Genomic DNA, 288,358 nt, shown 5'->3' on the forward strand with positions numbered 1-288,358 from the left:
GTTTCGAGTGTTGTCTCTCCCTCCTAGGTAGGTTCTTCGAATGGCCAACAGATCCGATATCACCATGCACCGCGCTACAGATGTTCAGCTTCAGTTTTTATGGCCCTTTGGTTCCCTTGGACATTCCATAGGGCGAACATGGTGGACCCGGTCCTTGGGATCGATTTTCTTAAACAGTTTGGTCTCTCGCTGTTCTACATTCTGTTGACTTACTCCACCATGGATTGGACATGTGCATTCCCAGCTCCTTCACCTCCTTTCAGTACCTCATCTGATGCTCAGTGTGAGCCACTTGTTCACACCACTTCTGAGTGCTCCTACTTGACAGCTAACCATGTCAACTCTCTGGTGGAGCTAGCGACGCCATCAGTGTCAACAACATCCTCCATTAGCTGATTGCTGATGTGTCAGCCAACCTTGCACATGCTCTCTGCACAGTCGACGACCTCGCCCCTGCACTGCTTGTTAAGGGTTATGACTGCACATCTGCCACTGCCTCATTGCCATCTTTGCCACACACATTTCAGATCAGTGACTCACAAACTATTAATGTGTCGTGTGAAAATTCCCTCCCATCTCATGCAGCTACAGTACAGCGCTACCAGCGATCTCTAAAGCTACCTGCCATATTCATGATGGAAGACCCCCCATTCCTTCTGGTTTGAAGAACGCTGCCCAAATGTGGCAATAGATTATCGACTATGTACTGTTTTCTATACCTTTTTGCTATACTTACATAGATCTCATCTTCTCCCCCTTTTCTCCCTCTGCTGAAGAGCATGAGTGGAACTTTAGAGGTCAACCATGACAAGTCACAACTTTGACACCATATTGTTACCTTCCTCGGTCACACCATCACTTCCAAAGGAGTCCATTATCCATGTACGTCTCATTAATGAAATGCCTCTACCTGAAACTTCTCATGATCTCAGGCGGTTTCTTGGCATGATGAACTTTTTCAGGCATCATGTTCCTCACGCTGCTTCACTTTATCCCCCCTGACAGACGCCCTGGCGAGCAAAACGATTTTCAGTGCATGCAAGGTGCAAGGGCCCCAAGGTATGAAGTGCGTTTTCAATGGCCTCAAGATAGCTCTTAAAAACGCCCTCACTCTCGCACACCCAATTGCAGACCCTCACACCTCCATCACTATTGATGCAAGCGGATCTTCGATCGGTGAGGTTTTGCAACAACATATTGGTGACACCTTGCAATCATTATGCTTCTTTTCCAAAAAAACCTTCCTCCTCATTACACAAATGGTCGACCTGTGATAGAGAATAGTTAGTGATCTACGAGACTGTCCATTACCTCTGGGAGGACATAGAAGTGTGAAAGATTATGGTTTTTACCAATCACTGACTGCGTGTAGATGTGCTTCTTAACCCTACAGCTAACTTCCCACCACGCCGTTTCTGGAACATAGATCTTGTCTGCCAATACGCCGGAGACGTCCACTATAGTTAAGGAGCTGACAATGTTGTGGCTGACTATATTTGATGAGTGCACATTTTTTCTCCCTACTCGAATTAAATGAACTAGCTCACCTGCAAGTGCAAGACCCTGATGTCCAAAACCTGTTACATGATGTCTCTTCATCTTTGCCTGTGCAACCAGGTCACCTTCCCAGTTCTTCATTGTTGAATTTGTGCAACACATCTACGGGTTGACCACAACCTGTGTTCACCACATCTCTATGGCATAAAGTTTATATAGCCATTCATGACTTGGCATACCCCAGCATCAAGGCTACCATGTGCCTAGTGACCGAACGTTTCATCTGGCTAGGAATTAACAGTGACTGTCGAGCATTAGCTCGTGCATACTTACCCTACCAATGCAGCAAAGTTGATCGACATGCCCAACCTCCTCTGGGACATCCTGAGATCCCTAAAAGTCGGTTTCGTCATGTACATCTAGACCTCGTAAGGCCCCCCCCCCCCCCACCTCTTCTGATGGTTTTACATACATTCTCTCCATGATTGACTGCGGCCAGAATAGGGGTGGTAGTAATGCCCTTGACTGACTTTTTTTCCTTCATTCTTGCAAGCTTTCGTCAACAGATGGCTCGTCCATTTTGGCTGCTCCTCATCCAAGACAACCAACCTGAGAAGACAATTTGAGTCTCTTTTTTTTCAGCCTGCACAACTTGTGTGGAACCAACGAATTCAACATAACTGCATATCACCCTCAGAGCAACAGGTTGGATGAGTGTTGGCACTGCACTTTGAAAGCAGATCTGATGTGTCATGACGGATTCTGGTTCGAAGCGCTACCTAGGGCGTTAGTTGATGTACGTACCACTTTCAAGGAAGATCTCAACTCCTCATTGGAAGAGCTCGTGTATGGTGAACATCTTGTACTTCTTGCTAAGTTGGTCGAGGATTCTGCTCCCTTTCTCCACCTGAGCTTCCAGCACTAGTCGAGTGTGTCCACTCTTACATCACCCACATATGTACCTCCTCCATGTGGTCATTTCTGTGCCTCATGTGTTCATCCACAAGGAACTCAACTGTTGTGAGTTTGTTACACTATGATGGCTCAGTTCAGGCAGCTTTGTAGCCCCTGTACTCGGGACTGCACAGAGTACAGCAGAGCCCCAGTAATTAAAGCCCCAGTATTTCGAGGTTCCATCTACATTTTAAGCACTTTCGAATGTGTTATATTTTGAATTTTCTTCCAATTTTCCATGTACAATACAGGTGAAACTGTCTCACATACGGTTTTCCTTCATAATGCACAGAAATAACTTTTGCTGAAGACTGCTAATACATTTCTATTACAGATGGGCAAGTATCATTAGGTTTCGATGAGTGACTTGCTCTCTCTTTGTCGACCCTTCACTAATTTATTGTTTCTCAGAAGATGGGGCGAAAATCTGCTAAAAAACGAAGCTCTATTTTAAAGCAAAGGACTATTGACAATTTCTTTAATATGTAACTTATATTTTTGCGACGTGGACATGTGTGCCCATATACACTCCTGGAAATTGACGCTTCATCCAGTCCCAAACATGCTCAATGGGGGACAGATCCGGAGATATTGCTGGCCAGGGTAGTTGACTTACACCTTCTTGAAAATATCTCCCTCACTGTTAAAGTTCACATTTCATAAACTGACTACAATTTGCGTCTTTTTAACATGACGACCAAAGCTTGACTCTCTAATAACCGCTTACGCGCACAAAAATCAGAGTTACAAGTGCATCAAACATCATAATGACAAAAGAAAGAATACACATAAGAATAATATCATTGCAATATATACATATCAATGTATCGAAGTACCTCTACATTAATGAAATCAAATCTGAATGTTGTCACAGAAATATGTTAACTATTTTACAGAAACACAGTAGAATATTATTGGTATCGAGAGGTTGAGGTGAGGTGCCGTAATGGTTATGTAATTCAAGTACCATGATCCGAAGCTCTTTGACTGGACGTTACTCGGCTCCATCTTGCTCATGTGTACTGTAGCGTATGTCTCTTGCATCAGTGTATTGTGTAATAAAATCCCAATCTTACAAGCATGCTATTCTTCAGCAAGTATAGGACCCAATTTCCCAAGGCGAAGAAATCCACTACCGTACTGTTACATTACTCTGCTGACAACAAATAAGTGAAACAGTATCTACCATAACGTACCTAGGAGTAACCACCCAGAGTGATTTACATTGGAGTGGCCACGTAAAATAGAAGAAAAATCAGATGCCAGATTGGGATTCGTTGGAAGAATTTCAAGACAGTGTAATTCATATACAAAAAAATTAGCATACATAACACTCGTTTGACTGATTCTTGAATAATATCCGTTAGTATGAGAACCTTGCCAGATAGGATTAATAGAATGGGTGGAGAAGATCCAATGAAAAGAGGCACGTTTCGTCAAGGGATTTTTTTTTTTGTACTAGGGCGTTACAGAGATGCTCCACAAAATGTCAGATAACAGAGGCATTTCGGATCATGGAGAGGTTTACTGATGAAATTTCGAAGAAGAGTTGGTTAAGATAGTACCTTCTTCCACAGACGTCTTAAAAAATGACAACGAGAAAGTTAGAGAAATTATATGTAATATGGAGCTTCACAATAACAGTCTCCCCCACACATCATTCATGAAGGCAACAGCAAAGACTGGGTAATACAGTTGTACCAGAAGTACCCTCCACCACACAGTGTAAGATGGCTTGCGGAGTTTAGATGAAGATGCGTTGATTTTGTTATTTTCTTCACTGAGTATGTAAAGGAGTGGCATACTTACATTTTTTTGGGAGAGGGTCTACGCCTTTCATTTTACGATAGATCAAATTAAAAATTAATTTTATTGACCAGTACTAATTTAAACATATTTAATGCCCAAGACTATATAAATAAAGAGTGTCATTGGTTTATAGTTGTTAGAATACTAATGACATTACGAAAACGATTTATTGAGGTTATGAATTACACCATGAAATCAGTTTTATAAGGTTATGAAGCCGGAATAATTTCAATAAAACATAATCCACTTTCTGAGAGAATATTCCGCACCGATTCTATTAACTGCCTATTTTTGCAGTCTAGGCCTAAGTTAATTTACTTTGAGGAGTATGAAAGTTGCTTTTGTGTGATGCTTTAACACACATAAATAGAACAAATTATTAAACCATTTACTAGAAATTTGAATTACAAAAGAAGACGGCAGTCTCTTTGTTTGCCGTTTCACTTACCACAGTTTGAACATTGATCCCTTATTCTCGATGAATTGGCGAGTTCATTAAGACGTGCCTCACTATTAGTATTCCTTAAGTATGTGTTTATTCTCTTAAGGGTAGGAAACGGTGGCCGTTGTTACTAGTAGAGTTGTCAACAGCTGTAGAAATTGAAGCACATTAAGATAGATCTGCCAGTCCCAGACAACAAAAATTCCATTGTGTTTTGTGGCAACTGGTCCAGTCGACTCAGGAGTTGATGAAAACGTTTCAACTGAGCCGTTATAGTTGTCAAATCGGCGACTAATGGATCTGAAGCATAAAATGAATGATACTTATGTTTTCTTTTTGTGGTAGAAGACAGTTAAAGTAGTTAAAAAGTTCACAATACGTTAAGAACCGGTCCTGATGTCAACCAATGAATGCACGCAGAAAGGGTATGAACACAGACACTTTATAGCAACCCTCCACATCATCATCATAGGTATTCTGATTTGTATGATGTTTATCTTAGCAGAAGTACGTGTTTGCTTGGTTTCAACTCCATTGGCCAAAGGTTATTCCTTGACTTATAAGAAAAGCTGGCTGAAAGTATCATTAACATTTTCTTTCATTGCCAGCAGTTCCCTTTTGAGATCCCTGTCAATTTTGATTAACTCTGCAAAATCTATATTTTGACGCTGCAGTTGACAGCAGATGGACTCACCCAGCGCAAACATGTCAGAATGTATAATCGAGCAGTAGAAAAAATCTCCATTGGTGATGGCTACGGAGAGAATCATGGTATTGTGGGATGTGGTCTTGTTGTCGAATTCTTAAATCTTCCCAGAGCTAAAACAACACAACCATATATTTTCTTAAAGTGTTGTGCGCTGCAAAGACACTCAATCCGTCTAGCATGTGTGGTATATTTCAAGCTCATGATTCGGATTTTGGTTAATTATTCAGAGCAATGTTTCATATTTGCCTACACTTCGGTGGCCCAAAGAGTTATGTAACATTTCCAGTGTTCCTAATGAATTCCTGATAAGTGGAATCTTGCATGTGTCAGTGACAATCAAATTGAAATAATGAATTGCAAAATGAGAATTTACAGCTAAAGGGTAGTCCTGTTGTACGAATTCATGAACCCCATTGGCTTTTCCCGACATGGATGCTGCACTGTCATAGCCCTGTTCCCATAAAAATGACACATAAAGACCAAATTTTACCAAGTTATCAATTATAAATCCAGCCTTGCTCGCATGGATATTGAAATATTAAAGAGCATGGTCCCATGTCCCAAACTTGGAGGTTACTAGGGCTCCAACATTTTGATGACTATCTTCACCCTACTTGTCTTAGAGACAGTATTTACAAAAGTCACTGTCCTGTTTGGGAGGGTATATTGATCAAAAATATTTCTCCTTTCCAACTTAGGTTAAATCTATGATATTAGTCATTTTGCAAAGTGATGGGATGTGTCATGAACGAAAAGATTTTGGAAATGTTGTTGCTTCATGTGGTCATTAACTTTTTTATTATTTGGTAGCAAACGATCACTTATGTGATACTTACAGTCTGGTGAAGGATTGTCAGAGCTTAATTTGTCAATGAAAGTTGTGATTTAATCTCAGGAGTCAACAAAGGTGATTTTGTATTACCAATAATGCTTCTGTAGTTTGGAAACGGCAGTGGCGGCAACTGTGGTATATCACTGAGTTCCTCGGCCTGAGAGGACAGAATTTCTTTTGCTCATGGTGTTTTGGAGAAGTAGTTCAAAATGTTTTCACTTTGTTTTTTGTGGTGCTTTGTCTTAGCTCTCAAAATCAAGATATCACTATAGAAGCTATAATAGCACAGGTTTTTGCAACACTGTCGTACCAACAGTTTAACAACTGGCAACACAGAGAATTGTGTACAAAACAAGCTAGGATATTTCCTGGTCAACACATGCACCAATAATGAGTCCACCACTTCTATAATATTCATTGTTTCTGTATTCATTAACATTCATTTACCAGTACTGTAATATACTGAGACTGAGCTCGTTAACTTTGTACTTAATTCACCATTGATGTTAAATTGATATGTGTTACTAAAAGAAACCAGAAAATATGAAATGCTACTATGCAGTGGAACATGTTTTTTAAATAAATAAGCCTTATTGCTTAAAAAGCTCTATTTATTATTAACAGTCACAATGTACAACCACGCCAGTTATGGATGATTCTCTTTTGTGTGAGATTCGTTCGGAAACTGTCTGCTGTTGGCATACTGCAGAAGCACATGCCCACATTTTCACATACTGAAGCAGAGATGTTGTTAACCCTTGTTTTCAACTCCCATAGTATTACGATATTGTGTGCAGAGATGTAAGATAAACATATGTACAATTTCACATGTGGGCAGGGGAGGCATAAGCCCAGAAGCCTACCCCCCCCCCCCCCCACCCCCCGCCCTCCTCACCCTTAAATACAGGAAGAATAATGGTCAGAAATTGTTAAATAGTTTCTCAAATTCTTCAGAATGAGAGCTGCAGCAGGCATTAAACACAGTTTCTTAACACCATTCTTGTGATTCGTCTCAAGTTATTCACATGTAAATTAAAGAAAATAAATGAAAACAGATTTAAAATGGAATATGATATGGAATTTAAAGCTTTTACATAATTGTAGCATGAATAAAGTTGACTTAAAAAGACGCTAGTATTAAGCGAAAAAAAAGTTCACTGATTTGGCAATGATACTATGAACTTGGCATTTGGAGTCTCACATGCTACCAGTTATGTTAAAGGTGATATTGTGTTGCAAGTGCTAAGTAATGGGGTATATAAATTAATTGTTACATAATCCGCAATGAAGAAATGTTTATATATCTCAACTAGTCCAGCAGACTTATATGGGAATGAATCTTTCCTTCCAGTTCAATGTGGCCATATCTTGCATCTTTCCATAATCGTTTTGCCTAGTGAAATTTGAGAAGAACTTCTGTCCTTGAACAGCAATTTACTGCGCAACACTGTGGCATTCTTCACTCCAGACAACTTGGCATGTTTTGTTAGGCTCTTAATTTAATATAAAATGGGTCTGTATGTTTCACACACCTCCATATACTAAGATAATGGCTAATTAGATCAATTCTCCCATTTACTCTCAGGTAATACTAATGGCTGCTTTGTACCATGTGATGTTCGGCTGACCAATCCACACATAAAAGGTTGTCACTGCTTCCTTTATGCAGGGCTTTAGAATGTGTTGCTTCTTATCAGCCGCACTGAGCTGCTCCTCACTACACAGCCTACACTGAGAACTGCCATTCACAGAGAGGTCCTGAGGACTCGAGGCTGACCAAAGCTTCCCCTTGCTCTACAGTTCCATGACACAAGCAGCAGTCGGTAATGAGATGTAGCAGATGTTAACCAGGGAGTCATAGAAGAAATGTATGGGGATACTGTGGAGTCCTTAAGCGTGTGAGAAAATTTGCTCTGTTACCTTCATAATATGAGGTGAAAAGTGCAAACCGTTGTACCTTCATAATACAAGGAGTAAATTACAAAATGTTGAAAATTTATTTATTATGTTTCAGGCAGTGTCAAAGAATAAAACTACATCTTATTCTACCAAGTAGACCATCTGTCATTGTTGCTATTGACATATGCAGAGCATTTCCTAAAGACAGAGCAGATGTGACATATGGAACTGCTTAACAAGCAAGGCTGGGTTAAGCCATGTGGAGGTCCAGAACTAGAAACATATGTGCGGCCCATGCTGACTTCATGTACGCCTAATACATTTATGGGGAAGTACAGTAAGAGAGTTAAGGGAATACACATAGTTCAATGACATCAGCTGTACCATTCATTAGATGGTATTATATGTAATGGATCTTTCCAAAAGCATAAATAAACACACAAAGTTACCTTATTAAATAAAAAAACGAGTTATTTTCTCCTCACACTACACAAAGAACATGTAAACAAGAAACCTACATACGCAGTGACGCCGTATGTAGGAACAATATCACACAGAGTAGTGAAAATATTCAGGAACAAAAGTGTTCAGATAAGCTTTAGGACTGAAAATCATCTGCAGAATAACATCCTGGTAGTAACCAATACTACCTCACCATTTGCAAAATCAGGGACATACAAAATTAATTGCAGTAGCTCTAAAAAGTTCTACATAGAACATTAGAACATACAGGATGTAGCTTCAAGGTACAACATAAGAGACACACTAGTAACTGGAAAAATGCGTTCTGGGGCATTTTGTAAGCGTGGCTTGCATACATTTAGAGGCAAACTTGACTGATTTAAGAGCTCCTCCTACTCCCCTTGCCTACTGTTCTGTTAATTGATTTATGACCTCTGGGGGTTGATTTATCAGCCCCTGGGGATAATCTGCCCTTCTGATAAACCCCCACACTCCTCCTACCCCTCGTCACCCACCCCTCTGGGAAACCTCCTTGGGGATACAAGCACACCTTAAATATCAAATTTATTGACTAATTAATCAAATCAATGGCTTAATTAACGCCTCATCCTTTGGGGAAACCCCCAGCTCTTCCATCCTTCACTCACACTTTTTCCCTCCCCCCTCTGGAAATTGGCAAGAAAAGGACTCAGCCTGTGCTGGAGAGAAAGGATCTCACGACAAGTAATTCAATTACGTAGCAAAGGATATACTGTTTGTTTATAAAATTCAATTCCCAGGGGTTGGATCTCTTATTTCCTTGGTGGGAAAAGCTCATCATTCTTTCCTGTTTTGTAAGATGCAGATCTTGTATAATACATTGTAAAGAAGTAATTAAATAGATTGCTTTTTTTCCCGATCGTGCAAGGAATACTGTCACGAAATCAACGTCAGCATAACTGTTGTGGCGTAACCATAAACGCCGGAACGAAGAGGCGGAATGCAAGACCAGAGAAGGCTGTGAGGAAACGGCGGCCAATGGTGCGCGGAATCAGACCGCGCTGCGCCAGGCGCGCCCCCTGCAACAAGTGCATATAAACGACGCTCCTACTAGCCTCGACCGTCCAGATCGGCCTGAGTCTGCATCGTAATCAGTATGAAGTGTTTCCTTGGACTTTGTGTATAGCAAGAACTGTGCTGTTTTCATGTCGCCTCTCGCTAGCGACATTTGCTATAGTGAAGTTAAGTACGGTCAATATGCTTTCTGGAAATAAACTACTAATGTTACTCGATTGAATTGCTGTATAGCATTCCGAGAACGCTGCATCCCGTAGGCATCCTATTAGCAATGAGTGGGCAAGACCCCATGTTGTGTCGGCAGATTAGCCAACACAACGCACACTAATTGAGAGAGGAGGACGAAATGCAAGCTATAAGCTCACGCAGGATAGCGTGAGGTCTGAAACAGGATACGTAATGAATGCTATAAAGAAAAGTACGTAGCTGCTGGAATACTTAACTTTAATCCATCATTTGTATACATCGTTCTTGATGAGACATGCTTCATACGATAACTATCAATTGCTAGGTCGTAGCCATTGACTTACCTGAAGGCTATTCTAACTATCTTCTCTGCAAATAAACGAGGCTTCGTCAGTGTTGCCTCGCTAGCTAAGTCGTCCGTACAACTGGGGCGAGTGCTAGTAAGTCTCTCGAGACCTGCCGTGTGGTGGCGCTCGGTCTGCGATCACTGACAGTGGCGACACGCGGGTCCGACATGTACTAATGGACCGCGGCTGATTTAAAGCTACCACCTAGCAAGTGTGGTGTCTGGCGGTGACAGTACACCCCACATATTCAAGACACGTAATTACACTGTTAAAAATCTTCCAACTGCATCTTCACACCTACTGCAGGACAGGGAGAGAGCCTGCACTACACCTGCTTGCACCCGAACGGCTGTCGGCTGTCGCACCGTCAGCTACCTTGCATATTACTATGCATTCATGTCAGCAGAGAGGCACACATACAGGAAGTCACATTAATTCCCAAACAAAGTGTAAGTGATGGGACCCTTTGATATTGATACCCATTAAATTCCTGTCGAAACACATGCTCTCTCTCCTTCTCCCCTCCCCCCTTTCTCTCTCTCTCTCTCTCTCAAGTAGCCAGGTCCTGTTGTGTAGCACTTCTAGGCATGCACCCACCATCAGTCGTGGCCAGACTGAACTGCAAGCAAAGTAGCTTTTGCCTGGGAAACTCCAAAGCCTTGTAGTGCTACAACGATGAAAATTAATATTACGACGATGTCAAACCTTATTTTCATGATTTAAAGAAGTATTCATGATATTAAAAATGCAATTATAATTTTATTATTTTCATTTTTGTGCTCAGTGTATCAAAGACTTTCTAGTGCACGGAATAAATTAGCATTGTTTGTACTACGAAACTATATATGATTGTTAAGGGTTAAGCATGTAATAATTCGATGCAAGACATTTTGTTGAGTCTGAATTTTGTTCTCGTACTGGTCGGTAGAGAAGGAAAAGTTCCTTAATCGATGTGAAGGTATAAAGGCTGTAAAAAGGAGAGAGAGAGAAGGTAAACACAAGTTATTCAAAACAAATATCTCTAAAGTGTAACGTCTTGTCATTTCCTATAGCTAAAAATTGCAAGGTCTAATCTGAGCCTGTCCTGAATAACAGCGAAGAACATTTATGTTATCATATATTTTCTTCGTTTGATCACGGTTGTGATTCGCATGTTTCTTTTTGTTACGCAACGTGTTATGAATATTTTCATTATACGCGCAAAAGTGCACACAGCTTTAATCGAGCATGCGTCTTTCGGAAACGATAACTTTTAATCAGTACAATTACGCGAATACCGTCTAAATCGCAAAAGTGTTTCCTGGACCAAATAATTCTTATAAAATGTGTATTCTCCAAAGCGAGCAGCATTGCACTATCGCTGACTCGCAACAATCGAAAGAGTAAAAACAGTGCTTAAATAAAATTGCCACCTTTTAATAACTATTATTATCCCATTAAATAAATAAATAGCAATTCAGTGGCTATCCAATCTATAAACAGAGAGGGCAATTCAGTGGCAACCTATTGACAGGACTAGCTTATATGTGTGTGTTAATGTGTGTTTTTTCAATTTGTTTCATGCTGTAATGAGCGGAAATCTACGACGACCCTAAGCACGATACTTTTGCTGTACCATTCCATCCCAGCGGCAGCAGAACGAAGCACTGCATAAGGTAGGCACATCATATTCTTCAACCTGGTGCTGAAAAAAAAATCACATTTAGTGAGTGTGTCCTCTTAGGAAGCTATAAGAGTCAATTATATTTAAATAACTGCGAGAAGGATCAGTAAAATACAGCATCAAGTGTTTTCAGTAGAGGATAACTGAACGAGATTGGAACTGAATTTTAATCAAACGAAAGTGAACATTTATAGTACTGATTCCAATCTGGCGCAGTGTAGTAATTATTTTATGTTTTGTGTGACGGAATAATTGATGTGTTGCGTGTGACTTTTCCCGATTAGACTTGCACCCAAACATTTGCAAACATGGTGAAAACAGTGCGACGTGTAAGAAAAGCTACACAGCAGGAAGTAACTGTAGAACATTCAGAGGAGGAAGGAATAACTAGTGATGTAGAAATTGATAATATTTTTTCAGATCAGACAGAGGATATAGAACAGGACACTAATATTAAAGTCAGTGATCCATCTGCTGTAGAACACTCAGGCAGAATACAGACGGTAGTTCAAGTGCATACTGAAGCACAACCGCAAGAAACACCAGTTACAGTCGATTTACAACCGGTAGAGCCAACACAAACAGTAATGGATCCATTTTCTCTCTTAATGATGAAAATGGAACAAATGTTTAAAATACAGGAACAATCACAGATACAGCGTGAACAAGAAACTGCTAAACAGCTTGCAACTGAGATTAATAATAATATTAGCAGAGTAGATGAACGGATTAGGACCTTGGATGAACGCATCAGCCAATTAGACGAACGTACGCAGTTAAGCTTTTCACAGTTCTCAAAAGAGATAGATCAAAAGCTTGTAAACCGGTTAAAAGAACACGATCGCCAGCTGCGACAGTAAACAGATGACCACTTGTCTGCTATACAGAACAACATTTCAAGTGTGCAACAAACATACCATGACTTACCACAGAATGTAAAGCAAGTAACCCAGGATGTGGACAAATTGCAACAAACACACACTTCTTTGGAAGCAGAAATACGCAACGTAAGTACACGTATAGAAAACCTTACGGTTGATAATCAAAACGTAATAGAACAAAAATGCAAAGAACAAGAAGAACGCGTTGTGACCACATTCAACACACGGCTAAATGACAAAGACAAACAAATTAGTACTGTTATACAGAAGGAACTACCTGTGATGTTACAACGAGCAGGAACACAACTGATACATGAGAACAACATAAAGATTCATGAACTCCAGACTGAATTACAAAACGTGCAGAAAGTGCTTAATGAAACACGTATGCAAACATCTCATAACAGTTCACCGGAGTGTGTTAGTATCACAGAAACACACCCTGATCATTATGAAACGCCTTTAACTGAAAGTAGGGGGCAGACGGGCAATAATTTTAATCCAACACGTGGACTAACATCCGTTTATCAAGACCATACACAATCATTGGTGACTCAGGATGCTTTAGTGAAGAATTCACAGTTTCAGAAGTTTACCAATGATAAGAACGGACCCCATCCAATTGTGTTTATCAAAGGGATCCGCGGGATAATGCCAAAAAGTTGGAACGAAAGGCAGAAAATTGTCTTTACCATTACCCATATTCAAGGTGAGCCAACGTTGTTCGCGACACAGAAAGCTGAGCAATGCAGCTCCTTCCTTGAATTTGAACAAGCTTTTCTAAACAAGTATTGGTCGCGTGGGGTACAAGAACGATTAAGAAAAGAAGTTTATAGTCCTGAGCCATTTAATAGAAAAGGCGGTACTTTGCGGAAATATTTCGAAAAGTATCTGGACAAAGTGAAATATTTATGCACACCAATTCCTGAGTGTGATGTTTTAAAGATATTAAAGGAGAAGTTACCGCGTGATCTAAAGGAGAAATTGTTTCACATTCCTGAAGACAACGTGGAACATTTTCTATCTGTACTGGACTCTTTAGATTTGGTTATCGGAGAGGACAGACACCATTATGGGAATAATTCGTCGAATAATGGTAATGGCAACGGGCGAAACCACAAGAACAATAGTAATAGAAACACCTACTATGGGAATCAAAACCAATAGTCCGAATTATTCAGGATGGCAGAATCACAATATGAACGCAAATGGACAGTACGGTAATGCACCGAATCACAATTATCATCCACAGAACAATAGTGGACAAAACAATAACGGAAATTTTTCAAAGAAACGGAAACGAGATTTTAGAGCTAACGCCAATTACAATCACGGTAATTTTTCAAATAATCAGCAAAACATGCAACCACTACATAACTGGTCAACACAGAATTATGCACAACAGCAATGGCAGCAGCCTAGGCCACCGCAATATCACAACAACAATCATGTACAACCCCCGTACAATACAAATACGTCAAATAACATGCAGCAGCATATGAATGCGCAGCCATGGCAACCACCGAATCAAAATATCAAGATCATTGAGGTAAGTGAACCGCAACCAGCAACCAGTACCAGTCAGTCAAACTAGATGCGACGACATTCTGCTCCCGTGTGTCAGTCGCAGGGTGTCTAGGGGGCACTTGCATGAATGATGTTAGTAATAACGAGCAACCAAGCGTGCAGACAACCAGCTGTAGTAACAATGAGAATGTGTGTCGCGTAGAATCAGCAGCGATCGGGTCGAACGTCGCAAAAGATGCAGTGTGTAGGAATAATTCTGTTGATGTTGCTCAGCAACGTAGTTCAACTATGCAGATGTTAAGATATAATGACAGAGTTGATGTTCAGATGTGTGTGAAATCTTATGGGACTTAACTGCTAAGGTCATCAGTCCCTAAGCTTACACACTACCTAACCTAAATTATCCTAAAGACAAACACACACACCCATGCCCGAGGGAGAACGGAGTCGATATACGAGAGGAATTATGTCAAGATTTTCGGAAGAAGTGTAATTTGTTTGAACGGGAAGTTGTACAAGCAGCTATAGTTTGTGATATTTATGGTATTCAAACTACGGTGATATTAGATACTGGAGCATCAGTTTCTGTGCTGAATGAATCGTTCTTTCTTCACTTAAAGAAGATTAGAAAGATTCCGGTTTTTCCAGTCACTAATTGTCGAGTTACAGGAGCCATTAGTCAGAAATCCCAACTAGTTCGGGAACAGACACGGATTTGTAATAATTTTGGAATGGGAGCCAAAGAGTGCACCTTCCTTATTGTAAAGAATTTAGCCGTGAACTGTCTCCTCGAATTAGGTATTTTGCGAGAAACGGAAACTATAATCGATCTCGCAAAGGGTGAATGCAGCATGTGTTTCGGTGACATGAGAGTCAGGTTAGACTTGGTAAAGACCAAAGAATTGCATGTCAAATATTGTCAAATTTTAAAGATAGAAGCGATTCGCACACATTTATGGCGGCTTCAAGATAGTTTCAATTTCAGTACATTCCCGGTCATGGAAGATGTGAAGGACGAGGAGAATATCCCCCTCTCTGAAATAGTAGAAAAAGTACAACAATCCTCTGGTCTTGACAGTCTGCAACAAAAGTAATTATTAGACACACTAATTATCGTAAAATATTTTTGAAAAAACCTGGACTAATTAAAGGTTACATGTACGACATGCAAGTGTTTCCCCATGAAATTTACTGTCATCAAACGTACTCAGCACCCAGCACGAAAAGGGAAGCAGTAACAAAAGAAATTAGACGAATGCTGGAATGGAGAATTATTGAGACCTCGTTATCACAATATAGTAACCCACTTTTACCGGTGATGAAATCCGATGGAAGCGTAAGGTTGGTTCTCGACGCTCGCCGGATTAATCAAATTATTATGCCTGTCAGGACGCGGCCTGAGAATCTAGAAGAACTATTACAGAAGTTCCATGGGATAAAGTATCTATCAAGCCTCGACCTCCGCGCGTCATACTGGCAGGTGGTCTTAACGCCAAGATCTAGGAAATATACAGCATTTATTCATACAGGAAGAAGCTATCAATTCAGAGTATTGCCATTCGGATTGAATGTGAGTGCCGGAGTCTTTGTTAATGCGCTTGGCACTGTCCTAGGCCCGGATTTGTTAGAGCAAGTTACTGTTTATGTGGACGATTTATTGATTGCTTCACCAACGTGGGACGAGCATATCAAGCTAATTAACTTGGTGTTACACAAATTTGAACTTGCAGGTGTTATGGTTAACCTTAAGAAGTCCAAGTTTGGAAAGACAGAGGTAAAGTTTCTAGGACATATAGTATCATCAGAAGGAATCTTCCCGGATAGTACGAAACTCAAGGCTATCAAAAATTGTCCATATCCAGCCAACAAAAGACAATTAAAGGCATATATGGGTCTTGTATCCTTTTTCCGAAAGTTCGCGCCTAATCAATGGCTTAACAGCGAACATCTATTGGGGCTTCTGAAAAAGAATGCACCGTGGGTGTGGACTGACCAGTGTGCACATGATTTCGACACGATCAAGCATTGATTGTTAAATGCTGAAATCTTGCACCATCCAGATCTCAGTAAGGATTTTTGCATAACCTCAGATGCTTCATGTACTGGGTTAAGTGCGTGTTTATTTCAAACAGAAACAGTAGACGGACACGAGCAAATAAAAATAATATCTTTCGCAAGTCGTGTATTATCGGAATGCGAACGCGCATATTCCACTACAGAGCTTGAAGCATTGGCAGTGGTATGGGCGTTTCGCAAATTTCATTATTATGTTTATGGTAGACACGTTCGGGTATACTTTGATCATCAGGCTTTGAGTTTCCTGCTGACCTATAAACTTCTCCATGCACGTTTGGCAAGATGGACATTAGTGTTGCAGGAGTATGATTTCCAGATTATTTACATAAAAGGAAGTAATAATATTGTGGCAGATGCTTTGTCTAGGCTACCCCAAGGTTTGCCTCAATTTAGTGAACTCACAGAGCAAGCATCGAAATTTAAAGTGTTACTAATGGCGGACAATGTTAATCGTAAATATTTTCTAGACATGTGTAAAAATATGGCACAAAAACAGGATACAGATAATATTTGGCACGAGATCAAGGATCAACTGAGGACGGATCCCACTTCGAAATTGCATAAATATTACATGTTACATCAGGATGTGTTATTCTTTAGAAGACATGAGGATTCACGAAACTGGCTAGTATGTATTCCGCAGCAATGTGAGCAAAAGTTAATAATATATACACATAATGTTTGGGGTCATTTTGGTTCAAGGAAGTGCCTGGCGAAACTGAGAATGTATTGTCATTTTAATAACATGTATAGAAAGATCCTACGGATGAGGTGAGCATGTGACGTTTGCCAGCGCGTAAAGCCGTGTGCTTTATCATCGCAGACATTAATGCAGTCAATTGTTCCAACTGCTTCGCGCCAACTTTTAAGTATTGACATCGCTGGACCTCTGCCAACTGCCAGAGGAGGGGGTCAAATACCTCGTAGCAGTGCTAGATAACTTTATTAAGTTTGTAAAGCTATTTGCTACAAAAACAACAGCCACGAGAACGATAATAAACCTATTGGAAAATGATTACATACCTCATTTCGGAACGCCAGAAACATTACTCTCTGACAATGCCTCAAATTTTACGAGTGTTACCTGGAAGAAATTCTTAGAGAAACATAATATAAAACCAATTTTCGTTTCGAAGTTCCACCCCGAAGGTAATCCCACGGGACGTGTGTTCCGCGAGTTTAATCGCTTTGTGAGAACGTACAGCTCAGCTAAACAAACTAAGTGGGTAGAATACACAGAGCCGTTTGAAAGTGTTGTAAACTACATACCACATTTATCGACAGGTTTTACTCCAGCAGAACTCACATTAGAAACAAAAGACAACAATAGTTGGGTCAACCCACTTCCAAAACTAAATACCAAACCGGAAGACTGGGAGGACAAAGTGAGACAAGCATTGGTCACACTATACGAGAATGCACAGAAACGGCAAGAATCACACAACTGGAGACTACAGAATACTCAACAATTTAACGTGGGAGATGTGGTGTTAGTAAGGAATTATCCGAAGTCGTCATTATTAAAGAGAAAAATAAAGAAGTGGTTTCCGTTATATTCAGGACCATTTGTGATCTTAGGTACACCACATAAAAATAGTTATTTCTTGGTCTATCCCGACTCAAATAGACAGAAAGGACTATACAATCACAAAGACTTGAAAAGATATGTATCTTAAGTACAGTAGATGACCTTTTACGTGTGTCGTAATCAGGTGAAGTCAAACATCAAAGACTCAAGTACTGTGCGAATAGGCTAAGTGTCAATTATTAATTAATGGACTAGTGTATAAGTATTTCATGGACACACTGCGATGTGGCGTGTGGGAGAATAGGAACATACAACATTGGAAGCATCAGTACTGCTTGGAGGAAGAGTCTCTCAGAACACCAATTAGTTGTAAGAAAATTTCAGCTCCAGTTCGATGGAGAAGAGGACGCCGAGCTGCAGCAAGGAGAAGAAGAATTGCTTCAAGATGATTCCACCCTAAGACACTTAATCAAACATAATACAAACTTGTTGAGATTTAGTAAACTTTCAGGAACTTATGCGTGTGAAACTACGAACAGTGAACAGAACTGCATATTTCACACAACAGTAGGATATAGTGACTTCAGAAAATAAACGTTTCATTTTGTTGATTGTTAACTATTTTGAACTCACTAGGGTGAGCAGGTTATGTTCTTTTTTTTTCTTTCAGACTGTGTACAGGATACACTTACAACATGTAAAGTTTACGCGAGTTACGTATAGGTTTAACAAATTTTCCACCGTAAGTTAGTGCTCGGACTTGCATGAGCTATAAACCAGGTCGAACAAGATGTTGTCCATGACTGAACAGATCATTACACAGACAAACATATACAGACTTGTGTTTATCACTGCACAATTCTTTGTAAGTCCAGGAGCACCTTTTCGAGAAAATATATGACTTAGGATTTGCTTTTATATTGTAAATGACTACAATTATGTACTTAATTTGATATGTACAATCATTCAGTTATTTGTCATTATGTAACTAGACTGTGTAAAGACATTCTTATGGGTAGCACAAGGACTGTACCTTGTCAGACTTGATAACTGTGATCAAGTGACTACTTGGTAGAGTGAACATGTCACAGATGACCTATGAACAAAGACTTCCTGTGAACATTATCCTCTGCGTATACGAACTTTATTTCACTGGCAAAAGAGTGGAATTAAACACAAAAGTGGACACTTAATGGGTGCGTTGTGTTACCATGATTTCGTTTTCAAATTTTGTGCTACGAGTGTTTAGTAATGCCAAGTATTCAGAGCGTTATTGGGACCACATGCGTGGACGTAACATTCCAGGCAAACTAAAGCTCAAGAGCAAGTGTTTTTATCGATCAGTCAGCAACAGTGGTGAGTCGTAACAGTGTTGGGAACTGCTACTGACTATATCATTAAACCCGTGGCAGAACTGTATCAATGTTGGAACGTAATTACATGAACCTTTAATTGCAGATAATCAGTTACGTCGGAAGGACGAATGGACTTGCATCATGATAAAAAACCTCACAAACAGTCAAACACATCACAAAAAAAAAAAAAAAAAAAAAAAAAACATTCTTCTTGTTGAGTGAAAGAGTGCGCGAAATATGATGTAATTTAGATGTTAATTTAAGGAACTGATACTGCTGTTTGAATTTCATGTGACTGTATGCTGCGATGCTGAGCACACATGCCGGTGAGGGCAGCATACTGCAGCGACATCGTCCGTCATCCCTTGCCGCACCCTGCCGCATCATCGCAGTCCATCGCAGACTTACCTGATGGGGCGAGACATCGGTGTTGCAGTACACCAAGTTGCCAGCCGTTTTCACCAGCAGCACCATCACGAAATTGCACCATTATTAAATGTCATACGAAGTGAATATTCAAATATTGAAAATTAAAAAAGAGGGTATGGAAGATGTGCTCGCTCTGCCGTGGTTTTTTTTCCGGGGTTTTTCCCATTGGCCTTTGCCCGAATGCGGGAGCGTAACTCAAAATCCCTGAGACTTAAAAGTAAACAAAGCACATGCTTCCAAGTGAAAGAACACAGTGAACTTTAAACAGAACAGACAAGGAAAATAAGCCTGCTTGGATGTCCAGTCAGACAAGTGTGACTGTACATCCAAAGGGGGCAATGTAGTGCTACAACGATGAAAATTAATATTACGACGATGTCAAACCTTATTTTCATGATTTAAAGAAGTATTCATGATATTAAAAATGTAATTATAATTTTATTATTTTCATTTTTGTGCTCAGTGTATCAAAGACTTTCTAGTGCACGGAATAAATTAGCATTGTTTGTACTACGAAACTACATATGATTGTTAAGGGTTAAGCAATGTAATAATTCGATGCAAGACATTTTGTTGAGTCTGAATTTTGTTCTCGTACTGGTCGGTAGAGAAGGAAAAGTTCCTTAATCGATGTGAAGGTATAAAGGCTGTAAAAAGCAGAGAGAGAGAAGGCAAATACAAGTTATTCAAAACAAATATCTCTACAGTGTAACGTCTTGTGATTTCCTATAACTAAAAATTGCAAGGTCTAATCTGAGCCTGTCCTGAATAACAGCGAAGAACATTTATGTTATCATATATTTTCTTCATTTGATCACGGTTGTGATTCGCATGTTTCTTTTTGTTACGCGACGTATATTTTCATTATACACGCAAAAGTGCACACAGCTTTAATCGAACCTGCGTCTTTCAGAAACGATAACCGCAACCGTGATCGCTAAAGTGTTTCCTGGACCAAATAATTCTTATAAAATGTGTATTCTCCAAAGCGAGCAGCATTGCACTATCGCTGACTCGCAACAATCGAAAGAGTAAAAGCAGTGCTTAAATAAAATTGCCACCTTTTAATAATTATTATTATCCCATTAAATAAATAAATAGCAATTCAGTGGCTATCCGATCAATAAACAGAGAGGGCAATTCAGCCTTCCCCTGCTGGATACCAGTGCATGGCAAATGCCTAACTGGGAATCTATTGAACTGGGTGTCCGCATGTATAGATCAGTACAAAACCACCGAAATACTTGGCAGACAGGTAGAAAACATGTTGTCCAGGCATAGAACCAGTTGTTTGTCGTTGCAAGTCATTCTGCATATCGATACCGTCGAAAAAATAACTCCCAATCATACTGCTGACTGCCACGTAAATCACTGTGCACAGGGAACGTCGCAGCTGCAGAACCACACTAATCCTCTGCTAACACATCATCAGGTAGTGACATCCCTCTGAAATTTGATACCAGACTCACTTCCTGCCTCACTCTCTCCCTCTCTCTTTCTCTCTCCCTCTCTGTGCCTCAAGTGGTTCCTTCCTGTTTGTGTAAACCAACATATGCAAACACACACAGACCAAGATGTCCTTCCACCTCTCCTCCTTTTCATTCCTCCCCCCCTGCCCCCCTCGCCTCTTTAGCAGGCCTGGCGTTAGTAGCCGGTACATCCCTTTGTTCTCACACTTCCAGTGCTATGGAAACTAGTAGTACATGGAACAAAGGCATTCAAGAAGAAATAGGTAGCATGTGTCACATGCCACACTAACCCTACATTTGTCCTGAACAAACTAGCGGGCACCTGGGAAATCCCCAGCTATGGATCTCTTGGAAATATTCCCTCACTCTGTCAGACTGATCGACTAATTAACTAATTAAATCGAACCTCTTTCTGTGCGGGCAGTTTTCCCTTGCATCCTATTGGTGGATATTAGGACTGGTTTATGTGGCAGGATTCTATCCTTCAACCGCCCCTTTGCCAAACACTTCCAGACTTTCTTTTCCTTGCCTGCTGTTGATGTATAATGGCACGTTGAGGTCATCAGGCAGTAGGTCCATTACGTTGGAGGTAGCTGAGAATTTCAAATTTCAGCTCAGTTGCATGCCATGTTCTTACACAATCTGCTGAGAGGTTGGGTTGATGTGTGTGCTCTCAGTAACAGTATTGGAAACAATAAATTGACCAATCAGAGTTTTGAAGTCTTGATTGGAAACAGTGCTGTATGAAATGATAAGTGGAACTTCAAACTTCGGCGTGAATTTATACCGTCATAGTTGTGGGATTCCCGATCACTTTATGTCTACTCAGTAGTTGTCATGGCTAGATGCCTCAGATCACTGAAAACTCATGTACATACAGCCCACTCACTCACCAGATGTCCACATGTATCGTGCCGGTGCCCTTGTACACCATCCGTACCAATCCGCAGAGTTTGGGGAAAACTTCCACCAAGACTGCAGTCATGGGTGCGTGTGCATGCTACAGTACAATGCACCAGCCATGGAGGACATCTGGAGATGATTGGAGTGATAGAAATTCGAGTGTTATCAGTATGTCCAACGCCACAATTGGCAGTGATCGATATTAAATTGCTCAATTTCCCACAGAGAATACATGCAACACACACAATCACAGACACAGCCAATTACTACTGAATATTGGTTCGCTGTTTAGCTACCCAGAGAGCGCCGCGAGGGCCACCAATGGGATTTGTCACCGCAGCTATGGGCAAGAACGGATTATCAGGCCAGGTGGAACTTGCCTTTGTACCCACTGCTCATGACAGTTAAACCTGAAATGTCAATTTGTTCTGACCACAAACCTGAACAGTCGTCCTAAGAAATCCAGCCACATATTTATAACTGTAATTACAATCAAATATTACAATTGGAGCACCTATCTGGTGACATTCGACAATGAGTGAAGCACTGAAAATACCTCCACCTGACAGTTGTGGCTCTGGGACGAGTCTCACGTTGAAATATCACTGTCTATATCCTCCTTATGACGGGACATAATTTTCCATGTAAAATCTTTCATCCTCCTCATGGCTATCGATGGGCTGAAATCGCAGTTTTCCACGTCAAATCCATATCGCCCTTACGACTGGAGATAGTGTTTTTCTTGGCACGTGTCATAACACAGACCACAGTAACTTGACACCTCAACAAACACTTTATAAACTCGCCGATCACAGCGAATCTATCATATATCCCCTACTAAATATAATACTTTCTGGATAACTGAATGCTGGAGGTGCAGTTAGCCTTCTGCCACCAAGCAGTGTGTCAAGAGTGCGCAAGTAGCAGCAAGTGGCTTATTTAGCGTTCATATAAGTGTTGTAGTCAAGTTGAAAATTTGTTGAGTGTTCTTAATGCACTTGTTTAGTTAAATCCGCCAGATCATTGTGTGGTTTCTTATTTAGCAGGGGTAGATTTGCATTTTTAATATCTGTGACGTGTAAAGTCGTGTAGTCATCTATCATTTGTTTTTTTCTTTCAAATAGTCTTTGTACGTTACTGACAGTACAGTTGGCCTTCTGCCGCCAAGCAGTGTATCAGCAGTGCACAGGTAGCAGCATTACTCCATTTACTAGGCAGTCTTGTATTTTAATAACTGTTTAAATCTTGTGTTGAATTGTTTGTGCTCTCTGTAGATTAGTTCAGACGTTCTTTGAACAACAATATTTAGCATGGATAGGAACTTCAACTGTTGTGTTCAGATGAGGGCTGAGTTGGCATCCCTTTGCTCTCAGCTTCAGGCAGTGTTGGATTCGGTCACACAGCTTGAGGCTGTTGCCAATGGGCATCAGTGTGGGGGTCCGTACGGGGGTTTGTGGGGGACGGCCAGCTCGTCCCACGCATCCCCTGATCGGACTACGGCTGTGGCTGCCTGGGATACTGCCCACACTGAGGCTGACCCCTCACCAGTGGTAGAGTGGGAGGTCGTCTTGAGGGGGCGAAAGACATTCCGGAGGGCTGAACGGAAGGCCTCTCCAGTTTGTCTGACGAACCGATTTCAGGGTCTGTCTCTGGCTGATACTGATCTTTGGCCAGACACGGCTCCTTGTCCTGTTCCAGGGTTGTCCCTCAGTCTACAAGATCTGGGCGGTTGCAGAGGGTGGGCTTACTGGTAGTTGGGAGCTCCAATGTCAGGCACGTAATGGGGCCCCTTAGGGATATAGCTGCAAGGGAGGGGAAGAAAACCAATGTGACTACTGATGTGTTTTGCATTCATGATATTGGGAAGAATAAAGCCAAAATATACATTTATCATAAGGGTATTGCCAGGGAGGGATGCAATGAGGTATGTTCTTTCTTGTATAATTACCTGCAGGACATTCCTGCTGAAAATACAGAGCTACATTTGTATTCCATTAACTGTGCAGGGCAGAATAAGAACCACACTTCTATTTTTAACAGACACTGGCCAATTTAAACAAATTGAGCAGTTCTTTCCAGTCAGAGGTCATTCTTTTCTGCCCTGTGACAGGGATTTTGCTACAATCAAACGCACCCTTTGAAGGCATGATCAACTACATTGTGTGCATGAAATAACCAAACTGATCATAGAGAGTAGCACATCAGTGAAATTTAAACTATGTGACATGAAAACAGAGGATATCTTGGATTTCAAGAACTGATGACCAATTCTTTATAAAAGAAACTGCATATCAGAAGAAACTATACTGAAGTCAGTATCATGAGACCAGAAAGTACACTTCGGAATCAGTACAATGATGTACTTTTCATACAGTAGCCAACTCTGTCTATGTATAATAACATCCCAGTGTATTGATGATATTGTGAAACACACATTCCGTCTGTCTCAACCTGGTCTTATGTCACATCCTACTTTTCCACCCAAATGTGCAAATCCCATGGGGAAAGCTCCAATAAAAGCAGCAAAAATAAAGGAAATTACTAGATTACTACCTTATATACCGAATGAGCATGAAGAATTCTACCACAAAGTGACACATTGTCCCACAAGGGACGTTGTTAACAGTGAAGAGCAAGATGACTAAAGAAACTCAAAATGATGTATTGAATTGTTTTTCTTCTCCGTTATTTTCTTAACAAATATTAATTGAAAACCAGTTGTTTTGCTTTGTCTAATGCTCATGATCCTTCCACATTCCTAAACTATAAGCATATCCTCAAAGTAACAAAGGAATCATTATATTTTCCTCAAGAAACTACTAAAAGCCTGAAAATCTATTTTGGTCCATGCAGAAAGGACTTCAGTCCATCACCAAAAACATTTTTTTCCTAAATTATAACACTTTACATGCCTGATACTCAGTCGATAAACAACATATATTTTTTCTCTTAGCTTTGATCTTACACTCTAGTGTCTAGATTTTTTTTTTTTTTTTTTTTTTTCCCCCTCGGAATGAGGTACAATGGACTGAGGCCCCCTCTGCATGGAGTGTTATTTCCTGGTAAAGCTACAAATCTATTTTACACTTCAGATTCACTTTTATAATACATCATTTAATCTCTGGAGTCCTCCTTTACTTCTCAACTCCTATACCGTTAGTATGTACTATGTCTACGTACAATTCAAGTCTCACTATCCTACTATTCATCAATTTATCGGAGTATTTGCTACACTGACTTTTCTTAAATAAGCATCATGATTAGATAAGATGTAGGTTATTGGAAGCCACGGAAAGCAGGAAGGACTGCTGCGATAGAAGTAGATGAATATGGGAAGAGGGAAAAAATAGATAGGTCCTCAAATGAGAAGTAAGAAAGGAAATAAATAGAAATGGCTGCTAAGATCGAAGAAGAGAAAGAAGATAGCCCCAAAGACAGGAAACCCTTCCCAGCGCCCTTCCCCAGGATCCCTACCTTGTAGGTACTTGAGTGAGACACTGCAGGAGGTTTGGTGTTAAATTGTCTCCTACAGAATGAACATTCCCACCATCACCCTTGAGGTCCCAGAAAGAAATCTTAGCAAGCCTATGGAAATGGCAAATGATGAAGAACCAGGCACCCTTGTTTGTGAGGGTTGTTTGTAAAGTGTGGTGTGTGTTTTGTGTTAGTCATGATTTGTGTGTTCTCGTAAATCATGTTGTTATCCACAATACCCACCCCTTTCAAAACTGATATAAACCCTCCCATCTACAAAACATCTCATAAAAGGGATTCTGTACAAGGCAGAAAATCTATATACAGTGTTATCCCAGTTGTTTAATTAGTCATCCAACATTATACGTTTTGCTAACTTATATTTCCTTCAGTTCACTACGAAAAATATGCATCAAGAAATATAAATTGGAACTCTGGGCTGATTATATTACATTCAATACGAGAATAGTATTCTCATGACTTCAGAAATTACTTTGAAAGTTATGCACCAGGACACATTTCTCCATATTTACCTAGAAATATGTGACCAATCAAAGGATTACCCAGCATCTTTCAACAAAACCAGTGTTGGAGTCATTGTAATGACACCTTATATCAATAATATGTAAAAAATTGATGACACTGATTTTACCAAGACCTCTACAAACAGGTTTGCAAAGAAACTGGTGAAGAGATTATGTATGAAGATCATTCCAAGCAAAAATATGACTTAATTATACGTGGAGACCACACCAGTCGAAACCGAGGGAGATGAGAGCTCACCAGGTGCACTTAATATATCTTGTCCCAAGGCTGGCTGTGCCAAATGACAGAGATTGGCGACAACATGTGTGCAAATTTCCACCTCATGCTGCACCTGAGCAAAATTGGGACAAGTCTGGATTGGGGACAGGTAGGTGCGAATGCAGTGTGCAAATCCCTACCTCATGCATACATAAGAGTAGTACCAGAAACACATATGCAGAAGCTTCTCGAGTCCCCCAAGTGATTTTATAGGGAGTGAGAGGTTGTTAGTAGTCTGACTGAATGGAACAAGGAAATCCCCCACCAGGAATCATTGGGGATGACGTAATCACAAACGCTATTTAATACTTTTTTTTTCATAGTATCTTTGAGTGTGGGATGGTAGAGTAGCTTAAAATTTTGAAGAAATTTGGTGCACAAAAAATATTATAGAAGAAACACTGAAAACAACTCGGGACCCAACGGTCGTCACTCTGCCCATTAACTCAGAATGTTAGCGTCCCTGGGGGATATATGACTCCGCCTGGGTCCCACGGATCTGATATTAACTTTTCTTGTGCACTGGCAGACCAGTATTTCTCTTCAAATTTCCTTTGAAAGTCTCCCCACTGCAAATCAGTCACCACTTCCCTAGTTAACCCAACATTAGGTGAAGATACTCTTTTTTCTAGATGTTCCTGGATAACTTTGACTTCTCTCCAGAGTTTGTCTACGCTCTTCCTGGTATCAGTAAATACAGAAGAAGCCATAGGCAATGCATTCCCAGATGTTATTCTCTCTGTAACTTTGCAGTCTATAATTTACTCTACCTGCTCCTCCAGACTACTCACATTTATGATACCAGAGCTTGCCATCTTCTCTTTGAAGCTTCTTTCTACACTGTCTACTTGTGTACTTACACCTGTAATTTGCGACTGAATGACAGGCATTAATTTGCTATGCTTATCAACACAAGGCCCTGGGAGTAGACAAAATTCCATTAGAACTACTGATGGCCTTGGGAAAGCCAGTCCTGACAAAACTCTACTACCTGGCGAGCAAGATGTATGAGACAGGGGAAATACCCTCACACTTCAAGAAGAATATAATAATTCCAATCCCAAAGAAAGCAGGTGTTGACAGATGTGAAAATTACTGAACTATCAGTTTAATAAGTCACAGCTGCAAAATACTAACGCGAATTCTTTACAGACGCATGGAAAAACTGGTAGAAGCTGACCTCGAGGAAGATCAGTTTGGATTCCGTAGAAATGTTGGAACACAACTTATCTTAGAAGAAAGATTAAGGAAAGGCAAACCTACGTTTCTAGCATTTGTAGACTTAGAGAAAGCTTTTGACAATGTTGACTGGAATACTCTCTTTCAAATTCTAAAGGTGGCAGCGGTAAAATACAGGGAGCGAAAGGCTATTTACAATTTGTACAGAAACCAGATGGCAGTTATAAGAGTCGAGGGGCATGAAAGGGAAGCAGTGGTTGGGAAGGGAGTGAGACAGGGTTGTAGCCTTTTCCCAATGTTATTCAATCAGTATATTGAGCAAGCAGGAAAGGAAACAACAGAAAAATTCGGAGTAGGTATTAAAATCCATGGAGAAGAAATAAAAACTTTGAGGTTTGCCGATGACATTGTAATCCTGTCAGAGACAGCAAAGGACTTGGAAGAGCAGTTGAATGGCATGGACAGTGTCTTGAAAGGAGAATATAAGATGAACATCAACAAAAGCAAAACAAGGATAATGGAATGTAGTCAAATTAAGTCGGGTGATGCTGAGGGAATTAGATTAGGAAATGATACACTTAAAGTAGTAAAGGAGTTTTGTTATTTGGGGGGCAAAATAACTGATGATGGTCAAATTAGAGAAGATATAAAATGTAGACTGGCAATGACAAGGAAAGCGTTTCTGAAGAAGAGAAATTTGTTAACATCGAGTATAGATTTAAGTGTCAGGAAGTCTTTTCTGAAAGTATTTGTATGGAGTGTAGCCATGTATGGAAGCGAAACATGGACGATAAATAGTTTAGACAAGAAGAGAATAGAAGCTTTCAAAATATGGTGCTACAGAAGAATGCTGAAGATTAGATGGGTAGATCACATAACTAATGAGGAGGTATTGAATAGAATTGGGGAGAAGAGGAGTTTGTGGCACAACTTAACAAGAAGAAGGGACCGGTTGGTAGGACATGTTCTGAGGCATCAAGGGATCACAAATTTAGCATTGGAGGGCAGCGTGGAGGGTAAAAATCATAGAAGGAGATCAAGAGATGAATACACTAAGCAGATTCAGAAGGATGTAGGCTGCAGTAGGTACTGGGAGATGAAGAAGTTAGCATAGTATAGAGTAGCATGGAGAGCTGCATCAAACCAGTCTCAGGACTGAAGACCACAACAAAAACAACATATCAACACTATCTTTCAAAGTATGCCATCCCTGCTTCATAGCATTAAACTAAGCATTACATACATTCTCCAATGATCCTAACTTTTCGTTAATCTCTAATTATACACTATTTATTTCTCCTCAATATTCAGTTCTAATTTTTTTGTCAAATTCTGAAAATTATTTGTCTGTGTTTGGTTGAATTCAGCAAACATTTGATTTACATGAATACTTAAATAATTAGTTAGTTCCTTCTTTAAATTTAATTTCAAATTTTCAACTTTACCATTTAGAGTGTCAAATTCAGTCTTTAAAGCATCCATGCCTTCGCTTAGATTACTAAATTCTCTACTCTGTGCGTCAACCTTGGCACTTAATAAAGCTAGATTGGTTGCTTGACTATTCAAGGTTTCACTCTGGACATCTAATTTATTATTTATTTGAGCATTTACTGAGTCTAACTAAAGACTATGGGTATCTATTTTTTCACTTAAAGTCACATTTAGTTCCTTTCTTACAGTAGCATTTTGAGCTTTGATTAGATTTACTAACTCAGACCAGTCTGGCCCTTCTTTACTAATTTTCATAGCCTTGCCTGGTTCTGAAGTTTCTCCAACATGCTGTTCCTGATCCATAATTTTACAAGCTTTAGCCCTTGTGAGCATCTAAAAATTAACCTTTAAGTATAATAACTACACTAATAATGTTCATTCAACAGTTTGTACCACATTGTATTAATACAATAAAGTTCTGCTTTACGTTCACCCGGCATAGAATTTGGGCTGCGTCATTGATCGGATGTGTGCACAGCACAGGTGAACAGCAATTGGTGCCAGCAGCGTCGGATGCTGGTTTCTGCGTCTGCATGCCCACGATGTGAGAGAGCGGTATTCTCCCCAGACAGATCTTCTTAGTCGTATCGTTCTATGCGTATCTCTTCTTAGTCTAATATGTCGAGATCATCTCTCCAGTTTTTCTCGTTTTGGTTTTTTCACTACTTCTCCCTTATTTACATTTACAAATTTTCTCCATCGGATATTTAGGCAGAATCCAATTCCATGAAACGGTTCTTTTGTCTTATGCTCGGTTGCTACAACAACACTTGACAGCTTTTTCTCTCGTTTTTGTCCCAAAAATCCGTTTTTCCCCTCGGTCCTTTCACACCGGTCACCACGTTCTAATGTTTTGACAACAAGAATATGTGAAGCTGGATTGCTACCTTCTCACTTCTTTTACATGCGTAAACTTACTTGATATGCACAGCCCATCTTCTTCTCTGGATAGCCGGCTACGTCAGTCTCCAAAAACTTCTTCTCCGAAGAATGATGCTAGTGAAAGGAATATATATATATATGACTCACTCTCTCTCTCTCTCTCTCTCTCTCTCTCTCTCTCTCTCTCTCTACTCATGAAATAAGTAGGTACTCAAAGGATACTTTTAGTTTACTGTCGGTGTGTTTCAACTTCCATAAAGAACAAAATTATCATTTCTTACATAAACATTAGACATCTTGTGAGTCACCCGTGTCATCTCACATACATTTACCAAATAGTTGATTCGTCAACCACAGAAGTTCCTTGGGGCTGCTGTGTTCTGTCATTACAACTTCCCTAGTGCTATGAACAAGTATCTGTTGGTGCCATTCGACCACTGTGTCTACAGTCTTCTCACTACACACTTCAGAACTGTACACAAAGACAGGTGACGCGCGCAGTAGATAGTCTCTCTCACACTTATATTTAAAATATTGTGTGTTCGAGACGGTAGAAGGCCGAGCGGTTCTAGAATTTACACAGAAATTCTCGAAACACTACACCCTCACCTGTGGTTGAGTGGGAGGTTACCTTGGAAAGTGGCAGACTGTGAAAACCTTCCGGGACGGGTGGAGGGGGGGGGGGTGGATAATGCCTCCTCCGTAGTCTGACAAACATGTTCCATGTGCTATCTCCGTAGCTGACAATGACCCTGAGGCAGATGCAGTCGCTTGTCATGTCTTAGAGGAAACCTCTCAGGTAGCAAAATCTAGCCAATCATGGAGGGTGGGATTACTGGTAGCTGGGAATTCCAATGTTAGATGCGTTATGGGACCCCATAAGGACGTGACTGCCAAGGAGGGGAAGAATGGCAGTGTACACTCTGTGTGCATACCAGTTGGAGTCATTTGGGACATGGAATGGGTCCTTCCAGATCCCATGATGAGCACAGGGTGCAGCCAACTGCAGGTGGTGGCACATGTTAGTGCCAATGATATGTGTCACTTTGGATCTGAAGAAATCATCTTTGGTTTCAAGCAGTTATCAGAAGTGGTAAAGGCTGCCAGTTGCTTGCAAGATGAAAGCAGAGCTCACCACTTACAGCATAGTTGACACGACTGATTGTGGTCCTCTGGTACAGAGCTGAGTGGAAGGACTGAATCAGAGGCTCAAATGGTTCTGTCACTGTAGGCTGTAGATTCCTCACTTGCGCCATAGGGTGGTGGGGTTTCGATTTCTTCTAAATAGGCCAGGAGTCCATTACATTTAGGAAGTGGTTACACGGGTAGCAGGGTCAATGTGCCATGAACTGGGCAACCATAAACTGGGCAGTTTTTTTCAGGTTAGAAGGCCTTGGGTAGACCAAGAAGGGTTCAGTCTCAAAGGGCGCAGGTCAAATGCAGCAAGAATCTAAATCTGAGAACCACCAGTATAACAGTTGTAAATTGTTGAAGCTGTGTTGAGAAAGTATCAGAGCTCCAAGCACTAATAAAAAACATCAGTGCTCAAATCATTAAAGGCACTGAAAGCTGGCTACAGCTGGAGATATATTCAGCTTAAATTCTTGTGAAGGACCTAACGGTGTTCAGAAAGGGTAGGATAAATACAGTTGGCAGTGGCATGTTTGTTGCTGTTAGTAGTAGTTTATCTTGTAGTGAAGTTGAAGTAGATAGTTCCTGTGAGTTAGTATAGGTAGAGGGAGAGAGAGTGAGCATATATATTCCTTTCACTAGCATCATTCTTCGAAGAAGAAGTTTTTGGAGACTGACATAGCCGGCTATCCAGAGAAGAAGATGGGCTGTGCATATCAAGTAAGTATACACATGTAAAAGAAGTGAGAAGGTAGCAATCCAACTTTTCACATTCTTGTCGTCAAAAACATTAGAATGTGGCGACCAGTGTGAAAGGACCGAGGGAAAAAAGGAATTTTGAGACAAAAACGAGAGAAAAAGCTGTCAAGTGTTGTTGTAGCAACCGAGCATAAGACAAAAGAACCATTTCATGGAATTGGATTCTGCCTAAATATCCGATGGAGAAAATTTGTAAATGTAAATAAAGGAGAAGTAGTGAAAAAACCAAAATGAGAAAAACCGGAGAGATGATCTTGACATACTAGTCTAAGAAGAGATACGCCTAGAACTATATGATTAAGATGATCTGGTGTGGGGAGTATACCGTTCTCACACATCGTGGGTATGCAGATGCAGAAACCAGCATCCGATGCTGCCGGCACCAGTTGCTGTTCACCGGTGCTGATCACACATCCGCTCAATGACGCAGCCCAAATTCTGTGCCGGGTGAGCGTAAAACATAACTTTATTGTATTAATACAACGTGGTATAAGCTGTTGAATGAACATTATTAGTGTAGTTATTATACTTATAAGTTAATTTTTAGATGCTCACTAGGGCTAAAGCTTGTAAAATTATGGATCAGGAACAGCATGTTGGAGAAACTGTAGAACTAGGCGTGGCTATGAAAATTAGTAAAGAAGGGCCAGACTGGTCTGAGTTAGTAAATCTAATCAAAACACAAAATGCTACTTTAAGAAAGGAACTAAGTGTGGCTTTAAGTAAAAAATAGATACCCATAGTCTTTAGTTAGACTCGGTAAATGCTCAATTAAATAATAATTAGATTCTTTTACTGACCTCACAACACAGTTGATAAAATTGCTGAAAGGTTCAACAAAACTTGAGTCTAATTTCAAAGACGAACCCAACTCATACAATTATAGTTGGTGGTGACTTCAATTTACCCTCGATATGTTGGCAAAAAGACATGTTTAAATTCAGAGGTAAGCATCAAACATCGTCCGAAATTCTGCTAAACTCTTTCTCTTCAAATTATTTTGAGCAATTGGATCATGAGCCCTCTCAGGTACTGGCATAATTGAAGCTGTGAGGAGGGGTTGTGAGTTGTGCTTGGGTAGCTCAGTTGGTAAAGCATTTTCCCGCGAAAGGCAAATATCTCAAGTTTGAGTCTCAGTCTGGCACACAGTTTTAATCTGCCAGGAAGTTTCATATCAGTGCACACACTGCTGCAGAGTGAAAATCTCATTCTGGAAACATCCCCCAGGCTGTGGCTAAGCCATGTCTCCGCAATATCCTTTCTTCCAGGAGTGCTACATCTGCAAGGTTCGCAGGAGAACTTCTGTGAAGTTTGGAAGGTAGGAGGCGAGGTACTGGCAGAACTGAAGCTGTGAGGACAGGTCGTGAGTCATGCTTGGGTAGCTCAGTTGGTAGAGCACTTGCTCACGAAAGGCAAAGGTCTTTAGTTCGTGTCTCGGTCTGGCACACAGTTTTAATCTGCCAGGAAGTTTCAGCTCAACTACTATTTTTGGTTATTATTCTTATGGCTCTTTTCTGGAGTTTGAAAGTTGTGTTCATGTTTTGTGCATTTGTTCCCCAAAATGAATTCTACTATGGCTGGATCCGTATTTTTGCCACTTCAGAAACCAAACTGTGATTCACTTAAAAGATTGTATTTATTCAGGTAATTCATTAATCTGTCTCTCATAATTGCTCCTATTATTTTTGAGAATGGTGACAGCAGGGAAATGGGCCGGTAATTTTCTGTGTTTTCTGCATTACCTTTCTTAAGCAAAGGTACAAATATTGCCTGTTTTAACTGCTCTGGAAATGTCCCTGATGTTAAGGATACATTTATTTTACTTGTTAAGGGGCCTTGTATAATACCTATGCATTGTTTCACGACACACATTGGTACTTCATCTAAGCCTAGTTACTTTTTTTTTTAGTTTTTGACCAGTTTTATTGACTTCATTCTCTGTGGTTGGAAGTAACATCATTGTATTTAGTGCAACATTATTTACAGGTGTTATATTTGTTTTGGGGAATTTTTGCTGTAACTTCTCTGCAATACTTGAAAAATGTTTGTTTACATAGTTTGCTAAGTGTTGTGGATCATTTATTACCTTATCTCCCTCCCTTACCAGTATGTTATTCTGCGTTTTTTTGCCTCTCCCCATTTCCTTTTTTATAACATCCCAGACTGATTTCTTTTATTCTCTGCATTATGTATTATCTTGTCATTAAATGACTTTTTTTACAGCAATCAGCTCCTTCCTATAGATCTTTTTATATCTATGACAGAAATTTAAGAATTCTGGATCATTGCGACTCTCTTTCACAGATCTGAGATATTTAAGTGTTTGTGAGGACTTCTTAATACCTGCTGTTTCTGTGAGATGTTGATACAGACATATATACTTCTGGAAATAATTTAAATAATGTGGAGAATTTAGAGAATTTCATATTCACATTGATTTCCTTATACACTTCATCCAAGCTTTGTTTTGCTAGTTCTTTTGAAAAAGCTTTTATCTTGATTTACGATAAGATGTTGTTTGTAGGCTTGTAGTTTAGGGAATTGTGGGGCGGCGGATAAGTTTGTTAAATAATCTACTGTATAAATGCTTGCATGTAGAATCAGTTTCTGGCTTTTAGAATGTTGTTAATGCTGTCTTTTGCCGTTCTCAACACTGGCTCTCTATTTACTTTTTGGCACCCAGAAAGTGATTTAATAAAACATGGAACCAGTAATTAGAGATCCTAGTGCCCACTTCATTTGAGATACCATTATAGCTGCAGCTTATAGCTCTGAGGAATTAGGAGATTGTCCGGGATTTCTAATCAAAAACGGTTTTCCAAAATAGTTGAGTATATTCTGAAATTCACTGATAAAAAACACAAGTATCCCTACAACCTAACTAACAGAGCAGTTCAGAGTCTAATGCGCTGATGCAACTATAAATGTCCGAATTAAATGTTAAAAAGAATGCTCGCCATAATTTGATGAGAGTATTTCATCAAACGCCACGCTAAATATTTGGTAGAATGTCTGTCCCGCGACGGCGCGTGAAAATACGACAATACGCAAACTGAAGCTAGATAATGAAAATCATTCCAGAATTAACACTTCACATAAAATGTTTTCATGGTTCCGCGTATCTCTAGTAACTTAATACGGCACCCGAGGCTGTTTGTAGCAGATACACTGATGCGACGCGACTCCCGACACAGATGGCGTGTCATTCAGCGTCTGGAGAGAACTGGGGCCTTCCTTCCTCGCACAGCGTCCTTATATACGAGGGCCGTTCAGAAAGTAACCTCCGGTTGATTTAAAAAAATACACCAAGTTAAATAAAAATATTTTAATATATACATCTTACAACTACATCTTTGCACTATTTTTCTACATAGTCTCCATAGCGATTGAGGCACTTATCGTATCTCTTCACAAGCTTTGAAATTCCTTCTGCATAAAAATCACCCGCTTGTGCCTGGAGCCAGCCTGTGACGGCATCTTTGAGCTCTTCGTCGTCATCAAACCGCTGTGACCCGAGCCATTTCTTCAAATGCATGAAGAGGTGATAATCACTTGGCGCCAGGTCTGGGCTGTAAGGTGGATGGTTGATAACGTCCCACTTGAAGGACTCAAGAAGGGCCGTTGTTCTGTGAGCAGAGTGAGGACGGGCGTTATCGTGCAAAAAAACGATACCGGAAGTCAGCATACCACGGCGTTTGTTCTGTATAGCCCGTCGTAACTTTTTTATTGTTTCACAGTACACGTCTTGATTAATGGTCGTACCACGTTCCATGAATTCAACCAACAACACCCCTTTGGCATCCCAAAACACCGTTGCCATCAGTTTTCTGGCAGAAAAATCTTGCGAGGCTTTTCTTGGTTTGGTAGGCGAATTTGAATGTGCCCACATCTTTGATTGTTCTTTTGTCTCAGGGTTCACGTACTTAATCCAGGTTTCGTCACCGGTCACGATTCTGTTTAACAATGGTTCTCCTTCGTCCTCATAACGTGACAGAAAGTCTAATGCAGAGGCCATTCTTTGAGTTTTGTGGTGGTCGGTAAGAATTTTGGGCACCCATCGTGCACAGAACTTACGGTAACCCAATCTTGCTGTCACTATCTCGTACAAGAGAGTCTTAGAAATCTGTGTAAAACCAGTAGACAACTCCGACATTGAGGAATGTCGATTTTCACGAACTTTTGCATCAACTGTCTGAACGAGTTCGTCAGTCACCAATGATGGTCTACCACTCCTCTCTTCATCATGAACGTTTTCTCGTCCACTTTTAAATAAACGTACCCATTCACGGACAACTCCTTCACTCATAACTCTTGGTCCGTACACGGCACAAAGCTCACGATGAATAGCTGCTGCAGAATATCCTTTGGCTGTAAAAAACATTATGACAGCACGCACTTCACATTTGGCGGGGTTTTCTATTGCAGCACACATTTCAAACTGCCACAAAAACTAAACTAGCGCAGGTACGACGTTCATTCGACCACGGCTTGATGCCGACTGACCTGTTGAGTGCGTGAACGCACAGATGGCGTCGCTACTCCCCCACAACCCGCACTGTGACCAATCGGAGGTTACTTTCTGAACCGCCCTCGTATAAACCCGCGGTGCGGACGGCGAAGGGAAAGCCTGATCTTTTCGGCTCTCTCGACTAGCCACTGGGCTAGTAACGCACCACTTCAAGTTACATAATAATTTATAGCTTCTTTTGCTGATGGCCGAGGAAGCTCTTAATTTAAACGTGCATTCAGCACGCAGGTAAGTATTGATAATAAAATTTTGACGTGGCTAAGTTAAATACTTTGGGCGAGAGAATTAATTAAATTACACTGCACGCAGTAGATGAGCTCTGAACTGGCCCTTTTGAGATCCGCTATCGCTATAATTTTGTAGGTATTAAAAAGAAACTTTACACATCTTCATAGTCATAGCGGACCTCCAACCTATTTAAATCTAAACATCCTAGCCTTATTTATTAACCTACTTAATCTATCTTGCTTCCTTCAGTTTTGAGACGAAAACCAGAAAATCATGAATTTCCACTAAAGTCTTAATTTGTGAAATCCAAAGTACTGTTTTTATTAAATCATTATGAAAGATGAATCTAAATATAAATTTTGAAGTCTCTAGCTCTTTTCTGTTGCGCCAATGATTTTTTTAGAAAAACGTCCAAATTTCGAAAATGACTGAAGTTATCAAACTGATATTTAACACACATTAATTTAGTATCATTCCTGACATGCTAGAAAAGTTTTAGGTCATTTGCTTGATTTTTAAGGTATTGCGCAACATTTATGACGTCAGAGCTAGTTACAGCAGACTGGCTGGCACACAATGGAAACTGATGTGAATTTACTACAGCGTGAGTAGGCTGCTTCCCTACAGAATGATCCAATGCCTGATTTTACTGTTGTTATTTGACAGAGATTGTGTGATAGTCCGAGATCTTTTACAGCTACATCAAATTTTTCCCTGTCCATATTTGTGGCCACATGGTCAATTACTGATGCAGTCATTGCAGTAACCCTTGTAGCACTATTGACCAATAGGGACATGCCAAAACTTTGAAGGATATTTATGAGGGTGCTACTGGATTAATTTATGATATTAGTGTTTATGTTAATGTCCCCACACAGAATTATATTGATGTTTGTACTTGAGACTTTATCTAGAACTTCTGTTAATTTATTGAAAAAAATGTCCACGCTACCACTGGGAGATCTATACACACACAAAATGATTAATTTCGTGGTGATATCAAGCCCTGATATTTCAAAGTGTTTGTCTTCACTTACTGTACTTAGGTCATGTCTTGATTTGAACTGCATTCCTTTTCTGATATAAATGCATGATCCTCCACCCATTGAAGTAGCTCTGCAGTAAGAGTTTGCCCTTTCATACAATGATAATACTACATGTTGGATTTCTGTGTCTCTACACCAGTGCTCAGTAACACAAACTAATGTGCAGTTCGAAGATTGGAGCTCAACTTCTAATAGTTGTATTTTATTTTTTATTGATTGCATGTTTTGATGGAGGATTGTTAAGTCTGTGAAATGCCCCATGTTACTCTTCCCAGGTTTTTTTTTTTCTTTGTGACATCTGGCATGTGTGATATTTGTAGTGTTAAAATCTGCCTTGTGAGTGATTGTTTCAGTATTTTTTAAACTGCTGGAGATACTCTTTATGCAGGGGAACTTATTGTTTGGATTTATCCTAAAAAAGACTAAGTTTTCCTATCCACGACAACAGGTATTTGACCATGTGTGGTCCGAGAATCCTATCATCATGAATCAGCTGCTCCAATCTTCCCTTCCCAGTCCTGTTTAGGTGTAGGCCACACCTACTGATACGCCATCTGTTGATAGCCCCAATGGGCACCATAGAAACATGAACAATGTTGGCTGCCCTCAGAGCCATCCTCAACCCCACATTGATTCACTCACAGCTCCATCAAGGTGCCAGTACAGCTCAACAAAGTGTACGTTGGTGCCGTGAGTTAGGGTAGCTACACTCCTGGAAATGGAAAAAAGAACACATTGACACCGGTGTGTCAGACCCACCATACTTGCTCCGGACACTGCGAGAGGGCTGTACAAGCAATGATCACACGCACGGCACAGCGGACACACCAGGAACCGCGGTGTTGGCCGTCGAATGGCGCTAGCTGCGCAGCATTTGTGCACCGCCGCCGTCAGTGTCAGCCAGTTTGCCGTGGCATACGGAGCTCCATCGCAGTCTTTAACACTGGTAGCATGCCGCGACAGCGTGGACGTGAACCGTATGTGCAGTTGACGGACTTTGAGCGAGGGCGTATAGTGGGCATGTGGGAGGCCGGGTGGACGTACCGCCGAATTGCTCAACACGTGGGGCGTGAGGTCTCCACAGTACATCGATGTTGTCGCCAGTGGTCGGCGGAAGGTGCATGTGCCCGTCGACCTGGGACCGGACCGCAGCGATGCACGGATGCACGCCAAGACCGTAGGATCCTACGCAGTGCCATAGGGGACCGCACCGCCACTTCCCAGCAAATTAGGGACACTGTTGCTCCTGGGGTATCGGCGAGGACCATTCGCAACCGTCTCCATGAAGCTGGGCTACGGTCCCGCACACCGTTAGGCCGTCTTCTGCTCACGCCCCAACATCGTGCAGCCCGCCTCCAGTGGTGTCGCGACAGGCGTGAATGGAGGGACGAATGGAGACGTGTCGTCTTCAGCGATGAGAGTCGCTTCTGCCTTGGTGCCAATGATGGTCGTATGCGTGTTTGGCGCCGTGCAGGTGAGCGCCACAATCAGGACTGCATACGACCGAGGCACACAGGGCCAACACCCGGCATCATGGTGTGGGGAGCGATCTCCTACACTGGCCGTACACCACTGGTGATCGTCGAGGGGACACTGAATAGAGCACGGTACATCCAAACCGTCATCGAACCCATCGTTCTACCATTCCTAGACCGGCAAGGGAACTTGCTGTTCCAACAGGACAATGCACGTCCGCATGTATCCCGTGCCACCCAACGTGCTCTAGAAGGTGTAAGTCAACTACCCTGGCCAGCAAGATCTCCGGATCTGTCCCCCATTGAGCATGTTTGGGACTGGATGAAGCGTCGTCTCACGCGGTCTGCACGTCCAGCACGAACGCTGGTCCAACTGAGGCGCCAGGTGGAAATGGCATGGTAAGCCGTTCCACAGGACTACATCCAGCATCTCTACGATCGTCTCCATGGGAGAATAGCAGCCTGCATTGCTGCGAAAGGTGGATATACACTGTACTAGTGCCGACATTGTGCATGCTCTGTTGCTTGTGTCTATGTGCCTGTGGTTCTGTCAGTGTGATCATGTGATGTATCTGACCCCAGGAATGTGTCAATAAAGTTTCCCCTTCCTGGGACAATGAATTCACGGTGTTCTTATTTTCATTTCCAGGAGTGTATATTGTCCAGGTCACCACCTATGTCATATGCCCCATCCCTGTCCAAACTGTTTCCTGCCCCACCCACTATCACTACACCGTCCTCTTTTGTAAAGTCCTTACATGACGACCGTAAGTCCTCTATTGCTTGACTTATACCTGCATTTGGCTTGTAAATACTGGTGGTCTGGAACACTGTCCTTAAACTTTCCTGTAACTGAGGGTCTACACCTCGCTCATGGCTACTACTTAGCAGCAGCACTTTCTTCTTCCTAACACTTTGCACATTCCTAGGCTTCTTGGTCTCTGTTGAAGTGTGTTGCACATTTCCTGCTCCTCATTCTACCTGAGGTGCTTCTCCACTTAACTCTTGTAGCGGTAGATACCTGTTTTTGGTGTTGTTGATAAAACTGTCAGATCACGTTCTCTTTCTTCCTATCCTCCCATCAGCTGCCAGTTCCCAACCTCCCCCCCCCCCCCCCTCCCCCAATCTCCCTTTTGATACCATACTTCACAATTGTTAGTGAAGTCATCAGAAGATCAAAACAAATTGCAAACTGATTTACATATCTGTATGGTGCAAAAACTGGCAGCTGACCCTAAATAATTAAAAGTGTGAGGTCATCCACATGAACGCTGAAAGGAATCCATTAAACTTCAATAAAGAGACTGCCACCACTACGTTGTCCATCCTCTTTTGGAGCACTGCAACATTGTATGGGATCCTTACCAGATAGGATTAACAGAGTATATCGAGAAAGTTCAAACAAGGGCAGCATGTTTTGTATTATTGAGAAATAGGGGGAAGAGTGTCAAGGATACGATACAAGATATGGGGTGGACATTACTAAAACAAAGGCATTTCTCATTGTGGTGGGATCCTCTCATGAAATTTCAATTATCAACTTTGTACTCCGAATGCTAAATTATTTTATTGACTTACTCAAATGGGGAGAAACAGTCATCATAATAAAATAAAGGAAATCAGAGCACTCTATAGATGTAAGTTTTTTTCCATGTTTGAGAGAGCAACAACAGAGAATTATTGTAAAGATGGTTCGATAAACCCTCTGCCAGGCACATAAATGTGATTTGCAGGGTAGCCATATAACAGCACACGGATATAGGATTGTCACCATATGAGGTAGTATATGGTCATAAGATTCTGTATGTTAAAATTCAAAGAAGGTAAGACAGAAGAATTGGTTGAAGAGTTCGTGAGTGATAAAGGAAATATGGAGCAAGGTCCACAAGGCTAGTACAAGGGCACTGGAAAAGCTAGAGGAAGCAGTGCACTGTACAGCAAGGGTGCTGCAATGATGGTCAAGAGGCAATGTTATTGGCTTTTTACAATCAAAAGGGGAAGATGAAGTAGTTGTTTTACAAGGATCAAGGGACATACCAAATTGTGGAAACTATTTCACCATTGAATGTCAAGATTCATTTGCTAACAAGGATGAAAACTGTACACGTGAAACATTTGAAACCATTTCAGGGGAGTCTGGAAGTTACCTCATGAATTGGGGAGTCAGACCAGAAAGGAAAAGTGAAAGAGAAGGCACAGAAAAGTGAACAGAAGGTTTTGGACAAACCAATAAGAAGTAGTCTGTTCACATTAAGACCTTGGAGACAAGAGTAGAATTATGTTTTGCATTTGTTAGGTATAAGTATAGTGAAGGCATAGTGTAGGCAAAATGAACTGCTGTGGACCAGCACCAGACTTATTGGAGAGGAAAGAGTAGTCGGTATCGCTGTCCTCAGGTTAGGTACACCTTGCGACAAGGTGTAGTGTAATAAATATGTGATGTACTGAATCGACTGTGAGAAAGCTAAGTGGCAAAGATGTAATCTGAGAGACTCTATGATAATCATATCGTTGACTCGGAATATTACTCTCTCTGTGGTTTACTCGTAACTAAGGGTAACTAGAGTTTTCTGTTCGCTTTTTTTGATGTTATGTGGAGAATTGTACAAGAGACACAATAAAATGTTATTATTTCATGAGAACAAAGGTGAGCATCACAACCTTTATTAGTATTTTTGGAAGTATTGAAATAACAGAATTGTTTCAGATTGAATGCGACGTGTACGGGAAGAGAAGTGGACAACAGCACTCGAACCTGCAATCTCACGTATGAATAGTTGCTAAAAATGTCCAGCCGTCTCCCCCAAGACTCTTCATACGCGCAACAAACATTAATTCTTTTAACAGCACTATCAGAGACAATTTTATCACGTTGTTACGACCTTTTACTGCGAGCATAATACATCGACAACAGACACACAAAAAATAGACAAACACATAAAAGAATCAACCACAAAGGAGGGGTGGGATCGATGTTGGGGCTGACTTCTGAAAAGTGCATTTGGAGCAGCTGACGAGGACACACGGAGGATGAATGACACAGTAGAAGAAATGAAACACTGGATAAAAGGAAACAATGCAGAAAATGAGTGGCACACCACACAGATTGAAAGTTTGGAGAAAGATGTTTTTAAACAATACTTGGTTACTACACTAGCTGACTGGGACAGTAGTGAAGTATGCGAAAACTGTGGAGGAATCAGTGAACCAGAACATTAGAACATTACAAACCAAAGAAAAATTACTGGGTATGGAACTAGTGGTGACAAATGGTTACGATTCTTGGAAAACAGCATGTGGGATGCACATGGGCAAGTATCAGAGTTGTTGGAAGCTATGCAGACAGCTGCAAGAGGAAGACCAGGATTAAACTTGTCGTCACCAGATCAGTACCTAGAGGGGCTACAGGAAGAGCAAAAGGAGCTTCCACCAGGATTATGGTTGACTTCAGAACCTAGTCACAAAAACTTACCTTTTTATTTTAACCTAGCCATCATGAAAGTAAGGACCAATGAAGCAAAGATGTACATTTCAGTTTCCCTTCCAGTCAGAGGGAAGCAGGCACAGTACCAATGTTACACTACATGATCAAAAGTATTTGGACACCCCCAAAAACATATGTTTTTAATATTAGGTACATTGTGCTGAAACCTACTGCCACATACTCCATATCAGCGACCTCAGTAGTCATTAGACATCGTGTGAGAGCAGAGGGGATGGTCTGTGGAACTCGTAGACTTCGAATGTGGTCAGGTGATTGGGTGTCACTTGTGACATACATCTGTACACAAGATTTCCACACTCCTAAACATCCATAGGTCCACTGTTTATGATGTGATAGTGAAATAAAAACACGAAGGGACATGTACAGCACAAAAGCGTACAGGCTGACCTCGTCTGTTGACTGACAGAGACTGCCGACAGTTGAAGAGGACCGTAATGTGTAATAGACAGACATCTATCCAGACCATCACACAGGAAATCCAAACTGACACTTCATTTGGCGTAAGGAGCATAAACAATGGACGATTGATCAGTGGAAAAACGTTGTGTGGAGTGACGAATCACGGTACACAATGTGGCGATCCGATGGGGGGGTATGGGTATGGTGAATGCCCGGTGAGCATCATCAGCCAGCATGTGTAGTGCCAACAGTAAAATTCAGAGGTGGTGGTGTTATGGTGTGGTAGTGTTTTTCATGGAGGGAGCTTGCACACCTTGTTGTTTTGCATGCACTATTGCAGCACAGGCCTAAATTGATGTTTTAAGCACCTTCTTGCTTCCTACTGTTGAAGATTAATTCGGGGATGGTGATTGCATCTTTCAACACGATCGAACACCTGTTAATAATGCACAACCTGTGGCAGAGTGCTTACATGACAATAGCCTCACTGTAATGGACTGGCCTGCAGAGTCTTGACCTGAATCCTATAGAACACCTCTGGGATGTTTTGGAACGCCAACTTCGTGCCAGGCCTCACCGGCTGACATCGATACCTCTCCTCACTGCAGCACTCTGTGAAGAACGGGCTGCCATTCCCCAAGAAACCTTCCAGCACCTGATTGAACATATGCCTGTGAGAGTGGAAGCTGTCATCAAGGCTATGGTGGGCCAACACCATATTGAATTTCAGCATTACCGAAGGAGGTCGCCACGAACTTATAAGTCATTTTCAGCCAGGTGTGGGTTGAGTTGGGCTGTTTGGGGGACGAGACCAGATAGCGAGGTCATCGGTCTCATTGGATTAGGGAAGGACGGGAAAGGAAGCTGGCCATGCCCTTTCAAAAGAACCATCCGGCATTTGCCTGGAGCGATTTAGGGAAATGACGGAAAACCTTAAACAGGATGGCCAGTTGCGGGATTGAAACTTTGTCCTCCTAAATGTGAGTACAGTGTGCTAGCCATTGCGCCACCCTGCTCGCTCAGCCAGGTGTCGGGATACTTTTGATCACATAGTGTATGTAGTCCATGCATACCCCAATAAGAGGGGTATACTGAAAAAGTTTGTCATAGTGAAGGTACAGTGGTTTGTACTGATTGAGGATGATGAGCAGGCATATGAAAATCGAAGAAATGGAGTTGCAGAAGTATTACAGGGGTGAAGTTAGAGTTTGCCCAAACAGAGCAGTTACAGAAGGTCAGAACCCCTGTACAGGGAAGATACTGGTGAGTCAGAAAATTGGAAATGATTGCAAGAAAGATGTGATTAGGCTTGAGTTCTATTTCTAGCATGTTGAGGCACATTGGCTGTACTCCACCTTTGATAAAGTGATAGTAGTAGCCAGTTGTTTTGAAAAGGGGAAAGACACGATAGCAAAATGATTGGAGCTGAATGGGAGTGGATTGTTAATGAATGGGACACCACTTGAAATAGTGGGATCTCCTTACCATCTGCCTGCCACAGTTTCAAAAATAATCTGTCTATGCATTCTGCAGCCTCAATTGTATTGTCCGGAGGAACCAGTGGATGTGTTACCAGCCACGAATCTGACTACATTGAACCAGACATTAGGACCCGAGATAATTCAGTCCACAGACAAAATCATTAATGAGCAACAGGGATAAATCTCTGTGGAGACATTGGTGCAGTATGTGACTCAGTACTGGAAAATCAGTACCATAGCGAAACACCGATCACTTCCATACCAGGTGCCATAGTGACACTTACTTGCTAAGCACAGCCTTTATTTGCATGTACAAGAAGCAAAACAAAAGACAAAGTTTGGACCTAGCCACTGTTCAAATCCTGATGGATTCGATTCCCAAAGCCTAGGAGGCAGAAGAGCAGACTGTAACTGAATCTTCAATAGACAGCAGACCGCGCCAGTTGCAGCAGCCACCACAGAACTTGTCATTCTAGTTACATAAGAGTAACTTAGTTTAAGGTAACCCGAAGGACCTGGTCTAGGACTTATATTGCACCAGTATCAGCCACAGGCTAGCACAGATGCTATACCTTACAAAATATAACACAGCCGTCATAACATTGCAAAGCTAGCTGGTCTGGTAAGGTGTGGAAACAGTCTCTCAGCATTGATGGATGCTATGCACATAGGAGACTGTGGAATGCCACAGCCACACTCACACTGACACTGTCTGTAATGAATCACGGTGAGAAGCCACAATCAAGTCATTTGGAATTCCTGGCTGGCTGTCTGGCATTTTCCTGCTCCTCCTGACTCCATCAGTACTTTTTACATCATTTTGGCACAATATTCATAAAATTGTAAATCAGAGAAGTATAATGTTTCAAATGCATTTATCTGAAAATTTGAGAAGAAATTTGTCAAGAAATTAATTTAAGAATTGTAATCATAGCAAACTCTCAACAACTTAGACAACATCACAGTTTGTGCATTACAAAAGAGAAGTGTGCTACCAATAGTATCAGTACTTGACTTTGTGCTACAACTGTGGACCCGGGTCCAAAGACTATGTTTATGTGAGCACCTAACTGTAGGGGAAAACTATTTCTTTCATACATTTACACTTGCATTTGTGAAGTCAGTCTTTCTCTTAGTGGATGTCTAGGGTAATGTCCCTGACTAGTAATCAAAACATCTTGGGTCCAGAGTTCAGCCCCATTGACTGTTTGAATTTCGATTAAACACCATAAGCAATGATGGCCAAAAACTTCCAGTTTTGGGGTCACCTTCATTCTACAAATAGCTTTGGTAAAGAGCTAGGGGGAGCTAACAAAGGTTTGGCGTACCCTCTTACCTTTGGGATGGGAAACTGCCGCTAATAGATGGAAGAATCAGCAATGATCGATAGCATATTGATGCAGAAGGTAATGGAAACCACTGTATTAAAGAGATATAATATGTATCTACAGAGCAAGTGGCCCGTAATTGAAAAGGTGTCATGATATCCTTTCCATTGCTGAAAATTCTAGATTAGCACCCTATCTGAATCCCTGGGAGACGACTGCCAACAAGCAGACAACCATGAGAAAAAGGCTGAATAATTAATGGAAGGGTGCTGTATTGCAAATCAAAGTGTGGAATGTCAGATGTCTTAATGCAGTAGGCAAGTTAGACAAGATGAAAATTGAAATTAAAGTCTCAGTATAAAAACGGGGGAGGGGATGGGGTGGAGGATGGAGGTTAGTGAAGCAGAATGAAAAGAAGATAAAAGATTTGTGGTCCAGCAAATATAGGGTACTATCACCAGCAGCAGAAAATGATGTAACATGAGGAGGATCATCATGAATATGTAGGTAAAACAGATAGTAAGTTGCTGTGAACATTCCAGTCATAAGATTATTCTCATCAGAATTGAGAGCAAATCAACACCAACAGCAATAGTTCTGCATACATATTGATGTCAGAAGCAGAAGATAAGAGATGGAGAAATGCATCAGCCAAGTACCAAAAATACCATCACTGGAAAAAATGAGTATTTTTCATCCAATAGAGACACTAGTGTAAAAAGTGAGGTAAATGGGCAAGCAACAAATGATATATTCCCCGTACCTAATTTTAAATTGCTCCATCAGAATGTTCAATTGCTGTCCAATAAACTTAATGAAATAAAAATAACATTAAATAATCTGAATATTTCTGCCCTATCCTTTACCGAATACGGGCTTAAACAAGGTATGTTGGACCTCCCTCAGTTCAAGCTTGTAATGTGTAATGTAGGAAAATATCTAGTCATGAAAATTATACTTGGTACACTACTTTTTTGTGATCAGATGCTACAAGCAAGATACTTATTACTGTACATATGTTAAAGAAAATACAGAATTCAACAGTGTAACTGAATACCATAATCTGTCCGGTGAAGAAGATACATAACTCTTTATAGCTGAATTACCAAGGTAAAATACAATTATTATTTGTGTGTAGGGGTCACCAGATGGAGAGAGAGAGAGAGAAGTATTTTATAATCATACTGTAGCATACCGACCAAATTTAGTCAAAAATGTGCAATGCAAAGTAGGAAGTAGATTACAGTAGAGCCAGATACAGATGACCATGGATATTAAGCCTTACAAAACATAACACAGCTGTTGCACATTGCGAGGCAAGCTAGATAGGCTAAGTGTGGAAATAGTTGACACAGCAGCACCTAAGCAGAAAAAGACAGAAGCCTTTCCACTCCAGCAATCATGGAAGTGTTTAGTATACTTGGAACACTGCATAGCAGAGCCAAAGAAAGTGCAGATCATGAGCATGTAAATACCTAGCCATTTTTGTACTGAAATCATTTTGCTTTAGTATCACAGCACTACCACCATGGGGTTGTGACACTTTGGGTTCCATACTGAATGCTCTACAGGATCCACCGTTTAATCTTGCATCAGGGCACCCTGCTCTGAGAGACGAGACGCAGAGCCACCACTACCATGGTGGCAACTGTGGATCCACATCTGCTGCCAACCTAAAAAAATAATTGTGCTTCAGTCACTACCAAATGCTGTGTTTTGTGAATTGTGCATTGTTTTCTTTTCTTATTTTAGAATAAGTGAACAGACTAATCCTGCTCCATCATGGGGCTCTCGTGCAGCTCTCATTACACCAGAAGGAAATGGCCATTCCCATGACTGTGTGCCAGTCCAGCTTCTGCAGGAGTGCAAATCCTACTGGCCCAGCGAGAGGAATGCAGGGCTTGTTTCCCAGCTTCACTCCTCACCACTCAGCTCTCCAAATTCTTACTAGCTTATGCTCGGAGCTGACTGCTTCTGTTATCTTTTTATGATCTGAAAGTTGACTATGTAGGTAGATGAGTGTTGTTTGTCTATTTATGGTACATTCAAGAGGATTCGTGGTCAAATTCTCATCTCTACTCAAAATTTAAGGTGTCTGGCAACCATTTCAATCATTTATGAAAATGCTTATATGGATCCTTTAAACCAGCCACTGTTGATTTCGTTCCCTTCATTGGCCAAGTGGGATGTCGTCCATCTCAAATGAGCAGGTGTCAATGACATGTCAAATTAAAGTCTTTGTTCTCTTGTTCCTTGTTTCAAATTAAGCATTACACTAGGCTATTGTAATCATTTCTATTTATAACTTTATTCTCTGAAAGATGTCTTGTAGTTTTGGTTTTATATTTCCCTTTTCTTAGTTTTAGCTGACTTGCACAGTATTTTGTAATTAAATAAGCAATAATTATCATAATAATCAGTACAGAAAAACCTGTTTTCCATAGCATGGAAATTATACTTGGTACACAACTTTGTTGTGATCAGGTCCTACAAGCAAGATACTTATTACACACTTAAAGGAAGCAGTAAAACAAACAGAAAATTCATTTCATACTTTTTTTATTAACTGCTATTACAAGTGATAGATTAGGAGGATAGTTGTGTGACACGAACAACATGTGAAATTCCATATCACAGGACAACAGTTTCAAAATAGTTTTAAGGATCACATTCTGTGAAAATCAGTTCATTACAATACTTTTACTATAGTACTATCACACACTTAAAGAAATGAAGATGAATAATTTAATACAAAACAGCACAATGTACATTATGGATAATGGAAACTTGAGTCAGTTATAGTCTTGGACGGACTGATTATTAGAATTGCAAATATAATAAAAGCTGTGCTTTGTGGTTGGCAATATTCTGCCACATTAGTAACAAAGACTGCAAAACGATAATTTCCCTAATCAAAATATCATCATATATCTGAAAAAATATACAATTATCCCCATAAATTAATATTGTGCTTTCCAAAGCCGCTGAATAATGTCATGCACTTTATAAATTGTGTTCATCTATACCTCTCATATAATATTTACATGTACAACAAAGATGGGCATGAAAAGTTAAAGAAAATGAGTGAAATGAGGGAATGTGGGTTAAAAAGGAACAGCAGAGGTGAGGGAACAGAAATATAAGGTAGGTTGAAATAAGTTCCTCTTTTGGGAGGGTTGGAGGGGGGGGGGGTGGGGGGGGGTTATGATGAAGAACTTCCAAGATGAGAAGAGAACGGCTAAAACAAAGAAAATGAAGATATGAGATTTGGAAATAAGAATATGAATGGGGAGCAAATAAGGTGAAAGGGAAAGTGTTGTGCTTGAAAAGGGGAGATAAGTGGTGAAGACAACTTGAGATATACCCATGAAGTCACTGACATATTAAAGCTTAGTCTTACATTTATTCCTAATCATATTGTAGAGCAGGAGCACCTACTGAACAAGTTAATAGATGAAAAGTGAAGCCCAGTTTTAAAAGCAATTAAATATCTTCCTAACAGACATTTGTGCTTCCAGCCAAAAGATCTTCCTGTTAAGTAGAAAACATCCACACACACTCACACAAGTACAACTCACACACATGCGACCACCGTCTCTGGCTGCTGTGATCTGATTCCAGAGACAGCGTTCATTTGTATGTTAGTTGTACTAGTGTGAATGTGTGTGTGTTTTCTACTTCAAAAGAAGGCCTTTTGGCCACAAGTTAAAATGCATAGCAAACTTTTTGTTGTGCTTATCTGCGACTCATCTTCTCTATATGGTGAGTAGCAATCTATTCTTTTCATAACACTGTTGTTATTCCATCCCGGACTTGTCAGTGTTTAACTGACATTTGCATCACATTATTTCCTACTTATTAGTCAGTGCAGATTCTTTGGTACCAAATGCCAGGAAAGACTTCTGGAACTGATTGCCGCTGTTTTACGAGTTCATAATAATAATAATAATAATAATAATAATAATAATGGACCAGAACAAAAAAATCACCGAATGACTAGAACTGTTAATAATGAAAAAAAGAGAAGAGTGATCTCAAAACCAATTAAAAAATTGTGAACATTAGTTTGGCATTGAACATCAGGCAGTTATGGAATATGCAATTCAGAAATCCTAAATGTTTAAGTCTGACATTGTAATACCTTTTATAACTAGCTACAAGGAAAAAATTGCTCTTATTCTCAAGAGAAAATATAATGTACTATTCAACAGAAAATAATCTAGCTTTGCACAGAACTAACAAACTTTGTAACTGCTATAGACACATTGTGCATGAAATAGTTGGAGAATATGAAAGAAGAGCTATGACTCAGTAATCAAATTACTTTGTCAGTGATACATTGATCAAATTTATAGAGACATTACAAAGTACATACTACAGAGTTTCCTCCTTTTTAATGAGTTAAATTGTCAATATTTGCTGTGTGCTAGCACTCAGTACCTCCTAATGCAGATATTGTATAGTCTATGTAAATCTTTTTCTAACAACTTCTCCTACTTGGTGAATTGTGGAGAACAAATTTTTATTGTAAACTGTAATTTTAATGAAGTAGCTATTTGAGAAAATTTAATACGGGACATATGGTGCAAATGCTAAACAAACTGTGGCCTCTACTTCTAATGTTTGTAAGTACATGTGTATTTTAAATCAATTGATATTACTTGTTTTAAGGTCACTTATGCTAACAAAATACTAATTTGTTTAAACTAATGATACTCTTCCATAACAGTCTTTACTAAAAGCCACAGTACAAATTATCAGCTGATCTATCCTGTCTGTGAATGGAGTAGGAAAAAAACGTGACAAGCAGTGAGTACAATGACTCAGGAAATATTAAACATCAAGGATACTCTTGTGTAAATATTTCTGATTGATAAAATGAAAACAAGCAATGAGATATTAAGTGTTGTATCAGTAAACTGTGCTTGTACAACATATGTGTACTACACATAAGGAATTAACTATATCACTTTATCAATACTGCAAACAAAAGAACAATGTAATATGGAACTTCCTGGCAGATTAAAACTGTGTGCCCGACCGAGACTCGAACTCGGGACCTTTGCCTTTCGCGGGCAAGTGCTCTACCAATTGAATTACCAAAGCACAACTCACGCCCGGTCCTCACAGCTTTACTTCTGCCAGTATCTCGTCTCCTACCTTCCAAACTTTACAGAAGCTCTCCTAGGTTCGCAAGAGAGCTTCTGTAAAGTTTGGAAGGTAGGAGACGAGATACTGGCAGAAGTAAAGCTGTGAGGACCGGGCGTGAGTTGTGCTTTGGTAATTCAGTTGGTAGAGCACTTGCCCGCGAAAGGAAAAGGTCCCGAGTTCGAGTCTCGGTCGTGCACACAGTTTTAATCTGCCAGGAAGTTTCATATCAGCGCACACTCCACTGCAGAGTGAAAATCTCATTCTGGAACAATGTAATATACTGTCTGGTCCCTTGAAAACAAGTATCAGAACAATATTTCTTTCATGGCAGCTCTTTCTGCACAATAGACTACTGAGATACTAAATAACACCATTATCTCAATAAGTGGCATTATCTTCCACAACCATAAAGGCACCTTTTGTGGAAATAAACTACTAACAGTGACTAGGAATGAGGCACATTTTGTACATTATTTGTGAAAATATTGTAAAAATATAGACTACCAAAATAAATTCTGATGATAAGAAACAAAATTCTCAGATGCCAAGAATGTACACCGATGATAATGATAACAATAAATAATAATAATAATAATAATAATAAAGATAATTACAAAAATTACTTGAGGGCATTTATATAAATTAAACACAAAAATTGTGTGACAGGTATGGCATAATGGAATGATGAGCAACAAATATCACTGATACTGAGGGTTTTCTTCAAGAAACTTCTTGAGCCTCGATGGATAATCTGTCATAACTCCAGATGCACCCAGTTCGAATGCTGTTCTGAATTCATCTTCATAATTCAGTACCCAGAGGTATGTCTAAAATGATAAAAAGATAATTTTCTATGTTTCATATTTCTTAAGAATGATACCAATATTTAACATTTGTAAAACTTGTCTTGGTTACGTAAAATACACACTGACAGATAATGTACTGTACATCAGAGTAAACTACATCAATTTTTTGCTATTCCAAAACTCATTTTGTAAATGGAGAAATGTGAGATCTCTGCTCATTGTTGCTTTCATTTCCAGTGTTTGTTCTCCATAGCTAGAACATTGTTGTACCATTTCTTTAGCCCGAGTCACAATGCTGGAGCAAGAGGCACCATTATCTGTTGTGCTACACATTATAATCAAGTTTCTCACCATAGAAAGCATAAAACCATCCGAAATTTTTTAAAGACTTGCAGTACTGTTCGGGGCAGCACCCCGAGAAAGACTCATGTGTACTCATGGCAAAACCAGCTTTTATGAGGACGAGAAACAATTTAGAATGCAGCATACTGACATCACCAAAAGCCATATCTCGGGGGAGGGGCAAGGTTTTTGCTAGAATCTTTTTTGGTTTCAAAGGAAGTCTTCATCAAATTTCTTCATGAAACTTGGGCTGTGAACACTGCATACTAATGCCAACTTTTGGGTCAACAAAACATGTTTATCAGAAGAGATGTGCATTTCCAATCTGGGATGTGTCATGCATCCTGAAAGTGCTGGACCCCTCACAGCTGCCCGAACTTAACAAAAAATTAAGGAATTGTTCTGGACCACACTAGAACATCCTACCTACAGTCCACACTTACTGTGCTGTGATTGTCATTTGTTTGGCCCCCTAAAGGAAGCAGTCAACGGACACAGATCTGGTGATGATGGCACTGTCGAAGTGTTTGTGCACAACCGGCTGCTATAACAGAAATGTTCATTTTACAGGAACCGGATGAAGAAACTGCCTGGGAAAAATGTGTTTCCTGTTCAGGAGACTACATAGAAAAATAAGTGTGCGTGTGAATTTTTCTGATTTTTTTTTTTAAAGGTCTAGTTTGTATCTGATTCATCCCTGTACCTTGTCTGAATTCCACTCCATTAATTGAGTTGGCATCACTGTTATTCGAAGTATAGCAATAAAGTTTCACAATGTCAGTGCCACTGAAATTGAGAACAGATTTTGTGCTCAGTTCGGAGAGATCTTCTTTGCCTGGGCGTTGACCAGAGGAGAAAAACATTTTAGATGTGATGTGACAGCCATGTATGTCAGGCAATAAGATAACAATTTATGTCTGGTTTCAATGACCAAAGGCACTTTTGGGCTTTAGCCTCAAAACTAGTTGTGACTAAATAAATATAGAAATAAAGTGTAGCAGTGGAAAAGTTAATTCCTAAAACTCTCGAATACAAACTTTAAATTTTCACAATGAGAAATTTGTGAAGGAAGAAATATAAATCAAAATGCAAGTCACAAACACTGAACAACCTCAATGTTTGTCATATTACTGAAGGTGATTGTTGCTCAGCTCTGATAGATTGACTTTTTTTCCTTCCTCGCCAAGGGATTCGTTATGAGAACAGCAGGGGTGTTCAAGAATATGAAAACAACAGAAACACAATACATTACCAAGCCTAATATGGTGTGGAAAAATGCTGGGTTCGAAAACAGCTTCCAGGCTTCTCAGAATATATAAATACATGTCTTGTGTAGTTTTCAAGCGAATCTTGTACCATTCTTCCCACAAAATAGTAACAAGTCCAGATAACGATAAGAGGCCTTTGTTGAGTCAATCACAAAGGCTCATAATATGGATATCTGGTGATTGTGGTGGGCAAGGGAAATGTGCCAATTCACCCTCAGGGTCATAAAAACAGTCCTGGATGATGTGAGCACGGTCCCAATTGTCTTGGAACATGGTATACCCATTGGGGAACAAACAGTGTACCTAGGGATGGACCAAATCAGCCAAGATGGTCATGTAATCCTTGGCAGTAATGCGACCTTGCACACTAACCATGGGGACCATGGAATACCAAATATAGCTGTCCTGATCATCATCGAACACCAGCCATATTTCACTCTTGGGATGTAAACTTGGCCAGAAGTTGCAAACAACGTGAAACAAGATTCATCGGACCAAATGATTTTGTTTCATTGCTCCATAATCTAGGCTTTATGGCTATGGCACCACATTTTCCGGTTACAGGCATTTGCATCATTTATGAGTGGTTTAAAAAATTCCAGCTCACTCTACAATTCCCTGCTTCCAGAGCTTCCTTAGTGTTATTTTGGTGCTGACAATGTTCACAAGGCTGCATTCAATTCTGTAGTGGCTTTTGAAGCTGTTGTCCTCTTATTTTTTGTCACAATCCTCTTCAATCACCATCTGTCATGATCACTCAACATGCACTTTTGTCCACATTATGACTTAGCAGATGACTTTTTCCACTCTCCACGTATGCAATATAAATCTTCAATACTATGCCTCTTGAGACACCAAATACTTTAGCTATCTTAGTTATGGAAGTACCCATCATACAAATACTAACAATCTGCCCATGTTTGAATTCACTTAACTCTGACATAATGCACTCACAACTACACAGAACATTCCATTAAATTTCGGGCATGCAGCTGCGCAAATAAAATTCCCTCTACTGATATTTTGGCCACGTATCGTCCGGCCATCTTCAGAGCAAGTCACAAGACTGACTCGCTCTGAAGATGCGGCCATCTTCAGAGCAAGTCACAAGACTGACTCGCTCTGAAGATGGCCGGACGATACGCGGCCGAAATATCAGTAGAGGAAATTTTATTTGCGCGGCTGCATGCCCAAAATTTAATGGATTATTCATTACGCCGCCAGAAGTTGAAAATGCACATACACAGAACACTATTCTGACCACAGCTGACACTTGCAATATATTGAGGACGTTTCACAGGTGCCATTCATGGTCAAACACAACAGTTCAATCTGCAGGCTTCCTAGCATTTGCATTTATGTTCAAGGATGTCTTTCTTCTGGTGTTCCCAAATTTTTGTACAGCCTTTTTATGTGACCACAACATGTCTAACTCAAAGAAGGTGGGAGGAAGGTGTAACATAAAGATAAAAATCTGCGAACTTCCATGTGGAAGGAACAACTTTGAGGATTCTGAAGGTTCTCTGCTAGAAAATTTTATCCTCGGCTGCAACTGATGACACCTACTACTGCAGCCTCCTGGAGGAAGCTTTGTTGACCAATCATTCCAACACATGTGCTTTCCTCATTCAGATAAGATACTGTTGCAATGACTGAAAATAAGATTAATGTGCACTAGGTGGAAAATTCAAGGAAGAGATAAAAGGAAGAAGGAGGAATAATTGCAATTGGTGTAAACAAGGGCCCATTGGGCTTCAACTACCAAGTTTGGCTTGGCACGACATTTTCTGTTCCTATAAATACAAAGAAAAGCCTCATTTCAAAATGGTTCAAATGGTTCTGAGCACTATGGGACTTATCAGCTGAGGTCATCAGTCCCCTAGAACTTTGAATTACTTAAACCTAACTAGCCTAAGGACATCACACACATCCATGCCCAAGGCATGATTCGAACCTGCGACTGCAGACTGAAGCATCTAGAACCGCTCAGCCACACCGGCCGGGTGCCTCATTTCATTCTAAGCAATGTCTATAGTTATCAGCTGTGTAATCTGGAATTAATGCTCTAGGCATAGTACAGAGAGACCCAAGCATTCCTTACAACACAGATAACATAGAGCATACTTTATTTCTCATCAATAGCAGATAGTGATTACCACGACAAACTACCAATGTACCATCCATAGGAGTATTTCAGGCTCTAATTTGTGAGGAAGGACACATGTTAAATGTGTTAACCTCTAACCTCTGTGAGATGGCTGCCGAACATTTTGGTGGACATCCCCTCACCTTCTTCGGTCATTTCACCTTTTTTCTTTTTGTGTATCTCTCAGTTGGAATGTTGACTTCTTGCTGTGAAGGCGGGGTGCCAATTGCACTAACTGACCATTGGTAAGTTCACAGTAAACCAGCCCTGATGTCTCGCATATGCACAACACAAGTGCAATTATTATTCGAAGACATGTTTATCAACATTTCATGTTCATTGCGATGATTCTGGTGTAATACTGTATAGTTATTATTGACTGTGTTTCTTAATTAATTTGCACAATGTGGAGACTCTACTAGGTCCAGCTCAACTTTCAAATGCATTTGGAAGAAATTAATGAAGTTTTTGGTGACAGTCATATTGGTCCAGATTATGAGATAGAAAGTGATGATGATAGGAGTTCAAAACATAAAGTGGATGAGGGTGATGGAAATGGATTTGTAATGGATTGTAAATGGTGAAAAACTTTGACTCAGGTGTGGCGAATTATTAATGCCGAGAGTAGTATAAACTGCCTGAGAGAATTGGGCGTTCTGTGCTACGGATGCATCTCTCCGGAATAAGAAACCAAATATGTATATTTGAGGACTCTGTGTGAAGTGGTTACGGAGATCAGGTGTGTTTTATGTTGGAGAGATTTTGCTACTATTGTGCGATGCTATTAAGCTCCATTGTGAATGTTTAGTTAGTCGATGGCACAATAAACAAAATTGAAGAAAATAATATGCATTCAAGGTGTGTATTTATCAATTTATAAAGATTTGACGAAAATCCTTCAGATATCACGCGACGCAGATCGATCGGAGGTGCAGTGTGGAATGATAGTGCGAACCTGCATCTTGTCACGGTCAATATTCTTCGAGAGAATATCTCAGAAGCAATAAACTTTTCATAGATAAAAAAGTTAGACACATCAATCCATACACATCATACAACATAGCACCTGGTTGTGCCGAACGATCTTCATAGCAAACTAAACATTTTAGAGATTTCAGGTGGAGCTGTTCCGACTAAGAGTATCAGCAAGATCGACGCTGTGGTATTTAAAACCAAAAGACTTATATTCTTTAGCTTTTAAAGGACTGAAGCTAAAACCTAAATAAAACTACTGAAAATCATAACTAAAAATCCCAAAAATAAAGAAGAAGCAGAGAATTTTCTTAAACAAAATGTCTTAAGTAAATAAATAAATAAAATTAAAATAAAATATAATAAAGATTGGAGGGTATATAAATTGTTGAAGATGATCTGAGTAAAACAACAGTCATATGACTATGATTTCTACTTTTATTATAGGTGAAACTCTACTTTTATGATATGTGAAGCTGATTCAAATGGAGAAAAGCACAATCACCAACTAACAATCAGAACAAGTCAATGTAACACAGTGTTGCAGATTCCTGGTCTGCACCTTTGGGCTAATGCCATGGATAATAGAAATCGAACTGCTGAAGAACTATGGGGTCTACATTTTGCTCATAACATTTTAGATGAGATTCTGCAGTGATAAAAGAATAAGCAGTCAAATAAAAGTTCTCTCAAAAGAATATATCATTTCTACAAGATATTGATGTTCTTGAACTGAAAGCTTTTATAGGCTTATTTGTATTCACAGCAATCTCCAAATCTGGTAACAAATCCATATATAAGCTTTTCTCAGTATGTGGAACAGAATGTACTATTTTTCATAGTACTGTAACAAAAAGTTTTTGTTCATATTGATAGCTCTTCTATTTGCAGTTGCATATAAGGAGTCTACAATACATACATTAAGAATGTGTATTAGGAGGAGGAGGAGGAGGAGGAGGAGGAGGAGGAGATTAGTATTTAACGTCTCGTAAACAACGATGTCATTAGAGATGGAGCACAAGCTTGGAGTTGGGAAGGATGGTGAAGGAAATTGGCCATGCCCTTTCAACGGAACCATCCCAGCATTTGCTGGAAACGATATAGGGAAATCGCAGAAAATCTAAATCAGGATGGCCAGAGATAGGTTTGAACCGTCATCCCCCGAATGCGAGTCCAGTGTGCTAACCACTGCACCACCTCGCTCGGTTTCTATTTGCAAACTCAGATGGTAGGGCTGAAAGGAAAAAGGGTAATGTGAATGCCACAGTGCCAAACATTTGTAACAGATTTGTTGTTAACTACGAGTAGTGTTGCTCCCCAGGCTGTACTATGTGCATTGACAAAATACTTGTGCCTTTCCCCATTTGATGTAGATTTCAGGTTTAACAGCTAAAAAAATAAAAATCAGTGAAATATGTGTTCAAGATTGTGTGTATGTCAGACAGCAGGACCCAGCCTGCACTGTGGCCTGAAAGTTAACATCAAAATGTGAATTTATACTTGAAATTTTCAATACTTTATATCTGTTTCTGATTCTTGGTCATTCAAGAAAGACTGGCATAGCATTAGATTAACAACTAAAAGTTTTATTTCTATATTTTCAAGAAACTTAGGGCAGTCCACTTTTTTGGAACATTGTTTGCATATTTTCTTTGTTTTCTTCTTGCTTATTAACCCTTTCACTGCGCATTTACTCTCAGCGGCTCCCGCCCTGTGCGCGTTATTTTCACCCGGTGCGTATATATACGACTGTAGCAGTCTACTGTTATTATTGAGATAAAAATGAGACGCAAAATCGAGTATTGTCGGTGTAAATCGTTTCCTTTTTTAAAAATCTTTGTTCAGAAAGTCTTATTTTGTTCAAAAAAGGTACTTTATTAGGTGAAAAAAATAGAAAACATATTACATTAGTAATACTTCAAAGTGTGATATCTCTTGAAACAAAAATTCAAACATAAAGGCACATTACATTTTACACACATGTATCTTGTGTCACTTCGTTTGCACACACAATACACCTTCTCTGGGTGGCCTTCTTCTTTGAAGCTCCTGGGATTAGCGAGATAAAGTGGCGCTCGGTTAGGAGTAAGGGGATTGTCACCATCAGCCGATCTCCTGCCACGACATCCCTCTGTTTGCTTTTGGTGGTGAATCTCCTTGATAAGTTTCTGTTGAAAATCAGATAGTGAATATTTCGTCCTGTTTGAGTTTTATATAATGCATGTGCATTGAGCAGAGACAGATCCAACAAATGAAAAAATACTTTTTTATACTATTTTACAGTTTTTCGTACACATTCTACTGAACTTAGCATCATGTCACTCCTGTCGACAGCCCCCATATTTTCAGTGGCTTTGTTTTTGGTTCATTCGTGGTTCTGTCAATTTTGTCAGTCGCTGTAATTTCGCTTTTATGAAAAGTTGAAAGCATCCTCACTTCCCGCTTGTCCTGCCACTTCAGAGCAAGAAGTTTATGTGTTGACATAAACTCGATCTCGCCTTTTCTAAGTTTTTTTGATAAAGCAGGCATGCCTTTGCGGTTTGTTCTCACAGTCCCACAGGCATTAGTCACTCTGTCAACCAAATAAGAAAATAACGTTGGGCTAGTGTAGCAATTGTCAACGTATAATGTGTGACCTTTACCAAGGTAATGTTCAATTAAAGTGAGAACAATGCTTCCAGGTATTCCAACATTTACACTAAAGTCAGTTTCTTTTTTTACGTCTGCTGCTGCACTCGCATAAATAATAAAGTCAAGAATATAACCAGTTTCACATTCACATAACACAAAAAATTTTACACCAAATCTGTGGCTTTTGGAAGGAATGTACTGCTTGAAGAAGACACGACCTTTGAAGAGAACTAAACTTACGTCAATGCACAAATTTTTAAAAGGATAGACAGCACCTGGAAATACTTTCCTTAAGTGATCCACAATTCGACGTAATTTCCAGATTTTTTCATCTCCAGGGTCCTTACTGTTATTAGCAAAATGTAACATTCTAAGTAACAGAAGATATCTATCTCTCGGCATGATTTGTGCAAACATTGGAGTAGACAGTAACTGATCATTGGTCCAATAACTGTTTATTTCATTTTTTCTCACTTGAGCCATCAGAAAATTTACAGCAAGGAAACAGTAAACTTCGTGACTGTTTGAGTTTTTCCAACGTCGCAGTCTTGATTTTTCAATGGCATCATTGCAAAGGTTTTCATAATATAAATTACACTGCTCAGCTACGTAGCTCACAATTTCTTGGCTAAAAAAAACTATGAAGCAGTCGTATACAGTACATAAATCATCTAAATTGACGATTTTGCAACCAGAACCACTGTTATCGAAATTATCAACTGTTTTGTGTCTCTTAGGAGATTTTTCAGGCATACGCTCAGGCTCTTCTTCAGAATCGGAGAAAGAATTGACGATAACATCAAAATCTGGATCTGCATTTACTGGTTCAACGTTTGTTGGTTCACAAATATTTTTTATATTTGTGGTGACAGACTTATCTGCCAGCTCGTCGTCGTCATTATCTGTCCACCCATAATCAGCTGGATTGGGCATGATGATGTCCTCGTCGTCACTTTGGTTTAGAATACTCAGCAGCTCATCGTCTGCAAACAGACGGTAACGTCGTGTCATTTTATTCGGTAACGCGGAAACGGCCACACGCAAACTAGGTAACATAGCGATACGAATGAACTCAGCAGAAAGAGAATTCAGCATTCAATAGTCGTTCAGGTATTTTCTAGTATTCCAATGATTAAACTGCATACTTGCGCAACAATTACCTCCGACTCACTGGCCCGATTGTCGACGTTATAAGTAACTATACGATTGTAGCAGGGAACCGATGTAAGTATTTTTTATAGCACATAGTATATATCCGTCTGGAGCACTGAAACGATTAGCGTATATTTACGTCTGGAGCAGTGAAAGGGTTAATATTCTTTGTGATATTGCACTTTCATATGTTTGAAAATACATGATATGACTAGCAGAGGTCAATAAACAATTAATAAGTTAAGACAATGTATATAAACTGACAACAAATTTCTGAAGTCTGACAGACAATGTGATACTAATTACGTTACAAAATCGTATGATATGCGTAACGAGTTAAGCAGGGTTATGGTGTGGCTAAAGTGACATTGATGAACTGCACACTAATTCAGTGAAAGTTAAAAGCAGTTAATGATAAATTAGTCCAAGAAAGAATGAAAAAACTGTTGATTACAGCAAACACATTTATAAAGGTTCACTGAATGACCAGATACAATGTAAAAATAATAATCTGTTAACACATAGCCTAAGAAGGAAGGAATGTTAGATTAAACATCCTGTTGACACTGAGGTAATTAGAGACTGAACACATGGTACAAATGAACAAGGATGGAGAAGGAAATAAAGTGTGTACTTTCCAAAGGGACTATTCTGGCATCCACCTTGATGTAGGAAGCCCGTGTCTCATGGAGTCCATTTTTGCAAATTAGGTTGTGTAGATTATATTAAATATATTTATTTATTTATCACAATATTTCAGTTACTATCATCATCAGATCGAAACTTAGAACTTGTAAAATAGCAATAAGGATGAGTCAGGCAACAGTGAGTTGTTGTACAACGAGCAAGGTAGAAGGATTTTTGCCAAACACAGATACATCAGTAATATTTACAAGGTGGTATCCAAAATGGAATTCTTTTTTTAAAAGCTATATATTTTCAAATTGTTTACAAAACAATCTTATCCCATTCAAAATATTCTCCATTTTAACTAATACATTTGTCCTATCAGTGCTTCAATTGTCCAAAACATTTTTTGTAGTCATCTTTAAAAATGGATGACAGCTCCCGCCTCTTTTTTTTTTTTTTCCCCCTTGACTTCTTCAATATTGTCAAATTGGTGTCCTTTCATGCCCCTTTTCATGCATGGAAATAAGAAAAAGTTGCATGGAGCCAAGTCCGGCGAGTAAGGAGTGTGGGGCATGCCATTTTTAGTCAAAAACTGTCCGAAACTGTCCGACAGCGATGGCAGTGTATGCAGTTGCACTGTCATGGTGGAAGAACCAGTCTTCTGTATGCCACAAATAGGGTATTTTTTGACTAACACTGTTGCGCAATCTACTTGAAACTTCCAAATAAAAGGTCTGGTTGATGATCTGGCCTAGGGGAACAAAATCTGAATATTTCCACTGATTTTGGCAGTTGATGGATGTCCAGAATGAGGTTTGGCATCAATTGTCATGTTGCCATGTTTCAATCATGCAAACCACTCGTACATTTGAGTTTTTCCCATAGCGTCATCTTGATAAGCTGTTTCCAACATTAAAACAATTTCAGCAGCATTTTTACTGAGCAGAGAACAAAATTTCACAGTTGCATGTTGCTCACTTAAACATGCCACCACAAAAAACGAAACAAGAACAAAACAGCACTAGCAAAGACAATCACAGTAGAGGAACAGAAAAAATGGCACTGAACTGGCAGTGAGTTGTGCTATGCATGCCCATCTGCAGAAGGGTGTACTATGCAAGCTCCACCCACAGCAATGTTATTCAGGTTTTTTTTTTTTTTTTTTTTGGGTACCACCTTGTATGGACATTTCTTTCTGTTATTTTGGTACATGTCACACACTAAAATTATGAACTAACTATGAAACAGATACATGCAAAATGGTAATCATGCATTGACCATAAACAAAAACATAAACAAATTTCTGGAGTACTTTAAAGAGAATTTATTTTGTGGGCAGTGGAAGTGTTTGAGAAAGAAGTGGAGGTGCAGTAAGAGATGGACGTCCACTGAGAGGTGGAAGTGCACAGAGAGATAGAAAGTGGAAGTAGAGATAAAGGTACAGGTAGAGATGAAGACAGATGCAGAAGTAGTGCGATGGAGATCAAATCAAGAGGATCCGCTAAGTTTTGTATTTGTCACTGCACACACATGGGTTCGAACCCAGCCACTGCTTGAATTTTGAATACATATCATCAGCAATGGCAGTCAAAGTCTTCTGGCATAAGAAGACACTCTCATTGTGCCAATGCTCTTGTCAAAAAGGGTAGAGGATCAGACAGAGGTTTAGGGTACTCTCTTGTCTCTGGGGTGGGAAAGTGCCCCTTCAAGGCGGAAGAATCTGCAGTGATCATTGACATGAGGATGCAGAACACAATGGAAACTACTACATTAAGAACACCTAATGTGTATCCAAAGGAAATGTGGCCTGTGAGTGAACAAATGTCATGAGGATCTCTCCAATCACAAAAGATCCTGCACCATTCCTCCATTCAGATCTCTGGGAGGGGTTGGGACTGCCAAGGGTGAGGTGACCATGAGAAAAAGATGGAATAGTAAATGATGGGATAACATTCTACAAGTTGGAGCTTGGAATATAATAGCGAAGCTAGAAAATCTGAAAAGAGAAATGCAAAGTCTCTATCTAGATATAGTGGGGGTCACTGAAGTGAAATGGAAAGAAGATAAGGATTTCTGGTCAGGCGAATATAGGGTAATCTCAACAGCTGCAGAAAATGGTAAAATAGGAGTAAGATGCATTATGAATAGGAAAGTATGGCAGAGAGTGAGCTACTGTAAACAATTCAATGACAGAATTATCAGATTTTACAACAAACCAATGCTGACAAAAATAGTTCATGTAGACACATCAACGTTGCAAGCAGAAGATGTAGAGAGAAAGTGTACAAGGGTATTGAACAGGCAATTTGGAATGTAAAAGGAGATGAAATCTAATAATCATGGGGGACTGGAATGCGGTTGTATGGGAAGGAATAGGAGGAAGTGTTACAGGAGAATGTGGGCTTGGTATTAGGAATGAGAGAGGAGAAAGCCTAATTGACTTCTGCAATAAATGACAGATAGTAACAGTGAATATTCTGTTCACGAATCAATAGAGGAGGAGGTACACTTGGAAAAGACTAGAAAGCATGGGATCATTCCAGCAGGATTACATGATCAGACAGAGATTCCAAAACTGGATATCAGATTGTAAAGAATATATAAGAGCAGACAGACTCAGATAACAATTTAGTAATGATGAGATGTGTTTCACTAATGTTGAGGATACAGCAACAAGGTATACCACGGTACCCATTTCAATTGAGGAGGAGTGTACACTTCTAAAAAGGGCAATCACAGATGTTGGACAGATAAATGTAGGTATAAGGAAGTTAACTGAAAAGAAACCTTCACTCACAGAAGAAATCTTCACTCACAGAAGAAATATTTCAAATGGTTGACAAAAGAAGGAAGTACAAAAATGTTCAGGGAAAGACAGGAAAACAGCAATATAAATCCCTTAGGAGTGAATTTCAGAAATCACAGGGGAAAATGGCAACCAAACAGCTATTCAGGTTGGTGTGTAAAATCTAAGAGACTGGACATGTTCCATCAGACTTTCGTAAAAATATCATCCACACAGTTCCAAAGATAGGATGAGCAGGTGTAAGGACTATCGCACAATCGGCTTAACTGCTCATGCATCCAGGCTGCTGACAAGAATAATATACAGAAGAATACAAAAGAAAATTGAGGATATGTTAGATGTTGATCATTTTAGCATTAGGAAAGGTAATGGCACCAGAGAGGCAGTTCTGGCATTGTGCTTGATAATGGAAGCAAGACTGAAGAAAAATCAAGGCACATTCATACAATATGTCAACCTAGAAAAAGCATTTGACAGTGTAAAATGGAGCAAGATGTTAAAATTTCTGAGGAAAATAGGAGTAAGCTATAGGAAAAGATGTGTAATATACAATATGACCAAGAACCAAGAGGGAACAATATGACTGGAAGACCAAGAACAAAGTGCTCAAATTAAAAAAGGGGTAAGACAGGTACGCAGATTTTGCCCCTACTGTTCAATCTATACAATAATGAAGCAATGATGGAAACAAAAGAAAGGTTGAAAAGTGGGATTAAAATCCAGGGTAAAAGTATAAGACTCTCAGATGACATTACGATCCTCAGTGAAAGTGAAGATGAATTACAGGATTTGTTGAATGGAATGAACAGTATAATGAGTACAGAATATGGATTGAGAGTAAATCAAAGGAAGATGAAAGTAATGAGAAGGAGTATAAATGAGAATAGCAAGAAACTTTACATCAAAGTTGGTAAGCATGAAATAGACAACGTTAAGAGATTCTGATATCCTTTGTAGTGCATCATATTACTTTAATGAAGTGACGTGTTGCACAAGCATTTTTCAAACCAAAGAATGATGATCACCTCTATAAAAAGTTTATTTTCACGATGAATTAGATAACTTGCTGTTTGGATGTAACTTTTATTTATGTACATGTATTACAAGATGGGTGGATGCAATGTATATGTAAGCTGGGACAACAATAAATATTGCACCACATTTGTGGTACCTGCTCTCTGCAAACTCAGTGAAGAAAGGAACTTATGGAAAACAATGACAAGAAGAAGGGACACGATGATACAAAATATGTTATGACATCAGGGAATAACCTCCATGGTGCTAGAGGGAGTTACAAAAGTAAAAAACTGTAGGGGAAGACAGAGTCGGGAATACATCCAACAAATAACTGAGGACGTAGGGTACAAGTGCTACTCTGAAATGAAGAGGTTAGTGCAGCAGAGGAATTCAAGGTGATCTGCATCGAACCAGACCTAAAAAAGAGGACAGCTGTTGACAATGAGCCGGTTTTGAAACATTCCAGTAGTTATGAAGGAAGATAGCAACTCGAAGAAGGAATGAAAAACCGTATAAATTCAAATGGTCAAAATACTGGAAGCTGTTCAAGTGTGACAAGATGGGGGAATACCTGCAAAGCTAATATGTGAAACCCACAATATGGTTATATTAAAAAAAAATAAAACTGCACAAGGCTTCTGAGAATTGCTGCTAGAAGTATAAAATTGAAAAATATTATGTGCTTTGTAGGAAGCTTAAGGTGAGGTTATTGTTGTTGGGAGTAAGAGAAATAAGATGGTATGGACACAACAAAAGCAGAGGCAAAAATTAATCAGGAAGAAGAGCTTTAATGTGATACAATCATGAGGCAGATGATTGACCAGAATGGGGCTGAACAGCATACAAGAAAATTACGTAAGTGGGACTAATAAAGATGAAATATAAACACCTACGTGAGACTGATAAAGATGAAGTAGAAAAGCAAAAAGAATGCTGCTGTCTTTTTTCTACTGTGAAAATTCATGGTTATTTCCACTACACCTTTTGCAAGTACTGTATTCTATTTAATGTACTTCATATTTTAAACTATTGAAACAAATATTTATTGTCTTTAATGATTTCTTCTATCAGATTCCATAAATGTTTCCAATTTTTCAGTGAAACTTAATCCAAAAATTTAAGTCTTAGTAGTGGATGTCACTATTCATAAAAAGTATCATATTCATATTTTAAAGTTCATGACCCTTCTTAAATGTAAATATGTTTTTAGAAGTATGTTGTGAATAAAAGTTCAAAAATGGTTCAAATGGCTCTGAGCACTATGGGACTTAACTGCTGAGGTCATCGGTCCCCTAGAACATAGAACTACTTAAACCTAACTAACCTAAGGACATCACACACATCCATGCCTGAGACAGGATTCGAACCTGCGACCGTAGCGGTCGCGCGGTTCCAGTCTGTAGCGCCTAGAACCGCTTGGCCACACTGGCCAGCTGAATAAAAGTCATTGACAATTTATGGAATTGCATCTTTTCAAAGTTTTTGTGATGATCATAGAGAACACCCCCGCCCCCCTCCTCCGCAGAGCACATTATAGAAAATGTGTTTGTAATGCTAAGATAGTGCTTCCATCAAATTTACGTAGTACAGTTGCCTCTATAATCGACTATTACACTCTTATTTTCAAAATCTCTCTCATCATTACATTCATGTAATTATATGTCCACCATTTCACTTTAATGACATGCATTCTCAGTTACAAAATTACAACATAAGAAAAGTACCTTCAGCGTTGAAAGAACTGCTAAGTCATGAAATTCAACCCAAATCTCAATTCCAAATTCATCTCAGTACTGTGTTTGTATTAGACAGATGCTCAGCTGTTCGATATTACTCATAAAAATAATCTAACATTGCTTCTATTGATTCTGGAGTATCAATGAATTCACTTAACAACAATAAATGAAAATGTTTAAATAATCAACAAGACATTACTTGGATGGATCACGTACAGAGTAAGTACTATTTATTTACTATTCAATCAATTACACAACTATAGTTATTAGGAATAACAAGAAAAAATAACTTACCTGGATTCCACGCTTTTCTAAGTGGTTAAAAAGAATGCGTCTCATGAGAAGCAAGTCCATACTTCGCACAAAGAAAGTGTGGAGAGGTAAGTATGAGGTATTATTGATTCTTTTCCTGAAATGCAACCAACATTATTAGGTGTTCTAACATAGTATGGGTAAATAACTTACATTACACATGTTGCATACACATTTTTGGACTGTCATTATTTATATTTTCTGCATGAGATAAAATGTAAGTAAACATGTAACTCAGGTATGGTTCTTATGTTTACCCATGTACTTGAAGCACATCATCTGTGTTTTGCATTTGTAGTAATCACATAACTTGTGCGGGAAGCTACTGAGACATTCATAATGTATACAACACTCAAAAAAGTTAATACCATTTATAGAAAATGCTGCTATACTATGGAGCAGTGGTGTGGTTGTATGTTGAAGACCATCCAGATCATGCCAAACAATCACAATCTATCTTTGGAAACATTGTTAAAAAAAGTTCTGGAAACTGGAGGTGTGGAGAGTAAAATATGCCAGGGAAAAAGAGGAGCAACTGATGAAAGAAATGGAATTAACATTTTAGCATAAGTAACACATAATGCAAATGTCATTAAGAGCCATCTCTGAAGGTGAGAAGGATCAACTAAATGAGTGTTCTGTGAACACTATATTCCATCACATTTCATGCTCTTCATTTTAAAAGCACAAAGTCAGATACATTTACTTAACATGTAATAACTAATTTTAGATAATGGCAAGAAATTGGTTATAAAATACATTACCTGATCAACCTTAAATAAATAGCAGGTAGAAAAATTTCAAGATGTGTCTCTTTAATGGGCACAAATGGCAAGAGTCCAGTGTACAGCAGCAATACTAGCAGCAAAACCTGTTTCATTGAGAATAGGAGATTGACTCGTGGATTCTGTTGAAATTTAAAACACTGTTACTGACAAATAAAGTATATTACAGCAAATACAACAGGGAAGTTACTGTCAATATCAACATATTACTTCCAAAAATGTCCATAAGTAAATATTAGCAACTTCTAACCCCGGAAAACTTATAGTTATGAACATTACAAGTTATGTATAGTTACAAGATGCTTCTTAACAGTTGACACTGGCTAGAAACAGAAATGAGTGTTACAGCTGGATAACAAGTGCAAACAAAGAAAACCAACCTGTGTAGCACAGAAAAGTTATAGCACTGAATATATTGTAAATAACATGAAGCAGAATGAGCTGTAATAATGAATAGATAACACACGCACACAGCTGTTACCACAATCACTATTAACAATCATTAAAGTAATCACTGAAACATCACTAATCCTATGTTTTTACAAAATTGAAAAAAATATACTGAAAATAATAGGGCAGTTCTAAATCCCACAAAAAGAAAGTGGAACATGAATGTCCTGCTATTTTAGAATAAAATGTTTCTTGATTTTTCAGCCATAAGTGTCTAAGCTCAAAAACTTTTGAAGCAAACACATTATGTCTCAGGTAATTACTTTTATCTTTAGAGGACTTTCACAGCACTCCTAAGCAAAGTACATTATTTATTGAAAACTAAATGGATATGACCAATGTTAGGCAACATTTGCGCAACATATCACATTGAACAAAACCAAGAAATGAATAGGCTGAAACAACAGACAAACAAGTGAAAGAAAAGATCTGCTAAGGTTATATAAAAAGATACAGCACAGAAATGTCCACAGGCGTGTGATCACTTCAAGGACAACAATTGCCACAGAATAGACAAAAAATTTCAGTATAATATTATGGTGTGGCAACAAAATAAATTAAACTGAAAGACAAACCTATAAACAACTTAGGAAAAGATAAATTGCTACCTACTGTAAAGATGCCATGTTAATTTGCAGACAGACACAATTAAAAATACACTTTCACAAAGCTTTTTGCCACAGCATTTATCAGCAAAACAGAAACACACACCATTCATATACACAAGTAAGCACACTTCATGCACACATGACTGCCAACACCAGCAGCTGAGGCCAGAAAGGCATTTGGTCTGAGCTGCCAATGTTGGCAGTCATGTGCATGAGGTGTGGTAGTGTCCATAGTTAGACAAATCTATAAATCTGTCAATACAAACCTGATACTGATGGGTGGTACATGTTCTTATTTTGAATATTGCTGATAGTCAAAAACACTTCAATAAATCATTTCTGAACAGCAAAGTGAATAGTTATTTTAGTGACCCACTCAACAGTGGATAAAGATTCTACTTAACACAATGGTCGCATGCCTCCTATGTGACTTCATGTAGCACCTTAAGTTACTTTAGAAAGTGTGTAGTACAAGATATTTATTGATCTGGAGAATATTATGCGGTTTAGAGAAAAAAAGTTACCCTTTGAAAAAGCAATTTACTCTTTGACTTTTGAACTTAATCACATTTGTGAAAATACATTTTGTGGTTGATATGTTCTACGTACAGAAACCAGATGGCAGTTATAAGAGTTGAGGGGCATGAATGGGAAGCAGTGGTTGGGAATGGAGTGAGAGAGGGTTGTAGCCTATCCCCAATGTTATTCAATCTGTATACTGAGCAAGCAGTAAAGGAAACAAAAGAAAAATTTGGAATAGGTATTAAAATCCATGGAGAAGAAATAAAAACTCTGAGGTTCGCCAATGACATTGTAATTCTGTCAGAGACAGCAAAACACTTGGAAGAACAGTTGAATGGGATGGACATTGTCTTGAAAGGAGGAGATATGATGAACATCAACCAAAGCAAAACGAGGATAATGGAATGTAGTTGAATTAAGTCGGGTGATGTTGAGGGAATTAGATTAGGAAATGATATACTTAAAGTAGTAAAGGAGTTTTGCTATTTGGGGAGCAAAATAACTGATGATGGTCGAAGTAGAGGAGATATAAAATGTAGACTGGTAATGACAAGGAAAGCGTTTCTGAAGAAGAGAAATTTGTTAACATCGAGTATAGATTTAAGTGTCAGGAAGTCGTTATTCTTATTTCATTGGACAGGTTAATTGAATTCATACTAGGCTGTTGTCCAAGGGCTACAATTTTATCTTTAATGTCCAGTAGATCTTGGCTTGTTAAAGTGCCAAATACAGTATGAAGGACACTTCCTCAAAAATCAAACCAGGCACATTTGCACCTAATCAAGATATTGTGTGGTAAAAGGTTTAAGAAACAGTTAATCTCTTTTTCATAATTAGCAAATGTAGACTCTACCTGCATTCTGCCAGTTTTCCAACTGTTATACCAAGACATTCCCATTTCCAAAACAGTGTCATTATCTTTGACTGAATGAATCAAATTAATTTGCTTCTTAACAGAACTGAATTGTTGTTGAATCTCACTCAAGTTGTACTCAAGTACAATCTTAGCATTATTTGTTGGAACTACCATGTCTGATCATGATTCAAACAAAACACCTGTTGTCTGTGATACTATTTCTATAGCATTAACGGAACACATTGTCATAGTAAAAAGTAGAATTGTGGTAAACATGGTTAATTATTTCTAAACACTAGGGTTACACAATGAATAGAATACAAATGTGTCTTGTGTGGTAACCTGTGGAAGAAGATTTTGTTAAACTTGCGCATTTTATGTAACAGCTGCACTCTATATTTGTACAACACATTTGTATATGTACATGGTTGAGAAATAAAACACAAGTTTTACACTCATTCACACTACACATCTCTACAAAGATTGCAGGGATGTCTGGGATTGGATCACTCAGTGTATAGCGACGGCTTGTCCTCAAAGTCTCGACTGCAACCTTGCACTGCTCATGTCCTGCATTTAGGAACAGCTTGTTGGCCCCTAGGTCGGTCCTCACCGTCCTCTCACAATGCTACAGGAAGTCTACCTAGAAATGGCTTTACATAATTGATATGAACGACTATTGAATGAAAAGGCAGTTGGAGCTTAAGAGTGACTGGCAACAGCACCTCGAAGATCAGTTCTCCTTTCCAAAACTTATTAAACTTTTTAACCTGACTCTTCTTTAACACCACATTGCTCAGATAGATAAGATCTCCGACCCTGTACTGTTGTGCAACTGCTTCGTGATAGTGTTGTTTTACTTGCTGCAGAAAAGATTGATGATTCTGCCATTTACTGCCTTCCATGCCTCCTTTAGCTTGCATGCTAATTCCTTTACGTGCACATTGCTGATTCCAGCAGTCAATCGTGCAAAGTCCAAGAATGAATCCATCCTTCTTCCAAATACAATTTCGTACGGGCTTAGGCTATTTGATGAGTGCATTTTTGCATGTAAGCACTCACGACGTATGGAACACACACATCCCAATTGTCATGCTTGCTACTTATGTAGTGGCTACCATCTTAATGAGTGTCCTGTGAACTCATTTAACATGTCCATTTCCTTCTGGGTGTGCCAACGTAGTTCTTAGTTGCGTTATTTGTATTAGCTTACAAGTCTGTTCAAGCAATTCCCTCATGAAATTTGATCCTTGGACACTAATTATGCTTAACGGTGATCCAAATTTTAAAATCCACTCTTTTACAAAAACCTTAGCCACAGTCTCAGCACTCTGATCAGGTATTGGTATCTTGAGAAGATTTGAGGAGAAATGATCTAACATATGTATTTATTCCCATCTTTAGTCTTAGACAAAGGTCCAACGACATCAAGTCCAACTCTTTCAAATGGTTAACTAGTCTCTGGCAGTCATGGTAACAATGCCTTAGTTTTTCCCAAATTATTGCATCTGTTGCAGGAACAAATTGTGAAACAAACTCAGTAATGTCAGCTTTATGCCTTGGCCACCAATATACATCAGCTATTTTAATGTTTGTTGCTTTCTTGCCGCAGTGTCCAGATAATAAAGAATCATGTTGCTCCATCATTATTTGCTCTCTCATGCTTTCCAGAATAAGTAAGTGGTTTCCTTTTGCTAGTGATCTTGTACAGCACTCCATCTATTTAGACAAAACATTGATTATTTTTTCATATTTTGTATTGTGGATCCTCCTCCTGAGCTTCTTTTAACTCTTCCTTGTGACTTATTGTAACACAAACATGTACCTTTAGGTCACCACGTCAGCATTTACAATGATAACTTTAAACTGAAACTCACCCAGTCTCAAAGCCCACCTTGTTCGTCTGGAACTTGAGTCCTTTAAGCTCAATAGCCATTTAAGTGTGGCATGGTCTGTGATCACTGTGAATTATCTTCCTGTCAAAAAACATCTGTTAATCTGTTATGTGTTGTACCATAAACCAAAGCACAAAGCTACTTTTCTGTTGTTGTATAATTACATTCTGCTTTGTTTAATTGTCTGGAAGCAAATGATATTCGGTATTCATGGCCATCAATTTCTTGAGACAAAATAGCACAGACATCAAAATTTGAAGAACCATCTGTTGAAAGACTGAAGGGCATCATGAAATCGGGATAGGCTAACATTGGAGCTGTTGTTAGGGCAGTTTTAAGTTCTTCCACTCACTTCATGCAATCTGTTGAACAACTGAATGTAGTTCCCTTTTTCAGCAGCTGTGTCATTGGGTGTGCTATATTTGCATAACCGGCTATGAAACACCTATAGAAATTTGCCAATCCCAAGAATGATTGTAACTTCTTTAAATTATGTGGTTCCGGAAAATTCTTGACAGCTTCAATTAATTTTGGATTAGGACAGATGGCTTCACTAGTTATAAAATGTCCAAGGTAGTTAACTTGATTTTATGCTAAGTGACATTTATCTATTGACAAGGACAGATGTGTGCTTCTTATATGCTTGAAAACTGCTTGAAGTCTCTTAGTATGCTGCTTCACGTTTTCACCAAAAATTATTAAGTCGTCGAGGTATACAAGAGATTGTGTTGGTGTGGTAAAACGGAATCCATCAGGTGTTGAAAGGTGGCTGGTGCATTGTGGAGTCCAAATGTGAAACACAAGTATTTATACACTCTTGTAGTTGTAACAAATGGAGTTTTCGCTAGATCATCTGGACGCACTGTCAGTTGATGATATCCACTTGTTAGATCATAAACTGAAAAAATTCAACGTCTGTGCAAGTAATCCAGGGTTTCTGTCAGGTTTGGTAAGGAGTAAATGTCAGGTGTGGTTACTGAATTCAGAGCAAAATAAAACAAGCAAAAATGGAACTGTGGCTCTCCAGAAAAAGATTTCTTCTTAACAATGACAACCGGCGAACACCACGGTTGATCTGCAGGATCTCTTGGTTCGATAATTCTCGCTTCCAGTTGTTCTTTAACCATTTCTTCTATCAGCCTTCTCTCACTGAATGGTATTATGTAAGGTCTCTGAGTGATCTGTGCTGCATTTCCAGGATGTATACGATGCTGAACCAGATGAGGACAGATAAATTTGAATGTTCTTGGAAAAGATCTGCATACTCCAAAAAGCAGGCAATAAAATCTTCTGCTCTTCATGTGTCAAATGTTCTATCTTCTGCCAAATCTTGCTCTTTATTTCATTATTAATTTTGACCCCCGACTGCAATTTTTCGGTACCACTAGAAAAATCTGTCTTCGTAACTGCGACATTTGAAACTGTATGACATCAATTTTACTTATGCTCAACACTTCAGCAACTTTCTTTCCTCGCAGCAATATAACATCTTTGGTGCTCATGTTCAGTATTGTTATTGGGACTCTAGCTACATTCTGCCTCACCACTATAGCTACTCTAATGCTTCTGGCAACATAACAACACATTTTGTCCAGTAACTCACATTTATCCGACCACTCGGTCAATAACAAAGTTCCTTCTTTGCATCGGGGTGACTTGACTTCGACATAGATTGTTTTCCCTGTTCCCTGGAAATTTTGCTGAGGCTGATCAATCTGTACATTGACTTGGAGGCGGTCGGGCTGATCGATCCCACGATGTCAGTGTTGCTGCTCCTTTGAGTATGATCTGAAGAATGATTTCCTAGGTCATAGTTTTCACGGCCTAGCTTGATCCTTCTATCTGTGACAAATACCTCTTCCCCCTTAGTGAACAAGAAATCAAATTCAAGTACACTGTCGTATGCATTTCATTATTTGTAACTACTTGCATCTTAGCCATGTATTTTTCTATGCTTGTTCATAATTCTATGTCATCTTCTCTGTGGTTATGTAAATTCCCATCATTTAACCCACATATCTTTAGCTGTGGATGTCTTAACATACCCATTTTGTCAATATAACACCACATCAGTGAGGTCTGCACTCCTATGTCAATAAGTTGCTTGATCTGTCATCCACAATATACAGCCCCTATCACAAAGTCACTATCAATCTGATTTTTGGTGAAGCTGACAGGAATCACTATCTTGGACAGAGGGTGGACAATGTGATGGCCCATATGACCCCGTACTCATTTAACGTTCTGCCAAGTTGTCTGTTGCTCAGATTACCCTTTCTTTTATTGTGGCAATCTTTCACTATGTGGCACTGTATCCCACATTTGTTGCAAAGTCAGTTTTCCTTACAGCCTTTAGCTTTATGACCAGACTTGTGACATCTGGCTCTACATTTGTGTTGAATAAGCGATGCTCTTCTTTTCGTACATCATTTGGCTGTCTTAATGCATCCACAAAGCTAACAGCTGCGTCTACTGCTTCCTGAAAAGTCTTACATAGTGCAAATCTGACAGCTTTGCTTACTTCCTTGCCATACAACCCACAAACGAATGTATCTAAAGCTCTCTGATTGGCTTTGAACAACTGAATGCGACTCTCATTCTCGTCTTCGAGCAGCTCATATTTTTGAGTGTTAGTGTTTGGAATTCGGTCAGAAAACTGATCAATACATTTGTCCTGTCACATCCGCAGACTATGGAGTAGCTTCCTGTAGAGTCTGATAGCATTTTTGTGTTTGAATCTCTGAACAACTGTCGCTTTGAATTCATTGTAATCTTCTGATTTCACACAAGTGGGCTCCGCGCTGATGAAATCTTGTGCAGCTTCTTGAATTCTGAATTTAGCAACTGCTAATTTATCTGAATCAGTCCATGAACCCAACAAGGCAGCTCCTTCAAGTTTACAGAAGAATACTTTTACTCCTTCCTCAGGTTTACCACTAAACGCTGGTACTGATGGCAATAATGAGAAATTTTTTATCAGGCCAGCACTGCAAGAGCTATCATTTGACAAGTCATGTGAAGGGCTGTGCCACAAAATCATTCTCTTACGGCAAAAGTTTTACGAATCCATCACTGCCTTTTGTATTCGAGCCAAATTTGAGAAGAGTAACCTGAATTCCAGCATTGGATGACACCTTGTTGTCGAATGACATCCACGATGCTGCTGCTGCTTCACCATGGAAATATGCCAGGAACTCAGAAATTCTCACACATCGCTGCACCTTCTCAGGGCTGCAGGATTTCCATAAATGTTCTCCATGCTAACACCACTTTCATTAGGTGTTAATGAGGTTTGTATCCTCGACTGAGGATCTCCCTTGGTATTTGTCAGGATTATTGTGAGCCTTTGGTTCATGGGGTACAGAAATAAGTGAACTACAAGTTATTAGCCACCACCACTTTATTTCTAAGGAGACATCTATAATAACATGCTCACTATGCCGACTGGTCATAACTGTGTCTGATGTTCTACAATGAACAAATACAGATCTGTCAATACTTCATTGCGGGTCGAAAAAGACATAGTTCTGTGTCAGAACCATATGTGTTGGAAACTGTTCTGCCTACAGCCAGCAATGTGACGCTACTACTGTGTGTTTGAGGCACTCTGTGGCTGCGTCCAAGCCTGTGACCCTTACAATGTTATGGAAATACACAGTGTACACTGCACAACAACAACATGGCTCATAGTTGCCTCCCCGTTTGACTGGTCCATGTTACCTGGTGTTCCTGTGAGATGTCCCACCACTGTTCTTGGAGACTGTATCCCTTGTTGTTCACGAAAGGGTGTGTTTTCAACACAATGGAGCACCAGCCCACTCCGATCTTAATGTCCACAAACACGTGAGCAACACACAACCTCATCACTGGATTGGATGGGGAGGCCCTGTCCCATGGCCAGCATGAAAGCTGCCTGTCTCCTACTCGAGCAGACACCAGGGATCTTTGAGAGAGTGTAGCAGAACTTCATTAGCCTTTGACATTTATGCGTTGACATTGCTGGTCATCATTTTGAACAGTTACTATGAGCTACATTGTTGTCATGGGGTGTTTGATACCTATGTCCACAACACAATAAATACCCGTTTCTGACCGTTGGTTTCCTATTTAAATATAATTGATTGTGAACCCACTCTTATCTTTTTCAATTTGATGCTAAAGGTCTGAGACATCCTGTTTAAAACAACCTTAACTCTCAAGTGTTCGTATTAGTAGCTTATAATCCATTACTTCACTGAAAAGCATTATCTCGAAGGGACGTTAATACCAAAACAGCATCAGTTCACAGCAATTGTAGGGCTTGGCACACAAAGCCCAAAATTACATAACTTAAAAACTTTCACACATTTTCCCCCAAAAGCTGTGTAGAGGAAGGTGTTTATCAACAAGTTACTTTTATTCCATCATATGATTCCTATAAGTGCTGTGACAAGCAATATTTTGAGTTCTTCCAGTGACATGAGTGTCCACAAAATATTCTAGCTAGCTTCCTTGCCATAAAACTACTACTTTACCTTCGAGTACAGTATAATTTGTGTAACTTAATGCTACTGTACCTTTTCTCATTCATGAAGAGCAGGCACACTTTGCACCATTTTACTACAGCAGCTGATGCATGAAGATGCAGCAGACCGCAGTGTTTAGCAGATGAGCCATGCCTGCCAAAGGTTGGTCTACCTTTACATGCCACGCTAGTATGACAAAACTGTTGACAATTGATACATCATGCGGGATTGCCTATATTTGGATAAACATTGAGGGTTATAAACTTGATGTAATGTTCTGGTAATTTTGGTGGATTAAAGTAGTTATGAAAGCAGTAGTATTTTCTAATTCTCCGTTTATCTTCTTCACAACGTTTCTCAGTTCAAAAACACCAACTTCTCCTCATGCCCGCCTGTAGCAGCTCTTTTGTACCAAGTTGCATAATAACTTGGCAGCTGTCAATGGCTTTGCTAGAACTTAATGCAGTGTACACGTCAGTGATGGCACATTCTCATGTATTTAAGTACTTAGTCACTTGGATAGCTCTCATTATTTATATGAGATGTTATGTACACGAATACTTGATTGAAAAGGAGACACTCCAGTGGTTCATGAATGTAAAAGAAGAAGAAGAAGAAGAAGAAGAAAGGCGAGGTTTGTGAACAGTTCAGTTGCATCTTTTAACAATCATAAATGCAAGGTTAGGCACAGATTGTTGTCTATTACTACAATTTACCACTCCAGCTTGTTTATTCTGTAGGGTGTGATTACTCGCCAGCAGACACCTGAACTGCTGGAAGCATTTCAGTTAGAAACTGTACACCCCATAAAATTCACATGAGTATTTGGAGGAATAGTGTGCCTATGTAGGTAAGTGGTCAACATGCCTGACTGCTGTGCAGGGGAAAGAGGTCCCATACCTTGTACTGCTATAGATTTTTTGTTGGTGGGAAGATTGAAATGGACTGCACTCATCTTCATGATGCCAACTGAGGGTGTACTTGAGTGAGAAGTAGCTGGTACAAGGTCTGGGACAATGACAATGGTCAGGAGAGCAGCGTGTTGCCTCTGACGCCCCCTCCATTCTCCCATACTGATTCTTAATTACGTCACTGCCAGAGGATGACACAGTGGCTAATCGGTACTGATTGGCCTGCTAGGATGATTAGCAGTTCTGGTATCTGGGGGATTCAAGGTCAATCAAAAAAAGAGTTCCACATTACCTGTACAAACCTAATACGATTGTTGTAGGTGCACCAGAGGTTACCCACAAACAACTATTTAGCTTCAACAACCACCCATACCATCAGCACAAAGCACACTTTGGAGATGAGTTTTTTAAGTTGAGAACAATCATAGGTAGTTAAGCCAGAACTCTGTGACACACAATGTTTTGCCAGTGTACTGCATTGCAGTCACTGAATCATGCCATGACACTACAATTACAGTGCACACTAAATCTCAGCCCAGAAACTTCAGGTTCACTAAACTCGTATCCATCCAAAACTAGCTAACATCCCTCAGCTGCCCTCAGCTTGGCTAAAATAATGGCAAAAATGTGATGATTACTAGGCTCTCTGGAACAACTGTGGAAACATTACAAAATGAAGGAAAACTTAGTTTCTTAGAGACATGCGTTAGTCTCAATTATTAGAATGCAAAAAATACTTCCTTCTTCAAAGAGATCATACTGTAATTCATGATTATTTGCCAACAATGAGTATTTTACATTTTTGTATATAACATAAAATTAATTAAAAACCAATATTCAAGTGAGGCTGACAGGTATGATATCCCAATCCATTTAGACACCTGAGTGGAGGACAAAATCATACTTTGAAGCAAAGATAAAGTATAAGTGTACCCATGTACAATGATGTTTACATCCTTTCCCTCTAAACTACAAAAGACAGTATAACAAACACCAATTATAGCAGAAAAAAGAAAATGAAAAAATTATAGTTTGGTGATCCAGGGCATCATAAGAAAAGCTGAACAAGAAATATAAAAAGAATTGTTAGAAAAGAGGATTGTTTTGCTCCTTACCAAATAAATATGATAAAGATCTAACCAGAAGAATTACATTGCTATCTTGTATGGGAAATGTTCTAAAAGAAATAGCCAACACCATGCAGAGCCCTGTCCCACAAACACCTTCATTCAAAACTTATTGTACTCAACCTTTAATTCTGGCAAAACTAAGTCCTGTGCTTCACTGATCTTTGCAGGGGTCTTCTGTATTGACTTGACAATGCAGTGGATGTGGTAACCAATGCTGGAAATAATGATTGCAAAGTGATATATACATCACAGTCTCACACAACGCAATAATTTATATCTCTGTTAGCTTGCCACTGCTTCAATCACTTAGTGCAGGAAACTATTTATTATACTTGTGTTGATGCTCCCAAATGCATCTTTACTTTTTAATTACTGTGCAAAACTACTTCTGCAAGCTAGAAACTATACTTTTCAACCTATTTTCTGAAGTTCTAGGATACATTAACTTAAAATTCTGCCTTCTCAATAGTATGACGCAGATAAAATACCAACTCACTCTTCTGTCTTAAATCAAAACCATACAGAAAGCATCTACATCTACACATATACTCCACAACCCACCGTATGGCCTGTTTATGGATGATACACTAGAGCAATGACTGTGAATGTCTAATGCATTTTGTAAATCAACTCAGTTAATAAGAAGTGAAAAGTACCAACATGATCATATCACTGAAATTTTATCAAACAGATAACGCAACAGTTTATTTACTTCGGATACATTTTCAGAAAAAAAAGACAAGAAGAAAGCCTGGGTAATTTGAACAAAATCTATGTTTTGCAAGAAGTGGTTGTATAATATTAGATACATTACAGCTCATAATCAGAAAATGTTTTGTCTGATCTCCATTTTAAAATTCAGAGTTATAGTAATTAATTTAAATTTCTTGTCTATGACCCATATCAACAGGCTTTTATCTCCGTTGACAATATAGATAAATATTTTAATTTATCACATGAATTTGTTAATGCAATTTTAACAAAACAAAACAAAAAAAAAAAAAAAAAAAAAAAAAAAATACAAAAAAAAAAAAAAAAAAATCAAAGCGTTGCCTCTTAAAACTGTTTGTTTGCTTGACCTTCAATACATATACCTTTTCCACTTGGATGCATCCAAACTTAAAATGAGTGGGATATCAATGGGATATCAACTTTCTAAACAGCATGGATCTTCAAGTAACTCATCACTACAAATTTTCAAAAAGGAAGAACTGATTAATTACTGCATATTCATACAGTGCGGGCTTTCATGGTAATAAGGCTGGGACAGCCAGAGGCAGTGGTCAAGCAAGCAAGAGGTGTGCTTGCTCGTGTGAATGTGTGAGAGTTTTCCTTTCCGAAGAAGGCTTTGGCCGAAACTTCAATGTGCTTGTCTTTGTTGTGCCTTTCTGTAACTGAACATGTCATCTTTATGATGAGTAGCAATACATCCTTTTCATAATATTGTTGATATTACAATATGGACTTTTTCACTGTTCTGGGACTTTTCCACTGTTCTGCTACCCAATTTTACTTTTGATTATGGTCATCTTACAACCTCTCTTCAAGACACTATCTGTCCCATTCAAAAGCCCCTCAAATTCCTTTGTCATCTCTGACAGAATTAAAATGTAATGGAAGGATCACAAAAATTTTTATTCTCTTCCCTTTACATATTTCTCCTTAGTTTCCTTCACAGCTTGATCAACATACAGATTGAATAACACTGAGGATAGCCCACAGCCCTGTCTCACTTCCTTCTCAACTATGGTTTCCCTTTTATGTGTTTCAGCTCTGCAGTCTGGTTGTTGCACAAGTTGTAAATATCCTTTTGCTCCCTGAATTTATCCTTGGTATCTCCAGAATTACAAAGAGACTAGTGCAGTCAACATTGTCAAAAGCTCTCTCTAAACCCACAAGTGTTATAATACACACAGATTTACCTTTCTACAGTTAATCTTCTAAAAGAAGTCATAGGGTCAATATTGCCTCGCATATTTCTACACTTCTCCTGAACCCAAACTGCTCTTTCCCATTGGTGCCTTCAACCAGCTTTCAAGTCTTCTGTAAATTATTCATATCAGTGTTTTGCAAGAATGACTTATTAAACTGATGGTTTTGTAATATTCACACCTTTCAGTGCCTACTTTTTCTGGAACTAGAATTATTACATTTTTCCTGAAGTTTGAAGGTATTCCCCTGTCACCAGATGGAATAGTTCTGCTATGGATGGCTTTCCCAAGGATATCAGTCATTCTGAGGGAACATCATCTACTCCAAGGCCCTTGTTTCGACTCAGATCTTTCATGCTCTGTCAAATTCAGCTCACAGTATCATGTCTCCCATTTTGTCATCATATATTACCTCTTCCCATTCTGTTGTCTTAATTTCTCTCGCAGAGCCTTCTCTTCTTTGTTTAATATTGGCTTGCCATCTGACTGTGAGCTGTTAATATTCATACAGCTCCCTTTTTCCCAAAGATCTAGTTTTTCTATAGGCAGTATCTATCTTTCCCCTAATTATAAATGCTTCTGCAGCCCTGCATTTGTCCCCTGTCCATTTATCCTTAGCAATTTTGCATTTACTGCCAAACTCATTTTTTATATGTCTGTATTCCCTTTTGTCTACTTCATTTTCTGCATTTTTATATCTTCTTCTTTCAGTAGTTAAATTCAATACCTCTTGTTTAAACACAGAGTTCGACTAAGTCTTGTCTCTTTAGCTACCTGATCGTATACTGCCTTCACTATTTCATATCTCCCCTGTTTCAGCCAAATTTGCCTAAGGCTTCTTCTGAAATTCCCAGTAATCCTTGATTCTTTCAACTTATCCAGTTCCCATTTCCTTAATTTGCTGCCTTTATACAAATTCCAAAGTTTTAGCACACAGTTAATAAATTATGGTCAAATTTCACATCTGTCCCTGGCAATGACATACAGTTTAAAATCTGATTTCAAAAGTTTGTTCAACATTAAAATTTATTGATGCATAACATCAAGCTGGTTTCAACCTTAGAGGCCATTTTCCAGTGGTCTTAGCAAATTGAACATAATATGTGCCTCAAACTCTTATTCTATTTCCCCAGTCATTCTCTCAATGTTCAGCCAAGAGCATGACCAAAATTTAAAACACTTGAGTAATTAATATAAAAACATTTTTGAACAATAATTCTGAGAAAAATGATTTTGTGTAACTAATATAAAAACATTTTGAGTACAACAATTATAAAAATAATGATTTTGTGTTATTGAGCATAACAACAAGGTCATCATAGAGCATGAAATTACCATTCATGATTAATGTGATTAAAACACTTTGAGAAAAAATAGTAATATTGACACTCTTGTTAAATTTCATTGAAAACAGTACAGACGAAAACAATAATCAAAACTTTCTAGTGGGTATTGCATGTATGCATACATATACACAAGTTAAGCAATAATAGACATGCATACTGAAAAAATTACACAATATGGCCAAGTTAACTGCTTAAAAATGGCTGAGGCAGCCACACTGGCACACAATAAACTCTCCCTCTAGACTTATAGGATGGGTACAGAGTTTTAAACAACACATGAAGAATCATAATACAGTCACTTATTCCAGTCATGGGTGGGAACTAAATTTTGTTTCAAAGTACCTTTTTCACATAGGCATGGTTTGCTATTGTAACTGACATCATTGCCCCATATTCTCACCCCCCTTGATACTAGACTGGTTGATATCTTATTTTCCTGATTTGATACATACTGGGAAGTGTTACAAATGTCCTAAATCAGTCTCTGAGCTTGGTCTATTTTCTGCATTGTTTATCTGTTGCAACAATGTCCCATACAGGGAGTGCTACAGATTGCAATTCATAGCACAATAAGGAAGGAAAGCATACTCACTGCCCTCTGATTACTACTTGCAGGAGATCCTCACTTGGTGGTATTCACACCACAATGACCATTTCTGGCTGTCTTGCCATTCAATTTTAGCAACTTTCTCAGATGTCTTTGCAGAAAGCTTCAGCACCAATGTTAACAAGTGTTATATTATTATACTCTTCTTTTCAAGTTCTTTTGAGTATATTTAAAAACTATATAATTCCATTTTCTTTTTTAAAAAAGTTAGCAGTATTAACATAAAACAAAAGTCCTCCTCTGTCTACAATAATTTGCCAAAAACCTTGTTTCAATACCCTGAACTGTTCACAAAATAAAAGGGTTGTTATGTCTTATATCACTTGCCCAGTACATAAATGACATAATGGATAACATTTCCTCCCCACCACATATTAAACATCTACACTTTTGGGGTTCTTCTGTGGGAGGTTCTGGGTTTGAGGGGATGAGGAAGTGGCTCTAGTTATTTGCTTCTGTACCAGGTAGGGAGGGTAGTTGCGGGACGCGAAAGCTGTTTTCAGGTTGTTGGTGTAGTGATTCAGGGATTCCGGACTGGAGCAGATTCGTTTGCCACGAAGACCTAGGCTGTAGGGAAGGGATCATTTCATATGGAATGGGTGGCAGCTGTCATAATGGAGGTACTGTTGCTTGTTGGTGGGTTTGATGTGGACGGATGTGTGAAGCTGGCCATTGGACAGATGGAGGTCAACGTCAAGGAAAGTGGCATGGGATTTGTAGTAGGACCAGGTGAATCTGATGGATTATGTCTGCATGAAAATAGACATAAAAACGGGGCAACGAGTTTGTGTTAAATTTTGTTTTAAAACCGAGAAATCAGCTTCTGAGACCTACAAACTGTTAAAAACAGCTTTTGGAGATAATTGTATGAGCCAATCAAATGTCTTAATCTGGTTCAACAAATTTAAAAATGGCTACGAATCATTGGAAGATGAACCACAGTTTGGCCTTCCTTCCACCTCAAAAACTAATGAAAATGTTGTGAAAGTTCATGGATTAGTGTGCTCTGATCATAGACTTAAAATCAGGGAGGTGGCTGATGAACTTAATTTAAGTTTCTATGCAGTTCAGTCAATTTTAACTGACAATCTGAACATGCATCGAGCGTCCACAAAATTCATTCCAAAAGTGTTGTCAAGTGACCAGAGAAAATATCAACTTGAAGTGTGCTAAGAACTGATTAATCGGACTAAAAATGACCCAGGTTTGATAAATAGGGTAATTACTGGTGACGAATCGTGGGAATATGGATATGACCCTGAAACCAAAGAGCAGTCTTCGCAGTGGCAGACTCCAGGTTCACCACAACTGAAAAAAGCATGGCAAAGTTGGTCGAAGGTGAAGACAATGTTGGTGACCTTTTTTTTTTTTTTTTTTTCTGATTCTACCGGTATTGCGCATCACGAATTTACCCCTAGAGGACAGACAATTAACCAGGAAAACTACAAAAGTGTCCTTGAGTGTTTGCACAAAAAAGTGTAGAAAAAAAGGCTGCATTGTGGAAAGACAGGAGTTGGGTGCTACACGATGACAATGCTCCGGCTCATCGTGCCTTGTCCATCGTTGAATTTTTGACCCATTTCAAAATTCCTGTGCTTCCACAACTGCCATATTCCCCTGAATTGGCTCCTGTGGACTTCTACCTGTTTCCCAAACTGAAATTTTCACTAAAAGGGAAACGATTTGACTCGATTGAAGACATCCAGGCAAATACGGAGTGCCCTTAACACACTTCAGGAGAAAAATTTCCAGGAATGTTTCCAAAAGTGGAAATACCATTGGCGTCAGTGTGTTCAGTCAGAAGGGGACTATTTTGAAGGAGATGCATCACAGTAGCATGTAAGTACCACTTTTGTAGAATTACAATCCCATTCTTAAAACTTTCCAATCACACCTCATATACTATCATGAGAAGGATTATTAATAAAGTTTCAAGAACTGGCTTTAAAAGATTACTCTAGAAATATACTACAAGCTCCACCATATCACTCACATAGGGATCATGAGGATGAGATCAGAATAATTACAGCATGCACAGAGCCACTCTAACAGTCGTTCTTCCCATGCTCCATACGTGAATGAAATGTGAAGAAACCCTAATAACTGGTACAATGGCATGCACCTCATGTGGTTAGCAGAGTATAGATGTAGATGCAGATATAGAACAAGGACTACAGGCACAAAGGATATGTTTTAGAGAGTGTTCAGACCTGCGCAGTTCGAAAAAGCTGGTGTTGGTAGGAAGAATCCAGTTGGCTGTGAGGCAGTCACTGAAGTGAAGCACACCATGTGGGGCAGCGCACTGTCAATAACTGTGTGGTCTAGTTGTAACTTTGCCACAGTTTGGCAGTGGTGATTCATGCAGACAAGACAGCTTTTTGTTTGTCATGAATAGAAAAATGGCACAATGGTTGCATCTTAGTTTGTAGATTACATAGCTGGTTTCACAGGTAGCCCTGCCTTTATGGAGAATGTGATGCCTGTGACAGAACTGGATTAGGTGGTAGTGGGAGGATGTATGTGATAGGACTTGCTTCTACATCTATTTCAAGGATATGAGCCATGAGGCAAAGGGTTGGCAGCAGGGGTGGAGTACACTTGGACAAGGATACTGCATAGGTTCAGTCAGTGGCAGAATATCACTGTGGGAGAGATGGGGATGACAGTGGGGAGGATATGAATATCCTCTTGCAGTGGTATTCTGCTGTCCACCAAACCTACGCAATATCCTTGCTCACTACTCCATCCCTGCTCCCAACTTCTAGCCTCATATCCCATATCCCGGCAATAGACACAGATGCAAGGCATGTTCCATACATCTTCCCACTACCAACCACTCCAGTCCAGCCCAGGCACAAGCATCTCATACCTGTGAAAGCAGCCATGTTATCTTTAACCCCGCGGCAGGCGTACTTAATATTGTTCAGTCAGTGGGCGCATATGGCACTCAGTGCCGCCTACAATTAAATACATAAAAAAACAGTTTTTTTAATTTTTTGGTGGAATTAATTATTTATTGTTTATAACATCATTCTTAACAGCAACTTTTAATATGATCTGTGTTCATATATCCAAGGTGCATGGGAAAATTAGAAATGTTAAAGAATATCTGACATACGTTTCCAGGAGATTTCCTAAGTGCTACTTTAATAACTAATTCTAAATAAATTATAGCCACAGATATGATTCGATTGTTTACCATTGTTAAAGCAAGTTTTACATAAACGTGTAATATGTGTAAAAACTTTGTAGTAATAATAAAGAATAAAGCAGTCAGTAAATACATATCAAGAATCACACACTTTCTTCCTCTGGAGAAGCTCTGCAATCATTACATGTGACAACATTGTGGCAATGTTGCTTGCAAACGAATTTTGGTAGATATTGCAAGTGACAGTACTTTTATCATTTTTTTTTTTTTTTTTTTTTTTTTTTTTGGGGCCACCATAAAGATGGTACCTCCCACACCTTCTTACAGTCTCATCGTGATTGGTGGGAACTGATTGATGAGGTGACATAAATCCTTGAATATTTTGTGGTAGAGTAGAGAGCTGAGCCCTTTCTTTCAAATGGCAGTCCATCAGAGCTAAGGCCAGGTTTGTTAGGTAGGTTCTTCTTCTGAATCTTTTCACTGGATTGTTTGCAAAAAACATGACCTGGGAATTTATCCCAGCAATATCCAGATAACGAAAAAATGATGCTAAGGGCCATCTTCTCGTGGTCCTTTGTGTAGACACATAATCCACAGTATCGACTCCACCTTTTGTTGCATTGTAGTCCAAATTTAGAGCAGAATTGCCTGTAGTCATATCGATTTCAGCAGTTTCATGCATTGACGACAGGAAAAGCACAGCCTTGTTCCTTTTTGTTGGCATGAAACAAGATAGAAGTAATCTTGAAATCCGAAAAGACAGTTCCCAATTTCTCGCGATCTGTTGGGCAAAAATTCTTCTTGTTCTTTTTCAATATTCCAATGAATGTTAGCCCATTTTCTAAGAGACGCTGGGCTACATGGTAACTACTGTAGTAGTTGTCTGTAGTTACATTCCTGTGAGTTCCCTCGATTAGCTCAACCAATCTCTTCACAATATCCATTGGCTGGTTAGATGCAACATATGGTCCAGAATTCTGTCTGCCGCAGTATACTTCAAATTTAAAAGTATAAAATGTCTTGCTATCGCACGATGCGTACAACTTCAATCCATACTTAGCGGGCTTATTCGGCATGTACTGAACAAAATCACAACGTCCGCGAAATGGGACAAGCATTTCGTCTATGGTTGTTAACTCCCCTGGACTGTAGTTATTTCTGCAGTTGTTCAAAAATGCCGAGTGGAGATTGTGGGTGGCAGCAAGTTTATCAGTTGCTAGTCGTTCTTTTCTTGTAGAAGTATCGTCAAACCTGAGTGACCGGAGCAAGAACAGAAAGTGCTTGTAGCTAAACGCTGCCCTTAAAACAATCATTCCTGTTCCACTTGATGCCCACAGTTCTAATACATTTGTGCGTCTTCCTTTTTGTACAGCAATGAGAAACAGTGCTCCTAAAAGAGCCATTATTTCAGAAGCAGAAGTAGTTTTGCAATCTCTAGCCCTCGAGTAATTCATAAACGATCTCTTGTTATTTATGTACTTGTTTGTGCTTGCAACGGCATAATCAATTATCTCAGGATCAAAAAATTTGAGAAAACTTTCAGTTTCAGTTTTACGTTCTCTTCCATTGCGTTTCGGGTCAGGTAGGACCTTGATTATATTCTTATGTTTTGGTTTCCCTGGTAGTGATAATGGATTATTTATCCACAAAGTTTCTTGGTCCTTACCAATATAAAAATGGCAGTCATCATGTGGCATTCCTTTCACTTCATTCCCGTCAACGCATGGCTGCTCAGATTTGCTGGAATGATCTGCAGTTTCAATTATTTCTGAGTCCTCATCGCTGTCAGAGAAATCTGCGTAATCTTCTTCATCAGATGATTGCAGAAGAAGACACTCAGTTTCTTCTGGTGTTAGTCCTTTCCTTTGTGCGGACCTGGGAGACAATAAAATAATTCTAATACGACAGCAGTGTTAATAACTAAATCATCATTTACCCACAGAGTTGTACAACAAAGCTTCTAATCATCAAAACATTCGACAGTGGTATGGCTACATGTACTTACATTACCGGGCGCGTGCGGTACGCAGTGCCGTCTCGGTTCAGTCGTCCACTTCACAGGTGAGTCGCAACTGTTATGGTGGGTATAATGACGGCGCAGTAATGCAGTTTGGCGCATGACTAAACAATCGAAGCATATCTAGCACCACTGTTGTGTGCTCGGCGCGCTGACGTAATTATTGAACGAAAACAAAATTGGCGGCACTGTATGCCGCCACGCGCCTGCCGCAGGGTTAAACTAAAGTGCAACCACCGGACCACATTCTATATGGACATCACAACTGTCAAGCTGTGTGCCCGCATGAATGCCCAATGACAAACTGTGAACAATAGAAATTTGGACCCTCCAGTTGCTGAAGGTGGTGTCCAACATGACGTGTTTCAATACGATGACTGTTTCACAGCCTGTGCCACCTGGATTCTTCCTATGGACACCAGCTTTTCTGAACTGCGCAGGTGGAAACTCCATCTGCAACATATCCTTTGTTCCTGTAATAGCCCTTGTCTCAAACTTCACTAGTTCCCGTCCACCACCATCTACCCTCTTCCCTGCTCACACTTCAGCCTTCTATTCCACCAACATATAAACCACCATTTGGCAGTGTATTACAGTATACATCTTCTGCACTATCTAGATTTTGGCTTTTATGCCATTATGAAGCACAATGCTAAAAGTTCTTAGACCATTAATATGTCATATCTTTCAAGACAGTCCAAAGTAGATAGACAAGACGTGTTTACCTGCTTTAGACTGCCTTAACAAATATGACATGTTAATGATCTAAGAACTTTTAGCACTGTACATGATAACTGCATAAAAGCCAGAATCTAATAGTACAGAAGCCACACTTAGCTGCCATGGACTACGCTCGTGTGTATGAGTTGCATTTGTGCGTGTGCGTGTGTCATCTATTTTGACAAAGGTCTTATTGGCCAAAAGCTTATTCTGTGACAGCCTTTTTGTTGTGCCTATCTGTGACTCATCATCTCTGCTATATGATGAGTAGCAACTTTCCTTTTCATAATAAGGGAGTAGTAAAACTACATAAAGGAAAAGATAAGTGACTGAAAGTGCAAATATTTCCGGCCCACGTTTAAGTCAATCCTTAAGCTACTGCTTATAAGTCAGATGGTTTCTCCCTTCTGAGGTGAATAGATGCGTCGGGTATAGAAAATACAAAGATATCTAAAATGAAAATCGTGAAGCATCAGTTACAAGCTGTGCAGTAGCTTTAAAGTCATTCATTCACACATTATGTTCTGTTAATTTCAGTAAGAAGGAGAGCATTCAGCATTGTGGAACAACTCAACTTATACATTAATAGGAAGAAGCAGTAATTGCAGCTTACATCCATAAAGTATGCTAACAACTAGTTACAAATAGTGTTGATCTGTCACATTATTAATTAGGAGAATGGCTTATTCATTACTTTTTATAATTGGAATATTATGTAAATTAGTAAAAAGATAGTTACTTTAAAAAATCCTCTGCTCTTCTTCTTAAGCTATTTTGCTGCTGTTTTTATAAACGACTTCATATATATTAAGCATCTATGTAACTTAAAGACTTCAGAGTATTTGGCTGTTTAAATACTGGAAAAGTTAAAAACTAATTAATTAGTTAGTTAGTTACTTTCATGTTCCACAACTCATTTTTCATGAAAAATCATTGTGATATGGGATGAATCATTTAACATTCATACTGCAAATTAATTTGTACATCTGTTTGTACTCTAAAGATCACCATATAAACCCCCCCCCCCCCCCCCCAAATGAAAACAGAACAGAAGGAGTTGTCAAGGAGAAACTTTTCAATTTATTTTCAAATTTTACCTTGCTGTCTGTTAAACATTTTATATGGGTAAGTGGTCAAAAATTTCTGTTGCAGTGTTGTGTACTCCTTTCTGTGCTTAAGACAACCTTAACGATGAGTAGTGAATGTCATTTTTTCTTCTAGTATTGTAATTATGAACCTCATTGTTCCTTTTGAACTATAGTGGATTATTTACAACAAACTTCATGAGGGAGTAAATATAATGTGAAGCAGTAGTCAGAATGCTAAACTCCTTAACAGATGTCTACAAGATGATCGTGGGTGAGCACCACATATTATTCTTACAGCACGTTTTTGGGCAATGAAGAACGTCTTTCTTAAAGATGAGTTACCCCAGAACATCATTCCATATGACATTACTGAATGAAAATAAGCAAAATATGTCAACTTACTGATTTCTCTCCCCAAAATTGCTGATTCTAAGTGCAAATGTGACTGAACTAAGTTGTTTTAGAAGTTCCAAATTTTTTTTTTTCTTCAATTTAAATTCTCATCAATATGGACACCTAAGAATTTTGAATTTTCCACCCCTATGTATTATTTTATCACCATGTGTTAAAATCATCTTATCAATTGGCAACGTGAAGTCTGTACATGAGTCCACAATCATTTTATTTTTAGCACTTTTATTTTCACAAGTACGTCTTTATCACATAGATTTCTTTACACTTTATGACCGGTTTCAGCTTATTGCCATCTTCAGACCTGTTGTAAATATAAATATTGTGTGAGCAACCAGGTTCAATTACTTAAGATTAAATCTATACAAGTCTTAGTGATGCATGAAGTATAAAATATTTATAGCCATGTATGGCAGCCATACATATCGTTAAAATATTCTGATATAAATAATCGTCAAGTTAAACATGTGCGTGCTAATACTCAGATTGCATCAGCATTTATACAAAAACCTAATGCCAGCAAAGGGCACTTTAGCCAGAGTACATAGTAAAACAGTGTTGCCAATATAAAGATTAAAATGACGTATGCAGTGTCTTCAGTTAAAAAATTTTCCCCCTTGGCTAAACGAGTGTCTGTCATTAAAAACATTTACTGATTTACTATATGTGAAATTAGACTCACACTCGAAATCCATAGAAAGTACAAATAATATATAATACAGCCCTTAGCCTGGTCAGGTAATATAAATTTTTATGAACGCCAGTATAAAAAGTATAAAATAAAAAATTAAAAAAATCACAAAATCACAAAATATTCTATCTTAAGATCAGTTAACAGTGAATGAAATCATAATACAATTAATAAATTAGTGACCCTTAATTAAAAATAGAAAACTGATAATTGTTATTATATTAGAGTGCAGTATTGATAGCAAATATGCCATGGTTTCTCTGCATGACTTCCTTGTTTTCCTGTGGTTGAGCTCACGGAGGACGGCCCAGTCTCCTCGTCGCTGGCAGCCGGCACATGCCAATCTGCTGGGATGCTCCACACTACTCAAACTATTAGGTCTCTGAATATACAGTGTAAGGATTCAAGTTAAACTCGTTCTGTTAATTCAGCAGTAATTCCAGTTGTTGTTTCCTGTCCACAAATCTCCAGTTCTTCGAGCAGGTTCATTAACTGTCCCTTTGGTGCCCTATGCAACACTTTCATATTACTATCTATACGTCCTACCGAATGTCTTTTTCTGTCCAAATGTGTACCAAAGCTCTCTTATTTTGATTATATGTATGTTCTCTAAAATTAGTCTGGAAATTTCTTCCTATCTGACTGATGTAAAATCTTTCACAGTCCTGGCAGCTAATAACTTATAAACACCAGATCTCATATAATTATTGCTGTCACTGTCAAGTCATTCAATGGCAGGAATAGTTATTGGCTTCTTTTGCCATCATTAATCTATATGCTAACATCCCAATAAATGATAGATATGTTGGATATTATAAAGAGGAACTTGCTAACACATATGAAGATTAGTCAGGGTGAAATAATAGAACTGTTGGAAATTTTGGAACTTGTCCTGTCATTTAATAATTTTAAGTTGAGCAACAAGATTTTTTATCAGAAGGAGAAACTCGCAATGGGCAACAGTTTGTCTTGTACTTTAGCTGAGATATTTATAAATGAGCTAGAAAATTAGTTTTTTAAACAAAATCCTGATGTCTGGGAGAAAATTGTCTATTACAGATGATATTATACTACTATACAAAGGAGACGAAAGTGAAATACACGGGATAGCAGAGAGAATAGATGGGATGCACGAAAAAATTAAATACACAGTGGAATTGGGAGAAGGAAGTATAAGTTTTTTGGATCTTAGATTAACTAAGAGAGATGGAAGACATAAAATTAGCATATTTAGGAAGACAATGGCCACTGACACTATTATAAATGGAAGGTCCTTTCACCTAGTAAGCCTAAATGGGCATACTTCAGAGCTGTGTTTAACAGGATGCTAGAACTGTCACTTACCCCTAATGACGAGATAGAGGAATTTAGTGTGATTAAACAAGTAGCCAGAGCAATTGCACACAAAGATCGTGACATAATGAAACTTTACTATAAACTAAAATCAAACATATGTGACAAAAAGAAGCCCATAGAACCAGAGAGCAAGAAGTTTGTGGTTGTGTCATACAATGTTGTGTTTTCAGACAGAATTATACAGGCCTTCAGAAAAACGAAAATAAAAATTGGGTTTCAAACGAAAGATACAGTTGGTTGTAAGCTACGGCACAAAGTTGGCAATGACAGCAATAAATATATGGGATCTGGTGTTTATAAGTTATTAGCTGCCAGGACTGTGATATATTTTACATCGGTTAGCCAGGGAGAAATTTCCAGACTAGTTTTAGAGAACATACATATAATCAGAATAACAGTGCTTTTGGTACACATTTGGACAGGGAAAGACATTCTGTAGGACGTATAGATAGTAGTATGAAAGTGTTGCATAGGGCGCCAAAGGGACAATTAATGAACCTGCTCAAAGAAATGGAGCTTTATGTGCACAGGAAACAACAACTGGAATTACTGCTGAATTAACAGAACGAGTTTAACCTGAATGCTTACTCTGATATATTCAGAGACTTACTAGTTTGAGTAGCTTGGAGCACCCTAGCAGATTGGCATGTGTCGGCTGCCAGCGACAAGGAGACTGGGCTGTCCTCCGTGAGCTCAACCACAGGAAAACAAGGAAGTCATGCAGAGAAACCACAACATATTTGTCAACAATACTGCACTCTAATATAATATCGATTATCAATTTTCTATTTTTAATTAAGGGTCACTAATTTATTAATTGTGTTATGATTGCGTTCACTGTTAACTGATTTTAGGATAGAGTATTTTGTGACCTTTTTTATTTTTTATTTTATACTTTTTACACTGGCATTCATAAAAGTATATTTTACCTAACCAGGCTAAGGGCTGTATTGTATATTATTTGTACTTCTTATGGATTTCAAGTATGAGTCTAATTTCACATATAGTATATCAGTATATGTTTTTAATGACAGACGCTCATTTAGCCAAGGGGGAAAAATTTTTAACTAAAGACACTGCATACGTCATTTTAATCTTTATATTGGTGACACCCATTTACTGTGCACTCTGGCTAAAGGCATTAAGTTTTTGTATAAATGCTGATGCGATCTGAGTATTAGCACGCACATGTTTAACTTGACGATGATTTATATCAGAATATTTTAACGGTATGTATGGCTGCCATACATGGCTATACATATTTTATATTTCATGCATCACTAGGGCTTGTATAGACTTAATTTTAAGTAACTGAACATGGTTGCTTACACAATATTTATATTTACAACAGATCTGAAGATGGCGATAAGCCGAAATTGTCATACAGTGTACAGAAATCTGTGTGTTACACTTATCATTGGTGCAGTACCCCTAGAGGTGCAGAACTGAATATTATATGTCTTTGTGAAATTCAGGGTGAGACCATTTGTAGAAAACCAGTCAATGATACTTTTGAGAACTTCGTTCATCATTTCTTCCATTTCTGTATGTATACTGGGAGTGATTAAAATACTGGTGTCATCTACAAAAAGAACTAATTCTGCTTATTGTACATTAGACGGTAGATCATTTAAATATATGAGAAAACAGTAGTGGACCTAAGATTGAGCCTTGGGGAACCCCATACATGATTTCTCCCCAGTCAGAATTATGTCGTTGGATTCTGTTGGTTGAATTACTACTAGGCACAGCTTTCTGCATTCTTTTGGTTAGATATGACATGATCCATTGGTTGGCTATACCATCAATCCCATAAAACTTCAAATTATCTAGGCATATACTATGATTCACACAATCAAATGCCTTGGATAGGTCACAGAAAATGCCTACAGGTGCTATTTTGTTATTTAGTGCTTGTAATATCTGGTGTGTGAACATGTAAATGGCATTCTCAGTAGAGCAACCCTTCTGAAACCCAAACTGTGATTTGCTAAGGATATTATTGTTGCCAAGGTGAGATACTACGCTCGAATACATCACCTTCTCAAAAATATTGGAAAATGATGTCAGCACTGAAATAGGTCGGTAGTTACTGACGTCTCTTATCACCTTTCGTAAAGAGGGGTTTAACAATGGTGTATTTTAGTATCTCTGGAAACATGCCTTGAAGTTAGTGACGCATTACATGTTGTGGACAATACTGGGCTTATTATATTGGAACAAATCTTTAGTAATCTATTGGAAACACCATCAAAACCAGAAGAGCTTTTATTCTTGATAAAATGTAAGACCTCTCTTAATTTCAGAAGTAGAAGTTGGTGGTGCATTCATATGATGTAATTTTATGAGAGTTACTTATTCAACATATTGCTGTGATCTTTCTCTTGAACTGTTAGTCCCTTTGCTATCTACTATGTTTAAGAAATTTCTTCTTCTTCTTCTTCTTCTTCTTCTTCTTCTTCTTCTTCTTCTATTCAGCTAAGGACCACGATATTCAACCTTTCAGCCTGGAGAGGGACTTGATGTTTGCCCAGTTGCCCAGTGATCCTGCATTCTCTGTCTATGTTTCTCCTCTCTCTCCTTTGTCCAAAGGGTGCCAATCATATTACGGGGTGATCTGTACCTGAAACCTCTTTTCTTTTAGTATCCTTCTGAGAAGTGCTCAGTTTCTAATGTCACTTTCAGTTATGTTCAGTTTCCAGATGCCTTTCTTGACTTCTATCAGCCATGGTGTCACGGTCTTCCTGCTCTTCCAGTAGTTGAGGAGTTGGGTTAGCCAGTCTTGTTTGGTCAATCCTCATGATATGTCCATAGAAAGTGAGACATCTCTTCCCGGCTACATCTGTGATTTTCTCAGTATGATTGTATAGCTCCTGGTTTTATTGCCTTCTGGACTCACCATCTGTTCTGATCGGTCCCAGAATTTCTCTCAGGATCTTCCTCTCCTGAATCTCTAATCTGTCAAGCTTTTCCTGCTCAGATTCAAGCATTCTGAGGCATATAGGGCTTCAGGGTGGATAACTGTTTCGTAGTGTTTTAGTTTGGAATTGCAAGATAGGCATTTCTTATTATAAATGTTCTTGGTTAATGATATGCTAATTGTAACTTATTAATCTGAGTTGTTAGTGCTGTTCCTTCTGATAGATTAGGTTCCAGCCATTCTCCTAGGTACTTGAATCTATCAACTTTCTCAATCTGACCTTGTTCCAGCTGTAGTTCACTGGGAGTATCACTGATGTTGGGGAGGTATTTTGTCTTTTCTAATGACAACTGAAGTCCTACCTTGGCAGCCTGCATTTTGAGCATACTGATTTGCTTTACTGCTACTTCCACTGAGCTTGCTATAACAGGGTGAATACGTGGACAAGAAAAAAAAAAAAATTCCCGGATTTCCCGGTAAGTACACATTTTCTCCTGGGTGAAAATACACTTTTTCCGCATTAAGTGACAGAATAATTTTCCTCGGAACGGTAAAACTTATCAATTCTTTGAATGGTTGTGGTTTCATACACCGGCGTAGGATTTCCCAGCCCTATAGAAAACCAAACTCAGTAAAAATAAAAAATAAAAATAAATAAATAAATAAAACACACATTTTGGAAAGATCTTTGATGTGCAGCAACATGTACGCTGCATATTTTCGTATTACGAAAGTATAAATTTGAATTACACCAAACACCACATGTTACTTTCAGAAGCACTGAAATCGAGATTGCAATGCACTTTTGTAAGCCAGTCATAGCTCATGTCACGTGATCTCGCCAGCCGATAACAGCGTATATTCAGAGGATAGGACATGTGACATAGTCAGCCAATAGCAACATCACTGTTAAGTAGCGCATATACACCAATTGGAAAAGTTAACGGTTTAAATTAATATACATAGTGTTGCTACAAGAAAAGCAAAGCTCCATACATAATATTCATCTCAAAGATTAATAAGCTGCAAGAGAAGCTAAGCTTTCACATATGATCTTTTTTGTGCATGTTACACTTCAAGCTGCATCACACAAATGTGACAGTAAAATTTTTAATAACGACATAAATGTCTGATCTTCTGGGCTCGAAATTTTTCTAAATGGTCGTCTTCAAAGAGTTGATTTTCAAATGAGAGGCAAACGCTCTGTGATTTAAGAAATTCATTGTACGCTCTCACACATAGTTCAGCTTGCCTAAGAGGAAATTTATTTTGAAAGTAACGCTTTTCAAACAACCATTCACAATATTTTCCTGCGACCTGTTAGAAATAGGTTCGTTTCAGCAATTGCCAGAGAGCGTCAGGTAACAGGCGTCACCGCGCTTGTGCAGCTATGATGGCGCAGGAAGCCTGTATGCTCGTACATGTAAAACATTAAAAGATCTTACATTATGTCATAAAAGAAACAAGATATCAGAGGATACTCCAAGAGCATCGGAATATCGTGATCCATAGAAATTTGCATAATTCGGCTTACAGTGCACATTCGTATGTCCAGATTCGGATGTAAATTTTCTTGGAGTATCAGTACTGTATTATCTCATGTTTGGTTCTTTATTATGGCATAATGCCATATGTGCTACAAGATGAAGAGATGCCCTTTGGAAATGGGGCAAACAGTTGAAACTAGCCAATAGTGTGGAATTAAACACTTCATTTCAAATAAATTGACTGCCTCAGCAGAAAAGATTAATAAAAACCAAATTTCTTTAGCAAACCGACAAAAATTACTTCATTGTTCTGCAAGGCGATTAATGCTTCACTGTCAGAAAAGTGGAAATAACATATTTTGGCCTTCCATAATTATGTGAATGCATTTTAATTCACTTGATAGCTCCCGGCCACAGAAATCCATTTTGTTTTCATTTTATGTGAGAGCAATAAATGAAGAGGAAGCAGCAAAATCACTAAACGTAAACGAGGGTCGCGTGGAGATTACCCACCTCACCACTACAACTCAGACTGTTCAGTGCATCAGCCCCGGATCTATGATATTTCTGAACTGTGGCAATACTAGATAGTGGTTCCCCCCCAACCCTCTCCCTTCCTCCCTCGATTGTTTGAGTTAGGACTTCAAAATTTGAAGGAAAAAAAGAAAAAAAAAAAAAAAAAACGACTTTTCAAAAATATGTTCATTTTGTAGCACACACCTTTCTCAAGAGTCTGATATATAAAGCATGTGTTCAAGAAAATTTAAGACATATTATTTGGTCTCAAGTGCACCAAAGTGCAGTGTCATGCCTCTTCACACAGCATTCTTCTATCGCAAGTCATTGTACTTTGCTCTGTGGAATTCAAATGTATAATATTTTGTAATGGATGCCATCAAACTATAATCAGGAGAGTGGAAATTAAAATGTCCTGTGGTGTCTCTCCTGCTCTCAGTCAGCCAGTTTGACATCCAGCCCCCACGCCCCTTTTCGTTTTCTTTTTTTTTTAGAAAAAGAAACCCCACAATTAATATTGGATGGGATTATTTGTAACCCAGAGAACAAGAACTCTTCAGAAAATCTGCACTCTTTATTGCCTATTAGCTAATAACTTGCTTTTTCTGTGTAATATAAAATTAAACATAGGATATATGAAACCAATAAAGACAAGTGACAAGCAAGACAGTACACATTTCTTCAATCCTTAAGTCCTAGCATTTTTTTTCTCTCTAACCTTGCTACAGCTTTACATGGTGTCCTTTCCTTTCTGCGGAAGGATCTATTACCTCATCAAACATTTTGCCACATGAAAAAAAACAAAATGTCATTGTCTAATGCTGAAAAAGCTGTTAATACAAACAGTACCCAAGACTGGTGTGGTTTCTCCATCTGATTACATGTATTTTGTCACTGTCTGTTAGATAAAATGAAATAGGTCTGTCTAATATTGCAACAATTGTAACACACACCAAATAAACAGGCTGTTTTAGCACAAATGGTCACTTTCTTTTAACATCACAGAATATAATTCATGAAGTAACAACATCAAATGCCTATTAGGCCTACTACAAGCAAAAAGCTTTATGTTTGGAAATAGTTTCACATTTCATTCATATGCTCCAGCTTCTCAAGCATGAGATCGAAAAGTAGTAGTATGAATTTTTTTATATAAATTTGGAATCGTCATATTCTTCTATAATTTGTGTGATGTCCTCATTTCTTCTCCTCCCTCATTCTAACAGACAATCTTGTCATCACTAATTCTGTTAACTATTCCTGCCAGTGTCAAAACTTATTCTCTGGTTAATTTCACTAACCCTGCCACAATCAACCGCTTAGTTATCCCGTGTTTATTCTCTGGTTAGGCGTTATTACGTGCCCGTACAATGCGTTTTCTGCACTATTCCCAGAACAGAACTTAGGCAGCTGCTACCGGGCCGTTCGGCTTTATTCTGTTCAGCTCGTATAGCCTCGTCCCCTTCTGTTGGCAGGAAAGCTTATTTCTAGATGTGATGGGGATTCCCCTGGCAGAAACATCATGTACACTATGCATGCATTCAAAAATCAACTTGTGATTCATTCAGAAATAAACTTAGAATATGTTCAAAAACCAACAGGGACGCGTTTCAAAATCCTATGTGTAATCAATAGACCAATGTGCGCTGGACACTAGGCGCTTTGTGAAAAAAGGCTGTTTCCTCAAGAATATGAATTCTTGCCGCCTGGGGCAGATATCCCAGTTTGCCCTCATTGAATCTGGCAGCTTGCGTGCACCAGTAAAATTTTTACGGGTAGCATCTTGCTGCTTGCTGCTGCTGCTTATACGGCTAACAGCCACACTTCCGTAGCCAGAAACGGGAGAAGGTACTACACATGCGCAACTCAACTGCGCATGCGCATGAGCCGCTCACAACTGCTCAAACGAATCTAATGTAAATGGCTGTGACGTCACGCTCATCAGAGGCAGTTTGTTGTTATGAAGCATTGCACAGTCTTCCTAATGCCTTTGACATATTTTGATGTTGGTAGACATTTGTATGAGTACTGTGTTTTGCTGTTGTATATGACACATTTCCTTTGCAACTTAAATTTTACTTTCAGTTTTTTTTTTCTCTCATTCATGTTTTATTGCTGCAATATTATCCTGCAGTAGTGGGATACCGTAATATACTTTGTAAAGTATTGTTTCTTACCAGTCAAAATTACAAAAATTTAAAAGAAAACTAAAACAAAACAAAAAATTCTCAGAATTCTAAAAAATTCCCAGGTTTTTCCGTTTTCTCCTGGATGAAAAAATTCCCAGGTTTTCCCCGAATCTCCTGTCTGTCCAGGTCGTATACACCCTGTATAAGTGCCGGATCATCTGCAAAAGCTACACAATCTACTACTAGTCCCTTCCGTATGTGTCCCAGGTAAGTACCGCTTGGTATATTTTGTAATTCCAATTCTTTTCGCGACTCTCTGATCACCTTGTCCAGTGCACATTTGAAGTGAAAAGGTGAAAGTCAATCTCTCTGTCTCACTCCTGTCTACATCTCAAAGCTTTCTGGAAATGTTCCTCGAAACTTTACTCATAATCTGGTGATACTCAGGGTCTTTTGGATAAGGCTGTGGGTTTTTTGGTCCAGGCCTGTTTCCTGCAAAATTCTCATAAGAGTATGTCTGTCGATTGAATCGTATACTTTCTTGAGGTCAACGAAAGTAACTACATACTGTTTATTCACTAGTTTAATTTGACTTAATACTGACTTCAACTAAAGGATCTGTTCAGCACAAGAACGTCCTTTTCTAAAACACCCTGATAACCTCCAAGTTTTGGGTCCATTTGAGGTACGGCTCAGTTCAATAATGCCTTAGATAATATCTTACAGGTGACGTGTATCAATGAGATCCCTCTATAATTGTTGATGCAGTCAAATCACCCTTCTTGTGTAAGGCATGGATCAGAGCAGATGCTTCACTTTATTGCATATTGCCTTAAAATTGTTGTTAGATGTACTGATTTCTGACATTGTGTGGATGTTTCTTGACTTTTTAATAACCTTGCTTAATAATATTCAGTAGTTTTTGTAGTGTGCAACTACGGCAGCGTCTCTACTTGTTCTTGCCAAAAGATACATTTCCCTTTTCCTTTCACATGATACTTTAATCCCCTTAGTGATCCATGATGTTTTACATGGCTGTTTAACATCCTTTCTGATTAGCTTAAGCAAAAAGCCACTTTCAAATGCTGATATGAATTTATCATGGAATAGATTAAATTTTATATTGGCATTTGGTTCTTTATAAATTTCATCCCAGGTTGTTTCTTGTAAACTACTCTTAAAAACATTTGCCATGTAGTCATTAATGATTCTGACTGACTTCCACTGAGGTGTATCCACACTGTAAGGCACTATGTCATTTATCCTGACTAAATGTGCATCATGATCAGAGAGAGCATTTGTTACTGGGTAAACAGCTATTTTTCTTGCTTTGTGCCTCATTAAAGAAAACATCAATTAGGGACCTAATGTCTTTATCCACCCATGTTGGAAAGTTAACTACTGAGAGCAAATTGTAGGCTCCAAATAAGGTTTCCAGATCATTTTCCCTATCAGAATCTTTTAGAAAATCTACATTGAAGTGGCCAAAGACTATTAACTGCTTGCTGATAGACAGCACAGTAATAAATCCAGATTCCTCATAAATAATTCAAAATTTCCCACTGGGGATCTATATACTGTTACAATTAAAAGTGAACTGTTTTTCAGCATTAAGTCACAAGCACACATTTCTATGTGCTGATCACTACAAAATCTACTTGTGCCAATGCTTTTCAACCTGTGTTCTGTCTTAATATATGCCACAACTCCTTTTCCCACATTAGTTCTGCATGAGTAAGCTGCTAGACTGTAATCTTTTATACGTAACTTATCTAACCCTGTGGTTACGTGGTGCTCAGGATGTCTATCTTTTCCTCTAAATTTTGCAAGCAGGCAAGAAGCTTTTCTACGTTATTACCCAACCCTCTAATATTTTGGTGGAATAAGCTAACCTTACATTTCTGTGCATTCTTGTGGGGCTCTTCTGTTATAGTGACTTCTTTCAAAACAGGGTGCATGAAACTGGATTCTTATCTAAAAAAGGTGCCCATCTCACACCAGTAACCAATCAACTTAAACATTAGTCTTAAACAGAATTTGCATCTCTGAGTCGAAATACTCTGATAAATTATAGAAGGGGTGGGCAATACACTATGATTTATCTGAGTATTTGAAATTTACTGTAAAACCTACTGAAGATCATTACAGCAAAATACAAATCTCCACCCTGCATCCTAGACAGAGATGCAAAGTGAATATGAAAGTTAATGTTACTTCTAGAACTGTGGTAGTTTTTTTTTTTTTTTTTTTTGTTTGTGGTTTTAGGGCGCAAAACTTCTATGGTCATTAGCGCCCAGCCCGTGACGTAGAAAACAGGAAAAAAACGAAATTTAAAATCAGCAGCAATGGAAACATAGTCAGAAAATTGGAGAAACTAAAGGCAGAAGGAATGCTTAAAAGTCCACTATAGAAAGGGGTTGGTTGTCCACAAAAAAAAAGCTTCAAATGACTGACGTCATTTCACTGTCACTAATAAACTGTAGAACGCGGTCAGCTGAGCGCGTGTCATCTGCTAAAATCGACGATAGATCAGGCGATAGCTGTAGACGGGAGCGTAACGGATTAAAATAGGGGCATTCAATTAAAAGGTGTCTGACCGTCCACAGCTGAGAGCAGTGGGGACAGAGTGGGGGAGGATCACCGCTTAAAAGATGTCGATGACTAAAAAGACAGTGCCCTATCCGGAGTCGAGCTAAAATTACCTCCTCCCGACGACGCGTTCGGGAGGAAGAGGTCCAAGCGCAAGGAACGGCTTTCACTTCCCGCAATTTATTGTGGGGAAGTGTTGACCAATGCGCATGCCATAAATGAGTAACTTGGCGACATAAACCGCTCCGTAGATCGGTAAACGGAAGAGACTGAAGAGCTGGCCGAGGAAGAGAGACTGCAGCCTTGGCCGCTATATCGGCCGCCTCATTTCCACAGATACCAGCGTGTCCCGGGAGCCAGAGGAACGCCACTGAGACGCCCCCCAGGTGGAGCAAGCGCAGACAGTCCTGAATCCGGTGGACCAGAGGGTGCACAGGGTAAAGAGCTTGGAGACTTAGGAGAGAGCTGAGAGAATCTGAGCAGATTACGTACTGTATCCGCTGATGGCGGCGGATGTAGTGGACAGCCTGGAGAACAGCGTAAAGCTCTGCAGTATAAACCGAACACTGGTCGGGAAGCCGAAAGTGATTTGGGGTGTCGCCAACAATATAGGCACTCCCTACACCTAACGATGTTTTCGAGCCATCGGTGTAAATAAATGTGGCTTCCGTCATTTGTGCACATAGAGCAGCAAATGCCCGACGGTAAACAAGTGTAGGGGTACCATCTTTGGGAAATTGACATAGGTCTCTGAGCAAGTCGATCCGGGGATGGTGCCAAGGCGGTGCTGTACCCCAAGTTGTCAAGAAGGTTTTAGGAAAGCGGAAGGAAAGAGAATGGAGCAGTTGACGGAAGCGGACTCCCGGGGGTAGTAGGGAGGAGGAGCGGCCTGCATACCCGACATCAAAGGAGGCGTCGAAAAAAAGGTTATGGGCTGGATTAGCAGGCATGGAAGACAGATGGCTAGCATAACGACTCAGAAGGACTGCCCGCCGATTGGACAGCGGAGGTTCAGCAGTCTCAGCATAAAGGCTTTCCACAGGGCTGGTGTAAAAAGCTCCAGACACTAAACGTAATCCACGGTGGTGGATAGAGTCGAGACGCCGAAGAATAGACGGCCGAGCAGAGGAGTAGACTATGCTTCCATAATCCAATTTCGAGCGCACTAAGGCGCGATAGAGGCGGAGAAGGACCACCCGGTCCGCTCCCCAAGAGGTACCATTCAGGACACTGAGGGTGTTAAGGGAACGCAGACAGCGAGCCGAAAGATAGGAAACGTGGGAGGACCAGCACAGTTTTCTGTCAAACATAAGACCCAAGAATTTAGCGACGTCGGAAAACGGAAGGTTGACAGGACCTAGATGTAAGGAGGGCGGAAGAAACTCCTTACGTCGCCAAAAATTAACACAAACGGTCTTACTGGGTGAGAAACGGAAGCCGGTTTCGATGCTCCACGAGTAGAGGCGATCGAGACATCCTTGAAGACGTCTTTCAAGAAGGCTGGTCCTTTGAGAACTGTAGTAGATCGCAAAATCGTCCACAAAGAGGGAGCCCGAGACATCAGGAAGGAGACAATCCATAATTGGATTAATGGCGATGGCAAACAGTACAACACTCAGCACGGAGCCCTGGGGTACCCCGTTTTCTTGGGAGAAAGTACGGGAGAGAGTAGTGTTCACCCGCACCCTAAATGTGCGCTCTGCCATAAATTCGCGAAGAAAAAGGGGCAGCCGGCCTCGAAAGCCCCAAGAGAACAGTGTGCGGAGGATGCCTGTCCTCCAACAGGTATCGTACGCTCTCTCCAGATCAAAAAATATTGCTACCGTTTGGCGTTTCCGGAGAAAATTGTTCATGATATAAGTGGAGAGAGCAACAAGATGGTCAACAGCAGAACGATGCTTTCGGAATCCGCATTGGGCTGGTGTTAAAAGACTGCGGGACTCCAGCCACCAAGCTAAACGGTAATTCACCATACGCTCCAAAACCTTACAGACACTACTCGTGAGAGAAATGGGGCGATAGCTAGAGGGGAGATGTTTGTCCTTTCCAGGTTTCGGAACGGGAACGACAATAGCTTCCCGCCATCGCCTGGGAAAGGTACTGTCGGTCCAAATTCGATTATAAAGGCGAAGGAGGTGACGCAGGCTATGGGTTGATAAATGCAGCAACATTTGGACATGGATACCATCCGGTCCTGGGGCGGAGGAGCGAGAAGTAGAGAGTGCATGTTGGAGTTCGCGCATGGAGAAAACAGTATTGTAGCTTTCGCGATTTTGAGAGGAGAAAGCAAGATGCCGCACTTCTGCTGCACGTTTCTTCGGGAGAAACGCTGGCGGGTAATTTGAAGAGCTCGAAATCTCAGCAAAGTGCTGACCCAATGAGTTAGACATTGCGACGGGGTCCACTAAGGTATCATGCGCGACAGTGAGCCCAGAGACCGGGGAGAAACTAGGCGCGCCTGAGAACCGTCGAAGCCGACTCCAAACTTCCGAGGAGGGAGTGAAGTTGTTAAATGAGCTAGTAAAGAATTTCCAGCTTGCCTTCTTGCTATCGCGGATGACGCGACGGCATCGCGCACGGAGCTGCTTATATCGGATACAGTTGGCCAAAGTTGGATGGTGACGGAAAATGCGAAGAGCACGTCGCCGCTCACGTATTGCGTCACGGCAGGCCTCGTTCCACCAAGGAACTGGAGGGCGCCGGGGCAATTCGGAGGTGCGTGGTATTGAACGTTCCGCAGCTGTGAGAATAACGTCGGTAAAATGTGTGACCTCATCGTCGACGCTGGGAAAGCGACGGTCATCGAATGTCGCTAGAGACGAAAAAAGTGTCCAATCGGCTTGGGCAAACTTCCAGCGTCGCGAGCGCATATATGGCAGTTGAGGCTGCAGTCGAAGAACACATGGAAAGTGGTCACTCGAGTGTGTATCATCAAGGGCGAACCATTCGAAGCGCCGAGCTAGCGGAACAGTACCGACCGCAAGGTCCAAATGGGATAAATTTGCCGTGGAGGCAGACAAAAATGTAGGGACCCCAGTGTTGAGGCAGACTAGATCCGCTTGGTGGAAGACGTCTAGCAATAGTGAGCCACGTGGACAAGGATGTGGAGATCCCCAAAGCGGGTGGTGGGCATTGAAGTCCCCAACCAGCAAATAGGGGGGTGGAAGCTGATCAAGAAGATGAAGGAGATCAGCTCGTGCCATTGGTGTAGACGATGGAATGTATACCGTACAAAGAGAGAACGTGTATCCAGAAAGGGAAAGACGGACGGCGACAGCTTGGAAGGAAGTGTTTAAGGGGATTGGGTGATAATGGAGAGTATCATGGAGCAGAATCATGAGTCCTCCATGGGCTGGAGTGCCTTCAACTGAGGGGAGGTCATATCGGACGGACTGAAAATGAGGGAGAACAAAGCGGTCATGGGGACGCAGCTTTGTTTCCTGAAGACAGAAGATGACCGGCGAGTAGGATCGTAAGAGGATCGACAATTCCTCCCGATTGGCGCGAATGCCGCGGATATTCCAGTGGATAATGGACATAGGGTGAACAGAAAATGGAGGAACGGCACCAAGGGTGCTGTCAACTCAACGACTGCTCAGAGCTTGCGACCGACAGCATGGAATGGCATTCAGTCGAAGGCAGAAGATCCTGATCCATAGGTTGGTCAGGAGCAGCTCCTGCCACCAACGATCGGCCAGTTGACCGGCCACCAACAGTGCGCCTCGGCGACACAGAAGATGGCCGAGGGCGATTTCCGCCAGGTGGTGCTGTAGATGGGACACGCCTTGGCGGAGAAGGAGAGGAACTGTGTTTCTTCGTAGCCTTCTTGGAGGTATGTTTAGATGAAGGAGGAACCGATGGTTGTGAAGTTGCAGTACGTAAAAACTCTTCACGAGAATGCTCTTTTTTTGTAGACTTGGCGTCTGACTTTTGGGCTCGAGATTTAGCAGAACCCGACGAAGGGTGAGCCATAGAGTGGGCAGGCGAAAGAGGTGAGGTTGAACGGGCGATCTTTGCGCTGGCCGATCTGACGACCGTGGTACTAAATGTGAGGTCGCAAGTCTGCGTGGCCGCCTCCTTTGTTGGCCGAGAAGAAGCAAGGACAGCGCTGTATTTTCCTTTCTGAGGCACGGTGGGCTGTCGACTGGCGAGTAACTTTCGAGCAGCAAAGGTCGACACCTTTTCCTTCACTCTTATTTCCTGGATCAGCTTTTCGTCCTTAAAAACGGGGCAATCTCGAGAGGAAGCAGCGTGGTCACCCATACAGTTGATGCAGCGAGGGGATGGAGGTGGACAAGCACCCTCATGGGCATCCCTGCCACACGTAACACATTTGGCCGGATTGGAACAGGACTGGCTGGTGTGATTAAACCGCTGACATCGATAGCAACGCGTAGGGTTTGGGACATAAGGGCGAACGGAAATTATCTCATAGCCTGCTTTGATTTTTGATGGGAGTTGAACTTTGTCAAAAGTCAAGAAGACAGTGCGGGTTGGAATGATGTTCGAGTCAACCCTTTTCATAACCCGATGAACAGCGGTGACGCCCTGGTCAGACAGGTAGTGCTGAATTTCTTCGTCAGACAATCCATCGAGGGAGCGTGTATAAACGACTCCACGCGAGGAATTTAAGGTACGGTGCGGTTCCACCCGGACAGGAAAGGTGTGGAGCAAAGAAGTACGCAGCAATTTTTGAGCCTGGAGGGCACTGTGTGTTTCTAACAACAGGGTACCATTCCGTAATCGGGAACAAGACTTTACAGGACCCGCAATTGCGTCGACACCTTTCTGAATAATGAAAGGGTTGACCGTGGAAAAGTCTTGACCTTCGTCAGACCGAGAAACAACAAGGAACTGTGGCAACGATGGAAGAACCGTCTGTGGCTGAGACTCAGTGAACTTACGTTTGTGAGCAGACATAGTGGAAGGTGAGGAAACCATTGCGGAAGAATCCCCCATGATTACCGGCGTCTCCGATGGCGCGCTCCTCCCTTGTGGGGGCCCTCACCGAGGGCACACCCGCCTTAGGTGATTGTTCACACCTCAGGTCACACCTCCCGACATACGGACGGAGGGACCAATCGGCACTTTCGGAAGGTATCAGCTCGGGTAATCACCCCTCCCTGGGCCTGGCCTTTACCAGGGGGTACGTACGTGTCCTACCTGTCTACCCGGGGCGGGGAATTACGCGTTACCCCGTCACCGGCTACGCATGGAAGTGCGTGGGTCGGCCTTCAGACACGCACAGGGAGGAAGAAAGAGAAAGGGAAAGGAAAGAAGAGGGGGTCTCAAACGCCGCAGCGGAGAAAAGGGTAAAGAGAAGAGGTAAGGAAAGGAGATGGACAAAGGAAGGAAGAAGACATACAAGCAAGGAAGAAGAAGAATGCGGTACATTTACAAGCGTCCGTCTCCGGACGTAGGCGCAAACCATACTCCCAGAGGGGGAGAAAGTGAAGGAAAGAGCAAGAGGTGAGGGGGGGGGGTGAAGACAGGGGATGGGGAAGGATGCGGAAAGGGAAGGTATGCAGCCCGGAAAGGAAGGAAGGCCACATTAGCTCGGGGCCCCGTGCTCGCTACGCACGTATCCACAAAAGAGTTGTGGATCCCCTGGGGGGAACTGTGGTAGTGACTTAGACAATACATCAAGAGTTCATTCTTATTATTAATCACAAATACTATTAAGAACAAAAATTAATGGCAGGTGTGTCTCTGAATGGGAAAGTCCCTGAAGAGGCCCCTGGACAAAGTTTCATTACTGTCCCTAATAACATACGAAAAACACAAACATCTGACTTATTAACACAGTCCAAACGCAACAAGTGAGGATTCAAGGCATAGAAGAAGGTACTAAATTCCCACGTACAGGTAACCAAACAAACACAAACAAACAATATTAATTGAGAAATACATAATCTACTGACTTACCACAAGAAAGCAAACTGACGTACCCATAAAATGTTAGGGTGTCACAAAATAATAATGAGCGACAGTTACAATGTATGTTTAGGATGTGAATCAGTGATCCTTTCCTAAATACTGACATCAATGGCCCACATCCAAATTGTGATATTTGATCAGCAAGGCAGAAGAAATATGAAATTATTTTCTCGGCCTACAGTACATGAAAATTCTAAAATAAAATTTACTGTTCTGTCTAGTATCTTCAAATATTACTGACTGTGAATTTTCTTTTGACTGATGTTAAGCCTCAGCAGTCTCTCACCGCTGGAACAGTTTACACACCAGCAAGAGATTTAATTATCTGTGTGTTCTTGTATTGCTACCAATTTTTTCTGTTCATACCAAAAGCAAACTTTTGTAAAGGGTGTTATGTTATACTCTTAAAAGTTATCTACTGCCTGTACATGCTACTATTTATAACAGAAATGGAATGCATTGAGTAAATGTGAAAGAAAAACCTTTCATTTCAGTAAATATACATTCTTCTAGGGATATTCTTATTGTTAAGAGCTTCAAAAATCTATTATTATATGAGGAAAATATACATTCTTCTAGGGATATTCTTATTGTTAAGAGCTTCAAAAATCTATTATTATATGAGGAAAATATATAAGACACACAAATGTTGAAGAAAAACAAATACAAACTAATACTTAACACATATGAACAAAAATTAATAGCACACATACATGAAAATTCGTACAAAAACAGGAAAAGAAGAGAAGCAAAGAATCTGAGCTAGGGTGTTGCAGAAAGGGGATGAAAATTAAGTGGAGTGACAAGAAGCAAGGAAATTCTCTGCAGAATTGATGAGGAAAGGAATTATGGAAAACACTGACTAAAAGAAAGGATAGGATGATAGTACAGTAAACTTTCTTATAAGTACACGTTCAGTGCAATGTATAAGAGAGGCTATGCAACAGGAGGAAGGTAACTGAGATTAAACAACATTTAATGTAATGCTTTTTGTTAAACTGTTTGAGCACTCCTTTGCATTACTACTGAAAAGGTGAAAACTGTGAATATATCATATTTAGTGTAAGAAGACTATGTAAACTGTGAGCATACTACAGCGTAACTACTATTTTTTAGACTTGCCATTGAATAAAGTTTCTTTGTAACTTTGTCACTGAAGTTACCCCAGACTGTATATTCTTCCCTATTGTATTGAACAATCAATCTTTCAACTTCTTTCATAAGATTCTCATCATCAATCTTGATATCTACATTTATAGGTACGTTAGGGAACATCTGAAATACTTCTTCCAAAAGTACAATTCTTCTCTCCTCTTCTTTCCCTGAACCAACAAAAGTGTGACCTGCAAAAAGCATTCCTTATGACCAAATAACAATAACAATAATGTAGCATGTCCACAGCCATAATATTATTAAACTACAAAAATAAAGCATTACACGACTATGTTTATAAATAAATGATGCTACCACTCTAAAAAATAAGTTAGTTATTTAGTTAAATGTTCCGCGGATCATTTTGTACGACAAATCATAATGATGTGGAACGAGTCATTTTATGTTCACATCATGAATTAATGTGTATGTATGGCTATATTCTGAACATTTACAAGTTACACGCACGCACGGGCGAATGCTCCTCCCCTGCCCCACACCATAAAGTGTATTTTTCACACAAACATACACTTTTTTTTAAGTGGAACTGTGCCTGTTGACATTAACAGACTAAAAGTAGGGTGTATGTTAGTGGTGTTTGTTACAGGATTCTAGGGTGAGTCCTTTATGATATACTGTATTTTGAAAAGTTCTCACACTGACACTTGTACAATATATATGATAGCAAAAAAAAAAAAAACCCTCAAGTGCATACACTAGTTGTGTGCATTCTGACCAGTAACGAGATAACTAACGATTGCAGGTTGTGTTCAAAATGACCACTGTCAGTGGCAATACACGCTTCCAGTCTGATATGGAACAATGCTGCACATGTGCTAACATTTCAGCACAGATGTCCGAGCCGGCTGCAGTAACTAATCATTGCATTTAATTTGGTGTAGTTGGTATGTCCTTGCAACAGCGTCTTTCAGCTTTCCCCAAAGAAAAAGGTCTACAGCAATCAAATCTGAAGACCGACCGGCCACGGAACAGGTCCAGTGAATACAATCCAATCCAATCAAATCAAATCAAATGATTTGGAAACAATTTGTGAAGACAACTACAGGTTCCTCCTTATCTGAAGAGGAATTGGGGGGGGGGGGGGGGGGGGGGGGGGAGATTAGTGTTTAATGTCCCGTCGACAACGAGGTCATTAGAGACTGAGTGCAAGCTCGAGTGAGGGAAGGATGGGGAAGGAAATCGGCCGTGCCCTTTCAAAGGAACCATCCCAGCATTTGCCTGAAGTGATTTAGGGAAATCATGGAAAACCTAAATCAGGATGGCCGGAGACGGGATTGAACGTCGTCCTCCCGAATGCAAGTCCAGTGTGCTAACCACTGCGCCACCTCGCTCAGTCTGAAGAGGAATGTCTTCCAGCATCAATGAGAGGTGGTCTTTTAGTAGGCTGCGGTACATGCGCACCTTCAGTGTTCAGTCTACGAAAAACGAGCCTATGAGCCTATGGTTCACTATCCTATACCACTCATTTACACTCCATGAATACTGACATTCCATCTGATGAAGTCAATAGGGATTGTCGACAAACCAATAGAGCACATTTGAGAGATTTACCTGGCCATGATTGGTAAATGTGGCTTCATCGCTACAGAAGCTACACAATACGTTTGGAGTATCCTGTCTTAATGCCCATGTACAGAAGGTAACATGATTCTCATAATTGCTTCTATGCAGCTCTTGATGGAGAGAGATGCAATAGGGATGGAACCTATGTTGATGGAGAATGCATACATCATTTGCCTGGCTCTTGCTACCTCCTCATGCAATTGCATGGGAGCAAATGTGCAGATCGACTGCAACAGCAATAAGAATATAAATTTCCCACTTTTTGTTTGTTTTGTTCTGTTTTGTTTTGTTTTAGGGTGCAAAACCAAGTGGGGTCATATACGCCCAAATCAAAACTAGAGAACACGAGGACAGAGAGGAGTTAAAAAACGACTATACGTCAATCGTAATTGACATAACAGAAGACTGCTAGAAACAGGGACGTGGAGAAAGGGCTACAAAAGATACCATACAGAAATGGAGGTCCAAAAGTGAAAATGAAATGGCCTCTGCCACATTGCTTTGACAGATAAAAAGTAAAACGCAGTAGACAGCCCCCACATCATTTGCTAAAACAGCTGATAACTCAGATGGTAAACCAAAGCTGGAACGTAAACAATTTAAAAAAATTGGCCTTCCCTCAGGAAGTGGAGGACAGCTAAGACTTGGGCGCAATGTGGACAAAGTGGTGGGGGAGTACCACTTATCAAATGACGACAGCTAAAAAGGTGGTGCCCAATATGATACCTAGTTAAAATGACCTCCTCCCGGCGGGAGGGCCGAGCGGAAGTCATCAAAGTCACTGGGAGAGGCTTAATAATCCAGAGCTTATTCCCATGAAGGGAGGACCAATGGCGATGCCAAGGGCACGCCACCTACTGACAGATGCAACACAAAGATCAGTAGAGGAAATATAAGAAATAGTGGGCTGAGGTACTAGGACTGTAGCCTTAGCAGCAGTCGGCAGCCTCATTTCCTGGCAAACCGACATGACCAGAAACCCACATACATATCACAGTGGCTCCACCAAGAGTGAGCAAGTGTCAGTTTTCCTGGACCTGTTGCACTAAGAGGTGGACAGTGTACAGTGCACATAGACTTTGTAGGGTGCTGAGTGTGTCTGAGAGAGGACACAACTGAAAAGTCTGTGTTGTCAGATGTAGTCTGTGATCTGATACAGGGCGAAGAGCTCAGCTGTAAACACTGAGCATTGTGCTGGAAGCCGATATTGAAAGACATTGGCGCCAATGATGAAGGCACTCCCAACACTGCGGTCAGTCCGAAAGCCATCAGTGTACACAAAGGTACTACCGTGAAGTTCCATGCAAAGGTCCTGAAACTGAACGCGACAGAGCAAGGCTGGAGTAGTCTCCTTAGGAAGCGATTTTGGCCAAAGTTAACACAGGCCACTTAATGAAGCCAAGTTTTCTATCGAGCATGAGCCCCAGGAATTTCATAGTTTCAATGAATGGAAGAGCAACACGCCCAAGATGTAAGGATGGTGGGAGAAATCAATTGCTCCACAAGAAATTCATAAAGACGGTTTTGTCAGTGGAAAAGCGATGCTCCATGAGTAAAGACGATCAAGACATCATTGAAGATGCCACTCAGTGAGACAGGTCCATGAAGAAATGCATTAGATGACAAAATTGTCAACAAAAAGAGAGCCAGAGATGCTCAGCGGGAGACGTGCCATTATAGGGTTCATGGCGATAGCAAAGTCAACAACCGAACCTTGAGGCACACTGGTTTCCCAGATAAAGGTGTCCGACAAGACAGAAATCACACACACCTTAAAAACTCAGTCTTTTTAAAAATTCCTGAAGGAACCAGGGCAGGCGGTGACCGAAGGCCCACGTTTAAAGAGTACAGAGGATACCAGTTCTCCAGCAGGTGTCGTAGGCCTTCTCCAAACGAAGAACACGGCCACAATCTGGGATTTCTGCAGGAAACCATTCATGACATGGGTGCACAAAGTAACAAGATGGTCAACTGCAGAACACCGCGCTTGAAATCCACATTGTGCAGTCGTTAATAAACTGCAAGACTCAAGCCACCATACTAGCTGGGCATGAATCATACGTTCCATCACCTAGCAAACACAGCTGGTGAGAGAGATGGGGCATTAGCTTGAAGGAAGGTTTTTGTCCTTACTGGACTTAGGTATGGATATGATGGTGGATTCATGCGAACATCCGGGAAATGTGCCCTCTGCCCAGATACAATTGTACGTATTAAGCGGAAAGTGCTTGTCCACACAGAGAGGTGCAGCAACATCTGAATGTGGACAGTGTCTGGCCCTGGGGCGGAGGATCAGGATGAACTGAGAGCATGACCTAGCTCCTTCATAGTAAAGGCAGCATTGTAGCACTCACAATTCTGAGAAGAGAAGGGTATCACCCGAGCCTCCTTCACTAGTTTCCGATGGAGGAAGGCAGTGCGATAGAGAGACGAGCTCAAAATTTCCGCAAAATGATGGCTCAAAGTTTTGGAGGTAACAACAGGGTCCACAATGATGTCATCTGTTACTATCAGGCCAGAAATTGGAAAACGGACCTTGGTCTCAGAAAGCCATTGGACGTTGGCCCACATGACAGAGGAAGGGGTGGAACTGTTAAAAGAACTTTTTGCTATCCTGAAGAAAGCGACGACACTTTGCACACATTCGTTTATAACGAATGCAGTTTGCTACTGAAGGATGGTGGCTAAACAAGTGGAGAGCACATTTCGGCATGTAAATTGTGTTGCGGCGTGCCTCAGTCCACCAAAGGGCTGGGATATGGCATGGTAAAGAAGAAGTGCAAGGAATGGAATGTTCTGCAGCAGTTAGGATAATGTTTGTGACATATTCCACCTAGTCATCATAACTGGGAAAATTTTGTTCTTCGAAGGTCACCAGGGGCGAGTAAAGCCACCAGTCAGCCTTAGTAAACTGCCATTTGGGTGTGCATGTAGGTGGGTTGGTTGGTTGATTGGAGCTGATGAAACCAAACAGCAAGGTCATCAGTCCTTTGTTTCATGGTCGTCCATTCGGATGGATTTACATCTCAGAAGAGTCAGAACAATAAAAGGTAAAAGGCTAAAAAGCATAAAAGTGCAGTCTTGTTGTCAATGGTGAAAACAAAAGGAGAGAAGTCAGCAAGTGGGCAACCCCAATGCTATGCTGGAGGCAGGAAACATCTCACCTCCGATGCAGTGCAGGCAAAACTACCTGCTTTTCAAAAGTGTTCAACCGCTAGAATGTAAAAGTGCGTATTGTAAAAGGAAACTAACCAAATCTGAAAAGCGATAAAAACAGAATAAAAGAGAGAAGAGAGGATCTTGACCAGGGAGGGGAGTCAGGAATCTCCAAACACAGCTTACAGTGGGAGACACTCCAACCCTCCCGCCCTGCCCCTACTCCTAAAGGAGATTAAAAACCTTACAACTCAAAATAAAAACGACTGTCACAGAGGAAATGAGAATCAGATCAACCATCCGAGAATCGTCTGCCAATATCGAAGGTAAAGTGCGCGGAGATCTGTACTTAGTACGCAGAGCCAAAAGGAGCGGGTATTCCACCAAAATATGGGCTACTGACTGGAAGGCTCCACAACCACAAAGTGGGGGGTGGCTCATTACGCAAAAGAAAACCATGGGTCAGCCTGGTATGGTCGATGTCGAGATGACGCGGGGTGGTCGAGTCCTTTTGGGAGAGGCAGAAGGAAGAACGCCATGGGACAGTCGTCACCTTAACAGCACGAAGTTTATTAGACAGGGAGGTAGCCTCCCCAGAGTCGGTCCATGATTGTGCAAAGTGGGATTTGATATGAAGCCATAAATTCGACGCAGGAGGGGTTACAGAGAAGGGGGTGTAAGTGACTACTCCCCCAGCCAAATAATCAGCACGCTCATTACCTGGGATACCCACATGGCAAGGGACCCAAAGGAAGTCAACGGAACAAGCAGCATGGTGAAGATCAGTGAGAAGGTCATCGATGACCAAGACCAAGGGATGGTGGGAAAAACACCGATCAATAGCCTGAAGGCCACTCATTGAGTCCTTACATAACAAAACACAGTTACGTTGGGACTGTTTAATAAAGGTAAAGGCCTGGGAAATTGTCATCAATTCTGCAGTAAACACCCAACATGCAGTTGGCAGGAGATGATTTTCCATGTCAACAGAGGACATGAGGGCATATCCCACACAATCAGCAGATTTAGAGCCATCAGTGTAAAAACAACAGCATCCCGAAACTCCCATAAAATTCGGTGGAAAAAACAACGGAACACCATCGAGGGAACGGAATCTTTCAGACCTCTGTGGAGATCCATCCGAATCCAGGGCTGAGGAACTAACCAGGGGGGTGGGGGTTGGGTGTTGGAGAGGGAACATGGGAGACAGGGCAAAGGAGGAAGCTGAAAATCACAGCGAAGAGAAGCAAGGCGGAGCCCAACCGATAAACCCGCCCGAGGGCAGGAATCATGTGGGCGACGTCCTTGGTCTGGGAACAGGATAGAATACGAAGGATGAGTGGGAGACGAATGGGCAGTGATTGCATAAGAAACCAGAAGCTGGAACCGCTGAACCGAAAGGGGGGGGGGGGGGGGGAGGGATCCGAGCTTCAACCAGGAGACTATCAACAGGGCTAGTCGGGAAGGCACCGGTGGCCAAATGGATACCATAATGGTGGACCGGATCCAGAAGGTGCAGTGTGAAAGGAGCAGCCAAACCATAAACTTGACAACCATAGTCCAAGCAAGACAGCACTAAAGCCCGATAAAGGAGGAGAAGAGTGGAACGGTCCGCACCTCAAGAGGTGTGGAGAAGGATGTAAAGGACATTGAATTTACGAAAACATCCTATCTTCAGAAGTCTGATATGAGGCAACCAAGTGAGCTTGTTGTCAAAAAGAAGATCCAGGAAATGAAACTGTGGGACCACAGGTAATAGTTGTGCATCGAGTTAGAGCTCCGGACCGCAGTACGGCGACAGAAGTGGACCAACCGCAATTTTAAAGGAGAGAATTGAAACCCATGTGAGAGGGTCCATGCAGAGGCACACTGTATAGCACCCTGGAGCTGGCGCTCTGCAGAGGCCATCGAAGAGGAACTAACCCAAATGCAGAAATCATCCATATACGGAGCAGGGGTGACCAAAGGACCGACGGACGCCACAAGTCCATCCAAAGCAATGGGTAAAAGAAGTGCACTCAATACGGAACCCTATGGGATGTCATTCAAACAGTGCCAACCCGAACCCTAAACGAATGATGGGACAGGAGCTGGAGGATAAAAATAGGGAGTGGGCCCCGAAGACCCCACTCATGAAGTGTAAGAAAGATATGATGGTGCCAAGCCGTGTCATAGGCCTTGCAAAGGTCGAAAAACACTGCACCCAAATGGCAGCGCTGGGAAAAATCCTGCCATACTGTGGATTCCAAGAGAAGTAAATAATCAATTGGAGACTGTCCCTCTTGGAAGCCACACTGGTAAGGGGACAACAGATTCTGAGATTTGAAAATCCAATTGAGCCCACGGGCTACCATCTGTTAAGTAACTTGCAAACAACATTTGTCAGACTAATTGACCAATAGCTTTTGACAAACAGGGGGTTCTTACCAGGCTTAAGGAAGGGAACCATGATGCTATCCCTCCATTGAGAAGGGAAGTCACCCTGGAGCCAAATACGGTTAAGCAACTGGAGAAGATGTTGTCGTCGTGGAGCACTGAGATGTTGAAGCAATTGTTTATGAATAGAGTCTGGGCCAGAGGCCGTACCATGAGAAGAAGAAAGTGCGGAAAGAAGTTCTCATTCAGTAAAAGGTTCATTGTAAGAGTTTGACTGACAAGGGGTAAAACTAAGGTGGAAGCTTCAGCACACTGTTTCTGGTGAAGGAAAGCAGCCGGATAGGAGGTTGATGCTGATAAGAATCATTTGGTCCATGCAAAGGCTGTCCGGAAGGGCAAGGCCCGGGAGGGTAGACTGCCGATGGCAAACTAGGAGAGAGCAAAGTGTAGCCCATACCCACGACATAGCGACAGTAGAACTGAGGGAAGAAACTAAGCGTTCCCAAGATACCCGTTTGCTACGTTTGATTAAGTAAAGGGGTTTGGCGTGAAGGTGTTTAGAGGTAATAAGATTGACAGTGGATGGGTGCCTCTTAAGGTGTTGCAAAGCTCGACGGCAATGGCAATGGCCGTACTCCACCACAGGGCCTGCCAGTGGCGAAATGGTCCAGATGAGCATGGGATAGCAACTCTAGCAGCACGAACAATCGCATCAGACATGTCACATATGATGTCATCAATACAACCCGATAAAGAGGGAGAAAAAACGTCCTGTGCACTATATAGAGGCCAATTGGCATGTTGGGAAGACCAACAAGGTAACCCGTCCATCAGGGAGCAGGAAGGGAGCGAGAGAATCAACGGGAAGTGGTCACTATCGCTAAGGTCGTCATGTGGCGACCAGTGTAACGAAGGGAGGATGGAGGGAGAAGAAAGAGAAAGCTCAATGGCAGAAAAGGTACCATGACCAGCACTGAAATGGGTAGGGGAGCCATCATTAAGAAGGCACAAGTCGTGGCCTGCAAGAAACTAGTCTACGAGAAGACCCCGACTAGATGGAAATGCACTGCCCCACAAGGGATGATGAGCATTATGATCCCTGAGGAGGAGGAAGGGAGGAGGAAGTTGCTGAAGAAGGGCAGTGAGGGCAGCAGGTGTAAGTCCTGTCAGGAGGGAGATAAAGATTGCAAATTCTGACCACAGAGTCCAGGTGGACCCTAACAACAGCAACCACTTCCAATGCAGTTTGAAGAGGAACCCATGTGCTAGCAATGTCTGTATGGACCAACGTACAAACGCCACAATCGCATCAGACATGTCACATATGATGTCATCAATACAACCCGATAAAGAGGGAGAAAAAACGTCCTGTGCACTATATAGAGGCCAATTGGCATGTTGGGAAGACCAACAAGGTAACCCGTCCATCAGGGAGCAGGAAGGGAGCGAGAGAATCAACGGGAAGTGGGGGCCGACCCGAATTTGACAGAAAGCACGGAACCCACAGAGGGTCGGCGAGTGATTATCAGTAAAATGAGATTCCTGTAGAACCACACAAGCTGCAGAGTAAAATGAAATAAGGGATTTCAACTCCGAAAGGTGACGGTAATACCCATTACAATTCCATTGGATAACCACAGAACGATGATTCAAATGGAAGGGGGGGGGGGGGGGGGGGGGGTGTGAACAGGCTAAAGCCAGTCATGCCACCGGGTGACCACCCATCACTGACAAGGAGAGGGTGACATGCATGAATAGCAGGTCAGAGCCAAGTAGCGAAGGTGGGTACGGGACCTCTGGCAACAACAGAGGCTCCTTGTCCCGGGACTTATGTTTCTTCTTCTTTTCTGTTTGAGATCGAGGAGGGCTGTGCTGCAAAAAGGAGCCAGCTGCAGAAAGATCTGGAACAGAAAGAGAGCGGGTGACCCGTGAAGTGTTGGCAGAAGAGCCAACACTGTGTTGCTAGAGGAGGCCGAAATGCACGCGTTTAATTACACGCTGACTGGCGTGAGGTCTGGAACAGTTAAGGGAATTAATAGTAGCAAATAAAGTACGTAGTTGATATAATACTTAACTTTAATCCACAATTGGTGTACATCTCTCTTGACTGTACATAATTTCCATTTCAATATACACTGGTAATGGCGCCTTGCTAGGTCGTAGCAAATGACGTAGCTGAAGGCTATGCTAACTATCGTCTCGGCAAATGAGAGCGTATTTGTCAGTGTAGCGTCGCTAGCAAAGTCGGCTGTACAACTGGGCGAGTGCTAGTAAGTCTCTCTAGACCTGCCGTGTGGTGGCGCTCGGTCTGCAATCACTGACAGTGGCGACACGCGGGTCCGACGTATACTAACGGACCGCGGCCGATTTAAAGGCTACCACCTAGCAAGTGTGGTGTCTGGCGGTGACACCACAACCTGGGTGCCCACAGACCATGATTCTCATGGTCATCATGTGGCAGCAGACCTTTGGCCTGGAAGGGGCCAAGAAGGCGGTGGGGGGTGTCCTGGGAGGGGTGCCCTTGAGCAGCAGACACCGCCGAAGAAGTGGGACACTTCTCCTGCTGGGGAGGGGGAGCGGCACCCAGGGGGAGAGTGTGGGAACCACAGGGGAGGGGGGACAGGAGAGGAGTTCGGGACTGGGGGAAGGAAGATGTAACTAAAGCATAGCTAGATGTCATTGACACACGATGAAGACGTGCATACTTCTTACGAGCCTCAGTGTAGGTTAGACGATTAAGGGACTTATACTCCTGTATCTTCTTCTCCTTCTTATAAGCTGGGCAATCTGGTGAACATGGAGAATGATTGCCATGACAATTAACACTCACAGGAGGGGAAACACAGGAACTCCCCTCATGGAGTGGACGTCCACAGAGAGGAGTCTGCGAACAGTGGGAAGACATGTCCAAAACGCAAGCACTTAAAATATCTCATAGGTGGTGGGATGTACGGCTTCACGTCACATTGATAAACCATAATCTTGACCTTCTCAGGAAGGGTATCCCCTACAAAGGCCAGGATAAAGGCATCAGAATCAATGCGATTGTCCTTCGGGCCCTTCTGAACACGCCGAACAAAGTGAACACCCCGCCGTCTTAGATTGTCCCTAAGTTCCTCATTAGTTTGAAGGATGAGGTCCCTGTAAAAAAATACACCCTGAACCATATTCAAAGACTGGTGAGGGGTAAAGGACACAGGAATTGTGCCAAGATGGTCACAGGCAAGAAGGGCCGCAGACTGCGCAGCTGAAACAGTTTTGATCAACAACAAACCCGACTGCATCTTGCTCAGAGAGTTCACTTCGCCAAACTTGTCTTCAATATGTTCCACAAAAAATAAAGGTTTGGTATTGGTGAAAGTATCCCCATCAGTCCTGGTGCAAACCAGATAGCAGGGAAAAAGTTTCGCTCCTAGCCGACGAGCCAGACCCTCCTCCCAAGGGGTAGCCATGGAAGGGAAGGCCGAAGGGGCAGAAGCAGCAGCACTAAAAGAATCAGTTCCATTCAAAGAGATTGCCATAGAAGAATGGCCATAGTTATGGACCAGTATGCCTTTTATTTGCATAACGTCTGCCCTGATCCCTCCGATCACAAGCTTTCCCCACGGGTGCCACCCAGCAACAGCAAGGGCCGTATGACATGGCGTCCAGTGCTGGGAGTTCCAATGCTGCAGGATGACAAACAACCACTCCTAGGCTTACATGAGGAAATCACAGCTTAGGTATCAGAAGTGTGATCCCTGTGTTTTCAGGGGCCTCAGCCAAAAGGGTAAATAGGGACCCCACCACACCGGTTGGCTACCGTGCTGGCTATATACCCTAGCATCAGACAACGACATGAAGGAAAAGATGGAAGGAACTAGGATGGCATACATCGGAGGCACTGTGTAAGGTGCTCTTCCCCAAATGGCTCACACTATGAAATAGAAATTTAGTAATGGAGGTCGAACCCCAGAAGGGGACCAGAGAATGCCAAAAGGATGAGGTAATTACTCAACAAAACCAAATTGCAAAGCCAACGTAACCAGGAGGATAGCAGAGCCAACATAAACAAGGACACCAAGAGAAGGAGAGGAGAGGGCAGAGGGGAAGGAGCAAGGACAGGTAACGAGGGGAAGGGAAAGGAAATGCAGCCTGGTAAAGAAGGAAGGCTGCAATAGCTCGGTGCCCTGTGCTCGCCACACACGTACTCATGAAAGGACCGTGAGCCCCCTGGGTTGCACGTAGGTGGGCTAGGAGTCAACGAACAGATAGCACATGGGAAATGGTCGCTCGAGTAGGTGTCGGATAGAATGGACCACTCAAGACAATGGGCAAACTGGACAGTGCAGAAGGATACATCCAAATGGGAATAGGTGTGCGAGGAGTCAGAAAGGAATGTGGGTGCTCCAGTGTTAAGACAGAAGTGGTTAAGTTGATTAAGGAGGTCAGCCAAGATGGCGTCTCTCTGACAGGTTCTGGGAGAACCCCAAAGGGCTTGGTGTGCATTAAAGTTACCGAGCAGCAGAAATGGGTGAGGTAGCTGCCCAATAAGCTGAAAGAAGTCTGCCCTGGTGACTTCGAATGACAGAGGGATGTAAACAGTACAATGAGAAAAGATCAAGTGACAAAGGAAAAGGCAAACTGCAGCAGCTTGTAGACGAGTAGTCAGGGAGAGGGGTTGACTATGAATGTCATCCCCTGTGAACAGCATGAATTCCCCATGAGATGGGATGCTGACCTCAGGGGGGAGATCAAAACAAATTGGGAAGAAATAAGAAAGCTCAAAGTGGTCTTGAGGATGCAATTTTGTTCCCTGAAGGCAGAGCATAAGGGGACACTGCGATGCTAAAAGCAGCAGTAAATCCTCTTTGTGGGACCCAAGGCCGCAAATGTTCCAATGGAGGAGAGTCATGACGAGGAAGAAATGAAAGGGGGGTGGGGGGTCACCTCGGTGGCCGCCAAGTGACAGCCTGTGAGACTCACTGCTACAGGGCACAGAAGCAGGAGGATCCTGCTCCATGGGGTCCACAGAAGCATCAGCCAGCTTGTGTTGTTGGTCTGTGAAGTCAAACACAGAAAAACGATTGGTGGTGTGCACCGGCGACACAGAGGCCAGCCAGACTAAGGTATCATGTAGCAACACCATTGAACTCTTCTTCGAGTCGGCGAAGGAGAAGACAGTTTGTCTTTGTTGGACTTCTTCGAGCCTTTCTGCTTAGTAGAGGAAGATCAGGTGCTGTTTGGCTGGAGGGGTGTAGGAAGTCTTCACGGGAGTACTCCTCTTGTCTTTTCTAGCCTATCAGTTGTGTAGCCCCAGTGGCTTCACCACCTGAGGCGAGAGTTTGATGGCATGTTGCACAGCTGGACAGGGGGATAGCAATGCTACCTTGACACTGGGCAATTTCACAACCTCAGAGCTGAATTTGAGGTAGCATGTCTGCGTGGCCATGTCCTTCATGGAGTGAGAGGTCACAGGAACAGAAGGACTGCCCGCTCATCAAGATGCATGGAACAACCCTGAGAGAAAGCAGCATTGCCAACATTGCAGTTGATACACGTGGGAGGAGGAGGTTGCCAATCGCCCTCATGTGCATCCCTACAAGAGGTTATGCATTTGGCTGGGTTTTGACAGGATGTTCTACTGTGGTTGAAAAGATGACACTGGTAGCAACGCATCAGGTTTGGAATGTAGAGTCAGACTGTGATAATTTCATAGCACCTTTGGTCTTGGATGGAACAACCACTCTATCAAAGGTGAGAAAAAGAGTGCAGGCGGGCACTAAGGAGGGATCTACCTTTTTCATCAACCGATGGATGACAATGACACCTTGATCAGAGAGGTAAGATTGTATCTTGGCCTTGCTCAGACTGTCGAAGAGCCCAGTATAAATAACACCACAGGAAGAATTCAGAGTTCTATGGGCCTCGACATGAACAGGGCAGCCGTGGAGAAGCGAGGTGGCAGGCAGTTGTCTTGAGAATTGGAAGTAGTTTTCAAAAGCGAAGTGCCGTTCCGTAAATGAGAGCAGGATGATACAGGGCCGGCAATGGCATCAACACCCCTCTGAATGATAAACGGATTTATTGTTGTAAAGAACTGATCGTCATCAGTATGTGAAACCACGAGGAACCGTGGTGCAGCTGGAAGGGTCTTTGAATCGTTAGCCTCATTCCATTTACATTTCGTAGATGCTGATTGTGAAGATAAATGGTTCACTATGAGAAAATCCCCCATTATTGCCAGTGTCTCCGACGGTGCGCTCCTTTCAACTGAGGGCCCATTCACAAGGGGGTGCAACTGCCTTAGGTGATTGTGTTCACACCTCAGGTCACACCTCCCGAACAGCTGACAGAGGGACCGATGGACAATTTGGGAAAGTAGCAGCTCAGGCAATCACCCGTCCCTGGGCCTGGCTTGAACTGTGGGTATGTGTGAACCCTACCTGTCGGCCCGGGGCTGGGAATTATGCATTACCCAGTCACCTGTTACACGTCAGACACGTGGGCTGGCCGTCAGGAGCACGCAAGGAGGAAGAAGAAATAGAAGAACATCAAAACATCAAATGCCAAGCGGAGGAATGAGAGAAGGGAAACAAAGAAAGGAAAAGGGAATGGAAAACAGTGGTGAGACTGTTCTTATGTCAGCGACAGACAATGCAGAACATTCCCAATAACATCCCAGACATGTTCCCCATGAGAGGGGAAAAACAACAGCAAGATCATATTTCCATAATGAGATTTTCACTCTGCAGCGGAGTGTGCACTGATATGAAACTTCCTGGCAGATTAAAACTGTGTGTCCGACCAAGACTCGAACTCGGAACCTTTGCCTTTCGCGGGCAAGTGCTCTACCATCTGAGCTACCGAAGCACAACTCACGCCCGGTCCTCACAGCTTTACTTCTGCCAGTATCTCGTCTCCTACCTTCCAAAAGCTCTCCAGCAAACCTGGCAGGAGAGCTTCTGTCAAGTTTGGAAGGTAGGAGACGAGATACTGGCAGAAGTAAAGCTGTGAGGAACGGGCGTGAGTCGTGCTTCAGCAGCTCAGATGGTAGAGCACTTGCCCGCGAAAGTCAGTAGCTCAGATGGTAGAGCACTTGCCCGCGAAAGGCAAAGGTCCTGAGTTCGAGTCTCGGTCGGGTACACAGTTTTAATCTGCCAGGAAGTTTCAGCAAGAGGATAGGCATGCACCATGGAAGGGAAAAGATTGTGCAAAGGCTGGGGCCCCGTGGAAGCCAAGCACGAACCCACCAAAGAGTGGCAAGCCAGCTGCCCCCTCCCCACCCCTGTCTTCTGTTGTCACACTTGTTTCACTCTGTACTGTATCGTGTGTTACACTACCACTTTCACATAACTGGTTGAAGAGGTTGATAAATAATTGCTAAGATGGTTGTCGTCTATTGGGATACCTTGTCATGTACACCATACAAGAACAAACAATATTCTTCCTACACTCTCCACACACTATGAGTATGTTGGCTTTTTCTGCAATGGTAAATCCCATCATCCGCTCATGACCTATTGCTTAGACTGTCGCATGCTAACTGTCTAGCAAGTTGCAATGCACTCAAGGAACACACAAGCTCACTGTAAGTTAAAAATTAGCACCATCGTACCTAGCAACTATGCAGCTGGAATGGCACAAACAAGTGTCAGCTTGGAAACTTTTCAAAATACAATATCTCTTAAATTACTCGCACTAGAATCCTGCAACAAACAGCACTGAAATTCTAATTCGCCCCACATTTAGTTTGTTAATACCATTAGGCAGAGCTCCATTTAAAAAACACACTTTCTAAGTATTATTACAATCTTCTGATTGGCTGACAACATTTGCCTGTACTAGCAAACCATTCTATGAAAACCTTATGTCAATAGCAAGTGCAACTTTTAGGTGATGAATTCTGTGTATGTATGTATATATATTACAAAAAGAAAAAAGATATACCATTGTGAGTAATTCCTACCTACCACCTTTTACAAATTACAGTAATAGAAATTCTTCTGCAGAATAGAAGGAGTTGACAAGAAGTAACTTCTTTGGTTTGTTTGCAAATTTTGCTGCCTGTCATACATTCTACATGACTGGGTAAGTGACCAAAAATTTTTGTTGCAGCATTTTGCACCCTTTTTTGTGTTGAAGACCACTGTGCGCCCTGCGCCCTTTTTTTTGCGCTAAAGACAACCTTAACGTGGAGCAATGAATGTAATTTTTCCTTCTGGTACTGTAATTATGTACACCATTGCCCCTTTTGAACCATACTTCATGAGGGAATAAATATACAATGAAGCAGTAGACAGAATGCAAAGTCCTTAAACAGATGTCTACAATATGATCGTGGGTGAGCACTACATATTACTCTTTCAGCAAATTTTTACACAACAAAGACTTTCTTTCTTAAAGATAAGCCCAAAACATTACTCCATATGACATTATTGAGTGAAAACATGCAAAACATGTCAACTTACTGACTTGTCTCTCCATGAGATTTGCAATGATTCTAAGTGCAAATGTGGCTGAACTAAGTTGTCTTAGGAGTTCTAAATTGTACTTTTGCCAATTTAAATTTTGATCAATATGGACACCTAAGAATTTTGAAGTTTCAAAAGTATTTATTATTTTGTCACTATGTTTTACACTTATCACTGGTGTAGTACCTCCAGAAGTGGAGAGCTGAATATGTTGTGCCTTTTTAAAATTGAAGTGAGACCATTCACAGAAAACCCATCAATGATACTTTTAACAACTCCATTTATCATGTCTTCTGTTTCTGCATGTATGCTTGGATTGATTACGATACTAGTGCAATCTGCAAAAATAACTTATTCTATTTGACTATTAAATGGGAGATGGTTTACATATATGAGAAACAACAGTGAACCTAAGATTAAGCAATAGGGAACAACCTATGTGATTTCACCTTAGTCAGAATTATGTCCCATGCTATACTGGTTGGATTACTAAGTAAAACTCTTCGCAGTCTTTTGTTTAGAAATGACATTATCTGTAGGTTGGCTATACCATGAAACCCAAAAAATTTCAATTTATCTAGGAGAATACTGAGGGTCACACAGTCAAATGCCTTAGACAGATAGTAGAAAATAACAACTGGCACTACTTTATTATTTAATGCTCATAAAATTTGGCGAGTGACCAATTAAATGGCATTCTCAGTAGATCAACTTTACTGAAACCCAAACTGTGATTTGCTGAGGATATTATTGTTGCTAAGGTGGGATGCTAATCTAGAATACATCGTCTTCTCAAAAATTTTGGAAAATGATGTCAGCAGTGAAACAGGTCAGTACTTACTACACCTTTTTTAAACAGGGGTTTAACAGTGGCCTATTTCAGACTCTTAGGAAAAATGCCTTGAGTTAGTAATGCATTATATAATGCAGATAAGACTAGGCTTATTAAAAAGGAACGTATCTTTGATGCTTCCATATGATTGAATTTTATGAAATTAACTTTTTCAACATACTGCTGTGACTTCTCTCTTGAACTGTTTGTCCCTATACTTTTTACTATATTTAAGAAATGATTATTAAACACATTAGCTGCCTGTGACTCATCATTTACAGCACTTCCATTCAGTTTAATTGTGATGTCACTTGTTCTGTGGCTGATTGTGCTGTCTCTAATGTCACTACATTCCATATAGCCTTAAGTCTGTTGTCCGAATTACTGGCTTCTGACATTATGTGCAAGTTTCTTGATTTTTTAATAGCCTTTCTTAGTAATTTTGAGTAGTCTTTGTAGTGTGCAACTACTTCAGAGTCCCTACTTGTTCTTAAAAGAATCATTTCCCTTTTCCTTTCACAAGATACTTTAATCCCTCTAGTGATCAATGGTTGTTTACATGGCTGTTTAATGTCCTTTCTGATTAGCTTATGCAGAAAGTTATTTTCAAACAATGATATCGATTTATCATGGAATAGATTAAATTGGTTCATTATAAATTTAAAGAAAGTACTATACTTGGAAGCTTTTCCATTACATATGGCACATAGTGACAGAAACCAGACTCCCTCAAGTGAATGAGCAACTTGAATTGTAATAGAAACATGCAATATTGAAACTTCACTCAAATAAATTGTATCTTGAACATATCATTCTAGAAAAAGAGGTATTCTAGTAGTTCTGTTTTCTTTGTATCAATTCTGACAATGTGTCTTATGAAATTAAATAGTATAACATATAAACATCACAAAATACCAGTTACCTTGTGTTTCTTGGAAATACTGAGGTTGGTTGCAACTGTGACAAACTACACTTCAGGAGAGTTAGCTGTAGAGGGTTACAGTTGCCTGTCACCTTTGAACCTACTTTGTAACTATCATGAAAGTACAATGGCTAGAAGATGATAAGTCTTTATCCCATGTAAACATCACAAGACATTAGTCATAACAGGCAAAATGAGCAAGGTTTAATGAGACACTACATAACTGTGCAGTTCCTATTACGTTTCTCATATGTAGCACTGAAATTCCAATATGATAAAAACAAGTTCTTTACACTAACATTGTATAACAAACACCATGCACTATCCCCATTACGACACTAGTGCAAAGTTACTGACCTTTGCTGTATGTGCTGTAAAATTAAGGGACTTAGACAAAATAAAAAAGCATATGCATTTTAGAAAGCAGAATCCTATGTCCGAGTCGTAATAAAATTCTGATTTTTAAGCAGTATTTGTAGTTTAATTTGCTCATGTTGCAGCTTCTGAGAAGTGACAAGATAAAAAACAGTTCTACTTCATCCCTAAAATTCTTTCATATACTTCCAGCAATGGTGTGGGATCAGAATGTATTGATCTGTATTTACTTTTTTCGTAGGGGAACAGTAAGTTGTGTAACATTATTTTGCCAATGACATTTGTGTCATATCATCACAATGATAACAACAAGCTATGCCATTGGCAATACTAATCAGTGCACAAAAATTCCCCAGTTTGGATAAATTAACTTTTGTTCATGACTCTCAAAACATTTCGCATTCACACACTTCCACAGCATCAATAAAATAACACCTTACATTCTATTATTTTCTGGAACCATATACTACATTCATAATGGAAAGAAACAGATTTGATACCTGGGTCAAAATCAACAGGTAGTTCTGGTTTTAACAGAGGAAGATCACAGTAATTGAGTTGGGAGATATTGCAATCAACACCAGTGCTGCGTAGCAAGTTTTGATCATGTGAAACAACTACTTTGCTGTCTTTTGTAATTTGACAGTCCAGCTCCAACATATCAGTTCCCAAAGCAACAGCCCTGTAACACATAACATAATCAACTATGAAGTTTCTTTAGTTATTTTCCATGAAGAGATATATACCTATGGTATTTTAAAGTGTGTCTATACCTTCCAATACTTTGAAGAACAGTTCAGGTATATTTCTCGTGTAATCTAAATAACAAGGTTAAAAAAAGGAGTAATTAAACACAGAACAAAAACGGAGTGCCTTTTTACCAACGGCTGAAGGAAAAAAAAAATTACAAACACATGGAAGAAGAAAAGCCAGTCTGAGCCCAGAATCAAAATATAAAAATAAGGTAGAGAAATTAAGGAGATAACTATAGATTATGGACTATTGGTAGCTCACTGGCACACTGGAATTTGATTCTCAGTTATTGCAATTAATTGTACTTCTGTCAGTCCTATCTTACTCATTCAGTCACTCTTGATAAAAAGTTCACACAGACTCATCTTCATATCACATCTACATCTTTTCCAATACCATCATAAGGATTAGAGAGTTAACAATTATATTGTTAATTCACAAGAAAGACACTAGTAGGAGAAACATGGTAGCAGGCAGACATTTTTTCTTATAATTATCTCTCTTCAATATCATTTTGAGACAGACGGGATTTTACCTTTGACCCCATATTTTCAATAAGACGTTACCACTCTCTTCCACAACTTTTTTGAATGGACTGCTATGCCATGCTTCTCTCTCTCTCTCTCTCTCTCTCTCTCTCTCTCTCTCTCTCTCTCTCTCTCTCCCCCCCCCCCCCCCCCTCCTCTCTCTCTCTCTCTCTCTCTCTCTCTCTCTCTCTCTCTCTGCATCCACCTCTCATCTGTTATTGTTTCACAACCAAAATTATAAAATTGCAAACTCTGAGGATAACTGACAAACATTGTTAAAAAACTGAGATTGTGACCTGAGTGTCAATCTTCTTTTGAGGAGGACAGGGAGTGCACACAGATGCACATCACATCACTTGAGCACATTTCACATCTACTGAATACACCACACATCTACAGACTGAATCCTGCCAAGTTCAATACATTACAAGGAAGTAAACATGTCAAAGAACACACAAGAGGAAGACAGTCCACATCACTGACACCGCCCACACCCCCTGGTCCATGACCCCAATTTGGGTTTTCAGCTTCACATTGTCGACTGCCTTTGTCAAACAGTCAGTAACATTCTTCTCACTTGTGATGTATTCCAAACTTATGTTGTTGGCTTCCACCTCCTCATGCACAAAGAAAATCTTCAGATCCATATGTTTAGTCCTTTCAGAAGCCTCACGATTTTCAGCAAGTTTCTTCGCACCTAGATTGTCAATGAAAATCTTCATGGGGTGGTGCAGAAAACAATCTTCACCAATTTCACCAAGAAAGCTATTCATCCACTTTGCTTCTCTTACAGTTTCACTCAGTGCAACAAACTCTGCTTCAACAGTGCTTAGTGCCACAGTTCAATGTTTCCTGCTGCTCCAACTTACAGCTGCAACCCCCAAATACTGTCAAATATCGACTAAAGGATTTATGGTGGTTTGGATTAGCTCCCCAGTCTGCATCAGTATAGATCACAATCTTCTTATCAGTCTTACGGAAAACAAGTGCATCATTCATTGTACCACACAAATAGCGTAGTGTATGTTTGACAGTACACCAGTGCTCCTCACTTGGATTGTTGCTGAACTGGCTCAAGTATGTCACTGGGCATGCTAAATCTGGCCTCGTACCCATATGCAGTTACTATGAGTTCACGTTGTATAGCATAGTACACACATGGGTCAGCTATTGATCGCAGCATCTGTTGCTTGCTCAGGAACTCGTCAAGTGTTTTGTTCCATCTCCTGCCCGATTGATGCAACCCACAGATGCACTTTCCTAATTTGCAGATCCATTCACCATTGCGCAGTTCTTCTTGATCTGGTATGCCATTGAATTTTCTTCTTAGTTTGTCAGTGGCATCTGTGGAACCCATGGGTAGTTCCACATAGACCTCATCTCTGATGTCAGCCATCAAATACGCTACAACAACATCTAAATGGTGAACTTCCCAGTCTTGTTCAACTGCTGTTCCCATCAGTAGTCGCATACTTTTCATTTTTACTACTGGACTTCTACCGTATCTTCCTTCGCCGTTGTCGTTGTTACCGTGAGACACCGTTATACCAAGAGGAAAGGCGCGTCGATCTTAGAGCATGAGATATGATGACCTTAAGCCATTGACAACACACAACGGTCACGGTAGCACCTGATTCCAGAATAGCTGCAGTAGTTAAGATCTACGAACTATCCCCTGTTGACCAGGTCCCCAAAACTTAACTCGTAACGAGATCCCTTCAAAGCAAATTGTCATAACGATCCTCTATAAAGGCTTCGCACAACGAGAAGAAATGTTATGGTTTATGGAATAATAACAGATACGACCAAACTGTCTTGTCTCTTCTGCTTTATTTTACATAACTTCGTTCGCAGTTTCATTTCGCATTCACCACTCATTCACCGAAACACTTTGATGAACAGTTTTGGTTGCTTAACACCAACAGCTTTTCTCCTTTTTATAAATTGAAGCCCACTCTCCGTGATATAATTTTAAAAAAAAACGGTCTCAATACCGCGTCCCTCGTGAGATGCGAATAGACTTATCCCGGAATTGACTGCCCTGTAGGTGTACTCAATTTAATGACCACACTTCGCAGTCCGCTATTTCGCGTAACTGAATGTCCATTTGTTAGTCTGATTATACACTGTAGCTATTTAAAATTCGCCCCTATATTTTTCACAACGCACAATTAGCACTTCGTTACTTGTTTTTTTTTTTTTTTCCCCTAAGAGTAAACGGAAAAAAAGACGCCGTATCATCGGCTTAGTCGACATAAAGCAAAACACCTTAATATGCCCAATTTCACCTCTTCTTATAGGATCGGCTACCTTACTCATTAATTTACTACATATTATTTCCAATAACACTAAACAGGTATTGCCGTTATATTTTAATTGTATTCAAAAGCATATTACTACTATTATGACCAACCAAATCGTCACAAATCGCGCGGCGTGCGTTTTTAATGATAACTTATGCTATTCAATTTCCGTTACAGGTATCTTGACTTGTAATGTTACACGGCCCCCCAGACTGTGATGTCTTGAAGAGGGTTCCAGACAGAACAGGCTTTTTTTTTTTTTTTTTTTTTTTTTTTTGTACAGTGACAGGAGAGGGTATTTGTTTCGGCGAATACACTCACTCTCCGATTCACTCAACAAGTCAGTAAATACATTCTACAATATTTAAGTTGAGTTAATGGGCCTAGACAAAATGCCCTTAACTAATATTATAGGTTGTCTTAGAAACACTTCGCACTAATCACTTCATATTCATACCACTTTTTTTTTTCTTGGATGAAGCCCTCAGTTCTTCAACCGACTGTGCAAGGCAGGGATCACAGCCGGGTTCGACGATTGGCATCCTAGGCCAAAACCCTTATCAGGCCACTTGTTTAACCAGAGAGGATTTGGTCCTTTTCTTTTCCTCTTAATTCCACTTTTAAATCATCCATCCTCGCTGTTCGGTGAGAGGATAAATCGTATTTCAGCGTCGATATTGTTGCTGATACCAAGAAGGTATCTCATGGAAATCGTCGGTACATTCTTTAATTTTCTTTGTAAGTTAGTATAAGAACGTATTTATCCACTGGTGCTTTTATTTAGTCCACTGAGTGTAGTCCTGGTATCATTCAGTGTTTCTTGAATCTATATTTTGCTCATTATTGATAATACTTCTTCAGGTCTATGTGAGGGAACAAGCCTTTAATTACATCAGTATCACAATCTGCCAGGAGGTAGCTCCCTTCATGAGGCATTTTCATTATTTTGTATGGACCTGTATATAAATATTGCCATTTCTTATTCAGTCTTTTCCTGGTTGATGCTTTTGGGTGATTTCTCAATAAAATTTCTTCCCCTACATAATATGTGACTACTTTCTTCACATTTTTATCAAAACGGGTTCTTCTCAATTGTGCTTGATGCTTCAGGTTTTCGTAGACCTTCTTCACCATATCTTCTTTCTTGGTAATCTTTTGTTCTATCGCAGGTAATTTCTTCATCCATTCTGGCACGATACTTTCATCAAATACTATTTGGTTAGGTGAATAACCTGTCGATAAGTGTGGTAAGTCATTATACACTTTCTCAAATTCATAAATCCAATCGATCCATTTATAATGTTGTTTGGGTATGTACGTCCGTAAAAATCGGTTCAACTCTCGGAAGATTCTCTCAACCGGATTTCCACAAGGGTAAAATCTTGAGATGTAAATGTGCTGGATTCCTTGTTCTTTCATAGTGTCTCTCCATACTTTGCTTGTATAATAAGCAGCGTTGTCTGTCAAGATCATTATAGGTTTGCCAAGCTCAGTTATATAGTTGTTGATAAATTTGCGCAACATGGGTCGAACGTGGAGATTTTTCAAAGGATATAATTTCACATATTTTGAAAAGAGATCATAGAAAGCCAATACATATTTGAACCGTCCACGTGTCATGGGACATGGCCCACAGACATCACATGACACCAACATTAAAGGTTGTTGTGGGATGATAGGATGTAATTCTATCTTCCGACAATAGTTTATGGGTTTCGCCTTCTGACATATTTTGCACTTCTTAAGAATATTTGTAGCTATACGTCCCAGATTTGGATGATAGCAGTATTGTGCTATTTTGGCTGTACATTTAGCGGCACCAAAATGACCCCAATTCAAGTGAGTGTACCATACCAGTGATTCTAAATATTTATTTGGAACACAAACTTTCCAAACATCTTCTTCATCCTTCCTCCGATACAATATTCCGGATTTTAATTGATACTGTTCTTGAGAGTGACTTAGCATTTTGCTTTCAACAGCATGCCTAATGGCTTTCCACTACTTATCATCTTCTTGCAGTTGTGGAAGACTTCGACATAGCTGTGAAATCTGCCTCTCACAATATTGCCTTGATAAATTCATGACTTTAAAGTCAATAGTCCGTTCTTCACACTCGTCGTCATTCTTTCTTTTCGGTAGTCTTGAAAGAGCATCGACTATGATGTTGTCTTTCCCTCTGATGTATTTGAGCGTAATATCATATTCTTGCAGTAGCAAGGCCCACCGGGTTAAACGTGAATGGAACATCCTTCCTGTTAAAATAAAAGATAAAGCTTTGTGGTCGCAGAATACAATGATCTTCTTTCCATATAAAAAATAGCGAAACTTTCTAAGGGACCAGACCACGGCCAGTACTTCCAATTCAGTAGTACAATATGCACGTTCACGGCTAGAGAGTGTTCTGCTGGCAAACCCAATTATTTTGATGGTACTGATATCTTCTGGATTGTCCATCTGGAAAAGAGTGGCACCCAATCCTGTTTCAGAAGCATCCACAGCAATATAAAAATCTTGATCAAGTCTCGGATGATGTAACAGTGGAGCATTAGTCAAAGCATTGCGGATGTTATCAAAAGCTTGCGTGCATTCGGAATTCCACTCCCACATGACATTTTTTCTTAACGGCCGTAACAAACAGTCTTGGCTTCCTAACTGATTGGGTAAAAATCATCAAAAAAATGAAACTAAGCCGATAAATGACTTTAATTCCGTCCTATTTTTTGGATAAGCACATCTGTTAATCGCATCCATCTTTTTAGGATTTGGTTTTATCCCTTCAGGAGTGATTATATGTCCAAGAAATTTCAATTGGTTATGAGCAAACTTGGATTTTCTCAAATTTACAGTAACTCCGTATTACAAAAATTTCGCAAAAACTCTTCTTAATAAGTCCAAATGTTCCTCCCAAGTTTCAGAAGCAATTAGCAAATCATCCACATATAAAGTAACTTCATTCAAAAGGTCTCTGCCCAGTACGGTATCTAATGCCGATATGAAAACACCACCGCTTATTTTCAACCCAAATGGCATGACGGTAAACTGGTAACTTCGGCCCAGAAAAACGAATGCAGTATATTTTCTAGATTCTTTCGACATTCTAGTTTGCCAATATGAACTACGCATATCCAAAGAAGTTAAGAAGCGGGCACCATAAAACTTTTGTACTAACTCTTCTAGGTTCTCCGGTCGCGTTTGTACAGGTATAATGATCTTTTTGATCTCTCTGGCATCCAACACCAATCTGATGTCACCATTGGGTTTAATTACCGCCATAAGAGGGTTACAATATTCGGAATCTGAGGGCTCAATAATACCCCATTCTAACATTTTATTGATTTCCTTTCTGACTACTTCTTTCTTTGTCCATGGGATAGAATAGGAAGTACGACAAAAGGGTTTATGTGCATACGTCTTTATATGGAATTCAAAGTCTTTTATTATACCCGGACGTTTACTAAAAATCGACTGATATGCTTCCAACAAGTAGTACAGTTCGTCCCTTTGGATAACAGATAAATATTCTGATTCTAACACCTTTTCCTGCAATGACATTTTATCAATCATTTCTTCAGAACATTCAATAAGGCATATATCATACATATTTGCATCATCAATACTGACATATTTTACCATTAGATTCATACACAACTGATTTGGAATTACTCGGCCCTTTCTCAGGGTGGCTGTCAAAACATTACCATTGGAATTAAATATACATTCACCTTTCTCTAAATTAAAGATTGCACCGGTCTCACATAAAAAATCCAAACCCCAGATACATGGTTCTGTCATTTTAGGAACAACCAGGAATGTACTTTCTATTTGAGCCCCCCGTATTGTAACATCGACACGTACCTGTTTCACAACTTTTTGCATTTTTGCGCTGAACGCGCCAGACACGGTACATCCTGTGATAGGAAAAGTGGGCATTTTTACCCCTCAGCTTATCTGTTTTAAACAGTCCAGCGTCATGACACTAATAGTTGCTCCAGTATCAATTAATATTTCAACATCAACATTATTTATACTTGTTGGAATTATTGCCTGTAAAATTTGTCCACATTTATTAGAAACTTCAGGTTTTTCTTCAATTAATTCATTCATTATATCCTGATCATTATTGTACCTTAATACTCTCAGTTCAAATTGATGCCTGCCTACCTTCTCCTTTCCAGTCATCCTAGGAAGGCATTTGGTGACTGGTATTAGTTTAATATATCTCGTTGAGTCATCGGTGGGGGGTTCATGAACTTCCACAATCCGTACAGTATGATCCGAGTTATGGTATTCACCCCGTCGCACATTGGAGGCTCCTTCGCCCATTGGTATAACTCCTTGTGCTGGATGAGGACTCGAGGCATTTGTTCCACCCTGCCGATGAACATTATGCTTCGAATTATCTTCCCAAGGTCGAATACAATTGGGTTCATCACTTGGGTATCTGTTACTCTTATTAATATCACTACTTTGCACATTCGTGTCACCATATCGAGGTTTACCTCTAGCACAGTGTGATGCGGGTTTGACCTGGTTTTCGGTATTATTATTATCATACGTTAAATTATTATTATAATTATTCGTATTACTATGAGTGTGAGTCGACATTTGATTACTACTCATTTGTCTCGCGTCTTCCATAATCATATCTATAGAGTCAATCACCGACAAGAACTGTTCTACATCGTGATCAGGAACATTTATTAACTTTTCACGTATATTTATGGGCAACCTTCCCATCAAAATTCTGATCACTTCCTTGTGAGAAATTGGATCACTCCAATAACGTGTCTTATTTATGTACTTTTCAAAATATTGCCTTAAAGTACTCCTTTTACTGTTAAAATACTCAGGTTGGTAAACCTCTTTTCTTAATTTATCTTGTTTACTCGACGACCAGTATTTAGCCAAAAAAGTTGTTCAAACTCAGCGCAAGTATGGCAACTTTCACTTACTTCAGCGGCCCATAATGCGGCTTCTCCGGTAATTTTGGATACTATAAATTGAAGTCGGTCGTGTTCTGACCAGCTACGTGGAAATATTCTTTTGAAATTATTGATAAAGATTTTCGGATGCAGGTTGTTCTTTTCAGTGGAGAATGTTGGGAATTGTCTACTTTTAAAAATGCTGTTCTCCACCTTTAAAGAAGACAAATATCCTCGCTGACCAAAAGAATCATCATCTTTACCAACCGAATCATCAACTTCCCAATGCAAATTTTCACCACAATTGTACTTCGTATTATCACAAGTTCGGTTGTTTTTCGACCTATTCTCCGAACGTTCGTCCTCTGTCAACAAATTTTGTGATGACTTTCGTTCTAACTTCGCCAATTTATGATTGGTTTCCTTTTGCCATTTAGGTAACTCATCAACTATTTTCTCTTTTATTTTCTGAATTTCGCTAGTGAAGAGCTTAATTAATTCATCATTTCTACTTAGGTGCTCATTGATATTTTCATTTGGCTGGGATCCAATAGTAGTCTTAACCTTGTCTACAATTTCATTTCCTTTTATCTCTATCCATTCAGATAGATCTTCGTCAAGTCTTTTAGTTTGATCTACTAAATACTTGTCAATCCCCTTACGAGCATCGGACTCAAACTCGACTATTTGTTTCGAAAGCTCTTCTATCTGTGCGCTAGCACTGAAACAGCTGCTTTCACACTTAACCATCCTATTGGACAGGCCATCATAACTCTTCGAAACTACCTCATATTTCTTTTCTACGTCATGAAGTTTTCCCATTAAATTATTATATTGCCTTTCTAAGGTGTTAGAAAACTCTACATCTAGTTCTCCAAATTTCGCATTTAATTGTGTCTCCCAGTCCGCCTTTAATTCTTTCTTAGTATTTTCCAGTTTATAAACAAAGGTGTTCAGTTTGCTTTCCAAAGATTCCATTTTAACTTCTAATGAACCAAATTTGGCCTCAAATTTTTCTTTTAACTTTTGATTGTCCTCTTTTAATTGCTTATTATCTTTTTCTAGTGAACCAAGTATTCCATTCATTACACCCATTTGAGTATTTATTGATACCAGCATATCAAACATTTTTTGATTATTATTTTCAATTTGAGGATCAACTTGCTGATCTACTTCCGAAACCTCAAGATCTTTATGTTCTCCCATGCTGCTTACCTTACTTATCATTGTATTTGAATCTCCTAATGGCTATAAATCAATAACTGTATTATTATCTGTACATGTCTCCTGTCCCACATTGAGCTCATGGGATGCATCATCCCTATCCTCTTCACTTTCCTCTCTCTCTCTACTCATTACTCTACTCAACTGCACATTATCATGTATTTTTTTCGTTCGTTTTGACATGATTATTCACTACCAAGACATACACTTATTTTCACTATGTATTTATATATATTTATCTACCGAAATCATGAAGTCTCAAATTCCTTTTTTTTTTTTAATAATTATACAGTTATTTTAATCATACCTGGTAGTATCGCTCACTTTTAGCGATTATTGAAGAATACCTCTTTCATTGAACAGACTCACTGGCTGCTACAATGTTTTCCAACTCTAGGGTTCGTGAATCCGGATGACACTCGACTCGATGCAGCAATCCTCCTCGATCGAGCCCCACGTTGGGCGCCACTTCTACCGTATCTTCCTTCGCCGTCGGCGTTGTCGTTGTTACCGTGAGACACCGTTATACCAAGAGGAAAGGCGCGTCGATCTTAGAGCATGAGATATGATGACCTTAAGCCATTGACAACACACAACGGTCACGGTAGCACCTGATTCCAGAATAGCTGCAGTAGTTAAGATCTACGAACTATCCCCTGTTGACCAGGTCCCCAAAACTTAACTCGTAACGAGATCCCTTCAAAGCAAATTGTCATAACGATCCTCTATAAAGGCTTCGCACGACGAGAAGAAATGTTACGGTTTATGGAATAATAACAGATACGACCAAACTGTCTTGTCTCTTCTGCTTTATTTAACATAACTTCGTTCGCAGTTTCATTTCGCATTCACCACTCATTCACCGAAACCCTTTGATGAACAGTTTTGGTTGCTTAACACCAACAGTCAATGATAATGATACAGCTTTTCTCCTTTTTATAAATTGCAGCCCGCTCTCCGTGATATAATTTAAAAAAAAAAAACCGGTCTCAATACCGCGTCCCTCGTGAGATGCGAATAGACTTATCCCGGAATTGACCGCCCTGTAGGTGTACTCAATTTAATGACCACACTTCGCAGTCCGCTATTTCACGTAACTGATTGTCCATTTGTTAGTCCGATTATACACTGTAGCTATTTAAAATTCGCCCCTATATTTTTCACAACGCACAATTAGCACTTCGTTACTTCTTGTTTTTTTTATTCCCCCCCCCCCCCACCCTAAGAGTAAACGGAAAAAAAGACGCCGTATCATCGGCTTAGTCGACATAAAGCAAAACACCTTAATATGCCCAATTTCACCTCTTCTTATAGGATCGGCTACCTTACTCATTAATTTACTACATATTATTTCCAATAACACCGCCGTTATATTTTAATTGTATTCAAAAGCATATTACTACTATTATGACCAACCAAATCGTCACAAATCGCGCGGCATGCGTTTTTAATGATAACTTTATGCTATTCAATTTCCGTTACAGCTATCTTGACTCATAATGTTACAGACTGTAACTTTTGTCAAAATCTATGCCTGGTTCTTGCTCATTTCCTAAAGCTACCACTCGTGCTCTGTGCCTAACAATTCTTCCGTTTCATCATATTTCCATTTGAAGACCCATTTTGTTCGTATTGTTTATATTGGTGTGTGTTATTGGTATGTGGTACAAATGTCCAGGTTTGTTTTTGCAGTAGTTTTTCCAATTCTTCTTTCTAACATCGCTTCTTGCCATTTGTTTCTATCTTCAGCTGATATGACTTCCCGTACACTTTGTGGATCATTTTCTCTTGGTGTACTCTCCATTCACTATTGCATATACCTTCTTTTCTTTTGTCTCATAGTCTGTAGCCATTTTGGTGGATTGACTTGTCATCCAGAATGTGTTCTGTAGTTTTCATTTATTTCAGATTCTTGAAGTTGACAGTCATTATCCTCTGTTGTGGGGTAAACGCTTTCAGCACTCTGATCCTTGTCAGCACTCTCCTCCTCAATGTCAGTGTTTTCAGAAGGCAAGCATGTTTCCATAGCTTCGCTTCGTTCAATTTCAGGCACCACTTCTGTTTCCATAATATCCACATTCTGTAATGCCTCTTCATCATCTGTGATGTTAGTGGTCTTCAGGTCAATCACCTTTGCAACACTTTTGCTGTTTTGCAGGAAAGAGTCTTTCATCAATTAGCACATCTCTGGCAATAGTTGTGTTTCCTGTCATTGGATGCCACAGTCTGTAGGTCTTTATAGTTTCTGAGTATCCAATCATTACATAAGGCTGTCCTTTTGGTTCAAATTTGTCACACTGGTTTTTCATTTTTGCCCAAGCACGAAATCTGAATAATCGCAGATGATCAATTTTTGGTTCCCGTCCATGCCAACGTTTGTAGGGACTTTCTCCATCATTTTCTGTTGTTGGACATCTATTTTGCAAGTAATTTGCTGTAGCTATTGCTTCACCCCAGAAATTTTGTGGCAATCCACTCTCTAACAACAAATATTGCACAATATTTGAGAGAGTTTGGTTGAACTGTTCTGCCACACCGTTTTGTTGAGGTGTGGCAGGGACAGTCAACTGCCTCTAAATACCTTCTTTTAACAAGTGTGTTTTGAATTCTTTATTCATATATTCATCTCCACTGTCTGAACGTAATGTTCGTATCCTACTCTGTTGACAATTTTCTGCATATGCTTTATATTCTTTAAATGAATGAAACATTTCACTTTTGGCTTTTAGTAAATATATCACTGCATATCTCGAGTAATCATCAATAAATGTGACAACATATTTTGATCCACCAAGTGACTGTGAGCCAGAAACACACATTACATCACTGGATATCAAACGTAGTGGTTCATTTGTTCTGTTTACAGTCAGTTTGGGGGAAGACTTGGCTTTAATCTTGCCTTCGACGTACACGCTACACATTTCAGTTATCTGGTCATCAGATGCTTCGAGAGTAATTCCACTGCATTTGACTTGTTTCTTTGTCTTTTCGATGTGAATCTGACCTAGTCTTCAGTGCCACAAATCTAGTTCCTGACTAGTGTGAAGATTTGCAGTATGGTCAGGTCCACTCACTGAAGGGCTGGAGCTGTCTTCACAAAAGTAATACAAATTGCCTTTTCATGGTCCTTTCACAATTATTTCCCCACATTGTTTCCTCACAATGCCACAGCCAGAACTCAACAAATATCCACCACCAGCTACCTTTACCGATTCTTCACATTCGGTGAAAGTGATGAATTTATCCCGTTGGTAAGTCATGTGGTCTGTTGCTCCAATGTCCAGAATCCACACATCGTTTCTTTTGTTTTCACGGAAAGTGGGGTACATCACATGTGAATACACAATAGTGACCAACAAGGTCACACTTAATTCCCTTGTAGCATGAAATTTCATGTTAATGTGTTTCACTGTCAGTAATGCACTTTTGTTAGTGGTTAACGCAACAGAATTTGAGGATGTTTTACCTGCTTCCTTTCTCTGGTTTACTTGTTTGTCATTTGAAACATTATCGTCAAATTGTGGGAAGTTTCTTCTAATGTGTCCGTACTCTTGACTACGAAAACATCGTCGACCATGGTCATATGTTTTCTCATAACTGCTGTGACTGTTATCACACTGGTTGTTTCTGCGGCCTCATCCCCTTTGAATATTTCCGCCACACTTCATTAGTTGTGGTTGTCCTCTTCTGAACGCTGAAACCTTTAAGGCTCTCACTTCACTTTTGCATTTCATGTTTGTGTGTCGTCCTTCTTCTTTTAAAAGATGGCTTTTGAACTTCGTAAGTGAGAAATCCGACTCATCACATCGTCGCATACTTCTTGCAAAAGTCTCGTACTTTGAAGGTAGACCCATCAAGGTAAGCACAGCTGCTGGCTTGTCTGATAATTCAACGCCAGAACCCCGAACTTTGAACAGAAGTGCATTGCGTCTTATAAGTTAATCTAACATTGATTCATCTGCTTTCTTTTTGATGTTCACGTATTCCTTTAATGCAAGCATTCCATCCCACATATCTAAATGTGTATGGGAATCTTTCAGCACATCCCATATCTCTTTCACTTTTTCGCAGTCTTGTATATTGTCAAGTGAATTATCATCTACTGTTGTTAGCAGAATACCCATTGACCTTTCATTTGCTTTCTGTTTGTCTGCTGTGGGTGCATTTCCCATGCCAGGATCAATAGCACACCAACACTGTTTGCTTATGAGAATCCCCTTAATTCTTTGTGACCGGTGACAGTAAGTAGCTGCATTCAACAGTTCGATTTTATATTCATCCACCATTTTAGTGCTTTAAATATATCGTGCAGCAAAGAAAGATCCTCTGCTCATAACCCTGTGCCCATCCTCAAAGAATTCAGTCGTGCCCACCGCCCTCACACCGATTTAGCAATTTCGCCCAAAAATCCTCTTCGGAATCTGCAAAAGGGAAAAGTCCTCAGTACTCACAGTTTCTGAACATCTTGAACAACTCCACAGCCTGTCCTCGCTGAGATGTTACCCTCACACACTGCTGCTTCAGATTGGCGATCCCGGGCCCATAACCTGTTGATCTTCTTTTGAGGAGGGCAGGGAGCACACACTGTTGCACATCACATCACTTGAGCACACTTCACTTCTACCGAATCCCGCCAATTTCAATACATTACAAGGAAATAAACATGTCAAAGAACACACGAGAGGAAGACAGTCCACATCAATGACACTGAGGTCACTTTGCTTTGAAGGAGACCGACGGTGATCTGGATACCCAAGTAAACTGTAGAATTCACAGTCTTGGACACAATTTAACTTGTATGATCTTGTAGCTTTTGAGATTATATCTATCATAAGTTCTATAGTTTATAAGTAAATGTAGTGCAATAGTTAACTTTTGAACATAAAAGGGGGTGATTTAAGTTACATATAAAAATAAACTGATATGTTAAAAAGTAGTAGCAGTAATGTAAAATATGCCTGAGAGTACAAAAGATAAGAAATAAAAATATATCTAAAAGAAACACTGATATAAAGAGAGGTAGCTGTCCTAGATGATGTCAGTTGTCTCACTGTGTGGGTAGTCAAACAGTGTGCAATAGCAGTAAAACAGGCAGTGTCACTAGTAGTACATCAGCTTACATTTTACTGGGAGTGCCTAACTCGTGTCGATATCGGTGTGCTGTGCAAATATCGTCATCGGCAAGTAGCTCGCAGAATCAAGATGGAGGCTTAACAGGAACTAAACTGTGACTTGATACCACCACAATGCAATCAGTTATAACAAATCTTTGAAAATGTGAAAGTAGGCAGTTTGTGATGAAATTCACATTGTCCATAAATGAAGTTCTCACAATTATTTTTCATGGTAGCATATAAGGCGTGTGTGAGAAAAGTAATGAGACTGACTTTTTTTTATACACCAAAGTTTTTTCTTTTTTCAAACAACAACACTGACCCCTTGAAAGTACTTCCCTTCGGCAACTTTACACCAGCAGGGTTGTTCCCACTCTTGATAGCAGTGATGAAAGGCTTCAACTGGTAGGGCCTTTAACATGTTGGTCACATTGTTTTGAATGTTCTTCAGAGCCCCAAAATGACATTCTTGTAAGATATTGTTCAATTTTGGGAAATGGAAAAAAATCACAAGACTCATATTAGGTGAATATGTGGGCTGTGGAACAACAGGAATGCCTTTTGAGACCAAAAAATCTGTGATGGAGTGGCCATGTGACATAGGGTGGTGTTATGACGCAGCATCCACTTGTCTGCAATGTCCAGTCTCACTCAATTCACCCATCTGTAAAACACTTGAAGACAGTTTGTCCTGGAGGAACATATTCACAAGAGCATGCACAATTCGATGTTTTCATTGGTTTTTAAAGTTGAAGGCCTCCCTGAGTGAGTTTCATGTTGAACATGTTCTCGGCCTTCCAAAACTGATTTGGGCCAGCGAGTAACTTGTGCTCTTGATAAGAAATGTTACCCATGGGCCCTCTTCAACTTTTCAAAGGTTACACTCACAGATTCCCCAAGTTTAACACAAAACTTGATGACATTACATTTCCCTAAATACCACTGTTCCATTTTTGTACCACACCTTCACTTATCCCTCTCTAAGAAATCATGTAATGGCTGTACAGCGCTGAAACTCGAACAGTGCATCTGGAAGGGATGAACACACCAGTCTACAAAAGTAGAACAACTTGGCGTTGCCAGATCGCTCGCAGTGTTGTCAGTCTCACAACTTTTCTACACAACTCGTATTTCAATTTTTTCCAGTATATGAAGCAAAATACCTTCTTCATCATACAAAACATTTAAATGAAATTTGATACTGGTTGTAGCATCACACATTGCACTTAAAATCACTGCAAATCTTGGGGAGAGAGAAATAAGTAAGTTGACATATTTTGCATACACCCCCAGGCTGCAGCTGAGCCACGACGCTGCAAATATTGTGCAAGTTCCATAGGAGAATTTCTGTGAAGTTTGAATGGTAGGAGATGAGGTACTGGTGGAAGTAAAGCTGTGAGGATGGGTCGTGAGTTGTGCTTGGGTTGCTCAGTCAGTAGAGCACTTGCCCTTCAAAGGCAAAAGGTCCTGAGTCTGAGTCCGCTTGTGGAACACAGTTTTAATCTGACAGGGAGTTTCATATTTTGCACATTTTCATTTAATAATGTCATGTGGAATAATGTTCTGGGGTAACTTTTCTTTAAGAAAATGAGACTTCATTGCTTGAAAACATGCTTTAAGAATAATATATGGTGCTCACCAATGATCATTTTGTAGACACATGTTTAAGGAGCTGAGCATTCTGACTATTGCTTCACAATATATTTATTCCCTAACAACATTTGTTGTAAATAATCCACTATGATTCAAAAGGAACAATGATGTACATAATTACAATACCAGAAATAAGAATGACATTCATTATCTCCACATTAAGTTTGTCTATAACAGAGAAAGGGGCGCACAATGCTGTAATTAAAATTTTTAATCAGTTAACCAGTGATGTAAAATGTCTGACAAACACCAAAGTAAAATTTGAAAACAAACTGAAAGAGTTTCACCTTGATAACTACTCCTATTCCATAGAAAAATTTCTATTATTGTAGTGCGTAAAAGGCAGTAGGTAGAAATCACTAATTCACATCTGTATATTTTTGAATTACCATGCAATTTGATCCATGGAACACAAATCTAACAAACTGTGTTCATACGTATATTCCTTGCATTACACAGTACAGTTTCAGCCTATCTGTCTGATATATCCATTTGCCTGCTGTACATCTATTACAATTACCACACTTTCACCACCTGAACTTGAATATTTGTCATTTCTGTCACAACATATAATCCTTCTACTTATTTGTGTGTCTGTGGCTTTGGAAGACATTGTGCTATTCTGTCAGGATCATGTCCGTTACAACATAATTTGCCTTCCCTTCGGTTCACCAATGTTGAAAATTTAGTGTAAAAGCGTCCCCTCTTATATAGGTAGTTGACAATATTTGAGTAATAATTGTTATTTTGAACAACCTACACTATTTGATCAAAAGTATCTGCACACCCCCCCCCAAAAACATGTGGTTTTCATATTAGGTGCATTTTGCTGCCACATACTGCCAAGTACTCCATATCTGCGACCTCAGTAGTCATTAGACATCGTGGGAGAGCAGAATGGGGCGCTCCGCAGAACTCACGGACTTCGAATGCGGTCAGGTGATTGGGTGTCATTTGTGTCATACGCCTGTATGCGAAATTTCCACACTGCTAAACATCCCTAGGTCCACCGTTTCCAATGTGATAGTGAAGTAGAAACGTGAAGGGACATGTACAGCACAAAAGCGTGTGTGTTGACTCACAGAGACTGTTGTTGTTGTTGTTTGTTGTTTTGGTCTTCAGTCCTGAGACTGGTTTGATGCAGCTCTCCATGCTACTCTATTCTGTGCAAGCTTCTTCATCTCCCAGTACCTACTGCAACCTACATCCTTCTGAATCTGCTTAGTGTATTCATCTCTTGGTCTCCCCCTATGATTTTTACCCTCCACGCTGCCCTCCAATACTAAATTGGTGATCCCTTGATGCCTCAGAAATATGTCCTACCAACCGATCCCGTCTTCTGGTCAAGTTGTGCCACAAACTTCTCATCTCCCCAATCCTATTCAATACTTCCTCATTAGTTATGTGATCTACCCATCTAATCTTCAGCATTCTTCTGTAGCACCACATTTCGAAAGCTTTTATTCTCTTCTTGTCCAAACTATTTACCGTCCATGTTTCACTTCCATACATGGCTACACTGCATACAAATACTTTCAGAAACGTCTTCCTGACACTTAAATCTATACTCGATGTTAACAAATTTCTCTTCTTCAGAAACGCTTTCCTTGCCATTGCCAGTCTACATTTTATGTCCTCTCTACTTCGACCATCATCAGTTATTTTGCTCCCCAAATAGCAAAACTCCTTTACTACTTTAAGTGTCTCATTTCCTAATCTAATACCCTCAACATCACCCGACTTAACTCGACTACATTCCATTATCCTCGTTTTGCTTTTGTTGATGTTCATCTTATATCCTCCCTTCAAGACACCATCCATTCCGTTCAACTGCTCTTCCAAGTCCTTTGCTGTCTCTGACAGAATTACAATGTCATCGGCGAACCTCAAAGTTTTTATTTCTTCTCCATGGATTTTAATACCTACTCTGAATTTTTCTTTTGTTTCCTTTACTGCTTGCTCAATATACAGATTGAATAACATCGGGGAAAGGCTACAACTCTGTCTTACTCCCTTCCCAACCACTGCTTCCCTTTCATGTCCCTCGACTCTTATAACTGCCATCTGGTTTCTGTACAAATTGTAAATAGCCTTTCGCTCCCTGTATTTTACCCCTGCCACCTTTAGAATTTGAAAGAAAGTATTCCAGTCAACATTGTCAAAAGCTTTCTCTAGGTCTACAAATGCTAGAAACGTAGATTTGCCTTTCCTTAATCTTTCTTCTAAGATAAGTCGTAAGGTCAGTATTGCCTCACGTGTTCCAGTATTTCTACGGAATCCAAACTGATCTTCCCCGAGGTCGGCTACTACTAGTTTTTCCATTCGTCTGTAAAGAATTCGTGTTAGTATTTTGCAGCTGTGACTTATTAAACTGATAGTTCGGTAATTTTCACATCTGTCAACACCTGCTTTCTTTGGGATTTGAATTATTATATTCTTCTTGAAGTCTGAGGGTATTTCGCCTGTCTCATACATCTTGCTCAACAGATGGTAGAGTTTTGTCAGGACTGGCTCTCCCAAGGCTGTCAGTAGTTCTAATGGAATGTTGTCTACTCCGGGGGCCTTGTTTCGACTCAGGTCTTTCAGTGCTCTGTCAAACTCTTCACGCAGTATCGTATCTCCCATTTCATCTTCATCTACATCCTCTTCCATTTCCATAATATTGTCCTCAAGTACATCGCCCTTGTATAGACCCTCTATATACTCCTTCCACCTTTCTGCTTTCCCTTCTTTGCTTAGAACTGGGTTTCCATCAAAGCTCTTGATATTCATGCAAGTGGTGCTCCTTTCTCCAAAGGTCTCTCTAATTTTCCTGGAGGCAGTATCTATCTTACCCCTAGTGAGATAAGCCTCTACATCCTTACATTTGTCCTCTACCCATCCCTGCTTAGCCATTTTGCACTTCCTGTCGATCTCATTTTTGAGACGTTTGTATTCCTTTTTGCCTGCTCCATTTACTGCATTTTTGTATTTTCTCCTTTCATCAATTAAATTCAATATTTCTTCTGTTACCCAAGGATTTCTACTAGCCCTCATCTTTTTACCTACTTGATCCTCTGCTGCCTTCACTACTTCATCCCTCAAAGCTACCCATTCTTCTTCTACTGTATTTCTTTCCCCCATTCCTGTCAATTGTTCCCTTATGCTCTCCCTGAAACTCTGTACAACCTCTGGTTTTTTCAGTTTATCCAGGTCCCATCTCCTTAAATTCCCACCTTTTTGCAGTTTCTTCAGTTTTAATCTACAGGTCATAACCAATAGATTGTGGTCAGAGTCCACATCTGCCCCTGGAAATGTCTTACAATTTAAAACCTGGTTCCTAAATCTCTGTCTTACCATTATATAATCTATCTGATACCTTTTAGTATCTCCAGGGTTCTTCCATGTATGCAACCTTCTATCATGATTCTTAAACCAAGTGTTAGCTATGATTATGTTGTGCTCTGTGCAAAATTCTACCAGGCGGCTTCCTCTTTCATTTCTTAGCCCCAATCCATATTCACCTACTATGTTTCCTTCTCTCCCTTTTCCTACACTCGAATTCCAGTCACCCATGACTATTAAATTTTCATCTCCCTTCACTATCTGAATAATTTCTTTTATATCATCATACATTTCTTCAATTTCTTCTTCATCTGGAGAGCTAGTTGGCATATAAACTTGTACTACTGTAGTAGGCGTGGGCTTCGTATCTATCTTGGCCACAATAATGCGTTCACTATGCTGTTTGTAGTAGCTTACCCGCATTCCTATTTTCCTATTCATTATCAAACCTACTCCTGCATTACCCCTATTTGACTTTGTGTTTATAACCCTGTAGTCACCTGGCCAGAAGTCTTGTTCCTCCTGCCACCGAACTTCACTAATTCCCACTATATCTAACTTTAACCTATCCATTTCCCTTTTTAAACTTTCTAACCTACCTGCCCGATTAAGGGATCTGACATTCCACGCTCCGATCCGTAGAGCGCCAGTTTTCTTTCTCCTGATGACGACATCCTCTTGAGTAGTCCCCGCCCGGAGATCCGAATGGGGGACTATTTAACCTCCGGAATATTTTACCCAAGAGGACGCCATCATCATTTAATCATACAGTAAAGCTGCATGCCCTCGGGAAAAATTACGGCCGTAGTTTCCCCTTTCTTTCAGCTGTTCGCAGTACCAGCACAGCAAGGCTGTTTTGGTTATTGTTACAAGGCCAGATCAGTCAATCATCCAGACTGTTGCCCTTGCAACTACTGAAAAGGCTGCTGCCCCTCTTCAGGAACCACACGTTTGTCTGGCCTCTCAACAGATACCCCTCCATTGTGGTTGTACCTACGTTACGGCTATCTGTATCGCTGAGGCACGCAAGCCTCCTCACCAACGGCAAGGTCCATGGTTCATGGGGGGCAGAGACTGTTAACAGTTGAAAAGGGTCATAGTGTGTAACAAGCAGACATCTATCCAAACTATCATGCAGGAATTCCAAACCTGCATCAGGATCCACTGCAAGTACTATGACAGTTAGGCGGGAGGTGAGAAAACTTGGATTTCATGGTCGAGCGGCTGCTCATAAGCCACACATCACACCGGTAAATGCCAAACGACACCTCAATTGGTGTAAGGAGCATAAACATTGGACGAATGAACAGTGGAAAAATGTTGTGTGGAGTGACGAATCACAGTACACAATGTGGTGATCTGATGGCAGGGTGTGGGTATGGCAGATGCCCGGCGAACATCATCTGCCAGCACGTGTGGTGCCAACAGTAAAATACGGAGGTAGTGGTGTTATGGTGTGACCATGTTTTTCATGGTGGGAGCTTGCACCCCCTGTTGTTTTGCATGGCACTATCACAGCACAGGCCTACATTGATGTTTTAAGCACCTTCTTGCTCCCCACTGTTAAAGAGCAATTTGGCGATTGCATCTTTCAATACAATCGAGCACCTGTTCATAGTGCACAGCCTGAGGTGTCGCAATACATTTGATCACGTAGTGTATTACAAAAGTCAAAATTTTCTTATTGACTTCCATTTCTTGTAGTGACAGTCTTAACATTCAGTTAATCATGGCTCCAAAATACGTCATCTTGTACTGCATAAATCACTACATCAGTGGTAGTTGGCTTCCGTAAACTCTCGAAGTAGAAGATGTGAAGTTTGTCATAGTACCTATTTCAACATTTTAAAAGAGTCACTCGCTATTGTGGTGGTATCTAGCCACAGTCGGGTTCCCATCATAAACCACCTCCATTCTTTGAGGTGCTCAGGTTTTGACACCTGCCCATCAAATATCAACATGAGTCCATGGTTCCTTGTACACCATAAACTGTAAAACAGCCTGCATAACTGCTTGTTCTATGGCTACTGCATGCTCATGTACTGCCCATGCAATGAGACAACTCCTTTCGTCACATCAGACAGCCACCTTCTCTTTCATTACATGAGGTGTGCATTTTCAGCAAGGTCCGCTTTGTTGTAGACACTAGTAGTTCACGCACATACCGCAATGAGTGCGTGTGTCGTGTAACGGCATGCCTCAGGAACAACTGTGGTCACTTTCAGCTCTGTAGCTAACCTGTATGGTTCTGTTCTGTGCTTTCAAAATGTTTAAGACTATCAACTCGCCCACTGCGTGTGAGGTTTGCTCAGTGATACGGTTTTTGTCAGCAAGGAACCTATCTGGAGCAGAAATTCATTGACAGATTTGCAAAGTGTACGGTGATAGTGTTATGAGTGAAAGCAAAGTGCGTAAGTGAATGCGAGAATTCAAAGATGGTCGTGACAATGTCCATGATGAGCACCGCTCCAGTCACCCTTCTTTGATTACAGATGATTTGATGGCTTCAGTTGAAGCAAGGATTCGGGAGAACAGGTCCCTCAAACAAATTTCCTGATGTGTCGAGATCAGTGCTTTACAACATTGTTTCTGAACACCAAAAGTTTAGGAAACTGTGCTCCCGTTGGGTCCCGAAACTCCTAACAGAGGACCACAAAAACCAAAGATTTGAATGTGCGATGACTTTCTTGACTCATTATCACGAAGAAGGTGATGTCTTCTTGAGTCAGATCGTAACTGGAGACAAAATATGGGTTTTGCATATCTGTAAAGGTGGAGGCCAAACAGACTCTGTCCCAGCACAAAAACATGGTGTCGGTGTTTTGGGATAGGCATGGTGTTCAGTTGGTCGACTTCATGCAACGAGGAACCACTATCAATGCAGAAGCATACTGCCAAACCCTGAGAAAACTATGCAGAGTGATTCAAAACAAAAGACACAGCATGCTGACAAAGGGAATTGTCCTCCTCTATGACAATGCAAGACCTCATACTGCAGGTCAGACCCGCGATTTATTGGACAGTTTTGGCTGGAGTTTTAGACTACCCACCCTACAGTCCTGATCTTGCGCCAAGTGATTACCATCTGTTCCTCCACCTCAAACAACACCTCAGTTGCAACCGTTACAATGACGATGACAATGTGAAAATGGCAGTTAACGCTTAGTCATACGAGAATGCGGAAAAGTTTTTATGAAGAGGGTATTTTAAATTTGGATGAGAAGTATGATATGTGTTTGAACAAACTTGGCACCTATGTCAAAAATAGAGTGAAGTATGTACTTTCTGAAAATAAATTTACTTTTTTGAAATAACCTTTCATTGTGTACTTATGTTCAAATGGACCTTACTTAAAAACATGTCTCATACCTCTGTTTCCTTTAAGGGGAGTATGCATGGTGAAATTGGTCAAGAAGTCACATTTTCTAATTATTATCTCTTAATATTATTTGATCTCTTCTGAATAATTTGAATGCATCATTTGTTGATTAATTCCTATTGGAAGTGTACTTTTTATCATTTCAAAGGTAATAGTGCTAGTATAAAAAAATACGGTCTTTCTGCATTGACTTGCTATCTCTGGAACTATTCCATCTGTGGTTTTCAGCTATTTATTCCTTGAATTCATGTTAAGAGGTTGGATGCACTGTGTAAACAGAAATGGCAGTATTGCACATGCATCTTGTGGACTTACTTTGTGTGTGTGTGTGTGTGTGTGTGTGTGTGTGTGTGTGTGTGTGTGTGTAGTGTTCTATAGACATTGAACTATAAACATAGTGGTGTGGCGTATTATTACATGTTCTTATACCTCTTTTCAACGTGACTAAAAGAAAGAGTTCTTTTAAGAAGTGACATTTCCATGGAAATCAGTGTATAACTGGATCTGAATGCAATGCTCATTCTGAAATAGATGTTTCACAGACACACGTAAAAGGACACACCTAATAGTGCTTTGAGGAGGAAACTTGGAAACCATAAGGATTTATTTATTGACAAAAGAGATCATGTAAGTAGTTTAGGTTATGTTTTATTAGATTTGAGTGTGTCAGGGCATGTTTTACAAGCTGCTGTATCATGTTAGGTTTGTGGTGGGTAAATTAACATCTTTGAGGACACATCTGCAAGGACTGGACTAGATAACAAATTTGTTGTTCAGTGCAAAGTTTGCAGGCTCTCTACACCATTTTGGACTTCACAAAAGAGAGCAATGTTAGTTTCTTGTATGGAATGAGGTGCCTAGGTAAAGGATTCACTGCACCTTAAGTATTATGTGCGACGCTAAACTTGTCAAACCCACCAACCACATCACGTAAGTACATAGAAGTAATTGATGAATGGTTGGTTGGTTGGTTGGTTGGTTTGTGGGATTAAAGGGACCAGACTGCTACGGTCATCGGTCCCTTTTTCCAAAAAAACTAAAACCACCCAAAGAGAATAAAAAACGAACAACAGGAAAGACAGCAGACGACACAGGACAAGAAATACTCCGACAGAGATCAGACAAAACAAATTAAAACACACAGAGTGTGACGGTGGTTGGCCGACCATAGAGGAAAAAAAGAGGAAAACCCAACCACCAAGAACACATTAAAAACTCAGTTTAAAATCAGAGGCTAAAAGCCAGAATCAACACAAAAAAAAACGTAAACACTCAGATAAAACGATAAAAACCCCCTGCCCGAATAAAACGCAAAACTAAGTCCACCATGGCAGAGTCATCTATTAAAAGGGCAGGGAGCGTTTCATGCAGCGCAAACATCTGCCTGAGCACAGATAAAAGTGGACAGTCCAACAAAATGTGGACCACTGTCAATGCCGAGCCGCAGCGACAGAGAGGGGGGTCCTCACGGCGCAATAAGTGGCCGTGGGTCGTCCGTGTGTGCCCAATACACAGTCGGCAGAGGACGACAGACTCCTTGCGAGAGACTCGCAAGGAGGAGTGCCACACAGTCGTCGTCTCCTTGACGGCACGGAGTTTGTTAGGGGTGGCCAGACCGCGCCATTCAGCGTCCCAAAGCGAGATAACTTTGCGGCGTAAGACTGCCCTCAAATCAGTCTCCGGAAGGCCAATGTCTAGAGTGGGTTCACTGGTGGCCTGTTTGGCCAGGCGGTCAACACGTTCATTGCCCGGGATACCGACATGACCGGGGGTCCACACAAAGACCACAGAGCGGCCGCAACGGGCAAGAGTACGCAGGGACTCATGGATAGCCATCACCAGACAAGAATGAGGGAAACACTGGTCGAGAGCTCGTAAACTGCTCAGGGAATCGCCACAGATAACGAAGGACTCACCTGAGCAGGAGCGGATATACTCTAGGGCACGAAAGATTGCGACCAGCTCAGCAGTATAAACGCTGCAGCCATCCGGCAAGGAATGTTGTTCGGAATGGTACCCTAGAGTTAGCGCATAACCAACACGACCAGAAACCATCGAACTGTCAGTGTATACAACGCCAGAACCCAGATACGTGGCCAGGATGGAATAAAAGCGGCGGCGGAAGGCCTCTGGAGGGACTGAGTCCTTCGGGCCCTGTGTCAAGTCGAGCCGAAGGCAAGGGTGAGGAACACACCATGGGGGTGTATGCAAAGTGGCCCGGAAAGGAAGTGGAACAGTGAAAACCCTAAGCCCGGAGAGAAGCTCTTTGACGCGGACCGCGATCGTACAACCTGACCGGGGCCGACATTCTGGCAGATGGACGACTGATTGCGGGAACAGGAGACGATAGTTTGGATGCCCGGGCAAGCTAAAAACATGGGCAGCATAAGCGGCCAGCAAACGTTGGCGCCGTAACTGCAGAAGAGGGACACCTCCCTCCACTAGTATGCTGTCCACAGGGCTGGTCCGGAAGGCACCAGTGGCAAGTCGTATTCCGCTGTGTAAGATTGGGTCCAGCACATGCAACGCAGACGGGGATGCTGAGCCATAGGCCAGGCTCCCATAATCCAGATGAGACTGGATTAATGCCTGGTAGAGCCGTAACAGGGTAGATCGGTCGGCGCCCCAGCTGGTGTGGCTCAAGCATCGCAGAGCATTTAGATGCCGCCAACACACCTGTTTAAGCTGCCAAATATGAGGCAGCCAAGTCAACCGGGCATCAAAAAGTAAACCCAAAAACCTGTGGGTCTCCGCCACAGCAAGAAGTTCGCCGTCAAGATAAAGCCACGGCTCAGGATGGACCGTTCGGCGCCGGCAGAAATGCATAATGCGGGTCTTGGCAGCCAAAAACTGAAAACCATGCACTACAGCCCAAGACTGCGCCTTGCGGATTGCGCCCTGTAGCTGACGTTCAGCAGCTGCAATGCCAATAGAGCTATAGTAAAGGCAGAAGTCGTCAGCATACAGGGAAGCGGAGACAGAATTTCCCACCGCTGCAGTGAGCCCGTTTATTGCAATTAAAAACAGGCAGACACTGAGGACAGATCCCTGTGGTACCCCGTTCTCCTGGACTCGGGAGGAACTATGGGAGGCTGCGACTTGCACGCAGAAGGTACGATAAGACAGAAAATTGCGGATAAAGATCGGTAGAGGGCCCCTAAGACCCCATCCATGAAGCGTACAAAGGATGTGATGACGCCGTTCAAGCAACTTGTAAAGAACATTGGTGAGGCTAAACAATACTTTCCCGCCATTGCGACGGAAACTCACCCTCGACCCAAATTCGGTTGTAAAGGTCGAGGAGCCGTCGCTGGCAGTCCACTGAAAGGTATTTCAGCATCAGACAGTGGATGCCATCCGGCCCAGGAGCGGTATCAGGGCAAGCAGCTAGGGCACTGCGAAATACCCACTCACTGAATGGAACATTGTACGATTCTGGATGGTGGGTGTGAAACAAAAGGCTCCAATGTTCCATCTGCTCTTTAATGGAGCGGAAGGCCAGGGGGTAATTCGCAGAAGTGGAACTCATAACAAAATGCTCTGCCAAGCTGTCGGCAACTTCGTTGGAGTCCGTACAAACTGCCCCATTCAGTGAGAGCGCTGGGACGCTGACAGGGGTCCGATAGCCATAGAGGCGTCGGATCTTGGCCCAGACCTGCGATGGAGAGACATGGAGGCCAATGGTGGACACATGGACACATACCGCTCCCAGCATTTCTGCTTGCTTTGGTGGATAAGGCGGCGGGTCCGCGCCCGGAGCTGTTTGAAGGCGATGAGGTGTTCTATGGAGGGATGTTGCTTGTGACGCTGGAGCGCCCGCCGGCGATCTTTAATCACTTCAGCGATCTCAGGCGACCACCAAGGCACAGTCCGCTGCCGAGGGGATCCAGAAGAACGCGGAATGGTAGATTCGGCGGCAGTAATGATGCCGGTGGTGACCGATTGAACCACCGCATCAATGTCATCACTAGAGAGAGGCTCAATAGCGGCAGTGGAGGAGAACAAGTCCCAGTCAGCCTTATTCATAGCCCATCTGCTATGGTGCATAGAAATGTGTTGCCAGGGCAGTGACAGAAAGATCGGAAAGTGGTCACTATCACACAGGTCGTCATGCACTCTCCACTGGACAGATGGTAAGAGGCTAGGGCTGCAGATCGAAAGGTCGATGGCGGAGTACGTGCCATGCGCCACGCTGAAGTGTGTGAAGGAACCATAATTTAAAAGCGAAAGATCGAGCTGTGCCACGAAATGCTCAATGGTGGCGCTGCGACCTGTCGCCACCGACCCGCCCCACAGAGGGTTATGGGCGTTGAAGTCGCCCAGTAACAAGAAAGGTGGCAGCAATTGGGCTATCAGCGCAGCCAGGACATGCTGCGCAACATCACCATCCGGTGGAAGGTAAAGACTGCAGACGGTAACAGCCTGTGGCGTCCACACCCGAACAGCGACAGCCTCTTAATGTGTTTGTAGAGGGACAGACTCGCTGTGAAGAGAGTTAAGGACATACATGCAGACGCCACCAGACACCCTTTCATAAGCTGCCCGGTTCTTAAAATAACCCCGATAGCCACGGAGGGCGGGGGTTCGCATTGCTGGAAACCAAGTTTCCTGAAGAGCAATGCAGAAGAAAGGGTGAAGGCTGATAAGTTGTCGGAGCTCAGCTAGATGGTGGAAGAAACTGCTGCAGTTCCACTGGAGGATGGTATTGTCCATGTCTGAGAAAGGCGTGACAGGACTTGGAAGGCAGATTACGCCGCTGGGCCACCTGCTGCCTCTGATGAAGCACCTGTGCTAGTGCTATCCATGGTGTCTGAGGGACCGGCGAGATCGAGGTCCTCAGCGGACGCCAGAATCGCCACCTCGTCCTCAGACGCAGAGCTGGAAGGTTGCGGTGGGGTGGCTGACACCGCGAGTTCCTTGGGCTTAGAGCTCTTCTTCTTTGGTTTCTCACGCTGCTCCTTGGGTTTCACTGGCTGGGAGGGCTTCACCGATTCAGTCTCCAGGACGGAGGAGGATCGTGAAGCCCTACGACCAGCCGATTGTGGGCACTTATGCCACTGTCGGTCATCAGCCTTCCCGCTGGTGGAAACCTGGGAAGGGAGGGACCCAAGGGACCCCTTGCGAGCGTGAGAAGCCGAAGAAGTTTGACACTTCTCCGGCTTAGAAGCGGGGATGGACGTCCCCAATGGGTGGGATGGTGTTGCTCCTGAGGCAGGTGGCGCAGGAGCAACCCGGTGGGTAGAGCCCCCCACTGGCGAGGGGGCAGGAGGTGTTGTACTACTAGTCGATCCGGCCGGAATTCGAGAAACTGATGGGGCTAGCACAGGTGTTGTAGCAGCGGCGTAGGAAGATTCTCACAGGATGGAGTCGGTCGTATTTCCTTTTGGCCTCAGTAATGGTCAGTCGGTCCAGGGTCTTGTATTCCATGATTTTACACTCCTTCTGGAAGATTCAGCAGTCTGGCGACCAAGGTGAATGGTGCTGCCCGCAGTTGACACAGATGGGAGGCGGGGCACATGGAGTATTGGGTTGTGATGGGCGTCCGCAATCTCGACATGTGAGGCTGGAAGTGCAGCGGGAAGACATATGGCCGAACTTCCAGCACTTAAAGCAACGCATCGGGGGAGGGTTATAGGGCTTGACATCACATCGGTAGACCATCACCTTGACCTTTTCCGGTAATGTATTCCTCTCGAAGGGCAAGATGAAGGCACCGGTAGCAATCTGATTTTCCTTCAGACCCTGATGAATGCACCGGACGAAATGTACACCTCGGCGCTCTAAATTGGTGCGCAGTTCGTCATCAGACTGCAAAAGAAGATCCCTATGGTAAATAACTCCCTGGACCATATTTAAACTCTTATGGGGTGTGATCATAACGGCAACATCCCCCAACTTGTCACAAGCAAGTAACCGTCGTGACTGGGCAGAGGATGCTGTTTGTATCAGGACTGACCCAGAGCGCATTTTGGACAAGCCCTCCACCTCCCCAAACTTGTCCTCTAAATGCTCTACGAAGAAATGAGGCTTTGCGGAGAGAAAAGACTCCCCATCAGCTCTCGTACAAACTAAGAATCGGGGTGAATAACTGCTACTGCCATCCTGAGACTTACGTTCCTCCCACGGTGTGGTCAGGGGGGGGGACTTTTCGGATCGTACTTCTGAGCATTAAATTGAGCCCGAGAACGCTTAGAGACTGCTGGTGGCTAGCCACCAGCGAGAGATGATGTACCACGCTTCATTGCGCGTCATCCGCCCTGATGCCACCTACTCCGACCAAGGGCCCTCCCCACGGGCGCCACCCAGCTGCAGCAAGAGCCACCTGGCAGGATGGCCGTTGCCGGGAGTCCCGATACCCCAGGAGGATAGGTATCGACTCCTTGGCATACGTGGGGAGTTAACGGCGCAGGCATCAGTAGAGCGATCCCTGTGTTGTCAGGGGGCTACAACCAACAGGGTACATGGCGGCCCCACCACAACAGACTGGCTACCGTGCTGGATGTTAGGTAACATGTGGTCCATGGTCACCATCAGTGCAGAAAGAGGCACTGCACAGTGCAAGGTGTAATCTGCACACAGGAACGTAGTCATGCCCAAGAGATGGAGAGCGGGCAGGACTGCAATTCAACAGCGAATAAGCTGGCGAAAGGTCTGATCACAAGGTGGACACAATGCACCAAGTAAGGCGCCCTTCCCTAATTGGCTCGCTCTTCGGAAAATTTTGAGAGATGGAGGTCAAACCCAACAGGGGACCATTACATAAGGCTGAAAAGTTTGAGACTCCTTTTAGTCGCCTCTTACGACAGGCAGGAATACCGCGTGCCTATTCTAACCCCCGAACCCGCAGGGGGCAATTGATGAATGTGTCAAATATGTTGCTTCTATGAAAGCTGCTGCTAAAGAAGGAGTACAGTTAAATAACACAACAGACTTATCTGTGGCAGTTGATAGTACATGGCAGAAGAGAGGCCACACATCTAAAAATGCAGTTGAAACCGTCACTACTGTAGACACAGGTAAAATTTTAGACATTGAAGTGATAACTAAATACTGCCATCAGTGTAATTCAGTTGACAATGAAACAAGTGAAAGTCATAAAACAAATTGTGCCAAGAATTATGAGGGAACTAGCGGGGGTATGGAGGCTACACTGAGTTCTTGCGGAATGGTGATTCAAAGGCCTTCAAATCAGTCATGGAAAGCCAACCTTATGGTGAAAAGCATATTTTGAAGATTGAATGTGTGAACCACATTCAAAAACAGACGGGAACATGCCATCGAATATTGAAGCAGACTAAAGGAAAAGAGAAGTTATAGGATGGAAAGACTCTAAATGGTAAAGGAAGACTTACAGACAAAAACACTGATGAACTCCAGAAACATTATAGTATAGAAATAAGAAACAACACGCGACATACAAGGAATGAAAAGAGCAGTGTGGGCTACATTCTTCCACAAATCATCCACTGATGATACACCTATACTTGGTCTTTGCCAACCTGGTGCTGATTCATGGTGCAAATACCACAAAGCTTAGGCAGTGGGCGCAGAGGAACAATTTTGGCCCAAAAACAGAATACCATCTGCAGTGATGGAGGTAATTAAGCCAATGTATAGAGTTAGCCAATGCCGATCTTCTTCACAAATGTCTCCATGCTCGAACACAAAACCCAAACGAGTCTTTCAATAATGTCATTTGGACCCAAATACCAAAAAACGTCTTTGTAGGCATGAAAACTCTATGCTTGGGTGTTTTTGATGCTGCGACAAGGTTTAATGGTGACAATAAGGGAAGAATTAGGGTACGCTCCAGGATCCAATACACTGCAAGCCTTCCAGCAAATGGATCAACTTAGGATCATGAAAGTGCAGTATGAGGCAGAGGAAATGACCAAAGAAGCAAGAGGCAGCAGAAGAAGGAAGCTTCTAGGTTTGCAGGATGATCAAGTACAAGATCCAGATAATACTGATTATGAGCCCGGCTGTTTCTAGGAGATGGCATGACTCCATATGTGAGTTGATATCAAATAAAATGATCAAACTTTATTTCCTGGAAATGACATTTTTTAAAATATTTGACACAAATCTCACAAACTATTATGGATACATGTCTTATATAACACTATGTAACATCTTAGTGCACTGCACAGTTTTTACTTAGAGAAGAAACTGCAGGGTGGAGGGGGAGTGGCGTGGGATGGGGAATGGGGTGGAGGGAGGATAGGAGGAGTGGGAGTGGGGGTAGGAGGAGAGGGGCAGCAGTGCAGGAGGGGGAGCGGTACGGGAGGGGTAGTGGGGCGGGAGAAGGGGTGGAGTGAGAGGTGAGGCTGGCAAGAGGGTGAGGGAAAGGGGAGGAGGGCACTGGGCGAATGGCGGACGGGGCAGGGCTGAGGGCCGTGTCGGGGTGGGGGTGAGGGTGAGAAGGCACGTCGGTGAGTGGAGAGGGCGCGTGGGGGAGTTGGGAAAGTGAGTGAGATCACGAGGGGAAAAAGGAGGGTGTGCATGGGTGAGTGGAGAAGTGGAGAGGGTGAGGGTGTGTGTGGGGGTGTGAGGAAAGGGAAAGAGCGCATGTGGGGTAAGAGGACAGGGTGAGGAGGTGCGTGGGGGAGTGGGGAAAGGGAACGAGCGCATGTGGGGGTAAGAGGATGGGGTGAGGGGGTGCGTGGGAAAGTGGTGTGCATGGGAAAGGGGGAAGGGTGTGACGGGGCGCGGGGGACAGGGGGGAGGGTGTGACGGGGCGCGTGGGAAAGGGGGGAGGGTGTGACGGGGCGCGTGGGAAAGGGGGGAGGGTGTGAGGGAGCGCATGGGAAAGGCGGAGAGTGTGAGGGGTGGCGTGGGAAAGGGGGGAGGGTGTGAGGCGGCGCGTGGGAAAGGGGCAAGGGTGTGAGGGGGCGCGTGGGAAAGGGGGGAGGGGGCGCGTGGGAAATATGGGAGGGGGGAGCGGGCGCGTGGGAAAGGGGGGAGGGTGTGAGGGGGCGCGTGGTACAGGGGGGAGGGTGTGAGGAGGCGCGTGGGGATAGGGGTGGTGGTGTGAGGGGGCGTGTAGTGAAGGGTGGAGAGGGCGTGAGGGGGCGCGTAGGGGAAGGGGGGAGGGCGTGAGGTGGCGCGTAGGGGAAGGGGGGAGGGCGTGAGGCGCGCGTAGGGAAGGGGGGAGGGCGTGAAGGAGCGCGTAGGGAAGGGGGGAGGTCGTGAGGGGGTGTGTGCGTAAAGGGGGAGGGCATGAGGAGGCAAGTGGTGAAGGGAGAGGGCGAGGGTGGGCTGGGGAAAGGGGAGAAAGGGTAAGAGGGCACGTGGGGAAGGGGAGGGGGTGGAGGGCTCCGTGGGGAAGGGGGGAGAGGGTTGGAGAGGGTGTGGGGAAGGGGAGAGGGGTAAGATGGCACAAGGGGGAGGGGGTGAGGTGGCACGAGCGGGTGAGGTGGCACGAGAGGGTGACGGGGCACGAGCGGGTGACGTCGCACGAGCGGTGTGAGGACGCGAGAAGTGGAGGGGGTGAGGGGGCGGGAGAGGGAGGTGGCGAGGGGGCGAGTGGGCCAGGGGGCGAGTGGGCGACGGGGCGAGTGGGCGAGGGGGCGAGTGGGCGACGGGGCGAGTGGGCGACGGGGCGAGTGGGCGACGGGGCGAGTGGGCGACGGGGCGAGTGGGCGAGTGGGCGAGTGGGCGAGGGGGCGAGGGGGCGACGGGGCGTGTGGGCGACGGGGCGAGTGGGCGACGGGGCGAGTGGGAGAGGGGGCGAGGGGGCGAGGGGGCGAGGGGGCGAGTGGGCGAGGGGGCGAGGGGGCGAGTGGGCGAGGGGGCGAGGGGGCGAGGGGGCGAGGGGGCGAGGGGGCGAGGGGGCGAGGGGGCGAGGGGGCGAGGGGGCGAGGGGGAGAGGGGGCGAGGGGGCGAGGGGGCGAGTGGGCGAGGGGGAGAGTGGGCGAGGGGGCGTGTGGGCGAGGGGGCGTGTGGGCGAGGGGGCGTGTGGGCGAGGGGGCGTGTGGGCGAGGGGGCGTGTGGGCGAGGGGGCGTGTGGGCGAGGGGGCGTGTGGGCGAGGGGGCGTGTGGGCGAGGGGGCGTGTGGGCGAGGGGGCGTGTGGGCGAGGGGGCGAGGGGGCGTGTGGGCGAGGGGGCGTGTGGGCGAGGGGGCGTGTGGGCGAGGGGGCGTGATGGCGAGGGGGCGTGTGGGCGAGGGGGCGTGATGGCGAGGGGGCGTGTGGGCGAGGGGGCGTGTGGGCGAGGGGGCGTGTGGGCGAGGGGGCGTGTGGGCGAGGGGGCGTGTGGGCGAGGGGGCGTGTGGGCGAGAGGGCGTGTGGGCGAGAGGGCGTGTGGGCGAGAGGGCGTGTGGGCGAGAGGGCGTGTGGGCGAGAGGGCGTGTGGGCGAGAGGGCGTGTGGGCGAGAGGGCGTGTGGGCGAGAGGGCGTGTGGGCGAGAGGGCGTGTGGGCGAGAGGGCGTGTGGGCGAGAGGGCGTGTGGGCGAGAGGGCGTGTGGGCGAGAGGGCGTGTGGGCGAGAGGGCGTGTGGGCGAGAGGGCGTGTGGGCGAGAGGGCGTGTGGGCGAGAGGGCGTGTGGGCGAGAGGGCGTGTGGGCGAGAGGGCGTGTGGGCGAGAGGGCGTGTGGGCGAGAGGGCGTGTGGGCGAGAGGGCGTGTGGGCGAGAGGGCGTGTGGGCGAGAGGGCGTGTGGGCGAGAGGGCGTGTGGGCGAGAGGGCGTGTGGGCGAGAGGGCGTGTGGGCGAGAGGGCGTGTGGGCGAGAGGGCGTGTGGGCGAGAGGGCGTGTGGGCGAGAGGGCGTGTGGGCGAGAGGGCGTGTGGGCGAGAGGGCGTGTGGGCGAGAGGGCGTGTGGGCGAGAGGGCGTGTGGGCGAGAGGGCGTGTGGGCGAGAGGGCGTGTGGGCGAGAGGGCGTGTGGGCGAGAGGGCGTGTGGGCGAGAGGGCGTGTGGGCGAGAGGGCGTGTGGGCGAGAGGGCGTGTGGGCGAGAGGGCGTGTGGGCGAGAGGGCGTGTGGGCGAGAGGGCGTGTGGGCGAGAGGGCGTGTGGGCGAGAGGGCGTGTGGGCGAGAGGGCGTGTGGGCGAGGGGGTGAGAGGACGTGTGGGCGAGGGGGTGAGAGGACGTGTGGGCGAGGGGGTGAGAGGACGTGTGGGCGAGGGGGTGAGAGGGCGTGTGGGTAAGGGGATGAGAGGGCGTGTGGGTAAGGGGGTGAGAGGGTGTGTGGGTTAGGGGGTGTGGGTAAGGGGGTGAGAGGGTGTGTGGGTGAGAGGGAGTGAAGGCGAATGTACTGAGATGTGTGAGGGGCGTTGAGAGGTTGCAAGGGGGAGGGATGAAAGATGGGAGAGTGGGAAGGAGGGCAGAGGGATGGGAGAGGGGAAGGAGGGGATTGGTAAGGGAGTGTGAGGGGGAAGATGGGACTGGTAAGGGAGAGTGTGGGTGAAGTGGAGTGATTTTTTGGGGGGGGCCGGAAAGGGCGTAGAAGAGGGGGAGGGAGAAGCAAGTGTGCAGTGGAGGGGGGAGCAAGAGCATGGCGGAAGGGGGTGGGGGGAGCAAGAGCATGGCGGAAGGGGGTGGGGGGAGCAAGAGCATGTCAGAGGGGGGTGGGGAGAGCAAGAGCTCAGCGGAGGGGGGTTGACTAGCAATGTCGTGGCGGAGGGGGGTGGGGGTAGCAATGTCATGGAGGAGGGGGGTGGGGGTAGCAATGTCGCGGCAGAGGGGGTTGGTGGAGGGAGGATTGTGGTAGCAGAGAGCATGGTGTGGGAGTGGGAGGGGAGAGGAGGGGAGCAAGAGCTTGGGCAAGGGAGGGGAAGATGAGGAAGAATGTGGGGGATGAAAGTGACTGTGAGCATGTGCATGGGATAGGGAGAGGAATGGGCGCAAGGGAGTGGTGGAGGGAGGGTAGGGGTAGCAAGAGCGTGATGGAGGGAGGGGAGGGGTAGGAAGGGCATGTGGTAGAGAAGGAGGGCGAGCAAGCTCGTAGGGTAGAGAGGGGCAGGGGAGTAAAGGCATGTGGGAGGGAGGATGTTGGGAACAAGTGTGAGGGAGAGGGATGGCGTGAGGGAGAGAGAGAGCGTGGGGGAGGGTGGGTGTGGGGTACGAGGGGTATGAGGGAGGGCATGAGAGTGGGTTGAGGGCGTGGGAGTTGGGGCATGGGGGGAGAGCGTGGGAGAGATGGGATGGGGGAGGGTGTGGGCATGGGGGGTGGGTATGAGGGAGGGCGTGGGAGTGGGGGAGAAGGGGCATGAGGGATGCATGTGAGCAGAGGAGGAAGGGCACCTGGGTGGGCGTGGGAGGATGGTCACGGGAGAGAGCGTGGGCGTGGGGCAGGAGGGGAATGGGGTTGGGAGCATGGGGGGCTTTATAGTGAGAGGGCACGAGGGGGAGTGAGTGTGGGAGTGCGTGAAAGGGATGAGGTGGAGGGAGGACGGGAGTAGAGAGGGGGAAGGACGAGGGAGAAATTGGGTGCGAGGAGCAAGGGGTAGAGAGGGCGTGTGGCTAGAGGTAGAGAGGGCGGGAGGGGCAAAGGGAGAGAGGGTGGGTGGGGAGAGGGGGCATGTGGGGAGAGGGGGCGGTGCGGATGGGGGGCGGTGCGGAGAGGGGGCGGTGCGGAGAGGGGGCGGTGCGGAGAGGGAGCGGTGCGGAGAGGGGGGCGGTGGGGAGAGGGGGCGGTAGGGAGAGCGGGTTGCCGGGGAGAGGGGGCTGCCGGGGAGAGGGGGCTGCCGGGGAGATGGGGCTGCCGGGGAGAGGGGGCTGCCGGGGAGAGGGGGCTGCCGGGGAGGGGGGGCTGCCGGGGAGGGGGGGCTGCTGGGGAGGGGGGGGAAAAGGGGCGGGTGGGGAGAGGGGCGGGTGCAGAGAGGGGGCGTGTGGGGAAAGAGGGTGAGGGGGAGAGATGGTTAGTTGGTGGGAGGATAGGGGGGGAGAGCGTGAAGTGGGTGGGAGGGGCGAGGGGTAGAGAGGGTTAGAGGGCGGGAGGGGTGAGGGGTAGAGAGGGTTAGAGGGCGGGAGGGGTGTCTGGGAGAGAGGGTTAGAGGGCGGGAGGGGATAAGAGGAGAGAGGGTTAGATGGCGAGAGGGGCGAAGTTGAGATAGGGTTAGAGGGTGGGAGGGCCGAAGTTGAGAGAGGGTTAGATGTCGGGAGGGGCAAAGTTGAAAGATAGTTTGAGGGCAGGAGGGGCGAAGGGAAGAGAGGGTTAGAGGGTGGTAGGGGCCCAGTGGAGAGAGGGCGGGAGGTGTGAGTGGGAGAGAATGGGAGGGGCGAGGGGAAGACAGGGAGGGAGTGTTGAGCAGGCGGTAGGGGGGAGAGAGGGAGGGAGGGGCGAGCGGACGGAAGGGGGGAGTGAGGGAGGGAGGGGCGAGCGGTCGGTAGGGGGGAGTGAGGGAGGGAAGGGGGAGCGGGCGGTAGGGGGGAGTGAGGGAGGGAGGGGCGAGCGGGCGGTAGGGGAGAGTGAGGTAGGGAGGGGCGAGCGGGCGGTAGGGGGAAGTGATGGAGGGAGGGGCGAGCGGGCGGTAGGGGGGAGTGAGGGAGGGGCGAGTGGGAGAGAGGCTGGGAGAGATTGGAGAGGATGGGAGGGGTGAGAGTTGCAGGGTCGTGGGAGAAAGAGCTTGGGAGGGGCGTGGGGGAGAGAGTGCGGGATAGAGGGCGCGAGGGGAATGGGGGGAGAGGGCGTGGGGGGAGAGGGCGTGGGGGGGGGGGGGGGGAGGGCGTGGGGGATGGGGGGAGGGCGTGGGGGGGAGGGCGGGGGGGGGGGGGAGGGCGTGGGGGGGAGAGGGCGGGAGGGGCTGGGGGGAAAGGGTGGAAGGGGCTTAGGGGGAGAGGGCGGGAGGGGCTTGGGAGGAGAGGTGGGGGGAGAGGGGGAGAGGGGGAGAGGCGGGGTGGAGAGGCGGAGGGGGAGAGGGGGGAGAGGTGGGGGGAGAGGTGGGGGGAGAGGCGGGGGGGTGAGGCGGGGGGGGAGAGCCGGGGGGGGTGAGGTGGGTGAGGCGGGGGGGAGAGGCAGGGGGGTGAGGTGGGAGAGGCGGGGGGGAAAGGGCGTGGGGGGCAGAGGCCGGAAGGGGCGTCGGGGGGAGAGGGCGTGGGGGGCAGAGGCCGGGAGGGGCGTCGGGGGTAGAGGGCGGGAACGGCGTCGGGGGCAGAGGGCGGAAAGGGCGTCGGGGGCAGAGGGCGGAAAGGGCGTCGGGAGCAGAGGGCGTCGGGAGCAGAGGACGGGAAGGGCGTGGGGGGCAGATGGCGGGATGGGCGTGGGGGGCAGATGGCGGGAAGGGAGTGGGAGGGCAGAGGGCGGGAAGGGCGTGGGGGGCAGAGGGCGTGGGGGGCAGAGGGCGGGAAGGGCGTGGGGGCAGGGGGCGGGAAGGGCGTGGGGGGCAGAGGGCGGGAAGGGCGTGGGGGCAGGGGGCGGGAAGGGCATGGGGGCAGGGGGCGGGAAGGGCATGGGGGCAGGGGGCGGGAAGGGCATGGGGGCAGGGGGCGGGAAGGGCGTGGGCGGCAGGGGGCGGGAAGGGCGTGGGCGGCAGAGGGCGGGAAGGGCGTGGGCGGCAGAGGGCGGGAAGGGCATAGGGGGCAGAGGGCGGGAAGGGCATAGGGGGCAGAGGGCGGGATGGGTGAGGGGAAAGAAGCCTGATGGTAAAGAGGAAGGAGGGGAATGAGGGTTGAGGGGCAAGAAGGGGGAGGAGGAGGATGGTTGTGGGGCTAGAAACCTGGAGGGCAAGGAGGGTTGAGGGGCAAGAAAGCTGGAGGTAAAAGAGGGTTGAGGGGCAAGAAAGCTGGAGGTAAAAGAGGGTTGAGGGGCAAGAAAGCTGGAGGTAAAAGAGGGTTGAGGGGCAAGAAAGCTGGAGGTAAAAGAGGGTTGAGGGGCAAGTAGGCTGGAGGGAAAAGAGGGTTGTGGGGCAAGTAGGCTGGAGGGGTGAGGGGAAGTAGGGTTGAGGGGCAAGTAGGGTTGTGGGGCATGTAGGCTGGAGGGGTGAAGGTAAAGAGGGTTGAGGGGCTAGTAGGCTGGAGGGGTGAGGGAAAGAGGGTTGGAGGGGGCAGAGGGCGGGAAGGGCGTGGGGGGCAGAGGGCGGGAAGGGTGTGGGGGGCAGAGGGCGGGAAGGGCTTCGGGAGCAGAGGGCAGGAAGGGCGTGGGGGGCAGAGGGCGGGAAGGGCGTGGGGGCAGAGGGCGGGAAGGTCGCGTGGGCAGAGGGCGGGAAGGGGGGATGTGCAGGTGGGGAGAGAGGCAGGTATGGAGAGGGGGCGGGAGTCGTTAGGGCATGGGAGTCATGAGGGAAGGAGTTGTGAGGGGGAGGGAGTTGTGAGGGGGCGGGAGTTGTGAGGGGGCGGGAGTTGTGAGGGGGCGGGAGTTGTGAGGGGGCGGGAGTTGTGAGGGGGCGGGAGTTGTGAGGGGGCGGGAGTTGTGAGGGGGCGGGAGTTGTGAGGGGGGGGCGGGAGTTGTGAAGGGGGGGGGCGGGAGTTGTGAGGGGGCGGGAGTTGTGAAGGGGGGGCGGGAATTTTGAGGGGGGGCGGGAGTTGTGAAGGGGGGGCGGGAGTTGTGAGGCGGTGGGAGTTGTGAGGGGGCGTGAGTGGGGAGAGGGCCGGAGGAGGCTGGAGTGGGTAGGGGAGGGGACCGAAGAGTAGTGGGAGGCGTTGAGTGGGTAGTGGGAGGGGTGGGTGCGATGACCAGAATGAAGGGCAGAGGGTGACAACTGGATAGGAGGTGAGGGGAGGGGAGGGGAGGGGATGGTATGACGGTGGTGCTGTAGAGCAGAAGGCTGTGGGAGGGTGATGGGATGGGTGGGGAGGGGGAGGGTGACGGGAGGTGAGGTTGGAGGACGACTGGTGGAGAGGGGTAAGTGCGACGGCAGGGGAGGGAAAGTGTGATGGCGACAAAAGCAGGGTGTGGGGAGGTGCAGTGGGGCAAGGGGAGGCGCAGTGTTGTGAGCGGCTGGAGGCAGTGTTGTGAGGGGATGGGGCAGTGTTCTGAGAGGCGTAGAGGGAAGTGGAGTCACTGTTTACAATGACTAAATTATTATGTACCTCATGTAGCACTTTTACATTCAGTGTTTACTACCCCGTCCTGCTTGAAAGGTAATTAGGAAGAAGTGTTAACCCCTTTGTGGGATGTTACACCTGTGATTGAATTGCCAGATAGGCCAGTAACTATGGGAACATAATGCCCTTCGTAGCCAACCACATTGGTTACAGAAACTACTCACTTTAGCTGCCATGTATAGAACTTTTTATGTTGAGCTTACAAATGCTTTTTGTAATACGCACAACAGTGATCTTTTAAAACATATCCTTAACAAGGAGTTATTTTTTGTGGCTCTTTTCTGCAGTTTGAAAACTGTGCCAATGTTTTCATGCACTTAATCCCCAGAAAAGAATTCCATAGTTAATATGTGACTTACCAAATGAAAGTGCTGGCAGGTCGACAGACACAAACAAACACAAACATACACACAAAATTCTTCACCTACACATCAACTCAGCCAATGAACACACCCGTCAACTCCTATCCTTAATAAAAGTCCTCAATCTTTCCTCTCCCACATCCACACCGGCTATTCAGAGCATCCTCCTACAGGCCAACCGCAAATTAGAGCAGCATGCCACCCTTCACCTCAAAAAACTATCCAATCTCCTGGTTTCCCACCTCCGGAAAGGCAACTCACTCACCCTTCACAACCTTTCCAGCAAACCTCAACCACCTCTCATTGCACACAAACCCAGTCTCTCCCACCTACTCAGTCTCCCACTTCCAGCTCCACTCCCTCCAAAACCTCAAAATTCCAAGCAACACAATCTGGCACCACAACACCCTAATTCAGTAGTTAACCTTTCCTCCAAACCTCTCTCCCAATCCGAAACCTCTGTCCTATCCAAAGGCCTCACCTTCAGCCCCACTCCCAGATTCAACCAAACAGCCCTCGTCAAAGATTTACTGTCCTACACCCGTACTCTCTGCTGGAAGTATCACTTTGCCACGAAGAAAAATGATCCTAATCCTACCCCTAATGATCCAACTCCCCAAGACACTATCCAAAATGAACCCTGCCTGGAACAGTTCCGTCCTCCGTCACAGCGGGACCCACCTCCTCTTCCTCAAAATCACCCTCTCCAAACCTTCCAGGAATTTCTGACTTCCAGCCTTGCCTCTCAATCATTCTTAAAAAACCTTAATCCTACTCCCAACATCACCACTGCTGAAGTCCAGGCTATCCGTGATCTGAAGGCTGACCGGTCCATCATCATTCTTCCGGCAGACAAGGGTTCCACGACCGTGGTACTTGATCGTCAGGAGTATGTGGCTGAGGGACTGCGTCAGCTTTCAGACAACACCACATACAAAGTTTGCCAAGGTAATCCCATTCCTGATGTCCAGGCGGAGCTTCAAGGAATCCTCAGAACCTTAGGCCCCCTACAAAACCTTTCACCTGACTCCATCAACCTCCTGAACCCACCGACACCCCACACCCCTACCTTCTACCTTCTTCCTAAAATTCACAAACCCAATCATCCTGGCCACCCCATTGTAGCTGGTTACCAAGCCCCCACAGAACGTATCTCTGCCTACGTAGACCAACACCTTCAACCCATTAAGGTCTTTAAATATGTCTGCTTGTGTCTGTATATGTGTGGATGGATATGTGTGTGTGTGTGCGAGTGTATACCCGTCCTTTTTTCCCCCTAAGGTAAGTCTTTCCGCTCCCGGGATTGGAATGACTCCTTACCCTCTCCCTTAAAACCCACATCCTTTCGTCTTTCCCTCTCCTTCCCTCTTTCCTGATGAGGCAACAGTTTGTTGCGAAAGCTTGAATTTTGTGTGTATGTTTGTGTTTGTTTATGTGTCTGTCGACCTGCCAGCACTTTCATTTGGTAAGTCACATCATCTTTGTTTTTAGATATATATTTCCTACGTGGAATGTTTCCCTCTATTATAGTTAATATGTGAACGTACAAAGAAACAGAATGATACCACAAAGCACTGGCTGTTACACACTGATGATAAGACCCTAAGGGAATAGTGTGCTGCGACATTCTCTTTGCCAGTGTGCTCACTTTCTCATTCCATGTCAATAATCAATACTTATCCCTAATAACTTTGTGTTTGCAATGTAATTTACTATGGATTTACCACTTTTATTTAAAGTTCCCAAAATTTTCAGTGTATACTTTGTGAGAATTTATGCAAGTATTTGTAACTGTCTTTACTTTCAGCCCTTTGAATCTCATCATCTGCATATAATTTTCGTGGTAATGTTTTTGTGCCTTTTTTTTTAAAAAAAAAAAAAAAAAATTGTTGCTTAATTTAATCTGATATACATACTGATTCTTGAATAAACAATTAGAATGAATAATTCTATTTTTTGCATGATGTGTTTCATTATTTCTCAATTTGTGTATATTTTCACTCTGTATGTCATCATAGCAGTGCATACTTAAGCAGCATACTTGGGTGAGAGCTACATCAGGCCACTTTTTCTGCTTCTCATTCTCCCTAGTAGAATTTTTTACTTCAAAACTATCACTGTCATTTTCTAGCAGAATACTTGGCATGTATGTTTTACATCACCTGTAATGAACACTGTAGTGGGTAAGTATCCTCATCATCCCTAAACTAATATGAAACTAATGTCAAAGTTGTAGACAGGCCCAAGTTTGCACTGCACGAAGGTGCGGCAGAATGATGCAACTGGCTGCGGAGTGATGTTATACACTGCTCCTTGCCACTGTACATTGCCTCCCTCACCCACTATCTTATATGCGCACCACTATTTATTACCACTTGAAATTCTAAGGAGTGTTGAGATCATCACATTCTGTATTGTTTCCTGATTATGTGACAAAAATTAGTTATCTCATTTTTAGTTCCATTATGCTATTGTTAAGATCATTTTCATTTTTCTTCTGAAAGAATGTGTTACATATTGTTCTTCTTGACAAATTTTTGTTAATAGACGAGTGCTGTCATTTCTTTCCCACTGAAATACTAGTCTTTAATATTTTCCTGCTACTGCATTAAAATCCCAATTATCTTCATCACAGTGAGTGAAACCAAAGCAGATGTTTATGCCACAACTGAAGCTCCAGCCTCGTGTCCCGGCCAACGACCACCAGGGTCCATTAGCCGAGCACCACAGATCGACAGCAGCACCAGAGGTCACAATCAACAACCGAACTATATTCCTATGCCACTCACATGATCAAAAATAGTCCCAGAAGATCCATCCGCCAACCAGCCTTATAAGCTGGCACGATTCCAGCCAGCCGGCAGTTTGCCATTCCACCTGGACTTGTAGAGATCTGCCACCCCACTAGTGACATCTGCACACCTCATCTGCTGGTAGTCCTGGATTGTCAGGAGTGGTAACTTCGGTCTGTGACTCAGGAGTGTCAGGTAATGGTGGTATGGCCTCGCTGGACAGCTTTGTGGTAATCCTGTTCTGACCACACACTAGTAGTCTCGCTTCCATCTTTTCTCTCTTGGTGGACCTTTTCGAGCAAGAGATTTGTGAGGAAAACTTTTTGTTTTGTTATTCTTCTGTTATAAGACCTGAAGTAGGATCCATACTTTGTTTCTTTCTTAAATTGTGTTTTGTTTTGACTACACTGTTCACACCAGCAATGTTTCTTATTTATTGCTTTTCCCAATAAAAACGGATTAAAGAATAATGTTTGTGTTTTGTCTCTGCCACTACAAATACAGCACACAGTGAGTTTGTTTGGTGAATTCATCTTGTTAATTTGTGCTATCATACTTTTTTTCCTATCCATTGTACTATATATTTAAATTTTTCAACCCTCTTGTAATGGAAAGTGAGCACGTCTGATCATGTATGGATCAGTTTAACTCTGTAAAACACCCTGCAGTGGCTTTTCATTATGTGGTGTGGTAGAAAAAAATAGGGAACTGCCTGTTCGCTGTTCATTTTGCAGACCTATGAAGGAGGGCAGTGCATGACAACAATCTAGCAATCTGCCTAGCAACACAAAAACTATCAGACTTACAGAAAAAATGAACAGAATCTTTTTTGTGTGAAATTTAATTTAGTTTAATTTTGTACTGAGAAGCATTTTCGCTAGAAACTGCTGCTTTTGAGATGGTGAACCGAAACTATAAAAAAGTGATTTTTAAACTTCCATTCCCTCCCATGCTCATATCCCTCCAGTCACGATTTTTAGAATGTTATTCATTACATTCGCACCTACAACTGAACAAAATTTTGTGACATCAATTTTTTCCCCTATTTTCCTTCACTATCCGTACTATTGTGTTGGATAACGTCTTTTTGCTCAGCTCACTGAATTTTCTATCATAATCCATAGCATAAAAAACTTTCAAGCACTTGTTTTGCTAACAAATTACTAATGCTAGTACAAAATTCTTGCTTCCCTGTTTTTGAAATGAAGTTACCAGCTTCAGATTCAAAAACTGTTCCATGGATGATTTGCCCTTCCTGTTATTCACCAGTTTGTGAATTTTGTTAATTTCCCACTCTGTACATCACTGCCCTTGAGCAAATCATTATTTATCGCTAAGTCAGCAATATTCCTTTGTAGTTATCCACTCTAAATAGTCTCCTTTCCTGTGCAGATCATTTACTAGTGAAAGCATCCACACTGCTGAAAACTATTATCCTTCCCATATTTTACATATGTGTAAGTTCAATGAATGCTTTCTCAACAGGAAATTTTTAAGAGCTCAGCAATGTACAGTCTTCCCCAGCAGATTTATTTTTCTTTAGGGTGTTTATGATGTTCACAAGCTCTTCCATGTTCATGGTTCTGAGACTGGCTTTTGATATTTCTGGTTATAACTGAATGTATCAGATGGTAGCAAGATGTAAGCACAAAAGCAGATGGGTACCTACACTCATTGCCAGAGTTTCCTCAGTCCACTACCCCAAATGCTATTTCACCCAGATCAGAATACAGACCTCCCAGTCCCTGGATGCATCACAGTAGTGGCTGCATGAGACCTATCAGTGATTCAGCTGTAAGCCCTGAGTTTGGCAAAACTCATGAAAAATGCTAAAGGTCAGCAGAGATATCCTCACAGCAACGAATGCTCCTGAATATCAGAGCCTGAGGTCAACAAAACCAATTCACGTGCTGATACTGCACCAGTAAAAATCCCTCATTTCCCTACTCAATATCGTTATTTAGCAGTTGGACAACGTTAGTAGGTCTCCGTATGCATTCCACTCTACTATGGAGATAGGTAGTCACTGAAAGGTATCTATGAAGCTGATTATCTTATTAGTACTAACAAATGCACAGAGTGAATGTCTAGACCGTACACTGAAATGTAACAAAGTTAGTTTCCTCACACATCACAAATATGAAATTGGTAGAATCACTTTTTGCAAAAGACCGTGTTCTGAACCTGCATCACTGAAGAGAGGGTGTTCTGACTCCTACAAAGTACAGATAGGGATATCAAAAGTGGGGATAGATGGCAGTTGGCCTTCACAGCCCAAATGTTAGTACTGCTCATGGTGTCTGAGCAACTAGCATACTGCATGACTGCAGTGCATCATCAAATTTTTTATTCACAAAAGCATGAAATGGGTGGAAATTTTATGGAAATTGAAAGAACAGTTTGGTGAAACAGGCTGCCTGACATAAGGGGTTCAAGGAAGGCCACACACAGGTTGAGAAGTAGAGCATGAGTGTTGTCTGTGTACAAGCATTATGGGCAAGAACATTAGCACCACTTTAGATCTCATTGTAGGTGGTATATCTGATGGTATCAGAAAATGATCCTCAGGTTGGATTAAGTTATGGAAACTATCAGGCCATCATAGGAACTAGGTCACTGTACAATGAATTCAACTTTGGAGCGAAGAACAGAAGTTGAAATGCATGCCAGTTAGTGAAAGGATCTCAGCAATACCTGCAAATCAAAACAGTGCATTTCTGAGGTGAATCCTGATCTGTGATGAAACAGGGTATACCATTACACACCAAAAACAATACAACCCAGTAAAGAGCAGGTGAGGTAAGGATAAAGCAACCACAGTGAAAGCCAAGACTCTATAGTAAGCTGGCAAGGTGTTTGGGACTGTCATTTTTTAACTGACAGTCCTTTTCAGACTGAGTTTTGCATTTGCACTGCACCAACCCATCACAGTACTGTAGCCTTTTGAGTGAGATTACAGATTTGCTTACCCCAGCAAACAACATGGTCAACCAATACAAGTCAATCTCCTTCACTTTGCCTGCCCCCATATTGCGCTCTTACGCAACATAAAAAGGAAAAGATGGGATGAACATTGTTTGACTACCCTGTTTTACAGCCCATATTTGACCCTGTGATGTTGTGCAAACAATTTGAGGATGAATCAGCTGTGGAAGACTTTATACGCCATTGTCTAGCAATATGATTCTGTTCTTTCAACAGTGATGGCATTAAGAAGCTGCCAGCAAACAGGACTAACTGCACAGCTAGTCACAATATTACACAGAAAAGTGTTGTGTAATTGGTTATGTTGTTACCATAGACAAAAATATTTAAAAACGAAGGGTCTCTATATCTGCTTCGCTCTCGAACATATTTCTTGTTTATCTCATGTCATCATCGTTTGAATATAATACAATTTGAACAGATACAAATATTTTGGTAAAATTCCTGCTTTCCTGGTTATACTATTTGCTTAATATCTCAACAAATTATGGACAGTTATTAATAGAACTCAGTTATCATAACAGTCTCAGGACAGAAGGCTATTTGCAGTGAACATTATTACATTGCATAGTATCAACAGGGTGTTTTGATCTCAGAATCTAAATAATCACGTTTTGTAAAATGGTTGTTAATAAGGTACGTCTTTAGTTCACTTCTGACATAGATGGTTTTCCCCAGTTTCCAGTCTGTTGCCTAGTGACGTGTTACGGAACTATGCAGTTCATTATTTCTATATAGTCCAAAAGAACTATGGAATATGTATGATATTTGGACACCAAGGAATTTCACACAAAGAATTTAACTTACAAGGAGAGGCCATGATGTTGGGCTCATAGATTTACTTCAAACTTTGTACACCTTTAGTAAGCCATTACAACAGCATAAAGTGCAAGCAATACGTTAAACTACTATGGCAATTCTGAGAAAATTGGAAGAAAAGTTTTACACATTTATTATGTGACTGATGTATCTGTGCATAGGTGCCAGAGGTTACAGTTCATGGTGGTCAAGCGGATAGTGTCCGAGCTTCGTAATATGAACATTCATGAAGCGACGGTTTGACTCCCACTCAAGCCTTCATTTCTGTAATACAACCGTAAATTCTGTGATATTAAAAAAAATTTTCACCTACAATATTCGTTCTTGCTACATTAGCAATGTCTCACTGCTGCACATGTTAACTGCCAAATGGAACCTGCCTCTGTGTCTGCAGCTTAAAGTGTCAAAGTGCAAAGTAGTTCTGGGTACCTCACCAGATTGTACGTATAAGGGATTTTGCAAATCGCAACAAGCATACATTTTCAGGGAAACTCTATGTGTTTCTTCATTTACTTGTTGATAACTATAAACATGTTTGTTCTAATAATTACATTTAATTGAAAATAGTAAGTAGTCAAATAACACGAAATTCACTAAAACTTCCTGCAAATATAAGTGGTATTTTTGAAATTATATTACTTCTCAAATGTCACATAAATTAAATTAAATGAACAGTGATGAAAAAAATATAGATTAAAAATGGAGTTTGGGTGGGAATTGAATCATCACTTCATGCATGTTTGTCTTATGAAACTCGAACGCTAAAATGAAACTCAAACGCTGAAACTCGAAAGTCTGTGATGAAACAGGGTATACCATTATAGGCCAAAAACAAAACAACCCAGTAAAGAGCAGGTAAGGTAAGGATAAAGAACCACGGTGAAGGCCAAGACTCTATAGTAAGCTGGCAAGGTGTTTGGGACTGTGTACTGCCTCGAGAATTTCAGTATAAGTTCTAGAGACACTTGGCTTTCTGTCATCTCGAACACCTGACAGTTTAAGTACGAGGTGGCAGTTTCTGTGTGTGAAGGATGGACTTGTATCAAGAGAATACTGCAATAGTGATGGTCGATCAGCGCAGACAAGTGTTTGCTGCTCGCGCCATAGAAGCTGTATGTCCAGTACAAGGAGCAAGCATACTTTATTCCTTGATGGTATAATGACTGTATTTGTTGTGAACAAATGAATGATGTGTTGAACTAAAGACACATTTCATTTTATGGTGTAGGACTTGGTAGAAGCAAGAATTGGTTTTATAGTGGTTATTAAACCAAACATATTGTAATTGTATCTGTTAGTATCTAATGGTCCAAAATGGGGGTTGACTTGCAAGAGTTGAACACTATGTCAAACTTGTGAAGCTGTGTTTCCTGAAAGTACAGAATCATTTCAAGAGTAGAAAAGAAGTCTATTCTGAAATTAGTTTAACCAGCTATAGCCTTCGGAGAAGAAGAGTTTGTGAAGACTGATGCAGCCGTCTGACACGAGAAGATTGGCTGCACACAGCACGTAGTCAACTGCGAGAGACATGTGAGTCTTGCACCCCAGTACCACACTGTCTCATGTTGTCCAAAAAAAATGTTAAAATGTGGCGACCTAAGTGACAGGACCCGAAGAAAACGGGAATTTTAAGACAAAACGGGAAGAAGATGATATGAGTTGCCATAGCAACCAGGCCTAACAAGATGTGAGAACTGTTTAAAGTAATTGTACTGAGTCCAATAAACAACATAGTAAAAGGCGTGAGAAAGTAATAGCGAAAAAGAAAAAACCGCAGAGAAGGCCTCAACCTTTCAACTAAGAAGACTGGGTGTGGAGAGTAAGCAGTTTTCACACACATACATCATGCGGACGCAGTAACCAGACACCAATGCCGACTGCACCAGCTGCTGCTCACCGATGCCGACTCCGTGTCCGCTCGCTGCTGCCGATGCTAAAACTGACATTCGACACCGCCGGCGCCAGTGCCGTCCACCGGCGGTGATTACACATCTGCTCACCAATGCAGCTAGAGCTCTATGCCGGGTGAGTGAAAAACAATAATTGATTGGTAGAGTTGAAGGAACTGTTGAATGATAAACTGTTAGTTTAGTTGTTGTACTCAGTGGTGAACTTTCTTTTAGATGATTACTAGGTCTAAAATCAATAAAGTTATGCATCAAGAACAGCAACTAGCAGAACCAGCCATGACTACGACAGTGAATAAGGAAATGCCAGACTGGGCTGAAGTAGAAAATTTAATCAGAGAACTAAGTCTAAAGTTAGACTCAGTGAGAACAGAGTCGAATGCTCAAAATACTCAGTCGAATGTTACGTTGGATGACCAGAAGGCTGATTCAGCCACTCTAAGTGAAAAATTTTGTTCAGAGTGAAATTTTAAGTAATCAAAGTGAAATCTTGAACAGTCAAACAGCAAATACAGTTTTATTAAAGACTGAATTTGACTCTTTAAATAATAAGGTAGAAAATCTGAAGTTAGCTTTAAAGAGTGAACTCACTAGTTCTTTGAATACTCATGTTAATCAACTATTTACTGAATTTAACCAGAGACAGGAAGAGCAACTTCAAGGTTTAAATAAAAAAATTAGAATTTGACATTGAAGATAAATGTAATAATGTAGAATCGGAATTTAGTGAAAAAATTAAAATTTTGTGAAACTGTATGTAATGTTAAATTTAATTCTGTAAGACAGAAAATGATTACTTTGAAACAGAGCAGAGATTGACCTAAGGAAGTAATGTCGATTATTCAATCGAAAATCCCACACGTTACTACACGCATTGTTAGTTTGCGAATAGATAATATAGGACAAAGTTTAAAAGGAAAAATGGCCAACTTTGACATTATAAATGTAAGCAGTTTGGTGGAACCATTTGAACTAATTGAAGATCGAGAATTTACCGAGAGTATAATCTCTGGAAACATTTCGACAGTTGCTTTTTCCGAACTTAGTGATGCTAGCAAGGTTATGGACGACTTGTGCGAAGAATTCAAACTTGTATATGACAAAGTAGAAAATAGAATAACTTTACTTAACGTTGTGTTTTAGTAAAGTGGTAACTTATGTTGTGGGGAGGCTTTCACTAAGAATTTAATGAGAAGTACTGGTTTGCACTTGCTCAAGCGAGGTTAAGATCAGACTCATGGGCTCTGGGTGGAGTCACATCTGTTTCCCAGGGACGTTAATGTTCTGTGTTAACGAGTGGAGTGACAAGTGTTGGATCCCGAGTTGTTCTCGGTGTTTCTTCTGTACTATTTTCTCTGCACCGAATTCCCTTAAAATCTTAAACTGTTCTGTCACCTATTCTTAAATTATCCTATAATTTTAGTATGTAGGAAACTGGATATGACTTCACGATTGAGACCAATTTAAGAGAATCACCGATGAGCAGTGAGCTCTAGACATGAAGCGAAATGAATAGAAGCTTATATTAGTGGGAAGTATATTATGACGGTACTATTTAAACCGAGTGGTGTCAAGACAACATAAACTGAATAGAGGATTTTATGTGTGTATAAAAGTATAGTATAAACTGAATGACTAAACAACTATGTTAGCGTAGTGTACAATTTCTATTTTTTATAGAACATTTTATATACCTTTTATGAGATGTGATGTATAAGGGAGGGTTTGTATTAGTTTCGGAAGAGCAAGCACAAGAGTGATTAACACTAAACACACACCACACCTTTCACAGACAACCCTTGCAGACAAGTGTGACTGGTTCATCACCATTTGCCGTTCCATAGGGGTTGCTAAGATTTTACTTTGGGGACTTCAAAGGTGAAGGTGGGAATGTCCATTCTGTAGGAGATGTTTAACATCATACCTCCTCCTGCTTCTCACTCAAGTGTCGGCAAAGTAGGGATCCTGGAGAAGGGGGGGTGGGAAGGAATTCCTGTCTTTGGGGCTATCTGCTTTCTCTTCTTCGATCTTAGCAACCATTTCTATTTTTTCATTTCTTACTCCTCATCTGAGTACCTACCTATCTTTCCCTCTTTGCATATTCATATACTTCTATAGCAGAAGTCCTTCTGTTTTTCCGTCGTTACAAAGTACCTACAACTTATTTCACATAAGTAGGCCGAAGAATCAGGCTGCACGAACACTCATAGACATACACACAAAGAGAAACTTATACACAAACATGAAAATTACGGATTAGAAAACTGAAGATGTCCGAATCACCAAGGGATGTATGGAAATAAAGACATATGTACATCTGAGTTAGTTAATTGGAGTTAGTCACACGAGTCTTTGAGTAGATGCAGATATTACATTGTTCATATGTGACAGTTCTGCATCGTTATTTTTTTATCGCTCTCATATATATTCATCGTTTTTTTTTTATCGGTCTCATATATATTTACATCTATATAAAGACATAAGAACAACAATTAACACATGTGCCTAGAGAAGCAGTAGCAGGAGAACTGGGGCAATAAGTACAAAACAGGGATAAGATAATTGGAGTTACTCACGCGAGTCTTTGAGAAAAGGCATAGTATCTACTGGGAGTTGGTAAATACAGGTAGACATAGCATCTATTATGTGTAGGTATGATATCTGTTTATATAGCAGGAGTGAGGAGTGAAAGAGGACTCTAGGGTATTAGATGGAGTGTTGGAAAGTGGAGTTGAGGTGTAAAGTAGATTTGTAATTTTACCAGAGAATATTTTTTAAATTAGATTAGATTAGATTAATTATTCATTCCATAGACCCATAAAAGAGGGAATCATCCTGGGTGTGAAACATGTCAGATAAACACAATCCTCAGTCGTAGTAAAATTATGTACATGAATTAAATTTAAACTTCTAATATTTACAGGTTTAATACTTACAACTGCTTTCATTAAATCCATCATTCAGACATTTGCTAGTTTCTTGGCTATTACAACCAACAATAAGAATAGTATACATAAAGATGTATGCTAGAGCAATGAACCAGGAGGCCTACTCAAGAAGAATATGGAGGGAGCAATCGACATTTATTGGATGAGAAAAAGGGTGGATAGGCAGACATGTGAAAGGCTAACATATACTGCGCAGATGGGGGCACCAAGAAGGGGAGACCTGTACCATAGGAGGATAAGAAAGGTACGTACTTACCAAACTGGAAGGAGAAAGGGTACTCTTTGGATCAACTCATGTAAGATATAGGTACTGTTCCCAAAGGGAAAAAGGGCAGTATTGTGACAGAAGTCACACGTTTAAAGGGATGAATCTGATAGGTTTGAATTCTATACAGCACTAGCATTTTTACGTTTTAGATTTACAAGTGTCAGAAAAAGGGAACACTTATTTTACCCACAGATCCTCCAGATTACAATAACTAATGAATAAGTACATACTTAGGAAAAGTAGTACAGGAAATAGGAACAAAGTAGTAGAGTATTCATGAGTTATATACACATGGAATTTACGACTGGGAAAAGGCAGAAAACAAAAATTTAGTACACACAAATTGCCAGAGAATTGAAAAGAGCTAACCCCAACAGGGATAGAAAGATTCACATCTTAAATTAAAAAAAAAAAAAAGTAATAAGTAATGAGAACAGGCATGTTCACCATTATTGATAGAAAAGATACATTGTTGAAAGATGAAGAGTTATCCTATGTGTCCTTACTGTATGTACATGATAATTATGTATAAAATATCGCGTGTTCAAGCTAAGGGGAGTGATATGTAGTGCCTTGAGAATTTCGGTGTAAGATCTAGAGACACTCGGTTTTCCAACGTCTTGAACACCCGATATATTAATTACAAGGGTGAGAAAGTGAAGATGTGTCTACCTCGCCGCCGGTTTCTGTGTGTGCAGGATGGACGTGTACCGGGAGAATACTGCTATCGTGATGGTTGATTGGCGCAGACAAGTGTTTGCTGCTCACACCATAGAAGCTGTATGTCCAGTACAAGGAGCAAGCATACTTTATTCCCTGATGGTGTAACGACTGTATTTGTTGTGAACAAATGAATTATGTATTGAATTGAAGACACTTACATTTGATTTTCTGGTGTTGGACTTGGTAGAAGCAAGAACTGGTTTATAGTGGTTATTAAACCAAACATATTGTAATTGTATCTGTTAGTATCTAATGGTCCAAGATGGGGTTGACTTGTGAGAGTTGAACAATACGTGAAACTTGTGAAGTTGTTTTATTGTGGATATGAAAATACAACAGAGTTGAACAAAAAGTATCCTGAGAGTACAGAATCATTTCAAGAGTAGAAAAGAAGTCTATTTTGAAATTCCTTTAACCAGCTATAGTCTTTGAAGAAGAAGAGTTTGTGAAGATCAACACAGCCGTCTGACCCAAGAAGAAGATTGGCTGCACACAATATGTAAGTCAACTGTGAGAGACGTGTGAATCTTGCACCCCAGTGCCGAACTGTCTCGTGTCGTCAGAAACCATTAGAACTGTCATACATTTATCACAACATAGTATGTATTACAAATGCTCTCCAGGCAGCATGGCAGTTGTGCTGTTCAATGATTTTCAATATATGGTAAGCAATGAACATTTGCTGTGACTTTGTTGTTGTGGTCTTCAATCCTGAAAGTGGTTTGATGCAGATCTCCATGCTCCTCTATCCTGTGCAAGCTTCTTCATCTACGAGTAACTACGGCAACCTACATTCTTCTGAATCTGCTTAGTGTATTCATCTCTTGGTCTCACTCTACACTTTTTATCCTCCAGACTTCCTTGAAATACTAAATTGGTGATCCCATGATGCCTCAGGATAGATCCTACCAAACGACCCCTTCTTTTAGTCAGGTTGTGCCATCAATTCCTCTTCTCCCCAGTTCTTTTCAGTACCTCCTCATTAGTTACATAATCCACCCATCTAATGTTCAGCATTCTTCTGCAGCACTACATTTCGAAAGCTTCTATTCTCTTCTTGTCTAGACTATTTATTGTCCATGTTTCACTTCCATACGTGGCTACACTTCATACAAATACTTTCAGAAAAGACATCCCGACACTTAAATCTATACTCAATGTTAACAAATTTCTCTTCTTCAGAAACGCTTTCCTCGGCAGAGTCAGTTTACATTTTATATCCTCTCTGCTTCAACCATCATCACTTATTTTGCTCCCCAAACAGCAAAACTCATCTACTACTTTAAGTATCTCATTTCCTAATCTAATTCCCTCAGCATCGCCTGATTTAATTTGACTACATTCCATTATCCTCGTTTTGCTTTTGATGATGTTAATCTTATATCCTCCTTTCAAGACAATGTCCATTCTTCAACTGTCCTTCCATGACCTTTGCTGTCTCTGACAGAATTACAATGTCATCGGCAAACCTCAAAGTTTTTATTTCTTCTCCGTGGACTTTAATTCCTACTCCAAATTTGCCTTTTGTTTTCTTTACTGCTTAGAATACAGATTGATTAACATCGGTGATAGGCTACAACGCTATCTCACTCCCTTCCCAACCACTGCTTCCCTTTCATGGCCCTCGATCCTTATAACTGCCATCTGGTTTCTGTACAAATTGTAAATAGCCTTTTGCTCCCTGTATTTTACCCGTCGCCTTCAGAATTTGAAAGAGAGTATTCTAGTCAACATTGTCAAAAGCTTTCTCTAAACCCAAATGTTAGAAATGTAGGTTTGTCTTTCCTTAATCTATCTTCCAAGATAAGTTGTAGGGTCAGTATTGCCTCATGTGTTCCAACGTTTCTACGGAATTCAAACTGATCTTCCCAAAGGTCGATCTCCACCAGTTTTTCTATCTGTCTGTAAAGAATTCGTTTTAGTATTTTGCAGCCATGACTTATTAAACTTATAGTTTGGTAGTTTTCACACCTGTTGACACCTGCTTTCTTTGGGATTGGAATCATTACATTCTTCTTGAAGCCTAAGGGTATTTCACCTGCCTCATACATCTTGATAATCAGATGGTAGAGTTTTGTCATGGCTGGCTCTCCCAAGGCTATCAGTAGCTCTAATGGAATGGGTATTTCACCTGTCTCATACATCTAACACAGTTTTGTCATGGCTGGCCCTCCCAAGGCCATCAGTAGTTCTAATGGAATGTTTTCTACTCCCAGGGCCTTTTTTTGACTTAGGTCTTTCAGTGCTCTGTGAAATTCTTCACGCAGTATCATACCTCCCATTTCATCCCCATCTACATCCTCTTCCATTTCCGTAATATTGTTCTGAAGTACATCGCTCTTGTATAGACCCTCTATATACTCCTTCCATCGTTCTATCCACTTACTACCTTTCCTTTTCTTCCTTTCTCTACTATTGAATTCCAGTTCCCCTTAACTACTAAATTTTTGTCTCCCTTAACTATCTGAATAATTTCTTTTATCACATCATACATTTCTTCAATTGCATCATACATTTATTCAATCTCTTCATCATCTGCCCAACTAGTAGGCATATAGACTTGTACTACTGTGGTAGGTGCAGACTTCATGTCTACCTTGGCTACAATAGTGCATTCACTATGCTGTTCATAGTAACTTATCCACGCTCCTAATTTTTTATTCATTATTAAACCTACTCGTGCATTACCCCTATTTTATTTTGTACTTACAACCCTGTGTTCACCTGACCAGAAGTCTTGTTCCTCCTGCAAACGAACTTCATTAATTCCCACTATATCTAACTTTAACCTATTCATTTCCATTTTTAAATTTTCTAACCTACCTGTACAATTACGGTATCTGACATTCCATTCTTTGATCTGTAGAATGCCAGTTTTGTTTCCCCAGATAACGACGTCCTCCTGAGTAGTCCCTGCCCAAAGATCCGAATAGGGGAGTACTTTACTTCCAGAATATTTTACCCAAGAGGACACCATCATCATTTAACCATACAGTAAAGCTGCATGCCCTCAGGAAAAATTACAGCTATAATTTCCCCTTGCTTTCAGCCGTTCAAAGTACCAGCACAGCAAGGCCATTTTGGTTAATGTTACAAGGCCAGATCAGTCAATCATCAGACTGTTGCCTCTGCAACTACTGAAAAGGCGGCTGCCCCTCTTCAGGAACCACCCATTTGTCTGGCCTCTCAACAGATACCCCTCTGTTGTGGTTGCACCTATGGTATGGCTATCTGTATTGCTGAGGCATGCAAGCCTCCCCACCAACGGCAAGGTCCGTGGTTCATGGAGGGGCTTTGACTCTATACTGAGGTTAATAAAAAGAAAACAGTCAATTAAAAAACACAGCTCTCACTGAAAATGCTCCAGACACACGTGAAGTACAAATAATAATCATTGTTTTTAAGCCACAATAATTTTGTACCTTCCCTCAAGCAATTTTAACTCTTATTTTGTTGCATATACATACCTGATTGTGCAGCAATTGTTGCTCATATAATTTAACAATGGCTCTTTTTATTATAATTACACATAAATTCTCACCAACAGCTACGGTACACACTGAGTGCAACCTGCTGGAAATAGTGGCTCGTGTAGGAACAAATGACGCTTTCCGTCTGGGTTCTGAGGTGATCCTTGGTTCCTTTAGGAAGTTGGCTGGATTGGTGATGATGATGATGACAACAACAATGATGATGACTGGTTTGTGGGGCACTCAATTGCATGGTTACCAACACTCGTACAAATATTTACACTGTTCGATCTTGTCACTTTCACGAAAGGTGATGAAATTATGAGGACAGCACAAACACCCAGTCCCCAGGCAGAGAAAATCCCCAACCTGTGGCTGGATTGGTGAGGGCACATAGTATTGCAGGTAGTGTGCAAGCATGGCACACCACTTGCTGTGTCATACCTTAAAGTCGATCATGACCCACTAATATGGAGCTGAGTGCAAGTTCTGAACTAGAGGCTTGGGTAATTCTTCAAGTATCTCCTAAGCGAATTTCTCAGCCTCCGCTATTGGATGGGGAATTGTTGGACCCACACCCTCCAACAAAATCATCAGAAGTACACTACATAAATGAAGCAGCTATCAAGTAGCACAATCTGTGTGTGGTCCACATGGGGCTTTTTTCATTAGGGAACCCATTCTTGTGAAATGTCTGCAGAAATAAAAAGACAGATCATCCACATTACTCTCACAGGAGACTATTCCACCTTGCAGATTGAAACAAGAATATTTTAATATGGCGTTAATAAACTGCAGAAGCATTTATGGTAAGGTCCCAGAATCAGTCTCATTTATTTAAGGTAATAATGCCCACGTAGTATTTGGAACAGAAAGTTGTCTTAAATCAGTAATTAGCAGGAAAATTTTAAATTCAGATTAAATATACCCTTCACGGCAAAAAAGTGACTCACCCAGATGGGGAGGAGGAAACAAAATGAAACTTTACAGACTGAGAGGATATGTGATGTTATTTCAGTGATTACAAAATCAAGTCAAATTTGCAAAGAACTTGGCAGTATAAGCTCACTTACCAGCATGATGTCACACCCTGTCTGACATTAATGTATGCACTGATTAGAATGGGATAGGTGTCATGAATCTTAGTATTTTCCCTTGGGGCTACCTGGTCCACAACTGTTGTGACTCACCACTGATATCCACGATACTGGCACTGGAATGGAACTAATGTCCATTCTGATCCCACATGTTCTTTTTGGGACAGATCTGGGCATCTTGCTGGTCACAGGAGTACCTCAAAATCACACAAACAGTTCACTGACAGCAGTATCATTTGTGGATGAGCACTGTCTTGTTCAAAAATGGCACCACAATATTGCCACATAAGCAGTAACATATGGACGAGCATTGTCCTATCCAAAAATGGCACATCAATGCTTGAGCAGTAACACACAAAGAGACAGGATGTTTGTGGCATACCGTTGAGCCATCCGAATTCCCTCTGTCACTACCAGAGGCATGACCTTAAGTAATACCCAATAATTCCTCACACCATGATGGCAAGAGTAACACTACTGTATCTCTGCAAAGAATTGGAATAATGAGTCCTCTCTCCAAGTTGCTGCCATGGTCATCCAGTGTGCTGCAAAACTGTGACTCATTTCTGAACACAATATAATGCCATTCATCATTAGCCCATGCCTCCCAGTCATGGCACCACTCCAAGCACAGGTGTTGCTGCTGTGGCATTAACGACAACCTACATATGGCACAGTAAGTCCGTAGTCCAGCTGCTGGTAGTCTGCGAGATGGTGCAGGATAACAGAATGCTGCAGGGAGTCCATTATTTGTTCTCATATGGCAGGTGCTATAATGTGCTTGGTGCACAATACAGCAGGCCCCCCTTGTGGTGGGCAGAAGTGGCTGACTATGCCTGGGCCGCTGAAACATGTCACTTCAAGGTCACTCCCCAAGCGCCGAAGAGTTGGTAGTATAACTAATAAGTGAGGAACGGGAGGCACCGTGTCTACTGAACCAATAACAGCACCGAACAAAAGCCAGTTCCGGCGTCGACGCTACCACATTGCCAGCTTCCATGTAAACATTGTATGTTAGAGTGCGAACACCTGCTGTTGTGTTGTGTTACCGCCTCGACTACAGTTTTTGTTTGTTAAACAATGTCTCCAAAACGATGTCATTCACCAAGCGACAATCTGTTGCGCTGTAGAGTGCCATTAAATAGTCAGGCTTTGAAATTACTACGGAGGACGCGTGAGTTTTACGAGCAAGAAAAAGAATTTTTTACTGTTCATGGGCATGCATTGATTCCTGCCGATAAAGTTTTAGAGTATACCTCGAGAACTCTAGGACTCAGTGAAAGAACAGTTATAAGGAAACGGGTGCTACTTCAAGACTTACAAGACAGTGAAATAAACAGTGTGGAAGAAAGCCCCTGTGGAAGAAACAGTGTGTTTTTAAGTGCTCCGGGCAAGAAAAAGAAGATATTGATTCTTTCCAATCCAATGCAATTCGTCGGCACTTATACAGATACTATAAAAGGAAAGAATACCCCACAATAGCAAAGTTGCTAATTTCTTTAAAAGAAAGCAAACTTTTCTCAGGAGGGAAAACGTCACTTAAGATGATATTAAAAAGTATGGGCTTCTGTTTTAAAAAGTTAGATGGACGAAAACTGTCACTAGAAAAATCTCATGTCGTTGCAGCTCGTACCATTTTCTTACACAAAATTGTAGGAAAGGACATACACTCAGTCATATGGTTAGCCACGGTTTCTACAGTGGTTTAAAAACTTGTTGCCCCAATTCAGTATTCCAACCATTTTTGTGATGGACAATGCACCGTACCATTCCATGATTTTAGATAAAGCTCCCACCACTAGTGACTGTAAAGAAACTATGGTGCAGTGGTTGCAGGCGAGAGACATTGCTGCGGACATGAGCATGACAAAACTGCTGTTATACTCGCTTGAGAAACAAAACAAGCCTGTGACGCCTAAATACGTTGTAGATGAAATTGCAAGCGAACAGGGTCACTTGGTAATTAGGCTACCACCTTATCACTGTCATTTTAATCCAATTGAATTGGTTTGGAGTGAAGTCAAGGCGTACATTAGAAGTAACAACTAGACGTTTACTATACCAGAAGTGGAAAGACTGCTACGTGAAGGTCTTGCTACGGTAGACGCTGCCTCATGGAGGAAAAAAGTAGACCATGTAGCTAACTGATAAGAGAAGCACAGACTATAGATGGCATTATAAATAAAAACAAACAGTTAATGATTTCTCTTAATAATAATAATGATGATGATGATGACAAAGACAATGGTTTTGGCGCCGATTCCGATGACAGTGAAGGAGAACTGGATGGAACTCCACCATTGACATCGTAAATTGGTGAGTGTAAATGTATACAGAATTCATTTTCTCTCTGCAATCGGTAAGCTATGTATGTCTTGCTTTATTTCTTTCTATGAGTGTGGATAGCGTGTTATTTGGTATGCTTAAATTTGCAATATTATACGACGTTTTACATGCAGTTATTACTGTAACAATTTGGATGACTTTTCATAGGTATTGTCATTAACTTCAGGTGTTTTTATTTCCCGGTTTCATATACTATCAAACGCTTGGTCTCCATCTTCATTCTCTCCATTGTTAAAAAAACGTACTTTGATGCACTTACGTACAAACGTTGATTGTAGCTTACATTTACAAAACGTACTTTGGAGTTTTGGGCGTGTGCGGTGGCAGCTATTGCAACCTCGCAATTGAGGTGTAGCCAACCACACGCGAGCTGTCAAGTGACATGTTTCATTGGCCCGGGTATGCCTGCCCTCCTCATCTACATCTACATGGATACTCAGCAAATCACGCTTAAATGCCTGGTAGAGGGTTCATCAAACCACCATCACAATAATTCTCAATTGTTCCCATCTTGAATGACGTGCTGAAAAAATGAACACCTATATCTTCCCGTGTGAACTCCAATTTCCTTTATTTTATTACGACGATCATTCCCGCCTATGTAAGTCTGTGTCAACAAATTATTTTTGCATTCCAACAGTGGGTCGCTGTTACATTCAAAAGCCCCACAGATCTGGATACTGCACAATTTGAACAAGTAGCCTAATGGAGACCCACCACGAGGTTTGTTTGTTGGTTTAAAAGGGAGGGGGGGGGGGGGGGGGGAGGGGGGGGGAGGGGGGAGGAACAAAACTACAAGGTCATCAGTCCCTTGTTCTCAGTAGAACAATTATCCAAGGGAAAGAAGAAAACAAAAAAGACGTACGGCACAATAACAGAAGAAAGGAACAACCAGAAGAAAGACAGAAGGACAACAAACATGATAATGGACAAAGCAGGACAAGAAAACCACAGAGAGATGCAAGAAACAGGGAGAAGAGATTAAAAACAAGAAAGCAGATTACCATGGCTGGCTGACCATGAGAATAAAAAAGGAGAAGCCAGCCACTGTGCAACACCTTAAGAGTCCTAGGGTGGAGGACACAGAGGGACAAAGGACACGTGCTAAAACTCAGATCAAGTGATAAAACCCACCCTCACGAATAAAACATAAAACTAAAGCTGCTGTTGAGGCATTGTCACCCAACACCGAAGGTAGAGTGCTGGGAAAGTTAAAAGTCCACATCAGAACGGCTATAAGTGGGCAATCCAGCAAGAGCTGGACAACTGTCATTTGAGAGCCACAGCGACACTGAGGTGGGTCCTCATGACGGAGGAGGTAACCATGTGTGAGCCACATATGGCCAATGCGGAGTCGACAAAGAACAACTGATTCCCTGAGAGAAGCCCGCAGGGAAGACTTCCACACATTCACTGTCTCCTTAATGACACGCAGTTTGTTGTGCATACTATTTGCCATGCCATCTCCCAAAGCTGAAAAACCTTGTGGCGTAAGACAGAATGCAGGTCAGTTTCAGAATTGCCCATCTCCAGGAGCAGTTTCCACGTAGCCTGTTTGGCCAGCTTGTCAGCAAGTTCGTTCCCTGGGATTCCGATGTGTCCTGGGGTCCACACAAATACCACTGAACGACTGGACTGTTCCAAGGCAGAGATGGACTCTGGGATGTTCGCTACCAAAGGATGGCGAGGTTAGCACTGGTCAATAGCTTGTAAGCTGCTCAGGGAGTAAGAACAGAGAAAAAACGACTCATCAGAAAAGGAACGGATGTACTGAAGTGCACAAGCTCTGCATTGAATACACTGCAGCCAGCGGGCAAGGAATGTTCAATATGGCCTCTGTGGACATAGTCGAAGCCAACATTACCATCAGCCATCGAGCCATCAGTGTAAACAACTTCAGAGCCCCGAAACATGTCAAGAATCGAGAGGAAGTGACAGCGGAGAGGGGTGGGGTTAACGGAGTCCTTAGGGCCATGCAAAAGCTGCAGACAAAGTTTCGGCCGAGGTGTATACCATGGAGGTGTACATGAATGGATCTCAAGTAGAGGTGGTAAACGGAAGGACTCCAGTTTGGAGAAAAGGGATCGCATGTGAACCGCAATTGTGAGCCCTGACCTGGGCCGCCGATGTGGGAGATGAACTGCCATGGGTGGGAAAAGGAGACGGTAATTCAGATGCTCGGGAGGACTACGAATGTGTGCAACATAAGTGGCAAGCAGTTGTGCACTTCAGATCCGCAATGGAGGGACTCCGGCCTCCATCAGGACACTGGTCACCGGACTCATTCTAAAAGCTCCCGTTGCTAAGTGAACACCGAAGCAGTGCACTGAGTCGAGGAAATGCAATGCTGACAGCGCCGCGGAACAGTAAACCAGACTCCTAAAGTCAAGGCAGGATTGAACAAGGGCTCTGTAGAGCTGCAGCTGTGTAGAGCGATCTGCATCCCAGTTGGTGTTGCTCAGGCAGCGGAGAGCATTGAGTTGCTGACAGCAGTCCCAATTAAGCTCACAAAGGTGAGGTAGCCAAGTCAATAGGGCATCAAAAACCAGTCCTAAGAATAAATACATATCCACTACAGTGAGTGGATTGCAATTAAGATAAAGTTCAGGTTCCGGATGAACGGTACGACGCTGACACATGTGCATCACACACAACTTAGCTGCTGTAAACTGGAAGCCGTGGGCTAGAGCCCATGATTACACCTTGTGAATGGCTCCCTATAGGCACCTCTCAGCAACACCAGAACTGGAGGAGCAATACAAAATGCAGAAGTCATCCGCATAGAGAGAAGGGGAGACCGACAGCCCTACAGCTGCTGCTAGGCCGTTTATGGCCACTAAAAACAGAGGTACACTCAATATGGAACCCTGCGAAACGCCATTCTCCTGAATATGGGGCGAACTATGGGAAGCACCAACTTGAACACAGAATGTATGAAGCGACAGAAAGTTTTGGATAAAAATCGGGAGCGGGCCCCGGAGACTCCACTGATACAATGTGGCAAGGATATGATGTCGCCAGGTCATGTCACATGCTTCACGCAAGTTAAAAAAGACGGCAACCAGATGTTGGCGTCTGGAAAAGGCTGTGGGGATGGCAGACTTAAGGGACACAAGATTATCAGTGGTAGAGTGAGCCTGGCGGAAGCCGCCCTGACATGGAGCCAGTAGGCCACGTGACTCCAGTACCCAAGTCAACTGCCGACACACCATACATTCCAGCAGGTTACAGAGAAGGTTGGTGAGGCTAATGGGCTGATAGCTATCCACACCAAGCAGATTTTTACCAGGTGTTAGCACTGGAAGATGGTGCTCTCCTGTCATTGCGATGCAAAGACGCCATCGCACCAGATATAGTCGAAGAGGACTAGGAGGTATCGCTTGTAGTCAGACGAGAGATGTTTAGTCATCTGATTGTGGATCCAATCTGGCCCAGGAGCTGTGTCAGGCCAATGTGCAAGGATGCTGAGGAGCTCTCACTCTGAAAATGGGGCATCATAGGGTTCACTGTGGCATGTAGTGAACGAGAGGACTTTCCACCTGACACTCTATTATAGTCGCCATGGTGCCTGTATTATCCCTTATAGCCACTGAGGGCAGGGGTCCACTTTGCTGGGAACCAGGTTTCCTGGAGGGCAATGCAGAAAGCAGGTGTAAAGCTTAACAGATGCCACGGCTCAGCCAGTTGGTGGAAAAAAACCACCACAATTCCACTCTACAAAAAACTGAGTCTTTATCAAGACAAAGGAGTCCCATCAGCTCTTGTACATACGCAGTACCAGGGCGAATAAAGTTCGCTGCCATCCTTAGCCTGGCATTCCTCCCATGGTGTGGCCATGGAGGGGAACGATTTAAGATCATACTTCCTTGCATTGTACTGAGACTTGGAACGCTTAGAGACTGCTGGCGTTTGATCACCTGCAAGTGATGATGTGGTACACTTCATCGCAACACCCCGTGATGCCACCCACTCCGAACAGGGGCCCTCCCAACCTGCACCACCCAGCCGCAGCAAAGGCCACCTGGCAGGATGGCCATTGCCGGGAGTCTCGATTCCCCAGGGTGACAGGCATCTACTCCATGGCATACGTGGGGAGTTAACAGCGCAGGCATCAGCAGAGCGATCCCTATGTAGTCGGGGCAATAACCAACAGGGTAAATGGTGGCCCCACCACAATGGACTGGCTACCGTGCTAGATATGAGGTGCAAAGAATTCCATGGTCATCGTCAGTGCAGGAAACAACACTGCATAGTGGGCTAAAGATCTATTTGTGCGATGGATATGATGCACTGTGTAAGGCACCCTTCCCCAATTGGCTCGCTCTTCAGGGAAAATTTTGAAAAATGAAGGTCAAACCCTACAGGGGACCACCAAATAAAGGCCGAAAGGTGTGAGACTCCTTTTAGTCGCCTCTTACGACAGGCAGGAATACCTCAGGCCTATTCTAAACCCCGGGCCCGCAAGGCCACTACGAGGCCCCTTTTAAACTATGTCAGGTGCTGAAAACACTGTCACACATGAGTAAGTGGCATCTCCATGTCCTTCACAGTGATCACTCAACCTATGATGCTGTGACGCTCCGTATATACCCTACTGCGGGTGATAACAACACTTATGCACTCTGGTCAGTCTAACATCAGAGAGAATTGCAACTCAAATCATTTTCATAACTGCCAACGGCGCATCTTTATTACATATTCTGAATGAGAAATAATATGTCAAGGTAAGCATCAAAAGTGGATCAAACACAGTAATTGCGCACTTTTATGACCACCTGTATGAAGATCTGCAGTGGCCAAGTGCTTCAGAGATAACTTGAAGAGTAACCCCTTTAAGTTCTCTGATCACACTATCTAACAGCTTGCCAGCTATAGATTTGGAGTATCATGCAATTCAGACTTGTGCAAAAGAAATGGATTCACGTCATATAGTTCTGAATGTCTTGTCTGAAAATTACTTTGAGCAGATAGTTACAGAACCTATGTGTAAGGGCAGTATGATAGACCCAATAACTAACTGATCTGACTTTTTGAACCAGTTACACTGAGGGGAGAATTAGTGTTCATAAGGCTGTAGTGACATCAATGACTAAGGGTTTTACAAGGAATTTTAAAAGAGATAGGTAAATATTTATATGTAGGAAGTGAGACAGGACAATAATTATAGAGTACCCAGGTAGACAACATCAAATACTCAGCTCTGAGGCTGAAGATTTGAAGCATAAATGGATAAAACTCAAAAGCTTTGTACAATATGCCTTAGACAAGTACATGCTGAGCAAGATTGTGGCAGATGGGAAAGACCCACCGTGGTTCAGTAGCTACGTTAGAAAGTTTCTGTGACTTAAACAAAAGCTTCACTTCCAAATTAAATTAAGTAAAACCCTAGAACACAAATAAAGGCTGAATGAAACCAAAATGAGTGTGCGGAAAGCAGTGCTGAGTGATTTCACAACCTCAGAGATGAATCTGAGGTCATGTGTGTGCACGGCCATTTCCTTCATAGAGCGAGATGTAGCAAGAATAGTACTGTAAGTGCCAGATGATAGAACGCATGGTTCGCAACTGGTCAATAAGTGGCAAGTGACTGAGTAAAGCACTTTTTCCTGGGCAGCCCTGCCATTGAGATACACGGGACAATTTGAAGAGGTGGCGGCATGGTCGACATTGCAGTTGACACAGTGGTGAGAAGGAAGCGGACAATTGTCCTTGTGTGTATCCCTACCACAGTTTACGCATTTGGCCAGGTGTCGACAAGACACTCGAGTGTGGTTGAAATGATGACACTGGTAGCATTGCATCCGATTCAGAATCTATGGTCGGCTGTGATAACTTCAAAGCCTGCTCTGACCTTGGATGGAAGTACCAGTCTAGCAAAGGTGGGAAAAAGAGTGTGTATGGGCACTAAGGACGCATCTACCTTTTTCATCACACTATGGATGGCAACGACACCCTAATAAGACAGGTATGTTTGAATTTCTGCCTCAGTCAGACCATCAAGCAGCCTAGTGTAAACACTACGGGAAAAATTCAGAATTCTATGGGCTTCAACACGAATAGGATAGCCATGGAAAAGGCAAGTGGCAACAGCTGTGCCTGACAATCCAAAGCAGTCACCAAAAGTAAAGTGCCATTCCGTAAACAAGAGCAGGATTCCACAGTTCCGGCAACTGCATCAACACATTTCTGAAGAAGAAACGGATTTACCACTGCAATGGACTGATTGTGTTCAGTACGTGAAACCACAAAGAACCATGGTGCAACTGGGAGGGTCTTTGAATTGGGAACATTTGATTATGGATGTTGTCTGGTCCTGGGGACGTATCCTTACATTGCTCAAAAGCATTATTTAGTTCTTAGACCATAAAGGATATGCTGTCAGTTGCCAGTTGGATATAAAAGATATTATATTACATTATGTTACATTACAAGGAGATGCTGAGTGAAAGTAGGATGGAAATACTTAGATGCTGACATTTCTACATAATATATTGCTACAAGTTCAACAATTTCACAGAACACAGTGTTCATTTTGTCAAGAATTCCCTGTATTCTATTAGTGGCTTCAAATCCACCAATCTGCTGTAGTGTTTACCGCATTTGTGAGATGGTTGTATGTACTGTCATAAAAAATATACTATTCCCAGCATTCTCTCTTCTTTTGTTTCACTAAGTAACATGCTTTTGCCCTTGATCTTTTGCACAAAATTAAATTTTTGGTAGAGGGGTGGCAGCTTCGTTACAGAGCCCTTCATTGTTCTCTGATGGTATCTGCAATCTCTCTGTACCACCATGAAACTTCTTTCTAGGAGGACCTGAAGGGAATGGTACCATACTGTTTGCAGCCTGAGAGATGTGTGTGTGTTGTGTCTTGTACCAATTCTCTGTACTTCCTGTGATAACAGTGAAAGCATTCCAATTGGCTCTCCACAATCACCAATGTGGTAAACAATCAATGTGGTGAAAAATTTGGGACTGATGGATCATAGATGAGAGGTTAGGGCTGAAGACTGTTAAATGTGTCGCAGAATAGGAGCCATAGATGATGTTGAAATGTGTTGAGGCTCCCAAATTTATTATCTACCTGGAGTGTAGGGTCTCTGTTAAAGATAATTGCTTGCACCATATTCACAGTTTTATGTGGAATAATTGTCACTGGGATGTCACCAAGTCTTTCACATATGTGTGAAGTGCTTGAGATCGTGCAACAGAGGCGGCTTCAATCAATAGTGACCTATTCAACATTTTCAACAATCCTTCTACTTCTCCAAATTTATCTTCAATTTCGTCTATAAACATAATGGCTACATCGCAGTAAAAGTATCTCTATCTGTTCTAGAACACACCAGGTACTGAATAAATTGTTTTGTTTCTTGTCTTCTTGCTTGTCCCCCTTCCCATGGGGTAAGTACAGTTGGGAAAGCAGCTGGACTGTAAACATCCACACTGAGCTATCAGTATCTGTTGAGACAGCACCAGATCAGTATGACAGTTTGATATGATGCATTCCATGTGCGAAATGTGTGCCCTGATGCCACCTACTTTTACCAAGGGATCTCCCCATGGGTCCACTGAGTCACAGTAAATGTCATCTGGAAGACAGCTATTGCTGGGAGTCTGACGCACCAAGCTTCAGACATGTGATCTCTATGTTGACAGAGGGCTCTATCAAATGGGTATGTAAAGAGCATATTGCGATTTCACAGCTCTACAATAACTTTATTATTTGAGATACTTTCACAATGCTTTGCACACACACATACAAAAACTCAAAAAGTTTTTTTAGGCATTCATAAATGTTCGATATGTGCCCCTTCAGTGATTCGGCAGACATCAAGCCGATAATCAAGTTCCTCCCACACTCGGCGCAGCATTTCCCCATCAATGAGCTCGCAGTTCTGGCACGTTTCTTGGTAGAGGAGGTTTAAACACTGAATCTTTCACATAACCCCACAGAAAGAAATCACATGGGGTTAAGTCGGGAGAGCGTGGAGGCCATGACATGAATTGCTGATCATGATCTCCACCACGAACGATCCATCGGTTTTCCAATCTCCTGTTCAAGAAATGCCGAACTTCATGATGGAAGTGCAGTGGAGCACCATCCTGTTGAAAGATGAAGTCGGCACTGTCGTTTTTTTCGCAGAAGAAAAAGGGGCCATAAACTTTAAACCGTGAGATTGCACAAAACACGTTAACTTTTGGTGAATTGCGAATTTGCTGCACGAATGCGTGAGCATTCTCTACCACCCAGATTCGCACACTGTGTCTGTTCACTTCACCATTAAGAAAAAATGTTGCTTCATCACTAAAAACAAGTTTCGCACTGAACGCATCCTCTTCCACGAGCTGTTGCAACCACGCCGAAAATTCAAAGCGTTTGACTTTGTCATCGGGTGTCAGGGCTTGTAGCAATTGTAAACGGTAAGGCTTCTGCTTTAGCCTTTTCCGTAAGATTTTCCAAACCGTCGGCTGTGGTACGTTTAACTTCCTGCTTGCTTTATTCGTCGACTTCTGCGGGCTACGCGTGAAACTTGCCCGCACGCGTTCAACAGTTTCTTCGCTCACTGTAGGCCGACCCGTTGATTTCCCCTTACAGAGGCATCCAGAAGCCGAATGGAGTTAGCAGTTGATGGATCTTTGTTGAACTTCGTCCTGAAGTGTCATTGCACTGTTATGACTGACTGATGTGAGTGCATTTCAAGCACGACATACGCTTTCTCGGCTCCTGTCGCCATTTTGTCTCACTGCGCTCTCAAGCGCTCTGGCGGCAGAAACCTGAAGTGCGGCTTCAGCCGAACGAAACTTTATGAGTTTTTCTACGTATCTGTAGTGTGTCGTGACCATAAGTCAATGAATGGAGCTACAGTGAATTTATGAAATCGCTTCAATCATTTGTAATAGCCCTGTATATATATAAAAATAGAATGTAGAGACATAGCCAGGTAAGATAAGTAAGGCTAGTCGGAGATGGGAGATTGCAAAGCTTGGGGACCAAAGCCTGCCATGCATATATTCACAGAAGAGTTACAAGTCCTCTGAGGGGAGATCACATGAATGAATTTACTTCCATGCTGGCAGTGGTTTATCTTAGGACACTGTAGCAATGAAGGGCACCTAGTGATTGGAAAAATCATTCAGAAAGGGGTGATGAACATATATGGGTAGTTATAGACCTACAACACTAACATCAATCAGTTTTAAAATTGTGAAACATTTTCCATGCTCATGCATTGCAATGTTTCTATCTAACTAACATCTCCTCTACAAAAAGCAACATGCATTCCATACACTGAGATCTTGTATATATAATAAAAAAAAACAGATCACTATTTGTGCACGAAGACATTTAGTTCAGTTCTGCACTGTCATTGATGCAAAAAATACTGACTTACTGAGTACTAAATCAGATTTGTGAACGGTTAAAAATTCAATGTTATTCTTAACAGAAGAAAGTCAAAAGAAATGGGTGGATGTAACTTTGATTATCCAAAGGTGGTGTCATAAGGCTGTCACAGTTTACAAACTGAATTAATGATTTAGTGGATAACTTTGGAGGCTGCACGAAGCTATCTACAGATGACGATGATGATGTCTATAGAAAGGTTGCAATGCCAGTACACTGCATCGAAGTCAGGAAGGTCTGCAGAGAATGAACAATTGTTACAGGGGCTAGTAGTTGCTCCTGAATGTAAATAAATTAACATATTGCATACAAACAGGCAAATAGGTCCATTTCTATTTGATTTCACTGTATGGGAGAGACATCTGGAAACAGTAGCTACCAAAAAATAACTTGGAATAACCATGCAGAATGGAATGACAACATAAAACAAATTGTAGGAAGAGTAAATGTTAGGGTGATATACACTGAGCCAATCTTAAGGAGAAATAAATATAATTCATCCCCCAAAGAAGTGGCTTACAAAACACTCCCTTGGCTATGTCTTATGTCATCAGTACAGTACAGGACTCTTACCAGGTAGGAATACTGGGAGAGGGAGAGAGGGAGAGAGAGAGAGGGAGAGAGAGAGAGAGAGAGAGAAGGTCCAACTAACAGCAGTACATTGATACATGGTGGTTTATGCAGTGTCAGTGTGTTACAAAGTTACTTAAAAAAACTTCAGTGGCGTACTCCACAAAGAGAGGCATTGTGCAACAGGAAGAGTATACTATTTAAATTACAAGAGAGCACATTCAGAGAAAAGTCAGTTAACATATTAGTTCTGCCCAGATATATTTCTGAAAATAATTGGGGAGAGGGAGGGGAGGGGTGCCTTACAAGTTGTTAGACAATCTGAGTTTGTTCAGGCTCCAACAACTGTGGCTATTCTCTCTCTCTCTCTCTCTCTCTCTCTCTCTTTCTTCCTGCATGTGTGGGTGGTGATTTTTTTTTTCTTTTTTTTCCCCCAGGCCTAGTCCGTGTCACTTCAGGCAGCATATGTTGAAATTCAGGAGTAAGTAAGAAACATGTATTTTTTGTTTTCTCAAAAAAAGTTCCTGCCCCAAGATACAGGCCTCCAAAGATGACACTGAACACCATTTTGAAGATGAGAATTTCAGAAAATTTTTTAAAATGCTGTATCTCTGTAACAGTTCTAGATATTTTGTTAGAGTTTTTTTTTTTTTATTTGAAAGGTAATTGCTTCATGATTGCAATGGTATCCTCCAATTGGATTTATCTGTCAAAGTTCTTTTTTGAATTTTTTTATGATTTACAGATTATTTTTATTTATTTATTTTCCAAAAATGCCAATCCAGGAAAGTTAGATTTGTTTTCTGTTCTTTAGAACCATGTAGTACTATATTGTCTGTAAAGGACAGCTTCCACTCTTAAGTTGGACAGGTTTTATTTTTAAAAATCATTTTTTAACTTTTAAGGGTAATGTATGTTTTCACTGGAGTTGTCTCATACTATTTTTTTTATTGCAATGTTTATTTCTACTGTCTTTAATGCATTTATTTCTTAGCACTTCCTTTGTTGTAGTTATTTCTTTTCACTTTCATTGTTGCAGATATTTCTCACACTTTGTTGTAGTTTCTTGTCAGTTTCTTTGTAATGGTTGTTCAGTGCTAATTTGTTTACTGAATAGGCTTCTAAGAAATCTGAGACCATCCACTGAGTTCTGCGTTTTTGTGAGGAATTTGCCAGTTGACACAGTTGCAGCGTGTTTTGTGAAAAGGATTGTTTGAAATGTCTTCTGACTGGGGCCACGGAAGAGTGAAGTTTGCTGACTATTTGCATTTCCATAAAAGAGTGATTTATAAGACAAACAAAACAAACACTTTGTACAGGTTAGGAATAAATGTTCCCAGTGACAACTTTTTGTGTTCTAAATGTTTTCACAGAATAAAAACAATGATAGTAACTGAACAATGTGAAGCCTCCCATGGTGCAGATGATGCAGATTTTGCATCAATAGAGGAAGAATTAAATACCCTGAATCAGTCAACTACAGAGGGTCCTGTTAAGAAACCGTGGTCAGTGAAGCCGAGTTATAAGGTCTACGCATCAAGAAAGTGCAGAGAAATTACTAAAGCTATGGATGAATACACTACAACGAAACTGACCACACTCTTCAAAGTTGAACTTCCATCTTCAGAAGAAAACGAACAACACCTCTTGCCAGGAATTTTTCACAAATATAAATTCAGCTGTTGAATATTGTGCATCCTACAGTGGAAAGGTGCAAGTTTTAACTATTATTCCAGACACATTTTCAAAAAAAAAAAAACAAGTTTGAACCACGTTCCATCAGCATCAAAGTACATGGTAGGCACACAAAGAAATAAGAGGTCTGTAAAAGGAGTCTTTGGAAGACCAGATCCCTATTATGGTCATCCTATAGAAGCAGCTCAAGTTCAAATAGTGCAGTCAGTTTATCTGGAAGATAAATGGGACTGTTCTCGCCAGAGTGCCAACGAAAACATACACTATAAATGTAACAGTCGAAGGTCAAAAAGTTGTGAAAGTGAAGAGGTACATGACTCGCAGTATTACAGAAACTTTTGCAATTCACAAGAGCACCTATACAACTTCACATATTGAAAGATCAAACTTTTATGCACTATGACCTAGTGGGTAGTTCCACACCCACCTAGAGATGTCTGTTTATGTGTGTACTGAGCGAATTTTGCATTTCATGTGGTAACTTTGAAGAGCTTAGTGGAGCATGTAACATGTGACACCTTGGTTGAGCGTGTGAAGTCATTAGTAGTCTGTGATGAGAAGCGAGAGACTTGTTTTGTTTCAAGAATGTGGTGCTTGCCCTGGAAAGGGAGGACTGTCTTTACAGACACTTGGCCTGGAAGACGTAGCGTGGGGGGGGGCGGGGGTGGGGGGGGGGGGGGCGGGGGAGGGAAGAAAATAAACTAATTAAGAAATTTGGGAAATTTGTGGAAAGGTCTTATGGGACCAAACTGCTGAGGTCATCGGTCCCTAAGCTTACACACTATGCAATCTAACTTAAACTAACTTACGCAAAGGACGACACACACACCCATGCCCAAGGGAGGACTCGAATGTCCGATGGGGGTAGCCGTGCAGACCGTGACAAGGCACCTCACACCATGCGGCTACCCCTCGCGGCACTAATTAAGAAAATTGTTGCCTTTGACAGTTTCATTGATGAACTTGGTAAATGGTCGGTGAAAGCAGTAACACACCAGCATCTGAAGAAATTGCAACAACACACTGCAGAAGTAGAAGGGTGTGTACAGGCTGAAGCTTCACTGTGATTTTGCTGAGAACTGGTCTGTAATTCTCCCACAAGAAGTACAAGGGTATCATTGGAGTAATGACCAGGTTTCAATTTTTACAGGAGTGACATTTTCGAAACAAGTGTTGCAGTTATAAGTGATGACACAGGACATGACTCAGCACATGCTTTGCTAGCAATACGCAAAATTCTTCAACTGCAAACAGGGGCAGAGCAGGTCATCATCATTTCTGGTGGTGCTCTTAGGCATTTTAAAAATCATTACCAGCTGTTTGAATTGAGTAGTTGCTTGTGCCAACTGACTGTGCCACTGGTCATGGGAAGGGGCCTTGTGTAGGTGGCCTGCCGAAGCACCATACTACAAAACTTAATCTTTCCAGACCAAATACAGCTGTGATTTAGAATGCTGAGGATTTTACGAGAATCATCAAATCTTACACATCCATTCTTTTGTCCAAAAAGGAAATCGAAGAATTCCGCACCTCAGAAACAGCAAGATAATATTCAGTTTCACAAAATGCGAAGCAGGATGTTTGTGGCGTGTGTGTACGACTGCTTCCCCCTACTTATACCTCCCAAGGAGATCACGAATGTAAAATTAGAGAGATTCGAGCACGCACGGAGGCTTTCAGACAGTCGTAATTCCCGCGAACCATATGCGACTGGAACAGAAAAGGCAGGTAATGACAGTGGCACGTAAAGTGCCCCCCGCCACACACCATTGGGTGGCTTGCGGAGTATAAATGTAGATGTAGTCACTGTCCTCACTCATCCAGCCCTCTCTCTGTTCCCATTCCTGCACCATACAGCAGTCATTTCATCGCCACACCCATTCTTTTAATTTCTTTTTATTTCTCTCCTTTCCGCTACTTACCCCCCCCCCCCCCCACCTTCTCTCCTGCCCACCAACTAAACGGCAGCACTTCAATGTCCCCCACCCCCACCACACCATCCCTCCCCGCTCCAGCTTCCTCCTTACCCCCACCAAGTTGCCACTCCCATCATGCACTGTTGCTGCTGCTCACAGTGTGGTTTCAGTTGTCTGAGACTGCAGAAATATATATAAGGCCTTAATGGCCGAAAGCTATAACTGTGTGAATCTTTCTGTTGTCCCTATCGTGACTCAGCATCTGCATTATACGGTGAGTAGCAACTTTCCTTCTCTAATATTGTTACATTCCATCCTGGATTTTCCATTGTTTGATTAAAAACTAAAATTATGCTAAATATAGCTAGGTTTTAATTTTTATGAGCCTGTTATGTGATAATGTGGTAAAACAGGTTTCATGTATAGCAAAAAATTCAATTATTTATACAATCTGTTCAACCTAAAAGTGGAAGCTCTCTTTCTGGGAATGTTGAACTATAAGGTACTAATCAACAGAAAAAAAATGAAAATATTATGGATTGGCATTTTTGAAAAAAAAAAAAAAAAAAAAAAAAAAAAAAAACCCCGCGAATTGTAAAATATTTCAGAACCCTATAGTAAAAGAACTTCGACAGATAAGTCCAAATGGAGGATTTCTCTGTAATCATAAAGCAATTATCTTTCAAATAATAATAAAAAAACCAACAAAATATCTAGAACTGTTCCAGAGATACAGGATTTTAAATTTTTTTTCCAAAATTTGCATCTTCAAGATGGTATGCGCAATGTCATCTTTGGGGCTGTATCTCAGACCAGAAATTTTTTTGGAGGATACAAAAAAATACGTACTCCTTACTTAGTCCTTCATTCTAACATATGCTAAATTCAATAACATCTGAGACTGTGAAGATAGATTTTTTTCCTAGCCTGCCTGAAGTGATATGGACTATGCCTACAGTTAAAGTCAACTGCTGGCAGTCATCTGCACAAATTCAGGAAACCTGGGTTCAGTGCTACCCAGGTTGGAGCAACTGAATATGTTCTCTGCCTAGGTTTTGACTACCCCTTCCAACCCTTTGCTCTGTGGCTCATACTGAGATGCAAGATCTGTCCCATACAACCTCCCACTACCACATAACCCAGGTCTATCACAGGCATTTCATAACCCCTCAGAAGCAGGAGCACCTGCAAAAGCAACTATGTAATCTACCAACTAAGCTGCAATCACTGTGTGGCTATCTACGTGGGCAGAACCACTAACAAGCTGTCTGTACACATGAATGCCCACCACAAAACTGTGGCCAAGGAACAGCTGGACAGTCCAGTTGCTAAGCATGCATCCAAAATGATATGTACTTCCAGTGACTGTTATGCTGTCCACGCCACAGCTTTACTGAATTGCACAGGTGGGAACTCTCCCTGCAATACATGCACTGTCAGATCAATTTTGATTTTGTGGGTTTCCTATAGTCACACTGATACTATTAATGTTTAGACTAAAGCTGTGGCTTTCATTGTCTCCCAAGTCCAACTTTGGCACCTCTACTAACCCAAAAGCTTCATCCACAGGAACTTTCTCTGCTGAGTAAATGTGCTTTCCTTCTTAGAGAAACAATTCGAACGATGGCCAAGTTAAAATTACAACCTGCATATAATGAAATAAGTGCATTTTAATACTCTAGAAATATATGTAACAATTATGGTGTATTAGCTGCAATCCTGAAATGTGCTTCAACCTGTATGTCAATTACCATCGCTCCTTGTAATTAAAATACAGCACCAAACAACAATTGTGTAACCGTAACCACAATAACAAAAAAAACTACGCATTTCTGGCAGTTTTATACCGATAGCAAAAAATTTACAGCTCTCTCAGTGAATACCATAAAGCAGATTGCTACATATATTTCTCTCTTTGAAGAATCCTTTGATTCCTCACCTTCCTGCGAGCGTAATACGGTCTTCCACCTCAACCTTTTTTCTATTGTTAAACAAGCCAAAATGAAACGTGCAGCACACAAAACCGAATGTGTGGGGCCACAATTTGCAAGACAAACGCGTAACAAAGGACTATAACATGGTTCTAACTGTTTGTAACTGATACATTTGCTGCAAATCTCTACTGTGTAACGCATAAATTAATTACAAATGGTTTATTTACACACCGTTTAAACGCCGTCATTGTGTTTTCATAGTTTTCGCCAGCTCCTGAAATAAAATATCAATTCTGAAAACCAGTAAGCATTCAAGCAGAATAGGCCAAAGCTTTATTTAGGTTCTCTAAATTGCCACATAAAGAGAGCGACAGATCTCTCATAAAGCTTTGTCATCTCTTGGTGCTGAAAGTTCATTTAAATTCATGACTTTATGTATATTTACCTCCACGATGGCTGATATGTCTACATTTAAATTTTAACTTTTTTCGATTGTGAATTAAATTCGGATATTTCAACAATATCAAGGACGTCATAACGTATCCTCCTAGTACAGCAACAATTACCATGACTAATGCTAGTAACATACACTAGTATTACTACAGAAATTTAGTATCATTAATCCCAATTCTCGTCCTGATGACTTTCTGAAATGGCGCCAAAGTTCAGTGGTATGGGCTACAGAGCAAACCCCACACGCATGCGCCACTTTGTTCACAGTAAAATTTTATATTAGTTAGAAATTAAAGAGTTTGCTTGAAAATGATGGACTGAATTTAGCATTTAGTTTAATTTGTTTTATAAAATTATTATTTTAAAATGAAATTAAAGAATATATAATCTTTGACACAAATCGATATTTGGTTACGACGCCATTGGTCTTGCGCTGTTGCAACTCTTTGCTGGCGAACTTTTGCGCGTAGAGCGAAGTGGGAACTGCGGTGGTAAGTACTGGAGGCGTTATTGGTGGTTCTATTGAAATTTTGTAGTTAAGTTTGTTGCATTCAACGTACAGATCAGCATTTATTTGCTTAGTATTAATTAGTTAACTCTAATACCGAATTGAAACATTATTTAGAGGTGTGTAAAGTGCCGGTGCTTGAGATCGGGCGTTGTTGTAGAGTAAGTGAGAAGTTATAAGTTTTATGGAAATGTAATACGTTTCCTTGCATTACTGTGGCTAATTGTGGACATATGAATTAACATATGGTTGTAGTTCATAAATTTATATACTTTTCGTGTTGCGGCGTAGCTTTGTGACGATTCACACAAAATGGCTGCTGCAACCATTAAAACGGAGCCAATGGATGTGGATGAGGGCGGAAATCAAACTCCGGCTCAGCCAGCATCTGAATCAGCCCCAGCAGCTAATGGGGAAGTTGAAATGAAAACTCCCAAAGAAGAATCTAGCTCAGAAAAGGAAAAACAAGCCGCCACTGAAGAAAGTAAAACTGGTGATGAGAAGGAAGCTGAAGCAGCCAAGGTTAATGGCGAAGGTGACGCCGATGGGGAAGTCGATAATGAGGATAAAGAGCCTATGAAAGTTTCGGGCACTTACAAAATTAAAGTGAGCGGTCTACCAAGATTTTGTCCGTTAGGGGTATGTATATATTTATACTGATATAATTAATTGTAAATTCGATTTGATCACGGAGTCTTAGGAACGTGTTGTAGTTATTGATTTGAAATGTAACAAGGCTCTTCTTTTGTTTGTTGCGTGCACCACATTTATTCAATTTTTTTCACGTTTAGTTGTAGCAATGGTTAATTTATTAACATCGTGCTAGGTTATGTTTCACTGTTGAAGCATGCTGAGATTTTCGATATTGCAATTACAATCAATCAAATGTTAAATTTTGAATGTTCAAGCAGGTATGAAAATGTACAGTTAGATCCTTTTGTCAGATTTAAGTAATACATAGAATGAACCTGATGCTATAGGGAAACTATTTTATATCAGCCAGCTGTAGTCATACAAGGGTATTGTCAGTAAGAATTGAAGTGCAATGGAAAGAGTCAGTTATTGATGAATGTTTAACCTGGAAATGTTTTTTAAAAAAGTTACATTTGCTGAGTGTGGTTGACCTCATCTGAAGCATAAAACTATGGAAATGTTAAATTACAGGTTCGAATCCTGCCTTAGGCATGGCTGTGTGTGATGTCCTTAGGTTAGTTAGGTTTAAGTAGTTCTAAGTTCTAGGGGACTGATGACCACAGCAGTTGAGTCCCATAGTGCTCAGAGCCATTTGAACCTTTTTTTTATTGTTAAATTACAGGCAGTGTTTCCAGAATTTCTCATTGTAAGAATTCTGAAATAAGTTACACAAGGGAAAGTACGTATTTTGACACTACAAATTTTGTTTCCAGTATTTTATTTGTATCTGTGTAGATTAATTTGCATTGGTAGCTTGGCAAACTTGTGTTGTTGGGGAGAAATTTCCATTATATCATTCACTTTATCTGGGCTGTTTTAATATATTTGCAGAAATACATGGCTAGTCTATTCATTACAGGGTTCGAAGACACTTCTGCAATTGGAAAGGTATGTTACAGTCCTGTTATGTCTAGTCATCATGCTGGACATATTTTCTGTTGACATTGCTCATTAATTGCAGTTGAGTAATGAAGTTTAGTTTTGAGTGACTCATTGTCTTACAAGGAAAGGGCTCATTTCGCAATCAAAAGCATTACTTAGCAACTACACTAACATGTCTTTGTACAAGTTATAAAGGCTCTGTGGCCTGCATGAAAAGTGTTGTGCACCACACAAAAATGATTACAGAAAATGTTAATTTGGAGTACAAAGCTGCTTTTTAAAGTCAGATCCATAACTTATAGAATAGCTGATAAACAATTGAACCTAAAATTTGTAATCATATCTAGATAAATACAAGAATGGCTAATTCCATATGAGATAACCTTTGGCCCCGTATGTGACTCAAATTGTCATTGTTGATGCTGTTACCAAGATAAACCATGCACAAGTTTTCAGTGGACAGTGACTTAATCAGTTCATATGAGCAGTTGGCAGCGGGCTCATGCACAGAGCTGAATTCACGTATGAGCAGTGCCTTCCTCCCGCTTCTGGTTACTTTAAGTGTGGCTGTTTGCTGTACGAGCAGTAGCAGCAAGTAGCCACAAGCTACCCGGGAAAATTTTTCTGGCGTGCCAAAGCTGCCAGATTTGCGAATGCACGGAGGAAGCTGAGTTATAGTGGGGGGGTGTCCTTCCCCACGTGACCTGTGTATATGTTTCGTGTCTTCGTTTACAGCTCCCACATCAAATGAAATCAAAACAGATTTCTGTGGCCAGGAGCCATCAAGTGAATTAATATACGTTCTCATACCAAAATTTTATATTTCCAAGTTACTATTGGCTACTTTCAACCTCATTCAATTTAAATTGCAGATTTTCATTTTCTGGGACGAATAACGTTATACCATAATAAAGAACCAAACATGAGAATACAGTACTGGACCTCCAAGAAAATTGGTATTTTGGTCAGTAGTTTTGTACTAAATATTTTGTTTCAAATATAATGACAGCTGTAGCAGAATTTCACAAATCTGCCTTCTGTGAAAGTGTTTTTCGATCGCAAGGCACATGTCTAGTACTTCCTCTAGGCCTGGAGTTGTTTCTTAATTTGTGTTTATGTCTTAAGTTATAGAAAGCCATTCTATGCTAAATTTTAGACGGGCAGCATACCGTGTTTTATCGTTTTAACTCCCCACATGGCTTCATATTTATTCCTAGAATAGAATATACACTGTCAGTTGTACAGTTTCTTTGCCTCACAGACAACCATGTTAATTTTTTCGCATTTTGAAATAGTCATGAAATTTATTGCCCTTTATTCCGGTGTAAGCTACACAAGCAACTGTTTTTACTTTTTATTTTTTTGCAAGAACTTTGAATTCCATCCTACTAGCTTTTTGCAGTGCTGTGTAGATGTAAACCTGTTGGAAATGCTACATAACAATATTGCACAGTACGAATTGAAAAAGTCTGTCAGTCACCCCTTAGCAAAATTTTATGATGCCCCACCACACACGAAATTCCATCAGAAATAAGACGAAAAGCGTATAATCAGAGCAAGCACGGGCTGCCTGCGTCGTTATGGCTGCGCATGTGCAATACGGCCTGTTGTCTGGCGCTTTCTGGCAACTGCTCAAACGAACCTAATAACACTGACTTGCTTGTGTGACTAATGGACTCTAAATCTTCTTGGCATTATAGAAATTTTCTTCAGTCCCTGTAGTACCCAAGTTTCTTGATGTCCATTTTGCTATTGTTCCAAATCAGTAAACCTCCACCTGTTGTTGTTGTTGTTGTTGTTGTTGTTGTTGTTGTCGTTGTCGTCGTTGTCGTCGTCTTCAGTCCTGAGACTGGTTTGATGCAGCTCTCCATGCTACTCTATCCTGTGCAAGCTTCATCATCTCCCAGTACTTACTGCATCCTACATCCTTCTGAATCTGCTTGGTGTATTCATCTCTTGGTCTCCCTCTAAGATTTTTACCCTCCATGCCGCCCTCCAATGCTAAATTTGTGATCCCTTGATGCCTCAGGACATGTCCTACCAACCGCTCCCTTCTTCTTGTCAAGTTGTGCCACAAACTCTTCTCCCCAATTCTGTTCAGTACCTCCTCATTAGTTACGTGATCTACCCATCTAATCTTAAGCATTCTTCTGTAGCACCACATTTCGAAAGCTTCTATTCTCTTCTTGTCCAAACTATTTATCGTCCATGTTTCACTTCCATACATGGCTACACTCCATACAAATACTTTCAGAAACGGCTTCCTGACACTCAAATCTATACTCGATGTTAATAAATTTCTCTTCTTCAGAAACGCTTACCTTGGCATTGCCAGTCTAAATTTTATATTGTCTCTACTTCGACCATCATCAGTTATTTTGCTCCTCAAATAGCAAAACTCCTGTACTACTTTGTGTCTCGTTCCCTAATCTAATTCCCTCAGCATCACCCGACTTAATTTGACTACATTCCATTATCCTCATTTTGCTTTTGTTGATGTTCATCTTATATCCTGCTTTCAAGACACTGTCCATTCCGTTCAACTGCTCTTCCAAGTCCTTTGCTATCTCTGGCAGAATTACAATGTCATCGGCGAACCTCAAAGTTTTTATTTCTTCTCCATGGATTTTAATACCTACTCCGAATTTTTCTTTTGTTTCCTTCACTGTTTGCTCAATATACAGATTGAATAACATCGGGGAGAGGCTACAACCCTGTCTCACTCCCTTCCCAACCACTGCTTCCCTGTTGTGCCCCTCGACTCTTATAACTGCCATCTGGTTTCTGTACAAATTGTAAATAGCCTTTCACTCCCTGTATTTTACCCCTGGCACCTTTAGAATTTGAAAGAGTATTCCAGTCAACATTGTCAAAAGCTTTCTCTAAGTCTAAAAATGCTATAAATGTAGGTTTGCCTTTGCTTAATCTTTCTTCTAAGATAAGTCGTAGAGTCAGTATTGCCTCATGTGTTCCAGTATTTCTACGGAATCCAAACGGGTCTTCCCCGAGGTCGGCTTCTACCACATTATTCTATTCGTCTGTAAAGAATTCGCATTAGTATTTTGCAGCTGTGACTTATTAAACTGATTAAGTTCGGTAATTTTCACATCTGTCAACACCTGCTTTCTTTGGGATTTGAATTATTATATTCTTCTTGAAGTCTGAGGGTATTTCGCCTGTCTCATACAACTTGCTCACCAGATGGTAGAGTTTTGGCAGGACTGGCTCTCCCAAGGCCGCCAGTAATTCCAATGGTATGTTGTCTACTTTCGGGGCCTTGTTTCGACTGAGGTCTTTCGGTGCTCTGTCAAACTCTTCACGCAGTATTGTATCTCCCATTTCATCTTCATCTACATCCTCTTCCATTTCCATAATATTGTCCTCAAGTACATCACCCTTGTATAGACCCTCTATATACTCCTTCCACATTTCTGCTTTCTCTTCTTTGCTTATAACTGGGTTTCCATCTGAGCTCTTGATATTCATACAAGTGGCTCTCTTTTCTCCAAAGGTCTCTTTAATTTTCCTGTAGGCAGTATCTATCTTGCCCCCTAGTGAGATAAGCCTCTACATCCTTACCTTTGTCCTCTAGCCATCCCTGTCACTCATTTTTGAAACGTTTGTATTCCTTTTTGCTTTCTTCATTTACTGTGTTTTTATATTTTCTCCTTTCATTAATTAAATTCAATATTTCTTCTGTTACCCAAGAATTTCTACTAGCCCTTGTCTTTTTACCTACTTGATCCTCTGTTGCCTTCACTACTTCATCCCTCAGACCTACCCATTCTTCTACTGTATTTCTTTCCCCCATTCCTGTCAATTGTTCCCTTACGCTCTCCCTGAAACTCTGTACAACCTCTGGTTTTTTCAGTTTATACAGGTCCCATCTCCTTAAATTCCCACCTTTGTACCTAAAATGTGCATCCTTGTTTTAAGAAACTAATTTTTAAGCATCTCGTGTTAGGGGTATCATATACTCTTAACTACATCATAGGATTTAATTTTGTAGGTATATTGTGGTACAGTGAGATGTCCTAAAAACTATGGAAGAATGATGTACGTGGTCTATACATAAAAAAACTATGTACATCACAAATGTTCTAACTTTTCACAATTTCTTGTGCCCTCCGCCACACACCGCTTGGTGGCTAGCGGAGTATAGATGTAGATGGATGTGATTAAGTGATCTAACATTGCTTGCTCTGATGCTTAAAATGTAAGTTTTGTTCTCCTGCGTTTTCCCCTGCTGGAACTTGAATGGTAGGGGGACTTGAACCTCTAGGATATTTGACTCAAGCATATGCCATCATTGAGCCATACAAGAGAGCTTTGTGCTCTTGAGGGAGCTTGCTCCTTTCAGCTGTTTAAAGCAGCAACACCATGTTGCCTAATGTTAAAAGGGCAGATAAATTGTAGGTTAGTAGCCTCTTCAGGTCACCTGCATTATGGATGTACCTGGAAGGAATGAAAGCCACTCTACCTTGTCAAGGTTCGTGTTTATAATTATTCGCCCTTATCTTGTGGTCGTGCGGTAGCGTTCTTGCTTCCCACGCCTGGGTTCCTGGGTTCGATTCCCGGTGGGGTCTGGGATTTTCTCTGCCTCGTGATGGCTGGGTGTTGTGTGCTGTCCTTAGGTTAGTTAAGTTTAAGTAGTTCTCTAAGTTCTAGGGGACTGATGACCATAGATGTTAAGTCCCATGGTGCTCAGAGCCATTTTTTTAATAATTATTCCATGAAATTAGCTGCATTTTCCCTCCAGAACAGGAAAACACTGATATGGAAAAGAAAAGTGTGGAAGCAAAACAGACCAAATCAAGTAAATAGTTTTCTCTCTCAAGCTAACTGGAATGATTCATCTGTTAGTCTATACAGTATAGCATTGCCAGTAAACAATTGGCAGTGCACACGTGGGGAAAGTGGTACCAGTGAGGTTACTGGCAGGTGCTTGGGGGGGGGGGAGGTGCCAATTTAAACTGAAACCTGTGCTCACATTTTTTCTAAATAAGTGGAGCCCCTCCACACCTGCACTTGCTTGCTCACCATTCATGTCACCTCTGCTTTGGTTAGTATCTGAAAAGAATTCTGCTGTAAATGACTATATTTATTTTTACATGTCTTGTTACCCATTAATAGCTTTCAGAGAAGTGTTGAGTGGTGAATTTTGAGTTAAACCTGAAATTTTTGAGTGAGGAGCTCAGGAAAAGTAAGGTCGGTAGGTAGCTTATGAAGAAGCACACACTCACTACAGATTAAATGTGAGAGTTTACACTTCCATTGTTCCAAAACCCATAGCATGTCTTGTTTCACCAGATATCTATGGCCCTTAGAATTAAATTTTCATTGAAAGTCAGTAGTTGGAGTAACATGGTAGATAAGAACTATATGGTAAAATACTTTCCTGGTTTTGTACTATAATTGCCAAAATCTCATTTTGATATTTCAAATCATTTATGAAACATTGGAATGTTAAGTGTTTAACTGTGGTGTTGCTGGTGCTTCATGACAAATGAGGGTGCTAAATCAGATTAATTTTCTCCAGCTTGGCGACAGACCTCCACCCAAGTCTACAGAAAAATCCAGTATGTCAGCTAAATTTCATACACAGCTAGACATTGTGTAATACTCACCAAACAAATTCCTGTTTAACGCTATCTTTCATTTCTAACTTTTCAAATTTCACATAATACCTTAGTTCCATGTAAATATCGCAATACCTATTACCATTAAAAAATGACTATGAATTATGAACATGGCACATAAAGCTTTGAGTTGTGCAAAAATGAATTTTTTTTTTTTTAACAGAATAGTTCCAGTAAAATCTTGGAAAGGTTGCAGGATATGCATCTGAAAGGTTGGAAACACTGATGGCATTCTACTGAACAAATGAACTTGTGTGCTTCGGCTGAAAATTGGTTATTGTGCATTGGCCACTGTATACTGTGTGGACTCTAGCTGCTGCTGTGAATGGAAAATTTTCCTTTTTATCGTCAGTTTACCTAATCATTGACACATGGCACTGGTGTGAATAGATTAGAAGACAGTAGTAGAGGTGCAAGAAAATTCCGCACAATATTTTTAAAATTAATTTTCATAAATGGCTGAAGATATGCCTTTTCATGTTTGTGCATATGGAATGAAAAAGCACTTTGTTAAGCATAACCTTCTTCACTTTGGACTATCTCAATAAATAATTTTTTCTGTAGGAATTCAAGAAGTTAGTAAAAGAAGAGCTTGGGTTAGCTCTGAGTTATGTGAGATGTCCTAAGAGAGGAAATCCATGGCTTCACCTTACATTCAATACACCAGAAGAGCAGCACCGAGCACAGAAGGCTTTGCACAAGTATACATGGAAACGCAAAACGTTAACGTGCAGTGTAAGTACTCTTAGACCTTTAACAGAAGTTTATAACTCTAATTTGTGAATATACTTGCAATGTAGCTAAAAGTGAAGATTTGCTACTAATATGCATGTGGCACAGTGTTTTGTTAAGAAATTTCAGGTAATGAATGAATCAGAACTATACACAAAATTAACTGTATTTTTGTGCCCAAGTTAAAAGAAGAAATACTTTGTTTTGCAGATTGTTACAACAGATGCTCAAAAAAGAAAACCTGAAGATAGTACAGGTGATGATAGTGATGCTAAAAAAGCAAAGCTTGATCTGTCTGTTGAAGAACGTGTGTTAATGGCAACCATTCCCTATCACAACATTCCATATGAGGAGCAGGTGAGTTACAAAGTAAACTTATGTTCGGTGAGTGGTGCAACAATTCATTGGTAGTAATCAACAGTGCAAGAGGAGATATCTTCTGCATATATTGTGATAGAAAATTTTGTAATCCTTGCCTATTAGTGTGTTAAGGGCTATTTCTTTGGTTCTGAGTTAGTTGTGAGACTGCTGCATATGCATGCATTTAAATAATTTGTCGGTTCTGTTGGTCAGCAGTAAAAAATTCCCAACACTTGACATTATTACTTAAATTCCTTCTGACCATCTGTGTAGAGATTTTATCGATGACAAGGAAAGCACTTATACAATAATCTAGGAGTAAAGGGGCCACTGACCGAATTGTAGAGTCGTTGATAGGCAAACAAAATAAAAGAAAGAAAATGCTGGCTTTAAGACCAATTCTTTGGACTACCGTAGGCATTCATACACCTAACCACATATAGACCCCCTACGGCTTGTGTGTGTGTGTGTGTGTGTGTGTGTGTGTGTGTGTAGGGGTTTGATAAAGGATTTGTCCACGTTTTCATTTTGCGACCATCAACTCATCACTTCTACTATTTGGTGAATAGTCCCCTTTACTCCTCAGTTCTTCTAATATTGTTTCTGGTGCTGAAATGGGAAGTGGGATCTTCCTCTCACTTTCCAAAATTGTCACCAAGAGGGGTCTTATGATTTGTTACTATAGTTCTTTTCAGGAATGGAGTCAGCTGAACCTATTGATACCAGGTGTAAGTTTTGTCCCATGGCATAATGATGTGGCATTTGACGACTTACATGATGTGCAAACAGAATTTAATACTGACAATATTGCTTTTGCATATAGGAGTTGGTAGGGTGGTCTGTAGTACAAAATGAGATCTGACCGGTTGATACTGAAGAGTTTGTAAAACCAGAGAATGTGAATACGAAATTAGAGGTGCTGGTTTGTGGCATAGCTAGTTTCAAGTTCGGTTAAAGGGCAAGTAGACAAAGTGCTATCAAAATGCTTTTAAATTCTCTGTTCAGCAGGTCAGATGAAAGTTTGATTCCTGCACGAGTTTGAAACACCACTTACTTTCCATGCATGCATGTGGAAAGTTGGTTAACTTCCTCATGGTGTAATTTCCCACCTTGCACTATTGCCAATCCATATCTACTCTGTAAACTGGTTTGAAAGTTTTTCCCATTCCATTCATATAGGGAGCACAAGTAAAGCTTCTGTATGGGCTGTTACTAGCCTGAGCTTCTCTCCTAGATCAGTGGGATTGATTTGCAGGGTGTTACACTGTGTTCTTAGTCTAGAAATTTTCTAAGTAGGCTATTATGGGATGGTTTGCCTGTCTTAAAGTGAAACCTCTTTATAACATTTGTCGATGTATTTTCTTCTGTTATGTCCATCTTTTCTGCTTCCAACAAAAAGCCCATATGCACATCTGTACAGTGTGTTAACGTTGTACCCCTATTACACGGTACACCTGAGGTGCACACAGTGTTCATGTTTGGAACTGCGCTCTTTTTCACATTGACCAATTAATGCACGTGGCATATTCCTGGTGCGAATCAATCTGCACATGCTCTTTAGTGGTTTTTTTTGTGAAGTTGTTCATTTGAATTAAGAATTTCTGACAAGTGAGAACTCAATGCTCCTATTTTTTAAAGTAGTTGTTCTCTTACATAGGTAGCACAGAATTATGCTATTGTTCTGAATTATGGCTCAACAGTTTTTTATATGATGACACTTGTTTGCTCAGGGATATTTTATCTAAATTTGTAACAATAATGGAAATTCTGGGATGGAACAATATGTAGTATAATGGAAAGGCAGGTACTCACCTAAGGTATAAGGATCAGTGTGGAGCATAGAAACATTTAAAAAGCTGCAGTAGCACACACAACCTCACAGACCTTAAATATATGTTTATACAGCATTTTGTATGTGGTGCTTAGTTTTTTACTAGTTTTTGATTGCTTTGCAGATAGTGTGCCAATAAATAGATATTTGTGAGATTTTGAAGTTGTATTTTACAACTTCATTATTAAAGCAATTGTTTGCAGCAATTTATTTAATGAAATTTCCTGGCAAATTAAAACTGTGTGCCCGACCGAGACTCGAACTCGGGACCTTTGCCTTTCATGGGCAAGTGCTCTACCATCTGAGCTACCGAAGCACGACTCATGCCCGGTCCTCACAGCTTTACTTCTGCCAGTGTCTCGCCTCCTACCTTCCAAACTTTGCAGAAGCTCTCCTGCAAACCTTGCAGAACTAGCACTCCTGAAAGAAAGGATACTGAGGAGACATGGCTAGCCTGGGGGATGTTTCCAGAATGAGATTTTCACTCTGCAGCGGAGTGTGCGCTGATATGAAACTTCTTGGCAGTTTAAAACTGTGTGCCTGACCGAGACTCGAACTCGGGACCTTTGCCCCCACTGCAGAGTGAAAATCTCATTCTGGAATTTATTTAATCTTTACCATTTGTTGTGGTTTTCTGTAGTGAATTGTCTGTAGAATTAGGCTACTTTTATAATTCTCAACGGGAAGTCTTCCTCTTTAAAGTGTTTTCCTCCATACAGTGTTCCAAATTCGTAGTGCCTTTAAAAACATTGTGTATAAGTTTCACTGTATATGTTTGCTATCCCCTGTTCATCCTATTCGATACAGTCCCACACACTTGCACTATTCCAGAAAGGGTCGCATGTGTGCAGGTGCACACTAGTATTCTACCAGTGAAGCAGTCTGGCAACTGCTTTACATAGAATTGAGACTGTGGTCATTAATTTCATATCTCTAAACCTCGCTATTTGAATTGATAGTGTAGTCATGAGGTACAGTGTGTTCTAATTGCAGTTGGCAGAGCACTCTCTAGTCCTGAGTTGTAAGTCAGATTGCTTCAGCTTGTAATCATTCATTTTGTGCTTTAGCCAACTTCAGCTAGCTAATATACTGTTTCAATTAGCGTTGGTTGTTTGCAGTTAATACTGTTTCAATTAGCCATAGTTGTTTGCTGTGTCACTTTGTTGCACTTCAATGTTCTACAATTTCAGTTGTATGAACAGTGTTTGAGTAATTTTTAGTGCCTTGTGTGAGTTCCACTTCTGCTGAAGTGTGGGAGTGCTATTAATAGTGCTAGTGCTGCTTGCATCCTATCCCTTGCATGGCAGTCAAAATGAGTGAGTTGCCTGTTTTGGCATTATTTTGAAATCTTAACAAGATCTGATAATGTGCACAGTTAAACTGCATCATCCATGGAAACCTGAGGTTAGTATTGTCTGCTGTGTCATTTGTATACAACTTGACCAAGGGTCTGATCACTCTTTCCTGCCCTGCCCTGCCCCTTCCCCCACAGGAATACTCAAAACTAGTCACAAATCTCCATTTCTCTGTCCCTGAGCTTTTAGTTGTAAATGCTTCAGCTATTTGTCTATGCCACTGGCACTAATACCTGTTTCACTTATCTTCGTAGTTGTAGATAATTAAATAGGGCAATACTACTAGGTTTTCCATGGTTTGTAAATGGTCATTTGAAAACAGAGCCAAGCATTTCTTCTGTTTTGTTACCCTGAATTTCAGTTCCTGTCCCATCTGTAGCTGGACACTAAACTTTGGTGCCACTTGACCTTATTGCTGATGTTTGTGTAATTTAATGAACATGTAAATATTTCTTCATATTTGTTCTTCTTTACTGTGTTAATCGTTGTTGTTACAACTACTTCAGCGTCTCCCCCTGCGGGTTCGGGGGTTAGAATAGGCCCGCGGTATTCCTGCCTGTCGTAAGAGGCGACTAAAAGGAGTCTCAAACGTTTCGGCCTTATGTGATGGTCCCCTCTCGGGTTTGACCTCCATCTATCCAAATTATTCCGAAGAGCGAGCCAATTGGGGAAGGGCACCTTACATGGTGCACTGTATCCTTCGTGCAATTAGACCTATTGCCGTCTTTCTCGTCGTTGCGATGGTGTCCCGCTCGTTTTCGATCTCATGGGCGATTACCACGCTGCACTCTGCAGTGTTTCTTTTAACTGTGACGACGACCTTGGCCATTTTTGCACCTAAGATCCAGCACGGTAGCCAGTCCGTTGTGGTGGGGTCGCCATGCACCCTCTTGGTTGTAGCCCCCTGACAACACAGGGATCGCTCTACTGATGCCTGCGCCGTTCACTCCCCACGTATGCCAAGGAGTAGATGCCCATCTCCCTGGGGCATCGGGACTCCCGGCAATGGCCATCCTGCCAGGTGGCCTTTGCTGTGGCTGGGTGGCGCCCGTGGGGAGGGCCCTTGGTCGGAGTAGGTGGCATCAGGGCGGATGACCCGCAATGAAGCGTGGTACATCATCTCTTGCTGGCGGCCAGCCGTCAGCAGTCTCTAAGCGTTCCAAGGCTCAATTCAAGGCTAATGTGTATGACCCCAAATCGTTCCCCTCCCTGGCCACACCATGGGAGGAACGAAGGGCTATGAATGAGAGCGAAAGATACTCGCCCCGGTATCTCGTCTGTACCAGAGCTGACGGGGCATCTTTTATGTCCGTGAAGCCTCAGTTCTTTGTAGAGCATTTAGAGGACAAGTTTGGGGAGGTGGAGGGCTTGTCTAAAATGCGCTCTGGGTCAGTACTGATACAAACGGCATCCTCCGCCCAGTCCCGCAGGTTACTTGCTTGTGACAAGTTGGGGGATGTTAACGTTTCTATTACGCCACATAAGAGTTTAAATATGGTCCAGGGTGTTATTTTCCATAGGGATCTCCTTTTGCAGTCTGATGACGAGCTGCGCGCCAACTTAGAACGTAGAGGTGTTCATTTCGTCCGGCGCGTTCATCGGGGTCCGAGGGACAATCAGGTTGCTACCGGTGCCTTCATCTTGGCCTTCGAGGGTGATACGTTACCGGAAAAGGTCAAGGTGATGGTCTACCGATGTGACGTCAAGCCCTATATCCCTCCCCCGATGCGGTGCTTCAAGTGCTGGAAGTTCGGCCATATGTCTTCCCGCTGCACTTCCAGCCTCACATGTCGAGATTGCGGACGCCCGTCTCATCCCGATACTCCATGTGCCCCGCCTCCCATCTGCGTCAACTGCGGGGAGCACCATTCACCTTGCTCACCTGACTGCACAGTCTTTCAGAAAGAGCGCAAAATCATGGAATATAAGACCCTGGACCGGCTGACCTATACTGAGGCCAAACGGAAATATGACAGACTCCATCCTGTGAGAATGACATCTTCGTATGCAGCTGCTACAACAACTGTGCTAGCTCCATCAGTTGCGAGACTTCCAGCCAGCTCGATAAGCAGTACGACTCCTTCTGCCCCCTTGCCCTTGGGGGGCTCTCCCCAACCGGTTGCTCCTGCACCACCTACCTCAGGAGCAACCTCCTCCCACCCGTCGGGGACGTCCGTCCCCGCTTCTCAGCCGGAGAAGCGCCTAACTTCTTCGGCTACTCTCGCCCGTAAGAGTTCCCTTGGGACGCTCCCTTCCCAGGGTTCCCCCAGCGGGAAGGATGACGGCCACCAGTGGCATAAGTCCTCACCAGCAGCCGGGCGTAGGGCTTCACGATCCTCCTCTGTCCCGGAGACTGAATCGGTGAAGCCTTCCCAGCCGGTGAAACCCAAGGTTCAGCGAGAGAAGTCCAAGAGAAAGACCTCTAAGGCTAAAGAACTTGCGGTGGCACCAACCCCACCGCACCTTTCGCGCTCTGCGTTTGAGGATGAAGTCGAGATTCTAGCGTCCGCTGAGGACCTTGATCTCGCTGGTCCCTCAGACGCCATGGATGCCTCTCGTCCGGGTACTGAATCGGTGGCAGTGAGTGAACAAGCGGCGTAAGTTGCCTTCCCAGTCCTTTCACGCCTTTCTCAGCCATGGACAATACCATCCTCCAGTGGAACTGCGGCGGTTTTTTCCACCATTTAGCTGAGCTCCGCCAACTTCTCAGCCTTCGCCCTTTCTTCTGCATTGCTCTCCAGCAAACTTGGTTTCCGGCGATGCGAACCCCCGCCCTCCGTGGCTATCGGGGTTATTACAAGAACCGAGCAGCTTATGAAAGGGTGTCTGGTGGCGTCTGCATTTATGTCCTTCACACTCTGCACAGCGAGTCTGTCCCTCTCCAGACGCCTTTAGAGGCTGTCGCTGTACGCGTGTGGACGCCACAGGCTGTTACCGTCTGCAGTCTTTACATTCCACCAGATGGTGATGTCTCGCAGCATGTCCTGGCTGCCCTGGTCGCCCAATTGCCGCCACCTTTCTTGCTATTGGGCGACTTCAACGCTCATAACCCTCTGTGGGGTGGGTCAGTGGCAACAGGTCGAGGCGCCATCATTGAGCATTTATTGTCGCAGCTCGATCTCTCGCTGTTAAATGATGGTGCCTTCACACACTTCAGTGTGGCGCATGGCACCTACTCCGCCATTGACCTTTCAATCTGTAGCCATAGCCTCTTACCGTCTGTCCAATGGAGTGTGCATGACGACCTGTGTGGTAGTGACCATTTTCCGATCTTTTTGTCACTACCACAGCGCCACTCTTCTGGGCGCCCTAGCAGATGGGCTATGAATAAGGCTGACTGGGACTTGTTCTCCTCCACTGCCGCTTTTGCGCCTCTCTCTACCGATGACATTGATGCGGTGGTTCAATCGGTCACCACCGGCATCGTTACTGCCGCCGAATCTGCCATTCCCCATTCCTGTGGGTCCCCTCGGCGGAAGGCTGTGCCTTGGTGGTCGCCTGAGATCGCTGAAGCGATTAAAGATCGCCGGCGGGCGCTCCAGCGTCACAAGCGACACCCCTCCCTCGACCACCTTATCGCCTTCAAACGGCTGCGTGCGCGGGCCCGCCTCCTTATCCGCCAAGGCAAGAAGGAGTGCTGGGAGCGGTATGTGTCCACCATTGGCCTCCATGTCACTCCCTCGCAGGTCTGGGCCAAGATTCGACGCGTCTACGGCTATCGGCCACCTGCCAGCGTCCCTGCGCTCTCACTGAATGGAGCAGTTTGTACTGACTCCGACGTCATTGCCAATCGCTTAGCAGAGCATTTTGCTATGAGTTCCGCTTCTGCGAATTACCCCCAGGCCTTCCGCTCCATTAAAGAGCGGATGGAACGTCGGAGCCTTTCGTTTCGCACCAACCACCCAGAATCTTACAATGCTCCATTTAGTGAGTGGGAATTTCGCAGTGCCCTCGCTGCTTGCCCTGATACCGCTCCTGGGCCAGATGGCATCCACTGTCAGATGCTGAAACACCTTTCAGTGGACTGCCAGCGGCGCCTTCTCGATCTTTACAACCGTCTTTGGGTCGAGGGGGAGTTTCCGTCGCAATGGCGGGAAGGCATTGTCATCCCCGTTTTGAAACCTGGAAAGCACCCTCTGGAGGTGGACAGCTACCGTCCCATTAGCCTCACCAACGTTCTTTGCAAGTTGCTTGAACGGATGGTGAGCCGGCGCTTGCATTGGGTACTGGAGTCTCGAGGCCTTCTGGCTCCATCTCAGGGTGGGTTCCGTAAAGGCCGCTCCGCCGCCGACAATCTGGTGAGCCTGGAGTCGGCCATCCGTACTGCCTTTTCCCGCCGTCAGCACCTGGTCGCTGTCTTTTTCGACATGCGGAAGGCGTACGATACGACGTGGCGTCATCACATTCTTTCTATGCTCCATGGATGGGGTCTTCGGGGTCCTCTGCCGATTTTTATCCGCAATTTTCTGTCGTGTCGTACCTTCCGCGTGCAAGTCGCGGCCTCGTATAGTTCCTCCCACGTCCAGGAGAACGGTGTGCCACAGGGCTCTGTTTTAAGTGTCTGTCTGTTTTTAATAGCCATTAACGGGCTTGCTGCGGCCGTGGGAAATTCTGTCTCCGCTTCCCTGTATGCTGACGACTTCTGCCTTTATTACAGCTCTACTGGCATTGCAGCTGTTGAACGTCAGCTACAGGGCGCTATCCGTAAGGCGCAGTCTTGGGCTGTAGCGCATGGGTTTCAGTTTTCGGCAGCCAAGACCTGCGTTATGCATTTCTGCCGGTGCCGAACAGTCCATCCTGAGCCGCGGCTTTATCTTGCCGACGAACTCCTTGCTGTGGTGAAGACCCACAGGTTTTTGGGGGTGGTTTTCGATGCCCGGTTGACTTGGCTGCCTCATATCCGGCAGCTGAAACAGACGTGTTGGCGGCATCTAAACGCTCTGCGATGCTTGAGCAACACCCACTGGGGCGCCGACCGCTCTACACTGTTGCGGCTCTACCAGGCGTTAATCCAGTCCCGTCTGGATTATGGGAGCCTGGCTTATGGCTCAGCATCCCCATCTGCGTTACGGGTGCTGGACCCGATTCTCCACAGCGGGATACGCCTTGCCACTGGTGCTTTCCGCACCATTCCTGTGGACAGCGTACTAGTGGAGGCAGGTGTACCTCCGCTGCAGTTCCGACGCCAACGTTTGCTGGCCGCTTATGCTGCCCATGTTCTAAGCTCGCCCGGGCATCCAAACTATCGTCTCCTGTTCCCGCGGTCGGTCGTCCGTATGCCAGAACGTCGGCCCCGGTCTGGTTGTACAATAGCGGTCCGCGTCAAGGAGCTTCTCTCTGGGCTCCAGGGTTTCACTGTTCCACCTCCTTTCCGGGCTACTTTGCATACACCCCCATGGTGTGTTCGTCGCCCTAGCCTTCGGCTCGACTTGGCACAGGGCCCTAAGGACTCAGTCCCTCCAGAGGCCTTCCGCCGCCGCTTTTATTCTATCCTGGCCACGTATCAGGGCTCTGGTGTTGTTTACACTGACGGTTCGATGGTTGCTGGTCGTGTCGGATATGCGCTCACTCTAGGGGGACCTTTCCGAACAACGTTCCTTGCCGGATGGCTGCAGCGTTTACACTGCTGAACTGGTCGCCATCTTTCGTGCCCTAGAGTATATCCGCTCCTGCTCAGGCGAGTCCTTCGTTATCTGTAGCGATTCCCTGAGCGGTTTACGAGCTCTCGACCAGTGTTTCCCTCGTTTGGTAATGGCTATCCACGAGTCTCTGCATACTCTCGCCTGTTGCGGCCGCTCTGTGGTCTTTGTGTGGACCCCCGGTCATGTCGGTATCCCGGGTAACGAACATGTTGACCGCCTGGCGAAAGAGGCCACCAGTCAGCCATCTCTGGACGTTGGCCTACCAGAGACTGATTTGCGGGCAGTCTTCCGCCGCAAAATCTTGGCGCTATGGGACGATGAATGGCGCGATCTGCCAATGCGCAATAAACTCCGTGCTGTCAAGGAGACGACGGCTGTGTGGCGGTCATCCCTGCGAGCCACTCGCAGGGACTCAGTAGTTCTTTGCCGGCTCCGCATTGGCCACTCCCGGCTGACACACAGTTATTTACTGCGCCGGGAGGACCCTCCTCTCTGTCGCTGTGGGGCAGCTTTGACAGTGGCCCACATTTTGCTGGCCTGCCCCCTTTTAGCAGTGGTCAGGCAGACATTTGCGCTGCCTGCTACGCTCCCTGCCCTTTTAACAGACGACTCCACTATGGCTGACTTAGTTTTACGTTTTCTTCGGGCAGGGGGATTTTATCATTTACTCTGAGTGTTTCTGTTTTATTTTATTGTTTTGTGTTGACTCTGGCCTTTGGCCTATGATTTTCCACTGGTTTTTTAATGTGTTTCTAAGTGGTTGGCTTTTCCTTATTTATTTCTATGGTCGGCCAACCACCGTCACACTCTGTGTGGTTTTAGTTCGTTTTGTCTTGTCCTTGTCTCCGTCTCTCTTGTTCTGTATCGTCTGTGATCTCTTCTGTTTCTCTTTTTTTTTTTTATTCTCTGTGGGTGTTCTTTGTCTTTGGAAAAAGGGACCGATGACCATGGCAGTCTGGTCCCTTTCATCCCCCAAACCAACCAACCAACCAACCTACTTCAGCGTCACTGATGCCAGTTTGTGTGTAATTCGTCATGTGATCTTGTGATTTGGTCCAGTTTAATTCTTTTATGAGTGGGATGTTCTTGGTAAGATGAGTGGGATGTTCTAAGTAGTTGTCAGAGGAGGCATTTAGTGTAATGCTTCGCAGGATTTCTTCTCTCTCCCACCACTAAGAAAACTAAGTATCACAGTTGAATGGTGGTAAGTATTCGGTTGAATCAGATGGCAGTGGTGGTAGATTGGATCCAGTTATACCTGTATCTGACACTTGTGTTGCAGTCTCACATGTAGCTTCAGTTTCCATCTTGGTGGATTTCTTTCCTTCTTTTGATGTACACCGTATCCATTTTCCAGTATCCTAACCTAGCACAAGGTGATATTTTATTCAATTCTTCCCCTCAGTATTAAAAATTAATTCAAATACTATTACCCAGTTGTGCACAAGAAAAGACCACATGTGGAATTATGTTCATGTGGATAAAAATCAGAGGCAGTTGATGGGTAAGAGATTGTGAATGCATTCTAGGATGATAAACTAAAACCTTCAAAGTAGTAATTAAAATAATAAACTTTTAGACCTTGGTAAAACTTTACACCTCTAAAAAAGTTACTGCCTCTTTATTCTACACAATTTAAATATCTAAGATACAACTTCACTTTGTAATGTGGAAGTGGTATTTTTTCTGGCTTTAGGGTAGTCCATATTTGAGATTGCTGTGTCGTTTACAGTAACTCAACTGTAAGAAGTAGGAAATATTACTGTATAACTGTCAATTTTTTGAAATGGATTATAATTAAATCAAAATTGTCATTATTTGAATGATAAGTCTTACTGAGGATGCTCAAAATTAATTTTCTTAATTTGAATATCTCTCAATGAGGGGTCATGCATGTGCATGTTGGGGAGGTTTTGTCCCGTGTTTATGGAAACAGCAGCTGTCCTCTAAAAGCTGCTGCTGGTGGTGGTGGTGGTGGTGGTGGTATGTCTCTGTGTGTTTACAATTAAAAGTTGATGAGAGGGAGAAGAGGATCTTGCAGAGGTGAAGGTGTGAGGCCAGATCATTGTTTATGCTCTTGCTTATGAAAGGTCCAAGTTTGAGCCCCAGTGCAGAACAGTTGTAATCTGCTAAAAAGTTTGAATGTGGAAAAATTGCTTAACTGTAAGAGATGTTTAGTAATTAGACAAACTGATGAAATGAGTTTGTAGTGGTTTTGTGATTGGTGTTACTGGGATGAACTAGGAAGGGGTGAAGGATAAAATTGGTTTTATTTATAATGTCTATATTGCATTGAACGATGTCTACTGTAAGTTTTTCTATGAGTTGAGTATCATTCTGTGATTGGGTTTTGTTTTCTGATTCGAAAAACTGGAGAAAAGCTGTTGTCAGATAATTTAGTATACTGTGTGAACTATTGATATTTCCAAGTGGGTAGAACACTTCAGTCGAACTAGTGACAGATGAGCTTGCCAGTTAAAATGTCAACTCCTTCACTTGAAACCTACGTTCACTTAATTATTCATGAAGAAACACACATGGTAAAACTTGAAGTAATTGCTATCACTGTTCATAATGTTTTCTCTAACAAGCTTCATTACACAAACAAGTGCAAAGTGTCTAAAAGAACTGATGCAATGGCACAAGGAGACAAGCCAGTGCAGGCTTAAGAAAAATCTGACATGTAAGGTGACCCTTTTCAAAAAAGATTGACATATGCTTTATTCCCTGAGGAGGCATTATGTGGAGAAAAGTTCAACAATGAGGTCAAAGAATTTGCTCAAACACCACTTCTTTGCATAAAGTATAGAAAATAGTTGTCTGAGACAAGTGTATTGATATTGTTGGGGATTTGTAAGCATCAAGTCTCCTTTTGTGAAAAATAGTTTTTTCTAAATCATTTTTTTCGTTACTGAAATACCCTTGTACCTTTTAAATGTAAGGGTTGTCCTTTAGGAGCTGTCACAAATTTCCATCTGTTTTTGTCTGTATGGTGCTTGTGCTCAGTCTTAAATATCGCCAGTCACATTAAACCAAGTGCTCCTTTATGCTGTGACCTCAATTTGAAAAACATGAAGAAAAAGGATAATTTGCACTTACAGTTAAAAAAGAAGACTGAAGAGTTGAAGGCAATGGCAACTAGACTTGGGGACCTAATTGTCCGGCGCAACCCAGAGCTGGCAGGCTGGGCTGAACAACAGAGGGAGAAGCATGATGGGCTTGTCTTTCAACTAGATGAAATTCGTCCTTCACCTGTTACAGATGCGTACCGAAACAAATGCGAGTTCCGTATTGGTAAGTATAGCTAATTACCAAGTAATGTCTGTGGCTCCCATTCATACTCAAAACTTTATACATACTTGGAATTCCTTGAGCCAAATACTACAGCTAAAGGATTCCTTCAATAATTTTACAGTACTTGAACTTGAAGAGGGAATTATCCGTATGTTGCATTTAAACAAGTTTTAAAAATTCTTGTTTGATCTCATCAGCACACTTTAATCGAAGTATGAACATCATATATTGTGTGCAATTGATGTTTTAACGGTAAATTTTTTGTAGATATTGCAAATATCGAAGTGTGGAAAACTTCAGTTTGATTCAGAAATTGTAAATTTTTTTCCTGTTGGCTCATTTTTAATGGGCTGCTGTGATTATTAAGACAATCGAAATGTGAAATATCTTTCTTTGTGTCATTGCAGTATGTGTATCATGAGATTTGGTCCACCTAATGTGGACTTTATGTATTTACCAATGTGAAATGAACATTTTGTTGTAAGTAAGTTGTCCAGGACCGGCTCCTTTTTGTTTACAAAAATTGAGCCCGGTCTTGTGCCAGTGCTCGGCTAATGGACATGCTACGTGCTTGCTTGCACCTGTCACGGTCTAGGGCTAAACCCCGACACGCAAGAGCGCACGGTGGGGTGCCGTCTGGAGAACTACAAGGACGGCTCTATGGGGGTTGGACCAGCAGATTCGCTAAAACATTTGCCTGACCAAATGAGAGAGGCTGTTAAGGTAGGAGTCTTAAGCATCACCGAGCAGCCAGGCTGTGGGGGTGTATTCTCGAAACAGCCCGCTCCTGGTCTCGTGATGATCAATACATAAATATCGCCTTTTGTAAAAGTACTTAGCTGCTGTGTAAATCCACATGTTGGAGTTGCAGCATGTGTATATTTTGCAAACATAGGGACAATTAATTGTTTTGCATGCAACCAGATCACTTTGAATGGTTGTTTAATATAAGATGCTCATTTTGATACAGAGCTGTTTTCAACGTGACTTCTGAACGGTACTATAGTTCTATTTTAAGTAGTAAAATGTAATAGTAATGGTAGAATTTAAATTAAAAAGTAGTTGCTGCTACATTAAATTTCATTAAAATTTTGTGCATCTTACATGGATAATGAAACCTAATCGGATTTTTTCACCCCTCCCACAATACCAGCTGTTCCAAGATTATATTCGCAAATCAGATAAAGAACCATTTAGTATTGAACAACGACAAGGTTATTGGAGACACCTTGTTGTAAGAGTGACAAGCAGTGGTGAGATGATGATTGTTGTTGTGGCTCATCCCCAACAACTTAGTGAAGAGGAGCTAACAAAGATGAAGGATGACATCCGTGACTACTTTGTCAACGGAGAGGGACGAGCTTGCAATGTTACTTCATTGTATTTTCAGAAGTTCACTGAGAAGTAAGTTCATATTAACCATCTTTCTGATCTAATATGAATATTATTGTGTGGCACATGTCACTGCAATGAAAGTTGTTTGAAGCACAGTTAATGTAGCTGCTTCAGTTACTATTTTATTAGGTTTGTAATTTCCTGTTGTATCAAAGCTTGCAGTATATATACAGTCCATTGTAAATTTAGTACAGGTGCCAAAACTAAGCTGCGTGATCACTGGTGTGTAGAGTACAGATTTGATATATTACTCAGGAATGTTGGCTTTCACGTTCTTTGTTTATACTGATTTTACTTCTCTCTTATTTTTGTTGCCAAGATTGTCTTCACACAAGGATATGGGGCATTGTTCAGTTCAGTTAGGGAAATGAAATTAGCATTTTCTAAAAATAACTTCTTCGTTTCGTAGTCCCTTAAAGTCTAAAATCTAATAAGCCCCATCCATAAGTTTAAAATTGCTACTTGTATGTGGGATAATCTTCTGCCTTTGTTATATCTTGTGTGCCAAGACAGGCCAACAAGTGAAGTTTATCTTAATTTCTGCGATGAACAATTTTTTGCATCATGCTTATTGATCTGCACCTAATAAAGGTAATCGGTTTTTAATTTCTAGTCTAAATTTCTTGAATTGGGCAGATAACAAAACCATCACAAAAAACTTCATCTACTATCCCACTATTACATCTTATTATCTGAAGATGATGGATGTGTGTGCTTGTATAATACTTCTTGGAGGGGTGAAAGAGGTGAATAGGGAAGCATTTTTCACATGATAACTTTTAGTATTACAAGTTAATAAATATAAATGGATAGATAAGAAATCTACTTGTCAAATGGTGGCAGGAAAACACACATAATGTACAGTGAAACCTCTATATAACGTTTTTCAAGGGACCACAAATTCTGAACACTGTATAGAGGAAAACACTATAAAGAGGAAGGCTTCCAAATAATAATTATAGGGCATTACTGAAGATCGGGATACCACTAATCAGCTTTGACAAATGGTGCCATAGATGACATTTTAAATTTTTGCAACACTATAATGTGATATTCATTGCAAATGATCTGTGTATCAAATGATTAGTGTTTTGTAATTAAAACATAGGGCCCGGTAGGTGAATGGGTGAAAGTAAATGGACCAGTTTGTTCTGTAAAAAGTTAAAACAGATTCTTAAAATATGACATCATTGTCCAAATTCTGACAGGTGGTATCCTGTTCTTCAGTTGACCCAATTATAGAATATGAGCAAAATTATGTTTATGGTATACTGAACATATTACATAAAAATGCAGAAAATGGTGCAGATTAAAAAAGAATTAGTTACAAAAAAATTACTTTAATAATTAAATTATGAAACGGATCTTAAATTTGCACAAAACTCTAGGAACCTATGCATTCTGAAAATCACATACCTATGATTTTTTAAAATATTCAAGCAAGCATGTTTGTTTTCTATTTCTCCTAGGCTCTATGGCAATCATTTCTTGCTCCAAATGAGCAAGTTGAACTACTGTTCTGTCCTCAAGTCTATGGGTCATCATATATCTCCTGAATGTTTCAAGGGCTTCAGCTGTTTTAGTATATGAGGGCACAGGGTCATCTTTCTTGTCACTGTCACTTTCACTACCACTATTATTCTCCAAGCTTCTCTCTGCAGTCAGCTCCTCAATACTTCGTACTCCTGTGGTTGCCACATTGTCATCCACAGACACAGTCCTCAAAAGTGACAGAATCACTGCCTTTTAATTCCTGAAACTCTTGCAAATCACTTGCAACATCTTTCACAAGAGCTGTTGTCTCATTCTCACAGAATCCTGTTTTTGTGAAACAGTTTTTAATAGTTTCAGCACTGACTTCCCTCCACGAGTCCATAATTAAATTCACTGCCTGTAAAATATTCATCTTCAGTTGTGAGCTCTGCTGGGTTCCCGCTTTTCTTTGGTCCATCAAATTCAAGGCCTTTTTTTTACAAGGACTGTCCTATATTTAACCTTAAGGGTGTGTATTATTCCCAAGTCCAAAGGTTGCAGATGGCTGGTGCAGTTGGGTGGCAGGAAAATTACTTTCACATTTATCAGAAAAGATACGTTTGGTGGATGTACCACACATCTATCCACAAACAGCAGCACTTTTCTTGCAGCACTCCCTATTTTGGCATAAAATTCTCTGAGGTGTGCTTGTGAAACCAAGTTAATAAAACTTCCTCCTTTGTGTCGTAAGTCAATAGTTTCAAATGCATACGTTTCAAATTTCCACAATTCTCAAATCCTTCCATTATGGATGATCTGTTTTTCATAATAGTGTTGAGGGGGCCAGTTCAAATTGCTTCGCAAGCTCCACGCGACTAACCAGGAGATGCCTCCACTTTAATAACAGAAACCTGCTCTTCCAGAGAAATGTTCTTCTGTTTTTCACTCATGTCCACTGATGAAAGCTTAAAATAATTATATCGAACACACACACACACACACACACACACACACACACACACACACTCACTCACTCACTCACTCACTCACTCACTCACTAGACACACGAACTGTTTGCTGCTCAGCTCACACAACACTACGAATACAAAGCATTGACTGAAATGGCGCCAAAAAGATTGCAAGCAGAATGTATGTCACATGACTGGGTTCTGCCGCTGACATATGAAACACGCTGAGCGCAGGCTTTCCGACCCGGTGCAAACTGTGAATCCACAGAACGGAAAACGATGTGTCTACATCCAGTCACTTAAATGTTATAAAGAGGTAAATAATTGACCAGGGTTCCAAAAATATGACTGTTACCTGGGGGAAATTGTAATATAGAGGAAACATAGTAAAGAGGAAAATTTAAGATTGTTTATATGGGCTTTTAGTCGGGACCGAAAAAAATGGATGTAACATAGAGGAAAACATTATATGGAGGAACGTTATAAAGAGGTTTCACTGTATTAATGTTTGCAAGCTTTTGGGGCCATTGGCTCCTGGCAGAAGGGTTGAAGAGAAGGAAGAGGGTAAAGTAAAAGGACTGGTGAGATTTATTGAAAGGGGAATTTGTGGAAAAATCATCCCAAACCATGTCAGGGAGACTTACTGGACAGGATGAGAAGGGAAGAACTTTGCTTCTCATCCCATCCCGTAAGTCTCCCCTGTTCTGGGTGGTGATTTAGAATTCTACCTGTTCCTCCTAAGCCTCACCAATCCTTTTACTTTATCCTCTTGCTTCCCCTTCAACCCTTCTGCCAGGAAGATCCAGTGGCTCCAAAAGCTTGCAGGCTTTAATAATTTTTACACGTTTTTAGCTGCTGTTTTGTGAGTACATTTATATGTCCAATTAAATTTTCAGAAATTAATTTGTCGTCACTGTTACAGGCATTTTGTACCAACATTGAATGAGATTAGGTAAAGTGGTATTAGGAAAAGCATTTATGCTTATTCTACTTTCAGTACCTTTCAAACTGTGCTAATCACAATGAAAAGATCGCATGGTTACTTTGGAGAGGCTTGGTGTATATTGCTGGAACCTTTCTGGAGATACATGTAACTTAATTACTGAAAATTTAATTTCCAAATCTTAGGGAAAATCATCATCATTAAGATATGGCAGTTTAAGTACTTTCAGAAGCACATTGAGGTGATTCCATCCTCTGCACCCTTTGTGAAATCTTTCTTACCCTGGCACTCTTGAACATAGTTGTTGCAACTTTCTTCATTTGGCTATTCCCTAACCATTTGCGGCTAAGTGCACCAAGATTGAAACATTTTCCTCACTGCAGGTCTATGTTACCAAGTCAAATTTTCGTTGTTTATATGGTGACCCCCAGGTATCTCTTAAATTTTCCATCTGCAAAAATCTCCCAATGAAGTGCTTCGTCTGTATTTCAATATCACTTCGTCATCTTTCATTAACTACACTTAGAATGACCTTTAGTTACAAAGCATAGTGTAGTTTGGAAGAATTGCCTGGCTGTTTTTCCTGTTACAGATAAATGTTAATGTCCCTACTTTCAAATTTTGAAGTGAAAGTTATAAGACTTAAATTCATTCACCCTTGTTCATCAGCCCAATGAAATGTAAGTTAATGTGAAGTCATCTTTGTAGATTTACACATCCAAACAGTAATTTACTACAGCAAAGAAAATGGGCACTGATTCGGGGTCTAACTCTTTTTGGGCACTGACTTACAGTATGTTAGTGGAATTGTTTTGATAAATCATATTTTCTGGTTGGTTAGTAACATCCCTGACTTGATACTGGTTGTGGGCCTCACTTGAAATGTTAGTAAACATATTTTTTGGCCAGGAGAAGTCTGCAGTGCTTGTGGTGCAAAAGATAAGATTTTTGTTATAGATTTCCAGGTCCCTGTTAAAATACTTTATTTGCTTTTTGTGCTGGGTTTGGACTGTTCATTTGTGTTATTAATCTTTCTGCCCATGCATACAAAATACAGCAGTTATTTGTGCAATCAGTATGAACAGATTTTTAAAAACCTTAAATGATTTTTTGCTTTTAGCTGAATAAACAAGCAGCTCCTCCCAGTTCCTAACATGACAAGATCCCATAGACTCATCAGATTGAACAGGGGAAGCATTTATCAGTGAGGTTTGGAATGGGGGAATCACATAGATGGCAAAAACATTTTTTACATACTGGACTGTAAAGAATATAAAGCATTAGTGGGCTCTTTCAGTATCATTGCTCAGTGTGTGCAATCCCTCAATGTGTTTATTTACATTTGGGTTGAACTAAGGGTGAATGGAGTACAACCACTGATTACAAGGGCATATAAATGGTCTGTAGCACGTAACATATTTTTTGCTTGTGAGTTGTATTGCAAGCCTACCAGTTCATAATATACAGTAAGCTGTACTTTATGTGCTTTGAGTAAATTTCCATTTTAAGAATGTCACTCAGATCCTGTGCAACATGATTGCTATATGAATTTAATGATAATGTTCCTTGTTTATGTGCACACTATTTAAATTACCTATTAATGTCTACCATTCATGTGGTGTTAGGGGACTGCCTTTCCTATGGAAACTATATCTCAGTAACAGAAAGCAAACTGTAAGCTACAACGGTCACAAGTCAGTTACTGAATGAATGTCACTAGAGGTGTTCCCCAAGGATCAGTGCCTGGACCATTACTGTTTATAATATTTATAAATGACGTGCCCAGCAATATGCCATGCAAATCTCAGCTTTACGCTGATGATACAACTTTCATCAATTCAAAGGAGGACATTAAGTGGAGGAGCAAAGTAATGATTTTCTAAGATTATCCAATATATCGTTCGAAGCAAATGATTTAGCTATTAACTATGAAAAGACTGTAAATATATCCTTCAGCTTATCCAATGCTGATATTGAGTACACTTCTACCAAACTTCTTGGCATATACTTAGATACGAAATTAACCTGGCAGTCACACAGACATCTCTAAAGCTTTCGTGGGTTATCTATCTACTAAAAAAATTACTCACCTGTGTTTCTGAAAGCCTGATGATCAATTCCTATTATGCATTCTTTCATTGCCATATTAGCTATGGTATTCTTCTATTGGGTAATTCTCCATGGTCCAGGAAAATTTTTATTTGGCAGAAGAAAGCCATCAGGAGCATCTCTGGGATTACCAAAAATAACATATCATGTAGGTCATACTTTGGGATTACCAAAAATAACATATCATGTAGGTCATACTTCAAAGAATTACAGTTAATGACAGTCCCTTCTCTTTTTATATTCAGCTACCTTTTGTACATAAAAGAAAACTTTAACAGTTACAAACTCTTCAAAAATAGACCTGACTTGTGAAACAATTTGCAACTTTGTTTGTACCTCATCCTAAGGTTTTTGTCTCTGTAGTTCCACATTTAAGTGTTAAACATGTGGAGAAATCCTTATGTATGAAATGTATTCTTTTATTGTGCACGTTCTTTAAAATGCACACTTTAGTTATATGGGATATCTTTGCATCAAATGTATTCCTTTGTTATGTTCTTTTTAAATGTATACTTTAGCTTTGTGTGATACCTCTCAATAGTTATATTTCTTAATATGTAAATCGTACATTTATGACATCGATTGAGTGTAAATGCTTAAAGATGGGCAAATAAAAAATAAATATATGCCATTAAGTTGGTTGGATAGGATGTTTGGAGCTATGTATTTAACATAAGAAGAAAATTGTCCGCAAATGAGATACAAAGGCAGTTTGGAATGCAGACTGCTATTGCTTACATGACAGTAAAATGTAGAAGATATTTGAGAAAAAAAAATGTTCCTGGAATCTTTAACTGAACAACAGTAAACAAAGTATCTCCTCTTTAGGTTAATTGGAGTGCCACTACCAGATATGGACCACCTTTATGGCAAGACACACCTGGAGGAAGTAATGCTTGATCTAACATTTCGTTTATCACCCTCCTCGTACTTCCAAGTAAATACAAAGGGTGGAGAGGTGTTATATTCTGCTATCATAGAACTTGTCGAACCCACTGAAGAGACAACTGTGTTGGACCTTTGTTGTGGAACTGGTGGCATTGGTTTGTGCATTGCAAAGGTACGTACTGTAAATTACTATTGTAATGTTGCTAAGATTCTGAGTTTTATACAGAATATTGTATAGCTGAAGAAAATTCTAATTTTGTATTGACTTTGTTATTTGTTTTACTTAGTGAGAAAGTAATAGCTATTTGTAGAGAAAGGAACTGTCAGGAATGTTAAGCATCCATTGAATTTCCTTCGGTGATTAAATGAACAGTGCTAAATAGATGTCTTGTCACTCCTTCTGAATAAAAGTTGACTGTATCTAAAATAAAAGTTTTGAGACTAAAGTTATTTTTCTTGTGGAATTTAAATTGCAGCTGCCACTTACTTTCTTCCACATCAAGCTCATAACTTAATCTATCTGTATATTGACTTTAAATAAGGATATTTTGCTTCTTGTCTGCAAACTAAAGCACATTATGTGTGTTCTGTCAATTTATACCACAATTTCTTGAGCACTTATGAAGAAAAAAATATTGATAGTCTCTCACTTGGATCTTTGCCTTACACTCACAAGTGCTGATACCCATGTGCTTTTGTATGTTTATTTGAAAAATTGCAACTGTATTTTGCAGACTTGACATGTAGTGTATGCGTTTCCTCAATTGAAGGTTATCAATTTCCGGAATAAAGTAATTGATTAGTGAAGGGGCAGAATTCAATAATTGTCAGAACAAATGCCATTGGCCAAATATATTGGTGGAAGTGGTGTTTATAGTGTACCAAATGTGCAGGTAATAAAGAGAAACATAACTGGTTGCCAGAGCTTAATATACTGAGTGTGAAGAGAAATTTCTTTGAAACAAATTGCTCATACAAAAATTCATACCTTTGGAATTAAAGCTGTTGAATGGGTGTGGTTTTGAATGTATTACAGGTTTGGATATTATTGATTTACTTTTGAATTTTGTTACATGGATCTAAAAATCTGTACACTTCATTTTTGTTTTCAGAAATGTGGACAGGTGTTTGGCATAGAATACCTTGAGCAGAATATTGAGGATGCCAAAAAGAATGCAGAAATCAATGAAATTACAAATTGTGAATTTATTGCTGGCCGTGCTGAAGATGCATTACCTACTCTGGAACCCAAAATAACTGGAAAACATGTTGTACCAATTTTGGATCCTCCAAGAACTGGATTGAGTTAGTACAATAATATTTAGAATGGTTTCAGTGTTCATTGTTAGTTTCTTGTCTATATTTGTGAAGCATATTATAAATAATGCATCTTTTGGGTTTCAGATCAAAAAGTGATGCAACAACTAAGGAAGATGGAAAATGTGCAGAAGCTTATTTATGTGTGTTCCAATCATAAGGCTCCAATACGCAACTTCCTTGACCTCTGTTGTCCAGCGGGGAAGAATGGTATGACAGGACATCCATTTGTGCCAACTCGCACTATTCCAGTGGACGTAGTTCCACATACTATGCATGCTCAGATGGCAATGTTGTTGGAACGAGTTGATCCTGCCACTCTACCTAAGGCAAAACATCCTATTCCAAGAGGAGTGCGTAAACCTTTGCGTGGTCGCACAGGACGTGGTGGTCTGAAAGTTGGCATGATGGGACGAGGAAGAGGTGAGATTTTCTATTTTCCCTGTTTGTACGCATCTATAATTGCATATTTTGCTAAATGTGATGTGCACCTTTTCCAAGGCAAGACTTGTTTTTAAATAGCTAGTTTTGTACGTAAGGTGCAGAGAGCAAGTGAAGATAAGCAGAGCTTCATGTGGTTGAAATTTACTTGAAGCTTTGAGTTCTTCTACAGTTTTTCATTCAAATCTTAATTGGACATTTTCTGAGACATTAACTTAAGATACTGTCCTTATTTTTTTAAAAAGAATTCCTTTTATACAGGTGGACGAATGCGTGGAGGCATGCCCGGCATGATGCCAATTGGTGGCCCTTCAATGCGTGGTATGAGGGGAGGAATGAGAGGTGGTATGCGGTCTGTTCCTGTTGCCAGAGGCATGGCACCAAGACCTTATCCATCAGCCCCTGGATTATTGGATCATCCTCGTGACTATGGGCGCCCCCTCCGTGCTCGTGATATGTATGACGATGGGTATGGCCCAACACCATTGCTGGAACGTGATTATCTGCCCCCACCGCTAACACAAAGTGCGTACCATGGTGGCAGAAGAGGTCCTGACCCTCGACGTGGGCTTGATTTTTCTTCAGATGAGTTGACCTTGAGTCGATACTCAGATTTCCGCCGTGATGTTGAGGATGCAATTGACTCCTCCTTTTCTCCTCGCATGGGAGGGCGTAATGTCCGTCCACTGTTGGCTGGAGGCCCTGCTGCAGTAACAGCAGCAACCATGTTAGAAAGAGAAGAAATGGCTTACAGAGCTGGTCTTACTCGTGGTCTTGTTGGGGCAGCTGCATTTACTCCACAGCCATTGTATCCTCAGTACCATAGTGCACAATCAACTAGCAGTGGAATTCCTTTCAAAGGTAGTAGAAGTGGCGGCAAGAGAGGTGGTCGTGACACAAGAGGTCGCCGTGGTAGTAGAGGTGCTGGTGGAAGAGGGGGAGGCAGAGGTGGTAGAAGATGAATACAGTTAGATGTATCTTCTGGTAACGAGCACTTAGCTGTGCAATATTTGAGTGTTTAATGCCGATGAATTTGTTTTGTATGATATTTGTAATGTTTTCTTTTAATGTCATTGATTTGTGTCAGTTCTTTCTGTCCCTGTGGCCCAAGATGTATCACAAATTTTTAATAAATGAATGTGAAAAGAGTCAGTGTTTGCCATTTATTCTGCCAAAGACACATTTATTTGAATGTGACTTGCTGTATTAGTAGTACTAGAAATGTTAACTTATTGTCCATGGGGTGCAACTTTCTCTAAAAATTTGAGTGTGGTATTCACCTTGGATAAATAATTTTAATCGAAGTTGGTGGGTGCTTGAGCAATAAATTGTATGCCTGCTTAGATCAGGATCAGAGTTGGTATTGTGAAATAGTATATGTTCCTAGTGGAGATTTCAGTCTTCTACCATCTTATTTGTTCCTGTGATTGCTTGGATACTTGCAGAGCTCATCTAATTTGGTGAATGTTCAATGTTGGAAAGCTAAAATTATAGAAAGTGTGCAGTTTTAGTTACTATTATGCACCATACTCAAGGGCTGTAGATGTTTATTAAATGAGCAAATTTGAATGATGGGTGCTTTAATTTAGTGGAAGTTAATTTAGAAGATACCAATACAAAGTTGTATAAACTGATGGTAATCAGCATCCAACAGTGGTAACTAGACAGTAGATAAGATGTGAAGAAATTAGTTTTGATGGCGAGATTTTTGTGGTAGGCTATACACTGCAAAGTACGGAAGGAAATGGATGTTATTAAGCCTACATGAGCTTTGACAGATATCCAAACACTGCTTCAAGAAAAGTGAATTAGCTGGGGCATGTAGTCAAAGATTTTTCAGTAAAAGGAAAGTGCAGTAACAGTTAATACTGTTAGTAGTAGGTACATTTGAGAAACACATTGCTCGAGAGTGAACCAGCTCACCAAAATATGTAGGTAAAAGGTTGCAAGATGGTACACTAATTTTATTATTTGTCCTGTAGATCAAATCAGTACAATGGCTTGTACAACTGATACGGGGTCTAATACTCCTGCTGAAAGTGCAATTTTCAGAATTCCTTGTGAAGTTTCAGATATAGTAATATTTAATATTCAAAAGTATGGCAGGCTGGAAAAATAAATGCTAAGAACAAAAGCATATTACTAGAGAAGACAGCTGCTACCAAGGAGCCAGCCTAGGCCTGGGCTACCAGTGAGCATGCCGCCTTGTGTGCTGAATGGCTGGAGTTTTGCAGTCTGTCGTCACTGAAGCTTTGTCACTGCTGAGAGGAACATTATTATGGGTAAAAATTAGTTTTTGACGTTGAAGTTGTATGTGCATTAATGGTTACTAAAAATTCAGAGATATACAAGGATGGCTTCTGAAAGTGATTTTGGTAGTTACTTGCCCATATATATCAATGTTCAGAATAGCTAAAAATTGCTAAAACTGTGTTTAGTCTTCCCTTTGTGAAATAAATTTGCTTTTTGTTATATGAATATTTTTGAATCCCGGATCATTGCTTACTTTGTGTGCAGATGATAGATTTCTTGTGTGTTGTAACATAGTTGTCACACAGTACTTCCATAAACAATTTTATTATTTTTGTCTCGTGCATTATACGCTTTATTTTTACTTCTGAGTACTTCATAACTGAAGTAGACATTACAGCATTTCAAACTGCCAGTTCGTTTTTGTCAGCATAGTGCCAAAAATAATATGAATGGCAGGATGCTTGGATCATTTCCTGTTTGATAGTTGGGTGCTGAAGGAAAATCATCAAATTTGTGGTTAAGTAGACAGTCTCTTCCTTTAGCACAAAATTTTCATTCAATTGTACTTTATCACTTTCGGATTTGAATAAATGACCAGTTACATCTAGTATTGAAAATACGACAGTAGTATTACACCTGTTGTAGACTGCTTAAGATTATTGCTTTCAGAATCTGTAGTGTAATCACTTCATTGAATAATTCACCCATAGTCTCAATGTATCCCCACACAATTCCTCAGTAAAGTAGATACAAACATTGATGCCAATGAAGAGGGTGCAGTCATTGTCACTATTGTGACTATGCTGATAGCAGATCTTTCCAAATTAGTGTACCTGTGCATGGACGGTCTGTGTAGCCGATCTTAATGAGGATTTTCACAACTTAAAAATTCAATAATTTATGGATACTAAATTGTGTGTTTAAATGAGGTGGTATGTCAATTTTGATGCCTAATGTTGCTGTAGAGGGACTTCTCCTTCTGTGATAGGCGGATATTAGCTATATGAATACTGGTCTCTGGTGATTTTGTGTGTTTATCTTGATTCTTTTTTGCCAAAACGGGTGGGCTATCTCACAGGAATGACTTGCTGTTGTGTGGATTGGTCCTTCCCAAGTCCTCAGGCAGTGCTTAGTGGTAGGGTGACTGGTGCTGCACTGGAATCGGAGTCAGCCATGGGGCTCGACAACTGTTTGAATGACAACCATCTGCAGAAAACTTTGCAACTTTTTGAGTTGGAAGGAGAAACACTTATCACTGAGAGAGAAAAAGAGCACATTTCCTATAGGGATGTCTCCAAACACCTGGGAGAATGGCAGAGCACTTCACTTGGATTACTACCACTGATAGATCCTCCGCCTCATCTGTGAAATGGAATGGAGTGGGGAAAAGAGTTTAATTTTAAATCCAGCAATACTAGAGTTTTTAACTGCTGCCCCTCCCCTCTGGGTGGGGGCTAGATTCATCAGGCGGTCTCTCATAATGTTTTAACCATTTAAGCCCCAATGGTTTCTGCCCAAAACTTTTCCCTTTTGCATTATATTGCCGAGACAGTTCCAAGACAAGACTTCTAATAGCACACTGAGGCATTGTATGAATGTAGTGAATTGTAGTAGTGTGTATTCAAACCAAGTCGGTGTGGAACTGGGCAACTTCATAACCGACATGCTGTATTTTATATGGCCTCATTGAGATCATTGACAGTAAAATTACTTGTAAGTTATGGAAATGTAAATTTGAATTTGTACTACAGCTTTCATTAGTATTATCGAAATGAAGACACTGTGACAGTACACAGTTATGGGACAAAAGTTATTTTTTCTAGGAAAAATGCGAATTTGCTTGAGATACCACATGACATGGATGGTGGAAAACTGTTTCAGTGATTCAAATATGCAGCCACTGTCTTAAAACAATTGTTTACTTTCTGCCAATTCTTATATTCGTTGCATATCCTCGTCATAAAAGTTTTGTGTAAATAGGTTGATTTTTAGCAAGTGCTGAAACTGTTGTGGGTCTAACAGTCTGAACTGTTGCGAAGCTTTCACATACTTGGTGCGGACTGCAGTAGACTTGTGTTGTTGAGTCTGCTGCTGTCACCAGTAAATAAACGTTTGTACACTAATTAGGTTATCTGCTTTGGTGTTATATCATAAGGTTGTGAAAACTGTCAGATGGAGAAGAAAAAGATAGTTTGTGAACAACACACAAAAATATTTTTACAATTTTTTAAAATTATTTATTTCTCAATAGTGATTACTTATTTTTTAATATGTTCTTAATGTTACAGTTTATAGGCAAGTGTCACCATACCTTGTAATGTTTTTCTGGTTGCTTGAGCTCCCTTGGTTGTTCTCTCAACTCGTTGGCAGAATCGTGAAAGTTCGGTAGCTGTAGGCACTGCTGCCTCCAAACGCGATTTGCAGTGTCCGATACTATAATGAACAGATATTCAGTGTGCTGTGGACACGTAGTGATTGAATGACTTGTTAATGATCAGATTGTTCTGAGGATTAAAGTAATTATTTACATGTTTTGTCAGTATCTCACTCATTGAATAATTCTCAAACCAGGATTAACTTTTTACATTCATTGATATAAAAGTGTACCCCATGTTAGGTTAATGCTGTCACAAAACGTTTTTGCACTTTCATGCTGTTTACACCACAGCAAGCGAAGACTTCAAAGCGCAAACAGTGCACATTTTGGCGATACTGCGAGGAAGCAAGCCATTATCGTGTTACGCAGTGGCCTTCCATCAGCCCAGGCGACTAGTAAAACTTCACGAGGTGCGTTCGTTATGTTTATATGCGTGCAATATATCTCGAAGTTGTAATGTGCATTTAGATTGTTTTAACTCTCATCATTATTATTCGCTTGTTACTGACTATGGCAAAGAAGGAACAAGATTTGAAAGACTGAGCATTTTCTTTTTAGACTTTTCAAAAACAATCTCAAAAATTACCCTGTTGAATCTTTACCATAGAAAATACATACAGTAGTCTCGATTATCCGACCCAAACCAGCTGCGGCAAGGTCGGATAACACAGAAAATAATACAAAAAACCACTAAAACTAAAGTAGGCCAAATGAGTAAAACATTTAATACAATAAAAATCAAATTACACTGAATAGATATTTACTGTGTGAAGAAGATAGTAATGGTCTTTTCTTTGGTCACTAAATCACGTCTCCTCTTAAGAAGTAAAACCTCGGTAGACAATGTTTCCTCCAGTTGCTCTACATATTTTAAAGCAGCTTTCATTGTGAGAAATTTTGGGGGCACTTTCCTCAATTACATCCGATTCTTGGTCGTCTTTTTCGTTTACCATGTTGACTATTTCTTCATGTCACTTCAAATTCTTTGTGGACAATCCATTCATTGTCATCTTCTGTGTCGTCAGCACATCCCGGAACTTTTAGTAACAATGAAAGCAGGGTAGTATTTTCTGGTTTGGTCTTCTGATGTAGATTTTCATCATCTGGAGAATTTTCTTGATTTTCCTGTAGCAAAATTTTTCCGGGATTTTGCGATTGTATTTGCTCCAACACACTCCCACGATTGGGCCACGTTGTAAGCTACATCTTTCAAATTAATATGGTGCAACTGCTCTAGCATGTCATCTCCCTTGTCCATAGCATTAGTTAAAGAGGAAAGCGAGTTTCTGTAGTAGTTTCGCCTCGGTGTGTCTAAGGTCCCTTGGTCCTTAGGCTGGCATGGCATAAGGATGTGACATTTGGAGGCAAAAACGTGGCCTTTATATCTTGAAGTTCATCTTCATTAGGATGAGAAGTGGTATTGTCTAGAAGCAACAGTGCTTTGCGGGGCAAGCTGTAGGCTTTCAAAAACTTTTCAGTTTGTTGCATGAACTCATCAAAAATCCGTTCTTAAAAAATGTCTTAGCTCATCCAAGCATTATCTACATCAGGGGCGGGCAGGAATCCTGCACGTGTGCGGTGCACTTGCACGCGTGCAGGTAACAGGTGTTCTGCGTGCACACAGGGCCAAGCTGGCCACCCGCTTATCTCCCCTCCCCACCATACCTTCTGCCCGCTCCTTCCTCTGTAATGCGTTTTGTTTCCTAGCTTGCTTTATTGAATGAAGGAATAAGGTTAGTAGGAGTGCTTGAAAGAAATCGTGGTTTGAAAGAGTACCTATTACCTATGATACGTTTTACTTAATTATCACAGATGGAGTTTACAATACGTTTAATATCTGGAACAAAATTTCTACATACAGACAAATGCAAACAGTTACGTAAATTTTCGTCACTGGTGTTTGCTCTTAATCGAGACTATTAATTCAGCAAATGGTACTCCAGCTCTCGTTATATTAAGCCCATTCTTATAAATTGCACGTACCACTGGGCTATTATTGTTGTCGTCCTGAAAAATTAAAAACAGTGCTCCATAAAATGTTAAATCAGTTCAATGAGAGACATGCCAAAAGGAAGTCTCAGATCTCTCGTGACAATAGCAACTACGACACATTTGTCTAGTATCGTCAGAGCGCTCTTCTTACGCTCAGTCAGTTTCCCCATCCGCTCAGAATCCGACAGTAAATTGTACTTGTCCTTGTGAAATTTATTATAATGGCCTTCAACACTAAACTTTCACAGACCAGCGAGAATACTGCCACATATTAAAACATTTCGAATTTTCACGTTTTTGCACAAAGAAAAAATGATTCTCCCATTACTTTTAAAAGATAGCAAATCTCCACTTCTCCTTTACCTTGTTTCACTCTGCATTTTCCGGTTCTTGAAATACAACGTTCACTTCATAGTGGTCGCTTCGCATAAACATCCGCAGCTTAGCCTGGTACTACACTGCCGCAACGTGCCGGCTGTCACCACTGCCCCCGTCGACGATTGCACGCGAGCAGCACACGTGCAGCGCTGTGCGCTCATGAGCCACGTGCAACGTTTGCCCGCTCCTGATCTACATCTACATGATTACTCTGCAATTCACATTTAAGTGCTTGGCAGAGGGTTCATCGAACCACAATCATACTGTCTCCCTACCATTCCAGTCCCGAACAGCGCGCAGGAAAAACGAACACCTAAACCTTTCTGTTGGAGCTCGGATTTCTCTTATTTTATTTTGATGATCATTCCTACCTATGTAGGTTGGGCTCAACAAAATATTTTCACATTCGGAAGAGAAGGTTGGTGACTGAAATTTCGTAAATAGATCTCGCCGCGACGAAAAACGGCTTTGCTTTAATGACTTCCATCCCAACTCGCGTATCATATCTGCCACACTCTCGTCTATTACATGACAATACAAAACGAGCTGCCCTTTTTTGCACCCTTTCGATGTCCTCCATCAATCCCACCTGGTAAGGATCCCACACTGCGCAGCAATATTCTAACAGAGGACGAACGAGTGTAGTGTAAGCTGTCTCTTTAGTGGACTTCTTGCATCTTCTAAGTGTCCTGCCAATGAAACGCAACCTTTGGCTCGCCTTCCCCACAGTATTATCTATGTGGTCTTTCCAACTGAAGTTGTTTGTAATTTTTACACCCAAGTACTTAGTTGAATTGACAGCCTTGAGAATTGTACTATTTATTGAGTAATCGAATTCAAACGGATTTCTTTTGGAACTCATGTGGATCACCTCACACTTTTTGTTATTTAGCGTCAACTGCCACACCATACAGCAATCTTTTCTAAATCGCTTTGCAACTGATACTGGTCTTCGGATGACCTTACTAGACAGTAAATTACAGCATCATCTGCGAATAACATAAGAGAACTGCTCAGATTGTCACCCAGGTCATTCATATAGATCAGGAACAGCAGAGGTCCCAGGACGCTTCCCTGGGGAACACCTGATAACACTTCAGTTTTACTCGATGATTTTTTGGTTGTAATATTTCACCGGTAAAGCATTTTTAGATACATTTTTAAATGCTCTCGGTTTATTTGCTTACTTATCGTTTTCAAATTTACTGCGGCGTTACTGCATGCAAGAATTGTCACTCGTTCTTTGCTAGGTTTGTAGCCTGGCACTGCCTTTTCAGCCTTTGACGCTAATGTTTTTTCTGGTAACATTTTGTAATTGAGACCAGTCTTGTCGCAGTTAAAAATTTGATCGCCTGTTAAGTTTTCCTTTGCCAATACCTTGTGAAGTTTATTCCTAAACAATTGAACAGCTTCAAAATTTGCTGAAAGCTTTTTATCACAGACATTAAGTTGTCGAATTCCGTATCTTTTCTTCCATCTATCAAGCCAGCCTACACTAGCTGTGAAATCAGGTTCACCTTCTTTTAGTTCGTTACAAAACTTTAAGGATTTTTCCTGCAAAATAGGTATTGGCATGGGTACACCTTTATCTCTGAGTAAACCATAGGAATAAAGCTTCACTTACTTTTTCATAATCACATTTTTTCATGGTTTTCCGATCTTCCAAAACAGCAGAGGTTGCTCACTGAGAACACCACTTCTCAATTCATTGCTCTTCCTTTTCCAGTCTCCAACTGTTGTTTTCCTGACGTTATAATCTTGTGCCACTTTTAATAAAGTTTCACTATTACCTATTCTTTTTAAAGCTTTAAGTTTTTCTTACATTGAAACGACCACTTTTTTCCATTTTGAAGCCATCACCAAAAATTTTTACAATAAACAAAGTGCAACACATCCACTCCACTACAGATCTAAGTTAGCAGTGAGGAGTAGCAGATGGCGACAATGAAGTATCAACAAACAACACGTTAGTCACTGACCTGTAGTCGGCTGGCGCACGGCCGGCGCGGTGAAAGGGTCGGATAACCGAGGATCAGATAATCGAGACTCCACTGTAGTAGTTCTTGTACTGTTCAGATTTTTCACATGGCCAGCACTCGTTCCTCGCACTGGGGTAAAGTTAAAGTTATGCAAGTAGTCTGTGCAACATTTTTTTTAAATTTTCAATGAAAGTAATCTCAAGGAGGGCTACCCAATCTCTTATCATAAACTACACAGATCAACATTCTGAGTGCTACGACTTCCTTGTGTGGCCGGCATTCGTTGTTCATAACCGATATTTACACATCTTGATACATTGGACACTGAGTCACCCACTGATGCACAAGAAATCCACTCATTTTTATTTATACTTACTGAGGTGGTTGTCTTTCAGTTCAAGGTCAAAGCTATTAACGCATTGCTGTTGGCACTGACACTAAAGAAACAATTTGCGCTGCTTTTTGGAACCATAATTTTTGATTTATTGCGACTTGTTCATAACTGTTCTGCAACTGTCACTACATTTTATATTCTATTAAGTTTCTGAAAATACGTTTTTATGTAAGAGCTGCTCAAAAATATTCTTCTTGGGTCCCTTATTCATTTGTGTTGGGCAGTTAGGATCTTAATCACTGTTCCCTTTAGGAATGAAGAGTTGTAAGTCCTAATAAAAGTCATCTGCAAACTAACAAACAAAACAAAAAAATGTTAGTTTTAAACCAAAGAGCATTTACTTCGTTAGAAGAGGGCTTGCATCAATTTTCAAAGCAAACTCCGTCCTTGCGTGTATAATGTACATAATTATACAGTTGCATCACTCACTATGAAACATGTCCCTAATTTTTAACTGTCACTATGATACGCGACGGTGGCATGCTTTATCATGCAACCACTTTACAAGGATTACATCGGTACTGCATGTATCCGGTTGTTGCATAATTTACTCCAGGAAGACCTCAGCAGCTTCAGCACCAGCAGTGTGAGAAATATTCATGCGTTCTCCTCCTGGGTCTTCTTCTTCATTATTACTTTCTTGCGCACTTTAGATTATTTCTTCATCTATTAAAGTTTGGTCCGTATCACAGTTTTCCTTGTTCAGACACTTAGTAACATCTTCATCACTTTCTTCTCCTCCTGGAAGGTTGCGGAACATATCAGTGTACAAAGTACTTGATAATTCCGAATTGACTGGCTCAGTGCTGTCACCCACTACTGGATCCAACTCAGCACTGATGGATGGCCACAGTTTTCTGCAGCTCTTCATTATGGTAGCACTCGCCACTTTATCCCATGCTTCGGCTCTTTCCTCACTGCTGGTACATACGTTTCATGGAACCACAGAGAGAATATTTGTCTGTCCATCCACGCTTTCTTCTGATCGCAATACTGCACTGGTAGAGTATTTAAGTCAGTGTGTTGAAAACGATGTGGATGTTGGGATTTTTGAATCACCATAAGTGGTAGTTTGACTCCCATTTGCAGTACAACATGCCATTAATGTTACGCACTGTTTCTGTTGCTTGTAACCCTGAGCTTCCTTCTCATTTTTGGCAGCTTATGTTTTTGAAGCCAGCATCTTGTAAAAGAGTCCTGTTTCATCAGCATTATACAAGGCATCAGCAGTTAAATCTTTTTCCTATACTATTTTCCGTATCTTGCTTACAAACTCATCAGCATCCTTATTGTTAGCTGAGTGACTTTCCCCGATGATTGTCAGCTACCAAATGCCAAGTAGTTTTTGCCAGTTTGATAGCCAATCTGCTTCAAACAAGTTACTACCGCCAAGTTGTTTGTTAAATGCAGCTGCTTTTTCCTTTATAATTGGGCCACTGACTGGACTGCCTCTACTGCAATGTTGTATGAACCATCTATACATCCAGTTCTTCATTCTCACTCTTTCGCATAACCTTCTGTTTTCCCAACTCACTATCCATTTGTGTTGAGTCCTGTCGATTAACCTCTTTCTTTTTGATGTCATAAATAGTTGCTCATCCAAAACTGAACTTGGCAACAATGGCTTTCTGCAAAGAACCTCGATTTATCTTATCTAAAATTTTGTGTTTCTGCTTGAGGTTAGCGTAACATGTTTCCTTTTAGAAGATGTGATTCCGAACTGTAAAGAAAGCTACAATTTCAAATACAGTATATAAAGCATCGTTTAACTAATCATTAGCCGGCCGCTGTGGCTGAGCGGTTCTAGGCGCTTCAGTCTGGAACCGCGCAACCAGTATGGTCGCAGGTTCGAATCCTGCCTCAGGCATGGATGTGTGTGTCCTTAGGTTAGTTAGGTTTAAGTAATTCTAAGTTCTAGGGGACTGATGGCCTCAGATGTTAAGTCCCGTAGTGCTCAGAGCCATTTGCACCACTTTGAACTAATCATAGTCGCACGCAATAATTCATTGTGCATGTGTTTTTATATGTGCACCGGATTAGCGAGAGTCTAGTGCTGAAGAACCAAAATACAATGTTTTGTTTTCCTTCATATTTACCTAAGTATATGTTGAAGACAGTAGATGCTCGGATGTTGCATCTTTTCATTGTCAGATCTGAGCAGTACGTGAAATGGCTATTTGTTATTTGTTCGCATCTCACCTTTTCTTTCTGAAAAAAAGTGTTTCATTTAAACATTTCTGGCTGCTGTTATGAGAATTTTAGGACAAACAATAAATTTACAAGACGTGCAAGCATGTCCTTACAAAAGGGGCAGTCTGGGGATGTAATAATAATAATAAATATTAGTAATAACTGTAAATTAATGTTTCAAATAAAGGTTGTGGAATATCCATTTTGTAGACCACATTCACTATGCGAAGTGAACATACAAAAACCCACGTATTCAAACAATATGGTCGGAAGCACTGTGACCACCCAATTGGTCGATGTATGTTGAAAATAATCTGATGACAGAAGTCTGTTGCACTGTGACCATACCCTTATATGTGCGTGGATTATTTAGTTAATTAATTAAGAATTTCATATTCGCAGCCTCTCTGGTGTAGTAGTCCGTGTTCCAAACTATTAAGCAGAGGGGCTGTGGTTAGAATCCTATGGGTAAATGTAGGTGTGATGAGCATGAGCATTTATACCAATAGCGCGAATTTTTCTATGTATTCAAGCATGTTTATTATGCTGTCTAGTCGCGATAGTACCAGCTTCGACTTATTTTGGGGCTAGCGATGATTGGTGTGATTTGTGAAAGATTTATTTGTTATCTTTTCTTTTAGGCTGATAATGACTTGTTGTTGTTCTGGTCTTCAGTCCTGAGACTGGTTTGATGCAGCTCTCCATGCTAATCTATCCTGTGCAAGCTTCTTCATCTCCCAGTACTTGCTGCAACCTACATCCTTCTGAATCTGCTTAGTGTATTCATCTCTTGGTCTCCTTCTACGATTTTTACCCTCCACACTGCCCTCCAATGCTAAATTTGTGATCCCCTGATGCCTCAGAACATGTCCTACCAACTGATCCCTTCTTCTGGTCAAGTTGTGCCACAAACTCCTCTTCTCCCCAATTCTATTCAATACCTCCTCATTAGTTATGTGATCTACCCATCTAATCTTCAGCATTCTTCTGTAGCACCACATTTCGAAAGCTTCAATTCTCTTCTTGTCTAAGCTATTTATTGCCCACATTTCACTTCTATACATGGATACATGGCTACACTCCATACAAATAGTTTCAGAAACGACTTCCGGATACTTAAATCTATGCTCGATGTTAACAAATTTGTCTTCTTCAGAAACACTTCCCTTGCCATTGGCAGCCTACATTGTATATCCTCTCAACGTCGACCATCATCAGTTATTTTGCTCCCCAAATAGCAAAACTCATTTACTACTTTAAGCGTCTCATTTCGTAATCTAATTCCCTCAGTGTCACCCGATTTAATTCGACTACATTCCATTATCCTTGTTTTGCTTTTGATAATGCTCATCTTATATCCTCCTTTCAAGACACTGTCCATTCTGTTCAACTGCTCTTCTAAGTCCTTTCCTGTCTCTGACAGAATTACAATGTCATCAGCGAACCTCAAAGTTTTTATTTCTTCTCCATGGATTTTAATTCCTACTCCGAATTTTTCTTTTGTTTCCTTCACTGCTTGCTCAATATACAAATTGAATAGCATCGGGGATAGGTTAAAACCCTGTGTCACTCCCTTCCCAACCACTGCTTCCCTTTCATGCCCCTCGACTCTTATAACTGCCATTTGGTTTCTGTACAAATTGTAAATAGCCTCTCGCACCCTGTATTTGACCCCAGCCACCTTCAGAATTTGAAAGAGAGTATTCCAGTCATTGGGTCAGTATTGCCCATGTGTTCCAATATTTCTACGGAATCCAAACCGATCTTCCTCGAGGTCGGCTTCTACCAGTTTTTCCATTCGTGTATAAAGAATTCGTGTTAGTATTTTGCAGCTGTGACTTATCAGACTGATAGTTCGATAATTTTCACATCAGTCAACACCTGCTTTCTTTGAGATTGGAATTATTATATTCTTCTTTTAGTCTGAGGGTACTGTCAAACTCTACACGCAGTATTGTATCTCCCATTTCATCTTCACCTACGTCCTCTTCCATTTCCATAATATTGTCCTCAAGAACATCGCCCTTGTGTAGACCCTCTATATACTCCTTCCACCTTTCTGCTTTCTCTTCTTTGCTTAAAACTGGGCTTCCATCTGAGCTCTTGATATTCATACAAGTGGCCCTCTTTTCTCCAAAGGTCTCTTTAATTTTCCTGTAGGCAGTATCTATCTTGCCCCTAGTGAGATAAGCCTCTACATCCTTACATTTGTCCTCTAGCCATCCCTGCTTAGCCATTTTGCACTTCCTGTCGATCTCATTTTTGAGACGTTTGTATTCCTTTTTGCCTTACTGCATTTTTGTATTTTCTCCTTTCATCAATTAAATTCAATATCTCTTCTGTTACCCAAGGATTTCTACTAGCCCTCATCTCTTTACTTACTTGATCCTCTGCTGCCTTCACTATTTCATCTCTCAAAGATACACATTCTTCTTCTATTGAATTTCTTCCCCCATTCTTGTTGATGGTTGCCTAATGCTCTCCCTGAAACACTCTAAAACATCTGGTTCTGTCAGTTTATCCAGGTACCATCTCCTTAAATTCCCACCTCTTTGCAGTTTCTTCAGTTTTACTCTACAATTCATAACCAATAGATTGTGGTCAGAGTCCACATCTGCCCCTGGAAATGTCTTACAGTTTAAAACCTGGTTCTTAAATCTCTCTCTTACCATTATATAATCTATCTGATACCTACTGGTATCTCCAGGATTCTTCCGTGAGGCTATACCCCATCTGGGAATATTTCTGGAATAACAATGATGAAGCAACTTGGAAAGTATGTAGTAAATCACTGTGTCTTGAGAGTACTTTACCAAAAAGACAGACCATTATAAATATTACAAATCATTTGTCGACACTTTATTAAGTGAATGGGCATCTTATTATAAGACAAATGAAAAACAGTAGAGTTTGATCCAAAAAGAACCAGACACATGTAACTCTTCACAAGACAAAAATGTAGTCAAACCCTCTACTTCACCAGATATAATTGAGAAAGTAGCTCCTCTGTGGCCTGATAATCATTTGATACTGTTGTGAATCGATGAATGTGTTATGGATTTTATTATCGTCGATATGCTGCCATAAAACATTGTTGATGTATTTTGTAGGCTCAAGTTGACTGACCCTGACCCTGACACTCCATCCAGGTACAGGAAAAAGTCTGAGAAATACTTTAGAATGACTTTAATGCCAGCAATGTACGCAAAATTGAAAAGAATAGTAGTAATCCTTTTAGAAAAGGCTGAATGGGTCAGCTTTACTACTTAACATATTGAGTAATCCAGGAAAGGCGTGCTTACTGCTGAGTTGCACAACCAACTTTAAAAAATCTCCCAAAGGAAAAAAGCTATTATGGCAGCCAGTGACTTGGCACAAGATCACACAGAGAAGCATATTACAGAGAAGTTATTGCCAGATTTAACAAATAAAATCCACACAGGTATCTACAACAATACTTTTAATGTGCAAGCTGCCATGCAGTGTGGAAACTTTGCTTATATAGGATGTGTAGCTCATTCACTGCTGGTACTTATTCGTGATGTTATAGCCAAAGAAGCTACTGTAATGGATGTAATTGTAAAAATGTCCCAAAATTATAGGACATTTTAAAAGAAGTGAACAAGCTTCCTGATATTTCAACAAGTTTAAAGAAACGTGCGACTTACCCAAACACATTGTTATTCTTGATGTAAAAACCCACTGAAATAGTACATATTTTACGTTGGAAGACTGCAACAAAAAACTGCTATCAATTGTTGCGGCCACATGTAGTAAGCGTTGCTTCACGCAGTGGAGAATGGCAAAACAGAGGCACGCCGGCGGTCGAGGCATTGCGAAATAAGCACGCACAGATAGCCTTGCTGACAGCAGCAGTCTACCAACAGACTGACGCAAGGACGCACACAGACTGTGCGCCAAGCGAAGCCTGGGGTGTGCTGAGTAAGGGGTAGTGGGGCCAGCATGCTAAGTTACGCTTCAATATACTGCGGGAGTAATAACAAAAACCTACCACCGAGGGTAAAAAACGACGTCCTGCCGGATATAAATAGTGGAGCGCACGCAGCAACAGACAGAAGCTATTAGGAAGCAGAAACTACAAAGAAAGTTCAATAAATAATTGTAAAACTCCACACCGTCTCAGTCTTTGGCTCAGCCACTGTGTCTGCTGCTAACAAGTGGTCCAGAAGCCATAACAAGTGGTATCAGGTGCACCCACGCCTAGACTTTGACTAGCGCCATGCGGAGCAAACGAGAAACTCTGAATAGGGTGAGTCCAGGAACTGCCTTCTCTCTATGTTTTCTGTGTAGCTAGACATGACGACGGTAATGTTAAGGGATGTGAGAGTGTCTTTTGAAAGGCCCAGCAGCCCTGTTGACTTATCGCAGTTTCGTGGGAATGACAGTCACGTTAACTTAGTATCATCTAAATGTGTAGAGTGTGGATTAACAGGTCACGTCCCTCCTTGCAATAAATTTGTACCAAGCACTTGTGATGTGTGTGGTGTCTATGGTCATGTAACGGGGCAATGTGGTAAGTCTAGATGGCTTGCCATTGGCCGTGCTAGGAATTAACTTGCTTCTGGGTAATACAATTTTATTTTTGTGAGGTGAGGTATACCACACGGAAAATGCCAGAGACACGTGCAACCAGGACAAGTGACGCCGTAGTAGAAAGAGCAAGTTAAGAAACTGATTGAAGAAAATAAGTTGCAAAAGCAGCACATGCAGAAGATGGAGCAACAATCGTTGCAAAATACTCAATCAGGCTCGGGAAGTGATAGTGTAGAATGCAAGGTTACTGTCTTTTCTGGTGTGGCAGATTGGAGCAACAGTCGTTGCAAAATACTCAATCAGGCTCGGGAAGTGATAGTGTAGACTGCAAGGGTACTGTCTTTTCTGGTGTGGCAGATTGTTCAGCGGCTGATTTGATACCTTCCTCTCGGGTAAAACATCAGAGGATGTGAATGTTTTCATTGGTGACGTACGCAGTACGATCAGACTGTGTGGCTGGTCGGATGAAATGTGTTTGCAAATGGCGAGGTTACGCTTAGTAGGTGGCGCATACCACAAAGTGCTAAAGGATGCTACTACATTGTAATGGTACTTTGACTACCGCGCCTCCGCCAATACAAAGATATAATTTATGATCGCGCACGCAGAAAAGCGCTGCGCCAGTGACCGATTTTTATAAATAATTTTGTTCGTCTTTTTACTTTTGCGTAGGTTTTTGTTTTTAACTAATTGATTACACTCTCTCTCTTGTCTTCATACGAAAGACGTGTATTTTTCGGTGATGTGTTGAATGTGCTTTTGGGTGGAAATTAAAATTATATTACAAAGCGAGGTTTTTCAATAGTGATTCGAGGTGGTTATCGCCAAATTTGTAAATTGATCATGACAGTGACAACTTGAAGAAATTTTCAACAGACGGAGAAAAGTGAAAGACGGGTCGTGCTACAAGTGAAATTAGGAGGACAGCCATGAAAGACTATATTGTAATTAATACTGCGTATCTAACAAGATTATAAGGTAAATTTCAATTAGTTTCTGATGCTATTTCCGTACAGTCGCTTTTTGTAGTGTTGCCGACCCGGTCTGCCATGCACAGTCATATTACAGCACGATCTCAATCAATAATACGAAGTCTGCCTTATCCGTAACTAAAACCACCAAAATTCAAAACCCAATCCGATTTTATATTTTTCACGGCAGAACCCCGAGGAAAAGGAAACACTACAACGTTCACAGAGTTGGCTGAGGGATTATTGCAAAGGTCTAGGAAACAAAACAGTGCCAGATTTTTTAGAGAAAAATTGGGGAGGATGATGCAAAAAACGGGTGAAACGGTAGAAGAATTTTCAGACAGAATTAGGAGAACGAATGCGCACACGCATGAGTTAACGCAAGATGCGAGTGCAAATGGAGTTCTATTGAAAGAAGCAGAGAATAGAGCTTTAGATGCATTTTTGCGAGGGGTCTCGCCGGATTTTTCACACTGGATACGGATGGAAAATACAAGTGACTTAGCAGCAGCATTGCGCGTAGCTACACATTTGCAGGAAGTGGATAGCGCCACTAGAAGTCACAATGACAAGAAAATATTTTCATCTTCCAAAGAGTGTTACCGTTGTGGGAAGCAAGGTCGTTTTAAGGGGGGTAGGATGTCAAACAATTTTTTCGTCTTCCAAAGAGTGTTACCGTTGTGGGAAGCAATGTCATTTTAAGGGGAGCAGGACGTCAAACGGGCTGACTTGGAGCAGGAGAGGCATCACAGGACATTTTAATTTCCACTGTCTATACTTTTACAAATAAATCTATTAAAAACTATAGTAAAAATTGAGGTAATTAACTAGAAAATTTGTGTTTTTTCTAAACATGAAGTTTAAAATATAGCAGCTCATTCGTTTTTTTCATAAATTAAATAAATTGTAGAGTTTCATACACCTGTAAGTTTGGTTTGTATGCTGTGCAAAATTCATCGAAGAATCTCTCTTGCTTATGAAGAAAAGTGTACCTATAGCAACAAATGCTGCCTTTAGTAAGTTAAAAAAATGATGAAATTTCACATGTAGAAAAAAAATTATTTTGTTATGTTTTCGAACTTCCACTGCTGTGAGTGTAAATTCTGAATCCTTCCTGGTCATGCTGACAAAGTTTTACGAATTTATTTGTAAAAGTAGAGACAGTGGAAATTAAGATGTCCTGTGATGCCTCTCCTGCTCCAAGTCGGCCCGTTTGATGTCCTACCCCCCTTAAGGGACAATGTCAGGAACCGCAGTTTTTCAGTTATCAGAAAATAGGGCATAAGGCACGGCAGTGTAGAGCCAAAAGACGGGTTAATGATACAGCAGGTAAAAAACTGTTAAACGAAAAAGGGAGTGTTCCTACCGTCAGGAGGCATTCCCAGTAAAAAGAGGTACTCAGAGAGTGCTCAAAGTGGCGGATTGTAGTTTGATGGTTTGGATAAAAGATACGTGGTGACGAGTTTTAGTGGATACTGGAGCGCATGTATCAGTTGTCAGTGTGGACCTCGTGGGCAAGAAAGGATTGGAAGCTCCGAGATAACAGATTGCGCGCAGTAGGTGATAAAAAATTAAATGCACTAGGGACAGCACAGCTCAAGTTTAAGATAGGGAACATGTGGTGCCGGGAGCAAATGGAGATGTTATCAACTGTGGGACAGGGATTTTCAGTGATACTTGGGTTGGACTTTCTGATTAAACATCATGCCAAAATTGACCTTTCGCAACTTACGCTGGAACTCGATTGGAACTTGTTCTCAATGGGTACAGCCATTGCAAATGTTTCAGATTTGCAAGGTGCACCGATAGCTGAAGTGATACCAACTAAACTGTTTACAAGTGCATTAAAGGTGATTTAGTGTGACAAAGTACGAACAAGTACAGGGAAGTTGATCTGGGTACTGGTGGATGTCGATGTGCCACAGCAGGGGTTATTCTTGGTAGAGCCACTACCGAGTAATAAGGTTTTAGACGAAAAGCATTGCTTTATTCATAGGAGTGTATCACGGGTAATGGACTTAAGCGGGCAGCTTGTGGTTCTGGTGAGTTTAGATAACTTCGGGCGGGATGATGTCGATCTGCCGAAGGGATTAGTAATAGCCACAGCAGAGTTAATGGATGAAGAGGACATCATTAGTTCGAGGCTAGACTATGATGTAAAGCAAACCGTCAGCACGTCTGCACTTCGTGTCAAGGTAAATCATTTGAAAGGAAATGATTGTTCGGTTATGGAAGCATTATTACTGAAGTATAAAGCATTGTTTGAAGCACAGGGTACGTTACCTGCTACACCGATAACACAGCATCATATTCCGACAGGGAATTACATTCCGGTGTATCGTAAGCCATACAGACTACTGAAACAATTACAACCAGTAGTAGAGCAATTAATAGAGCAACAACTGGAAGATGGGATAATCCAGCACAGTAATAGTCCTTGGTCTAGTAGCGTGGTCCTAGTTCCAAAGAAGAAACCGGTCGGGTCGAAAAAATTTTGCTTTTGTTGTGATTACAGACATTTGAATGAACGGACAGTGGCGGACATATATCCGATTCCGAATATCACAGAAATGTTAGACAACGTAGGGCAGTGTAAATTTTTCTCCACTATGGATTTGCGAAGCGATTATCACCAGATTGAAGTAAGTCCGGAGGACAGACAAAAAACAGCATTTACGACACATTGTGGTCACTTCGAGTATAAAAGAATGCCGTTTGGACTGAAAAATGCTCCAACAGCATTTCAGAGGTTGTTGGATGGAGTCCTTTGCGGGTTGAAACTGAAAAAGTGTATGGTGTATCTGGATGACATTATAGTTTTTTCAAGAGATATAGAGCAGCATGTGGAACAGTTAGAGGAGGTGTTAAAAGACAAGAGACAGCACGGCTAACATTAAGTTTGGACAAATGCCATTTTGCGCAAGCACAAGTAAATTATCTCGTTCATGTTATCAGTCAGGACGGGGTACGGACAGATCCTCGTCTCACGTCTGCAGTACAAGATTTTGCGGTTCCGCAAACGGTTAAACAACTGCAATCGTATATTGGTCTTGCGAGCTATTATCGAAAATTCGAACAGGGGTTAGCAGAAATAGCGAGGCCACTTATTAAGTTGCTAAGAAATGGTATTACCTTCCAGTGGACGTCAGAGTGCGAGAAAGCATTTGAACAGTTGAAATGGATACTGACATCAGATCCAGTTTTGAAGTTTCCAGACTTTTCGAGGGAGTTCATACTACAATGTGACGCGTCTAATCATGCTCTTGGGGTTGTACTTGGGCAAGAAATTGATGGTAAAGAACATCCGATTGTGTTCGCGTCTCGTCAACTTAACAAGGCGGAACAAAATTACTCCACGACGGAGAAGGAATTGTTAGCGGTAATATACGGGATTTCGTACTTTCGATGTTATCTGTACGGTAGAAGGTTTAAGGTTGTGACGGATCATTCAGCTCTGAAATGGTTATTAGGTCTGAAAGACCCAGCGAGTAGGCTAATGACATGGGCGCTGAAACTCGGTGAGTGTGATTGTGAGATAATACACAAGCCAGATGTGAAACATGCCAATGATGACGCATTGAGCAGGAAAGTGGCAGTATTACAAGTAACAGGGGTGACTGAAGATGAGTGGAAAAGGGCAGAAGACAGGGATAGTGATTGCCAATTGTTCAGAAAGCAACTGCAGTTCCTAGTACAGGACGGGTTACTTTGCAGGTCGACAAAACGCGGCCCGCGCGTCGTCGTACCAGCAGCGTTAAGATCTGAAGTTTTGTAATAGGTGCATGACCATTTTCTTTCAGGACATGGCAGGAGAAGAGCTATGGATAGGCGGATAGCGGAGAAGTTTTGGTGGAGGACACAACGTCAAGACGTGGACGAATACGTCAGGAATTGTGAGCCATGCGCACAGCGGTCGGACTTGAGCCATCAAAAGATTCAGCTTCAAAGATTACCAGAGGCAGACAGACCTTTCCAACAAATCGGAATTGATGTATTAGGCCCATGTAATAGGAGTGCAGCAGGAAATAAGTATGTGTTAACAGTGATTGACCACTTTTCTAGGTATTTAGTCATGGTCGCATTACCAGATCAAAAACAAGTACGGTGGCACAAGCTTTAGTTAATAATTGGTTACTCAGGTATGGGATACCTCTCGGATCAAGGTACTAATTTCACGTCTGATCTGATGAAGCAACTGTGTAAGTTATTGAAGGTAAAGAAACTACGGACTAGTCCATTCCATCTGCAAGCAAATGGATGAACGGAGAGAGTGCATCACACGATCACTAAGACGTTGAGTCACTATGTAAATAGTCAACTCACCGACTGGGATGTGTACTTGCAATTCGTAACCAGTGCATATAATAGTAAGGTACATACGTTGACAGGATTGTTCCCGTACGAAGTGGTGTATGGGCAGAAGATGCCATCACCTTTTGAGTGCTTCGTCCAAGGCTGGAAGCAGAGGGCGAGCATGTAAGGCAATTTGCGAAAATCATTAAGAAGTATGGCAGAGAGTTAGACGAGCTAACACGAAAGCGTTGGAACGACAAGAACGGATGGGAGGTACAACGAGGAAGTTGTCACAGTACAGAGTAGGCCAATGGGTGCTACTAGCTACTCTGTATGTTCCAAAAGGGAGAACCAAGAAGTTGACAAACAGGTTCCAGGTAGTGGAAATGACATCACCTGTCAATGTAAAATTACAGTTGCCTACCAAGACAACGGTGGTTCATGTTAGTAGAGTTAAGCCGTTCCAGTGGGTAGTAGATCCATGTATGTGTACTTCTCCTTCTGGCAGAAAGCGAAAAGAAGCACCAGAAGCAGACAGTAAACCGGGTATTAACTATAAGTTGCGTTCGAGGGATGTGTAGTTAGCAGTGATTATCATCTGTGTATTATTTTATTGGTATTGAAGGGTAGTGATAGGAGTTTTTCCTTCTCTCTCCATTGTGTAATGGGGTACAAGTATGGGGTGTAGTCCTCTGGCAGCTGACACAAGCTGGCCAGGTACAGCGTATGCCGTTGCAAAGTGGGGTGTTGTTCGGGAAACAACCATATGTGGTCCTCACGAGTCACGAGTGGACGCTTCGGCTGGCACTCAACATCCTGCAGGTAACGAACGAGATGTGGCAGCTACTGGAGGTGATATCGAGTGTGGAAAGGGTTGCATCTAAGAACAGAATATTATGGGACGTGCAAGAAGAGTACGAGGCTTTGGATAGGTCATGTAAGGAAATAAGGGAACAACTGTGCCAAGTCGTGAGCATGATTCCAGGGAGGAGATAGAGAGTAAAGAGGGGTTGGTTGAACGCTGGTGGGAAGTTGCTGAAAACAATTTTTGGAACACCGGATAGAGACGATATTGAGGGTTTCAGCAATTCTTTAACAGTTATTCGCGACAGGGAGGAAAGCATAGGAAAGTTAGTGGATATAAACACAACAGAGATACGGAGATTAGGTACAGAGTTGTTGAATGTGACACGCGTGGTGCATGGGATGGCTACAGGGTTACGAGCATATATAGAACAAACAAAGAACAGGTACAAACGTGATTGGATATAGTGGAAAGGAAGCTGGAAACGGTTAAATTGCTGCGGGAACTGGTTAACAGCATTGGTGATGCATGAGTGAGGATGGATGAATTGCAAGAGGCAGTATATCACGCATTGCACGGGCAGGTGAGTGTGACATTGATGTCACCAGAAAAATTCAGATGGAGTCTGAAGCAGGCAGAGGGAGAGCTTCCAAAGGGGGTAGAGCACGTAGTGCCGATAATTGAAGTGAGTGTGTCACTTTTTTATCATATATCTAGGATTAAGATAACAATAGATCTAGTTAAGATGCATATAGAGATTAGATTTCCAGTAACTAGTGTGGGGAGACAGTATCACTGTTATAAAGTGCATCCTTATCCGGTCAGATGGGAGCGCATGGGGAAGGGCCTACAGTTCAGGACACAGGAGGTTTTATTAATTTCTAAGGAGGGGGATACTCATGCTACTATGTCGAGTTTACAGTTGAGTAGATGTCTAACGGAGTCAGTTTCCATTTGTCCATCATGAGTTGTTTTCACGGGCAAGGGGTTGTGTGAGATCCAGTTATTTAGGGCAGAAGCAGAAGCTTCGGAGTGTTGGAGAATAATAGTGAAGCCTACGCCACATTTTCAGCAAGTTGGGAGGTATTGGTTGTATTCAGTATTCGCTACAGAGAGGATATCAGCCAAGTGTTATGACAATGGGATTGGACAGCAACCCTGGAGATGGAATTATGGGACAGTGGTTTTGCTAATCAACGGGACAAATTGTGAAATAGTAGGGGATTGTTTCAGCTTACCAGTGACAGTCACGGGAGTCACCAAAGTTACAGATACTCGTCTGACATTGTACTGGCCAGATGTGTCATTCAGTATCGCTCCAGGAGAAAATTTGACGTATATTAACAACACCTTGGATGCTACACTATTGCAAACAATAGATAAACTAGTAGATTCGGAGAAAGGTCAAATTTCAATGTAGGAATTATTAAGGCTTGTGGAGGAGTACAATACCAGGCGGAAACATAGCATAGTGACCATTGGTATTTCAACACAGTACTATTACTGTGTTCGTTGTATTTATTGGTGTGGTATATGTCTTATTAAAATGGAGGATTCAGCATGTTAATGCAAGACCGCTCCATGAGATTCCTGTAGAATGGTTTACCAGTAGGGCATGAGCCAGGGCGACCTGGATGTATATAGGGAAGAAGTAGAATATAGGATAGAACTAGAGTTAATGTATAGGGTAAATTTGGGGATGAATTTAATTTTTAGGAGGAGGCAGTGTTGCGGCCACATGTAGTAAGCGTTGCTTTGCGCGGTGGAGAATGCCAGAACAGAGGCACGCCGGCAATCGAGCTGTTGTGAAATAAGCACGCACAGATAGCCTTGCTGACAGCAGCAGTCTACCAACAGACTGACACAAGGACGCGCACAGACTGAGCGCTGAGCAAAGCCTGGGGAGGTGAGGCCAGCACGCTAAGTTACGCTGCAATATACTGCGGGAGTAATAATAAAAAGCTACCACCGAGGGTAAAAAATGTCCTCCTGCCGGATATAAATAGTGGAGTGCAGGCAGCAACAGACAGGAACCATTAGGAAGCAGTTCGGATCTGAGGACGGACATGGTCCATGTCCGAATGTTCAATCTTCGTAGGTGACGATTCTGGAAGTCTGTTCCAGCTCGCAGGAGTCATCCGTTCACCGCCAGATGTCAATGTCGGCTCTGGAGGTCGGCCCGAGTTCGGTCGGCACCATGGCTGACTAACTACAGCGAGAACCTCCAGCAGGACCGGCCGCAGCGCTGTCTTGGTCACAGGCACCGCTGGGGACTGATGCCCGGACATCACGGCAACTCAGCCCCACGGCGCGTGGTCCGTCCATGATGGGACCTCATGGACATTACAACTGACGGTTTCCCAGCCGCGAAGCAGCAGGCGTCGGCAGCTGACCTCACGGCGACACGGCTCTGTGGGTGTGCCCGTACTGGGACGACTGAGCGGCAACGAGTTCATCTCAACCTCAGGGCATCCTGGCTTCAGTGGAGCACTGGTGGCCTGAGGCTCCTGAGTGCGATCAGCAGCGCACGTTGCGCGCATTGTCGGAGAATCTACACCGCAGCAGCCAGGCGTAGGGATCCGCAGGGCTAGGCAGCGACGACGAAGGAGAAATTGTAAAGAAAGTTCAATAATAAACTACTGTATAAACAGTACTTGAGTGCTTTCATCAAACAGCACTTGATATTTCAAGCAACTCTTCATCAGTACCTTTAATAATACCACTGATCGTCATGCTTAATTCAAAACTTACCCCAAAAGATAAAGATCTTGAAAATGTAAAATGGCACAAGACCCAGTTGTGAGAGTCGGTTAGCAGAAGATTTTCTTAAGTAAGAAATACTCTGCTTTTATTGATTGCAACTCTAATAGATCCCTGTTTTGAAACGAAGTATTTGACTGTCGGTGAAACGGGAAAACACGAAGACTGAAATATTATCACTTCTATGACAGAATGACTCTTGGTCAAGTCAAATTCCACATATGGACATAGATTAGATGAGCCTAGACCTTCCCGTTCAACGTCAGACACGGATATCAGAAATGCGTCCTCAAAAAATGATGCTTTGTGGGAGTCACATGATAAACTGGAATATCACTATCCTCCTTTTGAAGAACATTTAACATATTTAGTAAAAGAACCTTTGCTTCTGAGGAATGCTGTCGTTAATGAATATTGGACTTCTAGTCCATATACTTACCTATGCCCAATTGCACTTAAATATATATCTGCTCCTCCCAGTGAACAGTTGTTCAGTGCAGCAGGACAGATATATGTGGGCAGGTGATCTAACTTGACTGGTGAAAATGTGGACAATTATTGCTTTTAGCTTACAACATAAGACTGTTAAACTTTGATTATTAATTCGTATTCATTGATAGATATCAAAACACTGATGGAAATCTAAGATTCATTTGGCTATTATCTTTTTTTTCCTATTGTTCGTGTACTCTTTTAAGTAAATAATTGACTTTATTTCAGTGTGTATTTCTGACAGCTTACAAGTTGGTTTTTATCATCTCATTAAATTGCTTATATTATATTTTTAAATAACCATTATTTTATTAACATTTTGCCAATCTTCAGCGGAATTTCTTGGGGCTAATAAACCTTTGGCTTCAACCAGAAATTGACCTTTGGTCAGACACTAGGTTTAATGCACCTCATGAGTTTTACCTTCATTGACACCACCTATATTAAGGTGCTGAGGTCCCCCCCCCCCCCCCCCCCAGCCCCCACCCCCATTAGCCATTTAGCCACGGACCTTGCTGTTGGTTGGGAGCCATGCGTGTCTCAGCGATACAGATAGCTGTACCGTAGGTGCAACCACAACGGAGGAGTATCTGTTGAGAGGCCAGACAAACATGTGATTCCTGAAGAGGGGCAGCAGCCTTTTCAGTAGTTGCAGGGGCAACAGTCTGGATGATTGACTGATCTGGCCGTGTAACACTAACCAAAACGGCCTTGCTGTGCTGGTACTGCAAACGGCTGAAAGCAAGGGGAAACTACAGCCGTAATTTTTCCCGAGGGCATGCATCTTTACTATATTGTTAAATGATGATGGCATCCTCTTGGGTAAAATATTCCGGAGGTAAAATAGTGCCCCATTCGCATCTCCAGGCGGGGACTACTCAGGAGGACATCGTTATCAGGAGAAAGAAAACTGGCGTTCTACTGGTCAGAGCATGGAATGTCAGATCCCTTAATTGGGCAGGCAGGTAAGAAAATTTAAAAAGGGAAATGGATAGGTTAAAGTTAGATATAGTGGGAATTAGTAGAGTTCGGTGGCAGGAGGAACAAGACTTCTGGTCAGGTGAATATAGGGTTATAAATACAAAATGAAGTAGGGGTAATGCTGGAGTAGGTATAATAATGAATAAAAAAATAGGAGTGCGGGTAAGCTACTACAAACAGCATAGTGAATGCATTATTGTGGGCAACGTAGGCACGAAGCCCACGCCTACCGCAGTAGTACAAGTTTATATGCCAACTAGCTCTGCAGATGATGAAGAGATTTATGAAGTGTATGATGAGATAAAAGAAATTATTAGGATATTGAAGGGAGATGAAAATTTAATAGTCATGGGTGACTGGAATTCAATAGTAGGAGAAGGAAGCGAAGGAAACGTAGTAGGTGAATATGGAATGGGGGTAAGGAATGAAAGAGGAAGCCACATGGTACAATTTTGCACAGACCATAAATTAATCATAGCTAACACTTGGTTTAAGAATCATGAAAGAAGGTTGTATACATGGAAGATGCCTGGAGATACTGGAAAGTGTCAGATAGATTATATAATGGTAAGACAGAGATTTAGGAACCAAGTTTTAAATTGTAAGACATTTCCAGGGGCAGATGTGGACTCTGACCACAATCTATTGTTTATGAACTGTAGATTAAAACTGAGGAAACCACAAAACGGCGAGAATTTAAGGAGATGGAACCTGGATAAACTGACAGAACCAGAGGTTTTAGAGTGTTTCAGGGAGAGCATTAGGCAACCATCAACAAGAATGGGGGAAGAAATTCAATAGAAGAAGAATGGGTAGCTTTGAGAGATGAAATAGTGAAGGCAGCAGAGGATCAAGTAAGTAAAGAGATGAGGGCTAGTAGAAATCCTTGGGTAACAGAAGAGATATTGAATTTAATTGATGAAAGGAGAAAATACAAAAATGCAGTAAGGCAAAAAGGAATACAAACGTCTCAAAAATGAGATCGACAGGAAGTGCAAAATGGCTAAGCAGGGATGGCTAGAGGACAAATGTAAGGATGCAGAGGCTTATCTCACTAGGGGCAAGATAGATATTGCCTACAGGAAAATTAAAGAGACCTTTGGAGAAAAGAGGGCCACTTGTATGAATATCAAGAGCTCAGATGGAAGCCCAGTTCTAAGCAAAGAAGGGAAAGCAGAAAGGTGGAAGGAGTATATAGAGGGTCTATACAAGGGCGATGTTCTTGAGGACAATATTATGGAAATGGAAGAGGACGTAGGTGAAGATGAAATGGGAGATACAATACTGCGTGAAGAGTTTGACAGTACCCTCAGACTAAAAGAAGAATATAATAATTCCAATCTCAAAGAAAGCAGGTGTTGACAGATGTGAAAATTATCGAACTATCAGTCTGATAAGTCACAGCTGCAAAATACTAACACGAATTCTTTATACACGAATGGAAAAACTGGTAGAAGCCGATCTCGGGGAAGATCGGTTTGGATTCCGTAGAAATATTGGAACACATGGGCAATACTGACCCAATGACTGGAATACTCTCTTTCAAATTCTGAAGGTGGGTGGGGTCAAATACAGGGTGCGAGAGGCTATTTACAATTTGTACAGAAACCAAATGGCAGTTATAAGAGTCGAGGGGCATGAAAGGGAAGCAGTGGTTGGGAAGGGAGTGACACAGGGTTTTAGCCTATCCCCGATGCTATTCAATCTGTATATTGAGCAAGCAGTGAAGGAAACAAAAGAAAAATTCGGAGTAGGAATTAAAATCCATGGAGAAGAAATAAAAACTTTGAGGTTCGCTGATGACATTGTAATTCTGTCAGAGACAGGAAAGGACTTAGAAGAGCAGTTGAACAGAATGGACAGTGTCTTGAAAGGAGGATATAAGATGAGCATTATCAAAAGCAAAACAAGGATAATGGAATGTAGTCGAATTAAATCGGGTGACACTGAGGGAATTAGATTACGAAATGAGACGCTTAAAGTAGTAAATGAGTTTTGCTATTTGGGGAGCAAAATAACTGATGATGGTCGACGTTGAGAGGATATACAATGTAGGCTGCCAATGGCAAGGGAAGTGTTCCTGAAGAAGAGAAATTTGTTAACATCGAGCATAGATTTAAGTATCCGGAAGTCGTTTCTGAAACTATTTGTATGGAGTGTAGCCATGTATCCATGTATAGAAGTGAAATGTGGGCAATAAATAGTTTAGACAAGAAGAGAATAGAAGCTTTTGAATTGTGGTGCTACAGAAGGATGCTGAAGATTAGATGGGTGGATCACATAACTAATGAGGAGGTATTGAATAGAATTTGGGAGAAGAGAAATTTGTGGCAGAACGTGACTAGGAGAAGGGATCGTTTGGTAAGACATATTCTGAGACATCCAGGGATCACCAATTTAGTATTGGAGGGCAGCGTGGAGGGTAAAAATCGTAGAGGGAGACCAAGAGATGAATACACTAAACAGATTCAGAAGGATGTAGGTTGCAGTAGGTACTGGGAAATGAGAATCTTGCACAGGATAGAGTAGCATGGAGAGCTGCATCAAACCAGTCTCTGGACTGAAGACCCCAACAACAACAACAACAACAATAACTGCTGAGGTTATGATTACCTATCAGTGCCAATAACCCAAGTGTGCTCCTAACATTTTGCTATTTCACATGCCAGAGCTTGACGAGTTAACATTTCAGTTGTGGTTTACTGCACCCCACTGTACCGTGCTTGTTACTGGAGTGGGGTTAACTACACTCCACCATTCTAAATGTGTTTCTTGTTTTTCGTCACTGCTGTGCTGGTCATAAGTGACAGATACTTTTTATTCCTGAACTAAATCGTAATAGATCATAATTTCAGATGTAAATAAGTTGTTTTATATCTGGACTGCTGGTATATGTATTATGTTTCAGATGTGGTTGTATGAACTGGAAACCACTAGGCTGATGGAGCAACTGCATAGAGTGGAGCAAGAGGAGGAGGCTGCTAAGAATTCACAGAAAGGCTAAGGGAAGGAATAATCTACCTGATGAAGGGGCAAGGAGTCTGATAGTCAAGTTTCAGAAAGAAAACATGACACTGTACACATGTAAAGATGTCAGCAATGATGAAAACAATGGCCACATCAGATGTGGAGACTTTGGTATCACCAAGGGGATGAAGAAATCTCCAGGTATGCAGAAGGTCCAGACCAGCTTGTGAAACATCAAAGAGGCTCCTGGTCTGATGAGAAATGGAAAGAATGCAGAGACTCCAGAAGGAGCACTCAGTCTTTTTGTTACCCACAAGACTGTCCAGACAATTGGCGGCTATACCAAGAAGAATAAAGTGTACAGAAACCTACAAGACCAAGACTTGAAGATGAACAAACATGCAGTCATGAACCACCTAGGGCTTCTCTATATTATAGGAAGGTCGAAAGTGGGAAGAACAAACCTGAAAAGCTCCTCGGCCACTGATGGGACTACTGTTGAGATCTTCCCCCCCTGACGACAACCATCACTCGATTCAGGTTCCTCCTGTGTTGTCTCAGGTTTGATGATCTCGGTATTTAAGAGGTTCAGCAGCATGCACAGGATAATTTCACTGCAGTCTTCAACCTGTTTAACAAGACCAGACACCCCAAATTTACAATCAGTGAGAAAGTGGAGAGGTTTTGTGGCTGGAGCTCTTTCGTTCAGTATATCCCGTCAAAGCTGGCCTGTATCTGGTATCTCTGTGACGGGTTATGTCTGCACCGATCCAGACGATTTTTTTTTAACATTTTGCTTTCCATTATGCTCTAGCCTTGCATTTGGGAGTTATTTACCTGCATTTTGTGTCCTCAAATAGCAAGTAGCGCAATTTCCTTTACCATTTACTACACTTCACCTTAAAATGCTCCATTTAGTGAGTGGGAATTTCCCAGTTCCCTATCCATTTGCCCTGAATGGCTCAAGGACAAGTAGTCCACATTCACAGCCAAATACTCAAATACTTATTAGTGGATTGTCATCACATCGTTGAAGAGTTTCAACCATGTTTGGGGTGAGTGTGAGCTGCTGTCTCAGTGGCAAGAAAGCATTACTTGTCTTAGTACTGGAACTCAGTAACCCCACCCCCGAAATGAGTCGCTGTGATTAGCATCACTAATGATCTGTGCCAGTTGCTCGAAAACATGGTGAGCTGATGGCTGTGTTGCTACATTGAGTCTCGGGGTCTTTTGGCTCTGTCCCAGGGCGGTTTTTGCCAAGGCCATTCTACTGCTGAAAATTTGGTCTACTAGTTGGTCACCTTTTGCCCAACATCAACATCACTGTCTTCTTTGACTTGCATAGGTCTTAAGACACTAAATGGCATCACTATATCCTTGCTACTTTCTATGAGTGGTGTCTCCGGAGCCAGCACCCGATTTTTGTTTGGATCTTTTTGTCTTGCTATAATTTACTGGGTCATGTGCGTGCGCGTGCATGCATGCGCTTCCCAGAGTACTCCACATATACAAGAGAATGGGGTGTCACAGAGCACTGTAATGAGTGTGCCCCTTTTCTTAGTGGTTGTCAGTGGTCGAACTGCAGGTGTGGGGTTTACAGTGTCACCTTCCCAGTATGCTGATGACTTTTTCACTCACTATTGCTCCTCAACTGTAGGTGTTGGAACACCAACTGCTTAGTGCCATCCAAAAGGCACAGTCCTGGGATCCGCAGCTTCCAGTTGTCCCCTGCCAAGGCTTCTTGTGCGCTTCTGTGGATTGGTGTGCCCTGGCTTCTCCAAATAAACTGTGAACCATAAAGGAGACCACAAATGTGTGGCAGTCTTTCGTTCATACGTCTCAGGCCATATCCTGAAATGTGAGGATGCACTCCACTATCAGTGTGGTGCCCATCTCATGGTGGCCCCCATCCTACTGAACGGCCCAAATTTGGCCATCTTATGGTGAAACCTTAAACTTGCTGACGTGCTACCTCTAGTGGTAGTAGATGACACCAAAGCAGCTGATTTGGTTTCACTTTTTACCCATGAAAGCAGTTTTTACTCCTTCGTAATGTAGGGCACATTAGCTTCATAGGCCACCTGAGGCATTTGAGAGGTGCCCCATTGCCTGCTCCGACTACATGTCGAGTTGCAAGCAGGCACAAGGAAAAGGCTATTGCTTCGTTTTGCCTGTCTGTCATCTTTAAGGTGAATAGCAATCTATCCTTTCCACCATAACTTAACACTTCCAGGCTGAGATGCCATGGTCCATACATAAAACTCTCCCCTGACGTTTCGCCTTCGACTGCGGAGGGCACCCTCCGAGGACAATCGGCAAACTGCAATGAGAGCGCGCGTCGTGAGCGCCGTATATATAAGCCATCCAGGAGGCGCTGCTGTCAGTCAAGTGGCGTCGGCTGTGCTAAGATCTCTGATATTCCCAACTTTCTCAATTGAAATTAATTGATTGTCACACTGTTGCTGCAATGTTGACATCCATATCTTATCCAGCTCAATGCCTTTATCTTCTCTATTAAAGTTATTGCAGTGTTTGGCAATCTCAATGGCCTCTCTGTACGTTCGCACATAATAATGTGACATCTTTGCTATTGTTTCAGTTTACATATCACATTGCTGTTTTAATCTACTGAGAGTAGTAAATTGTGTAAAGTTCAATGAAGTGCTGCAACCTGATTTGAGATCTAGTTTATCTTTTTCTCGTGTGAGAGTTATTTCGTTGCAGTCCATTATTATAATGCTTTAGTACTGCCCTTCAACAGAATGTGGGGCCAGATAGCACATAGGAAGCAAATGCTGTGTCTGGAAGCACTGTGGCTCATGATCAGCAGCCTTTCAGGGATATTTGTGTTTCCATGTATAGCTGCCTAGCATAGATATATAACCAGCCACTATATTTTCTATGACAAGTATCGTGCAAATCAGTTGTCAACTGTAATGTGTAGTGGACATAACAGAATTGCAGTGATGCAGGTTTCTCAATCTTGTTTCAATGAAAAAGTAAATGGAGCATGATATGTGTAGTTATAAACTGTTCCTCTGACTAAGTATGTGAAATATTTTATCTCTAAAAAGTACTGAGAAGTCCTCTGACAATTTTAATAATTCTTCTGGGCAAGAGACAGTTTGTTTGAATAGAAAGCAACAGGCTTACAAACGCCATCACGTTTCTATTGTCGGGCAGCTCCTGTGCTGAAGTTTGATGTTTCCACAAACAGTAGTTGAGCAAGTTATTAGTTCAACTTGGATTAAATTTTCCTCAGTTTTTCTTTTGTCATTCTTCTTACTTCCTTTCAGATTGTCATTTAGAAGAAGTTGATTATGTGCAGTTGGTTCTAGAAGACGATGACAGTTTATGTACCTGGGAAATGTTCGTAATTGCTTCATAGTTTTTGTTTGACGTGACTTTACAGTGGCTGTTACTCTTTCCAAGTCCAGTTCATTGTCTTCTGGTGTAATGATGTCATAAAAATGTATTTTCCGAGTATGAATGATAGACTTCCCAAGAATAATCCTCAGACCATATTTATTGAGATCAGATCAGCTGTTGCAAGTATTATTCTTTCGAACTAGATGCAATATGAGTGTCATCAATGTAAGTAAAACATAAATATATTCCTTGCAGTATTTTGTTAATAAATCTGTGAAAGGTGCTAGGTGCGTTCTGTACTCGGTGGCATGAAATTAAATACAGGGTGATTATAATTTAAGTTACAGTTTCAAAATACTGTGAAAAAATAAAAAAAAACTCTGCTTAGAATGTCATATTTGAATGGTATTTTATTGAAGAAGGGATACAATGCTGTGGAAACAAAAAAAAAAAAAAAAAACCTTAAAAGTTTACTCGTAGTTGCCACTGTAAGCGAGACAATACACATTGCCACTGTAAGCGAGACAATACACAGTGTACATGGCAGTTCTGTTTGCATCCGAGATGCTCACATGACTCTCTCAATGCAGAATCATGCGCTGCTGGTAAAGCTGTTTTACAAGAACAATGTAGTAGCTCTGCAGAAGGTCCGGACACTAAACAGTGTGAAAAGAGGCATTGTCCTGTTACTTAGGTAGTTACTGCTGAAACTTGTGAGAGTCTTCTGAACAAAGAAATGTTATTCCAATCCTTCAACAGTGTGGATGTGTGGGAAGGATCATGTTATGCAAGATGTCGTTTCTCTGCACATTACACAGCCAGTGTAGCAGCTACTGCAGAGACATTTTGGAAATACTAGAATTATTAGCCATCAGTTCACTACAGCTTGGCCATCCAGATCACCTGATCTTAATCTATGTGGCTATTGGCTGTGTGGTTATCTGAACGATGCTGTGTTCGGTGCTCTGATTACAGAAGCAGCTGAATTTAAGATACACATTGTGCAACACATTCTGAATGTCACCCTGAGACACTCTGGTACGTTCTGGAACATGCTCTTTCTTGATTTCGACATGGGGCAGAAAACAGTGGGCAGTAATTTAACAAGTCTTGCACCAATCTCATGACACTTAAAAACCGATTTCATTCTTGCATTTTATACAGTTTTTGGTCTGAGTAGAGGAAGGTGGGGCACAGTGCAACAGAAGAGTTATTTTCTTAAAGTTAAATAACAGTATTGTTGTGAAAACACAGTTCTTTTGTTTAAGGATCCTTTAACAATCATTTAAAACTCGCAGACTGAGTATAACTTTGAAATTGATGCATTTATTGAGAATATTATACAGAGTGTTCATTACTGAAGACATTGAAATATCTCAAACTACAGATCGTATCAAAAAAATATATAATTCTAATTTGTTTGTCTCAGAGGGGCACATTCAACGATACCACACGCGACCCACCACCATACACTATGCGTGGGGAACTTTGAAATCTTCATTGGGTGCCCCATTTTTTATTTCAGATTACGATTCTATGACAAAATCTACATACATTTTGTCTGAAGCATTTTCTTTGCTGTAACCGAAGGAATAGAAATGGATATGCAATTGTAATTTATGACATGCTACCCAATGGCACTTGGGACTCCACCTCCATGCTGCGATAGTTGGACAAGCCAGTATTTCATATCTTCTCATTGGAAACCCCATTCACCACATTGTATTCTTCTGATATATCGAACAGGGGCCACTCGATGCTCCACTGTTTCTGTGTAGTGAACTACAATGTGTCATAACAGGCAATACATTGCAACCAGAACTTGCGTATCATGCATATGTAGAACAGATTGAGGCTCTAAACATTATAATACTTGCGCAGTGTTTATTGCCTGCACATCTACCTACAATTTGGAGAACAGGCATGCAAATGGGCCATGAATGTTGCAACCACAGAAGAAAAAACTGAAATGATCCTAGTTTATGGAGAATGTTAGGAGAAATGTTGAGGCTGCTGTAGCCTTGCATGCCGAGCATTTTCCATTACTGGAGTGTAGAAAATCCCCACTGGTCACCGAAAGTTGACTATCAACGTCTCTGGTCAATTAACATGTGGTGTGACATCATGGGGAACAAACTCATTTATCAACAGCATTTGAATGGCCACAAATATTGACGTTTTTTGGCACAGGAACTACCTGTACCACTGTTGAATGTTGCCCTGGTCGTTCAACAACGTATGTGGTTTCAGCATGACAGTTGCCCAGTGCACAACTGAAGCACAGGAGTATTTACACTGATCAGTGGATTGGCCAAGATGGCCCTTTTAATTGTGCTGCTAAGTTGCCAGATTTTTTTTTTTTTTTTTTTGTGGGGTTATTTAAAAGACAAGGTGTAGCAGCAAGTGCCAACAAGCCATGAAGACATAATCAGTCGTACCTGAAATGCCTGTGCTGACATTACCACAGATATGCTTTTGTTCTGTGTATGGTCATTTGAAAAGAGGATCACTAAGTGTTTTGAAGTTAATGGTACTATGTTTTAATAGTTATTCTAAATGGAAAACTAGAGTAGTGTTCAACGCAAGCCAAGGCCACAGTGGCATGTTCGAGATGTCAGAGGAATACAGTGTTTCAGATGGAGTTTCCAATTAAAAGTTGTTAAATACTGGCCTGTCCTACCCTGGCAGCATGGAGGTGGGGTCCTACATGCCAACGGATAGTCAAAGTCCATTATGTAGCATGTTATAAATTACAATTATGAGGGCTATCCACAAAGAACATTACGTTTTGGAATTAAAAATAAATAAAGTATTGGAAATTTTTTTTTATTACATACAGATGAAAGCCACACTTAAATACTACTTTTCTACATAGTTGCCATTTAAATTAAGGCACTTATCGTAGCGATGGACGAGCTTGGAAATTCTTTCATCGTAAAATTCGGCCGCCTTTGCCTTCAACCACATGGTTACCTCTTCTTTTGGGACAGAAAAGGTGTGATTTTTGTGGATTTCCTGGAAAGAGGCACTACAATAAACTCTCAAAGGTATTGCCAAACTCTGCACAACCTCAGAAGAGGAATGCAAAAAAAAACAAGCGCAGGGGAAAGTTGGGCTCAAAGATCTTGCTGATTCACGACAACGCCCGGGCCTACACGGCAAAAGCCACTCGTGAAGTTCTCGAATCTTTTAAGTGGGAGTTGTTTCCTCATCCCCCGTACAGTCCCGACCTGGCACCGAGCGACTTCCACTTATTCCCAGCAATGAAGAAGTAGTTGGCTATGCAGCGTTTTGATGATGACGCACAGCTTCAAGTAGAGGTAACCACGTGGTTGAAGGCGCAGGCGGCCGAATTTTATGACGAAGGAATTTCCAAGCTCGTCCATCGCTATGATAAGTGCCTTAATTTAAATGGCAACTATGTAGAAAAGTAGTATTTAAGTGTGGCTTTCATCTGTATATAATAAAAAAAATTTCCAATACTTTATTTATTTTTAATTCCAAAACGTAATGTACTTTGTGGATAGCCCTCGTATGCAACCATTTCTACCCGTCTGATTACAGTGCCATCTGTGGCAAAACGAAGAAAATGCTTCAGACAAAATGTTTGTATATTTTGCCATAGAATTGTAGTCTACAGTAAAACATGGGAGTTCCCATTGAAGATTTCAAAGAAGTTGCACCCACCACCCATGCGTAGGTTGGTGGGGAGGGGAGAGATTGAGTGTGGTATCATTCCCATGTTAAACAAATTGGAATTATAATTTGTTTCATTTGGTGTGTAGCTTTCGAGGTATTCAATGTCTTCAGTTAAAGGGAACACCCTGTATATGAATGCAAACTGTTACAGAGTCCTCCAGTGGGGGGGTTAGAGTGCAACACTTACTGGAGTACAGTGCAACAAGCATGTTGCCATAACTTATATTATTCAACACCATCAGAAAACTGGCTAGGTATAAATTAATACTTGGTTGGCCCACCGACTGCAGTCAGTTTTTGGCCTCACCATTCAGCCTCCTCCATCTTCTTCCATACAGTTTTGATGTGAAATCACTGCTAACATAACTGAGACTGAAAAATACCCAATATGATATGTAAAGTTGTGGAAGGGGTTACATCTACAGAAAAAAATTTTTTTTATGTATCTGAAAATGAAGGTCAGAGCCTCAGTGGTATACCTGTCCTTGTTCCCAGTCACAGAGAACAGGGCCAGGTGTCATTAATGCCACACATAGTAATGCAGAATTTCAAACAACAAATAAAAACCTCAAGTTTGGTTCCTGAAATGGAAAATTAATGAAACAATACATACAAAATTTCTAGGCAACTGGATGGACTATCAGTTAAGAGGGAATCAGAAAATTGGCCAGCTGCTCAAGATAAATAGCTCTGTTTTCTTTGCACTGATAGCCATTTTGCACTTTGTTGACAGACAAATAATGCTGTTGTCATATTTTGCATATTTCTGTTCTATAAACTCCTGTGGTATAATCTTCTGGCGGTATGCTGCAGACGTTGAAAAAGTTTTCAAACTTCAAAATCGAACACTGAGTTTAAAATAAAGGGTGTTTATAAATGAATATCAGGGTTTTAACGCTTTATAATATTTATCAAATTCAGCTTACAGCTATAAATGACATGTCAAATGAAAGAGCAACCCAAACAGTTGTGTTTGGCACCAGTGAGGCACCACCTCACTGACATAGCGAAGTACATGATTGGTTGAACTTCACTGTACCCAAGTGCTGGATGGGCCACAAGGGGCCCAATGACAGGGCTTGCTTTGCATGGCCTCCACGTTCACCCGACCGGACGCCATGTGATTTTTTCCTTTGGGGCTTCATCAAGGATCGTTTGTACGTGTCTCCACTAACAGCAGACCTCCCTGAACTAAGAAACTGGATTGAAGCAGCTATTGCTATAATCACTGAAGACACACTTATCAATGTTTGGGAAGAACACAGCTATAGACTTGATGTGTGCCGTGTGGCAAATGGTGCTCACATTGAACATTTATAAGGTTCTTGGTAAAACTGTTTGAGTTGCTATTTCATTTGACATATCATTTATAACTATAAGTTTAATATAATAAATATTATAAAGTGTTAAAACCCTGATATTCATTTATAATCACTCTGTATATACAGAAACAGGATGTTGGTATAATTATTGATTAGGAGTCATCTTGGTGCAAAGTTATGGTTACCCAAGTTGGCACAAAGGGATTTTTATGTATGTTTGGAGTATTTAGCATATCCACCATAGAATGCCAAAAAATTACACACTGTTAAGAACCAGGTAATGACTTTGGGATGTTTAGGCTATCTACCGTGAAACGTAAATTTGTTGATATCACTGCACTTGATTCGCTATTTATACATTATTCTTCGGACCACAAAAACATGGCACATCACGCACACACAAAGCAGCAAGGAACTCAAACATCACCATTGAAAAAAATATATCATTTCACTTTTAGTCCTCTATGGTCAATTATTAACTATTGTCCATTACACGTATACGATGACCCTATGTCATTAGGTATGTTACTAACCCCCCCCCCCCCCCCCCCACACACACACACACACACACACTATACCAGTTATTAGGGTTTCTTCCTGTTCCATTCACATATGGAGCATGAGAAGAATTGTTTGAATGCCTTTGTGTGTGCAGTAATTATTCTAATCTTATCATCATGATACCTATGTGATTGATAATTAGGGAGTTGTATGGTGCTGTCATTTAAAGCCAGTTCTTGAAACTCATTAATAGACTTCCTTAGTTTACATTTGTCTTCGAGTCTTCCAGTTCAATTCCTTCAGTATCTCTGTGACAATCTCCCACAGGTCAAACAAACCTGTGACTATTCATGTTACCTTCTCTATATACATTCAATATCCCCTGCTAGTCATATTTAGTATGGGTCCCACACAACTGAGCAATATTCTAGAACTGGTTGCACAAGTGATTTGTTAGCAATCTCCTTTGTACTCTGATAGCACTTTCCCAGTATTCTATCAGTAAACCGAAGTCCACCATCAGCTTTACCCACAACTGAGTCTGATCATTACATTTTATATCCCTACAAAGTGTCATACCTATGTATTTGTATGAATTGGCTGATTCCAATAGTGGCTCATTGATATTATAGTCACATGATACTATGTTTTTTCATTTTGTGAAGTGCACAATTTTACGCTTTTGAATATTTAAAGCAAGTTGCCAATTTTTATACCACTTTGAAATCATATCAAGGTATGACTGAATATTTTTGCAGTGTCTTTCAGGTAGTTCTTCATTATAGATAAGTTTGAGGCGACTATTAATATTGTCTGCAACATCATTGACAAGCAGCATGAACAGGAAGGGTCCCAACACACTTCCCTGGGGGCACACCTGAAGTTACTTCTACATCTGATGATGAGTCTCCATCCAAGATAACATGCAGTGGCCTCCCTATCAAGAAGTCCTCAATCCAGTTACAAATTTCACTTGATACCCCACATGATCATACTTCTGAGAATAAGCTTAGGTGTGGTATTGGGCCAAATTGTTTTTGGAAATCAATAAATACTGCATCTACCTCAGTATTTCAATATGTCGTGTGAGAAAAGTGTGGGTTGAGTTTCAGATGAGCAATGTTTATGGAGGTCATTCTGTTCAAGATAACTCACTACATTTGAGCTAAGAATATGTTCTAAGATTATACAATAAATCCATGTCAAGAATATTGGACAGTAGTTTTAGTTTTGTGGATCACTCCTGCTACCCTTCTTGTAGATGTAGATGAGTGAGATCTGTGCGAATAGCCCAAGTAGGGGCAATGGCTATGGTTTCTCAATAGTTCAGTTTCACAACTAAACATGGACGAAGGGGACCTAAAATAGAGCCCTGTGGAACACCATGACTTACTCCACATGGTTCTCAAAGGTGTACCTGGAGTTCATTTCCTTCCATGTACTTAATTTCAGTTACCTGAGAACGATATTCCTCCAAGAAATTGGGCATGGTATTTTGTTTCATGGATCTACAATACATTGTAGTGGCTAGCTCAGTTGCAAATTCAGTACAGAATGTGATATGGATTCCGTTGGGGCCTGGAGCTTTGTTAAATTTAACGATTTCAGTTGTTTCTCAACACCAGTAACATTAATGCTTATTTCATTCATCTTGTAAGTGGTACAAGGGTTAAGTAGGGGCAGTTCTCTTGGGTTTTCCTTTGTAAAGGAACATTTGAAAATGGAGTCAAGCATTTCAGCTTTTGCTTTGCTACCCTCATTTTCAGTTCCTATTTCATTCGCTAGGGACTTGGTACTAACTTTGATGCGACAGACAGTACATACCAGACCAGAATTTCTTTTACTTCTGTAAAACATCATTTGACATTATTTTGCTATGGTAGTCACTGGAGATGATGCATATTGCTCTCTTGACAGCCAAACGTGTTTCATTCAGCATATCTCTATCTCTAGCTCTACGCTTTGTTTTACACATATTCTGCAGTAAACTCTTTTTCTTTAGAAGTTTCTTTATAGTGACTGTATACCACGAAGGGTCCCTGTTCCATTTGGTACATACACTGGCCAAAACATTACGACCACCTGCATAATAGCTTGTTTGTCCGTTTTTGTAACGAAATACATCACTGATCCTGCGTATCAGGGATCCGACACTTTGTGGGTAGGTTTGTGGAGGTATGTGGCATTAGATGTATACGCACAGATCATGTAACTCTCGTAAATAATGGGCCACTGACCTGCATATGAGGTGATGGCACCTGATAGTGACCCAGATCGGTTCCGTAGGATTTACATCAAGCGAATTTCGTCGCCAAGTCATCAATTCACTATATTGCTACCACCAGCCTGCATTCGTGGTACACTGCATGTTTCGAGCTGCCGTTCACCTCAATGATGTGTTTGTAGAGATGACCAGCGGCCTAGTGTAGCAAAAATATGATTCACCCAAAGAGCAGACACATATCCATTCATCGACAGTTGAATCCCAGTGTTCCTGTGCCCACTGCAATCATAACTGATGATTTTGTCAAGTCAACATAGGAAGGCAGGGGTGATCTGCTGCTGAGTTCCATGTTCAACTATGTGCGATGAACGATCTGCTCCGAAATAATTGTGTGTGCAACAGCATTGTGCTTTTTCAGCAGAGACGTCACGGATCACCATCTATCCTCCTTCGAAGAGCAGACAAGCGTCTGAACCCCATGTTCTGTGAAGAGTTGTGGACTTCCAACTAATTAACGCCTAGTGGTAATTTCACTGTCCTTCCTCTATCCACAGATGTCCTCAGCTCGTGGTCTAGTGGCCAGCATTGCTGCCTCTGGATCAAGAGGTCCTGGGTTTGATTCCTGGCTGGGTTGGGGATATTCTCTGCCCAGGGACTGGGTGTTTGTGTTGTCCTTATAACCACCACCACCACCATCATTTGTGACAGTGACTACACTGGATTGTGTAACAATTGGGTTATGTAAACATTTGGACATTGTACAGGTGCTGATGACTGTGCAGTTGAGTGCCTCACAAACCAATCATCATCATCATCTATGTGTAGATGCTTGTGATAGGAGCACGTGAACATCCGACCAGCTATGCCATTTTTGAGGTAGTCTTTCACAGGCTCTATGTAATGAAAAAGTTTTTGTGTGAAGTAATCAAACAATGAAGTAAAAGCTCAGAAAACATGAGAAGATGAAATCCACTACAACAAAAAATGCAAGTGCTGTCAGAATAGGTTCACTATCACATGGGATATGCTGTTGTCAAGGAAAAGAAAACTAATGGGATTTACAACAAGAATAGCTAGATTTTAATAATTACTGTCAAGTCTTACTACTTAACTCGTTCTTTAAAGTACCAAAAAATCACTACTTCCCTCATTCTTTAAAGTACTGAAAAATATGATGTACACAAGAACCCTCACAACCCACTCTCGAAATAGTATACTTAGTCACTCCCAATTCGTATATTTTTTTAACCCATAAATAAAATGTAAATGACAGAGTATGGTGTTTTCTTTCACTTGGAAAAAGCACGATTGTGAAATTCGTAGTAATGTCCTAGAGAAGCTAACCTTTTATGGTATCAGAGGTATTGCTGTTAACTGTTTTTCATCTTGTCTACCTAAAAGCAGGCAGAGTGTAGCAAGGGACTGTTCACACTGAAATACCATCTTCGGAAAGGGGAATAATCAACGTGCGTCTCGCGGGCCCCGAGGAATCGCTTCATGACGTCATCAGAAAGGCTGAAAGCGTGACAGCGCTGCCTGGTGACTAGACCTGTTAACAACTCTGTTGACGTGAGTGACGTCAAAACAGCGTTTATACAGACCTGCCTTCAGCTGTTGTTTTGGAACGTCAAATCAATCCGGATTGTTTGAATGAATCTTCCGTTAACAGAATTAAATGTAGAAATAAGATTTGAATGCGAATAATCTCGATTATAGTGACATAATAATCCGCAGCGTAGTCAAATTTACATATTAGAGTCTTACGTGATTGATTGAAGCCAACTGATTACAAATTATTGGTCGAAAGGCAGAGTGATTTATAGCATAACACATATTACGCATTGAGGACAATGTGTCTAAATGTTTTTAACACATTAACTGCAGCTTACTAATGTAGACTAACTACCACTGAGACGTTTGCAGCAGGAATTTGTCTTTGAACCCATACCAGCAGTAGCAAATGCGGAAAAACGAATCAAATATGGTAAAGGATACGTAGTGGAACGCCCATTGCATTTTTCCAGTTTGTGTACGATATCTGTACGTAATATGCATCGAAACAAGTCGGATGCTTGTTCATTTTCTAATATATGTTTTTGTGGATGACCTAGAAGTTTTATTATTTTTTTAATTATGAGAAATGCGTTAAATGTGGGAAAATACATTTAAATATGCCGCAAAAAAATATTAGGCAAAGCCACACGTCTGTCTGTTACCACAACCTTTATTTCTCATTCGCTGTGTTCCACAACTGTCAACGAAATTATCTCTTTTCACCCTAATCTATACCTTAGACTATGCTACAAATAAATTTATAACTCCAGCCAAGGTTTCTAGGGAAAAGGGGGGGGGAGGGGGCGAAATAGCCAAGGTTTCTAGGGAAAATGGGGGGGGGGGGGGGGGGAAGGGGGCGAAATCCAGTATAGTGCTCTAGCCCAGATATGTGCTCTTGCCCAGTGTCTGTTACCGATATGCTTAAATTTTTATCGTTGTTTTTCTGTAAACAGCTATATGCCATCTTCCTGTGTGTAGTTTCTCAAAAATCCAGTTTATGTGATCTTAAGATAAAAAGAGCTCACTGAGGGAATATTAATAGATTTAAGCAATACTGACATCTCCAAATTGTAAGACTGCTATAGATGCAAGTCACTGACTGTCAGAGTGTATCAGTGGGAGAAAACATTTGAAGTAAATCACGAAGCTTTAGGTTAGTTCAACTATTACTTCTTAATGTAGTAAGCAGTCACAATTAACTTCCGTATTTTGATGTATATACATACTACACAAGCAACCAAATGGTACCTGGTGGAGGGTACGTTGTACCACTACAAATCATACTCTTTCCTGATCCACTCGCAAATAGAGAGAGGGAAGAAAGGCTATCTACTATCCGAGCCCTGTTTTCTCGTGCCCTCTAAATTTTCTTAATAGTGTTATAAAAAAAGAACATTGTTTCCCCTCCAGCGATCCTCACATGAGTTTGCCAAGCATCTTCATAATACTCGCACATAGTTTGAAACTACTGGTAACCTATCTAGCGTCCAACCTCAGAGTTGCTTCAGTGTGTTGCTTAAATCTGACCTGGATCTCAAACATTCGAGCAATACTCATGAATGTGTCACATAAGTGTTCTATACGGGTGGTGTAAGTGATCTTCCCCTCATTTTCAGTCACAAAAGATATTAATCTTCACAGAGGAAGGAAGTAATGACCGTGACAGCTAGAAATGTTTTTTTTTTTATTCAAGTTCTGTTTTTCTCTCATACTTCGTACAAAGCAATGAGTACTGTCAGCCCTGCATAAAATGATAAAATTAAAATCCTGTTAATTTGAACCGTAGTGTTAACTAGCATATGCATCCTTGAGTCGAAACGTTACGTTTAATTATAATTATAGAAGGAGAGACTAATAAAATAATTTTTTATTTTGTATTTTTTTTAATATCTTAGGATATTCAGTTTTCTGCCTGATGGTTAGCAGCAACCTACTGAAGACTTTCGATCCAAATGTGAAATTCCATTCTGAATCGTAGGCATGGATGTATAATCTACATGGACATTGTTTTTACTTCCAGTATTTTGCAAGTTCATTTAACTGAACGGAGTAAAATTACCCCTATTATGGACAACAAATACTATTAGGGAGTAAATATGTTGACATGTAAGTGAAAGACTCCGAAGGGCCCTGAAGAGACTTCTATCGATTTTACACAATACTTTTACTCACATGGATAAAAAGTTCTATTGACTTGCCACATCAGATTTGAATAAAACTGCAAGCTTTTCATAACAGCCTCCATCACCATCATCAGTAATGGTACTGGTATGTAATGGTATGGTGTACTGTAGCAGCACATTAAGTGTTTCAATTGAATTGATTCTGCATTATTTCTCTTCCCCATGTCCTTGACATTAATGCTACCAAGTTATGTTCTTGTAGGGTCATTCCATATCAAATCACCCAATAAAAAATAAATTTTACACCCACCTCCTTAGATTTTCATGAAATTTGGCTCAAATGGTTCTAATATCATCCTGACAACACCTGCAATTTTTTTGTTGTTGTTGTTGTATCTCTTACAGTTTTTTTTTTTTTTATAAATTTTTAAAGTTATTATGTTTTGCGTTTTCTGAACCTTCGGAAATGGTCAGTTTAATTTGTATTCAAAACTTTAAATTTGCTTATCTTAAAAACTCTTTTAGATAACATCATGAATTTTTGCAGCAAGTTTATTTATTATACATATTTGAAGATAAAAATGATGCTATTAAAATATATTAATATTTTCTATGAAAAAAAAAAATATATATATATATATGTATTTTTTAACGGATGTTTTGTTTTATAAGAATTGCAATATCTCGAGTCTCAGACCTGATAGAATGCTCAAATTTGTTTTAATTTACTCTTAAACATATAGGCTACTTGATAAAACAAAAATAATGATGGCTTTTTAACATGTTTATTAATTATAGTAGATTACATTAGAATTATGTTCAAAGATAGTTTACTTACGACACGTATGTATAACCCAACTGATTGCTTGAAACATTGAATTTTTTGAGTAATTTTGTGTTTTTAATAAACATTAATGCTGATTCAAACTGTTTTTCCACTTCATCCAAGAGCTTTCAGTTCTTTTGATACAGTCTTTTTTGAAGTAATACATTCTCCCAGTGCCGCTTGATTGAGGTGCGTCTTCTACACAGACTATGTGCTCCAAAGGCACTATGCAGGAATCTTCTCTTTCAGGCCAATAAAATGATGCAGCGGGTCCTGAAGGATGTAGAAATGGAATTTCTGCATCTTCTTCATCATTGAATATTGTTTTTACCAGTCCAAAGTACCAGTTACCATCATAATTTGCAGCCACATAGCAATTTATGGATGGTTCAACACGAACCCAATCACAAGAAGAATGGAAAGAAAAGACTAAGGAGGGTTTTGCACTATATGTAGTCCTTCTAATTTCAAGGTTGTTTGTTGGAAGTGGTTTGAAGTTATGAAAACTTCTAGTTCCAGGAATGGTTCGGGTTGCTGAAAAACGTTTTTCTAGTTTTAACCGTAGCAAATCAGCTTCTTTTTTGTCAATAAAGTGAAAATGAATGTTTTCAATATTTTTTTCACAAAACTTATACACATCGATTGCTGTCATTATTTGTTCTTTGTCTGAAAGCTGTAGACTGGCTTTCCTTAAAATTCTTTTAATAGTCCCTCCTAGGCCATCACAAATTGACTTCCCATGACTTGTTGCAAAAAAAGAGTGTTGGGCCTTCAAATTAAAGTCTCTCAAGTGTTCAGTCAAATTTTTAAAACTGTTTCTATTTTTGTACTGCGCAGCACAACCATCTGTAAAGTAGTGAACTGAGTCAATGTCAGTATGATGTAATGACAGCCACTTTGTAATTTCTTTTTGTACAAAGTTAACAAAACCAGTGTCATGTTCTTGCTCATCACTAATAAAACAGTGGTTGGAAACAAAAACATTGTTTACCTCATTTCTTAGAAAAACTCCAACTGGGTGTAGAGTACAACCACCTCTATTCCAGTGTTAACTTTGGATCTCATTTTGTATAACAAAGGAATAATTTTCACTGAAATCCATCACAATAATTGCTGTTTTGGGTGGTGGGTCTTCTATCAATCTTTTAAAGGCTGCTGATTGGGATTTTGCTATAAACGAGTGTGGGGTGAGCTTTTCCAATGACCCAACCAATAAAGAAATGTAGTCTTCAACACTGATACACTGTTTGATCATTTCTGCCCTGTCTGTGTTAACCCACTGACTGATTACAATTTCTTCTTCTAAATCATAATCTTCACTTAGTTTTCAGTTAAGCACTCTGTTAGTGCAGTATTTGCAGGACAGCTGTTGCAATGATGTAGCATGCAGTTTTGGTTTTCTGTGTTGCACACAAGCATCTTAATTAGGTCTTTATAAGATTCTTCAATTTTCACAGCATCCAGTAATAGTTTAACATTCTGGTGGATACTGCATACACATACAGTGTGTATGCCTGCAGCACCAGCAAGGATACACCATTTAGGTCTCAAGAAACAAAATTTTGAAAATCCTACTTCTACCTCGGGATTCTCCCATTTGAAAGAGTAATAGAGTTCTCTCAAGTTACACAAAATGAGTCTTTTTTGCATGTACACATTTTTTTGAACACTTACTTTGTCTTTTGTTCCAGGTAGCACTCTGGAACTTTCATCCTTTTCATAAAAATCTGTTACAAGTCTTACTGTATTTTCAGAAAGAGTTTTACCTTTTTTGGACCAGGAGTTTCTAAAATACCCTTTTCAGATTTTAGCTTTCTAGCTTGTCGCACCATGTACTCACTTACATTAAATTCTTTCATCACTTTATTTCGAGTCCAAAAATCTGGAGCCAAGGTCAGAATCTGGATTTTTCTAGACCTCCCAACAGATTAAATCTTCTCTTTCATAAGAGAAATCATTACATCAAAATCCTTTGCTTTCTCAACCACACTTTTATCTTCTTCGTCATCATCAGAACTTGGTGCATCATATTTTAATGCTTTTGAAACCGCCTTTTTTGCAGTCTTTTCAATACGGCTAACCTTCCTTTTAAAATAAGACCCTTTACTTTGTTCTGACAAGCGATGAAGCTTTATCGGTGTTAAACCTAAATAATCAATAGCAATGTTTGTTTGTACGAGGGATTCATTTCTGGATTCCAATGATTCTAATTCAACCATGACTTCATCATCTGTTTCACTTTCATTGACTTCAACTCTTTATTTTTCCTCACAAAAGTTACGGCATGTTGAGCAAAGCTTTTGTCCAGGTTTTATGCTAATATTTTTTGTCAGTAATTGTTTAGAAAGATCCAAGCCTACACTTCTCAACGATTTTTTGATGGGCTTTTTGTGTTTTTTTAGTGGGTCTACACATGTTGTTTGATACTTTTCAAAAACATTTAAAAAGTAGTAGCTGTGGTGTGAACAAATATTCTTAAATTCACACAGATTAATTCCAGATCTTAAGTGGATCAAATCTTTTTCTTCCTCACTCAATTCTGATACCGGTTGTAACTTTTTTGAAGGTGTGTAAGTTGTTTGGAAACAGTCAGATTTTTTAAATAACCCTACACTACAGGTTTGAATATCTGACATACTGATTTCACTTTTGGTCTGATTACTGTTCTGGTTACTTTTATAGGATATTGGAAAAGAATCTCTGTAAACTAAGCAACAGTACTTACTGAGAGTTCGAATAAACTTAATAAAACACTATCCACGCACTATTTAACACTGTAATAATTTTTTACTTCAAAACACAGGAGTAACAATACAAAATACAAGTGTACATTGTTACTCCAAGAAGACAAAAACTTATTTTCGGTGTCTAAGTCACTTGGCATTTTTTATTTTTAAAATATAATTAATATTATTTTAAAAATTAGATAACTATTAAACAGGTTAAAAAGCCAACATAATTTTTCTTTTATCTAATAGCCTATACAATTAAGAGTATTTTAAAACAAATTTGAGCTTTCTATCAGGTCTGAGACTCTAGATATTGCAGTTTTTGTAAGACTAAACATCCGTTAGCTTAAAAAAAAAAAAAAAAAAAAAAAAAAACCTTATAAATTTTTTTTCATTTGGAAGAATTTAATATATCTTTATGGTAATTTTTTTTTAACATTTAGATATAATACACAAACTTATTCCAAAATTTCATACTGATATCTTGAGTATTCTTTAATATACAAATTTTTTTAGTTGTGAGGACACGTTTAAGTTACAATTTCCGACTGTTGAAACAAAGCCAAATCTAAAAACTTTAAAAATTTATAAAAAAAACTATAAGAGATAGAGCAAAAAAATTTTACAAGTGCTTTCAGGATGATAAAAGAAGTAATTGTATAAAGTTTCATCAAAATCTGACATGGTTGGTGTCAAGGCCTGGGTGACTTGACATGGAATGACCCTGTACGGTAATTAGTTTCCACATTATAACATGTTAAATATAGAAAGTTTAACTGTAACCAAGCAGTAGTTTTCTTTGATGACAATATCAGTTCCAGTGCACAACTGAATTTCAAAATCTGTCTTGTGGGGTGAAAATCCATTACTGCTGCAATCTTGTGCTGACAATGAGATGATTTTCATAGAAATACCGAATTACTTCATTTGTAATACAGTTTCATAGTTTTTGTAGTTGCTCATGATCTTTACACTTGCGTGCAATGGATGTAGCATCGGCATACAGAACTATCCTTGGATTTGGGGAGCAGTATTTTGTCATTTACATAAATCAACAAAAGTATCCCAGTACAAAGTCCTGGGTACCCTGTATTACATATCAGCAATGTTAAATCTGTGTGTGTCACTCACCGTCCTTAAGAGTGAAAACTGAATTGTGTTAGATAAGGTTTTATTAAACTGTGAACAATTATCAGCATAATTACCCAGCTGTTTTCCCAGAGTGTTTACTATCTCTCTCTACAAGCAACTGATAGAGATTAGCTAAAAAAATATCTGTACTTTCAGATGGAGGTCTTTCCATATCTAAAATTATGTTTCCTTTCCCATCTATAGCTTATCGCAGAAAGTTCAGAAACACCTTCAACACGTAAGGAATTACATCTTTGAGCACCAATTATTGCCACTTTTTGCAACATCACCATAAGGTTTGATATCCCTACTGAAAGATGAGCAGAAATTCTTTGTTAATGGGTGCATAATAAGATTCTTTTTTGGTATACCAGTGCTCAGTAATAACTGAAATATCTGGTTTATTAAAACATGCTATTATGTCCAAATCATTGTGCTTATTTCCTAGGCTCGTAAAGTTTTGGAGGGTGATCTTGGTTTGCAGGTTGCATTGTATCCACATATTTATTTATTTTTTTCGTTACCATAAATATCCCCATTAAGCAAATCAGATGTGCTTGTCAAGCTGGGAAGAGGAAACAAAAAGGCCACACATGTACAAAATAATAATAAAAGGAAAGATTCCAAAAGAGTTCCTGACAGCAAAATGTAAAACTTAATTGTTTTTGGGTATGTTACTTACTTATATCCTTCATTCAAAAAACTTAAGAAGGCTGTTAGTTTAGTGCCTTCAAGGCATAATGCTGCTGAGCATCGCAACAATCAAGTCTGAGATAGTAGTGTACTATGATACTACCTATGAAGAAATTGATGCACTGGATGTGAAGTGCACAGTTTAGTCTATCCAGCAGGTGTTCCAGAAGATGTCCCTGCACTGTTCTATACCAGCATGAATATACCTATCATTAGTGATATATTCATCACTGACAGAAAATTGAATAATCACATTTTTGCTTCAAGTTTCTGAAATGGCAGTTGATGAGATCATATCTGAAGAGACAGCTATCAACCCACACTTTCAGCATGAGGTAGGACTAGCAATTACCAGAATTCTGAAATGTGGATCTTGTAAACCTAGAGTTGCTCTAGGAAAACAAGTAAGATGTGACACGTGTCCCAGATCAAAGATGAGAAAATAAAAGGTTGCTGTATTAGTTATAGCATACAAATATGCAGGTAATAACAAGTTTGAAATGACTGTTCGCCGGCTGGGGTGGCCGAGCGGTTCTAGGCGCTACAGTCTGGAACCATGCGACCACTACGGTCGCAGGTTCGAATCCTGCCTTGGGCATGGATGTGTGTGATGTCCTTGGGTTAGTTAGGTTTACTTAGTTCTAAGTTCTAGGGGACTGATGACCTCAGAAGTTAAATCCCATAGTGCTCAGAGCCATTTGAACCAACCGTTTTTTGACTGTGTTCAAAGCTATGTAGACTTGTTTAATTCCTGGTTTAAGTAATTCACATTATTTCATTGCTGTTTGCTGCTGTCATCCATTAATACCTGAATGTCAACAACTACTTTGTTACTTTAAAACCTTCAACATATTCACTGTGGCTGACACAAAGGTCAATAAGAGCTACTAACACCGTGCTTTTAAGTGTCATCCGCAGTGAATGTGCAAAACAAGAACATTTTTGCAATTTAATTGAAAGTCCTAATTCAGCTTCCTTTTTCAGGCATGTTTATTTTTAAATATTAAAACTGATGAGAGTTTCATTACTAGACCACTAATTTTGAAATCTGGATGACATCATCCCAGCACTGCAACAAAATGTGCACCATACACAACAGGTTCAATGCAATCTCTCCTCTCCACAGATTTGCACCTCAGATGTGTTGTATGTCATATAATACTACAGTTAATTTTCCATATATCTGAGCAAAACCAGTTCTTGTGTGTCCAAGTTTATCTCATCTAGACATTGCACCTTTCTCTTAAATTTAGTGTGCTTTACAATAAAATTTGTATGAAAAGTTTTCCGTGTAAATTACCTATTTACACCTACACCTAATGCTTGTGTAACCCAGTGTGCCATTCAGGTGGGTTTACTTGTGTGTCAATATAATTGTCAGGTTCAGTATGAAAGGGTTTCTTGAAATATATTCCCACATAAATTTTTTAGTATCTGTTCTCATTTGCAAAATATACTACGCACTGTCAGTGCCATTTCAATGCAAAAATTTTAAATCATGCTGGGGAATATACCAATAACACAGTTCCAGCACACCTCAGAAATTTGATTTTAGTTGCTTCAACCAATGAGAATCATGGACCAAGTCTTGCACTGCCCTATTTTGTGTATTAACCCGTTGGCTGGCAAGAAGGTGCTGGTGGTCGCAGCAGACTGCTCTGCTGGGGCCAGCAGTGATATGGTAACAACCAGGTATCAGCAATTTTACACTTTAATCTTACTGAGGAAAAATATTTACTTATATTTGATATTCCTTGCCATTTCCAGACTATTTTTGGGTCTGCAGTATTTTTATTTAAATGTCTTACAAAACCAAACGATTAAATGACTACAAACGTATTCATGAATTCATTTTTAGATACATATTTAACTGTGTAAAGGATAATTCCTGAAACAGTAATTAGCATTCTAGCTGTTCTTTTTAGCCACAACTGTACAGATTCATAAACTTTACACTCAAAGTTCCTAAATGCCTGCTTAAAACATTGACTACCATGCTGCTCACAGCAGAGCAGGACACTTAATGCTTTATGCCTGACCTGGTGGTGAAACATCCATTACTAATCATGTCAGGGTCAAGAAATGCTTAAGTTAATCTCTCTGGGAGTACTGTAATCCAAAAATGTAAAATTATAACTAAAAAGGCCATTTCCAATTATGTCTGCCAAGCAAATTATGCTTTCAGTCAGTGATTTCTTTTGCCATAAATGACTAGTGAACACACATGCCTGAGGAAGGTAAATGTTCATACTTTGCCTCTGAGAAGAAGCAAAGCCATTAGAAACAGCTATGTCCTTAGTCCAATTTATGTTGAAATTATCACTTGGGTATTTTAATTAAATTTGGTCTACTATAAGCAACATGGTAAAGGAATCAAAAGAAACGCACACACACACACTGAATTAATTTCTTTATTAACAACGCTCGGATTTCCACATCACCATAGAGGTACCAAGCTTGATGCGTTACTCGTTTTTTTTACATGGCGAGTTTCCCCAGTAGGCCTATATACCATGAAACAGACAAAAAGCTACTTCTCGCTGTCTTCTCTTCTTTGGATTTTCACTTCAGAAACTGAAACATTCATTACAAAAACAGATTACATCACTCACAAATCTGGATTCAGTCACTGCAATTCATACCTATTTTACTGTAAAAAATACTGACTATGATGAACGATGTAATTGTGAACATTCAAAAGTTTTCAAATGTGCAGGTTACTGACGTTAGAGATCACGAAAAAGTTACGATGATTGCAACTTAAATACCGAAGCCATTTGTTATGAGAATACGCCGTTACCACAAATAATCCACATAGATGCATTGAAAGAAACTTTACTGGGTAACATAATGCATCAGAATACTATAGGCACAAATAATGAAATTTCTGTACATTTACCATACACTTTACTTTTCTTGAGCATTATAAGATTACTAACGGAAGTTACTTTCTCCTCTGCAAGCATCTGCTTTTGCAGCAAGTATTGTCAATTTTTTTCCGTGATTGAAAAGCTTTAACGCACACAAATCACAAAACCCGCCATTATACACCCACAACTGCATGTCATGTTCAAAGAATATCCGCGTTTCGAAAACTACCAGCGATATTGGCTAGCGTGATAGACGTCGTCATGTCATGATGTGACGTCATGATTCCTCGGGGCCCGCGAGACGCTTCTGAATAATCACTACAGGATGTAGTGCTCCACATCGCTCTCGAAGAGTGATGAGCATCCTTGCGTATTCTTCAAGCCATGTTTCCTCAGGCATTAATTTCCTACACGTCCATATCTCCACACACATAAGACAGCTTACATGTGGAAACACCCAATTTGCAAACTGTCATGCTAACTTACACGTAAGTTACGAAAGTTGAAAAGCGTTCTACTTTTGTGCACAATGTTGGTTCCCCTGCCATCACCTATGAACAGCAGCTACAGGTAGGTTGATCTGCTGTCATTCTATTCTGGTTTGTTGGCCAACTCAGATCTAGAATCGCTTGCGTATGTATGTACAAAATTAGCTTCATGCCAAAATAATACACTTAATCTTCAACTAAGTAAGTAAATACTTTCAAAAGCGGCAAAATGTATACTTAAACAGTGTGACAGAAATCAGTCTGCCATTCAACAACTAATAGTACTCACTAATTTGTAACAGAGTGAGGAACAAAATTGGATTTAAAAGTACTGCAACTGACAGGTTGAGGTTAATGTTACTCCAGAACAGTAAGTACCATAACGGCAATTTCATTTCAGTATAATGATAATAATTGTTTGATTTAGTCTTTGAGTGTACATACTACTGTGTAATGAAAATTTGTTTGTGCTTTAGAGGTTTAAAATTACTCATGACCCTTATTAAAGCCCTATTTAAACATAAGGGATTGTACTGGCGCTGTCACTGAGTAATAACTGTTCTGCAAAATAGTACAATGTTCGATTGCAAAATTAAGAAGCGTATCGGTAAAATAAACGTATATTAACAGAACCTGTGACCTATCAGAACCTTGGCTAATTCTAAAAAAAAAAAAGATACTCTTGGGACAAAAACCCTACTTTCCCATGTACCTCCAGTGTATTGCAGAAAACATCAAAATTTGGTAGTGCTCTTAAGAGTGCAATATTAGATAGCTGTGACTTCAGTTGACAAGGTCACTTGTAATTTAACCTTCTGTCGGGCGTGGTGTATCAAATTGATCACACCGTTTATTCATGTGATCATTTATTAAATTCTGTTCACAAAACATATTATAAGTGCCAAATATATTTAAAGAAAGACAAAGACGACATACGAGCACAACTGCAGTAGAAATATTCATCATTCAGATTTCTTATCGTCATTGTTGGGTTTTAGTAACAAATGATAAAAACGTCGCTTTTTCGAATGGTTCAAATGGCTCTGAGCACTATGGGACTTAACATCTATGGTCATCAGTCCCCTAGAACTTAGAACTACTTAAACCTAACTAACCTAAGGACATCACACAACATCCAGTCATCACCCCGCCGGGAATCGAACCCGGGCGCGGGAAGCGAGAACGCTACCGCACGACCACGAGGTGCAGACGTCGCTTTTTTTGCTTCTTTATTATATTTCACTAATAAAACACATTGCAAATGACAATTATCTTTACAGAAAGGCTATTATGACACCGGAGCAGAACAGCAATGATATTACAACTCATGCATTTGTTTCATCGTCACTTTTTGACTGTGGTAACAAATGCGAAATTTTTCCGCATCCAGAGCAAAAAGGTTCAATGTGTATCAAACAGGCTTCTGACACATTTTGCAACAATATTTTGTCAGTCTTTTTTTTTGTTTCTGTGCAGGTATTACACCTTTTCCTCTTGATCCCAGTCCCTTGTTCTCCGTTTCTGCTTGTGTCTTCTGCTTCTTCTTCACACGTTGGCCTATATTGTTGTAGCCGCAGTTGAAGATCTCTGTGACTTCCTGAGGCGTCCAAGCGTCTACGAACCAAGTGAGGTAGAACTAACGCATGTGAGAGTTGCTTCAGGAATCCTTTTCTTCGGATTAAATTCTCGTTGTTGCCATAGTAAATTACTTGTGAATTGATTCCACTCATATTGATCATTGCAAAAAATATGACCATGGGCCAACGGCACACATTTCTTGCTACGTTGTATGAAGCGGTCAACTTATCTGTAGTGTCGACTCCACCTTTGGTGCTATTGTAAAATGTTACAATGGATAGCTTCTGTATATCTCCAGTGTCAGCATCTACTGAATTATCTTCATACAAACTTGATCCCAAAATAACACACTTCCCCTTTTTAGGAACTTAGGAAACTAGAGTACAGCCTTTATTGAAGCCAAAAAGTGAACAATGGACAGCCCTGCCATTACTGGTAGCAACCTCCAGAAGAATCTGAAGCTTATTTTTCTTCTTAGCTCTTCCATCAAACCAATACTAGTAAACCAATTGTCTGCTGTCAGATTTCGACCTGACTGATAAATTGGTTCACATAGTCGCAGAACAACATCTGAAGGTTTATTGCTAACGTGGTACAATCCTTCTGGCTGCAGCCCAGCGTATATTTCCAGATTATAGAGATAAAATACTTGGGAATCCACAAGAGCATATATCTTAATTCCATATTTGTTTGGTTTGCTAGGTATGTATTGGCGAAAACTGCACCTTTCACGGAATCCTTCAAGTTTCTCATCTACTGTAACATTTTCTCCGAGGGTGTAGGATTTCTGGCAATTCTGTACAAACAGAGAAAATATTTCCCGAATCGCTGTTATCGTGTCTAATTTTATCCTTTCATCGTGAGTCACACGATTGTCAAATCTAAGGCACCACATGATGAATTTGAAACGTTTTATGTTCATAACGAGAAGAAATTTTTCAATTCCATCCCCATCACTTCCCCACAGATCTTCCAAGCTTTGTCTGTTACTTTTGTTAACGCCAGCCAAAAACAGAAGACCAATGAAAGCTTTTAATTCAATAATATCTATAGGTTTTACGTCTTTCTCTGGCTGAAAAGAAGCTTTGATGCTCTCAGTATACTGATTGGTATACAGAACTATAATCGACAAAATGTCGTCATCTATGAGGCAATTCCAACATTCCAAAGGCGTTCTCAATGCTTTCGCTGCACCTATAGGACCAGGTAACTTTCGAGTAATATTGTGGACCCTGAAATGTACTCTGTGCGATGGTGGAACTTTATTCCATTTTGTCTATTTGCCCTTCCAGTATAATAATTCTGGCTTTCTTCAAGTACTTCCTCATCATTTTCACTGTTGTTTTCCTCTGTTTCTGAATCTTCTTGCCGAACTTCAACTGCGTCATCGCAATCTGTGTCTACTTCATCTTCAAAATCCTCTTGAACTTCATCATTATCCTCTTCAAACAACATTTTTTGTATTTCTGCAACATGATTTGGGTCTAGGAGGTTGTACGTCTTACTGTAGCTTGCCATGATCAAGTGTCTCACACCTACAATGATAAAATTCCTATAAACTAACGCAGTCAGGCGCGGTTTATCAATTTGATAACTGATACTCAAACATTCTTAACTGACGATTAAACGGTCCAAAAAGAAAATAAGTGCATCGCACATTGTATATTAACATTGTACTACTTACTAAGTTATGTTGATAACCAAAGAAATGAATTGTTGAAATGCAACACGAACAGGCGCAGTATATCAAACTGATCAATCAGCACATATATCGACAACAGAGCAGTCGTATCGGCACTGAAGCACAAAACTATGACAAGCGTTACAGGCGTCAGCTAGCGAAATGAGGGATGCTCAACTACCGGACCTACCGAATATATATCATTGAGTGTCTGCCATATCAGAGCCGCTGCCGTTGCGCGCTTCGCTTACTCGGCCGTTGAGAGCTCGTGAAGAGGTTTTCTGTGCTGTGGGCGCCACGGAGAGCAGATTGTCGTGCGTTGTTCTTACAACGCATGCAAATTGTTGTGTTCCGCGCCTCGCAGCATGGGAAAGAAGGGTGCGCAGAGGAAACCTCCCGCTACGAAGGGTCCTTCGGTTGTGCAACTCACTGAGTCTGCTGACCGTGCAAGGAACTCCCGAGAAGACGAGTCGCGGCCTGTCCCCCCTTTGTACGTCAAGTGCAAAGGCGGGTGGACAGCGCTGTTCGACACCATGACGAATTGCGCTCGGAACGAGGTGGTCTACGAGTCTGTCGATACAGACTCACTGATCTGCGTTCGAGCCGCAAACGTGGCCGACCACAGGGCGATCAAGGTCGCAGTGGCCGACCACATCGTCGACGCGCCGCCGGCGCGTGAGAAGGCACCTTCCGTAGGAAGGATGAAGACGACTAAGGCACTCCTCAGGGGGT

The 288,358-nt window shown here is 41.4% G+C and overlaps 2 protein-coding genes across 5 annotated transcripts; one reads left to right on the forward strand and one right to left on the reverse strand.

Annotated features, from left to right (window-relative positions):
• Positions 1-11,694: 11,694 nt before the first annotated feature.
• Positions 11,695-201,183, reverse strand: LOC124595406 (lysophospholipase D GDPD1-like). 4 transcript variants are annotated; one of them, XM_047134157.1, is made up of 7 exons: positions 200,975-201,183; positions 200,761-200,803; positions 126,612-126,793; positions 108,384-108,604; positions 67,468-67,610; positions 66,686-66,800; positions 11,695-11,877 (listed from the first exon to the last, which is right to left on the reverse strand). In XM_047134157.1, exons 1-7 carry the CDS (start codon positions 201,114-201,116, stop codon positions 11,785-11,787), a joined length of 939 nt encoding a protein of 312 aa, XP_046990113.1. In that variant the 5' UTR covers positions 201,117-201,183; the 3' UTR covers positions 11,695-11,784. The 4 variants fall into 4 exon arrangements, with proteins under 4 accessions (XP_046990113.1, XP_046990105.1, XP_046990101.1 ...); XM_047134149.1 differs by lacking the exon at positions 11,695-11,877 and adding an exon at positions 51,042-51,712; XM_047134145.1 differs by lacking the exon at positions 11,695-11,877 and adding an exon at positions 58,311-58,587 and having other exon boundaries at positions 108,384-108,583.
• A 176-nt stretch (positions 201,184-201,359) lies between these two features.
• On the forward strand, positions 201,360-232,600 carry LOC124595427 (tRNA (uracil-5-)-methyltransferase homolog A-like). The gene is made up of 11 exons (XM_047134170.1): positions 201,360-201,473; positions 201,782-202,129; positions 209,269-209,439; positions 209,647-209,793; positions 221,726-221,918; positions 222,514-222,641; positions 223,072-223,322; positions 229,635-229,866; positions 230,807-230,999; positions 231,099-231,434; positions 231,714-232,600. The coding sequence occupies exons 2-11, from the start codon at positions 201,803-201,805 to the stop codon at positions 232,412-232,414; spliced, it is 2,679 nt and encodes an 892-aa protein (XP_046990126.1). The 5' UTR covers positions 201,360-201,473; positions 201,782-201,802; the 3' UTR covers positions 232,415-232,600.
• The last annotated feature ends 55,758 nt before the right edge of the window (positions 232,601-288,358 follow it).

This window comes from Schistocerca americana, chromosome 1, assembly GCF_021461395.2.
Source record: "Schistocerca americana isolate TAMUIC-IGC-003095 chromosome 1, iqSchAmer2.1, whole genome shotgun sequence".
Classification (NCBI taxonomy): Eukaryota; Metazoa; Arthropoda; class Insecta; order Orthoptera; family Acrididae; genus Schistocerca; species Schistocerca americana.

Coding starts and splice junctions, on each gene's coding strand:
- LOC124595406 (XM_047134139.1), bottom strand. CDS start 201,116: ATGTTACTAGCATTAGTCATGGTAATTGTTGCTGTACTAGGAGGATAC. Junction 200,804..200,974: donor ACATATCAGCCATCGTGGAG/GTAAATATACAT, acceptor ATTTTATTTCAG/GAGCTGGCGAAAACTATGAA. Junction 126,794..200,760: donor ACAATGACGGCGTTTAAACG/GTGTGTAAATAA, acceptor TATGTGTTACAG/GGCTGTTGCTTTGGGAACTG.
- LOC124595427 (XM_047134170.1), top strand. CDS start 201,803: ATGGCTGCTGCAACCATTAAAACGGAGCCAATGGATGTGGATGAGGGC. Junction 209,440..209,646: donor GCAAAACGTTAACGTGCAGT/GTAAGTACTCTT, acceptor TTTGTTTTGCAG/ATTGTTACAACAGATGCTCA. Junction 209,794..221,725: donor ACATTCCATATGAGGAGCAG/GTGAGTTACAAA, acceptor TTGCACTTACAG/TTAAAAAAGAAGACTGAAGA.